General features: G+C 35.2%; 1 protein-coding gene and 1 pseudogene across 9 annotated transcripts; one reads left to right on the top strand and one right to left on the bottom strand.

The window, feature by feature from the left end:
• Positions 1-48,061: 48,061 nt before the first annotated feature.
• VPS13A (vacuolar protein sorting 13 homolog A) lies at positions 48,062-283,476 on the top strand. 9 transcript variants are annotated; one of them, XM_025423277.3, is made up of 72 exons: positions 48,065-48,336; positions 65,872-65,915; positions 68,083-68,125; positions 70,811-70,906; positions 71,375-71,476; positions 79,996-80,105; positions 80,787-80,846; positions 82,903-82,962; positions 83,158-83,238; positions 86,846-86,903; positions 91,172-91,299; positions 91,497-91,603; positions 92,856-93,027; positions 94,833-94,895; positions 95,586-95,715; positions 96,536-96,630; positions 96,936-97,078; positions 113,173-113,362; positions 113,479-113,593; positions 121,081-121,217; positions 123,578-123,710; positions 125,979-126,096; positions 133,173-133,311; positions 142,147-142,228; positions 142,803-142,957; positions 143,350-143,506; positions 156,357-156,436; positions 158,069-158,128; positions 158,340-158,493; positions 159,215-159,331; positions 159,415-159,518; positions 164,922-165,089; positions 166,468-166,772; positions 176,503-176,650; positions 179,542-179,692; positions 183,613-183,740; positions 184,039-184,208; positions 184,754-184,971; positions 185,666-185,898; positions 194,291-194,383; positions 195,119-195,472; positions 196,311-196,412; positions 197,673-197,831; positions 198,003-198,258; positions 200,081-200,241; positions 208,704-208,807; positions 212,410-212,692; positions 215,386-215,781; positions 216,032-216,136; positions 216,252-216,398; positions 220,575-220,703; positions 221,353-221,486; positions 225,029-225,158; positions 230,694-230,926; positions 234,272-234,425; positions 234,909-235,055; positions 235,287-235,368; positions 236,244-236,313; positions 237,158-237,263; positions 244,717-244,830; positions 246,057-246,202; positions 247,423-247,504; positions 248,560-248,673; positions 249,531-249,606; positions 249,695-249,858; positions 250,391-250,436; positions 250,542-250,665; positions 259,339-259,453; positions 275,825-275,910; positions 278,492-278,615; positions 281,018-281,092; positions 282,095-283,476. In XM_025423277.3, exons 1-72 carry the CDS (start codon positions 48,237-48,239, stop codon positions 282,143-282,145), a joined length of 9,516 nt encoding a protein of 3,171 aa, XP_025279062.3. In that variant the 5' UTR covers positions 48,065-48,236; the 3' UTR covers positions 282,146-283,476. The 9 variants fall into 9 exon arrangements, 7 of the variants coding, with proteins under 7 accessions (XP_048947807.1, XP_048947811.1, XP_025279062.3 ...); XM_049091842.1 differs by lacking the exon at positions 48,065-48,336 and adding an exon at positions 48,354-48,875; XR_007400987.1 differs by lacking the exons at positions 48,065-48,336; positions 281,018-281,092; positions 282,095-283,476 and adding exons at positions 48,354-48,875; positions 267,208-267,402 and having other exon boundaries at positions 278,492-278,545.
• On the bottom strand, positions 145,991-147,727 carry LOC112644690 (protein SET-like; annotated as a pseudogene).
• Positions 283,477-288,358: the final 4,882 nt, after the last annotated feature.

Raw genomic sequence — 288,358 nt, 5'->3', positions numbered from 1 at the left:
GGTGGGGTAGTTGGGCCTTTTTCCATTTGCTGTGTCAAATCTTCAATAGATTTTTCAGTCTGGACTTATGTTTTTCAGTTCTAGAAATTTAAAAATGTATTTCTTTGATGATTTTATCCCATTGCTTTTCTCTGTTCCTTCATGATGAAATGCTTAAAAGTTGTATAAATATAGGACCACATAGACTGAAGCTTTATTTTTCTTTTTTCTTTTGGTTTTACCATCTAGAATATTTCCTTGGATTTATCTTCAAATTCTTCTTTGAATTTTTAATCTCTCCCATGCTTTTAATTTTTAATATTCTTGTTGACAAAATGCTTTCCTTTTGTAGCCTCCTGTTCTTGTTTCATGGAAGGAGTATCTTTCATTTCTCTGAGGAAAATAATTATGGAGTTCTTTGAATGCTTTTTCTGCTGGGGAATTTTTTTATGCCCTCTGATTTCTTTTTATTTATTTCTTTTTATTTTGGTATCTGGCATTTACTTTGAGGCTTTCCTCAAGTGTCTGATGATCTCTTCCTGTCCAGAGTAAGGTTTTGAAACAATAATTGTAATTTCTATGTGAATGTGTGGAGCTTGAGGTTTCACTGAGCAGTAATCAGGTAATGGGTAAATGTGAGCACTCCCAAAATATCAGTATATATAAGTTTTTCCTTGGTCAAGTTTGCTTCCTCAGACAAAAATTCTCCAGCATTTATGGGGGAGGGGGGGTATATCTGTATGCCAGTATTCACAAATCTAGCATTGCAAAGGGATTAAGGAATTTATTGTTCTATATGTCAAATTTCTCTTGTTTTCAGTGTAATTCCTGTGAACAGTTGCCCTTGATGCTCCTAAGTCCAGAGCTTTTCTGATTCAAGTTCTTTCTTGTAAAACATACTGTCTTCTAACCATATGGTGGAGGAATATTTGTCTGGTTACTTGGGGGCAGAGTAAAAGAAGTAATAAGTGAAAGGGAGTCTAAATCATTCCTGCCCAATAGAAAATAACTTGTACCACAAATATGAGCCTCATATGTAATTTTAAGTGGTCTGGCCACATTTTTAAAAAGTTTTAAAATAAAGTGAATTATTTATTTTTATTTAAATTCAATTAATTAACATATAGTGTATTACTAGTTTCAGAGGTAGAGTTCAGTGATTCCTCAGTCTTATATAACACTCAGTGTTCATTACACCTTGTGCCCTTCCTAATGCCCATCACTTAGTTACCCCATCCTTCTCCTACCCACCCCCCCAGCAACCCTCAGTTTGTTTCCTATGATTAAGACTATCTACGGTTTGTCTCCCTCTCTGATTTCATCTTGTTTTATTTTTAAAGTGAATTAATTTCAACAATATTAATTATTTAACCTAGTTTATAAAAAAAATTGTCATTTCAATATGTAATCAGTATAAAAACATGAATGAGATACTCAATCTTCTCTTTGTCATATATTTTACATTTTCAGGATTTACATCTCAGTTTGGACTAGCCAGATTTCAAGTGCTCAAGAACCATACAAGGCTAGCAGCTAAGATAATGAACATTCCACTTCTAAGGAGTATGAAGTAAAACTATAAAACACTTAGCAGAAAAAAGGATAAAATCAGTGCAATATTCAGATATGTAAAGACTGCAAATAGATGTCATCAAAACTAAAAACTTCTGCTTCTCCAAAGACTCAGTTAGAAGAAATGAGAAGACAAGCCACCCACTAGGAGAAAATATTCACAACACATATTTGACAAAGAGCTTGTTTCCAGAATATACAAAGAACTCTCACAGCTCAATAAGAAGGCAATCTAATTAGAGGTTCCTATTGCCTGATCTTTTCAGGGTTCCCTGCTGGGCTTTGCTTGCTTTTGGAGCTTTCCATCCCTAGGAGTTTAGATTTCAGTTTTTCTCTGGTGTCCTAAGTTACTTAGCACTAATTATCTATCCTTCCTTCAATTTAAAAAAAAACTTCTTATCTCTTCTGTCTTTTCCCTCCTCTTCTCTTTGCTCTTGAGATTATGCATTCTTTACTCCTTTACTATCACTTTCTTGAGGTACCAAAAAGGAGGAAGATAAGACAAATACACATGTTTAATTTACCATATTTAACTGGAGGTCTTATCTTAGATGTACCTTTAACAAAACATTGTAATGCTTTTGTCTAATTACTTGTTTCCTCACAGACTGTGAATTCCTCAGCAGCAGTGATATTATTTTATTCTTTTATCTCCAGTACTCAGCACCGAATGGTTATGTGACAAATGCTTGTTGATTGAATGTCCATTTTATATGCACATATTTATTGTCCTTTATCCCTCTAAAATATAAGTTCCATGAAAGCAAGGATCCTAAAGATCTTCTTCACCACAGAATCCTTGTTTAAAACATTGCCTATTGGGGACGCCTGGGTGGCTCAGCCGTTAAGCGTCTGCCTTCAGCTCAGTGTGTGATCCTGGAGTCCTGGTATCGAGTCCTATATCAGGCTCCCCACATGGAGCCTGCTTCTCCCTCTGCCTGTGTCTCTGCCTCTCTCTCTCTCTCTAATCAATCAATAAATAAAATCTTTTTAAAAAGTGCCTGTTCATAGCAGGTGCTAAAAAATGATTGAAGGATGAATAAATGAATGAATGAGTTTATCCAACTTTGTAAGTTTTAGCACATATTTAATTTTTTCTATTTTACCATTTTGTTTAACTAGCAGAAATATACACAATATACATAATACATTTCCAGAGACTTAATTATATCTATACAATTTGCTGCTCAATGTCTCTAACTGGATTTATGTGCCTTGTTAGTTTGACTATTCAGAAATTATTGTGGTACCCTCAGTGACAGTAGCAAGTAGTTAATCTGATCAATTCATTAGTGTGATTCAAATAATTAGACATCAACTGGTCAAGAATTCAGAATTTTATTATTACAGAAATAATAAAAAAAAGAAGAAAGGACAAAAGGATTCATATGGACATGGCCTTCATTATTTTGTAGTACTATTTGTTAGGCATTGAAAGCCATATACTGTGGTACCTAGGTGCTTCAGTTGGTTAAGCATCTGCCTTTGGCTCACGTCATGGTCCCAGTCCTGGGATTGAGCCATCCGTCAGGCTCCCAGCTCACTGGTAAATCTGCTTCTCCCTCTCTCTTTTCCCCTCCCCCCAGCTAATGCTCCTGCTCTCTCTGTCAAATAGATAAATAAAAATCTTTAAAAAAAAAAAGAAAGAAAGAAGAAAGAAAGAAAGAAAGAAAGAAAGAAAGAAAGAAAGAAAGAAAGAAAGAAAGAAAGCCATATACTTACTTAAAAGCTACTCAGATGCTGTTTCAACACCTACCACAGCATAATGGAAAACATCTTACCTCAGCTCTAATAAGTTTAATTCATCTCATTGTGTGTTGTTGTTTTTTTAGATTTTCTTTATTTATTCATGAAAGAGACACAGGCAAGACACAGGCAGAGGGAGAAGTAGGTTCCATGCAAGGAGCCTGACATGGGACTCGATCCTGGGTCTCCAGGATCACACCCTGGGCCGAAGGTGGGTGCCAAACCGCTGAGCCCCCCGGCTGCCCATAATTCATCTAATTGTTATTAAGAATCCCACCCTATCCAAGGCACCTGGTGGCTCAGTGGGTTAAGCATTTGCCTTTGGCTCAGGTCATGATCTCAAGGTCCTAGGATTGAGTCCCACATTGGAGGCACCCTGCTCATCAAAGAGCCTGCTTCTCCCTCTCCCTCTGCCCCTCCACTCTGCTCATGCTCTCTCTCAAATAAATAAATAAAATCTCTAAAAAAAAAAAAAAAAAAAGAATCCCACCCCTTCCAACAGCCTTCTGCAAGACCCCACTGCGATTTCTTTCAGTATTTCTCAGGAGGATGGGGAAAACACATGACTATTCCCAGTTTACATTTCATCCCATTCACCCATTCACTTCAATCTCTTTTGCAAACCAAAACCTTTCCATTTCATTTATTTACATATACAAATGCCTCACCCCAAAGATTTTTGATGATTTAAATATTGTCACTTAACACTAACTTAAAAATTCCCTCTTTTTTCTTAGTAGGACTGAAATCATGGATACAAATATAAATAAATATTTACAGTAGTGCCTTTCAAACAATAAAGATCTTCAGAATTTTGTATCTTACATTAGCAGACAGACATAATTAGTATATATTAAGCTCTAAATCCTTGAAAGGGTAAACAGGCCTGAGAGGTCAGGACAATTGAGGTTTAAAGTTATAAGGTTGTGTCAGTTTTGTTTTTCCTAAGAAGCAGTTGAGAAACCAACAATGTAGAATTAAAAAAAAAAAAGGATCAAATATCTTAGGAATTCATTAAGATATTTCACAGATTCCCAAAACTATATTACTCATGCTTTTGAACCTGTTCTTTTCCTCCTTTATGAAATGATTCCTTCAATTCCAAAGTAAAGTTCACACTGAACTTGACTGTAAGATTGCATAAAATAAAATTTGATGAATTACATCTAAGAATAAGTTGTGCATTAAGAGCTATCTTTAAGAATGCTCATTTTAAAACAAAGGTGATTTATAATCCCACAATACCATGTATCCCACAATTTTGTCTTTGTTAGAAAATGGCCCAAATGTGGCTGGGCATAGATTGCACCTCTGAAGTGCTGCATTATCAAATCTAGTTAGGGTGTAAATTTTTTTGGCGATTTCTAGTAAATAAGGAAATCTTCTATCTGGAAGGCTTTCCTTTAACTTCGGGAGCCACATCGCAAATTCTGGTTCTTTTCTCTTTACAAGATAGGTTAAATCTCAGTTTCTTCTTTGAAAGAGGAAGTCTGGGGTTTTAAAACTTTGCTATGTGACTTCAAGGAGCTGCAGCAGAAATGCAAGTTTGGCTTTGGCGAAAGGGGGAGAATCCGGAGTTTATAAATGTCACAGGTATTTCCAATAAATTGGAGGTCACCAGAAAAGATGTTAGGATAATAAATCTAGCCTCTAAGTATACACTCCCTTTACCCAGCGGGGAGCCTCCTGGGATCATTTGTCTGCTGTTCATTATCTTGTCTGCATTATTCAACAGCTCTGTTCTTGCTCAATGGGTTTCAGAGAGCTTTTAACAGCTGCAGGAACCTCCAATTTTTACTTAAGTTCTTTTTCTCTTTGTAATAGGAAAAAAAAAAAACACCTTAAAGAACTGGGAAAGAAAGAAAACCTGTCTTTGATGCCCATGATCTACCTACATAATTGAACCAGTGTCAAAACTGAGCTTGTTTATTTATTTAACATTAACTGTATCAATGTTATAATGAAATACTTGGGATGCTAAAAGAAAACCTTATATTGAAATGCTAAGAATATAAGAGTTTAGAATATCTCAAACCATCTAAATTATATAACAAAATGGCATCTAAATTATATATATTTTTAAATCCCAAGCCACCTAAATTATACAATGAAATGGAAAAAAAATTTCAATGTATTTTCCTTTCAATTTTTTTTCCTTTCTACTAGAGTGTATTATGCCAAGCAAAGTCAGTCAGAGAAAGACAAATACCATATGATTTCAGTCATATGTGGAATTTAAGAAACAAAATCACTTAATTTCTTAGAGATGCCAAGGTTAGCTCTATTTTATGAAAAATCATCTTTTGTATAGGACACACCAGGGAAGTTTTTTTAAATCACAAAAAAATCTACTACTGGATTAAATGAGAAAATAAGCTTTGGAGGAAGGGGACGGGGGAGCCAGTTTATTAACTCACCAGGTAAAAACCTGTGCACTGGATTTGTTTCAATTAGGACATACATAGCTGCTCTCAGGTAAACTAGTTTTCAGGAAGATTGACATTATTTATGATCATGATCTAATTTAGTAGGACTCTCTTGAATCTAACTAACCTGAAGATGTAGTAACATACAGTATGATATTGTATTTATCAACTGGATGATGGATAAAGTGAGAGTTTTGGCAGTGACCAGAAGGAGGAAACCTACTTGAAAGTAAAAATACCTTATGACAAGAACTGCTAGAAATGACTAGAAGGAACGGACAGAGCAAGCATTAAACTGGCAAAGTGCTAATGGAAGTGCTTTGGGGACTTACCAAGTGCTGACTCTCACATAAGTTATGTGAGACTCAGAGGACCCATGAGTACCACCTAATCAAGACAGTGAAGCCCCACTATGATCAATGTGTAGTAGCCCCAAAATCTAAAGATAAAGAATATAAAAAGGCTAAAGTGAATGAAAGTTTCTAAACAAAACAGCATTTAGAAATAAATCTAGCACTGGGTGTTATTCTGTATGTTGGTAAATTGAACACCAATAAAAAATAAATTTATTATTTAAAAAAATAATTTAAAAAATGAAAAAAAAAAGAAATAAATCTAGTTGGAGCACCTGGGTGGCTCAGTAGTTGAGCATCTGCCTTTGGCTCAGGTTGAAATCCCACCATCCTGAGATCAAATCCCGAGTCAGGCTTCTCTCAGGGAGCCTGCTTCTCCCTCTGCCTACATCTATGCCTCTCTCTCTATCTTTCATGAATAAATAAATAAATATCTAAAAAAAAGTCTAGCTCCTGTCCTTAATAAGGAACTATTTAGTTATCCAATGATAATGTGATTTGCAATTGAAACTACGTGACCCTCCATTTTTCTATAAAGGCCATGCTTTCAACTAAAATGTGTTCAGGATGAGAGTGGAAGGAAGGAATACTTGTGGACAAAATAAAGACATCTAAACTTGCTCCTGTGGCCCTGAGATTCTCTGATCTGCAGCAAGAGAATAAGGTCTGCAGAGGTGACAGTCCATGTCCAGAATGGAATGTCTTGATCTATGTATAATAACAAGGGACTGCAATTTCCTAGCATTAGATCATCATATTAAAAACCAAGGGAGCTTTTCAGCACCACCATTTGATCAGATTAAGATCCTTAGTGTTGTACAAAACACAGCTCGTTAGCCACCCAAAGTCTGAAAGCATCTCTAAAGTGGCATAGAAATGCTAAGTAGTCTCAGACACCTGGACAATGCCTGACATCCCAGTAAAAACCAAAGACCTCCTCAATTATCACGATATTTGTTAGTGCAGAAAATCTAGATAATAAGCTGACTCTGTGATTGGGAAATATGTAAATAAATGCCTGAAACTTTTATGCAAACCCTCCGTGGAGTTTTATCTGGGCCTCCCAAAGCACATTAAATACTATGGAAGCAAATGTGACTTTTGTCATTTGCTTTCTAAGATATAAGAATAGCAGTACAACAAAACTGTTAAAAGCTATACACTGCCTTTCAAAATTATTTTCTGAATTATTAAACATCCCAAATCTGAAGCTACTTTCTGCAACTATTGGAATTCAGTACACAAAAGTTGCATTTGCTCTTGAATATCAGATTCAATTTTGCATTTGCTGTATGTATTAAATTCTTTTCTTAGTTTTGCAATTCTCATCATTGCCATTCTTTGGTATGCAGTCAGCGCATAATGAAAGGTTTAAAATGGGCCACCATTAAAGCAGCTCCAGCCCTACGAAGTGGGCACCAAGAATGACTTTGTGAAAATAACTTTAATGTTTTGTTTTTGTCCTTAATCTCACCAATGCTAGAGTTAAGGCTTGGTTTTCAACTGTCAGGGAAAAGATAAATAATTCACCAATATTTTCCTGGCTGATTTCGGTAGTTTGCCAACCACGACAACTTATATAACAGTAAGTAAAAGCCAGACTCTCCCAAATGTGGCATTTATACCCCAAATATCTTTTTAAAACCTTCCAATGTAAGAAAAGCGCTGATGTAATTAGGGAGAAAAGAGGGCAGTAGTTCCACCATTTAAGTATAAATAAACTGTGTGATGTTAAACGGACTTTTCTCTTTTGCAGGTTTACAGATTGCTTTTTACTCTCTGTACTTTTTGAGAAGATGCCCTGGCTTCAGGGTAACTGGAAACATCTTTATTCAGTTTATTGCTTACTATCAGTGGTTTCTGCTTCACTCCAACTTCCAGATCAGTCCATGAGAATCAAAGGGATTTTTTTGGAGGTGTATATGGGGCGGGGAGGGGGATGTCCTTGAGACAGTTTAATGCTTGCCTTTATCTATCTAGTTTGCCCAGAGAGTTTTGTGTGTGTGGAGCAAATTGTTGATAAAAGCAGACATAAAATTCTAATTTTAGTGTCCATAAATAAAGTCTTATTGGGACACAGCCATGTTCACTCATTACACATTGTCCCTGGCTGCTTTTGCAGTCGATGCCAGGGTAGAGTAGTTGCTGCAGAAACCATCTGCCCTGCAAAGCCTAAATAAAATATTTGCTCTCTAGCTATTTACAGAAAGAGGGGCTATACCCTATACTAAAGGTAATACGAATTTTATTCTATTTAAACAACTATAGCTCCAAAACTTTCTAGAAAATGAATTCATTCCTCACCATTGTTTAATCATTTGTGTATTTTCATTTCATTTAAAGAAATTTCTGCCTCTCGAAGAAATATATTGCCCATGTCAAACGTTTTTAAATTTGTGATTGCTAGAAGAATAGCACAAAGATTAGCACTTTTCTTCTCCTTATTTCTTGTCTTCGAAAAAAGCTCTCTTTTTATCTCTCCAAATTTTATAAAATTGACCTCTATAATAGTTGAGAAATTCCAAAACCCTTAGAAATGAATAAAAAATACTAGCTTCTTCTCAGGCAGTGCCAAGAGGACTATAATATATATACTTTCCCAAACAAGGCTGACAAACTTGGCCACTGAAGCAGCTGTAAAAATGGAAATGCAATCACAGAAGGAGTTATCAGCCTTATGAATTGAGGCGTCTTGACACTACTTGACATTCATTCTCAATTACCAAGTTCAGGCTTCTTGCCTTCATTGAGCAGCACTACAGAGCACCTCACATAAATGAGTGGATTCTGGGCAGCCATGATGGTGTAAGTAGCATGCTTCACTTCTTCAAAGGACTTGGGTCAGCCAACAAAGCTCTGAGCATTAAATTATTTCTGACAGCAGCCACAAGCTATTAGAATGTAACCCGCCTCTCTGTTTCAGATGTTTATCTTGGAAGAAATCACTCACATCTTTATTGCAATCGTAAAGTCTGTTGTAATGATAAAAATAAAAAAAGACATTTAATCTCTACCTACACTCTGGAGCAAAGCTCTGGATGTATTAATTGTCTTCCTTCACACTTTCTTCACTTCTACGTTATAGGGTAAGACTTGTAGAAAGAACAGAATGGAGAGGAGTCGCTATGGAATCAACAGGACGGGAGTTCAGGATGTATCAGATAACTTGTCTCCCTAAGAATAGAATATGGGTGAAAATGACTATAGAAAGTCATGTTTAGGGCAGCCCGGGTGGCTCAGCTGTTTAGCGCCACCTTCAGCCCAGGGCCTGATCCTGGAGACCCGGAATCGAGTCCCATGTCGGGCTCCCTGCATGGAGCCTGCTTCTCCTTCTGCCTGTGTCTCTGCCTCTCTCTCTCTCTCTCACTTTCATGAATAAATAAATAAAATCTTTTTTTAAAAAGTCATGTTTATCTAGACATGCATGGTTTTGTTGCAAAGCGTTTTTGGTAACCTCATGAATTATAAGATAAAGAAACACCTAAAAAAAAAAAAAAAAGAAACACCTATGTCTCCTTTGAGAATTTGACATTTTGTACAATGTTAGAACCCATAGGAATTTGTATTTTATGTACTCAACTTTTTATTGAACATCTAATATACACCAGACAATGTGCTAAACAAATACATGTAAAACTTTCAGTGGTGTTCAATACTTTTAAGGAAAGGAACATAGTACTTTGAGAGTTTAGTAGAAATGGTCTGCATCAAGTTAGGGGATGAGCAGGTGTCAAGGAAGCTTTCTCTGAGGAAAGGGCATTTTAAATTATGATGTGAAAGAAAAGATGATGATGCCAGGCAAGAAAAATGTTCCATAACCAATGGTCAATTCCCATTGGGAAGGAGTGTGGTCTTTTTGGGTGAGTGAACAGGTCAATAAGGTTTAGAGACATATTCCATCAATTTTGATCCAAAACATGAATGATATTACACTTCCCAGGAAGATATAGTGATTGAAATTGAGATTTTAACTTTTAAGAAAGAAGTGTGTTATGAGCTAAATTATTTGATTTGTAATTGTGCACTAGGTTGATTAAATCATGTGACTAATAGAAAAATTAAAGTTCTGTAAGATCCCTGACATAAAATCAACAAAATGGGTTCATTATCTGAATTTTCTCAGCTTTTCAGTATTATTCTAGTCATAAAAAGAGATTACAAGGTATGGGGATAGAAATTTGCTTCCTATCTGTGCCCACATTACCATGACCAAGATCCTTTGATTCTAGAAACCATTTCCCTAGGAAGGTGCTCAAGAAGAAGACCCAAGAGTTCTAGGGCCATGTTGCAACCTTGTTTCTTATAAAATCACATATGACAAGAAACCCCTTTCTTTCTTTCTTTTATATAGGGCTCTGACAAATAAATTACTAAGGAAAAGGCCAGCAATTCAATGGGAAAAAGTGAATAAAGGATTTACACAGGCAGTTTACAAGAAATACAAACAGCCTTGAACATGCAAAGATGTCCAACCTCCACTCCCAATGAAAGTAGGTCAAATTAAATTATTTTGAGTATCAATTTAAATGGCTCAATGAACAAAAGTGAAAACACTTGATAATGTTGAATTATGGTACAGTTTGGGGAAACTTCATCTTTACTGTTGATGAGAGTGCCAATTGGTACTCTATTTGTGAAGAAATTAACAGTGTGTATATGAATGAAAATTGACATATCTCTTGACTGGGTGATCTCCAATCTAAAATTTTATCTTATAGCTATCTCACTACTTAAAGAAAGAAATATATCCAGACACCTGGGTGGCTGAGTGGTTGAGTGTCTGCCTTTGGCTCAGGTCATGATCTCGGGATCCTAGGATTAAGTCCCACATTGTACTCCCCACAGGGAGCCTGCTTCTCCCTCTATCTCTGCCTCTTTGTGTCTCTCATGAATAACTAAAATAAAATAAAACAAAATCTGAAAAAAGAAATATATTCAAATGATTTTGAAGATATTGTGGTAGTAATTTTTGTAAAAGAAATAAGAACTGGAAGCAGCCAAATTGCTCAGCAGTTGGCTTCTGGATAAATAAAATACACTTTCCAGGTGATGAAATACTGTGCAGCCTTTAAAAGAATAAGGTAGGTGTAGCCCTGTTTACTGACATGAAAAGACCATCAACATATTGGAAATACAAAAGGCAAAATTAGTATTTTTCTAAAGGTAACCCAAACATATATGTGTATAGTGTGTGTGTGTGTGTGTGTGTATGTATATTATGGGGGCTGAATTTTGTCCCCCCCCCAAGTCATATGTTGAAGCCCTAACCTCTAATATCTCAGAATACAGTTAGTTATACTTGGAGATAGGACTATTAAAAGGGTAATTAAGTTAAAATGAGGCCATTTAGGTGGGCCCTAATCCAAACCTTCTGATGATGTCTTATAAGAAGAGGAAATTAGAACACGAGAGACATGAGGGACACACATACACAAAGGAAAGACCAAATGACTATATAGCCAGAAGGTGACTATCTGGGAGCCAAGGAGAGAAGCCACAGGAGAAACTAAACCTGCAGACGCCTTAATCTTGGACTTATTCTGATGCTTCTTTTTTTTTTAATTTTTTTTTATTTATTTATGATAGTCACACACGGGGGGGGCGGGGGCAGAGACACAGGCAGAGGGAGAAGCAGGCTCCATGCACCGAAAGCCCGACGTGGGATTCGATCCCGGGTCTCCGGGATCACGCCCTGGGCCAAAGGCAGGCGCCAAACCGCTGCGCCACCCAGGGATCCCTATTCTGATGCTTCTATGCCATGTTTTTTTTGTTTTGTTTTGGTTTGGTTTGGTTTGGTTTTTGTTTTTTGTTTTACCTAAAGCTGACAAACTGGTGTGTTCTGAACAGCAGGTTCTTTACCTCTCCTGGCAATTCATTTCATATTCTTAAAGTGAATTGCTACCCACTCATTAGTAATATCTCAGAGTCAGTATGTCTAGAGAAGAAAATGCTATCTGAGAGGTTTAGGTTATTCCTATAAACAGAATGGCTGTTTTCCCAAGTAGCAGAATTACCCCGACTAAGGCTTGGTGAGGAATATGGGACAGTGGAATCTTGCATGGGATAATTTGACTAAAGGACTTCTAAGGTTAATCTAGCATCAGATGCGATGCATGTGGGATTGTAAGAGTCCGAAATGAGAAAGATCGGCGAAAGCTGATATAGTAAAGAGGGGGAATATTCATAGAATTGTCAGAACTTGAGCCAAGACTTCAATGATGGACAACATTTGTATAAAAAGCAGAAAAGTTTGTAGGCAAGAGAAATATAGAGTTGTAAGGCCAAGTTCCCACCCTGGCAGGGTGAACACGGTAAGGCCATCCGCCCCAAGAACTTCTGCCAAAGGTGCAAGGTCCAAGACCAGATAAGTGACCAACACAGAGTTCTATTTCATAGATAGAGGCCACAGCAAAAGAATAGAGGGGTGAGTGACCACTTGGAGGGAAATCAGAGTTGTGCCCAGAGGAGCAGATAAACATTTCTGGTCTGAGAGATGAGGCAAAACCATAAGTAAAACAAACCCAAAAGTCAGAAGGCAAAATGATATAAGAGTTTGGGAAATGGAATGCAAGTCAGTTTAAGATAAAACATTCAAATGGAGGCCATGAAAATCTGACAGTGAAGTAAACTCATTTTTATACAGTGTTCTGGGATGGGTTTCCAGGGGTGAGGGGTGAAGGGCTGGCACAATCAGATGAGGTCTTGTAACAATTATTTTGCAGAAGACAAACTGGTGCCCAGAGAGGCTGGCTTGCCTATCATCATGTAACTTGAGGATGATAAGCATGCAGAGCAAAAAAGAAGATGAAACAATTGAGGATTTATGGTTTTTGTTTGTCTGTTTGTTTTGAACATATAGGAAATTGCTTGAACTACAATTAAGAGCGTGTCTAGGAAAATAATGGGAAGTAAAGTGGTTCTGATTTTGAGAAGCACAAAAAATGGCAGAGAGTAGACATAGAATGTTGTAAGAAAATATCAATTACTACAAGCTGAGAGGATGAAAACATTCATAAGAACAGAGAGAAAGATGCAAATAGGATGGTGTGTTGTGTGTGTGTGTGTTTGTGTGTGCATAATTATTTTTAATGGAGTCAGAGCTGATACACTCTCCCAGGGATAAAGCCCTGAGAAGGAAGGTGGGGAGAGTAGAATGTCACCCAGCTTTGTCCATTCAGGCATTTCAATCATCTCCTCAAAAAGAGAAATCATTTATGATTATACTGTACAAGTCTATTTATATCCTATTATTTTTAATTTTATTTTTAATATATTTGTACTGTATGATTCTATTATGGCATATATCATTGTGTATAAAATGACTTTTTATAAAAATGAGGACTTTTAAAATAAAAATGAAGACTTTTTATTTTTATTTATTTATTATTTTTTTAAATGAGGACTTTTTAAAGAACAGAAGCAACTATGAACTGTACATGTATTTGTAGTAAGAGGGGTGATACAACGGAAGTCTGTGGACGTCCTATTGCTTCAATGCCAGAAAGATGAAATAACTCTTATGAGAAGAGCTCTTTGAGGACATAAAACAGGTATTTGCCCTAAGGAATAAATGAGGACTGTAATTGACGTAAATAATTCTTTTTTTAAAGATTTTATTTATTTATTCATGAGAGAGAGAGAGAGAGTCAGAGACACAGGCAGAGGGAGAAGCAGGCTCCATGCAGGGAGCCCGAGGTGGGACTCGATCCCGGGTCTCCAGGATCACGCCCTGGACTGAAGGTGGCGCTAAACCTCTAAGCCACCTGGGCTGCCCCAATAATTCTTTCTTTAAAGTTAAAAAAAAATTATTTAAGTAATCTCTACGACCCAACATGGGGTTCAAACCCATAACCCCCGAGGTCAAGACTCACGCACTCCTCTAACTGAGCCAGCCAGGCGCCCCCAACATAAATAATCTTTAAGCTGTAGGTTTTTAGGTACATAGTTTGGTAATAAGATTCTTAGAGCAAGATTGGTGGTCAGATTCTTAGGGCAAGATTTTATTTGACCATTTGGAAGAAAAAAACACTGTTGGTCTTTAGTCTCGACAGGGTAGTCAGAATTGTCTTTACTGCTACAACTACTATTCTGTCTCTAGTGTTATTACTATAATTTTATCACTCCAGCCAGAGATGACTATCAAATTGTACTTTTAAAATGTTGTTACTGATAGGTGGTCCACACAGTATAGTAAGAATGATATGAATATCTCAGCATTTGCATAAGTAAGCTTTCTATAATGAAGCTCAGAATTTTTATAACATGCAAAGCTTAATAGAGTGCAATCTTATGAAGACTTCGCCTGAGCGTCTGACCATTTACTTAAATAACAGAAATTGCTAGTAATTTTTAAGTATGTGCAAAATAAATCAAAAGCTTAAGTTTCACAAGTTCTAGTAGCATAAAATTGCTTTATTTGTATCCAAAGCCTTAGAGAATCTATAGTTGACATGCCAACAAAATATCATAGGTGAAGTCAAATGGCCTAGGAGACCAATCAAAAACTCCTCTGTGACACAGTGGATCAAAGAACATTGAGGGAAGAAGACTGAAATAGAAATGGAGAAAAAATAGCAAAACTCCATAGTATTAATAAAACATCAACACTATTTGTAAATGTTCAGCAAATTATAGTCAGCCCTGGAAAGGTTTAACATAGGTAATGTGAGTCTTTGCCCTGAGCCTTGTGACCATATACAGTATATACTTCCCATTTCACCAAACACAAATATGGCTATTACAATGAAAAGAAGACAATTTCCTATACATCTGGCAGTTTCAATCATCATTTATAGCTCACAGGGGCAGAATTTTTATTAATTCAGTGTGTAGCATCTGCAGTCTACATCATTTAGTCAGAGTTCTGTTCCTGGACTCCTTAAGTGATGTAAGTGTCTACAATATTTCCAATTGTATCTACAATAAAGAAATAAAATTTCCAATCGTGTTTATAATAAAGAAATAAAATATTTTAATATATCATTAAAAGCTGTGAAGATATCATGGATTCTGTTGTGAAAAATTTACAGTAAGTATTCCAAATTATTATCTCATTCTTTGAATATTTTTATAGATAGGGAAGATAAAACTCAGAAGGATTATTTGGCAAAGTTGGAACTATAGCCTGTGCTCTCATTTCTAAACCAAATATGTTATTCATCGAACTATGTTATGTTCAAAAAAGCAGAGTTCCCTCCAACCTGTTTATAAAAGCACACTTTCACTACTATCCAGCATGGGAGTTCAGCCCCAACAGTCAAGTGTGGCAAGTGTCTGTTCTGCTTATTGATTATCTGTTCTGACTGAGTTTTTAGTATTTTAATATTATCCCCTTCAATATACCTATTCAGAGAGGGGCATCTGGGTGGCTCAGTGGGTTAAGCATCAGGATCTCAGCTCAGGTCTTAATATCAGACTTGTGACTTCAAGCTCCTCATTGGGCACCACGCTGGGTGTGGAGCCTACTTTAAAGATTAATTAATTAATTAATTAATTAATTAATAGGCGGCACCTGGATGGTTCAATAATTAATCCTCTGCTTTAGCTTAGGTCATGATTTTGGAGTCCTGGGATCGAGCCCTGAGTTGGGCTCCCTGCTCAGCTGGGAGTCTGCTTCTCCCTCTGCCTCTCCCCTCCCTGCTCATGCTCTCTCTTCCTCTTTCAAATAAGTAAATGAAGTCTTAAAAAAAAAAAATAGGGCACCTAGGTGGCTCAGTCATTAAGCATCTGCCTTTGACTCAGGTTGTGATCCCAGGGTCCTGGGATTGAATCCCCCATAGGGTTCCCTGCTCAGGGTCTACTTCTCCCTCTGCCCCTCCCCGCCTCGTGGGGACTCTCTCTCTCTTGCAAAAATAAATAAATAAAAATCTTTTAAAATACAAAAAATAAAAGTAAATAAGAAAGAGTACAGGGAACAAATACATTCTGATTAATTGCATAATATAAACATTAGTCAAGTTACTGATTTTTGTTTAATGAAAGATATATGTAACTATTGAATCACTGAATAAACATTGGAATTTAACCAGTGTTCAGATTTATTACACAGGAATATTTAATTGAGAAGGCAATAAAATAGCAAGATGAACAAAATTTAATCCCTGAAATAAAAAGTAATTATTTTCATTGGATTCTATATGTAATCCTGAAGTCATATTTTAATATTGTATTTTATTCACTTTACATGGTTGTAAATATTCCCCGTCGCTACTTAATTTTTCTGATCGTATTTCAATGGCTGTATACCATGTATATAGTTTTGATGTTAACTATGGCATTATCACTTTAAGGTTAAATGTAGAGACACTTGGGTGGCTCAGCAGTTGGGCACCTGCCTTCAGCTCAGGTTGTGATCCCAGGATCTGGGATTGAGTCCCGCATCGGGCTCCCAGCGAGGAGTCTGTTTCTCTCTCTCAGTCTGTGTCTCTCAAGAATAAATAAATAAATCTTTTTTTTTTAAAAAAAAAAGGTTAAATGTAATGGTAATAATGTTTTTGGTAAACCTCTTATATTTGAACTTGTGTGATACAAGCCACTAAAAATGTTTTTTCAATTAGTTATGTGACGATTTAGGCTTTTGAAATCACTATAATCCTAAGGTGTGAACTTTTTTTTTTTTTAAGATTTTATTTATTTATTTGAGAGAGAGAGAGCATGAGCAGAGGGAGGGGCAGAGGGATAAGGAGAAACAGACTCCCCCTAAGCAGGGAGCCCCATGCAGGGTTTGATCCCAGAAACCCAGGATCATGACCTGAGTTGAAGGCAGGTGTTTAACTGACTGAGCCACCCAGACACCCCAAATGCCAACTAACTTATTTCAACTTGCAAAACATGAAAACATACCTTAAAGGTACAAATTACTTACATAATAAATACCAAATGGTTTTTATTTTTAAAAGTTTTTTAAAGATTTTGTTTATTTATTTGAGAGAGAGAGAGTGAGCACCAGTGGGAGAAGGAGCAGAGGGAAAAGGAGAAGCAGACTCCCAGCTGAGCTTGGGCCTCGACTCGGAGCTTGATCCCAGGACCCCAGGATCATGACCTGAGCCAAAGGCAGATGCTTAACCAATTGGGCCACCCAGGGCCCCAAATTATTTTGATGTAACATAAAACTTAAACCAATATGTTATGTGCTAGTTTGAGGATACTTTTACTTTTTTAATTTAAATTCAAGTTAGTTAACATATAGTGTATTATTAGCTTCAGAGTAGAATTTAGTGATTCATCAGTTGCATATAACACCCAGTGCTCATTCCATCATGTGTCTTCCTTAATGCCCATCATCCAGTTACCCCATCCTCCCACCAACCTCCCCTCTAGCAACACTCAGATTGTTAAGAGTCTCTTATGGTTTACCTCCCTCTCTATTCTTATTTTATTTTTCCTTCCTCTATGTTCATCTGTGTTTTTTTCTTAAATTCCACATATGAGTGAAATCATAATATTTGTTTTTCTCTGTCTGACTTATTTCACTTAGCATAATACTCTCTAGTTCCATCCACATCGTTACAAATGGCAATATTTCATTTTTTGATGGCTGAGTAACATTCCAGTGTGTACATATTACGTCTTTATCTATTTATCTGTCAAGGGACATCTTGGTTCTTTCCATATTTTGGCAATTCTGGACATTGCTGCTATAAACATAGAGGTGCATGTGACCCTTTGAATCACTATTTTTGTGTCCTTTCAGTAAATACCTAGTAGTGCAATTTTTGGGTCCTAGGGCAGTTCTATTTTTAATTTTTTGAGGAACCTCCATACTGTTTTCCAGAGTGGCTACACCAGTTTGCATTCCCACTAACAGCATAAGAGGGTTCCCCTTTCCCTTTATCCTTATCAACATCTATTGTTTCCTGACTTGGTAATTTTAGCCATTCTGACCAGTGTGAGGTGGTATCTCAGTGTGTTTTGATTTGTATTTCCCTGAGGATGAGTGATGTTGAGCATTTTTTCATGTGTCTGTTGGCCATTTGTTTGTCTTCTTGGGAGAAATGTTTGTTCATGTCTTCTGCCCATTTCTTGACTGGATTTTTTGTGTTTTGGGTGTTAAGTTTGATAAGTTCTTTATAGACTTTGCATACTCACCCTTTATCTAATAAGATATTTGCAAATATCTTCTCCCTTCCTGTAGGCTGTCTTTGAGTTTTGTTGATTATTTCCTTTGCTGTGCAAAAGCTTTTCTCTTGATGAAGTCCCAATAGTTCATTTTTTAAATTTTGTTTCTCTTGCCTTGGGAGACATATCTAGCAAGAAGTTGCTGCAGCTAAGGTCACAGAAGTTGCTGCCTGTGTTCTCCTCTAGGATTTTGATGGATTCTTGTCTCACATTTAGGTCTTTCATCCACTTTGAGTTTATTTTTGTGTATGGTGCAAGAAAGTGGTCCAGTTTCATTCTTCTGCATGTAGCTGTTGTTTGGGAATAGTTCTATACATTATTTTTGTGAGAGATAAAGATAAAATACCAACTTTGGTAAATTAAATTGAATGAATATGGAATAAAAAGAATGGAACCCTATTTGTGACCATCATCACGTTACTATAATATGTTATAATAGTAACATAACTGAAAATATTATTTAGATAGTCACGCTATCCTCGTTGTTTAATACTTTGATTGCCACCCCTGCTTCAGACCAACAACACTGTGATTTCATTTGAGGTCAAATCCCTTGCAAGCACAATCGACTGAAGCAAATTTTCATTTCACCAAACCATAACATGTTCCTCCAAGCCTGTTCATGCCAACACAGATCATTTAAGGGTATAATTGTCTGCGACTGGCACTCATGCAAGCTGTAACATTTTCTACCAGCCATTGGGTAGTATCTGGAAAGCAAAGAAACAATTAGATGCTACTGAAAGACAACTGGATTTGAGAAGGAAGGAAATAGAAAGCAAGCCAGCTCTTTTCCACTTCAAACAGGGAGTGATGAGGTTACAATACTGGCCATCCTCCCCTCTTCCAAAAATGTGAGACGTTGGGGAAAGAGAAAACACTGACTTGACTAATAGTAGGATGAAAGCATTTGGAATCTTCTGTTTAGAGAATCCAAATAAAATTAAGAGAATTTCAAGTAAAGGGACTTGGGGTGCCTGTCTAGTTCAATCAATAGAGCATATGACTCTTGATCTCAGGGTTGTGATTTCAAGCCCCAGTCTGGGTGTTGAGCTTACTTAAAAAATAAATAATAAACAAACAGACAAATAAATAGAGGGACTTAAAAACCATCAAAACTTGGGTCACCTTAAGCATCTCTTTAAAAAAAAATTGGGGGGGGGGGGGCGGCCCCGGTGGCCCAGTGGTTTAGCGCCGCCTGCAGCCCAGGGCGTGATCCTAGAGACTCTGGATCGAGTCCCACGTCGGGCTCTCTGCATGGAGCCTGCTTCTCCCTCTGCCTGTGTCTCTGCCTCTCATTCTCTCTCTGTGTCTCTATGAATAAATAAATAAAATCTTTTTAAAAATGTTTATTTCTTTATTTGAGAAAGAAAGAGAACATGAAGGGCAGAGGAAGAGGGAGAAACTGACTCCCCGCTGAGCAGGGAGCCTGATGTGGGGCTCCATCCCAGGACCCTGGGATCATGACCTGAGCCGAAAGCAGACGTTTAACCAACTGAGTCACCCAGGCTACCCTAAGCATCTGACTCAAGCTTAGCTCACTTTTTTTTTTCTTTTTTTTTTAGATTTTATTTATTCATGAGAGACACAGAGACAGAGGCAGGGACAGAGGCAGAGGGAGAAGCAGGCTCCCTGTGGGGAGCCCAATGTGGGACTCGGTCCCAGAATCCAGGGATCATGACCTGAGCCAAAGGCAGATGCTCAACCACTAAGCCACCCAGGCATCCCGATTAGCTCACTTCTTGACTTCAGGGTTGTGCGTTCAAGCCCAGCATGGAGCCCACTAAAAAAAAAAGAAAAGAAAAAAGACACCACCAAAAATTAAGGGAGATGGAAAATGACAATGACATAAAATATCATGGAATTGGCAAATCAAGGAGAGATAGAAAATCAGAAGGTGAATGGAAGAAAAAGGAATGAAAGGAATAAGCTAGGAGAGGGAAAACAAGTCTTAAAAAAGTGACCAGAAGCATGTCAGAAAATATAAAGCTAAATTAAAAAACTGAAGCACAAATACATTATATTTATGTGCTCCTTTTCTCTAATAATTAAATAAATGCGAAATAATATAGTAATGATGCATCATTTTGCCTAACCCATTGGCAAAAATTTAAAAGATTATTAATATCCAGTTTGGGCAAGTAGGTGGGTAAACAGTGTCCTACACTTTTGATTTATTATTTTATTCATTTATAAATAAACTGTGTGAAGGTAATGGGGAAAACCTTATCAAAATATTCATACCTGTTGACTCAACGATTCCCTTTATTGCAGAGATGCTTATACAAGTATGAAAAGATACATGTTCAAGGATATTCCCTGCAGAATTATTGATGAATATGAAAAGTCAGGTGAGAAAAACTGTGGATGAGCAGGGCATTAGTTAAATAATTTATTGTATATCCCTATAGGGAAATACTATCTATAAATCTAAAAGCATTAGGAAAATCTTGTATTAATAGAACACTGAATATATATTAGGTGAAAATGCCTGTAGTATTAGCAGCTTTAATGTAGTAGTTATTATACTACTAAATAACCATAATAAAAAGGTAGTATTTATTGAAAATTTATTTTGCACGTTGTACTGTCTTTTATACGCATTGTCCCCTAATTTTTGCAAGAACTTAATTATGCAAGGAAATGTCTTTATCTGCATTTGACAAGTAAAAGACCTGACATTCAGAGAAATTAAATAATTTGATGCTATTTAGGGCCCAAACTAGGTCCTGAACCCAGAGAAGCTTGGTTCCTAAGTATAGACTTTTACTGTAGACTCCCAAAGTATAGTATGATCTGGCTGTTGTCATTACTGTTTTTAAGAAAAAAATACTCTAGTAAATACATACAGAAAAGAATACAGAGTATTCACTAGACTGTTCATATCTTTCATCTGCTGAGGAGGAAATTTTGAAGTTACATTACATTCTTTTTTATTTCTGCAATGTCTGTGCCTTTATAATAACATATTGTTTTATAGTAAGAAGAAAATCAGTAAGATTAATAAATTGCTTGCTTTCTGAAAGTTAATTGCAAAACAGTATTATAAAATTATTGGAAATGTCTTTAAGCAGTATTCTCAGAACTTCCTAATCAAGGATTCCCCAATGCCAGTCCATGAGCTGAACACATCACAGCCACCTGAGGAGTATTTTATTGCATATACCTACTCCGTAGCCCCAAATGCCCCATCCTATCCAGTTCAGTATGTCTGAGACAGGGCTCTGGAATTTACATTTTTTAAAAGCTCCCCAGGTCATTCTGATACCCAGCCAGGTTTGGGAATCACTGTCTAAGAGAATGTGATTTATGTAGATCAAAAGAGAAAAGAGAGAAAGTGCACCATATGGTCTGTTAACTCTTTCTTTAATTTCATCTTAGACGTGGCTGCATAGGGTGTTACTAAATCATTGGTATGCATAATGCAGCAGATACCTATGCCCGAAAATGTGCCAATAGCTTTGTACATTGAAATATGACAATAACTCATGGTTATCATGGACTAGAGGAAGGGAAGATGTTTCGAAGGTTTTGTAACTGAGTAATTAAACAGGGTGGCATTAGTGCACAGATAGGCATCTAGACGCACAGAGCATGGTACAGAGCGCAGAAACACACCCAAGCACATGTGGGGCCTTGGCCTATTGAAGAGATGGCCACAGATCCCTAAGGATGGATGCATGGGCAATGAGCTGTCCCCATGGGGGAAAATTCATGTGAACAATTAGCAGAATGCCAGGAGCTTATTGGGTATGCAGATTTCTTTTTAAAGAGTGGTAGCTTTTTTTTTCAATCTCAATCTCTCAAATTCCTCTCCTTCCCTAACTGCTTGCTTTCAAGTGATTTCCTCAGCCTCCTTCAAATGCCAGTGTTTCTCTGAGTTCTTTCCTTGGTCACCTGCAATTTTCGTCACACTGTGTGTCCTCCTGGGCCAGCACATCCATTCTCATGACTTTGACAAAGTCCACATCTCTTCTATCTGTTCTTTCCAGGGGAGGTTTCCGTCCAAAGCTGGTTTTTCTAATGCTTAATGGATCTGCGAGTCACCTTACACTTAACACACCAACTCGTTATCATCTGCCACTGCGGCTTCCACCGTAATCACAATCTCAGCTAGTAAAATTACCACCCAACAGGTCTCCCGAGGTAGAAAATTGTGAGTCGTCCTTAACTCTTGCCTTCTTCCCATCAAGGGATCACCAAGTCCTATAATTTACTCTTCAATATTATCTGTTGCCACCTCTCCATCCTATAACCTGTGCCTTAGTCCCAGTTCACAGCACGCTCATCTCTAAATTACCAGTCTCCTGTATAGTGTCCCCACTTCCCACTTTCAGTGTATTCATCATATTCCCATGGAAAGCAGTTTGGCTGAAAATTAAGTGGGGGGAAAAACCCATGCCTGCTATTGCCCTTCTAAAAGGTCTGGTAGCTTCTGCAGATATCTACCTAATGAAGTCCAGATCCCTTGCTTGGCAAGTGACAATAGCAGCAATATCGTACATTGAGAGTACCCATTTTATATATGAGCCAAATGAGGCTCCTAGAGGTTAAGAATCTTCCCCAAGTTGACAGAACTTGTAAGTGGCAGAGCTGGGATTTCTGCCTACATGGACTCCAACCCTCAGTCCATGCTCAATTCCATCTTTTCCTTGACTTAATCCCTCTGTCTGCAGATCTTTCTCCTCTAATAAGCTGTGAAATCCCCAAAGACAGGAAAAATGTCTTATTCATCTCTGCATCCCCAGTATCTAACACTGTAACTGGCACAGAATAGGTGCTTAGTATATGCTTGTTTAGAAAAAGTGTGAGAGGGATGGTGTAGAAATGGCTTTATCCTCCCCGTAGTAGGGATGTTCTAACCTGAACTCCATGAATGAGCTCAGGGAATGCATTTTTCTAGGATAACAGTCCATAAGGTGCATAAATCTCACAAAGCCTTCTGTGACCCCCAAATAAAAATGTTTGGAACTATTTCTCCAGAGGAGAACCAATGAGCAGATGTTACTGTGAAACCAGTTTCAGATCTCTGCAAAGAGGAAATTTATAACAAGGAGAGCTGTTTGAAAATAAAATCTTTACAGCAAAATGTCAAAAGCTCCGGATCAGTGGAAGCAATCAAGCAAAGGGCAGATAAACATGTCTAAAGATATAGAAAAAGGAATCCATAGTCTGGGGGTCTGGAAGCTACCCTAGGAAAATTTCCACACTCCACCTCTGTGATTCTGTGATTCTAAGATGCAGTCCAAACCACATTTATCTTTTCTTCTTTAACTTCGCAAAGTTTTTTTTTTAAGATTTTATTTATTTATTCACAGAGAGAGAGGCAGAGATATAGGCAGAGGGAGGAACAGGCTCCCTGCAGGGAGCCCGATGCAGAACTCCATTTCAGGTCCCCAGGATCACGACCTGAGCTTGAAGGCAGATGCTCGACCACTGAGCCACCCAGATGCCCCTTTCACAAAGATTTGATTACTTTTAGAAGCATCACGGCATCCTTCTCAGTTTATTAATTTCCAGTATTCACCTTAAATGATTATCTTTAGGTTTCTTTGCCTTTCTTAATAAAACTAAACAACTCACATGTAAATTCTGTCAACATCTGCAGGGACTAGGTAGTTCCTATTTTTCAAGTCTGATCTTCTTACTCATTATGAAGCCTGACTGCTCATTTGTCATATATCTTGCTTCATGGTTATTGAGATTTTAGTTTACATTATTTAAAACTTTGAAGCATGAAGTGCAAAAATAACTGTTCTGCAGACCTAATCCCCTCTAATGCATGAATGACTTTATTGAGTGTGGTTATCTTTTCTCCTCTAAGACATTTACTTATTCCGTAATCACTGCTGACATAACAAAAACTGAAAAATATTTACCTTGCCTCTCTTTAACAGATGATACAACGAAAGTCAGTTAAATGGCACGTAGGAGATCTTCTCAGTATCTTTTTCTTACATTTATCTCGTTCTTTGTATCTTCAAGTGATTGAAAGAATGCCATGAATTTTTAAAAGGATGGATGTGGGCAAATGTGGGGGTTATTCATAAAATAATAATAGTAAATGTCTACCATTTTGTTTATTCCCTGAAGTCATCGTTGTCTACTTAGAAACATTTTAAAAAGCATAGTCTTTCATGAGGAGCAGCCCTCAGAGTAAATAAGTAATCCTTTTTATTGATATATTTTAAAGTTCTGTATCCTTGTGTTATCAAGATTCCTTGTTCCACTGTTTCAAATAGTTGATCTTTCGTGACGACCCTTCCAAAATGATAAACCAGCTGTAAAATGGATTATTTCCTCGCTTTTCAGTGCCAGAAGTAGTAAGTGAGGCAAGTGTAAATGACTTTCATTGTTTTTGTTGACACAAGTCAAAGAAAATCCTTGGAAAGAATATTAACTCTGAAGGTTAGATGGTGCCCACGCCTGGTCGATATTTGCTGCCATCTGCTGGTCAAAAGAGAAAGCTGCAAGGAATGGATAAAGGTGTAGAGGGAATTTGATCGGGAGTGTGCTGCGGCATTTTATGTAGGGTGGGAAGGGGTTAATTATCCAGAATGGTGCTTGTGAAAATACTGGCCACCCCAGCTTCTGAACCAGCCCCTTCTCACTGGCAGAGGGGAGATAAGGGCCAGGGGGCTGATGGGCTGCCTGTGCACAGGATATGACAATTTGCTCTGGTCCACGTATTTGGTCACTGACACCTTGATTTCAAACTCCTCCTCCTCCTTCAACTTCAATTGCAAAGCAATGAAATCCATTTCTTATTGCATGATGTAACATTTTCTAAAATGTTGCCCCCGGGGAAAACTGGCTTTTCTTCTTCTTTTTTAATATATATATTTTTAAGATTTTTTATTTATTTGGTGGGGGGATGGAGAGGCAGATAGAGAGGGAGAGAGAGAATCCCAAACAGACTCTACACTGAGCACAAAGCCCAACACAGGGCTCAACCTCATGACCCTGAGATCAGGACCTGAGCCAAAACCAAGAGTTAGACACCCAACCGACTTGCCACCCAGGTGCCCCAAAACTGGCTTTCTTCTTGATCAGAGATTTCAAATATGATTAGATACAGATTACAAAATTTAGATAGAATTTTATAAAAATGTGGGTTTTGATTTTAAAATAAGTAAAGTTCACATAAAAATCTGGATTGTCAGCTTCCCTTGGAAAATTGAAACATCAGACCATGTGGACTCCATTCCCATGTGGTTAGGGTAGGCTCTGGCTGTGTCTGTGAGAGGAGGACTCCTCTCCTGTTATTTCTCCATAGGAGCGCCGCGGTCAGAGGTCACCTATTAATCTTGCCATATATATATATTTTTTAAGTGGATATTTTTAACTTATGTGGGGCAGAGCCTACTGGTCGCCTACTCTTGCATCAGTTAGTAACTGATACCTATATTATCAGGCATCACATGGACCCAACTAAAAATTATATTTCCCTTATTTTCTTGCAGGGAGACAAGTATCAAAGTCTATGGGCTGGGCTTCTGGGACTATTTTTTTAAATGTATTTATCTTTTATTTATTTTTTTTAAAGATTTTATTTATTTATTCATGAGAGACACAGAGAGAGAGAAAGAGAGAGAGAGAGAGAGAGGCAGAGACACAGACAGAGGGAGAAGCAGGCTCCATGCAGGGAGTCCGATGTGGGACTTGATCCCTGGTCTCCAGGATCAGGCTCTGGGCGGAAGGTGGCGCTAAACCGCTGAGCCACCTGGGCTGCCCTTAAAATTTTTTTTAAATATTTATTTTATTTATTTATTTCAGCGAGAGCACGAGTGGGAGACGGAGGGGCTCTGAGGGAGAGGGAGAGAGAATCACAAGCTCGAGATCATGACCTGAGCTGAAACCTGGAGTTGAACACTTAACCAACTAAACCACTCAGGCATCCCTAGGAATATTTTTTAAAAATGTCTGACTCAGCCACAAGAAAATTACTTTTTCTGCCCTTCCATCCTCCTATTTTCTGCCTGAAGACAAGATGGCAGGAGCTCCCACAGCTAGCTTGGATCCTGAGCAAAAATGAGGTTGGGGGTCAGGAGCTCAACATGATGAAAAAAGAACAAACTCAAACCTCTGATAACCATGGAGCTACCTACCATTCCAGCCCTGGACAGTCCCCAGTAGAATTCTTTCAGTTGAGAAGAAAATCAAACTTTATCTTGTTGAAGCCACTTGTTTGAGTTTCCAGGTAAAAGCAGCTAAACCTGATATATCATATCTTTAACAAAACTAGGACAATGAGAGAGGGACTGAGAAGGCTGTGTGTTTCAAGAAATAGAGGAGGTTGCACCAACTCTGCGGTACTAGATCTTCTAACACTTGTAGCTCAGGTTTCTAATCAGCTGGGTTTACAACACAATTAACAGGAGGGGTATGAAAATTAGCTCTCTGAAATTCTGCTCAGTGAATGCCTTTTGCTCCTTTTGTTCAGGTGCTGTCTAGGTCAGTTTTCCTGGAAAACTCCATGCAGGAAGTTTACAGAGAGTGCTCCCAAGAGGGAGGAAGGGAAAGGGAGGGAAGAGAATGGATTAGAAAGAGAAGCCCAGCTGCAGGGCAGTTCCAACAGCTGATCCCCTGAAAGGTTCTGGAGCTGAGACAGCCTTGCCTATGTTGCACTGCAGCTGGACAAGGGGGCTGAGCCTTTGACTTCCCGCATCAGCCAGTCACTGGATGTGAGCTGCCCCTGGAGAGGAGGCATGCACGTGCAGGAGGAAGTGCTCTCCTGCACACTGGCAGTGCTCAGGGTGCGTGCAGTTCGGCTGTGAACCATCTGGGAGGATCAGAAGTTGCAGGAATGAATGAATGAGTCTTGGTCCTGAGAGGAAGCAGAAAGGTCCCTTCCAGCATCCTCCTAGTCAATTATGTATTAGGGCATAATTCATGGATTTTAAGTGTTACATCAGCCTCACTGATCAAATCAGCCTCATAATCAAAAATGATTATTTTCATTTCCCAGTGAATTGGGACTAACAATATTTTTGGCCCTTTGTTGTGTACTTTTGGATCAAAGATAAGGCAGGCTTACACCATTACTAGGATTAGTGGCTGTGAATCGTCAAGCTGAGTAATAATTCAGTGTGCTCTGCCCTTTTAGGTGAAGAGAATATTACCTGTAAAGAGTCAATGAGCAAAACTTATTCAAAGTACTGTATTTAGAGGGGCAGATGTTCAGGGCAGATAGATACCCATCATGAAAAGCAGCTGGGGACCAAGGAGCAGATCTTTGCTCAGGGCAGGTGCCTCTCAGTTGCCTCCCTGAAGTTTCCATAAGACCTTCCTAATCCCTGACAAGTCCCTTACCTCCCATCAATGATGGCTGGCATGGCACCCTCTGGCTTTCCTTGCAAAGCTCTCAGCTGCTCTGTGGACCTGCTGCCCTAATGATTCTGATATCAAGATAAAAATCACTATTGAAGTAGCTTGTTTTTTAAGCAAGGTGAGCTTGCCCACCATATGGGTGTTAATTACAGATCCATGTTAGTTCATTGACTTAAAAGGAGGGCAATTGAACGTATCCGTGGTTTCCACTGATCCCACAGCAATGCTCTTTAATTGCTTGCATAGACTAATGGCTTCTGTAATGCTGAAAATAAACCTTTAAAGTAGGTCATTTGGGAAAATAGAAATTTAAAGATTGAAGAGGAAATTGCGGTTGAGTTCATAGCAATTAAGTACACAGTTTCATAAACAGTATTGAAAAGGGTAATTTCAAAAGTATTCATATATTAAAATATGTATGTACACACTGTACACATATAATTTAATCCTTTACCAAGATTGGGCTCTAGTAAGACTGAAAAATAAGCTCGGTTAAATAGAGTTCCTTTATACGAACCGGATGCAAACACTTTCTCAGATTTACATGACATTGAATGAAATTCTTGACCAAGAAAATGTCTAGATTGGTTGAGATTTGTTAAAATCATTATAACTCTGACCGCATGTTTTATCTTTATTGGTCCTTTTAAGGTACACATACAGCAATGTGTAAAAAGTTAAATGTGCAAGGATTTCTGATTTTATGTCAATTGCACGTCTCTTCTGCCTAAGTGTAGTCAGGATAATATACTTCATAGAATTGAGTGAAAATGCTCCCGAAGAATAGGGACTCTGCTTTGTATACTCAGCACCCAGAATGTTTCTCCTGCATAATTGTAGGCAGCAACATATATTTGTTATATGAATAATGCATAGATGGTGAAATCAGCTACCTGGGGACCAATTCACCTTGATACCTCATAGGGCTGACATCATAGGAGTGGCTATGAAGGCATAAAGCCAGGATGGCTAATGAGATGACTGAATAAAAGGCAGAATCTAAGGGAGTGAAACGAGCCCTAGGAAAGCTCATCATGTAGGGAAGGTTTTCTTTCTTCAGAGATAAAAGCCTTGGCCCTTGAGTATTTCTGAGAGATATATTCACCAAGCCAGATTAAATGAAGTCATTTGATCTAAAGGTGCCTGAGTTGGCTCAGTTAATCTGATCCTCAAGATAGAGCCTACTTTTCTTTTTCTCTTAAGGCCCTGACTTTTACATCCAAAATGATTTCTTAACATTGAAGGCAGGTTTCTCCCCGGGTGGAATCTCTCATCAGTGGAATCTTGGTGTATCCTTTTGTGCTTCTTTCAGTGGGGATCAATCCCTTCCTGCCATTCTAGCTACATTAGCTGTGTTTGATCCCTGTAATGTTGAAGAATGCCCAGTTCTGGCCAAATATCTTGTGAGAAAAATGCTATGGCAGAGATCCTTATTTATTTCTGTCTCTATAACCCAAGTCCACCCACATGTCCTTCTCTGGAGCCTTCCTGATTCCCCCAAGGAGTCATAGGTACTCCTTCTTCTAGGCTTCTGTTACACTTTGAGCATGCATCCATCATGGCCATGAACATGTTGTGACATAACTGGTTGTATGTCTTCGCCCTATAGATTCAGAGCTCCTTGAAGGAAGAAGGTGTCTCTATAATAATAGAGATTGGTAAATATTGGTAATATTCATTAAAAGTAGAGATTAGGGGGCACCTAGGTGGCTCAGTGGTTGAGCATCTGCCTTCGGCTCAGGTCGTGATCCCAGGGCCCTGGGATGAGTCCCACACTGGGCTCTTCGCAAGGCGCCTGCTGCTCCCTCTGCCTATGTCTCTGCCTCTCTGTGTCTCTCATGAATAAATAAATAAAATCTAAAAAAAAGTAGAGATTAGTAGAGTTTGCTGGCTCTCTGGAAGATTTGTGGACTTCAATATACTTGCCAGGAGTAGAGGGAAGATTGGACATGTCCAACTTATCCTTAGGGGAATATATGTTAACTAATATTTATAGAAGTCAATAAAACTTTTTTCCACTGAAACACTTCACTGTTCTCTTCCAGATGATCTATCTTCACTCTGCTGTACAACCCACATTTCATTACAGTATCATATGGCTCAACTTAATAGTATCAGGGAAGATAGAATGTATAAACCCATCAATGCATCTAACAGCTCCAGAAGTATCATTGAATCTTTTCACAAGCTTTGGCATCTTCTGACATATAGAACCTTCCCCTCAGAACCAAAACGTTTTGGCTTGTTTGGGTGGCTCAGGCAGTTGGGTGTCTAACTCTTGGTTTTGGCTTAAGGCATGATCTCATAGGTGGTCTTGAGATCATGTCCTGCATCAGGTCCACTCATTGGGGAGTCTGCTTGAAGAGTCTCTCCCTCTAATCCTCCTCCCACATGTGCTCTCGGGTTTTCTCTCTCTCTCTCTCAAATAAATAAAAGAATCCTAAGAAAAAAAGGAGCTGAAAAGTTTCCATGTAACTCCGGTTTCCTCATAATCTTTGCACCAAAAATGTCACTTGGGTTTCCTCCTTTATGTAAAATATCAGTAGGTAATCTTTACAAGGGGAAAAGATGAAGGTAAAATGTTCTAAAACAAAGAAAAATACAGATGATCACTTGGTGGATTAGGAGATAGGCAACTTGGTGATGTCAGAAGATACTTGGTGGATTAGGAGATAGGCAACTTGGTGATGTCAGAAGATGATTACCGTTCCTAATCTGGTGAACGCAGGTGGGAAAAATACTAATTAATATTGTGCATATTAAAATAAGACATTGTAAAAAACAAAAGAATGAAAAATGTATATGTACATGCATGGATGCGTATATTTCGATTTTCTGTTTATAACTTTTGACAATTATCATTTGTTTTACAATGAAGTAAACTATCAAAATGAAGTGTACTATCAATAAAAAGGAAAAGAAAGAAGGAAGAAGAAAAAAGAAAGGATCTCTTTGTTTAGAAAAAATTAACCACTCGTTTGTGTTTAACAGAAAGAAGAAAAGATCTTGTTTTTTAAATAAAATTAACCATTCATTTGTGTTTAATGGAACAGAGCAGCTGCTAGGACCCATTGAGAGAAAACACTGTCAGCAATTCCACTGACCTCCCTGAAGTGAGCAAGTTGATAGTGGCAAAGTCAAACATGGTAATATCAAGTTCCTGGCTCAGTCATGTATCTCAAAGACGTATTCCTGTCACCAGAAATTACATCCTGCAGACAATAGCAGGCAAGGCGAGGGACAGGAGACAAGGATCAATATGAGTAACTCTGGCAAACAAATTCACTTCAGAAAGCTGGAGCCACCCAGGATCCTGCTGTGGTCAGAGAGGCACTGATGTGCTGGGATACAAGGATTTAGCAGGAGAGAGGGCTCTATTGTCATTATAACCTACATCCTTTGGGCTGTATTCATACTCCAGGAAGGGGAAATATGAAGACATCTGAGTTACATGTGTAACTCTGTTAGAGAAATCAGAAACCTATTTGACTGCTGTATTTCATTTGGTGGTTTTCTGAAATATATCCAACATTTTGAAAACTAAATCATGACTACAAGGACTTTATTAAAGAATCCACGATAAGATACGATGATCATCTTTTAAATTGTAGTGCTCTACTTAAAAAGATAGAAGGTTTAGAAAGATGGAAGCATAGCACACTCTCCTGGCTCATGTGTGTATCAGAACAATATAAATAAGCTCCAGTTACTTGTTTCATAAAGATTTTTTTCTCTTTTTTTTCTCTTTCATTTTTACAGTTCATTTTCCTGACTACGAAACAAATATATGCCAATTGAAATAAATTTATTTATTTCAAACAAACAAACAAACAAACACCTGGAGACAACCATAGTACAAATCCTCCCAGACTACTTTCTATGCAAATGCTTAGAGAGTGCAATAAACATGTCTAAAGTACTTGGCATAAAGCAAGTATTTTGTTTTTGTTTTTGTTTTTTAAAGCTATTACTATGACAATCTTTTTCTACCAGGTGTTTTAACTCAACAATGGGGCACCTGAGTGCCTCAATCAGTTAAACCTCTGACTCTTGATTTCAGTTCAGGTCAATATCTCAGGGTCCTGAGATGGAGTCCTCTATGGGGCTCTGCACTCAGCATGGAGTCTGCTTTAGGATTCTCTCCCTCTCCCTCTGCCTCTCCCCCTTCTCAAGTTCTCTTTCTATCTCAAATAAGTAAGCAAACAAAAAAAAAGTGTATCCTAAATACATTTCCTTTCAAAATTTATATGATTTTTGAATGGATTCAATTTATATAATATCCCCTATTAATGAATAACAAACACTATTTCCTACTTTTTTGTATGATAAACTTTGCAGTAAACATCCTTATTCTTATAGACGTGTATATATGCCCCCCCTTTTTTTCTAGAATTCTTATAGACTTACATATAAACTTCTATTCCAGCTGTTTAATTTCTGGCTTGTTGCTAGAATTTTCTGTGCATTAGTTTCTTCACCTGTAATAATTGATAATTAACATCTGTTAACAGAGTTGTTCTAAGGATTAAATCTTATTATGTTTGTAAAATGCTTGCTACACTGCCTGGCTCAGAGGTAAACTTCAATAAATGGTATATTTTATTTAGAATAATTTACTAAAAGTGGACTGTTTTGATTCAATGTTAAGCACAATTTATTTATTTTTTATTTTTAGACTTTATTTATTTATTCATGAGAGACCCAGAGAGAGGCAGAGACATAGGCAGAGGAAGAAGCAGCTCCCCAAGGGGATGTCTGCTCAACCACTGAGTCACCCAGGTGCCTCTGGTAAGCACAATTTAAAGACTTGTGATATATATCTTGTCAAATGACTGTCCAGAAAGATTATACCAATTTCCACTACTATCACTGATGTCAAGGCTGACGATTCACCATTTCCTTCAGAATGTGGCTACTATCAATATTTTTTATGTCTGTCGATTTCTATAGGTGAGAAGTGTTTTCTTGTTTTTATTTGTATTTGTTTTGTTACTTGAAAACTTGAACACTTTCTCATATATTTATTAAGAATTTATATCTCTCCTGTCATGTATTGTCTATTTAAATCATTTACATACGTTTCTGCTGGAGAGTTCTTTTAAATTTATAAGATTATATTGAATTTTAACATCATGATGTTGGGACACCTGGGTGGCTCAGCGGTTGAGCGTCTGCCTTTGGCTCAGGGCGTGATCTCGGGATCCAGGATAGAGTCCCACATTGGGCTCCTTGCATGGAGCCTGTTTCTCCCTCTGCCTGTGTCTCTGTCTCTCTCTCATTGTCTCTCATGAATAAATAAATAAAATCTTTAAAAAAAAATAACATCATGATGTTGAAAATCCTTTCCTCACTTCATCATTTGTCTTTAAATTTCCTTGGAATATTTGGCTTCAGTGCTATGCTTAGAAAATCTTCCCAATATACCAAGTATATTATTCATCTGCATATATGTCTATGTACAGACATAGATATATATAATCAATTTTCTGTTATTATGTAGATCTTCTGAATCTTTATTCCTGAGAGAAATATATTAAAAATTCTATTTAATGAAATGTCAACTTCTACAATATCTCAAATAGCATATGTATTATGATTCTATGTGGTTTGGTGCATAAAGTGATATAATTGTTCTATCTTCTTTGTAGATTGTACTTTTTATCAACATAAACATTTCTCTTTCTCGTAATAATTCTTTTTGGCCTAAATCCTAGTTTATTTTACATTAATGTTAGCATCTTGAATTTTTCTTGCCAAATTTTCTTATGTTAACTCTGCCTTTAATAGCAATCTTTTTGTGTTTTTTCTTTTAGAGGCATATCTTATGATTTTATATATATATCTATTGGGTTGTTTGACTCAGTCTGTGTCTAACAAGAAAGGAATTAACCCATTCACATTTAGTATAATGACCAATATTTTACTTTTATTCTTCCTATCCTACTTTATATTTTGGCTTAGTATACTTTATTGCCTTATTCTTTAAAAAAATACTAATTTTCTTTGGTATATTGATCATTTGATTCTTTAAAAATCATCCAAAAGCAAAACATAGTTTACAGTAGCTGTTTCACAAACAATTGTTAACTTAGAGAAGTGGTTTTCAACTGGGGGTGATTTTACTCTTAATGGGACATATAGCAATGTCTTGAAACATTGGGTAGAGGCCAGGCATGCTGGTAAACATTCTATAGCGCACAGGGAATCCCCTCCAATATCCAGCCCAACTGTTAATGTTAGATTTAGGTTGATAAACCTTGGCTTGGAGCTAATAACTTTGTTATTTGTTTTAGAGACAGAGAGCACGTGAATTTGAGAGCAAGAGGGAGGGGCAGAGGGAGAGGGAGAGAGACAATCATAAGCAGGTTCCATGCCCAGCATGGAACCCAACATGGGGCTTGATCTCATGACCCTGAGATAATGACCTAAGCCAAAATCAAAGGTCAGACACTTAACCAACTGAGCCATTCAGGTGCCCCAAGAAGCTAATAATTTCATAACCCGAAGCCATATATTTTATTTACCTTGGGTTAGGGGGTAAAAAAATTCTTAAAATGAGACATTTAATGAGTATTTTATTACTTATAAAAGAAAAGTGTAGGTGACAATTTGGTAATAACTCTTTTTCAAAAAATTTTCAGACTAAAATATTGTAGCCATACCACAGAACTTTGGTACCTTACTACTCATTCATCTTCATTTAAAATCTAGTTCAAAATGATCCCTTGCTTACAAGGTATACCTTGTGCCTACTTCTATGGGGAGGTAGGATGGCTTTCTTAAATTTCCTTGTTAGACTACTCAGTGATCATAAAAAGAAGCCAGTCACAACTCCATTCCATTAAGTTCATTATTATAGCATTTTACTGTGCACTTAAAATAGTTACATTTAAAATACTTGGTAGGGGTGCCTGGTTAGCTCAGTCAGTAGAAAGCACAACTCTTGATCTTGAGGTTGTTAAGTTTGAGTCCTACATTGAGGATACAAAGATAGACCATCAGAAAAGCTATTAGTTAAGTCATAATATAATATATGGCCTCACCCGATTCACTTATGCAACTTGCCAGGCACAGTAGTGCTGTGTGCTAGGGATGTAGCAATGAAGAAAACATAGAAAAGGCTTGTACCCAAGGAGTTTACAGTATAAGGAGGCTGTATGAGTTAGTTATTGCTACATAACAAACCACCCACAAATACCTTTAAAAAACCAATCATAGTTAGAATTTCCAAAACATAGGCTGAAAGGCAGCATAACTAAGTCAGTTGGGGCAACTGGGGAAACCCTGCTGACAAGGCACTGTCCCATGTATTGTCCATCCTCTGCTAGCTCACTCTAGGTGTGTTCTTATTGCCTCAAGGGAGAAAGCAAGCTCAATTGAGCCAGTGTCGTTCCAACTCTGCTTACATCTCATCTGCTCATATCTCACTGGCTTAAGTAAGTCACACCACAGAATGTGGTATCAAACAGCAGAATCCTACCCAGTTAAATGACAAGCTACAGAGATGGGTAAAATAATGGAGCCAATGTTGAAATTATTACAAAGGGGCGCCTGGGTGGCTCAGTGGTTCAGCATCTGCCTTTGGCTCAGGTCATGATCCCGGGGTCCTGGGATCGAGCCCCACATCAGGCTCCCAGCTCTGCGGAGAGCCTGCTTCTCTCTCTCCATCTGCCTACCACTACCTCTGCTTGTGCTCTCCTTCTCTCTCTCTCTCTCTCTCTGTCAAATAAATAAATAAAATATTTTTTTAAAAAAAGAAATTCTTGGGCAGCCCGGGTGGCTCAGCGGTTTAGGGCTGCCTTCGACCCAGGGCCTGATCCTGGAGACCCGGGATTGAGTCCCGCATTGGGCTCCTTGCATGGAGCCTGCTTCTCCCTCTGCCTGTGTCTCTTCCTCAGTCTCTCTCTCTCTCTCTCTCTCTCTCTCTCTCTCTCGATGTGGATCTCATGAATAAATAAATAAAATATTTTTTTAAAAAAATACAAAATCTGTAAAAAAAGAAATTATTATGGTGAGAGATATAAATACATATTATAAGAGCTAACGTTAAGTACCATAAGGGAAATAACAGGATATGGAAATAATGTCACAGAATAGAGGTAGGGCCAGAGGAATGGTGCTATTTTTGATAGGGTGGTCATTGAAAGCCTCTTTGATGAGGAGGTTTTTGAAGAGAGACTTTCATGTGAGGAGGAATCATTTAGGGAATTTGAGGAGTAGATGCTAAAAGGTACAGAACAGAAAAATAATGGAATAAGGGAATAAACAAAAGTGAAAAATTTTCATCCAGTAACATAAAATTACAGCCAATTAAATATCTTTTAAAAAGATATAAATCTGCATGAAAAGTAAGAAACCCCTGAGTATGTAATAATACTTAAGTGAGACAAAAATCAATTCAGTAGTTAAAATGTCATAAATGAATTATTGATTTTGATATTTAATCTTAAGTTTAGTTGAAAATATGTTTAGGATTTATTTTAGAAAATAAAGGAGTGGATTTGTAATCATTATTATTTAAAAGATAATTTGTATAAAAAATTTGACCAAATTTGAAGACCCAATTGGAAGGATCCTAAGTCAAAAACTCCACTAGATGGTGCTCTTTCAACTTCCTTTGAGGGAAAACCAAAGTTTGAATTGGTAGCCAAGGCTTGACTCAGCTAATTTAACATTAACAAAACCAAATTAGTGCATCTGACTCAGAATTTCCTTGGCTATAAAAAGCACAGTGTATAATCTAAGAACAGTATAAATGTGATAACTAATAGACGGAGACTACTTTTATTACTAGTAGAAAAATACCATGATTACTTTCAAGGAAGAGATTCTGGGAATATTGTGTTGTGTTCTTTGGGAAATAAGGTCATATAAAATGTGAACATTGGCAAACTTTAGACCTTATCAGGTTTTACTTAATAAGCAATTGTTGAACTAAACAGAGTATTTTAAATAAAAACACACTTCTGGTATACATGAGTATAAATGTGCCAGCAGTCCTTTTTGTTGTTGTTATTAAAAATCTATCCTCCATCTGTGATACTACATGTGAAACATATATATATATATATATATCTACATATATATAACATGAATTATATATATAATGTGAATTGTGTGTGTACTGTGAAGTATATATAGTATGAAGTGTACATATAATGTGAATTATATATGTGTATATATAAAGTACATAAGCTATCTCCACATGACATGGACAATATTATTATTAAAATTCTGGTGCATACTACAACTTCTACATCACATCTGTCTATGCGGATACGTATGTAAACTGGGGAGCAAGGGGTTTGTTTTCTTGTGGCCCCACATACACGCCTGTGGTATGTTGTCAAGACTTAGAGAAGTACATAGATTTAGAAAATTGTTTTAGAAATAATTTGCTAAAAATCTACTTATAGATTAGCATATTTCCAGGCAAGTCGTTGTTAAATAAAGACAAACTGTGATTAAGGCAACCAGAAAATAGAATATGTGGAGGTGACTGTTTGGTTTATTTATAGATCAGTTTAGATTCTTACCAGGAATGTTGTTAGATTGTGATAATAAAAGCATATACTAGAACAAGAAGGGTTTAAATACTGCAAAGTTACAAAAATTAATGTGGATGTGTATTGCGTTAATTAATAAACCCTCACTGAAAATGAATTTTATTTTAATATTGAATTAATATTTTAATATTTAATATTTTAATATTGAATATTGTTATGTGCATTTAAGAATTTGATAGGTGTGGGCATGAACTTAATTTTCTAAATTAAGCATACTATTGGTAAACATAATGTTCAAATATTCTAGTGAAACTTTGGTGATTAAAATCAACTTTTTAAGTGACTGGTTTGGTATCTCTTGGTAGGTAAAACAAAAGACCTTTCAAATATTCACTAAACAGCTAAGTTTGGTTGTGTTTTCTCACTGTTTATCTTTTTTGACAACTCTACAGTTTTAATAGTGTTGACCGCCTTCCTCCTACACATCCATCTGGGATGTCTGCGGCCACCCACTTCAGGTACACTGGCTTCTTTCCTATACCTCCCCTCTCGTGTCCATTTGACTCTTCCATAAATGAGAACGTTTCTTCACTGTTCAATCCTTTGTCAACTTTCCTTTATCTACATTCCTTTACTTCTAAATGGCATCCACACATGGAGTATGGGTAATTGCTTCTGCGTAGGGAGCTCTCAAGTGTTCATATCTTGTCCTGGACTTTCACTGGGACCTCATTTCTTAGCTTCTAACTATCTCTAGATGAACAATACCGTGTCCTGGATATTTTCCCCTAGATTTCAGCTCTCATGGAACCAACCAAAAACAGAGCTTCTCATCATCTGCTATAAAACCAATACCTTGCTTTCATGTTCCAGTTACTATGAATGACACAATCTTGGGATTATTTTGTTTACCTCATCCACTACAGTTAGTTTTTAGAGTTCAAAAATTCTACCTTTATGTCCTCCTTTTCACTTATGCCAGTCTTTGTTTGCTTTCTTTTTCCTCAAATATTTATTTGAGAGAGAGAGAGCACGTGCTTGCACATACACAAGCATGTGCAAGCAGGAGGAGGGGCAGAGGGAGTGTGAGAGAAATCCTCAAGCCCACTCTCTGCTCCATCCCAAGATCCCAAGATCATGACCTGAGCTGAAATCGAGTCCCCCATGCTTAACCCACCGAGCCACCCAGGTGCCCCTTCTTTATGCCTTTCTATTCACTTAGATTGCTGTGACTTAGTTGAGATTCATAACTGCCTTATGCCTAAATGTCAACGACGGCCTTCTGGCTTCTCTCTAACTCAGGACTTTCCCACTCCATCCTGGTCAGTGACTCTTATTTGTGTATTTCAGATTACTTGCATTAATAGGTAAGGTCGGGTAGGCAAGGCAGGGTGACAGAGGCTGGCCTTAGAACTGCACACTGAGGTGGCCCAGGCTCTGGGGAAGGGTTCACGGGAGCAGGAACACACACACAGTCATACAGCCCCGTGTGCACTCAATGGTTTACAAAGGGAGGAAAGCGAATAGAAGCAAGAGATAGCGGTCAATAGTCAGAAGTCTAGATGGGCAGCGGGCTCAGATCCGGGAGGTCTTTCGAATACTGTCTAAATCAAGTTTGGCTCCGGAATGGGGGGGGGGGGTAGGGGAGGGCTGGACTGAATAAACACGGAGGGCAGTGGTATCAGTGGACTGAGCTTGGAGTGAGTCTGCTCACCCCACGGCCCTGTGCCACAAACTGTTAAGACCAGACCCCCAGGTCTTCATAGTGCCGAGCCTGTCTGCAGCCTTCATCTTGACCCACCTCGCACCGCACTGCCTGACCTGCTCTAAATGATCCGAGCCCTGGATCCTTGGATTCATTACTATTCACAGTCCGGCGGTGGCTGCCAGTCCAGACACTTGATGCTCTCTCTGGCCGCGAGTGTGGCTTCCCTGCTCACCTGCGGCTTGCATCCCCTCGCCTTAACGGTACCGCCTCCCTCTCTCAGCCAAACGCGCGCCCGCGCGGACTCAGGGGCGGGTCCCCTCTGCTCCCCGCAGGAGGAGATCTGTACAGAACTCTCAACAAGGTGCAAACGTGGTGAGTAGTAAAGTGAAAGAGAGCTTGAACGTATGCCGGGAGTAGTTACCGCGGGCCGCAGACAGAAGCCCAGGGATGAGTGAACCAAAGGCCCGACGTGGACACCTGGAGGGGGCGCCCTGCAGCTGAAGCCTGGGCCTCGGAGGGGGATCCGCTTCGCTGCGTGCCTCCGGGATGGAGAGGCGGGAAGGCGAGGTTGCTGCCGCCGTCTCGGAGATGGAGCGAGGGTGAGGATTCTGCAAGTTGGGGAAAATGCAGGTCAGAGGCTGAGGCTGCTGAGGCTGCTGAGGCAGTGCAGCCGTCTGGGCCGAGGCGGGTTGCGCGGGAGGCTCGTAAGACACGGGAGGAGCCCGGCAGCCCCGCAAGGAGCAAGCGGCAAGGGGCGAGCGGCTCCTTCCTCCTCCAGCCCCTCTAGCGCCCCCTCTTGGCGGAGCCCAACCAGGAGCCAGCCGCCGGGCAGCCTGCGCTCCGCAGCGTCCGCCCCAGGCCGCAGGCGAGAATACCAGGGCGGGGTTGCAGCCGGCCTGCAGTAGCTCAGCACTTGGCAGGTTTGTCTCCTGCCTTCCACGAAGGTGTGAGTTCTAGGCACGGAGGATAGAATGATGAGCAAGACAATAATAATTAATTGTCCTCAAGTAGCTTATATGATATTATACACATTACAGTGGGGAGAGATAGATAAGTAGAAAACTGTGTCGGGGCGCCTGGGTGGCTCAGGGGGTGAGCATCTGCCTTGGGCCCAGGGAGTGATCCCGGGGTCCTGGGATCCGGTCCCGCATCGGGCTCCCCGCAGGGAGCCTGCTTCTCCCTCTGCCTGTGTCTCTGCCTTTCTCTGTGTCTCTCGTGAATAAATAAATAAAATATTTTTAAAAACCAACAACCCATAGTGTATCAGGTTGGTAAGTGCCCTGAGGAAGATAGAAGGCAGGGAAGATAGAGGAGTTCTGACGGGTGGGGGCAGGTATCAGTGTTAACCAGGTTGGTCAGGGAAGGGCTGAGGAACCGCAAGAGTCTACAAATACAAAAGGAAGGAGCATTCTAGATAAGGGTAGAGGGGAGTGGAAGGCCAATTCTGTAGGGCCTTATCTGCCACTGTGTGGGCTGTGGCCATTCCCATGATGATGCAGGCAATACAGTACCAGCTTTGAAGTACAGAAGTAACATAGCTTTTAGGGGATCCTTCTGGATACTCTTTTTATTTTTTTTTAATTGGAGTTCAATTTGCCAACATAGCATAACACCCAGTGCTCATCCCATCAAGTGCCCCCCTCAGTGCCCGTCACCCAGTCACCCCCAGCCCCCCACCCCCCTCCCTTTCCACCACCCCTTGTTCGTTTTCCAGAGTTAGGAGTCTCTCATGTTTTGTCACCCTCACTGATATTTTCACTCATTTTCTCTCCTTTCCCTTTATTCCCTTTCACTAATTTTTATATTCCCCAAATGAATGAGACCATATAATGTTTGTCCTTTTCCGATTGACTTATTTCACTCAGCACAATACCCTCCAGGTCCCTCCACATTGAAGCAAATAGTGGGTATTTGTCATTTCTAATAGCTGAGTAATATTCCATTGTATACATAGACCACAGCTTCTTTATCCATTCATCTTTCAATGGACACCGAGGCTCCTTCCACAGTTTGGCTATTGTGGCCATTGCTGCTATAAACATTGAGGTGCAGGTGTCCCTGCGTTTCACTGCATCTGTATTTTTCGGGTAAATCCCCAGCAGTGCAATTGCTGGGTGTAGGGCAGTTCTATTTTTAACTCTTTGAGGAACCTCCACACAGTTTTCCAGAGTGGCTGCACCAGTTCACATTCCCACCAACAGTGCAAGAGGGTTACCCTTTCTCCTTCTGGATACTCTTGAGATTATATTATTCTCCCTGGATTCACCTAGACCCTGCCGTTGGAATCTAATTCCGGGTCCAGAATCTTGCCTTCCGCATGTTTCCTCTTTCTCTCTCTATATCTGGCTGTTAGACACCAGCAGGGGGAAGTCCCAGCTGTTCCCAGGCCTCCTGGGGGCTGCAACCTCACTCCAATATCACAGCCTGTGGGGTTTTGTACCCTCTGAACAGTCTCTCCTTAAGTTGCTCATGAGATAGTAATCTACTTCTCTGGCAATGTGTTCAGTGTAGGGAGAGTTGGGTGTGGCTTCATATCCAACATTTGTTCATTCTTTCAACAAGTATGTATTAAAAACCTACATGTATCACATACAGAGTAATTGATATTTTAATATGTTCTGGTAAGGTATCACATTCACATACTTTTCCTTTGTGAATATTTTACCAAGCATCTTGTAGAATCTCTTACTTCCCAAGCTCATCTCATTCTCAGCAGTACCCCCAATCGGACCCCAAATTACCAGAGCCTTTAAGAAAATTATTTCAAAATAATTATACATTTATAGCAAGTTGCCAAAAAAACTACAGGAAGGTCCCTCGTACTTTTCACCCAGTTTCGTCTATAAATTATACATTTATAGTAAGTTGCAAAAAAAAATTACAGGGAGATCCCTCATACTTTTCACCCAGTTTCCTCACACTCTTCATCAGTTTTCTGGGTCAAAACCAGGATGGTACATTGGCACCATCCAGAGCTTATTCAGATTTCACCCATGTTATATGCACTCATTTGTGTATGTAGTTTTATGCAATTTTATTTGATCACTACCACAATCGAGATACAAATGTGCTCCATAAACACAGGTTCCTCCCTGCTAATCATTTGTAGCCACACCTGTTCCTCTTTCTCATACTAACCTTTGGCAACTTCTCATCTGTTTTATATCTCTATAATTTTGTTATACCTTTTGTAAATAGAATCAGCATAATGCCCTGAGATGTATCTTGAGGTTGTGTATAGCATTGATAGTTCTTTCCTTTTGATTGCTGAGTGGTATTCCATGGTTTAGATGTACTACATACGTCTGTTTCCATTCATCTGTTGAAAAGCTTTTGGGTCGTTTCCAATTTTTTGCCTATTATGAATGAAACTGCTATGAACATTCTTGTACAAGTTTTTGTGTGAACACAGTTTTCATTTCTCTAGGATACATGTCTGGAAGTGCAACTGCTGGCTCGTATGGTCTGTGCATATTTAGTTTTTCTGGTTTTGTTTTTATTTTTTTTTCCTTTTAGAAATTGTCAAACTGTTTTCCAGAGTAGCTATTACCATGTTAAATTCCCACAACGAATGCACACATGGTCAATTTTCTCTGCATCCTCACCAGCATTTGGTGTTAACTCACCTCTCTCTCTCTCTCTCTCTCTCTCTCTTTTTTTTTTTTTTTTTTTTTTTTTACCATTTTGGTTGATGTATAGTGATAACTCATTTATGGTTTTAATTTTCATTTCCCCCATAGCTAGTAATATTGAACATATTTTCCTTATTTGCCATCTGTATGTCTATTCATGTCTTTTGGCAGATTTTTGAGAGTTAACACAAATTCACCATCAGGGTTAAGAACTTGCTCACAAACTTCAGTTGGCTCCAATTTTGGAGCAATTTTCCCTAAGAGTCACAGAAGAATATACAATATAATAACATTTCTGATACACCTCTCTTCACCAGTGTAGAGGAACAAATTAAGTTTACATCCACTTTTTAAATGTTCTAAGTGTATGGCATATTGTTGAATGTAATGAAATTCAATTTCCATGGTTCAAAATCTCCAAAGCTGATATGCTTTAGGCTAACAACATTTCAATTAGTATGATAATGGAAGTCTTATTATACTTCATTTGTAGTAATCTTATAATATTAAGCAGTTTTTTTTTGTTTTTTTGTTTTTTAAAAATCCATGCTCATTGTAAAAAAAAAAAAAAGAAAATGACCTAAGTCTCACCATCTAAAGAGAATCACTGTTATACAGATGGCTAACAGACACGTTAAAAGATGCTCAACATCATTTATCATCAGGGAAATACAAATCAAAACCACAATGAGATACTACCTTTCACCTGTCAAAATGGCTAAAATTAACAACATAGAAAACAACTGGTGCTGGTGAGGATGTGGAGAAAGAGGAACCCTCTTACACTGTTGGTAGGAATGCAAACTGGTACAGCCACTCTGGAAAACAGTATGGAGGGTCCTCAAAAAGTTAAAACTAGAATGACCCTATGACCCAGTAATTGCACTAGTAGGTATACAGATTAGAAAGGACACAAGCCCCCCAATGTTTATGGTAGCATTATCAACAATAGCCAAACAATGGAAAGATTCCAAATGTCCATTGATTGATGCATGGATAAAGAAGATGCGTTGTATTACTGAACCATTAAAAAGAACAAAATCTTGACATTTGCAACAATGTGGATGGAGCTAGGGTGTATTATGCCAAACGAAATGTTAGAGAAAGATAAATACCATATGATTTCACTCATATGTGGAATTTAAGAAACAAAACAGATGAACATATGGGAAAGAAAAAATGGAGAGAGAGGTTATCAAACCATAAGAGACTCAACTAAAGAGAACAAACTGACGGTTGATGGAGGGAGCTGGTGGGGTGGAGGATGGGCTAAATGGGTGATGGGTATTAAGGAGTGCACTTGTAATGAGCACCAGGTATTACATGAAAGTGATGAATCACTAAATTCTACATCTGAAGCTAATTTTACCATATATGTTAACTAGCTAGAATTTAAATACAAACTTGAGAAAAAATAAAGATAATTAGTATTAATTGGTGGTCATACTTTTACATTTGTCTCTGTGTGTATATATATGTATTTATATAAATTCTCTGCACACTTAAATATATTTATAATTTATGTTATTGGTGTGATGCTGTTCTGTCTCTTGTTTCTCACAAGCATATATTATTGACTTTCTTCCATATTAGTATAGATCTATCTGCATTTAATTTTAAAGCGTATATAGTAAGCCATTGTGTATGTGTACATTTAACCAGCTTCCCTATTGATAGTTCCAATTTTTTACTGTTATAAATAATGCTTTAGTGAATGTTCTTGTGGGGATAGTCTTTAAAATTTTTCTGTTTTCTTAAGAGTATATCACTAGAAGTGGGATTTTTGAGCCAAAAGTCATGTATGACTATATGTATATGACATATTTATGATACATATGTATATTCATATATACATTCATGTATATGCATATGTATCATAAAATGTCTATATCAGTTTGTAGATGTTTACAAACTGCCATTTAGAAAGATTGTATCAATTTAGACTTTTCCCAACACTAAGTAAAGTTCTTATAAATTTCTTAACCTTTTGGGGATCCCTGGGTGGCTCAGAGGTTTAGCGCCTGCCTTTGGCCCAGGATGTGATCCTGGAGTCCTGGGATCGAGTTCCACGTTGGGCTCGTGGCATGGAGCCTGCTTCTCCCTCTGCCTGTGTCTCTGCCCCTCTCTCTCTCTCTATATATATCTATCATGAATAAATAAATAAAATCTTTTAAAATTTTCTCTTAACCTTTTACTTATATTTCCTTTCCAACAAATTTGTTTTCTTTTTTTAAGGTTTTGGAACACATAAACCCAAATAATTTTGTTTATAATTTTTAAATCATTAACTGAGATGGGAGCACTGGGCTTTGTGAGGCTAGGTCAGTAAAACTTTTTCTGTAAGATGGACATTTTCTATAACTGTTCCTCCAGGAGCTGAATGTGTTTGGGAATGTGATCTGCTTCAATGGCTTTGTTATTGGGCCGCCCAGGCTGCTCCCACAGTGCTAACCTCACAAATGAGGTCAGGAAAAGCAGTACACAAATGATACTTATGGATGGAGGAATTAATTAGGAGGAAGAAAATGTCCAAGATAACTACCAGTATGCCAAAACTTCAAAGATGGAAAGCTGTGGCATTTAAAGCAAGCATAAGCCAGCAAATCCTAGTTACAAAGTTAGGGATTCATTGTAAAGTTAGATCATGTTGCAGTCAGGGTTCACTCAAAAAAAATTTTTAAAGGGATGCCTGGGTGGCTCAGCGGTTGAGCGTCTGCCTTTGGCTCAGAGTCCCGGGATCGAGTCCCACATCAGGCTCCCTGCTTGGACTCTGCTTCTCCATCTGCCTATGTCTCTGCCTCTCTCTCTCTTTCTGTCTCTCATGAATAAAAAAAAAATCTTAAAATTTTTTTTAAATCTGAGCAAACAATGAAGTACAGCATTTTAATTATGATCTGGAGGACAAAAAAACACCTTGACATATTCCCAAATTTGCAACTTGGAACACTTCTTTTTTGGAAGTATTTGAAATTATTTTTCAAGGTCCAACACATATTTGGTTTAATGGTTTAGTAAGTGAAATTATTTTTTACATGATGACATTACTATGTTTTGTCTTATAAATTTTCTCAGATTAAGCAACAAAAAGACTGAGTGCAAAATTGTACATTGTAGTAATTGGGAAATGTGCGTTCATGATACTGCACCTAACATTAGGTAAGAATTCAGTTACAATATGCATCTTATATATATATATTTTTTTTTAATTCATGAGACAGAGAGAGAGAGAGAGAGAGAGAGAGAGAGAGGGAGGCAGAGACAGAGGGAACCCGATGTGGGACTCAAACTCCAGACCGCGGGATCAGGACAGGAGCTGAAGGCAGATACTCAACCGTGGAGCCACCCAGGCATCCCCTTATATACTTCTAATACTTGCTCAGAAGAATTTCTTTCATTACCCTCTATCACTGAAATGCTTACAGTTCTATATTTTCAGCAGTACATCTTTCTTCATCCAATTCTAGAGGATTTTCCAGGATTATAGAAAACTAGTATGAAGTGTTTGCAAGCTATTTTAGATGTATTTTTGGACTGAGTTCTGGAGTTCTTGCACTTTAAATCTATGGTGCTAGATTTAATAGTGGAATTTGTAGCTTCTGTCTAGCTGGCTTCTTCTAAATAATACTACGGCAGTAAAATACCTAATTACGGGTTCTTCCCTTTGCTGGGCATTTCAGCTTCTATCTGTACGTAAAGGTTTCTGTGTTATTCAGGTGCGGTGGTAGGGCAGAGTCAGTAAGAAGTTCCAGGTTCCAGGTCTTTTTCTGCAGAACATTAGTTATGTCACTTGGGATCGATCCTTAACACCTCTGCTTCATTATTGTTAAGATCAAGAGATTGAATTGCTGACATAATAAAGATCCTTCGATATAATATTGTATGAAAATACAATTTATGAACTCATATAAAACAAGATTTATACTGTTTTTTGCCAGGCATTCTTACTTGCAAAGACAAATCTTAAACCTTAAAAAAAAAATTGGGTCCCTATATACAAAAAGTGCTAAAATGATATAGGAATTAACAGTCATCAGAGTCATTATCTGTTGGTGATACTGTGAACCTTAAAAATGAAATCGCCAAAAAAAAAAAAAAAAAAATCGCCAGTTACTTTACCAGCAAAGGATGAGTTTATTTGGGAACAGCAATGAATGACAACATGGGACAGGCAAGCTACTGCAAAACCATAGGCAAGTTCAACAAACAAAAACAAGGCACATTATTTTACGGAGGAGAAATTTGGGAGTTTTTTTTTTTTTTTTTTTTTAAGATTGTATCTATTTATTTGAGAGAGAGTCCTAGTGTGTGTGTGCATATGGGAGAGGGGCAGGGAGGAGCAGAGGGAGAGGGACAAGCAGACTCCCTACTGAGCAGGTAGTCACCCAGGGCTTGATCCCAGGACTCAGAGATCATGACCTGAAGGGAAAGCAGGTGCTTAACTGACTGAGCCCCCCAGGCCCCCCAGGAGGGGGGTGTTTAAACAAAAGTCAGCTGGAGAGAAGCAGGGGTTCAGGGTGATGAAAGTTTCTCATCAGCTGAGTGGCAGGGGTACCTGATTTCTCATAGGAGATGCAGCGTACCTCTTTCCCTGTTGGGGCCTGGTAATTGATGATTCCCTCCCCTTGCGATTCTTCCGTGAAGGGCTTATAATCGACCTTTCTTCCTGTGACTGACATTGGGTGCTAAGGCTCCTTGGCTTCCGCTTCTCGCATTGCCAGTCCCCTTGAGGTTTCCCTTTAATGTTCAGGATGCGAAGGGAAAAAAAGTTCAAAGTACACTCCTACATCTTAAAACCTCAAGAGGGTGGTGATTAATTATAGTTCTCCGTGTTTCACATCCAGCCTCTCTGCGAGCTCAGGCATTCGGTCCTACTTCTTATATAAGACCAAATGGGGGGTGGGATGGGGCTGAAAGAGCTCTTAATTATTACTTAGTTTCGGCCAGTCATTTGGTAAGACTCGAGGGCTGAGTGAGCCTCAGTATCACTATTTCTTGAAGGGCGCTCAGCACCTTTTGGACTGGTTGACTCTCTAGCTCTGAATCTGAAGAGGTTTTCTATGGGATGGAAGGAGCCTCCCGGGGAATAACTTGACCAAAAAAAGCGCGCAGGGAAAGGGGGCGTGGCGTGGCGCCCCAAGGCCGAGCCTACCCTCCACTGCCCTCGCTCCGCAGCCGGGCGGCGGGAGAAGCTAAGTCGCCCTCGGCTCACCCCGGCCCGGCGCTCCGAGCAGGGCGGGGCCGTCCCAGGCGTCCGGACGCCGTAACGATGTGGGGGAGGGGGCTCCTTAGGACCCTCCCTTGAGACGCCCGCAACGTGACGGCCAGAGGACCGGAATCCGCCCACGCCTTGCTTAGGGGCAGGTCCCGCGGGTCCGCGTGCGGGGTCGCCCCTACCCCCAGCGGGTGTAACCGCCGCGCCGGGCCCGCCCCCGCCCCCGCCGCGGGTCCGGACGCCGGCCGGCCGGCGAGGGCGGGCCCGGGGGGGCGGGGAAACTGGCCGCTCCCTACGCTCGTCGCGTCGCCTGGTGATGGGGAGGAGGCGGGTCCTGTTCGGGGAGGGGCGGGCGTCAGAGGAGCGGCCGCGCAGCCGCCCTCGCTGCTCTCCCGCGGGCGTGCCCGGGTCGGCGCCGAGCCCCGCCCCCGCCCTGGAGCGCGGCCTGCGCACGCGCGGAGCGAGCGGCCGCCCCCGCCCCTCGCAGGGCTCGCGGCGCGGCTCGGCGTCGGGCGCCGGGGCTGAGCGAGCGGGAGCCGCCCGGGAGCCGCCCGGGAGCCGGTGGACCGAGCGGTCTCGACGGAGGGCGGGGAGGTCAGGCGCTGGAAGAAGGGCCGCGGGGGGGCTGCTGCCGCGGCCAGCGCGGCTGACGACGATGGTGTTCGAGTCGGTGGTCGTGGACGTGTTGAACCGGTTCTTGGGGGACTATGTGGTGAACCTGGACACGTCCCAGCTCACTCTGGGCATCTGGGGAGGTAACGAGCCCGCCGCCGCCCCGAGCGCCTGGGCCTCCCGCTTCGCCCTGTCGGGGCCTCGGGCCCCTCGCTCGCCCCGCGCCACCACCTGCCGCCGCCCTCCTCGGGCTTCAATTACGTGAAGCCCGGCGGCGGTTCCGGGGCCTCTGCCGGCGAGGAGGGCGCGGGGCGGGGGTGGGGGCGCGGGCGAGGCGTCCCCCCTTTCCCGAGGTGCCTGCCGGCCGCCCCGCGCGGTCGGGCTCCAGCTGTGCGGGCGTGGGGCCCCTCCCCCTCCCGGGCCAGCCTGCACCCCCGGGTTATGACGGAGGCTCGGGGCAGCCCACGGAGGCCGCACGCTGCCGCGCACGTGAGGCGAGCGCGGGGACCCAGACGCCCTCTGGCTCGGCCCCTGCCCGGCGCGCGGCTGGACCCGCGCCCACCTGCCTGCTGCGAACAGAAACCGAAACTCCGCTGCACGGCCAGCTCCTGCGGGTGGCGGGCAGGTTTCAGTTCACAGCCTGGCCCGGGACTGTGTCACCTTTGTAAGGCTCTGGGATCTGGTGGGTCGGAGTGAATTTTTTTTTTTTTTTTTTTTTTTTTTTTTTAAAGAAACTAGGCGCGCTGTGCTACGTCTCACACCTGCAAGACGGGGATGAACAGGCGCCTAGGTGGCTTAGATGAAGGACCGAAGCTGTACTTTGTATCCGTTTACTCGGGTGCGCTTCCATATTTGGAGCGTCATTATTAGCGCTTCCATCTGTTTTCAGTATTCTACCCTTTTTTATTTTACACGCTCATTGTAAATTAGATTCCTTTTCTTTGTACGGAGTGAGTCTCCTAGGCCAAAGTTAGGGTTAATTTTTTTTTTTTTTTGGACTTCATATGCACACACTTTCGGCCTTCTTCTAGGATACTCCTTTATCTTGATTTTTCTCCTTTATGGAAGAGTGTGAGTAGGTAATTAGTTTGATAGAGAGAATCTGTAGTTACTGTGCTGTTGGTCCCCAGTACCATGGTAGTAGAGCCCGCAAGAGCTAGGGACGTCAGTGCTAACTCTGCATCTCTGACTGGGAGCAGAACCTTGAGGATTAACTTGTTCTGCTTCTCATTTGCAGAGTAAAAATAATACAGTCTGTCTTCACACACCTTAGAAGGAAGCCTTGAAAACGTTTTGTAGTGCGCTTTGATCTGTAGTGAAGGTTGCTTCTGCATTCAAGGCGGAGGTTGGTGATAAAGTGCGACTTATGGGTGAATTTGTTTAAAATCTGCATACAGTAAAATTCACTCTTGCGACTTACAGTCCTGCCTTCACAAATGCAAAGTCGAGGAATGTATCCACCATCACAGTCATGAGAGGGAAAAGTTCCATCAGGGCCGCAAAGTTCCTTCTGCTGCCCCTTTTTCAGTCTATCCTTCCCAATCCCCATTTCTCCTGGAAACCATTGCTCTGTTTCCCATCTTTACGGTTTTGTCTTTTCTAAAGTACCACATAAATGGAATTCTATGGCAGATAGCTTTTGGTGTCTACCTGCTTTTATTTAATTTCACTTCCTCTGTAAAATCAGTCTGAGCGTCACCCATGTGTTTCATGCAGCAGTATTCATTCCTGTGTTTTTGAGTGGTATTTGTTGTCTGGATGTGTTATGTCTGTCTGCTGGTTTCCCTTTCTGGCCATAATGAATAGAGCTGCTAAGTACAGTTTTTTGTGTGAACATAAATTTTTATTTCCCTTGGGTTAGTCACTACCTCAGAGTGGGATGGCGAGGTTTTATGATAAGTGAATATTTAATTTCTGTGAAACTGTGGAGCTGCTTTTCAAAGCGGTTGTACCATTCTGCAGTCTCACCAGCATTGGATGAGTGCTTAGATGCTCTACACCCTCACTAGCATTTACTATTGTCATTTCAAAAACCTTTTTTTAGCCATTCTAATAGGTATACAGTGCTAAAGTATTGTTTTAATTTGCGTACCATTAGTGATTGAAGATATTGAGCATTTTTTCGTGTTCTTTGCTGTTTTTATAGTTCATTGGTGAAGTCTGTTCCAGATCTTTTGCTTATTTTAAATTGGCTTTTTTTCTTTTTCTATAGAGATTTAATTTACATACTATTAAGGTCACCCTTTTAATAGTGTTATTTATTAATATAGTTGACATACAGTGTTATTAGTTTTAGATGTGGAACAGTGATTCAACAATTCTAAAGGTTATGAAATGCTCACCATGATAAATGTTGTCACCATCTGTTGCCTTAAAGGTTATGACAGTATTAACTGCGTTTCCTTTGCTGTACTTTTCCTCTTGAATTATCCTTCTAAAATGTACAATTAAGTGTTTTTTCGTGCATAATTTTTTTCACAAAATTATGCAGCTATGACCACTAATTCCAGAACATCCTCAAAACTCCCAAATAAACCTTATACCCATAACCATTAGCAGTCACTCCCAAATTTTCTCCTGATCCCCCCCAACCTCACCTCCAGCAGCTACTAATCTACTTTTATCTCTATGGATTTATCAATTCTGGACATTTAATTTAAATATAATTATGTAACATAAGTGGCCTTTTGTTTCTGGCTGCTTTCACTTCAAATTATATTTTCGAGCTACATGTTTTAGCATGTATCACTTCTTTTTATGACTGAGTAATATTCCATTGTCTGAATAGATCACATTTTATCTGTGCGTCAGGTGATGGTCATTTAAATTATTCCTACTTTTTGGCTTTTATGAATAGTGTTGCTATGATCATTTCATACACAAGTTTTTTTTTGTGGGGATATGTTCTAAATTTTCTTGGGTATATGCGTAAGGGTGGAATTGCTGAATCATAGGGTAACTGACTTCTTACAAGGGAACTGCCAAACTCTTTATCAAAGTATTGTCTTATGGTTAAGTGTTAGAGTTCTTTACATATTATGTGTGAGTCCTTTGTCAGATATGTGATTTGAAAATGTTTTCTTTCAGTCTCTTCGAAGTCTGTCTTTTGCAAAGCAAAAGGTTTAAATTTTGATCGAGTCCACTTTAGCAGAAACTTTTCATGAATCATACTTTGGTGTCTGTGAAATCTTTGCCTTCCATGAAGTCACAAAGATTTTTCTCCTATGTTTTCTTGCAGAACTTTTATGATTTTATGTTTTTTATTTAGATTTCTGATGCATCTCTGTATAAGGTATGGTATAGGTTGACGGTTGTTCATTTGTTTGCATGTGGATGCAAATGTCCAATTGTTGCAAGCACCACACTTGTCTTGATAACACTAGCTTTATGGTAAGTCTTGAAATCAGGTAGTATGATCCCTCTAACTTTGGTGTTTATCAGATTTTTAAAACAACATATCAGTGTTTTATTTGCAGAAGTTGGTTATATTTTGATAAGTGAAGCTTTAAATAATAGCTTTTAGTTTTTTAAAAAATCCTTTGAGAATTTAAAAAGCAATAATTTTGATAAACTTTATATTTTTAAATTTCAAAATTAGAAACTGGATGCTACATAGGAAAATGGTTATTTTATGGACTTAATATTTTTATGGTTTAATGTCAGAGGGACCTGTTGGTTTTAAATGTATGCCTTTGCTAGATGTCTAATAATTCAGCTAATTTCACTGTTAGCATATTAATAGTGTTAATTAGTATTCAGGAGTTACATGGATTAACCTAATAATGGATAGTGCTCTGAAAATTTTGTTTCTGAGATGATTTTTTGAAAATTAGAATCCCATTTTTCCTAGAAACATTGTCATATATAAATGAGTTTACGAAAATCTACGTAATTATAATGTAGCAGAACTATGCTACTATACTGGGCCCTACAAGTAGAAGACTGAATATCAGAAGCCTCTATTTTGTGTGTGGCAGGGGAAGGAATTGAACTTTATCTCACACTCTTGGTGAATTTTGATGTTGGTATACTCTCTATGCACTACTAAAAATTCCCCACCCTTTTTATATGTCATCTACTTAGGTAGTACTATTTCATAGACTCATCTGAGATCCATCTAAATTTTATTTTATTTTTTTAGATTTTATATATTCATGGGAGACACAGGGAGAGAGGCAGAGACATAAGCAGAGGGAGAAGCAAACTTCCTATGAAGAGACTGATGTGGGACTCGATCCTAGGACCCCGGGATCACACCCTGGGTCAAAGGCAGATGCTCAACCACTGAGCCATCCAGGCATATCTCATTTAACTTTTCTAAGCAATCTAGACCTTCATGATTTCTTCAAGAGCTAGCTGCATCAGAATCAGCCATATGTGCTTGTTACAGACAGATTTCTGAACTGCTTTCCAGAGATTATAATTCATTTATCTGGAATAGAACATGAACATCTTTTTTTTTTTTTTTTTTTAACAAATGACAAAGGATTGTGATGTGCAGTGCATTGCATTTTTAGCGCACTTTTAGGGCAAAAGTATTAGAAATTCAGAGGCAGAAGTAGTAATAAGAGTGGCTTTTGTGATAGAATTATCATTTGTAATGGCAAGGAATACCTTATACTTTATAGTTCCTTCTGTAGTCTTCTGTCTCTTTCGCTCTTGTTTTCTTTAAAATCATAATACTAATAAATTCACTTTTTTTTTTTTTGGGTGGTGGTGGTTGTTACACCTGACGTTGTTATGTAATATTAGAAACTTGGATTTCGGGGCAGCCCCTGTGGTGCAGCGGTTTGGCGCTGCCTGCAGCCTGGGGTGTGATCCTGGAGATCTGGGATCCAGTCCCACATTGGGCTCCCTGCATGGAGCCTGCTTCTCCCTCTGTCTGTGTCTCTGCCTCTCTCTCTCTCTCTGTTTATGAATAAATAAATAAACTCTAAAAAAAAAAAAGAAACTTGAATTTCTTTCTTTCTTTCTTTCTTTTTTTTTTTAACTAGCATATATTGTTTTTGAACTGTGCTCTCCCAGTTTTCTCTTTACAGTAGAGTTTAATGTTCAGTGACCACTTACTGCATACCCCCAGTGTACTAGTGGCTCCATAGGAAGATGAAGATCAGGGCACAATTCCTTTCCTTCTTTTCAGTTTCATTATTTTCCATAATTTTATCTTCCATTTCACTTATTTGTTCCTTTGCTGCTTCCATCCTCCATGTGATTCCATCCAGTTGGTTTTGCATCTCAATTGTAACATTTTTTAATTTTGACCTGACTAGTTTTTAGGTCTTTTATCTCTGGAGCAAGAGTTTTTCTCATGTCTTCTGTACTTTTTTCAAGCCCAGCTAATGTTCTTATGACTGTTGTTCTGAGTTCTTGTTCACATACGTTGTTTATATCTGTTTTTAGCAAGTCCCTGGATGTGATTTCTTTTTTTTAAACTTTTTTTTTTAATATTTTTTATTTATTTATGGTAGTCACAGAGAGAGAGAGAGAGAGAGAGAGAGAGAGAGAGGCAGAGACAAAGGCAGAGGGAGAAGCAGGCTCCATGCACCAGGAGCCCGACGTGGGATTCGATCCCGGGTCTCCAGGATCGCGCCCTGGGCCAAAGGCAGGTGCTAAACCGCTGCGCCACCCAGGGATCCCCTGGATGTGATTTCTTTTTCATCTTTTTTTGGGGGGAGAATTCCTCTGTCTTGTCATGGCTAAGTTTCTGTCTTTTCCGTGTTATGAAAGCTTGTTATGTTTCCTTCTCCTGAGAGTAATGCTATATCAAAAGGGGTCATGCACTGTCCAGGGCCTGGTGCTTCAGGAGGTGTTTTCTGGTTTATGCTGTGTGCACTTTGCTCTTGTGTTTTGACTGCTCTTTCCTGCACATCAGTCCTCTGCAGAGCTCCTCACTTGCACTGGGGAGTGTTTGGGCCTTTAGGTGGTGTGCTTTGATTTGTTAATTAAGATAAGTCTTGCAGGCACCATGTTCTTTTCCTCCAATTGTGCAGATTGTCTTCTTGATCCTCAGATCAATTTCCTAGTTGTTCAAAATGAATTGATGCTGATCTCACTATGTTCAGGGGTTGAGGCAAGGCCAGGGTCTTCCCACTACTAGACCATCCTAACTCCTTCAGTCGGGGCACAATTCCCGATATGAAAGAGTCATTTTTCTGTGATAAGAATGTGCTGGGGGAGCCAAACAAATGTTTATTTAAGTATGGTGGTAATTACCAATTCTAATTCTTTAAAAGTTATTTTTGCCTTTGCTTTTTGAAAAACTTGCATAGAACGTTAGAGCTAAAAGGGAACATTTTATTATGAAAAGTTCAAACATACAGCATGTTACAAGATTTTATAGTCCATATCCATATACCTACAACCCAAATGATACCACTGGTTATGTACTAACAGCTTTATTGAAATAATAATTGAGATAGTAAAATGCACATATTTAATGTCTACACTTTGATTAATCTTGACAAATGTATGTTCTTGGGAAATAGTCATCACGATCAAGATAATAAAAGTATCGATCACACTCAAAAGTTCTTTTGTCCCATATCCAGAGGTATCCAGTATTCTGATATTTTTTCTACTGTATATACATGAATTCCTGGTTTGCTGAAAGTTTTTTTTACCCCCCCTCTAAGAATGTGTGTTGGGTTTTATAAAATGGTTTTTCTATGTCTGCTGATATGATAATAAGATTTCTTTTCTTCAACCTGTTAAAGTAATGGCTTACATTTATTGATTTTTTGAATATTGAATGAGCCTTTCATACCTGGAATAAATCCCACTTGGTCTTGGTATATAATTATTCTTATACGTTGTTGGATTCAATTTGATACTTTGTTGAGGATTTTTTTCATCTATGTTCATGTCAGATAGTGGTCTGTAGGTTTTTCTTTTTTTTTTTTTCTCTTGAGACATGCTTATTTGGTTTAGGTATTAGGGTAATGCTGATCTCATAAATGAATTAGGAAGTGTTCCCTCTGCTTCTGCTTCCTAGAAGAGATTATAAGGGGCCTAGTATTTTTTTCCCTTAAATACTTGATAGAATGTTAGTGAAACCCATCTGGGCATTATGCTTTCAGTTTTGAAAGATTATTAATTATTGAATCAATGTCTTTAATAGATACAAACCTATTTATATTCTTGTGTGAGTTTTGTTGGAATATATCTTTTAAGGAATTGTAACTTTGGTTACAATTAACATGTTTTTATTCCTTTATCCTTTTAATATCAATGAGATCAGTAAGGATGGCTCTTCCTTTCATTTGTGATATTAGTAATTTGTGTCTTTTTCTTAATCTGGCTAGAGAGTTATCAATTTTGTTGATCTTTTCAGAGAACAGTCTTTTTGGTTTCATTGGTTTTTCTATTTTTCTCTATTGAGTTTCATTGATTTCTGCTCTAATTCTTTTTTTCCCTCTTCTGTTTAGGATTTAATTTGCTCTTCTTTTTCTAGATTCCTAAGGTGGAAGCTTAGATTATTGATTTTAGATCTGTCTTTTCTTTTCTTTTTTCTTTTTTTAAGATTTTATTTATAGAGAGATCGGGCGTGTGTGAGTGTGTGAGAGCACATGAATGGGAGAAGGAGTAGACGGAGACAATCCCAAACCAGCTCTGTGCTGAGCATAGATCCTGACTTGGGGCTCCATCTCACCACTCTGAGATCATGACTTGGAGCTGACATCAGGAGTTGGTCACTCAAACTGCATGTGAAATTTTGAAATGTTATTTTCATTTGATTCAAGACACTTTCCAGTTTTGAGATGACTTCTGTGGCCTATTTTTATTTTAAATGAGCATTTATTAAATCTAAAGGTATTTTGGGAGTTTCTAGCTTTTTTGTTACTGACTTCTAATTTAATTCTGTTGTCTGAAAAGCAAATTTTGTATGACTCTTTTATTCCTTTCAATTTGTTAAGGTATATTTATGACCCAGAGGTTTCGTCGTCATTTGTTTTTTGTTTTTTTGGTGGTGAATGTTCTGTTCACACATATCCTTGGAAAGAATATGTATTCTGCTATTGTAAGAAATGTTCTACACATTTTTTTCGTTTTTTTACTCTACCAATTTTAGCTAGATCTTTGTTTTTAATTTGTCTATTCTTTTATATTTAGAGTGAGTTTCTTGAGGACAGTGTTTTTTTTTTTTTTTATCCATTGTGTCGTTTTGTCTTTAATTGGTATATTCAAACCATTTATACTTAAAGTAATTATAGTTGGGTTAATGGATAGCTATTGCATTTGTAGCTCTTTTCTATTTCTTGCATGAATGTCTTTTTAAAATCTTCCTCTTTTTCTGCCTCTCTTGGTTTTGAGTATTTTCTATAATTTTTTCTTCTAAGACATTAATTATAACTCATTTTTTTGGTGGGGGGAGGGAATGCCTTAAAATTGCAGTATGCGTTTAAAACTAAGTCCAATCAAATAAAGCTGTATTGCTTCATAGATAGTGGAGTTACATTTTAACAGTATTCCATACCATTCCTTTTATTTTTTATAACATTGTTATCATTCATTTCACTTATCCATAAGCTGTAATCACCCACTGTGCTATTGTTACTATTTTGAATAGTGTTCCATTAGATCGTTAATAGTGAGGAAAATAAAAAGCTTAGTTTTACCTTCATTTCTTTTCTTAATGCTTATTTATTTTTTAAAGATTTTATTTATTTATTCGAGAGAGAGAGAGAGAGAAGAGAAGAGAGAGGGGCAGAGACACCGGCAGAGGGAGAAGCAGGCTCCATGCAGGGAGCCCGATGTGGGACTCTCCCAGGACCCTGGGATCATGACCTGAGCCAAAGGCAGATGCTGAACCACTGAGCCACCCAGGCGTCCCCCTACTCTGTGAAAACTTTTAACATTTCTTGCAGAGGAGGTCTGGCAACAAATTCCATCAGTTTTTGTTTGAGAAAGTATTTTTTTATACCACCACTTTAAGAAAATTGTGGTAAGATATAAAATTATCTTAACACTATTTTTAGTTTCAGGTATATAGCATATAGATTCAACAATTCTGTACATTACTCAGTGCTCATCTTCAGTGTGGTCACCATCTGTCATCACCAAACAACATTTTTGCAACATGATGGATTATATTCCTTGTGCTATGCTTTTCATTTCTACCACTTATTTTATAACTGGAACTTTGTACTTGATTGCCTTCACCTATTTTACCTATCCCTCTCCCCACCTACTTTTCTTCTGGCAGCCATCCATTTGTTCTCTGTATTTAAGAGTCTTTTTGTTTTCTTTTTTAGGTTCTAGGTATAAGTGACAGCATGGTATTTGTCTTCCTTTGACTTAGTTTTGCTTAGTATACCCTTTAAGTCCATCCGTATTGTCACAAATGGCAAGGTCTCATTCTTTTTTTTATTTATTTTATTTTATTTTTTATTTATTTATGATAGTCACAGAGAGAAAGAGAGAGGCGCAGAGACATAGGCAGAGGGAGAAGCAGGCTCCATGCACCAGGAGCCCGATGTGGGATTCGATCCCAGGTCTCCAGGATCGTGCCCTGGGTCAAAGGCAGGCGCCAAACCGCTGCGCCACCCAGGGATCCCGGTCTCATTCTTTTTTATGACTGAATAATAATCTGTATGTGGGTGTGGATGTGTGTATCCATTCATTTATTGATGAATATTTAGGTTGCTTCCATATGTTAATTATTATTAATAATGCTGCAGTAAATATAGAGGTTCATGTATCTTTTTGAATTAGTGTCTTTATGGTTTTTTTTTGGGGGGGGGTGTAAATACCCAATAGTGGAATTACTGGATCATATGGTATTTCTATTTTTAATTTTTTGACGAACTTCCATATGGTTTTCCATAGCAGCTGCACCAATTTACATTCCTACCAACAATGTAGGAGGGTTCCTTTTTCTCCACATCCTCACTAACACTTATTTCTTGTCTTTTTTTTTTCCCCCTAAAGATTTTATTTACTTGAGAGAGAAAGAGAGAGCATGAGGAGGTGGGGAAGAGGAGCAGAGGGAGAGGGAAAAAGCAGACTCCCCATAGAGCAGTGAATCTGATAGGGAGGAGGCTGATCCCAGGACCCTGAGATCATGACCTGAGCCAAAGCCAGCCTCTTAACTGATTGAGCCACCCAGGTGCCCCTCTTGTCTTTTTGAGTCTAACCTTTCTGACAGGTGGGAAATAATATCTTTGTTGTTGTTGTTTTAAAGATTTTATTTATTTACTCATGAGAGATAGACAGAGAGAGAGAGAGAGAGAGAGATTGATTGAGAGGCAGAGGGAGAAGCAGGCTCCATGCAGGGAGCCTGAGTCTCTCAGCCTGAAGGCAGCACTAAACCACTGAACCACCCGGGCTGCCCTCTTACTTGGTTTTGATTCACATTTACCTGATGGTGAGTGATATTGAGCGTCGTTTCATGTGTCTGTTGGTCATCTGTAAGTCATCTTTGAAAACCTGTTCCTTAAGGTCCTCTGCTGTTTTTAATTGGATTATTATTAGTATTTTTGGTGTTCTATTGTATAAATTTTTTTATATATCTTGGATATTAATTCTTCACTAGATATATCATTAGAAAATATCTTCTCTCATTCTGTAGATTGCCTTTTTGTTGATGGTTTCCTTTGTTATGCAAAAACCTTTTATTTTGGTGTAGTGCCAATAGTTTATTTTTGCGTTTTGTTTTCCTTGCTTTAGGACATTATACCTAGAACAATGTTTCTATGGTGATGTCCAAGAAAATACTGCTTGTAGTTTCTTCCAGGAGTTTTATGATTTCAGGTCCTGCATTTTAGGTCTTTAATCCACTTTGAGTTATTTTTATGTATGGTGTAAGAAAGTGTTCCATCTAGGTTCATTCTTTTTCAGTAGCTGTCCACTCTTCCCAGCACCTTTTGATGAAGAAGCTGTCTTCCCTCCATTGTATATTCTTGTTTCCTTTGTGGTAGATTAATTCACCATATAGGCATGGGTTTATTTCTGGGCTCTCTATTCTGTTCCATTGATCTGTGGGTCTGTTTTTGTGCCAGTATCGTACTGTTTTGATTAGTACCACTTCATAGTATAACTTGAAACCTGAGATTCGGTACCATCAGCCTTGTTCTTTCTCAAGATTGCTTTGGCTATTTGGGCTTATAGTGGTTCCATACACATTTTAGGGTTATTTGTTTTAGTCTTTTGAAAATGATGATGATGTTGGCATTTTGATAGGAATTGTGTTGAACCTATTGATTGCATTTTGTAATGACATTTTAAGATATTCTGACCCATGAGCATGGACTATTTTTCCATTTGTTGATGTCGTCTTCAGTTTGTTTCATTAGTGTTTTATAGTTTTCAGAGTACAGGTCTTTTACCTCTTTGGTTAGGTTTATTTGTAGGTATTTTATTTTTGGTGAAATTGTAAATGGAATTGTTTTCTTAATTTCTTTTTCTTCTACTTTGTATTAGTGTGTAGAAATACAGTAGATTTCTGCATATTAACTTCGTATCCTGTAAGTTTACTGAATTTATCAGTTCTAATAATTCTTTTGATGGAATTTTTAATGTTTTCTATATCAATATCCTGTCTTCTGCAAGTAATGAAATTTTACTTCTTCTTGCTAATTTGAATGCCTTTTATTTCCTTATCTTGTCTGATTCCTGCAGTTAAGAGTTCCATTATTATGTTGAATAAAAGTGGTGAGAGTGGACATCCTTGTCTTATGCATGGTCTTAAGAGAAATGCTCAGTTTTTCACCAGTGAGCATGATGTTAGCTATGGGCTTTTTGTATATGGCCTTTATTATGTTGAATCTATTTTGTTTTATTGATAATGGATGTTGCATTTTGTAAAATGTTTTTTTTTTTCTGTATTTACTGAGATCATCATAAGGCTTTTATCCCTTCTCTGGTTATTTATTTATTTATTTATTTATTTATTTATTTTATTTATGATAGTCACACACAGAGAGAGAGAGAGAGAGGCAGAGACACAGGCAGTGGGAGAAGCAGGCTCCATGTACCGGGAGCCTGACGTGGGACTCGATCCTGGGTCTCCAGGATCGCGCCCTGGGCCAAAGGCAGGCGCTAAACTGCTGCGCCACCCAGGGATCCCTTTTATTTATTATTTATTATTTATGTTTATTTTTTTTTACCTTCTCTGGTTAATGTGATATATCACATTGATTGATTTGTGAATATTAAACCACCCTTTTGTCTCTTGTATAACTTACTCAATTGTGGTCCGTGATTTTTTTTTTTTCTTTAAGGTATTGTTGCATTTGGTTTGCTAATATTTTGTTGAGGATTTCTACATCTATGTTCATCAGTAATATTGGCTTGTGGTTTTCTTTCTTTTTTTTTTTTTTTTTAAAGATTTTACTTATTCATGAGAGAGACTGAGAAAGAGGCAGAGACGTAGGCAGAGGGGGAAGCAGGCTCCCCGTGGTGAGCCTGATGTGGGACTCCCATCCCAGGACCCCTTTGCATTCCTATGGTGTCAGTTATTTTCATGTTAACCATTTTTAAGTGTACAATTCAGAGGCATTAAGTGTATTCATGTTGTATAGCTATCACCACCATCCATCTCTTTTCATCTTGCATAACTGAAACATTGTGCCTATTGAGGAATAACTACTCATTTTCCCTACTCTCATCTCCTGGCAACTATTATTCTATTTCCTATCTCTGTGAATTTGACTATACAAGCAAGACACCTCATATAAGTGTTATCATATAACATTTATCTTTTTGTGTTTGGCTTATTTTACTACCTACAATGTCTTCAAGGTTCATCTCTGTTATATTGTATATCAGAATTTCATTCATTTTTAAAGCTGAACAATATTAAATGTATATGCCACATTTTGTTTCTCCATTCATTTGTAAATAGACACATAGATTGCTTCCACCTTTTGGCTATTTTGAATCATGGTGCTACAAACATGAGCATGGAAATATACCTTTGAGTCCCTGCTTTCAAATATTTTGGTATATACTCACAAGTGGGATTGCTGGGTTTATATATGTTGGGGTTTTTTTTTTTTTTTTTTTTTTTTTTTTTTAGTTTTTTGAGGAACTATCCTATTGCTTTCCATATGCACTATTTTAGATTTTCACTGATTGTGCACAAGGGTTCTAATTTCTCCACATTCTCAGAAACTTGTTATTTTCTGTTTTGTTTATAGTAGCCATCCCCCTCCCATGGATGTGAGGTATTATCTTGTTTATTTCACTTCCATTTCTCTGATGATTAGTTCTGTCAAACATCTTTCCTTTTGGTTCATGGCCATTTGTAGGTCTTTGAAAAAAAATGTCTTTTTGAAGACCTTTTGGCCATCCTTTATTTAATTGGGTTGCCTTTTTTAAAAATTGAGTTTTAGGAGTTTATATATTATGAATATCGACCTTTTATCAGATACGTGATTTGAAAATACTGTTGCCTTTTAACTGTTGATAATGTTCTATGATGCACAAAAGTTTTTAATTTTGATGAAGTCCAGATCATTGTTTTGTTGCTTCCTGTGTTTTTGGTGTCAAATCCATCCAAAAGAAATCATTGCCAAATCAACTATAATGGGACTTTTCATCTATACTTTTCTCTTAAATTTTTTATAGTTTTAGATCTGAATTTTGAGTCTTTGATCTACTTTCAGTTAATTTTTGGGATGGTGCATGGTAATTCAACTTCCTTCTTTTTTAAATGAATATCATTTTCCAATACTTTTTGGTAACCTTTCCAAGTTAAGTAGTCTTGGCAGCCCTGTCAGCATCATTTGCCTGTATATGTGAGAATTTATTTCTTTGCTCTCTGTTCTATTCCATTGGTCTACCTGTTTGTATACTGGTGCCACACTGTTTTGATTACTATGTTTTTGTATTAAATTTTGAAATTAGGAAGAGGGAGACTTCCAATTTTTCTTCACCCCTCTTTTTTAAAAGATTATTTTAACAATGGGGGTGTCCCTTGTGATTCCGCATTAATTTAAAGATGGATTTTTTGATTTCTACAAAAACTGGGATTTTAATGTGGGTTGTATTGACTCTGTAGTTTTCTTTGAGTAGTATTGTCATCTTAACAATATTAAGTCTTCCAGTCTATGAGCATGTCTTCCTGGTTGTATGTGCCTTTAATGTCCTTCAGGAGTATTTTATAGTTTGAAGGTACAAATCATTCACCCCTGTGGCTAAGTTTATTCCCAAATATTTTATTATTTACTGTGATATTTTAAATGGAATTGTTTCTTGATTTTTATTTTGGACTATTCATTGTTAGTATAAAGAAACAACTGATTTTTGTGTTTTGATTTTGTATTTGGCAATATTGCAGAATTCATTTATTCTAGCATTTTTTTATGGTGAATTTAGGATTTTCTTCACATAAGATTATGTTGTTAGTGAATAGAGATAATTTTACTTCTTCCTTTCCAACGTGGATGCCTTTTACTTTGTCCACTTGCTTTGGCTAGGACTTTCAGTACTATGTTTAATGAAATTGGCAAAAGCCTGCACCCTTTTTTTGTTCCTGATGAGGAAAAGACCTGTTTTTCACTATTGAATATGATCACTGTGAGTTTATAATGTGTGGCTTCTGTTATATTGAGGTTGTTTTCTTTTAATCCTAATATATTGAGTGTTTTTTCATGAAAGTGTATTGAAAAATTTCTAATGCTTTTTCTTCATTGATTGAGATGATCATATGTTTTTATCCCCCCTTCATTTTGTTAATGTGGTGTATTACATTGATTTTTTCTTATGTTAAACCATCCTTGCCTTCTAGAAGTAGTATTAGGTCATGGTGTATAATCCTTCTAATGTACTGTTAAATTTTCTTTGCTAATATTTTGTTGAAGATTTTTGTGCCAGTATTCACTGGGGGTAATGATCTGTAATTTCCTTGTGGCATCTTTGTGTGGTATCAGATTAATGCTGACCTCATAGATGGCATTTGGAAGTATTTTCCTTCTCCTTAGTTTTTTGGAAGAGTTTGAGAAATGTGTTTTTCTCAAAAGTTTGGTAGACTTCACCAGTGAAACCATTTTGTCGTGGACTTTTGTTGTTGGGAGGCTTTTGATTAGTGATTAAATCTCCTTACTTATTATAGGTCTGTTCTGATTATCTATTTCTTTATGATTCATTACTGGTAGGGTATGTTTTTCTAGGAATTTATCCATTTCATCTAGGGTATCTAATTTGTTGATGTATAGTTTTTCATACTACTCTTTTATAATCTTTTATTTTTTCTGTAAAATTGGTAGTATTCCCTCTTATATTCTTGATTTTAATTATTTTTTCTCTCTTTCTTGGTTCCTCAAAAATACAAACTAACTTTTGGTCTCATCAGTTTTCTCTATTGGGTTTTTTGTTCTCATTTTAGTTCTCTCTGTTCCCCGCCCCCCCCCCCAAAAGATTTTACCTATGTATTCATGAGAGACACAGAAAGAGAGAGAGAGAGAGAGAGAGACAGAGACAGAGACAGAGACAGGGAGAAGCAGGCTCCACGCAGGGAGCCTGATGTGGGACTCTATCCCAGGTCTCCAGGATCCAGCCCCGGGCTGAAGGTGGCGCCAAACCACTGAGCCACCCGGGCTGCCCAGTTCTCTCTGTTCTAAACTTTATTACTCTTGTAGCTTGGGCTTAGTTAATCTCTTCCTATTTTAAAGTGTAAATTTAAGGTGTTAATTTATTTTTTAGTGTAAACACTTAGAGCTGTAAGTTTTTCTGGGGCTGCCTTTATAGCAGCCTATAAATTTTGGTATGTTATGCTTTCATTTTTATTTTTAAGTTTTTAGGTTTTTCTTGTGATTTTTTTTCATTCATTGGTTGAGAGTGTTAATTTCCACTAATTTGTGGATTTCTCAGTTTTAGTTCCATAGATTTTAATTCCATTGTTATCAGAAAAGATACCTTTTAGGATTTCAGCTTCTTAAAATTTATTCAGATATTTTTTTTTTGTTGCCTAATATATGGCCCATCCTGAAGAATGTTCCATGACACTTGAGAAAATTGTGTTCTGCTCTTGTTGAGTAGAACGTTTCATATGTTTTTAAAGTTCCACTTGTTTCCTTTTACATTTTGTTTGTTATTGAAAATTAAATTTTCTAAGTTCTCTGCCTCTATCTTTCCTCCTTTTGGGATTCTTATAAATGCTTATACTGATCCATTGAATGATGCCTCAAGTTTGTTTGCCTCTGTTTACTTTTTTTGAGGAGGGGCATCACTCTACATTTTCAGATGACTTCAAGTTTGCTAATTCGTTCTTTTGTATGTTCAAGTCTGCTTTGGATTGTTCTCTGGTGAATTTTTATTTCAGTTATTCCTTGTACATCTGTCCAGGAATTTGCTTTTTTCTGCTTTCTTTCAAGATTTTTCTTGTTGACCTAATTTACATATAACAATGTGTAAGTTTAAGGTGCACAACACATTGATTTGGTAGTTGTATATTGCAGTATGATTATCACTGTAGTTTCATTAACACCTCTATCATGTCGAATAATCATTTCTTTTTTGTGGTAAGAACATTAAAGATCTAATGTCTTTGCAGTTTTGAAATATGTAATACAGTAGTACTGTTGACTATAATGCATAATGCTGTGCATTAGATCTCCAGAACTTACTCATCTCCTAGTTGCAAGTTTGTATCTTTTAATTTCCCCAGTTCCCTTATATCCTAGCCCCTGGTAACCATGTTCCTACTCTAAGAGTTCAGCTTTTTCAGATTTTACACAAAAACAGTACCATACAATATTTCTCTTTCTGTGTCTGGCTTATCTCAGTAAGCATAATGCCCTTAAAGTCCATCTATGTTGTCACATTGGCAGGATTTCATTCTTTATCATGGCTGAATAATTTCCATTGTGTGTATTTATATCACATCACATCTTTATCCATTCATCTGTTGATGGACAGTTAATATCTTGGCTATTGTGAATAATCAATCCTGTAATAAACATTGGAGGGCAGATATCTTTTCAACGTTTTGTTTTGTTTTTTACTTTGGATATATACCTAAAAGAGGTATTTTGGGATCATATTCAAATTTTTTTTGGTTTTGATCTTCTGCAGTTTGATTATGATACTTGTAGATTTTTTAGTATTTCCATGTCTTATGTTCTCTGAGTTTTTTGCATCTGTGGCTTGGTGTTTTTATCATTAATTTTGGGAGAATTTCTCAGTCATTACTACTTAAAAAATTATTTTTCTTCTCTTTTTTTCCTTCTGGTATTCCCATTATACATATGTTATAGCTTTTACAGTTGTCCTACAACTCTTGGACATTCTGATTAAAATGTTTGTATACATTAACAGTGGGCTATAACTATGGAGTTCAGAATATACAACAAATGATGTTTTGGTCGAACATACATCTTAGACTAAGTTAAAGACTGAGGGTGAGGGACGCCTGAGTGGCTCAGCAGTTGAGCATATGCCTTTAGCCCAGGGCGTGATCCCAGGATCCTGGATAGATTCCCACATTGGGCTCCTTGCAGTGTGCCTCCTCCTCCCTTGGCCTGTGTCTCAGCCTCTCTTTCTCTGTCTCTCATGAATAAATAAATAAAATCTTAAAAAAAAAAAAAGACTGAGGGTGAACTAATAAATGAAATTATAGATTATTTTCTGTTATGCATATTATAATTTTTATATCATTTATAACATTTAAGGATGAAGTATGCCTTATTAAAATGGAAAGCATTGTATATTTTAATTTTATTTAAAAAATTTTTTTTTAGGAGCTGTGGCCTTGAAGAATCTTGAAATTAAAGAAAATGCTCTGGTACGTTTTTTTAAATTTTAAAGTTCTATTTATATATTTTAGAGACAGCATGAATGAGAGTGAAGGAGGTTAGAGGAGTGGGAGAGGGAAAGAGAATCTTCAGCAGACTCTCTGCTGAGTGGGTAACCTGACATAGGGCTTGATTGATCCCATGACCCTGAGATCATGACCTGCCTGAGCTGAAATCAAGAGTTGGACACTTAACACCAACCAACATGCAGGCACCCTTCTGGTAGGTTTTGAGTATAAGAAATTTGTGATTCAGTGCATTTACAACTATATAGACTTCTTGATTTATTTTGTTGTCTTAAGTTATTCAAGTTTGAGAAAATTTTTTGAAAATAATTTTTGCAAAATGAATTTTATACAAAGTGGACTTTGAATCTCAACACAAATTGACAGCGTGATTTTCCTCATTTAAAAATATTTCCAATTTTTTTCTTTTTATATGATTTTATTTTAAATGGTTAATTTCTAATCATCTTCAAATTTTCTTTTAATGACGTGGTAACCACATTTTTTTACCTGAGAATTCAGTGATATTAACTACATTCATGATGTTGTACAACCATCAACCAATATCTTTTCCTGTAACTTTTTTGTTAGGTCATAGGAAACCCAATAACCATTAAGAAACAACTTCCATTCCTGCTCCTTGTAGACCCTGTTAACTATTTCTTGTAGCTCATATAAGTGAAATCATGCTATGTTTGCCATGTTGTATTTGCATACCTCACTTAGGATAATTCCTTTAAGGTTTGTCCATGTTGTTGTTTGTATCAGAACATCATTTCTTTTTGTGGCTGCATAATATCCCACTATATCTGTATGCCACATTTTGTTTATCCATTCATATGTTGATGGACAGTTGAGTTTCTTCTGCATTTTGGCTTTTGTGAGTAACGCTGGTATAACATTTGCAATATGCATATCTGTTCAGTTCCTTATTTTTAGTTCCTGTGGGTAAATACCTATCAGTGGAATTCCTGGATTTTATGGTAATTTTATGTTTAGCTTTTTCAAGAACTGCATTCTTGTTTTCCATGGTAGTTGAACCATTTTATATTCCACCACCAACATATGTAATTTCCACTTTATCCACATCCTTGCTAACATTTATTTTTTTAATGTTCTTTTTAAAAAGTTTTAAGTGTACTCCTCAGTGTGGGACTTGAACTCATGACCCAAAGATCAAGAGTCACATGCTCTACTGACTGATCCAGCCAGGCACTATTTTTTGTTTTTTTGATAATACCCATTTTTAAAAAATATTTTATTTATTTATGAGAGACAGAGAGAGAGAGAGAGAGAGAGAGGCAGAGACACAGGCAGAGGGAGAAGCAGGCTCCATGCAGGGAGCCCAATGCAGGACTCGATCCCGGGTCTCCAGGATCAGGCCCTGGGCGGAAGGTGGCGCTAAATCGCTGAGCCACTTGGGCTGCCCAACTTCATCCCATTCTTTATGTTGCCTTATGCCTCTGTTGACAGTATCCTTTGATGCACTAATGTTTTTAATTTGGTGAAATTTCATCTGGTTTTCTTTTTCTTTTGTTGGCTGTGTCATTGATATGATCCAAGAAATCATTGCCAGATCTAGTGTCAAGATTTTACCATGTTTTCTTCTAAGGGTTTTGTAGTTTTGGTTCTAATGTTTAGGTCTTATGTCCATCTTGAGTTAATTTTTATATATAGTTATAAGGTAAGGGTCTAACCTCATTCTTTTGTGTGTGGATATCCAGTTTCCTAAGCACCACTTTTTGAAAAGGTTGTCCTTTTCCCCGTTGGATGGGGAGAAATTTGGGGGTGGGGATATTTTTTGCAAAATGGCATATTAACCTCCCTACAAGTTAGTTCACTTAGTTCAGTGAAATTCCTCACCTCTGTTACCCCCACCCCATACAATGTAAAAGCAGTATGATTTTTGGCATGAGTGACTTAGGTGGTCTGTATTACTGTAGAACTATCCCTTTTTTTATTTAAAAATGATCAGTCTTCCTGAATTTTGTGGATTGAAAATAATATTATAATTGTGTATCTATAAATTTAATATTTGAGGACAAAGAGAAGGTGTAGGTTAACTTACACACTTTAAATAATTTTGGGAAGAAAATAGTCTGTTTTGTTGGCCTGTATATGTACTAATATTTTATATATGATGTTTTTGTAGAGTCAACTGGATGTACCATTTAAAGTTAAAGTTGGTCATATAGGTAAGCTGTGCTGCTTATTTGAATGTCCTCCTGGTTGGGCATACAATAAGAATGATATGCTTAGTATGTCTTTAATTTGATATTTTTAATGTTTCTGCATTAATCAAAAATCATGGAGAACTTAGGTGGGTAACTTAAAATTACTGTGTGGTCCGTATACCCTTGTTTAAAAACTATGAAATTATATATCTTATTAGGTGTTAAAATGAGCTAATCCACAGGGAATGTATTAAATCTAATAGCATAACTGTCTGTCTTGGTTTCTTAGGTTTCTGACTAGTGATTGCTATATTCTCATTGACCATGGATATATGGTGTAAGGAGTCAGGTCTAGATCATCTAGGCAGTGCGGCCAGAAACTTAGTTTCTGAGGTTGTTTGCATACCTCTCCTACCTCTCCTCTGTCCTAGTAGCTGTCATTCTTTCTTTTTTTTTTTTTCCTTTAGAGAGTGAGCGTTTTTTTATTCTTTATTTTTAATTAATTAATTAAATAATTCATTCATTCATTCATTCATAGACACAGAGAGAGAGGCAGAGACACAGGCAGAGGGAGAAGCAGGCTCCATGCAGGGAACCCGATGTGGGACTCGATCCCGGGTCTCCAGGATCACACCCCAGGCTGCAGGCGGCGCTAAATGCTGTGCCACCGGGGCTGCCCGCAGCTGTCATTCTTTAATATGATTATTTTTTTTCTTGTACTAGACAACAAGTTTCTTAAGTCAATTTTATTTTTATTCTTACTACTAGTACAATACGTGGCATATAATAAGGATAAAATTTGTTGAGTGAAAGAAATACACATTTTCAAATGAGCAGTATAGGGTTACAACTAGTTTTAATGCTATTTTTTTTAAAGATTTTATTTGAGGAGGATGGGGAATGAGAGGGAGAGAGTGGTAGGGAGAGGGAATCTTCAAGCCAGCCCAAGCCAAAACCAAGAGTTGGAGGCTCAACTGACTGAGGTGCCCCTTCCCTTGCTGCTATTAGATGTTGTTAATCTCAACTGATCTTTCAACTTTTTTTCATTTAGCATGTAGAATTACACATATAGCAAATGTAAATATATACATATTTTTAAAGCATTTGTATTTGAAAGATTTTTAGGATTGCCTTTGTTTATATTTTTGTGTATTTTCCAAATTTTCTAGGAGTCTATACCTTATAATGGGAGGAAAAAAACTGTTTTTGTTTTTAAAATTTACTGGTGAAAATGGTAAATTAGTAACTTTGTGTTTCTTTGATTACTTTAATGCTATTTTGTTACTGTTCTCTGTTTTGTTTATTTACTCTTGGATTATTAATATATGTGTGTATAAGCAGTCTACCTGGTAGATTTATAAATTGTATCAGATTTATCACAATTATTTTTTTCTAATGTGTTAATTTCATTCTGGTTATATTTTAGACCATACACAGATTTGAAATGGGTGCTATCTTCTCTGATTTAAACACTCAGAAAATCATCCATTTCTTATAAATCAGATCGTTTGTTTTATTCTGGATTGACATAAAATGAAATCTTTTTTTTTAAATATATTTTAATTTTAAAAAAAAATTTATTTATGATAGTCACAGAGAGAGAGAGAGAGAGAGGCAGAGACATAGGCAGAGGGAGAAGCAGGCTCCATGCACTAGGAGCCCGACGTGGGATTCGATCCCGGGTCTCCAGGATCATGCCCTGGGCCAAAGGCAGGCGCCAAACCGCTGCACCACCCAGGGATCCCTATAAAATGAAATCTTTTACTCATTTGGATTTTTTTTAAACATGGAATTTTGGGGTTATGTGATGGGATAAATCTAGGTAGATTTTTTTTCCCTTCCCCAAAAGCTAGCCAGTTAATGCAACTGTCATGTCGGTAATCTTTCCCTTTCTAGTCATGGCAGCTATTTCTAAATGAAGAGACTCATGGTTTATAAAAAGTCTTGAAGAATTTAAAAACTATTACGGATATTTTCTTTTTTTTAATCACCTCCCCCTTACTTCTATTATGGAAATACTCTAAATTCACAAGATAGAATCAATATAATGAATACTTTACATCACATTTTTTAGTTTTAAGAAGTCTAATGCTTTAAAAAATACTTTGCTTTTGGATTGTAGTAAAACATTTTCACTGAGTTTGAATGGTTTTCTAATCTTGTCCATAACCCTTGATTATTACCATAGAAATCTGCACATACATTCACTGAATGTTGATAATCATAAACACATGTTATGTTTGTATATATGTATATGTAGTCTCTGAAAAATACACTCAATTTTACTCTGTGGAAAATACACTTACATATATGAGATATACAGTAAATTTTATAGACTATCTTTTGAAAGTGTTATGTAAATTCTTATAGTGATTTAGAGTAATAATTGGAGAAATCAAAGTTATACCAAAGATTATTGGTTAATGGCAGAAAAGCATTGTTACATTTGTGTTGCAGATTGCTGTAAATAGAAACTTGTAAATTTTTAGAATATCATTTAGTAGTAGATTTTCCAACAGTACTAATACAAATAATTTCAGATTATTACAACAAAGGCTTTTATTGTTTTTGGTTGTAAAACAGCTTTCTGTAAAGTGACTCGTTTGTTATTTTGTTACTTCTACTAATGCCTGACAGACAATAGGCTGGAAGTAAATACAATTGAATGAATAATATTTTTTGTCCTTTTTAAAAAACATCATGTAGGTAATCTTAATCTTATAATTCCATGGAAAAACCTGTATACTCAACCAGTTGAAGCTGTTCTGGGAGACATCTATTTACTCATAGTGCCTTCTTCTAGTAAGTCAAATTTTAAACGTTGGAAATTTAAGTACTTTTATTTGTGGTTGGAAAAATCTTTGATAATTATGTTAAAAATACTTCTGATAAGTTTTTTGGGATACTTTTATATTTATTTTAAAAGACTCTATTTGAGTGAGAGAGTGAGTGAGTGAGAGAGGGAGCAGGAGCAAGGGGAGGAGCAGAGGAAGAAGAAGGAAACTCTGCTGAGCAGGGAGCCTCACTCCCTGCTCCATCCCAGGACACTGGGATCCTGACCTGAGCTGAAGGCAGTTGCTTAACTAACCGCCCACCACCTAGGTGCCCTGCTCTGAGGTACTTCTATATTTAAATTAGCATTTGGAAACTCAAATTAAATTGGTTTTCACTGTAAATTTTTACAGATTTTGAATTAGTGATTATTTTCAACTCAAGGATATTTTTGAAAGAGTATAAAGTAATTAAATATTCGTTTTATGCTTCCTGTAGAAATAAAATACGATCCTTTAAAAGAAGAAAAACAACTCTTGGAAGCAAAACAGCACGAACTGAAACGAATAGAAGAAGCCAAACAAAAAGTAGCTGATCAAGGTAAAGAAAGAAAACAGTAAATAAAAATGGTAATAAAAAACCGAGGAAAGACAAATACTTATCATTTGAATATTACTTTTCTCTGGAGGCATTGAAATTATTTAACAAATATGAAGGAATCTTATTACGTGGGGAATTTTAACGTGGTTTTGTATTTTATTATGTTTACAGAAATTTTACTTATAGAAACTTACCTTATGACAAATAATATACCTACCTTATGAGGGTAAGGTTAGTTTTTAACTGTAATAATTAATTTCATCAAGTATATTTTGTTTTCTAGCTTTCTAAAAAAAAATCCCCTATATCAATTCTTAACCTTTTGGAGGTACTTAGTCCTTTGATATATTTGTTTTCCTAAATCTGTTTGTTTATTCTCTGGGTTCATATCCTTTCCTATTTAGCCTAGACCAAAGTCCATTACTTCAACCCTTTTCTCAGTGGAGGAGCTGTCCTGCAGAAAACTAATTCCTTTCCCCTTCTGCAGTGGTCACTATCACCAGGTACTTTTTGTACTCTGTTCTCTCTGGTAAAGCTTTCTCCTTAGCATGTAAATATGCTGCAGCCTGTCTTATCTTCAAACACAAAATGATCTTCCTAACCTAGTTATCTGTTTATATCTTCTGTTATTGTAAGCATCTTAAAAAAGTGTATACTTATATCACCAACCTTGCCATGTATTTTTTTTTCCAATAAAAAAAGTAAAATCTAATAATAAACATTTAACCTCTTGACAAAGAGGTAGAAGCTTTAAAGGAGATTTAATACAATTTTTGGTCACACTTCTTGTAATTGTTTCTTCTCTCAGTTCTTTCATATCCTGTGTAGTTGTTCACTAACATCCCCAATCATCTTTTCTTTTAATTTTTTTTTTTTACTGTGGCATACATATAATAGAGTTTACCATCTTAATAATTTTTAAGTGTACAGCTCCCTGGTATTAAGTACATTTATAAATGTTGTGCAACCATTACTACCATCCATCTTCATGTCTCTCTCCTTGTAAAATTGAAACGTTATACCCATTAAACAATAACCCACCCATTCCACCCCCCTCACTTCCAACCTCTGGCAACCACAATTCTACTTTCTTGTCTATCGTTTTGAATACTCTGAGTACTACATATAAGTGGAATCCTATAACTTGTCTTTTTCCAATTGGCTTATTTCACTTAGCATCATGTCTTCAAGATTTGTCCATGTTGTAGCATATGTCAGAATATTTAGCTGAATATATGTCAGAATATTTAGCTGAATATTCCATTTTTTGTATATATCACATTTTGCCCGTTCACCCATCAGTGGACACTTGGGTTGTTCCTGTGCTTTAGCTATTGTGATTAATGCTGCTCTGAACATGGGAGTACGAATATTTCTTTGAGATTGCTTTCAGGTTTTTTTGAGTATGTACACAGAAGTGGAGTTGCTGGATCTGTAGTAATTGTACTATTTATTGACTTTTTGAGGGATCACTATACCGTTTTCAACAGGGTCTTGTATGATTTTACATTTTCACCAACAGTGCACAAAGGTTCCAATTCCTTCACATCCTTGCCTGTGGTGGTTATTTTGTCTTTTTTTTCATGGTAGCATCCTAATGGAGATGAAGTGGCATCTCTTTTCACATGCTTATTGGCCATTTGTATATCTTCTTTGGAGAAGTGTCTATTTGTATATCTTTTTTGGAGAAGTGTATATCTTCTTGGAGAAGTATCTTTTGCTCATCTTTTAATTGGGTTGTCTTTTTTGTTTTTGTTGGGTGGTAGGAGTTCTTTATGTATTCTGGATGTTAACCCCTTACTAAATACATGATCTGCAAGTTTTATCCCATTCTTTGTGTAACTATTCTGTTGATAGTGTCCTATGCACAAAATTTTTAAATTTCCATGAAATTCATTTTGTCATCTTCTATTGCTTGTGCCTTGGTGTCCTATGCAAGAAATCATTGCCAAATCCAGTATCATGCAGCTTTGGTCCTATATTTTCCTCTAAGAGTTTTAAAGTTATAGGTCTTTAATTAATTAATTAATTAATGATTTTATTTATTCATGAGAGAGGGAGAGAGAGAGAGAGGCAGAGACACAGGCAGAGAGAGAAGCAGGCTCCATGCAGGGAGCCCAATGTGGGACCTGATCCCCAGACTCTAGGATCACACCTTAGGCCGAAGGCAGGCACCCAACCACTGAGCTACCCTGAGACCCCTTAGGTCTTAAATTTAAATCTTAGTTACATTTTGAGTTAATTTTTGTATATATTTGTAGATAAGGCTCCAACTTTATTCTCTTGCTGTGGATATCTTGATATCCAGTCTTCCCAGCATCATTTATTAAAATTACTATCCATTCCTGATTGAATAGTCTTGGCCCCTTTTAAAAAATCATTTGACTATATATGCAAGGGTTTATTCTGTGTGCTCAGTTCTATTTCATTTGTTTACATGTCCGCATGACAGTACCACTTTGTTTTGATTACTGTAGCTGTGTTGTAAATATTAAAATCAGGAAATGTGTAAGTCTTTCAGCTTTGTTCTTTTTCAAGATTGTTTTTTGCTCTGTGAGAGCCCCTTGAGATTCCTTATGAATTTTAGAATGCGTTTTTCTGTTTCTTCATAAAGTATAATTGGGATTTTCATAAGGATTGCTTTGAATCCATGGATTGTTTTGGGTAGTGTTGACATACTAACAGTGTTTTTCAATCCATGAACTTGGAATGTGTTTCCCTCTGTTTATATCTTTTAAAATATCTTTTGATACGGTTTTGTAATTTTTAGTGTACAAATCTTTTACTTCCTTGGTTCTGTTAGTCTCAAAGTTATTTTTTTTTCTTTTTGATGCTTGTTTCTGTTTCTGTGATTTCCCTCCTCAGATTCTTCATTGTTAGGGAATTAATACGAAATTGATTTTTTAATTTTTTTTGGAGAGTAAGAGAGAGTGTGTGTGTGCATGTATGCGAGCGTGGGGAGGGGCAGAGGGAGAAGGACAGAAAGAATCCCAAGCAGGCTCTATGTTCAACATGGAGCTCAAGGCAGGGCTCAATTTCATGACCCTGAGATCACGACCTGAGCTGAAATTAGGAGTTGGTTCCTCAACCAACTGAGCCACTTTGGCACCCCTGCAATTGATTTTTTTGTGTTGACTACTTTGCTGAGTTTATTGGTTTTAACAGTTGCTTTGTTGGGTAGTTAGCATTTTCTTCATATAAGATCATATTGTCTATGAACAGAAATAATTTTACTCCTTCCTTTCTGATTAGGATGCCTTTTGTTTCTTTTTCTCTTGTAATTACTCTGGCTATACTTTCCAGTATTATGTTGAATAAAAATGAACAAAACTGGACATTTTTGCTGTCTCTGATTTTTCAAGGGAAAGCTTTCAGCCTTAACATTAAGTATGATGTTTGATGTGGGCTTTTTCTAGATGATCTTTATTATGTTGAGGTAGTTTCTTTCTAGTCCTAGTTTGTTGACTCCTTATTATGAAAGTATTGAAGTTTGTCAAATATTTTTTCTTCATTAATTGAGATGATCATATATATATATATATATATATTTTTTTTTTGGTAAATGTGGTATAGTACATTGATTTTGATATATCTACTCATCCTTCCAGTCTAGCAATAAATTGTGAGTCATGGCACATAATCTTCTTAACGTGCTGTTGAATTTTATTTGTTGGTATTTTAGTATTTGCATCAATACTTATCAGGTAAATCTGTAGTTTTCTTGTAGTGTCTTTGTGAAGCTTTGATATCAGATCAATGCTGACCTCATACATTGAGTTTGGAATCTTTAATTTTTTTTGAGGAGTTTGAAAAGATTGATGTTTTTATTTAAGTGTTTGGTAGAATTCATCAGTTAAGCCATCAGTTCCAGGGCTTTTATTTGTCATGAGAGTTTAGGTCACTGATTCAGTTTCCTTACCAGTTATATGTATATTCAAATTTTTAATTTCTTTGTAATTTTGTCTTGGTAGTTTTGTGGTTCTAGGAGTTCCTTTCATCTAGTTAATCCAGTTTGTTAGCATGCAGTTATTCATAGTATTTATAATCCTTCTTAGGTCTGTAGCATTTGTAGTAATATTCCCACTCTTACATGTTATTTTGGTATTTGGAGTCTTTTTTCTTTTTTTCTTGGTCCACTTAGTCCACTTAGATATTTTTCAGTTTTGTTGACCTTTTCAAAAAACCAACTTCAAGGCACCTGTGAGTGGCTCAGTGGTTGAGCATCTGCCTTTGGCTCAGGTTGTGATCGCTGGGTACTGGGATCAAGTCCTGCCATCAGGCTTGCCGCGGGGAACCTGCTTTCTCCCTCTGCCTATGTCTCTGCCTCTCTGTATGTGTCTCTCATGAATAAATAAATAAAATATTTAGAACAAAACAAACCCAATTTCAGGTCTCATTTGTTTTCTATTGGTTTTATATTTAGGTTACCTCTACTTAAATCTTAATTTTCTCTTCTAGCTTTTGATTTAGTTTGTCCTTTTTTCCCCTAGTTGTTTAAGTTGTAAGGTAAGTTATTTTAAGAACTTTTTGTTTTTTATAGCTATAAATTTCCTTTTTAATACTTTTTTATTGTGTCCCATAAGTTTTGGTATGCTACATTTTTGTTTTCATATCTCTGTTGTTTAATTTCCCTTATGATTTATTCTGTGATCCATCGGTGATTTTAAGTTTGTTTTAATTTCCACAAACATGTGAATTTTCCAATTTAATTTCTGTGTTTTATTTCTGACTTTATTCTGATGTGGTCCGAGATGATACTTTGCTTGGTATCTATATTTTTAAATCTGTTGAGACCTAATTTGTGTCCTAATATGTGGACTATCATGGAAACTGTCTTAAGTGTATCTAAGAAGAATGAAGATGCTGCTCTTGTGGAATCGTTATGTATATTATACGTGTGTTAAATCTGGTTCGTTTATTGGCTAAGTCTTCTGTTACCTTATCTTCCGTCTGGTTGTTTTTTGTTTGTTTGTTCTTACACATTTTTATTTATTCATTCATGAGAGATACAGAGAAAGAGGTAGAGATGTAGGCAGAGGGAGAAGCAGGCTCCCCCAGGGAGCCTGATGTGGTACTCAGTCCCAGGAACCTGGGATCACGACCAGAGCCAAAGGCAGATGCTCAACCACTGAGCCACCCCGGTTCCCCAGGCTTTTGCTTTTTGAAAATTATTTTCATCTTATCAAAATAATATATATAGCTTTGAAAGTTAATAAGTAATATAGCACCCATAATTAAAGCAAAAATGTTGTCTTCTGGCTTAGCCCCTAAGCCTACTCCATATAGACCTACTTGAAAGTTTTAGATCTTTTTTGCATTTATTTTCTTCACAGTAAATTCTTGCTTCTCACTAGAATGGAAAGGTACTGGAAGTCTAACTACTAATTACACAGACTTAACCAATCCTTGTATTATCATCCTTTTCCTACCATTTATGTTTTCTGAGGATTCAGTTTCTGAATTTTGCCAGGGTTCTGGGTTTTGAGTCATCTTTATCATTGGCATCTCCATTTATAGACATTTAGGATCAAATTGCTTCATCTCTGCTAAGTAGGTTAAGACTATCTGCATTTCAGCTTCTAAACTTTTGAAGGTATCTCTTATCTGTTTTGTTACTTGTATATTTGGCCTTAGGGATTATACATTTTTTTCCTTTACTGTTGCATTAGTGGGGTTTTACTGAAAAGTAGGGAAATAGTTAATAATCCACCATGTTTAATCAGAAGTCTCTCCTGTTTTTACATAGATCTAAAATGGAAATGTTTAACAATGCTTAAAATTCATTAGTGATAGCTTATTGTTTTCAGGTGGAAGTTTAAACTGTTCAGCATGATACAGAAAAGTTTATAGGATTAAAATCCTGTCTACCTCTTCAGCCTAATTACTGGCCTCACCTCTTTCTCTTCTATTCTTTCTTCTGGCTATATTGTCCTATTTATATTTTATTGAATGTATCAATTTCTTTGTGAATATATCTCACTTACTACTTTAAAATACAATTGTGGGTTACCAGCTCTTTGGATGATAGTTCAAGCTGTAAGGTGTGCGTAAGGTTCCCTGAGGCAGCAGTATAGTAGGAGAAGAGAAGCAATCCTGGGACTGAGCCTTAAGGATATCCAGCATTTAATGATTGTATAGTAGAGGAACACAGATGATCAAGAGAGTGATCAGATAATTAGAAGTTTGGAGATTATGATTTCATGGGAAAAGAGTGTTTTGGAAAGCAGAGAATGTATCAGATCCTAATAAGGCATCGTATCCTAATAAAGTATCAGGTAAACTGAAGATAAAGAAGTAATCATTTTATTTATGTCATGCATGTTGTGATCCTCAAGGAATGATTACTGAAAAGGAACTTCCATTCTTCCAAAGTTGGAGGTGAGGGTCCCCTCAGAGTAAAGAGAGCAGTGAAAGGGTTGTTAGATCTTTGAGGAGAATCAGAAAAGAATTTTGACATAGCTATCTGGAGTGTGTGAACAAGTGGGGTGGAAAAATGTTGTAAGAGTGATGTTGGGGGTAAAGTCATTATAGTCTGTTCTGGTGTGATTTTTTTTTTTTCCTACTCCTATTCTCAACTGGCAAGGTATAAACATGTTTATATAGAAAATAGGTTTATCCAGGGTTGGAGCTTTATTGACACAGGAAAATGAGGAAAAGAATAAGAGTTTAAAAGGTTGGTGAAATAATAGATTATGGAATATGAGCAGGATAAGGAATTAGGGAACTACTAGATGAGGAAAGGAAGATCTTAAATTGAATGAATGGATTCATAAAGCAAAGGATTTTTTTTTAGGATATGGTGGTATTCAAAGGTTAAAATGCCTAGTCTTTCAAAGAGCTTCTATTTTGTTTTCTTATTAATTCTAAAGTCCTTTTATATTTGAGTGTATTTGCTAACCTGTTGTTCACTGACAGTTGGATTTGAATGTAAATAGATCTTCATCAGCTTGTCCTCCTGGGCCATTGAATTAGAGGAAAAGACATGTATGTACAGGTGGAACACGACTAGAAATAGGAAATGAGATAGTTTTCATTGGCATTTTCATTTCTTTTTTTTTTAATTTAAAGATCCTATTTAGAGTAGTCCGGGTGGCTCAGTGGTTTAGCGCCGCCTTCAGCCCAGGGCCTGATCCTGGAGACCCAGGATCAAGTCCCACATCAGGCTCCCTGCATGGAGCCTGCTTCTCCCTCTGCCTGTGTCTCCTCTCTCTCTCTCTCTCTCTCTCTCTCTCTCTCTCTCTCTCATGAATAAATAAATAAAATCTTAAAAAAAAAAGATCCTATTTATTTATTCATGAAAGAGACAGAGAGAGGCAGAGACTTAGGCAGAGGGAGAAGCAGGCTCCCTGTGGGGACCTGATGCAGGACTCGATCCCAGGACCTTGGGATCACGACCTGAGCCAAAGGCAGATGGTCAACCACTGAACCACCCTGATGCCCTCATTGGCTCCCTCCCTCCCTCCCTCCCTCCCTCCCTCCCTCCCTTCCTTCCTTCCTTCCTTCGGCAGAACACAGGCAGAAGTAGGCTCCATGCCGGGAGCCCAACGTGGGATCTCTGGTCTCCAGGATCACACCCTGGGCTGAAGGTGGCGCTAAACCACTGAGCCACCTGGGCTGCCTCCTCATTGGCATTTTCAAATAGGGTTAAGAGATCGTAACTTGTGTTTATCAAAGTCATATTTTTTTTTCCAAAGATTTATTTATTTTAGAGAGTGGGGGGAAAAGGGAGAGAGCGAGTAAGCAGCGGAAAGGGAAGAGGGAGAGGAGCAAAAATTCTCAAGTAAACTCTACTATGAGCACAGAACCTGACCAGGCCTTGCTCCCTGGACCTGGATGTTTGACCTAAGCCACAATTAAGAGTTGGACACTCAACTGACTGACCCAAGCACCCCTCAAAGACATATTAAAAAAGAGATTAGGAACCTTAATCCTTTATTTTTCTATGCCCATGGAAAGTTTTGAAGCTGGAAATGGTTAAAACCTTTTTTAGAAAAATGAAACAAGGATGAACTTCCTTCATTCCTACTTGAAAGAGAAAAGGAAAGGCTCTTATAATTTCGTTTTGGATTCATCAGGAGGAGAAGCATATTCAACTGTTGTATACATTGAGCCACATACAACTTGTGATAGTATCACTAATTTTAAGGAACATTCCTACTTTCTGCTATTACTGGCTTTTCTAATTTAAGCCCATTATAATTCTTATCTAATAATCTTCATTGTTTTCCAAATCTTTATATACTCAGGTATAGTTAGCAGAAGTTATAAGATTCAGTGGCATTAAGTTCTACACAGTTGGCTTCCGTTTCATTTAAAAAATAGATTCTGAAAACTGTATGTATGTGGTTGCCTTTGAAAGTCTTTGGTAGGGAAGACTTTGGGGGAAAGCAGGCTCTTAGTGTTCTGTGTACAAATAGATTTTTTTCTTTAACGTGGTCATGTTTATGTTAACTTGATATGGGAATATTTATACAGTGTATTTTTCATTCAAGTTAAAAAAAGAATATTTGCTGTTGTAGAAAAACATCAAGTGGAGAAACAGGACACTTTTACAGAAAAATTAATTACTCAGATAATAAAAAATCTTCAAGTGAAAATTTCCAACATCCATATTCGGTATGAAGATGATGTAAGTGTTTTAATAGATGAAACTTGTTTTTATATTTATGTAAATATTTTACTGTTTGTTGATACCTGCTCTATAATGGTCAACCTATGGGATACTGAGAAGTGGAAGGATACAGAGCTGAAAATGACCCGATCTTTCTTTTCTGAATAATAGTTTTCATTTGCAGTATTTATTGCCTTGATAATACTTTCCTAAAATGTTCAGAAATCAGATAATGAAGGCAAATGCCTTTCTATGTTACAGTTACCTTTGATAGTTGGCATTATGAATTTAGCAGTTAAGTATTTTTAAAATATATTTACCTCCCGGAAACTACACTGGTCTAGGAATCAATAGAGCTAGACTTGGATTGTTTATGTCTAGTAGATACTGTATTCTCTCAGAATTACATAGTTATTGACTTCTAGTACTACTGTGAGGTCAGTCATCTTTTTTAATAAGCTTTTTTTTTAATAAACTAAAAAACATGGAGATTTATTTACACCAATCCATTCATATTTGGTATTTTAATTAATATTAGGAAAAACTATAGGAATAAAAGGTGTAGAAAGTTGGTTTTTGAATGTTTGAAATGTTTTTGAATGTTTGAAATAAGAGTATGTCCCAGAAAATGAACTTTTTTCTATAAAGTGGATTTTGTTTAACTAAAAATCTGAGTAAAATTTCCTCTTTCCTCTTTAGATCACAAATCGAGACAACCCACTGTCATTTGGTATTTCCCTTCAAAATCTCAGCATGCAGGTACTTTGTTTTCAAAGAAATTTAACCATATTTAATTGTGCAGTATAGTTCATCAAATTCTTAATTATTTTTCATGTATGCCAGCATCAAAAATAGTTGTCTGAATGGAATTAGTATAGAAAGTGCATAGGCTGGATTGGAATTGGCGGTAGGTAGTTCAGCATTTCAAAAATGATTCATATTCAGATTTAGTTTAAAATAATGAGGGCCATGGGACACCTGGGTGGCTCAGTGGTTGAGCGTCTGCCTTTGGCTCAGGGTGTGATCCCAGAGTCCTGGAATTGGGTCCCACGTCAGGCTCCCTGCATGGAGCCTGCTTCTCCCTCTACCTGTGTCTCTGCCTCTCTCTCTTTCTCTCATGAATAAATAAAATCTTTAAAAAATAATGAGGGCCTATTATTTGCAAATTATAATATTGGATATTTTTTCTTAAAAAATACATTTCTTAAATAAGTAGAAAATAAAAGTAATGAATGTTTATCTCAGAACCTTTTGATAAGTCATGAAAAGCATAAAGAAACAAATTGCTTCTTTCCTTACCACCATTTTCAATATTGTGGTGAACTTTCTTCTCTAGTTTTTCAAATTGAGGATTTTTAAAAAATTATTTATTCATGAGAGACACACAGAGAAGCAGAGACAGAGGCAGAGGGAGAAGGCAGGCTCCTCACAGGGAGCCCAAGCGGAACTCGATCCCAGACCCCGGGATTACACCCTGAGCCGAGGGCAGATGCTCAATCGCTGAGCCACCCAGACGTCCCTCAAATTGAGGAATTTTTAAAGTAGAGGAGCAAATAGAAGATTATGGAACATTGGGTTGCATCCAGAACGGACAGTTGTGGAATTTGTCATGTGGTTTAAATTTTAAATACCTTTAAAGAATAAATAAACTCTTAAGGAATAAAGTTTACATCTGTTTTGTTTTCTACTCTCACCCTTCTCTCAAAGATAAACATCCTAAATACTATGTTCCATGATTTTTATATAAATTTTCATTTTCTCATCACAGTTTTTTTGACATTTACTTGTGTTGCTACACATAATTCAGTTTAATTGCTATGTAGTATTTCATTACCTGCTTTTTATTTGTTATATCCATTGGGTTTTTGTGTATAATTTCTTTTTAAAACATGGATCCACTACAAGCAAAATAAATAAGAAAAGCCAAATGATAAGTAACTGAATGATGTTGGGTGGGGTAAACTGTCAAATGCTGCTATAAGTTTGAGAAGTGTGAATGGGGAATTAGCCATTGGCTGTGAAAATGTGGAGGTGTAGTGGGTAACTGTGACTGCAGTGGTGTTGACCATTACCTTTGAGAGACCTTGGAAACTGGTCCCCTAGCCCAGACCTATTCAATTAGAAACTCAAGTTGGGGGCCCCACCAATCTAGGTTTTAGAAAACCCTCTGGGTGATTTTGATGCATGCTCAAGTTTGAAAACCACTGTTGTCATCTCTTCAGTTCTCTACCAAAAAATGAAAACCATCTTTGTAGAATAAGCATCTAAACACTTTATTCACCTCAGTGGCTTCTCATTGCTATTGGAATAAAGCCAATAATTTTGTTTTAAAATAGTTTATAGTCCTTTTGTAATCTGACCCCAGGTAACATCTGGTTTTACCTCTTTCCTTTGTTTGCTTTATGTTCTCTGGCCATACTGGGCTTCTTCAGTTCCCTGAATATTTTGCATGTTTGCATATTTTCCTACTCGGAGACATTCCCTACTGACTTTAAAATAAAAAATTTCTTTTCATATGTCATATATTAGACATCACTTTCTCCATTACACCTCTGAGTTTGAGGCTCCTACCTTATTCTGAGAACTGTGTATTTAACCTCTAGGATGGCACTTAACTGTTTGTGATTGTTTTTTTATGTTTTTTCAGTCAACAGTGAGCTCCTTGAAAGCAGAGGCTTTCTTGTGGTTAATATTCTTCCACTGAATGTTTTCAGGGACATTTTTATGGGAAATTGGTTAAGGGCACGGTTGGTATGGTTTATCAGTCTGCCATTTCACATGTAATTGACTTTTACTTTTTAATTTTTCTTTTCAGACAACTGATCAAAACTGGGTTCCATGTTTACATGATGAAACTGAGAAACTAGTTCGTAAGGTAAAATATTTTGTCAACCCACAGACTTAATGAAAGAAATTTTTAGAAAGGCAAATGGTAATATAAAGATTTATGTGAATTGTGTTTATTTGCTTAACTCTATTACAGTACTCAGTTGTTTGAGACTTCTGAAAATAGCATATATTAAAGATCCTTTAAAGGAAATGAGATGTAATAAACGTGATTTATTTTCAGTTAGTCCGATTGGATAACCTTTTTGCCTATTGGAATGTGAAGTCTCGGCTGTTTTACCTTAATGATTATGACGAATCACTGGTAAGTAAATCTTTTTGATATGTGCATGTATACCTTTGTTGGTAGCATATTTTGCATAAGGTTTTATTCATTATTGTTTATTAACATACTATAGCCTGTGGTCTTTTTTCCTAGGCAAAATCCATTAGCATTTACAGAAATAGGTGAATGTATATGTGTGCCTATACACAAACATGTATAAACATACAAACATCTTTTTTTTTGTATAATTGACATGCAGCATTAGGATAAGTTTTATGTGTGCACCATAATGGTTCAGTATTTGTATGTAATGTGAAATCACGAGAAGTTTAATATCCATTATCGTACATAGTTAATTACAGAATTTTTTTTCTTTTGGTGAGTACTTTTAAGATTTACTCTCTTAGCAATGCTAAAATATGCAGTGTAGTATAGTTAACTATAGTTGCCATGCCGTATATTATATATACCCCATGACTGACTTACTGGATAACTAGAAGTTCTTAATCTTTTGACTTCCCTTTACACATTTTGCATATCTCCTACTTGTCCTCTGACAACCGCCAGTCTGTTCTCTGTATGAGTTTGGCCTTTTTTTTTTTTTAAGTATTCCACATATGTGTAATACTTGTCTGTTTGACTTATTTCACTTAGCATAATGCCATCAAGGCTTATCCTTATTGCAAGTGGTAAGATTTCCTTCTTTTTAACGGCTGGATAATATTCCAACATATAAATATATATTTTTATAAATACATATAAATATATTTCAATATATATTATATATTACATATAATATTCCAGTATATAAATATATATTATATATATAAATATATATATTATTTCTATATACAGTATATTTTATTTACATGTTCCTTAATCAATGGACATTTAGGTTGTTCCCATATCTTGGCTATTACAATTAATGCTGCAGTGAACATGGAGGTGCATGTATCTTTTCTAGTTCCTGCTTTTCTTTGAATAAATATTCAGAATGGATTGTATTGTAGTCCTTTTAATTTTTTGAGGACTCTCCATACTGTTTTCCATGAAGATTGTATCAGTTTACATTTCTATCAACAGTGCATAAGAATTTCCTTTTCTCCACATCCTTGGTATTGCTTGTTATTTCTTGAGGGGTTTTTTTTTTTTTTTATAATAACCATTATGACAGGTGTTAGGTGATATCTCATGCTTTTGGTTTCCAATTCCCCTGATGATTAGTGGTGTTGAGTACCTTTTCATGTACCTGTTGGATATCTGTTTGAAAAATAGATAGAGAGTTCCTCTCTCATTTTTTTTTTTAAAGATTTATTTATTTATTCATGAGAGACCCAGATTGAGAGGAGAGGCAGAGACACAGGCAGAGGGAGAAGCAGGCTCCTCGCAGGGAGCCCGATGTGGGACTCAATCCCTGATCTGGGGATCATGACCTGAGCCAAAGGCAGGCGCCCAACCGCTGAGCCACCCAGGCGTACCATCCTCTCCCATTTTTAAATTGGATTGTTTTTCTGATATTGGGTTGTCTGTGTATTTTGGATATTGACCCCTTATCAGAAAATTATTTGCAAATATTTTCTATATAGTAGTTTGCCTTTGTATTATGTTGGTTTCCTTTGCTGTGCAGAAACTTTAGTTTGATGTTCTACTTGTTTACTTTTTTGTTGACTTGACTTTTTTGTTGTTGTTGGTGTTGACTTGACTTTTGGTGTCAGATCCAAATTATATCATCGAGACCAATTTGAAGGAGACTTCTGCCTATGTTTTCTTTTAGGAATTTTATGGTTCCAGGGCTTACAGTCAAGTCTTTTAATCTACTTGGAATTAATTGTTGTGTATGGTTTAAGGTAGTGGTCCAGTTTCATTCTTGTGCATGTGGCTGTACAGTTTTCCAAATACCACATATTGAAGATTTTTTGGCTTGTATATTTTTTCCCCCATTGTATATTTTTGGCTTGTTGTAAATTAATTGACCATATATCAAGATACTTTGGTTATTCAGGATCTTTTGTGGTTCCATATATACATTAGGATCATTTGTTCTGTTTTTGTGAATAACGCCATAGGAAATTTGATTGAGATTGCATTGAATTTGTAGATTTCTTTGGGTAGTATGGACTTTTTAACAGGATTATTTCTTGCAATATAGATCGTGGAATGTGTTCCCAATTTTTTGCATCTTCAATTTCTTTTCAGTATCTTACGGTTTTTGGTATACAAAGCTTTCACCTCCTTGGTTGAATTTTTTTTTTTTTATTTAAAATACTTTTAGTTTTATTGTTTTAATTACCTAAAGCTACAAAATGTGAGTAACAAATGTCTTTATAATAGTTTCAGTTAATTTTCTTTTTTAAAAGTTTTTATTTAATTTCTAGTTAGTTAAGATATAGTGTAATACTGGTTTCAGAAGTGAATTTAATGACTTATTGCTTACAACACCCAGTACTCATTAGGACAAGTGCCCTCCTTATTCCTCATCACCTATTTAGCCCATCTCCTGCCCACCTTCCCTCTAACAACCCTCTGCTCTCTGTGTTTAAGAATCTTTTATGGCTTGCCTCCCCATTTTCTTTTCACCACTTTTGTTCAATTATACATGAGTCTAATCGGATGGTATTTATCTTTCCTTGATTGACTTCCTTGGTTAAATTTATTCCTAGGTATTTTATTTTTTTTTGATGTAATTATAAGTTGGATTGTTTTCTTGATTTCTTTTTCTGTTACTGCATCAGTGTACAGAAATTTAGTAGATTTTTGTATGTTAATTTTGTATACTGCAATTTTATTGAATTCATTTATTAGTTCTGACAGTTTTTGGTGGAGTCTTTATAGAGTTTTCTATAGAGTGTTATGTCCTGTACAAATAGTAACAGTTTTACTTCTTTTCCAGTTTGGATGTCTTTTATTCTTAATTGCTCTGGCTAGGTCTTGTAATACTATGCTGAATAAAAGTGGTAAGGGTGGGCATCTTTGTCTTGCTCCTGATCTTAGAGGAAGAGCTTTCAGGTTTTTTTGTTTGTTTGTTTTAAGATTTTATTTACCTTTTCATGAGAGACACAGAAAGAGAGGCAGAGACTCAGGCAGAGGGAGGAGAAGCAGGCTCCGTGCAGGGAGCCCAATGTGGGACTCGGTCCCGGGAATCCGAGATCACGTCCTGAGCCAAAGGCAGATGCTCAACCACTGAGCCACCCAGGCATCCCAGAGCTTTCAGTTTTTAATGTTGAGCATGTTAGCTGTGGGATTTTCATATATGGTCTTTATGAGGTTAAGGTATATTTATACCACTTTCTTGAGATTCTTTATCGTAAGTGGATATTGAGTTTTGTATACAAGCACATTTTATATATGTGCTTGTACAAATATGTATACAGATATGTACATATATAAAATGTGCTTGTATACAAATATGTAAAAACATACTACATATCTAAATAGTTTCAGATCATTCTTAAATAGTACTAATTTAATGGGATATTGTCTTACCACTTTAATATTTTTCATAGCTAAGTCCTCCTAAGTTTCAGTTGTTTATTTTTTAAATCGCTTTAAAACTCTGTTTTGGTATGTAAGGATTTTGTATGTAGGATTTTGTCTAATAAGGATATATTGGCATGAATGTAAATAAAAACAGTTTGTCTTTTAATAGGACAGCTTGAAGAATGGTATTGTCACTGACAATACTGTTCCAGAAGGTTATGATTTTGGTAAGTACATTTTATAAAATAAGAAGTGCAATTAAAATAATTGGTATAAATTTTAAATGAACATTGATAATGTCACTGTGATGTTTCATGTTAGTTTTGTCGTATAATTAGAAGTATATAATATACACAAAAACCCAGTTCTATGCCATTCATTGTTGGGGACCTTTTTGCTATTTTTTGAAACTATAGGAAAGAAAAATGCCTTATAAGAGAGAATGTAATAAATGTGGTAAATCTCTAAGTTTTATTTAGTTATAATCTTTTAAAGATGTTTTACAAGGCAAATACAATTTAATAAGGCTAGCTGCTATAGTCCGTAGTGTTATCTTGTTATTTTAAAAATGTATATTTAAAATTTTTCTTCACATTTTTTTCTGGTTCCAAGTTTTCAGAAATGAACGTGTAGTACTTTTATAATCAGAAATGAGCAACTAAAATTTTGAGTTGAAAGAAGTACTGTTTTCTTTTACTCTGTATAGGCACTCGATAAATTCTGATTGATGGGTGGATAGTTTATTTATTGGATTTAGTTGTTTGATGTTATCAACCAGTGATTCTTTGCTATATTCTTCTGCCTTTATGATTATACTTTGTTAATTTCCTGAAGTGTTTTTTTTGTTTGTTTGTTTGTTTTTAAAGATTTGACAGAGAGCGAGAGAGCTCATCATGTACATGAGCTGGGGGAGGCACAGAGGGTGGGAGAGAATCTGGAGCCAAAAAAAAAAGCAGGCTTGAGCTCACCACCCACGATTGTGACCTGCGCCCAAACCAAGAGTTGGGTGCTCAACCAACTGAGCCACCTGGGCGCCCTTGATGTGACTCTTGTTGTCATATCTTGAAATCATTGTTTCACTCTTGAAACCAATTCAAAGCCAGGAAATGGGTATTTTATTTTCTAGATTTTTTTCCTGAAGGGAAACATTGAGAACAGATGAGATTGCCTACCGTGTCTTATTGGTTCTCCTATCACTCTAGGTTTGACTTATTTCTCCTTTGCCCTACTGTCGTTTCCTGCTGCATTAATGACAGCCTGATGAGTGAGAAACTACACAGTAGTTTGCACAGAGGAATTTTAATAGAAATACTGTCACAGGATTGGAGTAACAAGAGATTGGCTAATAAAAAGTAGAACTCTAAAGAGTATAGGAATAATAGGAAGAACTACCCCTACCCAAGGACAGAGATGGAGTGCCCAAAGAACAGAGTCTGCCTGCCTCAGCACTGAGATCTAGACCTTATTGGAAAAAGGACATGACTAGGGCTCACTGACTGCTGGGAAAGTCTTTGTGGTGCTGTGCCTCTAAACTTCTTGGACATTTGCCCTCAGAAACTAGCATTTCTCATGGAGCATTGTCTCAGAGGAGGCACTTCCCTGCAAAACTGCTGCCTAGCTGCCATGCACTCAGCAAGCTGGTGCTGAAGAAACCTGTTGTGCTGTAGGAGCTGGACAGTGGAGGAGCTGCCTTTCGTATGAGTCACTTTGTAGGATCTGAGCTGTGGAAAAGCCCTGGCACTTTCAGGAGTCTGAAATGAGCACATCAGAACCAGGAAGCATAACTCCTCCTGCAGTATCTCTCCAATGTCTAACACTATGCTACCTGGTAAAGAAAAGAATATTTAAAGGGCCCAAATTCAGTTTTTAGAGGAGGTAACCTAGGGTGAATTTGCAATTCACAGACAATAAACTGATAACTGGTATATACCTGCTAGGGAGAGAAGGCTTCTTTTTGTTTGTTTTTTATTTAATGGGAGAGAGACAACAGCTTATTTATAAGATGGAAAGGATCTATAGAACATGAAAAATGAAGGAAGAGAGAGAAAGGATGATTTCTTTATGACATATGGGTAGGAGGAGATAGAATCTCATGTGCAAGTGGAGTGCTTTGCTGCACAGAGGAAATGAACATGATTAGTTCATTTATGAGACAGATTTTAGGTATAAGAGAGAAGTCCTACTACTGGGTATTAGGACTTCTACTGGGTAGGAGTTTATGGAATTTCTCTTATGAGCTTTTATTTTTTAATATCTGAGGTACTGGGGATTTTGGAGGGAGGAGAGGCTATGAAATAGTCATGTAGATAAACAAGAGAGTGAATTGACTAGAGTAGTGTTTTCGAAGTGTCGTTCAGACTACTGGAAACTTACTAGAAATAGAAATCCTAGGTCTATTCCAGACATATCTGAATCAGATTCTCTGAGAGTGAGCCTTGAAAATCTATGTTTTAATAAGCTTTCCTGGTGAGTTTGATGATTTTGATTAATTACAGATTTTGAGAGTCACTGGCCTAGAATAGGGGTTGAGCAATTTTTAATTTTTTTATAAAGGGCTACGTAGTAAATATTTTTCAGTTTGAAGTCTCTGTCACATATTTTCCTTTGCTTCTTTTAAACAACCCTGTAAAGGTATAAGAATCATTCCTGGTTTACCGGTTGTACAAAAACACAGTATGTTATGCATTTGGCCTATCCTGAACTAAATATTTTATGATTGCTCAGCAACATTGAGGACCTTTGGGATTTATGATATTAAAGTGAGACCAATCCATGTGATTGTGTTTTTGTTTTTTTTTCCCCAACCAAGTTCAACTTCTCAGGTAGGTTACAGGTATGTAGAGTAAATGGAGGGGGTTTTTATCCAGAATTAGGGTTTCGCCTGATAAGTACTGACAAAGTGAGAAGACAGAGGAGTGAAGAGTGAATTCAGGGGAATGATTAAATTACTGGTCATAGAATTTTAATAGTGAAGAGAGGGAACTGAGAATAGGAAGCAGAGGTGAAGGACAGAGAAAAGCTACAGGATCAATGAATGTGGGTCCCACAGGATCTGAAGGTTTAGTATTGAAGTACTAGAGAGGTGGTGGTGGTAGGAGAGTTAGGTTCTGGAGACTGGGTTTATGGAGAGGTCTAGCATATAGATATGATAAGATCTAGAAGAGTACAAGGCTCTGAGAGGCTATGGTTTTGGAAAGATCAATTTGTATGTTGAAATCACTTGGAAATTAGAGTTGCCAGGAGCTAAAATCAGAGAGAGATAGGAGAGGTTGTAATCTAGGGATGGATGGAGATTGCAACCAGGGAGGATATAGGGGGTTGTGCAGTCTTGTACGTAACATAAGAAAGCCAGGGGAGAGGAATACTTTTATTTTTCAAATAGTGGTGGTATTGTTTTGTACATTTTTAAAACTTAAGAAAAATTATTTTAGAGAAAGACAGAGAGAGAAGGTGAAGGGGGAAAAGGCAGAGGGAGGGAGAAACTGGAGTAAACTCCATGCCGACCATAGAACCTGACATTGGGCTCAATCTCAACACCCAAGATCATGACCTTAGCTGAAACCAAGAGTTGGACACTTAACTGCCACCCAGGTGCCCCTAAACTTCCCTTTCTTTACTCTTTCCTTCCATTTATGTATATGTAAGTTTTTCTCCTTTTTCACTGTATGGTACTCATACTATTGTATAGATGTACCATGATGAATTTAACCAGTCTCTGTTTGTTGAATATCTTCTTGTCCTACACAAGTTCAGAATATATTTGCTCACTGTGTAAAAAAATTAAGTGCTGTGCCTCAGGAATGATTAAAACAAGAGGAACATACTATGGTTTTATATAGATTAACTTAAAATTTAATAGTTGATCTCTATATAGATTCTGCTATTTCTAGTCTTGCTCTGCAAGAATATTCTTATTCTTTTTGGCACTAAATATAAAGGGTTGAATTTAATCCATTTTAGATTATGGGTTGAACCAAGAAGTTATCCTGGGCTAACTCTGATTCATCTTCTCACCTCTCCTTTTACAAGTTAAAGCAGAGCAGATGGATACATAAAAACTGATCAGAAAAAAAAACTAATCAGAAATTCAGAAATTATAATTCTGTAATGGAAGTCAGTGGTCAAATAAAATCTTTTCTCCCTTAGCATTTTTAATATAAATCTTTTAAACTGTATATTTTTGTTAAGATTATATTACTATACTATTTTTGCCTTTTATAGTGTTCTTGCTTTTAAGGGTTACGTTGGTATTTTGAGGGGGAGTTCACATAGTCTTCATTTACTTAAAATATGAATTATAGGTAGGAAAAAGATAAAGAATCTTCTCCATTTATTAAATGACAGTTCATCTGACTAAATTACAGCAGTGTGACAGTCTGGGAAAGTAGACAGTATAAGAAATGAAAGTCAGTATTTTCCATTTCATCTCTTTAGTACTTTGGGACTCTTGAAATATAACTCAGTTTATTTTTTTGATATCTATGTTATCTTTCAGTGTTTCGCCCCATATCTGCTAATGCCAAACTTCAGATGAATCGGCGATCAGATTTTGACTTTTCTGCCCCTAAGATAAATCTGGATGTTGAGTTACATGATATAGCAGTTGAGTTCAATAAACCACAGGTGATTTTTTTTTAGATGAAATTTTAAATTGTGAGCTATAATTTGATAAAAGCAGAACTAAGATTTTAAATGTATTTCAAAGTTCCTCAGTGTTACATGAAAACATCCTTTAAAAAGTCAAGAATTTAACTTTTTTAACAGTTGAACAAAAAAATCTTAAACATGTAATAAAGAGGCTTAATTTTTTCCTTCTTTAGTATTTCAGTGTTATGGAGCTTCTTGAATCAGTTGATATGATGACGCAAAATCTGCCATACAGGAAATTCAAACCTGATGTACCTCTTCACTATCATGCCAGAGAATGGTAAAATGACTTACATTTTAAAAAAATTGAGGTCTAATTTGACATATGAGTTTCAGGTTTATAACTTAATGATTTGATATTTGTATATGTTAACTTTTTTCTTTAGAATTTTTAAGATCTCTTAGCAACTTTCAAATATGCACAGCTTAACTATTAGGACCACGCTTTACATTGTATCCTCGTGACTTATTTTATAACTGTAAGTTTGAACCTTTTCAGTCCCTTCACCCATTTCACTCACTGCCCTTGCTTTACCTTTGTCAACCACTAGTCTGTTCTCTGTATCTATAAGCTCAGTTTTTTGGTTTTTGTCTTTTAAGATAACATATGTAAGTAAGATTGTATAGAGTTTATCTTTCTCTAATTTCATTTTATATAATGTCCTCAGGGTCCATCCATGTTGTCACAAATGGCAAGATTTCATTCCTTTTCCTGACTAAATAATGTTCCACTATCCAACTCTGTGTGTGTGTGTGTGTGTGTGTGTGTGTGTATGGAACATTTTCTTTATCCATTCATTCCTTGATGGTCATGTTGGGTTTTTTTGTATCTTGACTATTGTTAATAATGCTACAGTGAATAATGGGGAACATACATCTTTCTGTGCTAGTGTTTTCATTTTCTTCTTCAGATAAACACCCAGGAGTAGAATTGCTTGATCCAGTTTTTTTTAGATTTCTAAAATACGGCATAAAAGTGAATTTTCTGGGATTATTAAAAACTATAGTTTGTGTCAAGCAGTGTCTTTTTTTTTAAGCAGTGTCTTTTAAAAAAAATTCAAACTTTCATATTATATACTTTAAACCTATATGATTAAACTTGAACATCAGATTATATGAGTCTATAAAATACAGCCCCTTTCTAAAATTCAAAAGCCTTCTCATTCTGTTTATTAAGCTCTTGCTGTTTTCTAGAAGTTGCAGTTACTCTTTTAGTTGACTTTTTAATTACTGTTCAGGTGACTAAAGTGCTGTTTGCCAAGTAATACTTTAATAGTCCTTCTGTAGAATTATGTCTTTTTTCTAACAAAATTCAGTGGTTTTGCTTGTTTTCACTCAGGAAAGAGAAAAGATTAATAACGTAATCTTAATACAAACTGGGCTGGGAAAAATCAAGTGCTCAGATAGTACACCATTTTCATAGTCTCTGTACTATAGTTATGAATGTCGTTTTGGAGCAGAAGCAACTTTATTTTTAGTACTGTTGGTTGGAGGGTGTTAAGTGCAGGGTTTTGTTTCTGTTTTCTAACTAGGTGGTCTTATGCTATACATGGTATTCTTGAAGTAAATGTCTGCCCCCGGTTACGGATGTGGTCATGGAAGCATATTAGAGAACACAGGCAAAAGATGAAGAAGTATAAAGACCTGTATAAAAAAAAGATAACAACTAAGAAGCCAGCTGGTGAAATTCTCATCGCTTTGGAGGTTAGCATTTTTTAAAATTGATGAGTACAAAAAAATTTTGTACTTCATGACTTCTCAGTCTTTAGTGACTAACACTTCCTATTTATTTTTATTTTTTACTGACCATTCTCTTTTACTTAGACTGTTTTGTAGTCCTATTCTTCACTTCAGTTGGGTGATATAAACTCTGGTGATATTCTCCTGGGAGCTGTTGAAATTGGAGATTATTCTCAAAATCTGAAGAGATTTGGGTTCATGCAAATAGTAACTTGAAGCTTCACATTATGACTTTTTTAACCCAGAGGCCTATAAAGCATTTGCTACATTGGTTCCAGTCTTCTGTGTGTCAGTTTCAAAGCTTTATGTTACCTGTCACCACTTCATTTCTCCTGTTACCATCTAATGGCAGTAGTTAAATAAATTTCCTGTTCTTTTATACATACTATGCTTGGAATTATAGCCAAGTCCCATCTGCCTTTCCTCATCTCTGTTTATCCCAGTTTTACTCCTTCTCAAGCTCTACTTAAGTCCCATCTCTTGTATGAACTTTCCTGAATTTTCTGCCCAGGGAGTCCCTTTTCTTTTTATTCTTCTGGCATTTCTAGTCTTTACCAGCAACTTTACATTTCATTATCTGTTGAGGTTTCCCTAAATACTAGTCTTTTCTCATAGCATTATAGTATATTCTAGAAAGGATTGCTTTATGAGTGGATGATATTTAGTTTAGGGAGACTGAGGGGAGGTAGCCTCTGGAAATTAATATAACCATTCTGAATCTAGGCCAATTTCTGATTTGGAGCCCCCTCAAGGTTGAGTTTTATTTTTATTTTTGAGGTAAGAGACTTTTTGCAGACCCAGACTATTATGGATGTTTGGGTTTAGAGTGTTTTTGGGTGGTTACAGATTTCCTTACTTTTTTTTTTTTTTTTTAATCTTAACCTTAATCTTCCAAGTTCTACTGGATAGTAGAACCCTGAATGAAGGGTTGTTTTCTAGATAATAATAGATTACGGTTACTTCTCCAGGGGAGAAAAGATTTTAGCATGAAACTCTTAAAAGAGGTCATGGAAATAATGTATTGATATGATGAAAGATTTATTTTATTTTATTTTATTTTTTTTAAAGATTTTATCTATCTATTCACGAGACACACACACACACACACACAGAGCGCTGGACACAGGCAGAGGGAGAAGCAGGCTCCATGCAGGGAGCCCGACATGGGACTCAATCCTGGGTTTCCAGGATCACACTCTGGGCTGAAGGTGGTGCTAAACCACTGAGCCACCCAGGCTGCCCAGATTTAGTTTAATTTAGTTTATTTCAGTAGCCATAAAAGCTTTGGAAAGTGTAGAATTTCAAAACAAGTTTAAGTGTATCTGGATCTACTTGGAATATACTAAAGATGACACACCAACTGTGCATATAATATGAAGGGTTTAGAATTGTGTTTTTACCTGAAAGTGACACTAATGTGTTTACCCTTAGTTGTAGTTAAAACCCAAATAAAAATCATTTTAAACAGTGCCTATATGATATCTTTTAGTATGTGTCTGTAAATCTTACTGTGATACTCATGTGCATGACATGTATGATTTCTTTAAGAAAGTTACTCTATCATTACTAATTTTCAAGCTGACATAATATACAAGCACAGCTTCTCAGAATGAAACAGAAATACTATGCTGATGGATGATCTATTTTCTGCATCCTATTATATCTTATTGTGTCAGTTTGTTAGCTTGTATATTGAAGTTTGATAATTTTTATAATCTTTGTGTAGACTATATGAAGTTACTCAAACACATTTTTGTTTATATTTTAAGGAGTTGGAAAAGACCTTGGATGTATTTAATATAACTATATCAAGACAACAGGCAGAAGTTGAGGTAATTCTAGATTATCTTTCAATTGGTAAAAATAAATCTAGATTCCATGTAGATTTGACAGATAACAGTGATATTATTAATGTTGTGCTGTAATATACTGTTTCCTAAAAGTTTACTTCTTCAAGTTTACTTCTTTGTGGTATAAGAAAATTGATTCAGTGTTTTGCCCCATCCATTTAAACTAGACAGATCCTGTGGTGAAAAATTTTATGTTAAATACTTTGACTAAATAATAATTCTTGCTAGATAATTATCAAACAATTCATATGAAGGTGAAAATCCAATTTTAGGAGGGTTGGTGAGATTACCATTACTTGTAAGACAGTAGGGTTAACTACCTGTAAATCCTAAATTTTTTTTTTAAGATTTTATTTATTCATGAGAGACAGAGAAAGAGAGAGACAGAGACACAGGTAGAGGGAGAAGCAGGCTCCCCGCAAGGAGCCCAATTTGGGACTCTATTCTGGATCCCGGGATCACGCCCTGGGCCAAAGGCAGATACCCAGGTGTCCCGTGGAAATCCTAAATTCTTATGTTGGGCTAATGTTGTAGTTACTGTGTTTTGTTTTCAGTTTGTATATCATTTACGTTTTTTCACTGGAATAAATTTTGGAAAAGTAGTTTTTCTCTTTCTTGAGATTGCTAAATAAAGGATAATTTATCATTTATTTGAAAATTTATGTATTTTAGGCAAAGAAAGCTGGATATAGGATTTTCAAAGAAGGTGCAAAAGATTCAGAGGAAAATAAAGGATGGTTTAGTTGGCTGTGGACTTGGTCAGAACCAAGAAGTAAAGAACAACCAGATGTTAAACCTGGAAGTATGTCCATTTCATTTTATTAGTAATGCAGTTAATCATCAGGTTAATTTAATGCAGCTCATCATCAGATGTAAAAATAAAATTTTGTAGAAAATTTTCTAAGATAAGCATATATTTATATCATATGTGATTTATCCTTTTAATCAATGAAATTACATTAAAACATTGGAAATGTATACACCAAACGAAAATTGAGTTTTTTATCTTAATGTTTACAAAAGAACATTACGTTCCAGATTTAATGAATTTGTGTTGTATAGTAATAAAAATTCCCAAGGGTATAAGGCATTGTAAATTTTTGTTGAAATTGTTTCTTAGAAAGGTTTTTATTTCCTTACCAAATGTTTAAGATCATAGCTTTGAAGACTTAGGGGCTTAAGATTATATCCTAGATCTATTACTTACTAGCAATGTAGCCCAGGCAAATTATTGAAATTCTCAAAACCTCAAGTTTATCACCTGTAAAATGGGAAATTATGATATTAATGCTTCTTGCGTTGTATGCTAAGTATGTTACTTAGCACAATACCATTAAGTTAATCATTTTGTGAACTTGCTTAATCCAAATATTTAGAAATTTGTATTGCTAAATTTATATATTTAGCAATTTATATTTTTGGAGACTAATCTTTCTAAAATTGCCAATCCCATCCTAACACTCAGTGCTTATGATTTCCTTTTTCTTTTTTTTAATTAAATTTTTAATTTCTTAAAAGTATAAAAACAGAATTAAATTTGCCAATTTGATAAGGCAGCTTAATTGTGGGTTAGTTTTATCTTACCAGTTAAGAGTGCAAAAACACTTTTTTTATGATTATAGTTCTTGAAGAGATGTTGACACCTGAAGAAAAAACTTTACTCTATGAAGCAATTGGCTATAGTGAAACAGCAGTTGATCCCACCTTGCCAAAAACAGTAAGATGTTTTCTTGCCTTATACCTGAGAGTTTAATAGTTAGATATGCCTACTTTTAATCCTTTCAGAAATATGTTATTTATTGTATTGTCCTTGCCTGGTCTGTACATGTTATATTTTAGTTTCCAAGGTAAGAATAAAAATTGCCCGTGCTTTGTAGTGTCAATGTGGTGATTCTTTAACATATAAAGGGTTGTTTTTAAAATATTTTTTGGTTATTGGAAGGAATAAGCTTTATGAATAAGAGTTTTTGTTGTCTTTATATGTATATTTCTTTTCATTTTATTCCTCTCAATATATTCTAGTTTGAAGCCATGAAGCTTTTTGTTCACTTGAAAAGCATGTCTATTGTTCTAAGAGAAAAACAAGAGACACCTGAGCTGTTGGATATTGTAGTAGAAGAATTTAGCACTTTGATTGTGCAAAGACCAGGAGCACAAGCCATTAAGTAAGTGTTTTTCTTTTCCTTGAAGGAAAATATTTCAGTGTGAGGTTGGAAGTTAGATTATAAGTCTTACGGTATTTTGTAAGGGTACTATGGTTTAATGTATCTTTATATATTTTTAGGAACTTATATTTTAGAATTATTAAAGTAATAAAGGTTCAATAGAAAACTCTATTGTAAGGAAATGTAGAAGGACACTGAAGAATAAAACAAAAATGTCAGCCATCACACTCTACAAAAAGAAACCGTATCAACAATTTGGTTTTATCTGGGAATATATTCTACTTTTGTTTTTAAAAATAATTTTATTGAGATATAATTAATATACAATGCAATTAATCTTAAAGTGTAGAACTTGTTTATCACACTCTTGATGTCATACACATGCATAATTTACGTGCAAGTTACCATTATCTTAATTCTAGTACTGTTTTACACCCTAAAAAAAAGAAATCCTATACCTGTTAGCAGTCTCACTCCCCATACTCCCCTCTTTCCATTGTATGATGACAAGTAATTTACTTTCTATTTCTAAGAATTTGTCTGTTGAGGGCATTTCATATGAATAGGTATCATAAAATATATGGCCTTTTCCATTCGGCTTCTTTCATGTAGCATGATATTTTCCAGGTTCATTTATAGCATAGCAAGAATTAGTATTTTTTTCTATCGCATTCCATTGTGTGGATATACCACATTTTGTTTGCCCATTCATCAGATGATGGTATTTGGTTTGTTTGTACTTTTCAGCTATTACAAATAATGTTGTTATGGAATTTTACAGACCATATTTTGTATGGACAATAAGTCTTAAATTTTCTTGGGTACATACTTAGGAACAGAACTGTTTCCTCACATGGTAATTCTGTATTTAATTTTCTGAGGAATTGTCAGACTGTTTTCCAAAGCAGCTGCACCATTTTATATTCCCACAGTCAGTGTATAAGATTTCTTATTAATCTATATCCTTGCCAACACTTACCTGTCCTTTTGATTACAGCTATCCTAAGGGGTGTGAATTGGTATCTCACTACTCTTTCGATTTGCATTTCCCTGATACCTAACAATATTAAGCATCTTGTGCTTATTGGTTGTTTCTGTATATTTTTTAGAGAAATGTATATTAACTTATTTTGCCCATTTTTAACTTGAATTGTCTTTTCATTATTTGGTTCTAACAGTTCTTTATTAAGAGTCCTCTGTATATTATTGATGAAAATCTTTTATCTCATAAGAAATTTATAATTATTTTGTCTCATTTTTTTTCTTTTCATTTTTTTGATGGTATTCTTTGCCAGATGTTTTTGGTTTTGATGAAGTCCAGTTTATTTTTTATTTTGTTGCAATGAAGACTCAAGAAGTCTTTGTCTAACTCAAGGACACAAGGATAAATTTCTGTATATTCTTGTGAGAATTTTACATTTTTATCTCTTAAATTAGATTTATGACCCATTTTGAGTTAACATTTATATATGGTGTGAGTTTGGGGTCCAGTTTCATTCTTCTGCATGAGATTATTCATTTGTTCCAGCAACATTTGTTGCAAGACCTTATATCTCCATTGAATGATCTCCGTATCCTCATCAAAAAGAGTTTACCATAAATGTAAGAATTTATGTCTGGACTCTATTCCCATTGATCTATACAACCTTCTGCCAGTAGTACACTGTATTGATGACTATAGTTTTGTAATAAAATTTGAAATCAGAAAGTTTATCCTCCAGTTTTGTATCATTATCAAGATGGTTTTAGCTCTTTTAATTTTCTTGAATTTCTTTGTATCTTTTAGGATCATCTTGTCCATTGTTGCCAAAAAATTTCAGTTTACATTTGATAAAGACTTTATTAAATCTGTAGATCAGTTTTGGGTACTGAAATTTAAGTGGTATTTTTTTAACACCTATGAATATGGATGCCTTTCCATTTACTTAGATCTTCATTAATTTCAACAATTATTTCATATTTTTCAGAGTACAAGTTTTATACCTTTTTGGGTAAATATATTCTCTTGTATTTCATTGTGTTTGATGCTGTATGGGAGGAAAGAGTTTCCTCAACCCTTTTTGAGATTAACAAGGGAGAAGCATACGGATTTATTTCAATAAAAGTTTAATGGAAATGCATTCATAATGAAATGTAGATCCAAAGAACCAGTTAGAGTAGACTGTGTTAGGTCTGATGAAGAGTGGACAGTTGTGGAGGGATATGATAGGTCAAGGAGCATAAGATAGGTATAGTAGACTGGGGGAAACTTAGCAAGCCCTGTTCATTAGGACTCTTTTCAGTTTACCTTTGCCTTTAGAGATAAGGATGCCTCTTTCCTCTAGCTATAGAGAGGGAGAGGGTACATGTTATGTGAGTGTTTTATGACCTATGTTTGAGAGGGGAGAGGGTAGGGGAATATCGGAGTGATCTTCCTGCTTTTATTTTCTCAAAGCCCTTCAACTTAAAATACTCAGTATACCAAGGTACCATATTTTGGGGGCAGTATGTCCTGAACCCCATCAGTACTATTACACTTGGCATCATGTTCTTAATTTCATTTTTGGATTGTTTATTACAAATATATAAAAATACAATTGATTTTTGTATATTGATCTTGTACCCTGCAATCTTGATGAACTTGTTAATTAGTTCCAGTAGTTTTTAGTGAATTCCTTAGGATTTTCTGCATACTTGAGCATTGCATCTGCAAATAGAAATAGTTTTACGTCTATATTTCCATTGTGGACACCTTTTCTTCATTTCTTAATTGCCTTTAGGACATCTTTTTCTAGTTCTTTATCTTAAGGAGAAGTGCTCAGTCTCTTAAATATGATGGAAAGAGTGGGTTTTTCATAGATGCCTTTTATCAGTTTTGAGAAATTTCCTTCTATTCCTAGTTTATTGAGGTTTTAGTATTTTTTTGGGGGGGGGGTGGGGGTTTGGCATGGAAGTTGATTAGAGTTTTGTCAAATGCATTTTCTTTGTCCCTTGAGATGAAAGTGTAGTTTTTGTCCTTTATTCTTTTGATTTATGGTGTATTACCTTAATTGATTTTAACATGATAAAATAACTACATTCTTTTGGTCATATATATGGTCTTTTTCACATATAGCTGGATTTGGTTTACTGGTGAGGATTTGTACGTCTGTGTTCGTATGAGAATGATGGTCTATATTTTTCTTGTGATGGCTTTGTGTATTTTTTGTATTAGGATAATACTGTTTTTAAAAATGAGCTGGGAAGTGTTCTCTTCCTCTTTGGAATAGTTTGTAAAGAACTGGTATTGATTCTTTATTAAATGTTTAGTGGTAGAATTCACCAGTAATGTCGTAGGGACCTGAGCTTGTGGGAAGAAGTTTTTCAATATGAACTTAATCTGTACTTCTCCTTAGGTCTATTTAGATTTTCTGTGGTTTTTATTTTGTATTTTTTAGTCCGTTTCAGTAGTTTGTTCCTTTTTAGGAATTTGTCCATTTTATTTAAGCTGTCGAATTTGCTGACATGTAGTTATTTAGTGTTACCATGTAATCTTTTTCTTTGTGTGAGATTGGTTATAGTGTCTTTTTTCATTCCTAATTTTTCTGAATCTTGGCTCTTATTTCTTAATTTAGTTAGATTTCTTTTTTTAAGGAGCTTTGGTTTTGCTTTTTCTATATTTTTTCATTCTCTGTTTTATTAAATTATTTTCCAATCTTTTTATTTTTAAAATTTTGTTTGCTTTAGGCTTAGGTTACTTTTCTTTTTCAAGTATCTTTAACTGGTATGTTAGTGATTTGGGAATTTTTTATTTTTGTAGTGTATGCATTCACTAATTAATTTTATTTTAATGAATTTTCTTTGTTGGAGTAAAATTGACATAAAATTAATCATTCTAAAGAGTACAGTTTAGTGGGATTTAATATATTCATAATTTTGAATATTCACCACCCCTATCTAGTCAAAATATCATTACCACAGAGTAAAACTCCACACTCATTAAGAATTACTCCCCTCTTCCTGGTCCCTGGAAAACACGAGTCTGCTTTCTGTTTTTGGATATATCATATAAATGAAATCATACATTACGTGACCTTTTGTGTCTGCTTTATTTCACTTAGCATAATGTTTTCAAGGCTCATCTGTGTTGTTGTATATATCAGAATTTCATTCCTTGTTAAGCTTGCACAATACTCCATTGTACGTATTTACCACATTTTGTTTATTCATCTGTTCTATGGAAATTTGAGTTCTTTCCACCCTTTGGCTATTGTGATAATACTTCACAGTGAACATTCATGAATGTGGATTTGAGTATAAATTCTTTTGCTATGTACCTAGGAATAGAATCGCTGAGTTATAGTATTATTCTAACTTTAACTTTCTGAGGAAGCACCAATGTGGATTTCATAGGGCTGCACCGTTTTACATTTCCATCAGCAGTGTACAAGGATTTCAGATTTTCCATATTCTTACCAATACTTATTTTCTTGTTTGTGCTTTTAAATTACAGCTGTTTTTTTGGGTGTGAAATATGGTTTCTCAGTTTTATTTCCTTAATGTCTAATGATACTGAGCATCCATTCATATGGATGTTGACTATCTGTACATCTTCATTGGCTCCATTTTTTAGTTGAGTTATTCTTTGTTGAGTTGTAATAATATATATTCTAGACTCTAGATATGTGATATTTAGCTTGTCCTTACATTCTTTCACTTGTCTTTGCATTTTCTTGATAATGTCCTTTGATGCATGGTTTTTAATTTTGATAAAGTATAATTTATCTGGGGTTTTTGTGTCATCGCTTATGCTTTTGATGTTATATCTCAGAAAGTTTGCCTAATCCAAGATTATGGAAATCTAGTGCTATATTTTATAAGAGTATTAAAGTTTTAACTCTTGCATTTGGGTTTATGATCCACCTTGAGTTAAGTTTTGTATGTGGGGTAGACAGTGAATAAATACAATTTGATTAAGTTGTATGTGGATATCCAGGTATCCTAACACCACTTGTTTAAGAGATTATTTTTCCCCATTGAATGATGGGGATTGTTACCCTTGTTGAAAATCATTTGGCCATAGATACATGGCTTTATTTTTGGACTCTAATTCTATTTCCTTCCATTCTATAGACTCATTGTGTCTGTTCATATGTCACTTCCACACTGCTTTGATTACTATAGCTTTGTAGTAAATTTTAAAATTGGAAAGTGCAAGTCTTTTATCGTGTTCTACTTTTTCAAGAATATTTTGGATATTTGAAGTACCTTGCAAATCCGTATGAATTTGAGGATTTGTATATTCCATTCCACACACAAGGTACTTTGAATTTGATAGGGATTACATTAAATTTATAGATTGCTTTCAGTAGTATTGCCATCATAACAATAGTAAGTCTTCCAATCAATGAGTATAGATATCCTTCCATTTATTTATGTCTTTTTACATTTGTTCCAACAATTTTTTGTTCACTGTTCATGTCTTACACTTTTTTGGTTAAATATTTTCTTAAATGTTTACAATTTTGGATGTTACTGGGATGGAATTGTCAGTTTCTTCAGTTTATTCATTGTAGGTGTATGGCAGCACAGTTGATTTTTGCATGTAAATCTTGTGAGTTGCAACTTTGCTGAATTATTAACTCTATTTTTTTTGTAGATCCTTTGGGATTTTCTACATACAATTGATCCTTGAACAACATGGGTTTGAACTGCATGGGTTCATTTATCTGTGGATTCTTTTTTTTTTTTTTTTTTTTTTACAGTACTGCAAATGTATTTTTTCTCCCTTATGATTTAAAAATTTTTTCCTCTATATTTTAAGAACATTGTATAAAACGCATATCACAAAATATATGTCAATGATTTGTTTATGCTATTGGTAAGGCTTCTCATCTGTGAGAAGTTATTAGGAATTTGTGAGACAGAAGTTATATCTGAATTTTTGACTATGCGTATTGTCATTGCCCCTAACCCCTGTGTTGTTCACTCATGTAGAGTGATACCATCCATGAGTAGAGATTTTCATTTCTTCCTTTCCAATTAGATGCCTTTAACTTTTTTTTCTTGGCTAATTACCTTGGGTGGAACTTCTAGAACAGGGTTGAAAGTGAACATCCTTGTCTGTTCATGGAGGGAAAGCTTTTGATCTTTTACCAGTGAGTATGATTCTAGTTGTGGGTTGTGTTTTTTTTTTTTTTTTTTTTTTTTTAATATATATATAAATGCCCTTTTGCAGGTTGGGGAAGTACACTGTATTCCTTACTTTTGAAAAAAAATTTTTTAAAACGATTTTAGAATAAATTTTTTTTTGCATTGTTTGAGATGATCTTGTGGCTTTGTCATTCTATTAATAGATTGTTTTATTGCTTTTTTATTTGCAACCCCATCAAATAGATTCCTAGAATAAATCCTACCTGGCCATGATGTAGTCTTTTTAATAGGCTGTTAAATTTGGTTTGCTAGTATTTTAAGTGAGAGTGTGTGTGCATGAGCCAGGGATGGGGGTTATGAGCAGAAGGAGAGCAGACTTGCCACTGAGCAGGGAGCCCAGTGCAGGGTGGACTCTAAGACCCTAGGATCATGACCTGAGCCAAAGGCAGATGCTTAACCAAATAACCACTCAGGCACCCCAGTTTGCTAGTATTTTGTTGAAGTTTCTGCATCTGTCTTCATAAGAGATTTTAATTTAATTTAATTTAATTAATTAATTTTATTTTTTTTGTTTTGTTTTGTTTTATTTCATTTATTTAATTATATTTATTTAATATTTAATTATTTATTTATTTATTTTATTTATTATTCTTTTATTTATTTTATTTTATTTATTTATTATTTTATTATTTTATTTATTTTTTATTTTTATTTATTTTTATTTTTTATTGTTTTTATTATTTTAATTTTTTAATTTTTTAATTTAATTTTTATTTTTTATTTTTTAATTTAATTTAATTTAATTTATTTTTTATTTTATTTATTTTATTTATTTAATTTAATTTATTTAATTTAATTTAATTTAATTTAATTTAATTTTAAAAATGGCTTTTAGTTTTGTTTTTTACTTTTTTCTTTCCTCATGATGTATTTCCTTGACTTTGGTATTAGGGGAATTCCGGCCTCAGAATGAATTAGGAAGTGCTCCCTCTTCTGTTTTCCGGATTAATTTCAGAAGGATTGATATTCTTCTTTAAATATTTGATAGAAATCACTGATAAAACCAACCATCTGGTCTTGGACTCTTCTTTCTTTGTTGGGAGGTTGATTACTTTTGGAGATTGATTACTGATTCAGTTTCCTTTTGAGTTATAGATCTTTTCTGATTTTCTGTTCTCTTGAGTCAGGTTTTGTAATCTTGTATGTTTCCAGGAATTTGTCCATTTCATTTAGGATATATATTTTCTTTATGTCCTATCATTTGCAATACATTTTTATAATTATTTTTTTTCCTTCAAGGTATGTAAGAATACTGTCACTTTCATTTCTGACTTTAGTTATTTGTGTCTTTTTTTTTTTCTTAGTGTAGGTAAAGATTTTTTAAGTATGTTTTTCAAAGAGGCAAGTTTTTGTTATCTTTATTATTTCTGTGAGCTTTGGGTTTTCTCTTTTCTAATTGAGGTATAAAGTAATGCTATTGATTTGATACGTTTGTTTTTTAATGTGGTTATTTAGAGATAAAAATTTACTTATGAGCATCACTTTGGATATATCCCTTAAGTTTTGTCATGCTGCGTTTAATTTATGTTCATTTCAAAGTATTTTCTAATTTTCCTTGCCCTTTTTTGACCTATTGACTAAGAATATTTTGTTCAGTTGCCACATATTTGAGAATCTTAAGTTTTCCCTCTGGAAATTTACCAGAAACTTTTGGAATTTACTTCCAAGATTTCCAACATTGTTGCCATTGTGATTGGGGAGGATTTTTTATATAATTTCACTCTGTAAAGTTTTAAAGACCTGTTTTGTGGCCAAGCACATGGTCTGGATCTGTCTTGGGAGAGTGTTCCATGTGCCTACACTTGAAAAGAATGTGTATTCTGCTGTCGGGTGGAATGTCCTATATAAGTTAAATATAATTAGTTTATAATTTTGTTCAGATTCTCTGTTACTTTATTTGTTTCTTGGTCTAGATGTTCTGCATTTATTGAAGATGGTATATTAGAGTTTCCCGTTGTTATTGTAGAATTGTCTGTTTTTCTCTTGAGTTTTGTCAATGTGGGGATTCATATTTACATCTTTGAATTTACCCTTTATCAATATAAAGTGAACATTTTGTTATAGAACATTTTTTTAATTAAAGACTATTTTGTGTGATATTAATGTTAATAGTGTTCTCATTTGGTTACAAGTTGCACAGATTCTTTTTCCATCCCTTCACTCTCAGCTTTTGTGTCTGGATGTAAAGTGAGTCTTTTGTGCACAACATATTGAATCATGTTTTTTCATGTGTTTTGCTAGTCTCTATTTTTATTTTTATTTATTTATTTTTTATTTTTTTAGTCTCTATTTTTAAATTGGTGAGTTTAATAACATTGACATTTAAAATGATTACTGTCCAGAAAATACTTAAGACATTTTGCCATTTGTTTACTATATATCTTTATACTCCCCCCACCCCACCCCAGTGCCTCCAATTCTGCCTTTCTGTTGTTTGATTTCTTTTTGATTCTGTCCACATTTCTTTTTCTGTATACATTTTATTCACTGTCTTGGTGGATACCATGGAAATTACAATTAACATTCTAAATTTAAGACAGTCTAGTTTAAATCCGTACCAACTTAGCTATAGTAATCTACAGAAACTCTGCTCCTACACAGGTATGTTCTTTGCCTTTATGTTATTATGTTCACAAATTACATCTTTATATATACATTGCATGCCTGTTCATCTAGATTTATGATTGATTTGTGCTTTTTGTCTTTAAATCCTAGAGGAAGTAGAAGAGTTAGGAACCAGAAATAAAATAACACTGGCTTTTATATCCACCTATGTAGTAGCCTTACCATAGTTTTTTATTTCTGCATATAGTTTACAGTTACTGTCTATAGGGTACTGTCCTTTCATTTTAGCCTGTAAGTTCCCTTAACATTTCTTCTAGGGCAGATCTATTATTGACGAACTCCCTTGGCATTTTTTTCAGCTGTAAATGTCTTAATTTCTTTTCATTTGCCAGATAGAAGTCTTAGTTGATGTTTAAAAAATTTCAACACTTAGAGTATCATCCCACTGCCTTTCGGCCTCTGTGGTTTCTGATAGATTAGCTGTTAACCTATTAACTATCCTTTGCATGTGATGAGTTGCTTCTCTCATGCTGCTTTCAAGATTTTATCTTCGTTTTGGTTTTGACTGATTATAATGTGTTCTGTGTGTGTCTTTTTGAGCTGATCTTTATTAGAGTGCATTCAGCTTCTTTGATGGTTAGATTAATGGCTTTTATCAAATTTGACAGATTTGGGACCACTGTTTCTTCAAATATTCTTTCTTTTTTTTAAAATTTTTTTTAATTTTATTTTACTTATTAATGATAGGCACACAGTGAGAGAGAGAGGCAGAGACACAGGCAGAGGGAGAAGCAGGCTCCATGCACCGGGAGCCCGACGTGGGATTCAATCCCGGATCTCCAGGATCGCTCCCTGGGCCAAAGGCAGGCGCTAAACCGCTGCGCCACCCAGGGATCCCTCAAATATTCTTTCTGTCCCCTTTTCTATTCTTCTGGGATGCCCAGAATACATGTGTAGGTCTGCTTGATACTCTCCCACCTAGGCACTGTGTAGTTCTTTGTTCTTTGTTTCTTCTTCCTTCCCCTCCCGTCCCCCCTCCTTTCCTAACTTCTTTTCTTTTCTCTTTTCTTTCTGTTCTTTTCAGAGGAAGAGAGAAATGGAGATGGGGCAGAGGGTGAAGGAAGGAGAGACTCCTCAGCAGTCTCCACACCCATCATGGAACCCAAAGCAGAGCTTGATCATATGGCTCCAAGATCATGACCTGAGCCAAAATCAAGATTCAGAGGCTTAACAGCTGAGCTACCCAGGCACTCTTCATTTTTCATTCAATTCCTCAGACTCAGTAATTTCACTTGTCTGCATTCAATTTGACTTATTCTTTTGGCTTCTCACATCTGCTCTTGACCTTTTCTAATGTTTTTTCCTTTCAGCTATTATATTCTTATCTACAAATTTTCTATTCGTATTTTACACTTAATATCTCTCTATTTAGGGATGCCTGGGTGGCTCAGTGGTTGAGTATCTGCCTCTGGCTCAGGTCGTGATCCTGGGGTCCTGGGATCAAGTTCCATGTTAGGCTGCTTACAGGGAGCCTGCTTCTTCCTCTGCCTGTGTCTTTCCCTCTCTCTGTGTGTCTTTCATGAATAAACAAATAAAATCTTAAAAAAATAACTCCCTATTTATATTGTTTCTATATCTTTTACTTGATTTCTTTACACCTTTGTCCATGATTTCCTTTAGATTGTAGAGTGCAGTTAAGGCAGCTTGTTTATCTTTAGTACATTCTTCCTGTGTATGGTTTATAATTTATTTGTTTAAAAATTGGCATTTTGTATTGTAAAATGTGTTAACTACGGAAATTAGATTCTCCTTTTTCACCTGTATTTGTTGTTTATTATTGAGGGCTGTAGTCTTTCATTTGTGTACTGACTTTAGTGGGTAGAATTATTTCCTCCGAAAAGTTATGTCAAGTTCTAACTCTTGTACCTGTGACTGTAACCTTAGTTTGGAATAGGGTCTTTCTACATATAATGAAGTTCATAACTAACGAATTTGAATGAAGTAGATTAGAGTTTAATCTACTATAGATTCGAGTGAGCCCTAATTCAATGGCTGGTGGTGTTATAAGAAGAGAGAAATTTTAATACAGACATACAAGAAACAAGAAGACTGGAGAAGAAGATTTGTAGACAGACACACAAGAAAAAAAAAAAAAAAAAAAAAAAAAAAAAAAAGACAGACACACAAGAATGCCAGAGAGGTGAAAGTGATAGGCATAATATATGTGCAGGCTAACTTGTACCAAGGATTCCTGGCAACAGTAAGAATCTTGTAGAAGAACAAGAAGAAAGAGTAAGAGTAAGAATCTTGTAGAAGAAACATATTATCCCTCTAAGCCTCCAGGAAGAACCAGCAGATTTCAAACATCTGAACTCTATATCTGTGAAAGAATAAGTTCTTGTTTTAAGACACTCAGTTTGTGATAATTTATTATACCAGCCCTAGCAAATGAATACAATGAATTTTCCAAACTATTTTTTGAGAAGACTCTATTCTTTGTCATTTGTGATTACTTAAGTATCTGTTCCATTATTTCAGTGATCAGGCAGTTAATTGACAGATTTCCTTAAATTCTTTTTTTTTTTTTTAAGATTTTTTTAATCTATTTATTCTTGAGAGACAGAGAGAGGCAGAGACATAGGCAGAGGGAGAAGCAGGCTCCATGCAGGGAGCCTAACATGGGACTCGATCCCGGGTCTCCAGGATCACACCCTGGGCTGAAGGCAGGCGCTAAACTGCTGAGCCACCCAGGTTGCCCTATTTCCTTAAATTCTTAAAACCCAAACAGAGAAATACTCTCTAGGTCCTTGTACTTGGCTCTGGGCTGTGGTACTTCAGTGCTGTGCCAGGCTTCCTACAGCTCTGCCTTAGCATTCACCCCCTGCTTGCATGGAGCTCACAAATCTGTTAGAAGTGCATGCCCAGGCTCCTCTCAGGTCTTTGCTGAACATACATTGGGTCCTCGGTATGTGTGTTGCTCTCTGGCATTCATGGTTTACATTGTGGCCTTTCTGAGCCTTTTTCCCCAAAGAAACTTCCTTTCAGCCTCATTCCTGGGTACTGGGATCTGGCTGGTATTTTCCCCATCTACTATCTCTTGTTCCAGACAGCTATCATTAATCTATTTCTTTAAGTTTTGGGGCAGATGTTACTTTTGCCTGCATGACAGGTAACAAAATAGAGGTCACCCTCTACACTGGTTCTTTAGGGAACTGTCAAACAGGTGAAAACACTTGACATCATTATTTTAAGGACAAGACTCCTGTCTTCCTTCATTTGAGCAGGAACAATAAGATACCACAGCCTGGAATTATAAAAAAAACTGAAATTTATTTCTCACAGTTCAGAAAGCTGGAAGTACAACACTAGCAGACCAACACTGCCAGGTTCTGCTAGAAACCCTCTTCCAAATTTCAGACTGCCAGGTTCTTGCAGTGTCTTCATAAGATTAAGGGGCTAGGGTTCTCTGTAGGGTCTCTTTTATAAGACCTCTAATCCCATAGCACTCATGACTTATTCACCTCCCAAATGCCCCAGATACTATCACAATGGGCACTACTCTTTGAACAAGTGAATTTTGAGGGAAACACACATTCATACCTTAGCATCTTGTATCAGTTTGCTGGCTCCAGCAGGCCACATCAGAATGTGGCCCACTTAGCATTCTCACTGCTGTGCTTGGGAATGGGGAATGGTAGAAAGTTAAATAAAAATGCCAAAGTGCTTCCTTTCTGAAAGAAAAGAAATGTAGCTGTCTTCATTAAGCACTTCCTTGGTTGATGTAAGTTTTTGATTAAGTTCCAGACTTGCAGAGATGTTGACTCTGGCAATTTTTGCTAGCTTAATGTAGAGACTAATTCTTGGAGCACCTTACTCTGCAATTTTCAATGATATTCCTCTATTACTTTTTTTTTGAAAGACTTTATTATTTTTATTTTTTTAAAGATTTTATTTACTCATTTGAGAGAGGGAGGAGCTGAAAGAGAGAGCAAGGGCGGGGGGATTGAGCAGAGGGAAGAGAAGCAGACTCCCTTCTGAGCAAGGAGCCCAATGCAGGGCTGAATCCCAGGACCTGGAGGTCTTGACCTGAGCCAAAGGCAGCCACTTAACCAACTGAGCCACCCAGGCTTCTGTATTCATTTATTTTTAAAACTAGGTTAAGTTTACAAAAAATTTGGGAGGAAGGTACAGAAGTTACCTCTCTACCTCCTGCGCATGCGCAGCCTCCTCCATTTTCAACATCAAGCACTAAAATGGTGTGTTTTTTTGTTTTATTAATGATGAGCTTACATTCATTGACACATGCTCACCCAAAGTTCATCGTTTATATTGCCATTCATTCTTAATGGTGTGTTTTCCTATGGGTTTGGACAATGACATGTCCATTACTGTATCATACAGAGTATTTTCATTGCTTTAAAAATCCTCTGTTGTGCTTATTCATCATCCCCACCTTCCAACCTCTGATCTTTTTACTGTGTCGGTAGTTGTTGCCTTTTTCAAGAAGGTCATGCATGTAGCTAGGATCATATGCTATGTATCTTTCTCAGATTGACTTCTTTCACTTAGTAATATGCATTTAAACTTCCTTTATGTCTTTTCATGGTTCATTAGCACATTTGGTTTTTTTTTGTGCTTAATGACATGCCATTATCTGGCTGTAACACAGTTCATTTTATTCATTCACCTACTGAAGGCAGTCTTGGCTGTTTCTAAGTTTTGGCAAGTGTGAACAAAGCTGCTGTAAACATTTGTGTACAGGTTTTTGTAGGGATGTAAATTTTCAGCTTCTCTGAGTGAATATCAAGGAGCCTGACTGCTGGATCCTATGGTAAGAGTATGTTTAGTTTTGTAAGAAACTGCAAAACTCTTTTCCAAAAAGACTATACCATTGCATTCTCACCAGTAATGTAGGAGAGGAGAGTTCCTGTTGCTCCACATCCTCACTCTTATTTGGCATTACCAGTATTTTAGATTTTGGCCGCACCTGATAGATGTGTCATGGAATTTTTGTTGTTTTAATTTGCATTTCTTTGATGACCTGTGATGTAGAACATTTTTTCATCTGTTTATTTGCCATATATATGTCCTCTTTGGTGAGGTGTCTGTGAAGGTTTTCGCCCCTTTTTTGTACTGTTTTCTTGTTGAATTTTAAGAGTTCTTTGTATATTGTGGATAACAGTCTTTTATCAGATGTGTCTTTTGTAAATATTTTTTTCATAGACCATGACCTGTCTTAATCTCTTAACATTTACCATAATCTTCGGTGTTTTCTATTTGTTCCTTTTTTTTTTTTATTTTTTGCCTTTCTTACCTTTTCTTTCTTCTATGTTTTTTTTTTTTTTTTCCTGCCCCTTGTAGTTTGAGTATCCTTTTTTTTTCTCCCCTTTCTAAAGTAGGCTCCACACCCAGCATGGGCCCCAGCATAGGGCTTGAACTCCCAACTCTTAGATCAAGACCTGAGCTGACATCAAGAATCACACACTTAACTGGCTGAGCCACCCAGGCACCCCTGTTTAATTGAGTTTTGTTCTAGTTCCTTGTATCATTGCTGCTATTCATTTCACTTATATATGAACATACATAAGCATAAAAATATACGTAAGTCATACTTATAAATATATAGAACTGAATACATTGTTACTATTATATTGAACATATTTGATTAAAGGTTTTTTTCTTTTCTCTAAATAACTTTTTACTATTTCTCAAAAGGCAGATGTAGTTAAATAATTTTCCCCATTTTTTTTGTCTTAGTCATTATTTTGTTTTAACTTTTGAAGGAAAATTTCATACAGTACAGAATTCTAAGTTGGTGATTTTTTTTTTGTCTTAACACTTTAAAATTTTCGCTACACTCTTTTTGCTTCCCTGGCAAATGTTATCCTTATCCCTGTTCCTCTATGTCTAGGTTGTTCTTTCCTTTGATTTATTTCAGGATTTTTTTCTTTACATTTTTTTTGTAGTTTAAAAATATAATTGGGTGTGGTTTTTTGATTGTTTGCATTTATTTATTCTGCTTGATATGCTCTGACCTTTGTGGATCCATAACTTAGTGTTGGACATTAATTTGGGGAAATTATCAGTCGTTCTTGGTTAAAATTGGTGCTTTTCTCTCCTGGTATTCTTTTTATGCATAGGGTGCATTTTTTTGTTGTTGTCTTATAGCACTTGGTATTCTGTTATTTTCATCCCTGTTCTCTGTTTCCTGTATTTTTTGACTCTGATACATTCTCCAGCTCAGGCATTAATTTTCTCAGATACATCTAGCCTCCTAATAAGCCCGTTAAAGGCATTCTTGTTATAGTGTTTCTGATCTTTAATATTTATTTTTGCTTCTTTCTTAGGATTTCCATCTCTCTGCTTATATTGTTCATCTGTTCTTGCATGTTGTTTACTTTGTCCATTATAACCCTTAGCATATTAGTTTTTAAATAGTTTTTTTCACTTCAGGTTGTGTTGTTTGCCTTTTGCTATGCTTATGCAATGACATTTTTCTTGATAGCCAAACATGATGTGTGATGTATGGGGTGAAATGAACTATGTAAATAAGCCTTTAGTGATTGAGTTGTAAGCTATAGGGGGAAAGGGAACAGTTCTGTGGTGCTATGATTAGCTCTCTGTTTTTTAGTGATCCCATGCTTCTGGTCTGTGAACTTAAGTTTCTTAGTACTCCTCTTCTCCCTGCCTCAGGTGGGAGAAGATAGCTAGCGTTGGGGAAATTGGGTATTTCCCTTCTCCCGTGTGGAATAGTAGACCTGACTAAAGTTGGGTATTTCCCTTCTCTAGGTATTTTGGCTTTAATAATACTTCATTAGGTTAGGCTGTAGCTAACTAGCTCCTCCAACGAGCATGCCTTTTAAGAAGAACATAATGTTATGGCATATTTTTAAACGGTTTCTTTTCGCCTTTCCTTTCCTGAAGCCTGAAAGTTTTTTTCGCTAATGCTTATTATAGGAAACTGTTCCAGTTCCTGGAGGTGTATCTCAAAATATTTTTGGGGCCCCCCCATGATTGGGAGTTGTCCACTTTGAATCTCCAGCAATTGGGGAGAATGAAACAGTTCAGGTTTTCCAACGTTGGCACTGGCTTACATGATAATTTTCTTTCATGAGCCTCTGGTAATCAGTGACTTTTTTTTAAATATAGAAGTCAACATGTGAATAGGGTTGTTTGTAAATTAATCTTTGTCAATTCAGATCAAATAGTTGTATATTTTCTTTGACATGAATGGAATAGAAAGAAATGAAAATTGAAATTGTTTTTTATTAATCTTCTCTTTATTTTCAGTTTGAAAAATACTGTAAAATGTAAAATTGTATTGATAGCTAATTTTTGTCCTGTCTTTTTTCATGTAGATTTGAAACCAAAATTGATTCATTTCATGTTACTGGCTTGCCAGATAATTCAACAAAACCTCGCCTCCTATCTTCATTGGATGATGCTACTTCACTCTTCCAAATTATATTTGAGATAAATCCGTTAGATGAAACTGTTGCTCAAAGGTGTATCATAGAAGCTGAACCTTTAGAAATGATATATGATGCAGTAAGCATTTCTTTTTTTTTTTTTTTTTGCAGTAAGCATTTCTTAATTCCTAAGTTTTAATATATTTCAATTTGCTTTGAGTTTGTGCCTAATGTTAATAATATTTATTTTAACAGAGAACAGTGAATAGTATAGTGGAATTCTTCAGGCCTCCAAAAGAGGTAAATCTAGCACAGCTCACGTCAGTGACTTTGACAAAACTTGAAGAATTTCGTGACAAGACAGCAACAGGTAAATGCTAGTATTAATGTTGGTTTATTAAAAATTGTATCCTACATAAACTTTTAGTCACATTAAACTGTTTTTAGTAAGGTATACTTTAAATTTATGCTTTTAGACTACATATAGTTTAGTTGAAAGTAATTGGTACTATTTTACTTAAATTCAGGTATAACAATAATCATTTCTTACACACAGAAAGGACAAAACCTATTACCACATTCAAGTTAATTTCATGTTATGTTAGAATTTTTGTAATTCTATTTGTGAGAGAATGAACCTGGCATTTTCATTTCATGTAATGAATTCCATATTTTAATATATTGGCTTCCAAAAAGAAAATTCCATCCTTTTTTATCCTTTTGCAGAGTTTTTATAAGTTTTAGTGTTACTATTTTTTTCTTGCAGTATTTCACCTAATGAAATAGTAAAACCATAAGGGCTTGGAGATTTCTTTGTGGAAAATTTTATTATTTTGTTTTATTTTATTTATTTTATTTTATTTTATTTTATTTTATTTATTTATTTTATTTTTTGTGGAAGATTTTAAATTACAGATTCCCTTTTTAAAATATATATTTTAAATATATAAGATCATATAAAGTTAATCTATATGATTTTAATGCTTTGCAATTTGTTGATATTTGCTTTCTGGCTTAGTATGTGGTAATTAAAAAAATATTTAACATGTTTGAAAGCCTATATTTTTCATACCTATACATATTTTTAGGTCATATTTATCCTATATTTCAAATCTGTATCCTTACTGGATTTTTCCGTTTTCTGTCACCATATTCCAATAATTCTTTAGAGAATTATAGGAAAAGTAGTGTCACTGTGCATGTGCATTTGTGTGTTTCTTTTACATCTGTCATTTCTTTTCTTTATAAATTTGATGCTGTCAGTAGGTACATGCATAAATAAAATTTTTTCTCCAATAAGCCAAATCTTTTATTTCTATGAAGTTGACTGCATGTATTTTTAGAAACATTTTAATTCCAATTAAAATATTTTCATTTATTTTTTTAGGTGTTAGTATGGATATTCTAGTTTTTGCTTGGTTAGAATTTGCTTATATTTTTCATTCTTTTCCCCTATATCTTTTAGATGTGTCGTATCAACAACAATATAGTGGGATATTTTTCAACTTTTTTTTCTTGTCTTTTTTAGATAAATTCTAGCATTACTTTGTTTCCCTCCACCCCTTCACTATACCACTCTAGTAATAGTAACACTGTTTATCTCAAAATATAATTTTAGTAAAATTTTTTATTTTCCCTCAGTCATTACAAGGACTTGAGAGCACTAGAACTCCCATTTACCATCTTCATCAATTATGTGCTATTGTTCTTTCTTTGTTTTACTTGTCTCCATTTTTTTATTCAAGTATGATTGACATACAATGTTAGTGGTAGGTATACAACATAATGATTCACCAATTCTGTATATTACATTGTTTTTTTGTTTTTAGAGGGAGAAAGATAACGTGTGTGTGGGAGGGGCAGAGGGAAAGGAAGAGAGACAATTTTAAGCAGGCTCCACTCCCAGCATGGAGCCTGATGTGTTCGGTATCAGGACCCTGAGATCATGACCTGAGCTGAAATCAAGAGTCAGACAAGAGTCAAACACTTAACTGAGTGAGCCACCCATCTGCCCCAAGATTATCTTATCTTATATATTCTGTATCAGTGTGATATATCCAGCTGTGGACCATTCTGAGGATTGGTAGATTAAACAAATTTTAGAAATTTCATCCAGAAAATTTTTACTCATTAACCATATACATTTTTTCTCTTAAATCTTTTTTTGGAACTCTGGATTAATGTCCTTTAGCATTTCTTACTCTGCCTTTATTCTTCTATATCCTTTTGTCTTTCCTCTCTTACATGCTGGGTAATTTACCTTTTCAATTACTGACATCTTCTTAAACTGTGCTACTGTACTATTAAATCTTTTTTTTTTTTTTAAGATTTTGTTTATTTATTTGAGAGAATGAGCAGAGATGAGGGACAGAGGGAGAGAGAGAGAGAGAGAATCAGACTCCCTGCTGAGCAGGGAGCCCATTAAGGAGCTCTATCATGGGACCTGGATAGAGGTCTTGACCTGAGCTGAAGGCAGATGCTTAACCAACTGAGCCACCCGGGTGTCCCTGCTATTACATCTTTAGGTTAAATTTTACTGATTATAGTTTTCATTTTTGGAATTCTTCTTTTGTTATAAATTAAAATCTCTTTGTTGTTCTTCAGAGTTCATGGATATCTTTAAACTTTTATTTCTTCAAACAGGATAAGTGTGGTTACATTTTTTCTCACCAGATAATTCTCTATTCAGATAGTTCAATTAAGTGACGACTTTTGTGGGTTTTTTTCCTCTTATCTTTTGTTTTGGCTGACTCTTATTCATAGTAGCCTTTGTTTTTATATACTTAGTGAGTTGATTGTGAGCTGTTCATTTGTCTTGGAAAATTATTTGGGAAAATTCTCTGGAGTCTAGGTTAAATGGACTTTCGTTCAAGGAAGAATTTTTTTTTATTCTCTCTGTCTTGGGCATATTGGTGGACCACTTTGCTAAAGTCAGTACCTGAGATATTTTGGAATGCCAAAGAGATGTTGGGGTGTCTACCACTTGAGGACTCTATTGTGGTAACAGTCAGAGGGATACTACCCCCTTCTTCCAGTTTTTCTCTTTCTTTCCATTCCTCTGTGAGTAGGTTTTTAGAGAGAGGAAGGTTTAACTTCTGGATTACTCTTATCTTGAGTGGGTATCTTTTGAGATTCTAGATTTGTGAGAAGAACCCCTGCTGGACTCCTTACCTTTGTCTTCTGTTCCCTGTGCTCTGTGAGGTTGTGGAAAGGAATTGCTGGGTACAAAAAATGATCTTGGGATAAAATTTTTCTGGTCTGTTACTCCTTCAAATTGATTTTTGACTTGATAAATCCTTACTCTTTTGCCTCCTTAGTGTTTCTAAGTTTTTTGTTGCTGTTTTATCTTATGTCCAATGTTTTTGGTTGCTTTTAGTGGAAGAATAGGTCTTGGTACATACTCATTCATATTACCAGGATTTAGAAATTGAGTTAAATGTTTGAGTTTAAATTCAAGATTTTATCTTTATTAAAATTCATCTTTCTAGATTGATTCATTTTCCTTTTTTGTTGTTGTTGTTGTGTTTGAGTCATCTTTTGAAGCCTTGGGTGAAAGGTTATCGTTTTCTAGGTAAAACTGTTTAATATCAGTGGTCCTTATAACTTTCTGTGTCTCATGGACACCTTAGTCAGTTTGGTGTGAAGCTCAGGGATCTCTAATCAAAATATTGGTTTTTAGTACATAGACTACCTAGAATTACAAAGAAAGTAAATAGAACACAGTTTCAAAATATTTTAAGAATCTCAAATTTGTGTTAGTAGCAATGTATCTGTTTTTCTTTATTTATGGGTCAAAATAACAGGAATTAACAATAGATCAAAAAACTACCATTAGTTTGAAGGCATAAATGAAACTCCAGTTGTCTTCAGTTATGTTAGGGAACATAAATGATACACAATTTGTATAAGTAACAAAGTTTGTTGCTTACATTTATAGTAGAAGGAGATACTGAATGTCAGCTGTAGTTAATGAAAATAAAATTGTAACTTGTTTCCCATTCATGTGCATGAAATCTGTGAATTCCACTTGTGGACACTTGATGAACTGTGTCTGATATAGTCCATACTTTCATTTTCTCTCAAGAAGTAAAGGCAGAGGCCTTTGTGTGGCTCAGTCGGTCAGACATCTGACTTTTGATTTTTGTCTCAGGTCTTGATCTCAGGGTCACATGCTTACTTTCTTAATAAAAAAATTTAGGGCACCTGAGTGGCTCAGCCTTTGGCTCAGATTGTGATCCTGGGGTTCTGGGATAGAGTCCCACATCAGTCCCTGTGGGGACCCTGCCTCTCCCTCTATGTCGCTGCCTCTCTCTGTCTCTCATGAGTAAATAAATAAAATCTTAAAAAAATTTTTTTAAAACCCAAAAATTTATTTGGAAAAAAGTAAAGGCTTTCTTTAAGTATGTTGCTCAATTATTGATATATTACATCTATAATAGTTCTGCAATTTATTAGTTATCTGTTGAGTAAAAGTGGAAGAAATTTAGAAAGAAGAAATTTCGTTAACATAGAATACCTCAGTTTTATGAAATATACTAGCTTCTGATGATCAATGCTTTCCTTTCTAGTTGTGCATTAATTTATTTGCTTAAAATTTTTTCACAATCCACATTCACTTGACCAATTAATAAAATATTAACTTATTTTTTTTTCTTTCTAAGGAAGTATGGGCATTTGTCCATTTTAGTCTTCTAAGACTTCTGTAGTTGTCAGTCATTTCTAGGAAAGTGTTAATGCTGATCAAGTAATATCACCAGCTTAGATGTCTGGGATGTGGTAAAACTGTATCAAGTGTTTCCTTAAGTAAAAGTCTTACCAGTTAAGTTTAAAGTTCTCTTACCATGTCCTGCTTTTACAAGGTGAATGTAATCTTTGACAGAGAAGATGGATTAAGAAAACAGGAAAAGAAATACTCTATTTCCAATCATTTTTTAATCATTATATACTCCAAAGGAAGCTGGTTTGTTTTTGCTTCCTTAATAATGGTTATTTCTGCGTTGACTATAACTAAAGACTCCCTTTAAAGCAGTGAATTTATGCCCTCACCCAAAAATATACCAGGCATTTAATCTTAACTGACATTGCTATAGATTCATAAAAGTTTTATATTTGTTTTTGGTAATGTCTTTCCTGTTGTGTTTCCTTAAAATTTGAGATTGTTGCAGAGACTGCTTTTTTTTTTTTTAAGCTACTTTTGATTTTTTAATTCTTGACTGAAATTCTCAAGAATTACCAGAGGCGCCTGGGCAGCTCATTTGGTTAAAAGTCACATTCGATTTCAACTCATGTCATGATCTCAGGGTCTTCCACCTCATTCTCTCTCTCTCTCTCTCAAGTATTTTTAAAAAATCAGAAGAATTACTAAAATAGGAAATATCCACTGTGTAAACTTCAGATGTTATATAGAAATGTTTTAGAAAGCTGAATTCTTTAGTATTTTACTTTCTAAAGGTAACATACTTAACTATTTGAAGTCTGTTGTTCTCTTTCTGTGCACAAATAGTATAGTTATTATGTAAAATAAAATGTTAATATTGGGAAAAAGTGGGGTGCTACTGTATGTATTGAAGTTAATTCAAAAAATTCAATAATAAATTTTTAATATTTTTCCAGAAGTTAAAATTTACCAATTTTGGAAGAGACTCATCTGTTACATAGTTTTCTTTTTTGGTTCTCCATTCATTCTCTCTTTCTGTCTTTTTTTCTGTATTAGCCTCTATTTATTATCTTTTTCCTCTATGACCTAATTTCCTTCTTGTATTATTTTCTTCATTCTTAGCAGTGAAGGTTTTCAGATCTTTTCCTTTTTGTCAGTTGGAGAGATCAGCCCCTAGAATATACACATGTTGTTAGTTACCCTTGTCAGATGTGGTCATTTTGACAAATGTGGTCATTTATCAAAACCCTTCATTTGACACATCAGGCTCTCTGATAGGATCATAGTTATTCATTTTCTTTCAGTGATCTCCTTTATTCATTCAGTCAGATATTTATCACAAGCCAAATCTATATTGGACACTGTGCTAAGTTTTGGAGAGCACAGCAGTGATAAAAATAGATGTAGTTTTTGCCTATTAATGGATCTTATAATTTTAAAATAGGACCGACATAAAATTAAGATTTATCTATTTAAATATTTAAAAATTCACTTTAAGAAGAAGTAATTTTAAGGAATACAGGGGAGCCTTGGGTGGCTCAGTCAGCTGAGTCTACCTTGGGCTCAGGTCATGGTTCCAGGGTCTTGGGATCTAGCCTCCTGTCCTATTGGGTTTTCTGCTCAGTGGAGGAGTCTACTTCTCCCTCTGCCAAATAAATAACATCTTAAAAAAAAAAAAAAAAAAAAAAAGGAATACAGGAAGAGTAGCTGAAAGAAGTAGCCATTGCCATCAATGCAGACATTGCATTCCTTGGCAGGATATCCTTCTCTTCCTCCTGGTTTGCGATTCATGCCATTTTAGAGAAAGTGGCTGGAAACTTGCTCTCTGAAACTTTATAGAACTTACTTTCTGATGTGATGGAGAAAGCTGTTCATGGGACAGTACCTCACTGGGTGCGTTCTGTTGTGAAACTGACTGAAGGGGTTTTTTAGGGAAAGGATGGCTTTTGGATGCTGTTGGTAGCTATGCACAGCATGAGCCTGGTTTTGGAGAAAGTCACACCACTGTCAGATATTGCTGAGTGAGCATACTGACACACCAGGAAGCAACACCTGTCCTTCCTGCAGTCTCTCTCTTGGATTTCCTATCTCCTTCAGTGCTAATTTGCAACGGAAAAAAGATTTAAAAGGCTCAGATCCACTTTCACAGGGCAGGCACATGGGTGAAGTTGGAGCAGATGGAGGAAACAAATTGCTAAAGGGCCCAGATGCTGTGAAGGAAATGAAAATAATGAGTATCTCAGTATTGTTTTGGTGATGATGTCAGAGAATAGTTCTTTGACTTGAAGTAGCATTAAGTATGTGTGTTAAGACTAACACAGTTGAAGAGTAGAAGGAAGAGCCTTCAAAGCAGTGGTAAACTATGAGGGCCCCAGCCAGGGACAGAAGTGGGTTAATTTGGCAGTTGCAGAAGGCTAGGTTGGTTCTAATGTAGTGAGTGAAGGGAAGTGGAATGACGCAGTGTTGATAAAGCAAAACTTTGAAAGTCGTATTAAATAATTTGGATTTTCTTCTAAGTGCAATGAGAAGTAGAGAAGAGAGATACAGTAGACTTATATCCAAAACCAAATATTCACTTCTCCCTCTTTCCCCCCATTAAGAAACAAACTAGATAGATCACGGTTTCATGGCATCCAGGAAGCCTTTGTTGAAAGTAAGGCCAAAGGTAAGACTTCTTAGGAGTATAGGACTTGGATTTGTAGAGTCGGGAATACCATGATACGGATCATTTTGGTTGAGAAAGTCTTACAGTGGAAATGGAAATGAAGATAGAGAAATGCTTAACAGTGAGACAGATAATTGAATGCTAGATTGTCCTTAATGGCTGCTTCTTGGGACCATCATACCTGATTGACCCAGCAAACAAACTTGAGTATAATCTTGTCTGTGTTTGAATAAAGATCATTTGGGGGACAAAAATTAACAACAATGCTTTGAGTCAGTTCTATACTTAAGTTCTAAGCTTAGTGAATGTTTCATAGAACTTAATTTCTTAGATATGTATGTCCCTGATTTTACACAAATGGAGTTTGGGGGGTCACAAACATTTATTTGAGGAGCCATCATAATTCTCTTCTCCATTATATCAGGAATGTACATACATGTTGACCACAAATTACATTATGTTGAAGATATTTTGCTCAAGGTATTTTAAAACTTAATACTAATTGCACATTGTTCTCAATTTAACTTTTCTGCAGGACTGCTGTACATTATTGAAACACAGAAAGTTCTTGATCTCAGAATTAATCTGAAGGCTTCCTATGTTATTATCCCACAAGATGGAATTTTTAGTCCTACATCAAATCTGCTTCTTTTAGATCTTGGTCATCTAAAGGTACATACTAATGTTTGTTGTGTAGTTTGACCCTTAAGATGTTTCTTAAGGTTTAAAATGTATTTTGTTTTCAAACAGTTTGATTTGCAGTATTTACTGTTAGCTTTGCAGTAGATGGTAGGATTTGAGAATTCTTTCTTTTTTAGTAAATAATGTGCAGTTTCATTTAACTAAGTAGTTTTCGTACATTTCTAATAACAAAATGATCATTTTGAACTATGCAGGTTAGGGTAAACCTAAGAATTATATTATTTGAGAGTAATGCTTGAGGAGATTAATTCCTTTTCAGTGTAAATTTACTACTTGACTAATTAAAATCAAATGGGAGAAAGTTCTGGAAATAATTCTTCATCCTTCTGAAATTTTTTGTATATATCACTATAGATAGTGACATTTTATTTTTTTTTGTTTTTTTTTGATAGTGACATTTTAATACCTCTATTAAATAATCTTAATTTGAGATGGTCTTCTTGCATTTACCGGAGTCATTTCCCTTTCCATCCAAATGTGTACATTTTTCTTCCTCAGTTTTGAGTAGAGAAATTTTTTTTGGGTTACTAGATCTGCACCGTTCTATATGGGTACCCACTGACTATATGTAGTTGTTTACATTGATTAAAATGAAATAACATAAAAATTAGTTCTTTAGTCACATTAGCCACATTCAGGAATTTAATGGTTATAAGTGTCTTGGGTTGCTGTTTCAGCTCAGGTAGAGAACATTGCCATCCTACTAGAAAGTTCTGTGGCACAGCACTGCTCTAGATCATTAAATGTAGATTAAATAGAACAATTTAAAGACCCAAGAGGTACAGGTAATATTGGAAAGCTTTTCTGGCGACCTGAGAAATACAGGCCTTTCCTTGATATTGACATTGTCCTTTATGTTTTTACTTTCAGTTGGTAATTACATAGACACTTGCTGGATTTATATTTATAATAAAATTTATACATTTAATTATTCATATTTGACTTTAGATGTGGAATTGTTTCAAGGGCAGTGTGGTGTAATAGCAGAAGCATAAGGTCAGGAATAATATTTAGTATTGTTTCCTTAGGCAATTTGCTTGACTTTTTACCTAAAATTGATTACCCTTCAGAGGTAATAAGTTTGACAGTCTGCTGTGCATGAGCTATATAAAATAGAGGTGCAAATGTGAAGGCACAGACACACATATATGTATAGATGTGAATGAATAAGATCTTTATATACTCTGGTGGAGTGATCTCCAGGATGTTTAAGTGAAAAAAAGTAGCATGTGTAGTACACCAAGAAGGAGATGGTACAAATATAACTTGCTTGAGGTCATATAAATGGCAGAGTTGGGAGTACAGTTCAGCTATCCTAATATTTAATTCTGGATTCTTCTTATAAAAATATCTAAATATCTATCATCATGACATAGAAACATAGGCTATATTTGTCTCTTAATTTTGTTTTTAATAAAAAGGCTTCTTATCAAATATAAAAAAGTTTTTAATAATAAATTTATTTTTTATTGGTGTTCAATTTGCCATCATACAGAATAACATCCAGTGCTCATCCCTTCAAGTGCCCCCCTCAGTGCCCGTCACCCATTCACCCCCACCCCTCGCCCTCCCCCCCTTCTACCACCCCTAGTTCGTTTCCCAGAGTTAGGAGTCTTCATGTTCTGTCTCCCTTTCTGATATTTCCTACCCATTTCTTCTCCCTTCTCTTCTATTCCCTTTCACTATTATTTATATTCCCCAAATGAATGAGACCATATAATGTTTGTCCTTCTCCGATTGACTTATTTCACTCAGCATAATACCCTCCAGTTCCATCCACGTTGAAGCAAATGGTGGGTATTTGTCGTTTCTAATGGCTGAGTAACATTCCATTGTATACATAGACCATATCTTCTTTATCCATTCATCTTTCGATGGACACCGAGGCTCCTTCCATAGTTTGGCTATTGTGGACATTGCTGCTATAAACATCGGGGTGCAGGTGTCCCGGCGTTTCATTGCATCTGTATCTTTGGGGTAAATCCCCAGTAGTGCAATTGCTGGGTTATAGGGCAGGTGTATTTTTAACTCTATAAAAAAGTTTTATTTTATTTTATTTATTTATTTATTTTTTTATAAAAAAGTTTTAAATGTATTGTTCTCCATAGCTGGCCTGGTTTCCCTTTTTTAATATACATCATTGAGAAAAACAATATGTAAAAATTCACTTTGTACCTGGTCTTATCATTATACATGTCATGGGTGAAGACATTTCTATTAGGTTTATATGTCTTGTGAGTGTTTCATTAAATTTTTGTTACAGTCTTAAAGATGAAGTATTTTCTTTTGAAGTGTTTTGCATCATCTAAACTTTTAAAAATAACTTTAAGGTGACAAGTAAAAGTCGTTTGGAATTGCCAGATATGAAACAAGGAGGAGCCAGGCTTGAAGAGATCATGCATAGAGCTTATGATTCCTTTGACGTTCAGCTTACAAGCATACAGCTGCTTTACAGCACAGTTGGTAAGCATATAATGCATTATGTATTGATTCATTTTGCTGAAATGATTAGCTAGGTCTTAAGATAGTTTCTCTTCAACCTTCATCCAAAACATATTAAAGCTTTTATGTTTTTGTGGTGCCTGGGTAACTCAGTTAAGCATCTGCCTTCAGCTCAGTTCATGATCCCACGATCCTGGAATGGAGCCCCATGTTGGGCTCCCTGCTCAGTAGGGAGTCTCCTTCTCCCTTTGCCCCTTCCTCCATGCCTCATGCCTATTCATGCTCTGTCTCTTTCTCTTTCTTTTGCTCTCTCTCAAATAAAATCTTTAAGAAAAATAAAACTTTAATATTTTTGAATCAGAAGTAATAAATACTATCTAGGAGCAATAATAGCTCAGGTATTTGATTTTAGTGCTCAAGAGACAGTTTCAATATCAATTTTTGATGTTACAGGTAATGAGTAGGGGCATTACTAGCACCTAGTGAGTGGAGGTCAGATACGCTACTAAACATCATACAATGTAGAGGAAAGCCACCTCACAACACTTATTTAGCCCAAATATCAATAGTGCTGAGGTTGAAAAATCCTTTGGACAAGGTTGGAAAACATTGGCACATATTTAAAATATTTTATACAGGATAATCACATTAGGCTGCTCAAAACTAGATCTGTCCAGCTTAGGGCCTCTGACCCCCCCAGGCCATAAAGAGCCACATTGAGACTGAGGAGGATCATTAGGAGGATAGAGGGAGGGAATCATAGGTGTACCTATACCCCATTCACTTTTGATGGAATCTCTGATACAGATTTGGTTTTAGATGAAGTCAGCAGAGCCAGAAATTCAGTTGTCAAAGCAACTTAAAGTAGATAGTGAGAGATCTGAGACTAATTGAGCCTTCTTTGTACTGTGTCATACTGTTTCTGAATCCCTGGAGTGTTAGGAAACATTTAGAATTCAAGAGAGTTGGATTGGTGGATATTTTAGAGATTTGTATATATGGTAGAATTTTAATTATCAGAGCTAATAAAAAGAGAAACATTGAGAACCCTAAGTAATGGTTATTAAAAGTGTTAACTTATATAGTACTGGAACATTTTTATTTTCTTTGTATTTGCTTTCCAATAATAAATTTTATTTCTGTTTTATAAGATTCTAGTTGGTGTAGAAGAAGCCCAGAAGTGTAGTGGGTGGCAAATATAAATTATTTATATGAAACCTGTAAGTCTTTTTGCAAGGAATAAATAACAGTATTGTGGTATGTTTGGTACATTTTGGTCATTAATTTTTGAAATCTAGGAGGTATATTTAAGATATTGAGATACATTGTGAAAAAAATTTAGTATTCCATTATTTGAAAAGTACTGGAATTCCTTGGAATTGTTTATGATTAATGTTAAGTGTTCTTAAATAATTAAATATTTTATAGGACAGTGTATTTTTTGACTTTGGGGTTATTTTAGGCAGTTGTCATAAACTTTCTTAATACTGAAACACATACTTCTAAATATTTTTTGTCTGTAAATTGAGAAGGAAATATTTCATTATCTTGACACTGAATTTTAAAAATTGTAATAGAGTTGATTTTACTACCTTTCTCTACATCTAATCTTTCATTGACTTGGTTTTCTTTTTGACTGATGACTTTTTCTTATTTGAAATATTAGGCTCAAATGAGGTAAAATATATATGAAGATGGATTGTATCACACAAATTTCATGTTAGCAGACCTGGATGTAAATTTCAGCTTGTATCACACAGTAGCCTTTTGGCCATAAACAAATGAAAAATTCCTCTGAGTCTCAGTTTTCTAAAATAAAATGAGTAAACATAATTATGAGAACAAATGAAAATTTAAACATTGCCTAGAACAGTGCTTCTTACCAATCTTGAGTAACTGGTAGCTTTTTTTTTAACACAGAAGAACTGTGCTTTTCTCTACCTTTTTCATTATTGTCTTAAAGCCATGTTTTTTGGGTACAGTATCTGCTAGGTATAGTGACTGTAAAGGGATGCATAGTAAATTTGATTAAACTGTGTTATTGGTTTTTTAAGAAGCTGTTTCCAGTTGAAACAGTTCTTGAAACAGCAGAAGGAAAATCATAAATGGAATTTACCTGCTGATTGTGTATACTTGGGAAGGTGGCATTAACATTATCCAGATGGAGGAAGAATTTTCCATGCCATGAAGTATATGACCACAAAATATTAACAGTGATTTTAGTTTTAATGTATTTTTCAAAATTAAATGTGTGTTAAATAAACATGTACTTACTCTTTTCCATAATAGGTGATAATTGGAGAGAAGCGCGAAAATTGAATGTATCTACACAGCATATTTTGGTACCTATGCACTTCAATGTGGAACTCTCTAAGGCCATGGTTTTCATGGATATAAGGATGCCCAAGTATGTATTTTCTGTTTCATACGATTATAAATTTTTTAAGGAAATACCAAATTTCATTGATTATTTTTTTGTAGTAAAATATATGTAACATAAACTTTACCATTTTTAGATTATAATTGAATGGCATTAAGTACATTCACATTGTTGTGTGTGATGACCATCACCATCTATTTCCATAATGTTGAGGAACTGCCCTATTGTTTTCCATAGCATCTGTATCATTATATTACCATCAGCAGTGTGTAAGGGTTCCAATTTCTCCATCTCTTCAGCAAAACTTGTTTTCTTATTTTTAAAAATAGTCCTCCCCAATATGTATGAAGTAGTGTCTGATTATAGTTTTCAATTGCATTTCCCGAATGATTACTGATTAGGTAATTTTCAGGTACTTAACTGACAGGTAATATATTTCTTTGGAAAAATACCTGGTCAAGTCCTTTGCCCGTCTTTAATTAAAATTTTTTTAAGTTGCAGGAGATTTTTTATTTTTCAATATATTCTGCATGTTGACTCCTTATCAGATAAATGATTTGCAAATATTTTATCTTTTTGTGGATTGCCTTATTTATCACCCTTTTAATAGTGCCCTTTGATGCACAAAAGTTTTAAATATTAAGTCCAATTTATCTGTTGCCTATGTTTTGGTATTCAAGAGGTTATTATCAAATTCAATGTCATGAAATTTCTGTATCATTGTTACAAAGAATTTTATACTTTCAGCTTTCATGTTTAAGTCTTTGATACATTTGGAGTTAATTTTTGGATATGGTATAAGATATGGACTCAGTTTTGTTCTTTTGTATGTGGATATCTGGTTTGCCCAGCATCATTTATTGAAAAGACTGTCTTTTCCATTGAATAGTCTTGTATTGTTGTGAAAATCATTTGGCCATATACATGAAGGTTTATTTCTGGGTTTTCTGTTTTATTTCCTTGGTCTCTATTTTCTGTGTCTATACCAGAGCCACACAGTTTGGATGACTATACCTTTGTAGTAAGTTTTGAAATCAGGAGTGTGAGTCATCCAACTTTGTCTTTTAGATTGTTTTGATTGTTTGGGGTCCTTTGAGATTCCATATGAATTATAGGGTGGCTTTTCTATTTTAAGATACTATTTTGATTTTGATATGAATTGCATTGAACCTGTAAATGCTTTGAGTAGTGACCTCTTAATATTAAGTCTTCCAGTCCATGAACATAAGATGTCTTTGCATTTCTTTGTGTCTTCTGTAATTTCTTTCAGCAGCGTTTTGGTAGTTAGCAATATATTTCTTTACTTCCTTGGCTAAGTTTATTCTCTTTGATGCTATTGTAAATGGAATTGTTGTCTTAATATCCTTTTTGGATTGTTTGCTGTTACTGTATAGAAACCGATTCTTCTGGAGTTGATCTTAATACTCTCTAACTTGGCTGAATTCATTTATTTCTAACTTTGTGTGTGGAATTGTTAGGGTTGTTTTTCTTTTTCTTTTTCTTTTTTAAAGATTTATTTATTTATTTATGATAGGCATAGAGAGAAAGAGAGAGATTCAGGAGGAGGGAGAAGCAGGCTCCATGCCGGGAGCCTGATGCGGGACTCGATCCCGGGACTCCAGGATCGCGCCCTGGGCCAAAGGCAGGCGCTAAACCGCTGCGCCACCCAGGGATCCCCTGTTTTTCTTTTTAAGATTTTATTTATTCATGAGAGACACACAGAGAGAGGCAGAGACATAGGCAGAGGGAGAAGCAGGCTCCCTGTGGGGAGCCTGATGTGGAACTCGATCCCAGGATCATGCCCTGAGCCAAAGGCAGATACTCAACCACTGAGCCACCCAGGTGTCCCGAATTGTTAGGGTTTTCTACATATAAGATCACTTCATCTATGAACAAAGATAGTTTTACATCTTTCTTTTCACTTTGGATGCCTTTAATTTTGTCTTGCCTAATAATTTTCACTAGAATTTCCAGTGCTATGTTGAGTAGAAGTGATTTAAGTGGTCATCCTTTATCCTGAACATAGAGGAAAAGCTTTTGGTTTTTCATCTTTGAGTGTGTTAGCTGTGGGATTTTTCATATATGACCTTTATTATGTTGATAGAGTTTTCTTCTGTTCCTAATTCGTTGAATGTATCTATCATGGAAGTGTGTTGAATTTTTTTCAAATATTTTTTTTCATCAGTTGAAAGGATTGTGTATTTTTTTCCTTCACTCTATTAACGTTGTGTATGACAATGATCTGTGTTTATATGTTGAACCATTCTTATGTTCTAGGAATAAATTCTGGGTTATAGCATATAATCCTTTGAATGTACTGTTGAGTGTTTTTTACTAGAATTTTGTTGAGGATTTTTGCAACATGATCCTAAGGGATATTGGTCTGCAGTGTTTTTGTTCGACTTTGGTTCAGAGTAATTGTGGCCTGAAAATGAGCTAGTTAGTGTCCCTTTCTCTAACATTGTTTGGAAGAATTTGAGAATAATTTATATTCTTTTTAAAATGTTTGCTAGAATTCACTAGTGAAATCTTTTAATCATGGGCATTTCATTATTGGGAGATTTTTGATTACTGATTCAATCTCCATACTAGTTATAGGTCTATCCAGGTTTCCTGTTTCTTCCCAATTTAGAGTTTTTGATAGATTTAGTTTTCTAGAAATTCGTTCACTTTATCTTGGTTTTGTAGTTTGTTGGTATAAAATTGTTCATAGTGCTGTCTTCCAATTTTCGTTATTTCGATCAAATTGGTAGTAATGCCCCTGCTTTCATTCTTGATTTTAGTTAAGTCATTTCTCTTTTTTTTCTCAGTCTGCCAAAAATTTCAACTCTGTTGATCTTTTTGAAGAACCCCTTCTCAGTTTTGTTGTTTTTTTCTCTATTATTTCTCATTTGTCTATTTTGTTTCTCTTTGATTTTTATTTCCTTACTTGCTTTTAGTTTAGCTTGCTCTCTTTCTAGTTTCTTAAGGTTAAAATTAGTTTGAGATCTTTAGCACAAGTGTTTACAGCCATAAATTTCCCTCAGTACAGTTTTGCTGTATTCTATAAATTTTGATGTTCTGCGTTTTCATTTTCAGCTGTCTCAAGATATTTTTTCCTTTTCCTTGTGATTTCTTTGACTTACCGTTTAATACATGTGTTGTTTAATTTCCATATATTTTTGAATTTTACATTTTTTCTTCTGTTGATTCCTAGTTTCATTCCATTGTGATGGAAAAAAATTCTTTTAGTAATTTCAGACTTCTAAAAAATTTGACGCTTGTTTTGTGGCCTTATATGTGGTTTTCCCTGGAGATTGTTCTGTGTGTACTTAAGAAAAAACCGTATTCTACTGTTCTATATATTTTTTCGGTCCATTTTGTCAATAGCGTTGTTCTAGTCCTCCCTTTTGGTTTCCTCTCTGGTTGTTGCATCAGATACTGAAGTCTGTTGACTGTAGATCAGTTTCTTCCCTCAATTCTGTCAGTGTTTAATTCATATATTTTTGATTGGGTGTTTGGTGCATATATGTTTTGTTACATTTTCTTAGTGAAATGACCTTTTTATTATTATATAATGTCCTTTGTCTCTAGTAACAGATTCTGACTTTACAAACTCATTTGACTGCCTTAATTAAAGCTGTTCCTGATTTCTTATATTTATTATATGCATGGGATATTTTTTGCCACTCTTTAATTTTTCAAACTATTTGTGCCCTTAAATTTAAACTGAGTCTTTGACAGACAACCTATAGTTGGATCTCATTTTTTTAATCCATTCTGTCAATTTATATCTTGGATCGGGAAGCATAAACCATTTATGTTTAAAGTAATCATTGATATTGAAGGACTTCTGTCATTTTGTTATTTATTTCCATATGTTTTATAAGCTTTTTTCTTATTTCCTCTTTTACTGCCTTCATTTGCACTTAGTTGACTTTTTTGTTGTGACATGGTTTGATTTTCTTCTGTTTTCCATGTGTAGAGTTATAACAGTCTGTTTAAAATTGGTACTAACTTCAATTGTATACAAAAATTCTTACTTTTTTCCATCTTTTTAAAAATTTTATTTAAATTCAATTAATTAACATATAATGTATTATTGGTTTCAGAGGTAGAGTTCAGTGATTCATCAGTCTTATGTAATACCCAGGGCTCATTACGTGACATGCCCTCCTTAATGTCCATCACCCAGTTACCCTATCCCACCACCTGCTCCCCTCCAGCAACCCTAAGTTTGTTTCCTGTGATTAGGAGTCTCTTATGGTTTGTCTCTGCCCGTGATTTCATCTTACTTTATTTTTTCTTCTCTTTCTCTGTGATCCTTTGTTTTGTTTAAAAATCTCTTTCTTTACTGCTCCCCCCTTCATTTTGTTACTGATGTCACATACTATATCCTTATATATTGTATACCCATTTAACATAGATTTATACTTTTATGCATTTGTCTTCTAAATCCCATAGAAAATAAAAAGTAGAGTTGTAATAGAAAACTATAATAAGTAATACTTGATTTTACATTTATCATATAAATACCTTTATGTTTACTGAGATCTTTATAATTTGTTACCTGAACCTTTTTTTTTTTTTTAAAGATTTATTTATTCATGAGAGACAGAGAGAGGCAGAAACATAGGCAGAGGGAGAAGAGGCTCCCTGTAGGAGCTTGATGTGGGACTCTATCCCAGGACCCTGGGATCATGACCTGAGCTCAATGCAGATGCTCAACTACTGACGCCCATGCATCCCTATTAGCTGAAACTTTGAGCTCAAGCTAATAAGTAGAGAAATCTGTTGAACTTGACTCAGCTGTTTAGCTGATTTGATCCTAAATAATTTGACTTTAGCTAACCCTTTCACTTCTTTCTTCCAGTACTTTTTCTCTCCCTTGTAAACATTGAAATCTCAGTCAGACATCTATATTGTAATTTAACCAAAGACTCATCCAACACTTGCCAAACAGCCCCAGGGGATCATTATAAGAGAATGCTCATAAAGTAGTGCTCAAGGCTTTGTTGTCTAAAATATAGGGAGAAGGATAGAGGTAAGTAGTAAATAGCCTGTCTTTCCCCATATGCTGTGGATGTGGCTGTTATTACTTAACTGCTCTTGTCACATGAAAGAGAGACTTTACCCTTCTGTGTTGCTTTTTAAAGTATAGTGACTCTGTCCACTAGCAAACATTGTGTAGTGTAGGAAGTCTTGTTCTCCTAGACTTCCCTTCTGTTAGGAAATCAAACTGCACTCTGAGAGTCTTAAGGCCAGAGGGATGTCAGGAATTTGGCTTGAGAAAGAGAGAAGGAAAGAAAACCATTCTACCCACTCTGCTTTGCTTTTTTTAATTTTAGTTTTTAATTTTTTTTAATAGTCCAGTACTAGGTGTTAAATCCATACCTCGATGGTCAGTTAAAACAAATGAGACAAGAACATAGAATGAGGAAAAGGCAATCTCTTCAAAAAAGGATGCTGAGAAAACTGGACAGCTACCTGCAAAAGAATGAAATTGAACCACTTTCTCACAACATACACAAAAATAAATTGAAAATGAATTAAAGATCTACGTATGAGATCTAAAACCATAAAAATCCTAAAACATAGTGATCTCTTGGACATCAGCCTTAGCAACATTTCTCTAGATTTGTCTGTTACATTTTTTGAAGAAAATATCTTTGCTTTATTTTATTGCCTTTGCACCTTTGTCAAAGATGAGTAGACTGTATTTATGGAAGTCTCCTGGGCTCTCTATTCTGACCATTGATCTGTCTGTTCTTTTGCCAATACCAGTATCTTGCTTACTGTAGCTTTATAGTAAGCCTTGAAGTTGGGGGGTGTCAGTCCTCCATCCTTGTTCTTCAGTATTGTATTGGCTATTCTGGATCTTTTACCTCTCCATATAAACTTTAGAATCATTTTGTCAGTATTCATTAAGTAGTGGACTGGGATTTTGACTTTAATTGCATTGAATCTATGGATCAGTTGGAAAGAACTAACATCTTGATGATACTGAGTTTTAATATCCATAAATAAATATGGAATATCTCATTTATTCATTTTTTTATTTCATTCATAGAGTTCTGTAGTTTCCTTCGTAAAGATCTTATATATATTTTTAGATTTATACTCAACTATTACATTTTGTGGGTGCTAATGTAAGTGGCATTATATTTAATTTTTAAATTCTACTCATCTATTGTTTGTATATAGGAAAACAATTGACTGTTGCATATCAACTTTGTATTATGCAATCTTGGTATAAGGACTTATTAGTTCTAGGAGTCTTTTTTTTTTTTTTTCTTTTTAGATATTCTGTGTAGATGACTGTGTCATTTGTGAACAGAATCTTTACACCTCCCATTCAGTTTATTCCCTTTTCTTGTCCTAATTCATTGGCAGGGACTTCCAGTATAGTGCTGAAAAGGAGTGATCAGAGACCTCTTTACTTTGTATCTAATCTTAGTGGAAAAACAGACTTTCTTACCATTAAATATGTGGCTATAGGTTTTCTGATGATATTCTTTATCAATTTGAGGCAGCTCTCCTTTATTCTAGTTCACTGAGAGTTTTTATCATGAATAGGTGTTCGATTTTGTCATGCATCAATTTATATGATCATGTAATTTTTCTTTTAACCATAATTTAGATATATAATGTCATGGAGAAGTTACTTAAACTGGCTAAGCATTAGCTTCCTGATAGGAACCATGTACATAAGGGAACTTCTGAGAAACAGAGAACAGAAATTGATTGTCTATTTTACAGGTTGTGAGAATGTATGATAAATGTATATCAATGCTTTCCTTAATGTGTGTCATTAATAAATAATAATTAGTAATGATCATCCATCATTGGCAAATAGTAAAGGGATAATAAACATAACAACATTAAAAATTTTTGGAAAAAAGATGAGGTTAGTTCATCTAATGAGACTGGTCAGTAAGGGCAAAAAGAAATTTGATTGGAGATTGTGGAATAATATGTCTTATGGACTGTGTGGATAATTTTTAGAGCTTAAAATTGCATTTTATTATTTTTGGATATATTAAGGGGGAACACTTGTGTTTTTAATTAGTGCACTTAAATCAGAATGAAGTTTGCTTATACTGATTTCTGCTTTTTTGAAACAGATTCAAGATTTTTGGAAAGTTACCACTGATTTCTTTACGAATCTCAGATAAAAAACTGCAAGGAATTTTGGAATTGATTGAAAGCATTCCGAAACCCACACCTGCACCTGAAGCATATGCCCCTGCCAAACCATTTCAGGTAATGTTTTTTACAAAATTGATAAAAGTACAAATTTAAGGAACTCAACAAATAGTATTTGTAAGAGTCAAAAATTTTGGATAAAATAATTTTATTCGTTTTCAAAAGACCTTTAAAAATTACATTTTACGGGTACCTGTGTGGCTCAATTGGTTAAGCATCCAACTCAATCTCAGCTCAGGTCTTTTTTTTTTTTTTTTTTTTTAAAGATTTATTTATTTATTTATCATAGACAGAGAGAGAGACAGAGAGAGAGAGAGGCAGAGACACAGGAGGAGGGAGAAGCAGGCTCCATGCCGGGAGCCTGATGTGGGACTCGATCCTGGGACTCCAGGATCACGCCCTGGGCCAAAGGCAGGTGCTAAACGTCAGCTCAGGTCTTGATCGCAGGGTTGTGAGTTCAAGCCCCACAATGGGCTCCATGCTAAACATGGAACTTACTTAAAAAAAATTGGGGTGCCTGGTTGTCTCAGCTGGTTGTGTCTGACTCTTTTTTTTTTTTTTTTTTTTTTGGCTCAGGTCACGATCTCAGGGTTGTGAGATTGAGCTCTTCCTTGGGTTCTGCAGTGGGCATGGAGCTTGCTTAAGGTCTCTCTCTCCTCTCACCCCATCCCCCAATGTTTCTCTCTTTCTCTAAAAAATTTGTTTTTACATTTTAAAAGGAAATGATGAAAGAGTAAAAGGTGCAAATAGTAAAGAAAATTACATGATGAGTCTACTTTTCGTTACTTCTGCTTGCAGTGACCCTCCTTAATGGTAACACTGTTAACTACCACTTCTGTAGTTTTCCAGAAGTGTTTATAATATATACTATGGCATGCTTGTGTGTGTGTGTGTATTCTTAAAGTTTACATAAATTGGATCATTATACTTCCTGTTCTGAATCTGTATTTTTTCACCATTATCATATCTTATATACCTTAAAGATATTTTCATATTAACACATACAGATCTACCTTTTTTTTTTTGTATAGCAAATAATATTGAATTGTGCAAATGTACCTACCATCATTTGCCTCACATAACAGAGTTCCTTTTGATGAACATTCTTATTATTACGAATGCTCACAGTTCTACCTTACTGCTTTTGGCTTCCTCTCTATATATTTGGGTGTATTTTTATTCACTGGATCAATTTATACAAGTAGAATTGCTCACTGAATTTTATATTTTCATGAACTTTGTCAAATTTTCTTTTTTTTTTTTTTAAAAGATTTTGTTTATTTATTCATAGACACAGAGAGAGAGAGGCAGAGACACACAGGCAGAGGGAGAAGCAGGCTCCATGCAGGGAGCCCGATGTGGGACTCGATCCCGGGTCTCCAGGATCACACCCCAGGCTGCAGGTGGCTCCAAACCGCTGCGCCACCGGGGCTGCCCAAATTTTCTTTTTTAAATTGAGTACTAATTTATATTCCCACCAGCAGTAAATGAGTGAAAAAAGGAACTCCTGTGTACGGTTGGTGGGAACAGCCAACATGGAAATAGTGGGGAGGTTCCTCAGGAAACAAACTAGAACTACCATATATGATCCAGCAATCTTACTTTCCTGGTTTTTCCAAAGGAGATGAAAACAGGATATCAAAGAGATACCTGCATTTTCCTTATTAGTGATATTGGGCATCTTTTCCTGTGTTTGTTGACCATCTGTGTGTCTTCTTTGGAAAATGTCCATTTCTTCTGCCCATTTTTTAATTATTTGTTTTGTTGAGTTGAATGAGTTCTTTATGTATTTTGGATATTAACACCTTATCAAATATATTATTTGCTTATATTTTTTCCCATTCAGTTTATTGCTTTTTCATTGGTTGATAGCTTCCCTTGCTATGCAGAAGCTTTTTAGTTTGAGGTAGTCCCAATGGTTTATTTTTGCTTTTGCTGCCTTTGCTTTTGGTATCAGATCCAAAAAGTCATTGCCAAGATTGCTGTCAAGGAGCTTACCTTTCTGTTTTCTTCTAGAAGCTTTATGGCATCAGGTCTTCCATTCAAGTCTATAATCCATTTTGAGTTGATTTTGTGTGAAGATAGGAGTCTAGTTTTATTCTTTTGCATGTGGTTGTTCAGTTTCCCCAGCACCATTTGCTGAAGAAACTATCCTTTCCTTTTTGTATATTGGCTCTTCTGCCAAAAATTAATTGACCATTAATGCATAGATTTATTCCTGGTTTCTCATTTTTGTTCCATTGATCTATGGATTTGTTTTTATGTTGGTGCCAAACTGTTTTGATTATTATAGCTTTGTAACAGAGCTTGAAGTTAGGAAGCCTGATGCCTCTGTGTAATATACCACTGGACTTTTGATAGAGAGTACACTGAATCTGAAGATTGCTTTGAGTAGTGTGAACTTTTTAACAATATTACTTTTTGCAAGCCATAAGTGTCAAATATCTTTCCACCTATTTATGTCTTCAGTTTCTTTCATCAGTGCTTTTATGGTTTTCAGGGTACAGACTTTTGACCTCTTTGATTAGGGTACAGATTTTTGACCTCTTTGATTAAATTTATTTGTAGGTATTTTATTCTTTTTGATATAGTTATAAATGGTAAATCTTGAAATAAAGTATGACATCTAAAATGTGTGCTTTACCCAAATAGTTTCCATTAGTTCTTTCCCTTTTCCTGTAGCTTTTAGAATCAGCTTTTCAATTCTATGAAAAATTTCTGCCAGGATTTTGATGGTGGTGATTTTATTGTATAATTAATTTGGAGAGAATTGACATTTTAACAATACTGAATCTTTCAGTCTATTAATGTGATATATCTTTTCATTATTTAGGTCTCTTTAAGTTTTTTCATAAGTATTTTGTACTTGAAACACATTTGCTTCACATATTTTGCTGTCCTCTGAAAATCCATATATTGAAATCTTAACCCTAGTACCTCAGAATGTGACTGACAGTATTTGGACATAGGGTCTTAAAAAGTGGTTAAGTTAATATGAGGTCACTAGAGTGGGTCCTAATCCAGTTAGGGTGGCATCTTCATAAGAAGTAGAAATTCAGACATAGAAAAAGACACCAGAGATGCACATGTACAGAGAAAACATCATGTGAGGGCACAGCAAGAAGGTAGACATCTGCAAGCCTAGGAGAGAGACCACAGATAAAACAAATTATGCCAACACTTTGATCTTGGACGTCTTAGCCTCCCAAACTATGAGAAAATAAATTTCTATTGTTTAAACCATCCAGGCTTTGGAATTTTGCTATGGCAGCCTTTGCAAACTAATATAGCTTTTGGTACCAGAAAGTGAAGTGGTGTTGTAATAAACATGTTGTAGTGAGTTTAAAACTGGATAATGAGTAGAGCGTGAAAAAGTTTTGAGGCAAGGTGATCCTTGTTATAAAGTGGTAAAGAGCTTAGCTGAATTGTTTTTTAGTGGGGAACTTGTAAATGATGAACTTAGATATTTAATTGAGATTTCCAAGCAAACTGTTTAAGATATGGTCTTATTTTTGCCTAATTGCTTATAGTAAAATGCAAGAAAGAGATGTTTTTAAGAAGGACTTGTTAATAAGCAAGTTGGTATTAGAACTTAAAGATTTGGGAGAAGTGCTCAGCCTATCTGTACTGCAAAAAATGGGAGTGTGTTACAGAGAGAAAACCAAGAGCATTTTGCACAAAACACTTGATAAAGGGATTAAGGGTGTGACTTACTGCTGTAACCCACCATCTCAGCAGAAGCCAGGAATAGAGATGGGACTATGCCAGCTGAAGTACTGCTAGCTTAGACTAAAAAGGGCAGAGTCAGGACAAAATGAAGAAGAAAAATCCCTTGAAGTTCTGGTACTACAGGGTAGGACAGTGGGGCCATCCATCTGGGAACATACTTTATTCTTCAAGAAAAAGGAAAAGAATGATCCCAAAGGCTATTCTGAGATCCACAGAGGTGCTACTACCTACATGGGCCCAAAAGACGTGGGTTTTGGGGGCCGAAGTTCCCCTGGATTTCTGAAAATGGTGCCACTTTCTCAAGTTTCAGTGATTCAGGCTGCTGCTACCCATGACTTCAATGGCAGGAATGTAGTTAGTTTTATCTTATTAAGTATAATAATAGCTGTAGCTTTTTCCTACGTATTATTTCCCAGGTTGAGGAGGTACTCCTTTATTCCTAGTTAGCTGATAGTTTTGTGTCATGATTATTTGTAGCATTTTATGTAATGCTTTTGCTCCATCTATTGTAATCACACTGTTTTCTCTATTCTTTTAATATGATGAATTACATTGATTCTAATGTTAAACTAGCTTCGCATTCCCAATATAAACCTCCTTTGTGATATATTAACGTTTTAGTACATTGTTGGATTTATTTACTATTTTTTTTTGTTGAGGATTTTTATATTTATGTTACTGCAGGATACTGGTTTATACTTTTTTTCTTGTTACCTGTTTGCGTATGATATTAGGGCAAGTTCAGCTTCATTAAATGAATTGGAAAATGTTTTCCTCTTATGAGATTTTTTGTAAGGAATTGATACTATTTCTGTCTTAAATACCAGTGAGGCCATGTATGCCTGGAATTTCTTTATTGAAAGGTTTTCAAGTTGTTAATTAATTTTTACAGGACTGCTTATAGTATTAGTTTATTCTTGCATGAACTTTATAAGATTTTGTCTGTTAAGGAATTTGTTCATTTCAACCAAGGTGTTGAATATGTGGAAGTAAGGTTATTTCTAATATTTCCTTATGCTTCAGGCGACTTTAGGATTTATAATGACATTTTGCTATTCATTTCTTATCCAGCTCTTTTCGGATCCAGAATTTCTCTTTGAGTTTTTCTTATGTTGTCTCTTCATTGATGTTTTCTATTTGCTGTGATATCATTGTTCTGGTTTCTTTTAGCTCTTTCTCCATGGTCCTTTTCAGCTTTCTGAATATATTTGAGGCATTAAGAAAAAAATCTTTCGTAGTAAGTCTAGTACTTTGCTTCCTTCTGAACGGTGTCTGCTGCTTTTGTCTGTGTATGGGCTATTCTTCCTTGTTTCTTTGCATAGATTGTCCTGCTATTATAATCAGACAAAAAGAATTATGAGAAAACTCAGACACATATATTCATTAACATTGATGCAAAAATCCTTAAAAAATACGACCAAATAGTATGATCTATATAAAAAGGATAATATACTATAAGCAAATGCACTTACTTTATGAAAGCAAAAGTGGTTCAACAGTCAGTGCTATCAATCCTATTCATGGAATAAAGGAGAAAAAATATATGATCATCTCAATAGAAGAGAAAAAGTATAGGCAAAACCAGCAGTTATTGATGATGTTCCCTCTTAACAAACAGGGAATAAAAGAATGTATCTTCAACCTGGTAAGGGACATCTAGGAAAAACCCATAGCTAGTTTTTGTACTTCATTTGAAAAAGACTGAGTTTTCCCTGTAAGATCTGGAATAGTTCAAGAATGAATGCCTTTTCTGACCACTTCTATTCAAGTTGATAGTGAATGTTCTAGCTTCTGCAGATGAATCAAGAAAAATAAAGACAAGATTGGAAAGAAAAAGTAAAACTGTCTTTATTTTTAGGTGAAATGATCATGCAGGAAGTCCTAAGGAACGTAGAAAAGTAATATTCGTAATAGTAATAAGCAAGTTCGCAAAATACATTATCAATGTAAAGAATTATTTCTAAAGATGAAACGAAAAAGAATATTCCATTCATAACAACATTAAAAAGGGCTAGTCAAGGGATCCCTGGGTGGCGCAGCGGTTTGGCGCCTGCCTTTGGCCCAGGGCGCGATCCTGGAGACCCAGGATCGAATCCCACGTTGGGCTCCCGGTGCATGGAGCCTACTTCTCCCTCTGCCTGTGTCTCTTCCTCTCTCTCTCTCTCTCTGTGTGTGTGACTATAATAAATAAATAAAAATAATTTTAAAAAAAATGCATCAAGATATTATAAAAAAAAAAAGGGCTAGTCAAGAACAAATTAACAAAAGAAATACAACACCTGTAAACCTAAATCTGCAAAACATTTCTGAAAATGATATTCATAGTCAAGGATTGGAGGCCTGATCACATTGAGATGGTAGTCCTCTCCAAACTCTGTAACTTTCTCACAACCTCAATCAGAATACAGAAGATTGCTTTTCTGGAAATTAACAATTTAATTATAAAGTATATATGGTCATGTAAAGGACACATATTAGCCAAAACAATTTATTATTTTTAAGGTTAATTCTGGTGTAGTTAACATACAGTGTTACATTCATTTCAGGTATAAGATACAGTGATTCTTACCTTCTGTGATCTTCAGTGATGAGCACTTCCATATATTACTCAGTGCTCATCAAGATACGTGTACCTTTAACCCTCTTCACCTGTGTCACCCATCCCTTTCTTTCTCATTAACCACCTCTGTTCTGTATAGGTAAGAGTCTTTTTTGGTTTGTCTTTTTTCCTTTGTTTCTTAAATTCCACGTGAGTGAAGTTATATGGTATTTGTCTTTCTCTGGTTTATTTTGCTTAGCACTGTACTCTCTAGATCCATTCACATTGTTGCAAATGGCAAGATTTCATTCTTTTTTTATGGTTGAATAATATTGCATTGCATATATATACCACATCTTCTTTATCCATTCATCTATCAGTGGATACTTAGGTTGCTCCATAATTTTGGCCAAAACAATTTTGGACAAGAATAATGTTAGAGATTTTCTAATACTTGATTTCAAGATTTATCTTATACTACTTTATTAAAGAAAGTGGGTTTTCTTTTTGATATGAGGATGAACTACAGATCAAGGAAATAGAATAAAGTCTGGATATAAATATACAATGTATACATGGTTAATATATATTTGATTTCTTACAAAGGTGCTGACCTAAATAAGTGGAGGAAATGTGCTAGTTCTTTCAATAAGTGATTTTTGAGATAACTAGATTTCCAAGTGGAGAAAAAATAAACATAAGAGATTTAGTTTGAAATGGAACATAGACATAAATGTAGATGCCCCCAAAATATAATTTCTTTAACAAAAAACATAAGAGAAAATCTCTAAGCACTTTGTGATAGGTAAAGATGTCTTGGGATAAAGCACAAATGAAGAAGAAAAATAAACTGATGAAAATTAAAATTTTCTACTTTTAAAAATGAAAAAGGCAAGCCATCTAATTGTGAAAAATATATGCAACACATTATGTACAAATACTTCACCCAAAGTATATAAGGAGACCAGTAACCCAGTAAAAGATTAGCAGAAACGTTGAAAAGGGGTTTAATTTTATTACTTATCAGGAAAGTGCAAAACAAAACCATTCTATCCTTGATGTAGATGTAGGCTTTTAACTATAAGAAACATACTGAAGGGTTGCTGGAGGGGAGGGGATGGGATAATTGGGTGATGTGCATTAAGGGGAGGGCATGTGATATGAGCACTGGGTGTTATATGCAACTGATAAATTATTGAACACTACATGTGAAACTAATGATGTACTATATGTTGGCTAAATTTCAGAACATTAAAGATGGAAATTAGGACAGCATAGTTTTGGGGGGTATGCCTAATGATCGAGAGGTTTCTACATTAATGGTAATGTTCTATTCCTAGTTCTGAATTTTGAGTGCATGGGTGTGTTTTCTTCATGAATACTTACTGAACCGTATACTTAGTTATGTAGTAGGTTTATGTTTCAATAAAAGTGTTTTCCCAAAAACAAATATGATTCAGAGAAGGACAAACTCATGAACCTGTGATATGATATGTAACTATAACACATTTGTGAAATTCTATTTAAAGCTAAGGTGAAATTGCCAGGAAGATTGCCAAAGTTTAAAATGTCTGAAAATACCAAGCATTTATAAGGCTATGGGGCTATACAAACTAATCTGCTGATGTTAGTTTACTGTTTTCCAACTACTTGTGAAAAGTTTGATACTACTTAGTAAGGTGAACATACACAATTCGACTCAGATATAAACACCATAAAAAAATCTTACATAAGAGCACCTGCAGGCATGTTCATGGATGCTTATGGTGGTACTATGAGTAAAAGCAAAAAATCTGTAAACAATACAAATATATATATCAATAGTGTAGTGGACATATGAGTAGTGGCTTATTCATCAGATATGCAATATAGTATAGCAGTGAAAGTGAGTGAACTATCAAGATGAATGAAATTGAAAGGTTTTTTGTAGAAGACTGTTCTAAGAAAATATATAATATTATTACCTTTTTGTATAATTTAGAAAGAAGCAGAGGATACACCATGTTATATTTAGAGAATCATTCATAGGGGGCTAAAAACAAGTAAATAGAAGTAAAATCATAATCAGTTGTAGGGAATGTAATCAAGGAGGATCAAAGAGGTGCTTCTAGGGAAAGGTATAGGACTGCTTAGTTTTTTGGCCTGGGTAGAAGATTGAGGTATGTCTTTTCTTATTATTTTATTAAATTGCATTATATGTTTTTATGGGCTGTATTTCCCAAAGCAGTAAAAAAGTCAGTTTAATGAAATGCCTCTCAAAAAATGAAAAGAAAAACTTCAAATTTCCCAACTCCGTAGGTTTTAAATATTGGGACTGGCTATTTCCCGTGGATGTCCTGAGATGGTTTTCTTCTTCAGTGAGACGTTGAGTGAACACAGAATCTAAGATCTTTTCCTACTCAAAGCCTGTCAAAACAATTAATACAACAATTTTACGTGTATATTTACCATTAAAATTGTAAAAGCACTTCTTTAAATCTATATTTTATACTTTACTTAACTAATTCTGATTGGCTTTTTTTCTTAGTTCAAAGTGAGATTTTTTTTTTATATTTGTCAAAATTATCTTAAGACTTTGAATAAAAATCTTTGTGCTAATTAACAGTGAATTACTTTTCTTCCAGATTCAAAGGTCCACTTCTTTGGGAACATCACAGATTTCACAGAAAATGCTTCCTTTCTTGGAGCTTCCATGTGTTGAAGATGGTAAAGTGAAACTGCTTTTGCTGTTAAATTTTATTTTGTGGGGCACCTGGGTGGCTCACTCAGTTAAGCATCTGACTTTGATTTCCGCTCAGGTCATGAACTCAGGGTCATGAGATCAAGCTCCGCTTTGGGCTCCATGCAGGGCACAGAACCTGCTCATGATTCTCTCTCTCTCTCTCTGCCCTTCCCCACCCCCAGGTGGCACATGCACATGCACTTGCTCCCTCTCTTTCTCTCAAAAATAAAATAAAATTTTACAATTTTTAGACTAATAATTTTACACTTGATCTCAGTCAAAGACCGAGAAGCGATAGACTAATGATTTTAAAAGGTGATGTTCATTAAGCTAAAGATTAATTTTATATTTTCTACACTTTTTGTCATCAAAAATGTTATTTTCAGACATAAGCTCTGTATTCTTTTCTATTATTTTCTAATCTTCACATTCACATTTTGAAATGTTTTAAGACTTCAATGTATTAGTATTCATATTTACTTCAGAAAAATTATAAGACCATTGTTATTAAGTCAGTCATTTTAATTTTTGACTTAAACAATATTCTGCAATATTTAGATTCTGAAGAAGAATATTTTGATGCACCTTGTAGTCCTTTGGAAGAGCCTCTTCAGTCTCCCACTGGAGTTCAGAGTTATCAGCAGAAAAAGATTCAAAAGCCAGATTGTTCAAAAAATATGATTCAGTATAAAATAAGATTTGAAGTGCCAGAGGTATGTACCATGGTAAAATTAATATGACTTATTTAAATTGTCATTTCTGCTATTCAGTTTATTTATATAGTCTTATTGCTAATATGTACTCCTGTTTCATCCAATTTAAGCTGAATCCAGATATTGCTTTGTGATTCTTTCCTCCCCTTTTTGTGAAGATTAATTTTGTTAATCAAAAATTAGGGGTTTAGATCATCTATTATGGTCATTTGATAGGAATTTATTAAAGATAATTAACTGTACAAGATACATGTGTATGCATGTGTGTATATAAAGTCTCCTTTAAATTTTAAATACAGATCATGTGTATAACTTATCCATTCAAAACCACCATCCGCATAAACAATTTTTTCTTTTAGATAGTGGTAGTTTCTTTATTCTTTTTCCTCTAGGTTTTGATTCAGTTTTATCACCTTGTTGGAGATTGTGAATTACCTGTGGTAGAAATTGATGTTTTAGGATTGGGCACAGATGTTGAACTTAGAACATTTGATTTGAAAGCAAATGCCTTTTTGAAAGAGTTCTGCCTAAAATGCCCAGAATACTTTGGTAAGTATCTCAGTTTTTTAAAAATAACTTTTATTGTTTGACTCCCTTCTAAAGAGTTTAAAATTCTCTAGGCTTTAAATCAGTACATTCGGTAAGATATTCTCGAGGAAATCTTACGAGTTGGTCTTCAGTTTTTATCTTGGGAGTCTGGGAAGGTAGAGCAAAGAGAAAATGATAATTTTTTTCATAAAGGAAAATATAATAGTCCTGGTTTAATTTTATATCTATCTAACTGAATACTATGATGCTGAGTTAGTTTCCTATTGATAATGTAACAATTTGCCACAGATTTAGTTTCTTACAACAGAAACTTCTTAAAGTTTATTAAGCAGTGGTCTGAAGTCTTAACAGGTAAAAATCAAGGTGCCAGTTAGAATTCCTGTATGGAGGCTCTAGGGGAAGATCCATTTCCTTGTTCATTCAGTTGTTACCAAAACGCATTTCCATGTGGTTTAAGTCTGTTTCCTGCTTATCTAATCTGTGAGGGCAGACCTTAACTCTACAGGCCTCTGTAATTCCTTGCATATAATTAGTTCTCTATATCTTAGAACCAGTACAGGGTGATAGATCCTTCTCATGTTGTCATCTCTGACCTCAATCCAGGCTAATTTCTTCTTTACCCAATTACCTTTGCAAAGTCCCTTTTGCTATATAATATATAAGGTAACATATTCTCAGGTTTTAGAGAGACAGAACATGGACGTCGTTGGGTGTCAGGGCGTAGCATTATTTTATCTACCATAAACACTTTATGTCCCAGAATCATAATGGAAAAATTTTGTGATACCTTGGATAATATTTCTATTTATTGTGTTAGGCATTTAGGAGAGGATATTATGTATATTTCTTCCTTTGTATTTTTGGGTTTATTCTTATAAGGGTTGATGGCTTATAATTCTCAATGGTTGATGGAATGATTATGACAAATGATTTATTTCTAATGCCTTTTATTTATTGTTCTTGTGTTATTGCTCTGGCTAGGACTTCCAATACTGTGTTGAATAAAGGTGACAAAAGTAGCATCCTTGTCTTGTCCCTGTTTTAGAGTAAAAGCTTTCAGCTTTTCACCATTGAGTAAGATGTTAGCTATGGGCTTGTTATATATGGTCTTTATTATGTTGAGGTGTGTTCCCTCTCTACACCGGTTTGGTAAAAGTTTTTATATAAGTGGATGTTGAATTTTGTCAAATGCTTTTCTTCATCCATTAAGATCATAAGATTTTTGTACTTCATTTTGTTAATGTAGTGTACCACATTGACAGATTGGTGAGTGTTGAACCATCCTTGAAATAATTGCTACTTACTTATGGTGTATCATCCTTTTAATGTATTGTTGAATTTGTTGTGCTTATATTTAGTTGAGAATTTTGCATCTTTGTTCATCTAAAATACTGGCCTGTAATTTTATTTTATTGTAGTATTCTTGTCTGAATTTGGTACCCAGGTAGTGCTTGACTTGTAAAATGAGTTCAGAAGTGTTTCCTCTTATTTTATTTATTTATTTATTTATTTATTTATTTATTTATTTATTTATTTATTTTTATTTATTTATTTATTTATTTATTTATTTATTTATTTATTTTATATATATATCTTTATGTTCCTTTATTGGAGCAAGATTCCTGACCGGTATACAGTGATATATTACTAAACAAGACCTGTGCAGAAATTACATACTATCCATCTAGACAGGTTTTCATTACACTTTGCCTATCGATGGAATAGTTCCATTTATAAGTTTTATTCATCAAAAAGTTTTGAATTTGACCAAGCTGTCCATTAATTCATCTCTGAAAAAGTTAAGTGGCATTTAATTTTAGCTACTATAATTTACAGCATTAAAAAGCTTATGCATTAGGTAGCTTCCCAAAATGGTATCCTATGCACAACGGCATTAAGTAGAGCAGGGCCCGTCACCTCACCCGGATTCACACAGGCCTCACGTGAGAGCTATATGCTAAATAGCTAGTACTTTGAGACAAAAGTACTCCTGAGTTTCTTACCACCAATACAACTTCTTACTCTGAGAGTCTGTCTTCTTGGCCACATTTCATAGTACCAACGATGACATGCCAGTAACTGCCCTCTGTGTAAGTTGGCATTAGAGCACCAGGTCTGTCTGATGGTGGTGGCAGGCACTATTATTATATCCAGGCAAATAAAGGCCCGTTTTTAAAAATGCCATTTTGAGATACAAATCAAGGGCACAACATATTCAGAACTCAGTTTTGAGCAATCTGGTATCACGACTGATGTGGGAGAGTTCAGAAACTGACGGCAAACTACACCTACGATGGCTCCTGGCTTTGGAGGCATTAATACATTGATTCAGATCCCTTTCTCAGTTCACACAGCCCTGAGGTCACCCTGCAAAGTGCGTATCAAAAAATACGGAGTCAGGGTGACAATGTTTGACAATATGTTATACAAGTCAAACTTGGAAAATCATATTAAATACACCTGTTCTGAGAGAAAAGCATCAAATCCTTTGTGTACACATTTAGTTTTATTGTAACAAAGCAACTTGTACACTTTTAACGTTTAAAACTGAGCATCTTTCCTTTCCAGTGAAACAAAAAGAAAATTTAAAAATAAACAGGAACAAAATTACAATAGAGAATGTCAATTCCAAATAAGATCCTACAGGTTCTGCTGATTCTCCCGAGTGGCAGGGCTCAAGTCATCATTAGGAGAGTGTTATTTTAAAAGTGTCATCTTAAACTGTAAGGATGTCCATTAAACATCACAATTAAACATGCCAAAGGAGAAGCCATATTGTCAAAATGCCCGCTTAACCCACCCAAACATCTCAAACCCATCCTTTGCTGACCTTCTATAACCCCATTTTTTTAAGTTTTTTTTTCTTTTTTTAAACAAGAGAAAGTAGACAGGTACATGTTCGTAAATGCTAACTGTCCATATTCACATAGAGACACAGTGTAATCTCTGAGCCCAATATACAGAGAAAGGAGGAAAAAAGCTAGAATTCTATGCACTACTACACAGGGGCCTAGCACCCTCCAGCTTCCAACAGAGCTAAGGGAGCAGAAGGTTTTTCTTTTTTCCCCACAGAGCACGGTGGTGTTGATTCCATAAAGTTTTTGTTGAGACAGGAAGGAATAAAAATGAATTTGGAACAGAAAGGGGTAGAGATTCTTTTCCCGCTGTATTCTGCTCAAGGTATTTCCCCCCAAAATAAGTTGAGAACAGTGGTATAAAGGGAGAGAAAAGAGACTTCAAAAAAACAGGGTGAATGAGCACAAGAGGAGGGGGGAAAAAAGAGATGCAACTTTTTCCCAGGGAATGGAGAAAATTAAAAAAGGAAGGTTGGAATCCATCAATGTTCCATCAGTCATCTTCTCCTTCATCCTCCTCTCCTTCCTCCCCCTCATCATCATCTTCATCTTCTTCACCTTCATCCTCATCTCCTTCTTCATCAGTATCTTCCAATCCTCCTCCTTCTTCATCATCATCATCATCTTCTTCTTCTCCTTCTCCTTCTTCATCATCCATATCAGGAACCAAGTAGTACTGTAATAGATTTGGCCAAATAACATCTTTGATGACCTCTCCTAACTCATCTGCACTTGCAGCAGAATGGTCAGTAAACCAGGTGAAGAAGCTCTCTGGTTCCTCGTTCTGTCTCTTCCTGCTGGCTTTATTCTGTTTTTGACTTGAACGTTTCGTCAAATCCTTTCCAGATTTCCATTTGATTTCAGTGGACTTTGACGATGGATCACCACTCTCATTCAGATGAAATTCTTTGGAGAGAACTTTATTTTCGAAGTAAGGGATTTCATCAAAATAAAAATCTATTCTGTAACCTAATTTAATATCTTCAAATTCTGTCACTTGACTCTTGTCAAATAATGCAGTGCCTCTTCATCCTCCTCCCCAAGCAGTGCAGACACCTGTGGATGGTTGACAAATGTTGTTACCCAAAAACTGGGGATTTGGGCGATCAATTCCGATCTCTTCTGAAAAAACTGGTTGGCGGAGTTTGTTATATTTCTGTTCTACTTTCAAAATCTCCTCACTGGCTTGTTCATTAAGTCTGTCTATTTCATTTTGTACTTCATCAATATGTTCAATTGCTTCTTGCTGTTCTTTTTCTCCCTTTGGCAAGTGCTGAGAGGTCGATGTCTCTTCTGGCTTGGGGGCCGGAGGCAGCCTCGGTTTCTTCGTTTGAGGTGCCAGCGAGGACTGGCGCTTGGGGACCATGCTGTGAGGAAACTTCACGAAAGCGGGAGAGGGGCACATCAGGAAGAAGCTCCGATTACTCTCCTCCTATTTTTTAGAGATGTTTCAGAAAGATTAGTATTAATTCTTCATTTAATGTTTGGTAGTATTCATCAGTGAAGCCATCTGGCCCTGGACTTTGTTTTGTTGGAGGTTTTTGATTACTGATTCACTTCTTTACAAGTAATTAGTCTACGTGTATTTTGTATTTCTTGATTATTAAGTCTAGGAAGGTTGTATGTTGTTAGGAGTTTATCCGTTTCTTTTAGGTTGTTCAATTGTCAGTGTTATGGTGTTTCATTGTAGTCTCTTATGATCCTTCGTATTTATGTGGTTATCAGCTTTAATGTCTCCTTTTTCATGTCTGATTTTATTTGAGCCCTCTTTTTTATTTTGGTGAATCTAGCTAAAAGTTTGTGCATTTTGCTTATCTTCTAAAGGAACCAGCTCTTAGTTTTATTGATCTTTTCAGTTATTCTCTTTTAGTCTCTATTTCTTTTATTTCTGCTCTGATACCTTATTTCCTTCTAATTGGGGTTTCATTTTTTCTTTTTCTAGTAGCCTGAGGTGTAAAGTTAGATTGTTTGAGATTTTTCTTGTTTCTAGGGCTAGGCATCTACTGGTTTGTGCTCTGCCCTCTTAGAAATCCTTTTGGTGCATTTCATAAATTTTATTATATTTATGTTCTCATTGGTCCTAAGGTATTTTTTAAAATTTCTCTTTTGATTTCTTAATTGACTCAGTAAAAAACTGAATATCTGAAGTAATTCTTTGTGACCCAAATAGTAAAACTGTCACTATTTGCAGATGACATGGTATTATATATAGAAAACCTTAAAAGGATCCACCAAAATGCTCATAGAATTAATCAGTAAATTCAGTAATGTTGTAGGATAGATAAACAGAAAATTCTTTTGGGTATCTATACACTATGAGGAGGAGAAGTTAAGAAACAATCCCATTTACAGTTCCATCAAAAAAAATACATAAAAACAAATAAGGAAGTGAAAGATCTGTATACTGCAAACTATAAGACAGTAATGAAAAAAATTAGACAAATAAATGGAAAGATAGTCCATGCTTATGGATTGGAATACTTTTTTTTTAAAGATTTTGTTTATTTATTCATAGAGACACAGGAAGAGAGAGAGGGAGAGAGGCAGAGACACAGACAGAGGGAAAAGCAGGCTCCATGCAGGAAGCCCGACGTGGGACTCGATCCTGGGTCTCCAGGATCACACCCTAGGCTTCAGGCGGCACTAAACCGCTGCGCCACCAGGGCTGCCCTGTTTTGGAATAATTAACATGATTAAAGTGTTCCTATTATCCAAAGCAATTCTGCAAATTCACTGCAATCTGTATCAAACTTCCAATGGCATTTTTTCACAAAAATAGGAAAAACAATTATGGGGGTGCCTGGTTGGCTCAGTGGTTGAGTGTCTGCCTTTGGCTCAGGTCATGCTTCTGGGGTCTTGGGATGGAGTCCTGCATCACGCTGCCTCTGAGGAGTGTGCTTCTCTCTCTGCTTGTGTCTCTGCCTCTTTCTCTGTGTCTCTCAGGAATAAATAAATCTTAAAAAAGAATTTCTAAATTTGTATGCCACCACAAAACACCCCAAATACCCAAAGCAGTCTTGAGAAAGGACAAAATTGGAGGAATCATGTTCCCTGATATCAAAATATATACAAAGTTATCTATGCTACTGATATAAAACTCTATGATAACATAAAAACAGACCCATCGATCAATGGAACCAAAAACAGTCTAGAAATAAACCCATTCATATATGGTCAGTTACTTTTGGCAAAGAAGTTAAGAATATAAAATGAGTAAAGGATAGTTTCATAAATGGTGCTAGGAAAACTGGACGGCCATATGCAAAGGAGTAAAACTGGACTACTATTTTATACCATACACAAAGATTAAGATGGATTTAAGGCTTGAATGGAAGAACCTGAAACCATAAAACTACTGGAAGAAAATATAGGCAGTAAGTGCCTTTACAGTAGTCTTCTGTGAGTATTTTGGATCTGACTCCAAAAGCAAAGACAAAAATTAACAAGTAGGAATACATTTACCACAAAACTTCTGCACAGCTAAGGGAGCCATCAACAACTTGGCAAGGCAACCTTCTGAATGGGAGAAGATACGTGCAAATCATACACCTGATCAATGCTTAATACCCAAAATATATAAAGAATCCCTGCAACTCAATAGCAGAAAACCAATTCAATTAAAAAAAGGGCAGAGGATCTGAATAGACATTTTTCCCAAAGAAAATATACAGATAGCTAACAGGTATATGAAAAGATCCTGAAATCGGTAATTATTGGGGGAAATGCTGCTCAAAACCACAATGAGATATCATGTCACACCTGTCAGAATAGGTGTTATCAGAAAGACAAGAAATAACAGGTGTTGGTGAGGATGTGGAGAAGAGGAAATCCTGTGTACTGTTGCAAATGTCAATTAGTGCAGACATAATGGAAGGCAATATGTAGATTTCTCACAGAATTAAAAATAGAATTATATGATCTAGCAATTCCACTTCTAGGTATTTTCCCAAAGAAAATGAAAACACTAATTCAAAGAATAAATGTACCCCATGTTCACAGCAGCACTATATATAATAGCCAAGATATGGAAACAGCCTAAGTGCAGTCAATGAGTGAATGTGTAAAGAAGAGGTGATAATCTTATTCACACATATACACAAACACACAATGGAATTCTGTTTAGCCATTAAAAAGAATGAAATCTTGCCATCTGTGATTACATGGATAGACCTTAAGGGCATTATGCTAAGTGAAATAAGTGAGAGAACGACAAATACCATCTGATCTCACTAATATGTAGAATCTTAAAAAAAAAAAAAAAAATCCAACCTGATAGGTACATAGGAAACTGGTGTATGCCAGAGGCAAGGGATGGGGGTGGGTGCCATTGACATGGGTGAAGAGGGTCCAGAGATAAAAATTTCCAGTTATAAAATAAATCAGGAGGATGGAAAGTATAGCATTGTGGCTATAATTAACAATACCAAATTGCATATTTGAAAGCTACTAAGATAGTAAATTTTGAAAGTTCTCATCAGAAGGAAAAACAAAATCATAACTATGGATGAGGACAGATACTAACTAGACTTATTGTGGTGATCATTTCATAATTATACAAATATTGAATCACTCACTATATTTTATACCTGCAACTAATACAATGTTATATGTGACTTTTACTCAATTTAGAAAAGAGAACTGATTGAGTAGATTAATTTTATAAAGCTTGTTTGGAGCAGAAGAGCATTGTATATGATTAGAAATGACATTTTAAAAATTTTAATAATCTATTTTTAAAGTACTTTTTGATTCACAGTGCAATTGAGCAGTTTAGGTATAGGGATTTTCCTCTGTACTTACACATGCATAACCTCTCCCATTATCAACATCCACCACCAGAGGAGTACATTTGTTGCCGTTTGTAGACTACACTGACATAGTATGCCCAATGTCCATACTTTATTTTAGGGTTCAGCTTGATTCTGTGCATTCTGAGGGTTTTGGACACGTATAGTGACATGTATTGAGCATTATATTATCATACACAGTAGTTCTGCTCTTAAAATCCTCTATATTCCACCTTTTCATCCTTCTCTGTCCTCTCCCACCTCCTGGAAACCACCGAGCTTTTTTACTATATCCATTTTTTATTCTTTTGCCTGAATGTCACATAGCTAGGATCATACCATATTTAGCCTTTCAGACTGACTTTTTTCAGTTAGTAGTATTTATTTCTATATCTTCTCATTTCTTGATAGCTCACTTTTTAGTCCTGAATAACGTTCTATTATGTACCACAGTTTATTTTTTGATTCACTTACTAAAGGATATCTTGGTTGCACACAAGTTTTGAGAGTTCTGAATAAAGGTGCAGTAAACATCTGTATGAAGGTTTTTGTGTGGGCATACGTTTTTAACTGCTGTTGGTAAATACCAAGAAACATCACTCTTGGGTTATTTAGTAAGAGTACATTTAGTTTTGTAAGAAACAAACTGTCTTCCAAAGTTGCTGTACCATTTAGCGTTCTCCTCAGCAGTGAATGAGAGTTCCTGTTGTTTTATAGCCTCACTAATATTTGGTGTTAGTGTCTTTGGATTTGAGTATTCTGATAAGGTCTGAAGTGGTATCTCATTGTTTTTTTTTTAAATATGCCTTTCGTTGATGACATGTGTAGAGTATCTTTTCATATGCTGATCTGGCTTCTACATAGTTTCTTTGGTGAGTTGTCTGTTAAGGTCTTTGATCTATAGTTTTAATGGTGTTTGTTTTTTTCTTGATTAATTATAAGAGTTCTTTGTATATTCCTTTATCAGATGTGTCTTTTGCAAATGTTTTTTATAAAGATTTTATTTATTTATTCATAGACACAGAGAGAGAGGCAGAGACACAGACAGAGGGAGAAGCAGGCTCCATGCAGGGAGCCCGATGTGGGACTCGATCCTGGGTCTCCAGGATCACACCCCAGGCTGCAAGCTGCGCCAAACCGCTGCGCCACCAGGGCTGCCCTGCAAATATTTTCTTATCTGTGGCTGGTCTTTTCATTTTATTAGCATTATTCTTTGCGGAACAGAATTTTTAATTTTAATTAAGTTCAATTGGTAAGTTTTTTTCATGGATCATGTTGGTGTTGTATCTAAAAAGTCATTGCCAAAATGAGGATATCTAAATACTGTGTTATCTTTGAAGTTTTATGGTTTTGCATTTTACATCTAGATCTGTGATCCATTTTGAATTGATTTTTTTGTGAAGGGTATGATTTCTTTGTCTAGATCCTTTTTTTTTTCTCCTGTGGGTGTCCATTTGTTCCGTCATTTGTTGAAAGACTGTGTAAATGCTAATGTAAATAGTATTGTGTTTTGAATTTCAAATTCTTCATTAACAGTTTGGATATATAGGAAAGCATTTGACTTGTATATTAGCCTTGTATCCTACAACCTTGATCTAATGGCATATTAGTTCTATGACAACAACTGTTGTTGATTCTTCCAGATTTTTGCACAGATGGTCATGTTATCTGTAAACAAAGACAATTTTATTTATTTTTTATTTTTTTATTTTTTTAAAAGATTTTATTAATTCATAGATACACAGCTAGAGAGAGAGAGGCAGAGACACAGGCAGAGGGAGAAGCAGGCTGCATGCAGGGAGCCCGACGTGGGACTCAGTCCTGGGTCTCCAGGATCATGCCCTGGGCTGCAGGCAGTGCTAAACCGCTGCGCCACCGGGGCTGCCTACAAAGAGAATTTTATGTCTTGCTTCACAAAAATAAAAAGAAATACCTTTATTTTTTGTTTTAATGCATTTGCAGACACAATTATGTTTAAAATGCGTAAACACAGAAAGACCTCTTACTTGTTTCTTAGTGTGAAAACTTTGAGTTTCTTACAATTAAGCATATAGTTAACTGTAGGTTTTTAGAAGATATTCTTTATCAAGTAAAGAAGTTCTTTATTCCTAGTTACTGAGAGTTTTTATCATGAATGGTTGCTGGATATTGTCATATGCTTTTTCAGCATTGTTTATATGATCATTTAGTTTTCTTCTGTAGCCTATAGATGTCATAGATGACATCCATTGATTTTCAAATGTTGAACCAGCCTTGCAGTTTGGGATAAGTTTTACTTATCATGGCACATAATTTTACTTGTCATGGCACATAATTTTTTTTTATACTTGGTTGGATTGAGTTTGCTAATACTGTCTTGAGGACTTTTTAATCTGTGTGTGTGTGTGTGTGTGTGTGTGTGTGTGTGTGTGTGTGATCTGTTTTATCTGAGTTAATGAGAGTTACTGGCCTGTAGTTTTCCTTTTTTTCATTCTCGGTATTGCCTTTGTGTTGGTTGGTATTAGGGTAATTCTGATTTCATAGAATCAGTTAGCAAGCATTCCTTCTGTTTGTATCCTCTGAAAGGAATTGTAGAGAATTGGTATAATTTTCCCTTAAAGTTTATTAGAATTCACCATTGAACTCATCTGAGCATGGTGCTTTTTTTTTTTGGAGGTTATTATTGACTTGATTTCTTTAATAGATATGAACCTATTCAGATTGTCTATTCTTGTGCAAGTTTGGCAGATTGTATCTTTCAAGGAGTTGGTACATTTTATTAGGTTATCACCTTTGTGGACAGAGTTGTTCATGGTATTTTTTTAAATTATCTTTAATGTTCATGATACCATTATTTGTTTTATTTCTAATACTAGTAATCTGCATCCTCTTTCTTTTTTTCTTAGTTAACCTGGCTAGAGGCTTGCTAATTTTATTGATCTTTTCAAAGAAACATTTTTGGCTTCCTTAATTTTTCTGACGACTTGTTTTCAGTTTCATTTATTTTAATCTACTTTTTAATATTTCTTTTGCTTTGGATTTATTTTTCAGTTTCTAGTTTCACAAGGTGGAAGCTTAGATTATTTATATATTTTATTTTCTAACGTATAGCTTCAGTGTTCTGTATCCTTGTAAACAGTGCTTTTGCCATAGCCCACAAACTTTGTTAAGATGTGTTTTTATACGCATTTACCTTCTAATATTTTTATTTTTAAAAATTTTTTAAAAGATTTTATTTATTCATGAGAGACAGAGAGAGGCAGAGAGAGAAGCAGACTCCATGGAGGGAGCCCAGTGTGGGACTTGATCCCAGAACTTCAGGATCACACCCTGGGCCGAAGGGAGGCTCAACCACTGAGCCACACAGGCGTCCCACTTTCTTTTCTTTTTTTTTTTTTTTTTTTTTTTTTTTTTTGCGTCCCACTTTCTAATATTTTTTAATTGCTGTTGAGATTTCTTCTTTTATCCATGTATTATTATAAGTATTTGTTCTCCCAATATTCTGGAATTTTCCAACTATATTTCTTACTGATTTGTAAGATTTCATTGTGGTCTGAGTGTAAACATTGTATTATTTTTATTTTTTAAAATTTAGTAAGCTGTGTTTTATGGCCCAGAATGTGGTCTGTCTTGGTGTATAGTCCATGGGAGCTTAAGAAGATATATTCTACTAGTCTATAGATACCCATATCCAGTTGACTAATGGTATTATTACCAAGTTCAACTATGTCCTTACTGATTTTCTATCTGCTGGATCTGTCCATTTCTGATAGGGGGAGTTGAAGTCTTTAACTATGATAGTGGGTTCATCTGTTTCTCCTTTCAGTATTATCAGTGTTTTGCCTCATGTATTTTGATGCTAGATTGTTAAGATGCATACAGATTAAGGATTGTTCTGTATTCATGGAGAATTGACCCCCCTTTTATCATATTATTATTTATTATGCTTTTTTTACATCAAGAAATAGTTTGTTCTTGTGATTGGAAAGAAAAGTGAACCAATTTGGTAGTGTTCTCCAGCAATCCAGAAGTATTATAGCAGTTTTTAATTATAATGTTTATTTTTTGTTTGTTTTCCCAAGAGCACGGGATACGAAAGCTAGCACACAGAGTACTGATACACAGTTGTCACTGCATCTATTTCTTTTTTTTTTATTTTTATTTTTTTTTATTTTTACTTTTTTTTATTTTTTATGATAGTCACAGAGAGAGAGAGAGAGAGAGAGAGGCAGAGACACAGGCAGAGGGAGAAGCAGGCTCCATGCACCGGGAGCCCGACGTGGGACTCGATCCCCGGTCTCCAGGATCGCGCCCTGGGCCAAAGGCAGGCGCCAAACCGCTGCGCCACCCAGGGATCCCCACTGCATCTATTTCTATAATATTTTTGCTTTTGGTATTTTAATGGGAGTAGGAAGAAGTGAATAGTGTAGTTTCTTATAAATGATCACTAAATCTGGAGATAAATGTTTGAAAAAATCAGGACCTTTTTAAGGTTGAAGTACAAATAGCATCTGCAGTAGAAGGCTGGCTTAAGAGCTAATAAACTTCTAAATCTGGAAGATCTGTGGAATAGGTTGCATTTTTTTCGCTCAAAAGTATTATGATTGATTTCTAACCTTCTATTGAGATGCTGATTTTGAACAGTCATAAGTAATATAGTGATGCTGGTTTTAAAACTCTTCTACAAACTGCTGTTTTACACTAGTGTTCCTAATATTTTCTTAAGTTTTGATCAGAAGCAAGAATACAACTAATTATACAGTAATTGGGTTTATTCTAATCTAAACTAATACACAGAAAAACTTAGTTTCTCATCACATACCTGATCTGTCTTTTCAAAAACAATAGCTTTTCAAGGAGTCTGACAATTTTCTTTCTAGGCATTTCTATGGCTCAGGGCCACGATTCTCTTCACGTCCTTTCATTGTTCCTAATAATTTAATCTATTTTTTCTATAATTGATTGCTACTTTTTCTTGCCTTACTTCCTATCTAAGTTTAGAATAATAAAATTGTTTCACATTGTGACATAGGAGACAGGAAGGGAATTGTGGGGAGAAATTATAGCCTCAGAGTTTAAAATAAAGGAGAAAGGAGAACCAAGGTAGAATCCAAGGCCCAAAGCTGATACAGGAAATTCTTCTTTTCCAGTTATGTTTTATTAATGTTTCTGTTATTTATTTTCCATTATTTTTTAATATGGAAGAGTAATTTTAAAAATCATTTTTAGATAAAAACAAGAAACCAATTTATTTGGTTACAACACTGGATAATACGATGGAAGATCTGCTAACATTGGAATATGTGAAGGTAAGCACTTCTGTTTGTATGTTTGCTTTGGTAAGTGTACTTCTGAAATGTTGTAATCAAGTTTTGTTAGTTAAGTTCAGCTTAATCTACATTGTAACGTGTTTCTAGAATTCCTGAAACTTTAAGGTTTTCTTCTTTTGTCATTCTTTACTGATACACTTAATATAGAAAAATAATAGACCTCTGTTCTAAGTGGAAATGACATGAAATTGAGTTTTTTTCCTCCATCAGATAACCGAAACCAAACAAACCCACAAAAAAAAAAAAACAAACCAACAAACCCAAAGTTTTTTTCTTTTTTCAAAGACTTATTTATTTGACAGAGATAGAGTGAGCACAAGTGTGGGGTATGTGGGAGAGAGGCAGAAAGACAGGGAGAGAGAGAATCTCAAGCAGATTTCCAGATGAGCATCGAGCCTGGTGCTGGGATTGATCTCACAACTCTGAGATCATGATCTCAGCCAAAATAAAGAGTTAGAGGCTTAACCAACTGAGCCACCCAAGGCACCCTAAACCCAAACTTTTTAATCTTGATGGAATTTATTGTGATATACTATATGAGATGAGGCTTTCATTTGATTTCCCAGTGTTATCTGAAGTTAACCTCATTTTCCTGGTTTCCGTGACTCCATTCCTTTTCTATTGATTTATGATACTCATTTCATCAAGTTTTTATATGTATTAGGGTCTACTTAAAATTTGTTCCACGTTTTCACTGACCTGTTTTTATGTAAGTGCCACGTTAATTTAATAATTACTTTATCATAGAGGTACCTGGGTGGCACAGTTTGTTGAGCTTCTGACTCTTGGTTTCCATTCTGGTCATGATCTTAGAGTTGTGGAATCAAGTCCCACTTCAGGCTTTCTGCTTAGCATAGAGTCGGCTTGGAAGCCCCTCTGCTCCTTCCCCTTTCATTCATGTGTGTATATGTGTGCTCTGTCTCAAATATCTAATAATAAAAATCTTTAAAATATTTGGGGCACCTAGATGGTACAGTCAGATAAGCATCTGACTGACTTCTTGGTTTCGGCTCAGATCATGATCTCACCCCACATGGTGTTCTGACCTCAATGAAGAGTCTGCTAAAGTTTCTCCCTCTCCCTTTGCCCCTCCGCATGCTCACATGTATGTTCTCTCTCTCAAATAAACCTTTAAAAAAATACTTTATCATAATAACAGTGCTGAAAGAGTATTTTATTGCTTTTAAGACCATTTTTACTATGACTGATATAGATATTTTAGGGTTTTTGTTTATAGCATTAGCTTTTTTTAATTTTTTAAATATATTTTTAAATTTATTCATTCATGAGAGACAGAGAGGCAGAGACACAGGCAGAGGGAGAAGCAGGCTCCATGCAGGAAGCCCGACGTGGAACTCGATCCTGGATCTCCAGGATCACACCCTGGACCGAAGGTGGCGCTAAACCCCTGAGCCACCCTGGCTGCCCCAGCATTATCTTTTATATGACAAAAGCATTCTAGATCTAAACATAATGCACAGTATTTGGATACTTGGTAGACAATTCTGTCACATGGAGGAAGAATTAGAAAGGACCTTACAGAGTTGCAATTGTATAGACTATATGTCTTCCTAATGTATTCAAACAGATTTGCTTTTTCTCTTTGGATAGGCTGAAAAGAATCTGCCTAACTTGAAAAGTACTTATAACAATGCTGTACAACTGATTAAGGTATGAGCGAGTAATATTTATTTTTAATTAGATACTGTATTTCTAAGTAAATATATTACGAAGACTATTTTATAACTAGAACTGTGTGATTCTTGAGGATGAAAATGGAATATTATAAACTCTATCCTTTATACCACAAATCATAGTGCCTGATACTGAGCAGCAAACAAATATTTATTGACCTATTACTAAAATGAGCTTTGTTCTTTAGGTGAATTTTTCCTCTTTGGATATTCATTTACATACCGAAGCACTTCTGAATACAATAAATTATTTTAATAATATACTTCCACAGTTGGAAGAAAAATCAGCCCCAGTGTCTGTTGCAGAGACTGAAGACAAAGGAGAGGTCATTAAAAAAATGCGTATGTTTAAAATTCAGCTTCAAAGTTTTGTACCCTGTCAGATTAATAATAAGTTAGCCTTTGCTTGATTATTCATGTATAACATTGGCTTCAAAATTCTCTTGCCTAGATTAATATCTGGAAAGATGATTATATCCCAGGTAAATTTAGAAAATAATAAAGATAATGATTACCAGTGAAGAAAATGTGGCTTTTATTTAACATATTTTTTAGTCTAATATTATACAGTCTATACAATCTATAATTTTTAGTCTAATATTTAGTATTTGATCTGGATTATAATTTATGCATTTATTATCATAATTTTAGATTAGAAAAATAGAACTAAGAAAATTTGAATCATTTTTAGAGTATATTCTTTAATCAAGTACTTTTTAAGTAATGAGAAGATGCAGGTTTGACAGTGAGAACTATTATCATAATCATTGTATCTCAAATGATTTGTGATTTTACAACTATAATTTTTTAGTTTCAAATATTAGTCTCATCTAGGAACCATTTTTTGTTGTGTCTGATTTGTTTGGCTTTGTTTTCATTATATTTGATTTTTTTTTTTTTTTTTTTTTTAAGAATTCCTAATTTAGTAGGGTATATCTTCCTTGCTTTTAGTGGAATTGCAGATCAGGTTTTCCTCTAGTATTATCATTAATTTTTCTTATACTTCAGTTACTTTATCATAGTAGTGAGGTGACTACTAAAAGTCTTTCTTTATGTTTTGCAGCTTTAAAACTATCGAAGAATGAAGATATTATTAACTTGCAAATTTTAGCAGAATTATCTTGTTTACAGATCTTTATTCAAGATCAGAAACGTAACATTTCTGAAATTAAGATTGAAGGTAATAAAATCTGAGAAAAATATATTCAGAATTATTAAATTAAAGAAAAGGCATTTAAGTTAATAATCCTTACATTCCCTTAGGGCTTGATTCTGAGATCATTATGAGGCCTGCAGCAACTGAAATAAATGCAAAACTAAGGAATATCATTGTTTTGGATTCTGATAAAACAGCTGTATACAAAAAGGTATGAATTTGTTCCTTTTACTTAATAGTGTACCTCATTAAATATGATTTTCTTGGGATCCCTGGGTGGCGCAGCGGTTTGGCGCCTGCCTTTGGCCCAGGGTGTGATCCTGGAGACCCGGAATCGAATCCCACATCGGGCTCCCGGTGCATGGAGCCTGCTTCTCCCTCTGCCTCTCTCTCTCTCTCTCTGTGACTATCATAAATAAATAAAAACTTCAAAAAAAAATTAAAAAAAATGATTTTCTTTAAACATTGGTCATAGGTATAAATTTGTTGTCAGAATTTAGCAATGTAGCTTATTAAGTGGCTGGATTTGGAGTTAGGTGTAATTGGGTTTGTTTCTTAGCTCTGTTCCTTAGCAGTTGAGTGACTTAATCTAAGATTCTGTTTCTTTATTTGTAAAATGAAGATCAAATATCTCATAAATAAGTTTATATAATGCTCCTGAAACATAGTTGGGGGTTGTGAAGGGGCAGTTAGTAAATGCCTTTTTCAATTTTTTCTTTTTTTCTCTTCTCTTGGATTACTGTGAACTCTGTGATGCATTTTAGATTTCAACAGCAGAGAATATAGAGTCAGACTGAACAGATGAGATTATCTTTTACATTATTTTCATGGGTGCTTACTCTGGTATAGCTTTTCACAATGTTAACAGAGTCCTTTGAACTGGATGGCTAGTGGTTGAAGGTGTAGGTGTTAGTACTAGGTCTATATAGGACAGTGAGATTCCAGATAGTGTTGTAGAGTTGGACAGGTAATTTTTGAACAGTGGAGCCTTTTGGTAAGACGGTATATTTAAGAGAGTAATAGAACATCAAGTAGTAGTATCAGGAAAGGCTGAGGTACTTCTTGAGTTATGAAGTCAGAGTTTGGAGTGTGAAAGGAAATAAGTGAATAAGCTCAGCCAATAATACCAATGAGATACAGTGATGCCCTGATTTTTATGTTAAATAAAAATCCTTACTCTTTATATTTTCTTATTATGACTTGCAATCGTGAGATAACAAGAGTGCCAAAGATGAGATGTGCATGGTCCATAATACTAAAGAACAAGAAATTTTCCAGAAGCCATGGTTTAATGTGCTTCTGTTGCTTTTATTTAAGAAAAAAAAACCAAAGTACTAAAGCATTAAGAAGTAAGAAGTTTTGTTGAACACTGACAGCTGTATAACTTCCAGCAACTTTAAGGATGATGGAGAGGACTCTCACCTCCCAGAGTTACTCCTGCCCTTTGTAGTTAACCCTTTTCCCCATCCTAGCACCGAGAAGTCCGTTTTTTTCCCCTGGAGTCTTGCCATTCTTATTAAATAAATGGAGTATTACAGTATGTAGCCTTTTAAGTCTGATTGTTTTTTGGCATATGCAAATCAGGGTTTTTTGTTTTGTTTTTTTTTGTTTTTTTTTTGACCAGTCTGACTAGAGATTCATGAATTAATGTCTTCAAAAAACTAGTTTCTGGTTCAGTTCAGTGTTCTTTGTTTTAAATTTCATTTATTTCTGCTCTTTTTTATTTTCTTCTGTCTGCTTGCTTGGGATTTAATTTCTTCTTTTTCCTAGTTTCTTAAGGTAGAAGCTTAGATTATTAAATTGAGATCTTTCTTATTTTCTAATATTAAGCATTCATGACTATAGATTTTCTTTAAGCACTGTTCTTGTATACATAAATTTCGATATATTTGTTTTTATTCATTCCAAAATATTTTCTAATTTCTCTTGTAACTTTCTTTTTTACTCATGGTTTATTTAAAAATACGTTGTTTGACCTCGAGATATTTTGAGATGCTTTTCAGATATCTTTCTGTTATTGATTTCCAGTTTAAATCTGTGGTCAGAAGAAACTTTCTTGGTTCTTTTAAACATGTTGGTGTTTGTTTTATGGGCCATAAAACATGATCAACTTTGGTGAATGTTCCAATGTTCTAGATATCGTGTATATCTGTTTGTTGTTGGGTTGAACGTTCCATAAATGTCAGTATCTCTATTTGTCCTTGGTAATTGACCTTATATTGAAGTTTGCTTTAGTAGTAATATAGCCAGCCACTCCAGATTTCTTTGGTTAGTGTCTACATGGTATATTTTTTAATATCCTTTATCCTTTAATCTGTGTCTTTATATTTAAAGTGGGTCTTTTAGAGGTAGTATGTATTTCAGTCTTGCTTCTTTATCCATTCTGACAATATCTGGCTTTTAGACTGTGTCTGTGCCATTTACAAAAATCCAATTATTGATATGATTGATTTGAAATTTGCTCTTTCCCTAATCGTTTTCTATTTTCTGGTGGTTTTGTTTTGTTTGTTGCATTGTCTCCTCTTTTCAAGGTGGTTTTGGATTAATTGTTTATCATTGATTTTATGATTTCCCTTGGGTTTATAATACATATTTTTACTCACACTCTACCTTGTAATACTGTTTTACCACTTCATGTATAGTATATCTTATCATACTATATTCTCAGTTCCTAATTTTGTTTTCCATGGTGTTATTGTACTATGTTTTATTTTTGTGTATGCTGAAAATCCATAATACATATGTACTGACTTTGATTTAGACAGTTCTCTTTAGAGCAATTAATTTTTTTAAAAAAAGATCTTACATATTTATCTTCCTTCTAGCTATTTCTGGAACTAATAAGACAGATCATATATGAGACAGATAGTTAAATGAATAATATTTGTCTGATAATGTTTTTTTTTTTTTTTCCTGCTCGGCTATTAGCGTGGAGGTTGAGACAATTTAATGGAGAGCTGAGCTGGGTTTGAGTTTTATTTAATATGTTGGCCTTCCTTATACCATTACTTCAGATTCCTTCCGCTATGTTTTTTGCTTAGGACGGGCAACTTTGTCCCTGAAATGTTGCTCCATGCTCTGCTTTTGATCTTCCCTCTTATTTCCATACCTCAGAAATTTCTCTTTCTATCCTCTTGAATGTTTCTTTGATGATGGAGTTTACTGCTGCTTTTTCCTCAGTGCTTGCCTGCTCAATGGTGAGTATTTTGTTGGGGGAGAGGTGTTTTGAGTAGGCTTCTCAGTTGTCCTGGTCCTATTTCAGTCCTAGCCAGGGCTGTTCCTTTAGATATCTAAAATGGGGCATCCTTGGGGTACATGGATGGCTTAGTTAGGCATCTGACTCTTGATACCAGCTCAGGTCATGATCTCAGGGTCCCGAGATGGAACCTTGCATCAGGCTCTGCAGTCAGCAGGGAGTCCTCTTCTCTCTCCCTCTCTCCCCCTCTGCCCCTTCCTTGGCTTGTGCACACACTTTCTATCTAAAATAAAGAAATCTTAAAAAAATAAAATAAAACAAGACAATCTTGATGAATCTGACCCTTTTCCCTATGGCATCTGACTCATTTCTTTGGTAGTTCCTTTGTGAGAGAGAATATTCTTCCCTCTCCTAGGAGAAGGTGACCTAGAATGGTAGGGTCCCCAGAGGGTTTCAGCCCCCAGGTGTGGAAGGAGTTTTCTTTTTCCTAGCCCTTGAGGTATAGCATCTTCACTTGGTTCCAGAGGACAACAAAATATTGCCTTTCTATTTTTTTTTTTTTAAGATTTATTTATTTAGGGAGTGTGCAAGCCAGGGGAGGGGCAGGAGAGGAGGAGAGAATCCTCAAGCAGACTCCTCACTGAGTGCAGAGCCCAGAGTGCAGCTGGATCCCAGGAACCCAAGATCATGAACTGAGCCGAAATCAAAGAGGCAGACACTCAACCAACTGAGCCACCCAGACACCCCTTCTCCTAGTTTCTTAAGGTTCTGTTCTGAGAAGAGAATAATCTTGGAGGTCCTATGGTGCTTTTGTCAGTGAAGACTTCTCCCTCTTCTAGGGTCCTAACCAAGAAAAGACTTATCTTTTACTCTATCCCAGTCTTAAAAGCTCTCAGCAGAAAGCTCCCAGTAAAGTCCTTGCAACTGGGGGCAAACGCCTCTTGAGTCTGTGGCTGCCAGAGATTCTGTATATCACATTAGTCCATAGTCTTCCATTGCCATTTAGCTGAATTCTTCTTACCTAGCTAATATGGTGCCTGGTGGCTCTCTTTTCCCTTAACACAGGTAAGCTGGTGTTTGTGTTTTGTCTCTCTTGAAGGTACTTTTTTATCCTTAGATTTTAGGCTGCTTGGCTGGCTTATATCCTCAAATTTCTAATGGTTTTTAAGAAAAGTTATGATTTTATAGTTATCTGTGGTTCTTTATTGTTGTTAAGGTTTGAAATGGGTTTCTGCCTAGCATTCTACATCCAAGGCAGAAGCAGAACTGTAGACTTTTTTTTCAACCTCACCTTGCACCTCAGCCTTCAGAGCTCCTTATATATATCTTTGGTTCCTTAGGTTTTCTTTGTTCCATGTTGGAATTCATTTGCTTGCTGATGGCTCTTCAGCTTTCTGCCTTCTAGTATTTAGGAGGGTCAGGAAACCTGTCAACTAAGTTGATGATATGTCTGTCTTCCAAAATATTTTTGACATTTCACATGTACTATTGTCTCTACCATTTTTCACTAGTATTGCAGAACTTGAGATTTTAAACTGCATTAGGTAGGTCTTGTTCAGCAGTTGAGATGACCTTCACAAACAATAAGGAAGATAAGTATAGTGATAGGAGGAGACTTGTTGAAGAGTCTGGAAAACCTATTCACATATCTCAAATAAAGAAAAGTAAATTTCATTAAGTTGCAGAGGTACATTGTTATTTGAACCTTTTACAGTGACCAAAGAATGTGTTTATATGGTGACTGTCATTACACAAGTATACACACTAAATGAAAATTTATGATCATTTTTTCTTCCGTTTTCCTCATTTATTTATTTATTTATTTATTTTTATTTTAAATTTTTATTTATTTATGATAGTCACAGAGAGAGAGAGAGAAAGAGAGAGAGAGGCAGAGACATAGGCAGTGGGAGAAGCAGGCTCCATGCACCGGGAGCCCGATGTGGGATTCGATCCCGGGTCTCCAGGATCGCGCCCTGGGCCAAAGGCAGGCGCCAAACCGCTGCGCCACCCAGGGATCCCCGTTTTCCTCATTTAAAATAAACCGTTGCATCAGACCTACTAAATTGATTTCATGACCCACAAAGGAAACTTTATCACCAATTTGAAAAACTTTGCAGTAGAGGTTCTGATACATGTGCTTGGTGGCACCTGTGTGGCTCAGTGGTTTGAGCGTCTAACTCTTGATCTCAGCTTAGGTCTTATTTTTAAAGGTTTGTGAGTTCCAGCTCCCATGTTAAAAAAAAAAGAAAAAAAAAAGAAACAGTGATGTTAGAATTACTGCTTTATTTGTACTTCACTTGAATACTTGGAAGATTTTCCAAATATGTGTGTATGTTTTATTATTCTGAGCTGTATTTTTGTACTAAAAGCACATTTCAAAAATGGGTTTTGATAGTTAAATTTTCTCTCATTAAGGCTGTTTACATCACTGGAAAAGAAGTGTTTAGCTTCAAAATGATTTCTTTTGTGGATGCAACTGCTGGTTCTGCATACACAGATATGAATGTGGTTGATGTTCAAGTTAACTTAACTGTTGGTTGCATTGAAGTAGTTTTTGTCACAAAATTTCTATACTCTATATTGGTAAGTATGTTAATCAAATTTTTTATTTTTTTTCTACTAGTTGGAAATTGCTGTGTGTCACACATAGATAAAGAATAATAATTCCTGGCTTTTTCCCTCCCTGATTTTTCAAACTTTTCTGGTTATCTTTTATCATGACTGAAATGCATAGTGTTATTTATATAACATATAACATCATTTTTGTATAGGAGAATACTCAAGTTAATTCAAAAATATATTTTAATATATTAAATATATGTACATTATATACCATGTATAGGATTTGTTATATATATTAAATTCTTTATTTTATATATAATTGGTTTGTCTTTGTTTTACCTGACTTCTAATTAAAAATACTAAATATATAATTGAAATTTGTTTTGATCTCATGTAATCATTATGGAAATTTTATTTGCTGCTGCATATTGTAACTGTGATTATCTGGGGCTTTAAAGGGTTAAGAATTAGCCTTGTATGATACTGCCATAAGGTGTTTGAGTTCTTTTTCTCCTCTTCATAGTATTTTCCCCCTGTGTTTTTCCCTTGCTGTCAGCTGATACTTTTTTTTTCTGTGAGTGTCATACCTATCTCGGTGACTTTAGCGTTCACTTTTTAAAAATGTCTCTAAATTCTGATGTATAAACTGGATAATCATTTGATTCTAAATAAATTATTTTTGTGATCTTTTAAATTGAGGTTACAATGCATTTGTTAATAGACATAAGAATTTTTTGGACAGAAGTAGAAGAGATGAACAAGCATCCTTGGTCTAATTTTTATTTTTTTCTGATTTATTTTTATAATTCAAAATCATTATGTTCCTGAATCCTGCTGTGATAGTCTTTTACTCAAAAGTTACTGAAAATAAATTGCTTTGGAACATGTAAGTTTTAAAATTAAGTCTAATTCTAGATGTGTAATTTTAAAATCAAGTCTAATTCTAGATATAATTTATGTTACTGAAGTATTTTCTAGAGTTCAGAATTAAAAAATTTAAGAGTTCTGAACAAACATATTTTATTTTTTCCATTATTTTTTTTTATCTTACAAGCATAAATAAGCTGTCTGTCCATTGAGGCTGCATAGGGAAATACAGTGTGCTTGCTTAGCCATTAGGGAAAGTGAGATAATAAAGGGAAATAGTTTTCAATAAAACTTTGCAATATCCACATGTTGCTCTCTTCCAGGGACAAGATTTTTGTTTTTTCTATATCTTGGTGTTTCTTAACTTTTGTTGCAGAAAACTGAGATTGAATACAGACAACCAGACTTTCAATAAAGAATGGTTGTACCAAGAAAAATTTGTTCTCATGGAGATGAAATAAAAAACATCAAGATACATTTAACAATCATTTCTTAATGGTAACCTTAAGAATATAATTTTGTTATCTTTTAGGCTTTTATAGATAATTTTCAAGCGGCTAAACAGGCTTTGGCTGAGGCTACTGTTCAAGCAGCAGGAATGGCTGCTACTGGTGTAAAAGAATTGGCACAGAGGAGTTCTAGAATGGCATTGGATGTTAACATCAAAGCCCCAGTGGTAGTCATCCCACAGTCTCCAGTTTCTGAAAATGTTTTTGTTGCTGATTTTGGACTAATTACAATGACAAACACATTCCATGTAATAACAGAGAGCCAGAGCAACCCCCCACCAGTTATTGATTTGATAACAATAAGGCTGAGTGAAATGCGACTATACAGGTAAGCTTTTCTTAATTACAGTTGTGGAGAATGCAATCTTTTTCCTTTTTTTTTTTTTTTTTTAAGATTTTATTTATTTATTCATGAGAGACAGGCAGAGGCATGAGGGAGAAACAGGCTCTCAGGTGACCAGGAGCCCATGGAATCACCACCTGAGCCAGAGGCAGGCACTGACCCGACTGAACCACCCAGGTGCCCCAAATGCAATCTTTTTCAAACTTTCTTCATTAAAGGTTTTGGCATCCTGAGTCTTCTGTCTATAGGGAGATTTTATTTTATATGACTATACTTCATTTTGAGATTTTTCTCTTCACCAAGCTTTTTGGCAAGATCTATTATACTCGTCTAGTTTTTTGAACACCTAGATGGTATTTGAAAATTACTCCTTAGGTAATTAGGAACACTGTACAATTTATTATTTGAGGATGTGTATTTGTGCTTATTTGTAGTTCTTTGTAAATCAGAAGGTTATGAAAGAAGTGAGGGAATTTCTAATATACATTTATTCACTTTGTAATACAGCTTTACTCAAACTACTCTATGAGCTTTGTACTATGGATCTGATGCTCTAATTTAAAACAAAAAAAAAAAAACAAAGAATACAGTCATACGTAATCATTGGGTTTAGGATTACAAATTAGGAGAATAAGTGAATCTCCTAATATAAATTAGAAGAATAAGAGAATAAGTGAGTGTTCCAGAACTTCTTACTGTGTTTCCATGCTATTTCTAGTCACCTATTCTAGATTTAGCACTGTATTTCTTTTTCAACTTGGATCCATCTCTGTTTATACCACTCACTTGCCCTTTTCTTCCTATCATTTTTCTTTGATCTCATTTTATTTTTCTCATTCCCTTTATTTTGCTACCTCTACTTCTCTCTTTTTAAGAATTTTAATTTCAAATTTTAAGTAAACTCTATGCCCACCATGGGGCTCAAACTTCTGACCCTTAGATCAACAATCACATGCTCTACCAACTAAGCCAGCCAGGTGCTGCTGGGCCTTTTTTCTATTAGTTGAATATTTTTAAGGCAGCTTTATTGAGGTATAATCGACATGTAATGAATTACATATCTTTAAAGTATACAATTGGTAAGTTTTGACATGTATACATGTGTGACAATATGTGTACAATGTGGTATTCCTTAAATATTGTATAGAGTTTACCACAGAGCCATTTGGGCCTGGACTTGGCTTATGGGAGTTTTTAAACTGCAATATCCATTTCTTTAATAAACTCAGGACTATTCAAATTAATTTTTTTTCCTCAAGTGATCTTTTTCTCAAGAAATTTGTTCATTTTATCTCAGTTATAAAATTTTATGGCATAAAGTTGTCCATAATACTCCTTTTATTCATTAATATCTATAGTGGTATCATCCCCTTTATTCTTGATATTTATAATTTGTGTATTTTTACTTGAACTAGCTTTTGATTTTCTCTCTTGTTTTTCTCTTTTCTGTTTCATTGATTTCTGCTTTGATATTTCTTTCTGCTGACTTTGGGTTTAATTTTGCTCTTTTTGTAAGTTATCGTTAGGTGGTAGCTAAGATTATCACTTTGAACATTTCTTATCTAATGTAGGCATTTAGTGTTAAAATTTCAGAGTTCCTCTCTATAGCTCTCTTCTCTCTGGCACTTTACTATAAACTATAACTGCCTTGCTCTTTTTGGACTGTGAACTCTGTCTTCTCAACTTGAAGACTTTGGTGGTCTTTTCTGGCTTTATCTCCCTTTGCCATGGCCTGTAAATTATCTCAAGAATTAGAAAGTTGGGGCAATTACAGAACTCACCTTGTTGGTTGGTTGGTTGGTTGCTGCTGCTGTTGTTTTAACCACTTCTCAGGAATGACTATTTGTTGCATGATATTGTATGTCTTGAAAAACACTTTTTAATATATTTTAAGTGGGGTTTTCTGATGAAGAGGAGTTTCAGTTAGGATGGTAAACTTGGTTCATGTTATCTCATCTTGGATGGAAGGAGAAATTCATCAATTGAATATTTAAGTACTTACTAAGCACCTAGTATATCCCAGGTACTGTGCTAGGGAACAAGAAGTATAATAATGAACAGTCTTTACAGGGGATGAATAAATAGTATCCACCTCATTGTCGAGGTAGGTGTTATTTAATGAATTTACTGATATGATGCACAAAAATAGATTCATAGTTAGGTTTTGGAAGGGTTATAGAAAACCCAGATCAAAAGGAGACAACACTGGAGGTTGAAAGAATGATTTACTAACTACAAGTGAGATTCACATAAGATTTATATGTAATGCTGGCTAGGGTAGAGAAGTGAGGTAATAGAAGATCTACTAGTTAAGAGAAATTTGAAATAGAATTTATAGTAAGAGCTTGTTGAATGGATGTCAGGGTTCAAGCAGAGAAGTTAAATTTTTTGACTCAAGTTGCAGGCTTGTAAAATTCAGTTTGGTGATAATGCACTTCACTGAGATAAGATAGAGCAATAAAGAGAAAAAGCTGAGTAGAGACACTGAGTTCTCTAGTAGGTAAAGTAACTTGGAAGTTGTCTGACTTTGATATGGAGAATTAGAGAAAGTGATTGAAGGACACTTGGACGTATGTGTATAGATGTTAGAGTGTTTGTGGGACTTCTAGATTTGGGAGTCCTTCGTAATATTTAGGTAGTTATTAAAGCCATGTCATACAGTGGGACATAGGGACAGAATGCTGACAAATGCCAATACATAAGGAACATATATTTCTCAGAAGAGATTAAGAAGGATAAGCAGAGAGATGCAATCCAGGAGGGTATGTTGAGACAATGTTGAGGGCTCTGTTGATATTGTTAACCACGAATTAATAGTATGTGATTTTTTTTCATGTAGTACTTGATATTTGTTGTTGGATTCAGGCAAGACTGAATTTTTAACAAGCAGATGTGACTGAAGGTGGTGGGATAGGATTGTTAAATATTGAGTCATGTTAATAGATAATGGAGATGGAAGAAATCAAAGGAAGCCAGGGTACTGTAGAGTAAAAGAATGTAGAGAGAGGTTTATAAATTGGAGATTTATCAAAAATCTTCAAAGACTTCTCCAAAGTCTTCAAAAGTAAGCATTGACTAGTTGTTGATTGATTAAAGCAAGAGTAGAAGATGATAAAACTGGTTGATATGCTTAAAGGGATAGGAGTCAGAGGTGACTCCTATCATTTGTATCATTGCAAATTAAGGGAAAGGACTTCTATATCTCTTAACCCTGAGATTAATAGGGTGTTGGAGAAAAATTGGCCTCTATTTAATAGAGCTCCATGGAGAGCTAGGTTTCAGTTAAGGTGATAGATTCAGTAAAGACATTGGGAAATGTAGAATGATTTGTTCAGCTAAGTCCAGAGAAGTCAGAAATCATAGGAAAATACTGAGGTGAGAGACTTCTGTTTTAATAATAGGCTATAGAGTAGCAATTTAAACTTTAAATGGCTCATTAACTTTTAAACTGTATAAAAGTCTAAATTTACTGAAAAAAATATCACATTTTGCCTTATTTCAAGAAATAGTAGGTATAAATTAGGTGTGAATCGTTATTACAAATAGATTGTTTTGAAAAGAGTTTATTAAATATCTCTAGAGCATTAAAAATATTATTTTCATGTCCAAAAATGAGTTAACTTTTTATTGAAGAAATACATAAAATGATATTAAGATAAACAGAAAAGATTGCTGACAATATGGCCAAAGGTAAGTACTATTAATAATTTGGTGTGTTTTTTCTAGTTCATTATTTCTGTATATATATACTTGAGTAAAGTAAGAATTACATTGTATATTTTGGATTATAAATTTATTTTTTTCCTTTAACAATGTGCTATAAATATTTTTCCATGTTGAGTGCAAATTTTTTTTTCTTTTCTTTTTTTTCTTTTTTAAGATTTTATTTATTTTCATGAGAGAGAGAGAGGCACAGACACAGGCAGAGGGAGAAGCAGGCTCCATGCAGGGAGCCTGACTTGGGACTTGATCCAGGTCTTCAGGATTAGGCCCTGGGCTGAAGGAGGTGCTAAATTGCTGAGCCACCCAGGCTGCTCGCAAAATTTTTTCTAAATCATTTTATCCTGCAGGTTTTTAAAAATTCAGTTACCTATTGTTAGAAAGTCAATTTGATTCTGGTTTTTTTTTTTTTTTTGCTGTTATAAATAATGCTATAATGATGACTGATGATATAGTTCATCAGTGCTTATCTGATATTCCACTCATATGTTTAGGATAACTCATTTCCTGCAGACATGTTCTAGAAATAGAATTACTCAGTTAAAGAGCGTAAACAATTTTCTCTGAAATTATTTTAAAATTATTGATATTTAGAAATTCAGTTTGGTTACAGCTTCATAGAAAAACACACAAAGATAAATAAGCATTCATATTTGTGACCACTTGTGTTGAAATCGTTTTGTTGCAAAGCTGTTAATTGCAATGTAAAATTTTAAAAAGACATTTACAATACTTTTGTAAGGAAAGATGTAAAACTTAACCAATGGCCAGAAAGAAATCTTGATTAAATGGGAAGAGAATATTTTCCTAGGCCTAATGTTATAAAGATCTCAGTTTATATACATTAATTTATACATTTAATATATTCTCAGTAAAAAGTAAATAGTTCTTGTTAAAGTCTTTCAAAATTATTATGAAGTGTGTTTTGGAAATATAAATAATGGCCAAGATGTTGCGAAGATTTTTTTAAAAGAAGAAATTGAGATAGGGAATGAAGACATAACATTTGAGGTACTATTAAAATAGATTGAATTGTATTAAATACTTCTAAAATGTATTATGAAGTAAAATGATAAAAACAGTGAGACAGGATAGAAAGCCAGTGATTGACCACATGTGTGTATATGTATCTTCATTATTCATATCTATAGTCAGTCTTCATTATACACAGATTCTATCTTCGTGAATTTGCCCACTCACTAAAACCTGTTTGTAACCCCCAAATCAATACTCATGACATTTTTACAGTTACTTCTATAAGATGTATATAATCATGAGAAATGTTGATCTACCAAAGCCTATGTTCCCAACTGAGATGTCAGGCTAAGTGACACTCTGCCTTTTTATTTTAGCAAATAATTGTACGGCACACAACATATTGCAGTTATCTAAATGAAAGACTGGCAATAAAGCTAGAATAAAATAAACATAGTCCCTTCTTTCATGAACCTTTTATTCTAATGGAAACTTGACAATAAACTACAGTATGTTAAATAGAATGTGAGATTGCATAGGAAAGGTATCTACCTGAGATACTGGGTAGTACTGGTAAGGAGAAGTTTTTTAAGGAAGCAGTCTTTTGACACAGCAATTCATGTTTCTTGCAGTTTGTCCAGAGGAAGAAATTTACTCAAAGATACATAGAAAGATAAAATCCAAGTTTTTATTATAATGAAGAATTAAAAACAACATAACTTTTTAACAGAAGGTTGACAAAATGACTTATGATATAGTCATTTAATATTGCAGTTATTAAAATTGTACATGAGGAATTTCTAGAGAAAATGGCAGAATAGGAAGATCCCAGGCTCACCTCCTCTAATGGATAAATCTAGATAACACCCACAGTCAGTATAAATAACCCAGAAAATGACCTGAACACTGGCAGAGGAGACTGTCCACAGCTAAATGTAGAGAAGAGACCACATCGAAGAGAATAGGAAGGCAGAGACACAGTAGGGAGCCAAACTGACCCTCAGGACTGTCCGTCCATAGGTGGGAGGGACACCTATGAGCATGGAGAAGAGAGAGATACAGATCCCATCCCAGGCATGGGGGACCTCACTAAGAAAATGAATCTTAATAACATTTGGCTTTGAAAATCACAGCGGCATAACTTAGCAAGTTCTTAAAATCAGTGTGGCTTAATATCTGGAACTTTATTTTTTTTTAATTTTATTTATTTATTTATGATAGTCACAGAGAGAGAGAGAGAGAGAGGCAGAGACACAGGCAGAGGGAGAAGCAGGCTCCATGCACCGGGAGCCCGACGTGGGATTCGATCCCGGGTCTCCAGGATCGCGCCCTGGGCCAAAGGCAGGCGCCAAACCGCTGCGCCACCCAGGGATCCCAATATCTGGAACTTTAAAAGTCAGCGGGCTCACCTCTGGGAGGAAAGTTGGAGCACAATGGGAAACTGAGTACCCACCATCAAAGAGATAGCACAACAAACAGCCCCCTTGAGATAAAGCACAGAAGCAACAGTTTGTAAAATGTCTAGGGTATACAGGAAGAAGATTTATTTACTAATATCAGAACATGTGCAGAAGGAATAGTGGGTCTTTGTGAGTCTTCTGCAAGAACAAAGAGGCTGACCGTCGCCATTACCCTTCTCTGTGCCACAGCCTATATACACGGACACCAGTGGGAACCAGCACAGCTCAGACACTTTCCACCAGCTTGCTAATTATGCGCCCTGTTACTGCATACTCTGCGGACCCACTCCAGCCATCATGGCTATGCAGTTTTCCTGGTTGAGTGGAGGTTCCCCTCCTGTAGCAGACCAGCGAAGACCTTATCTTGCATGCACCATATACTCTGCCCCTGCATTCTCCAGACGACCTGCTCCCTCCAACATACCCTTCGTAGGAATACATCCAAATAGGTGGCACAGACCTGGCAGTGTGCAAGCAGCTTGATAAGGGGCCAAAACCATTCCAAAATGACTCCTACAACAGGGTGAGGGGAAATAACCACACACACCAGTTCACCTAGGGCCTCAGCTGTAGGCCAGGGGCAGACATCTGGTCGGATTGCAGCCCTACCCATTAAAAAAGCTGCATGGGGACAACACAGGGGGAGGCCCCTGTAGTTCGTTGCTACCGCTGCCTTGGCAAACACTTGGTCTGACCTAGGGCAGCCCAGACTGGACCACTAATAACACAGGAACCAAACTCTCCCCAAACAGGCAAAGAGAGCCATCTCAGGAAATTGGACTAAAGGCAAATTCAGCTCAGACATAGTATGGTGTACATACCACATAGAAGGTGCTCCTGAAGCACTGCTTTCTGGTGTACAGGAGACATTGCACTGCAGCATACTACAGGACTTCTTCATAAGGCCACTACTTTTAAGAGCAGGATGTATAGCTGATTTTCTTAACACATGGAAATAGATAAAGAGTTAGACAATGAGAAGATGGAGAAAGTGTCCCAAGTGAAAGAAGGGGACAAAGTTATAGAAAGAGAGCTAAACAAAATGGAGATAATATGCCTGACAGAGGATTTAAAGTAATGATCATAAAGATACCATTGGACTTAAGAAAAGAGGGAGGACTTCAGTGAGACCGTCAACAAAGAAAACAGGATCAATCAGAAATTAATAACTCAATAACTAAAGTTTAAAATACGTGAGAGAGAATAAATAGACTAGAGGAAGCAGAAAGATGATATACAGACCAGCAACTTGGAGGACAGAGCAATGGAAAGCAGTCAAGCAACCAGAGAGAGAGAGAAAAGGATAATAAAAAAAAAAAAAAGAAAGTAATTTAAGGGTACTCAGCAACACCACGAAGTGTAGTGACATTCACATCTTCGGGATCTCAGAAGAGGAAGAGGGAAAAGGTGGCAGAAAATTTGAAGGAATAATAGCTGAAACCTTCCTGAACCTGGGGAAGGAGGCAGAAATCCAGATCCAGGAAGCATCCAGAGAACCCCCAGCAAAATCAGCCTAAGAAGGTCCACACCAGGACCTCATAGTAATTAAAGTGGGGAAAGAGTAGTGATAGAATCTTAAAAAACAGCAAGAGAAGAAAAAACAGTTACATACAAGGGAAACAAAAGCAAAAATAAACAATATTGGAACTACAGCAAAATAAAAATCTTCACCCCAGGAAAGTAAGTAACCAACAAAGCAAAAAGACAGCCAGTGAATGGGAAGAGATATTTGCAAATGATCTATCTGGTAAGGGGTTGTTATTCAAAATCTATAAAGAAGTTAAACAACACACACAAACCCAGTTTTAAAAATTGGCTGAAGAGATGACAGACATTTCTACAAAGAAGACATACAGATGGCCAACAGACACATGAAAAGATGCCCAACATCTCTCATTATCAGGGAAATGAAAATCAAAACTCCACTGAGATATCACTTCAGACCTGTCAGAATGGCTAGAATCAAAAACACAAGAAGCAACAAGTGTTGGTGAGGATGTGGAGAAAATGGAACCCTTGTGCACTGCTGGTAGGAATGCAAAGTGGTACAGCCACTGTGAAACAGTATGGAGGTGCATCCAAAAATTAAAAATGGAATTACCATATGACCCAATAATTTCACTACTGGATACTTACCCAAATAATATGAAAAACAAATTTGAAACTGTATCCACATGCACTCCTATGTTTATTGCAGCATTATTTATAATAGCCAAATTATGGAAGCAGCTCAAGTGTCCATCGATAGATGAATAAACAAGCGGTGTGTATGTGTGTGTGTAAGTAAATATTGAGATCTTGGCTTTTGCAACAAATTGGGTGAGTCTAGAGGATATAATGCTAATGAAATAAGTCATTCAGCAAAAGACATAGGGTTTCACCCATGTGTTTAAGGAACAAATGAACAAACTAAAAAGACTCATAACTATAGAGAGCAAACTGATGTTTGCCAGAGAGGTGTGTGGGTAGATGGGGAAAATAGGTGAAAGGGATTAAAAATGCACCTATTGTGATGAACATTGAGTAATGTATTGAATTGTTCAATAACTGTATTGTACACTTGAAACTGATAATAACACTGTATGTTAATTATACTGAAATGTAAAAAAATTAAAAATAATTTTAAACATAAAACTGCATTTGAAATATTCTCTACAGGCCTTTTAAATTTCCTAACTTATTCCCATTAAGTGGAGATTGCAAGCACGCATGCATAAAGAGTATAGTGTTACTCTGTAGTTAATTCACAAAATGGTACGATGCTAGGCATTCTGAGAGATCCCTGATGATTCCCGTATTTCTCTTCACTTGAGTAAGTGAATCTAAAATTCTGTAGTCATAGCTTCATACCCTAATGGAAGGATTTGGAATTTGCTGCCAGTTAAAATCTAAGTACATTATTAAGGAGTACCACTTTGATGTTGTTACTTGAATGAACAGTGAGAGGCTTCTGTGGTCACGTTGTCACTTGAAAGGGATTCAGTAACCTATTACTGCTTTCATCATTCCTGAGTGTCAGTCCTACCCTTACAAATATTTGGAAAGGCAAATATTGTTCAACTTAACAAATATGTTCAACTTGATAAAATCTCCCATATTCAACTTTTTTTTTCATCCACAGAACTAGAAATTGTATATGGTATAGCTTTGTTATCAAGGTAAGGGGATATATTGGTATTCTCCATATCTAAGCGAGTGACTTAAGTTATTTTTGTAATGAGGTCTTCTATAATGTATATATACCAGTTATATGGAGATAGTCCTCATTTTAAGGGTTTACTATCCAAATTATATATTTTTGGTACTTTTTAACACACTGCATAATCTTATTCTAAAGATTGATTTCTCTACAATATGGAACACTTGTGCTCAGAGAAAGTGACCTAAATTCACAGTGGGATGGAATATCTCTCATTTTGACTTGGGAAGCTGGGTAGATTTTATTTTTCTTTTCATACACAAATTACTGATTTTTATTATTTGTGTATAGAATGATAAATTAAAAATTGTTTTTTACTTTATGTATATATGAAACAAAACAATTTTCTTTCTACTTATAGGACTCAATTTATTAATGATACATACCAGAAAGTACTAGATCTGCTACTGCCATTAAATCTTGAGGTGATTGTTGAGCGGAATTTATCTTGGGAGTGGTACCAGGAAGTTCCTTGTTTTAACGTAAATGCTCAGTTAAAGCCCATGGAGGTAACTTTTTGGATGCTTGTTGATTTCTGTTTTTAGTTAAAAATATTGCTTGGGAACCTAAGATATTTTGGTGTAGATGTTACATATTGCTCAGCTTTTCAAAATTGAAATAGTAACAATAAAAAAGAAATAGTAACAATATTAAGTTAGAATTCATTGAATATTCTCCATTGATTAAATGTTTGAATGGCTACTCTGCGTTAGGTCCTGTGCTATATATGGAGAGACATTGGCAAAGAAACCATGGTATGATCTCTGGCTTCATGAAACCTAACTAGTCTAATGCAAGGGCTAGCAGTCATTGTGATCTAGAGGCATGATCGTTAGGCTATAAAAAGGTACATAGGCATGCAATTAAAATAGTTATAAATTGTGGTAAATTCCATACAGGAAACAAATATTAATTAGTCAGTTGGATATATTAAATTAGAACTTAGTGGAGAGATCTAAGTTAGAAATAATAATGTAAAAGTCCTCAGCATCTGCATAGTATTTAAAGCCATGACAACATGTGAAATAACCTAGAGAAGTTCCTAGAAGTAGAAGAGTTTGATGATTAAAATGGTAAATGGGTTAGTTCCTTACACATAACGTTACCTCCCTATTAGTTGATACTGCTTCACAGATTTCTAATGTACTTATCCACAAGTTCCCATCTGCCCCCTTGACTGCGTGGAAGTCAAAACTGTATCATATGCTTTGCTGAAGTGACAACAGGTTACTTTAAAAAGCCTGCTTAACAAATCCTCTTCCTTCCTCCCACCCCCAGTTTCTTTTCTATTTCCCCCTAGAAATTGTATTTAAAAAGAGAAAACCATCATTTTTAAAGGTTTCAGATTTTTAATTCAGAAATATATTTAGAATTTAAACATGATCATCTCAACTGAAAATCTGTTCTTGTTGTATAAGATCATATTAGACTCCTTAACTTATAAATGGAAGGCATTTTCTTCCTTTTCTTAAGATTTTATTTCTCCAGGAAGAATGCATGTAGAATGTTGAGGTGATGTTGCAGATGATCTATAAAAGGCTGACTGCCTTCCAGGGCAGATGAAATTGGGTCTTCTCCTATCCTGATCCACCTGAATAGTCTGCAGATACGGACGTGGATCCACATATTTGACCCCTCTTGGATCAGGGAGAGGCTGGAATCAGTTACTCTAAAGCATCTAGACTAAGTGCTACAGCTTGTGATTTCTGACTTGTCAGACATTTGGGAGTAGCAAGATAGCCTGTCCTGACATGTAAGAGCCATAGACCAACAGTCCTGGGATCCTCATATTTCTTGCAACTTCCTGGACCAAGCTGTTGGTAAGAGGGAAGAGTGATGATTCATATTGATATTTGGGGGGCATCAGTATACATGTACTAATTAAAAGACATGGTTTAGGTGTGGTTGTTAATTTAAATGAACTAAATGAACATACTATTTTGCAGTACCAGATATATAATAAAAGGTTAATGTCATGAATAAGTGAAAAGACAAAAGGCACAGTATAAGTAGCATGAATAGGATATACATGGACTGAATCTTAAGAAAACACTAGATTATATATCATCTTAGAAATATAGTCAAAGGAATACTGGTATAAATAAAACTTAAATTTTGTGGGATTAAAATTATTTTCTTGAGGTGATTAAACATTATCAGTTTAAAATTCATGGGGTATTTGTTTTTCATGTTTTACATGATTGATATTGTATTATAGTTCCCAAGAGAAACCTAGTCAATAGAATGGGTATATTTGTGTGTGTTTGTTTATACACTTGGTCTGAATACAGTAGACTAACTTCTTGATGACTCCATTTTAGCCTCTCCTTGACACTGAGGATGAGATCAGGAAGGGTCATATATGTGGGTCCTGAGGTGGGCTGCAACAGCTGTTAACTACTTGGATGGATCATGAAGACCCAATTTCATCCTAGTTGGTCTGCCCCAGAAGGCAGCTGGGCATTTGTAGATGGTTCGTGCATTATGTATATATTCTAGATACATATCATATTATGTAACATCTTGAATAATATTGAACCAAATATGTAGATCCTACGACCTAGTCAAGGTGACATAGAATTAACCATCACAGCTTTCGATACAGTTCTTATGTTGATGATTTTTAGGCTAAATTTGCAACACCTGGGGTTTTGAGGTGGATTTAAGTATGATATTTAACCATTTAAGTCTCAGATTCTTATACAATCAGGATGTATTCTTTATTATTATTGTTATTATTAAATATTTATTTATTTGAGAAAGAGAAAGCACACAAGCAGGGAGAGTGGCAGAGGGAGAGGGGAAGCAGACTCCCCTGCTGAGCAAAGAGCTTGACATGGGGCTTGATCCCAGGACCTCGAGATCATGACCAGAGCTGAAGGCAGATGCTTAACAGTTGAGCCATCTAGGCTTCCCAGGATATATGCTTTATATCCTATATATACCTATATTCTATATATACCTAGAACATTTATGAGGTTCAAATGAAATAATAACTCATGTAAAACACATTGTGAACTATTTTTCATGAGGCAAATCATTATTTTTAAGTAATTTGTATTTGTAAGTTGAAGTGCTTAGTAGCCAAAAAAAATGCAAAGTAGCTAGATAATTAAAGATGAAAGTTCATTTTAAAGGTTTTTAGTTATTAGGTTAATTGATCTATTCATAAGAAAACTTACCATTCATAGTTTCATTGGTATTGACATTTAGTACCTGTATTTCACTACTAAGGATCACATGGTCATTGAGGAAACCGAGTAATCTATTAGTAGAAATATCTAATGCATTAAAAAATTAGTTTGTAGAGGTCTGAAATGAAACACTTGCTTTTCAATATAAGAGAATTTTTAACTACATAGTAGTAATGTTAATGTTAACTGAATTTTTATTTTCACAGTTCATTCTTAGTCAAGAAGATTTAACAACTATTTTTAAAACATTACATGGCAATATATGGTATGAAGAAGGTGATGGTGCCTCACCTGGAGGAGTAAAAGATCAGAGTAGTGTTAATAGTGGAGTTACTAATGCTTCACACCATTTAGAAGGTATGTTCTTGACCTCAGATTAGCCATGCCATCCCCATTTCCAATCCCCACCTTTCTTCCTCCATCCTTTCCATTCTCTAGTTTGAGTTTTCAGAAAATAAGATTTAAAGATATTTTTTAAGTAGCTAATCCTATCTAGGTATCTCTAAATGGTCTATTACTAGACTTCCTGTTGATTTTTTTTTCCCTTTGAATTAAAATTCCTGGTTTTGTTGTGACAAAATTCCTTCATATTCTTGTTACCCCAACTACCCTATATGTTCTTATTCACAGTTTTTCTCCCCATCCTCCTCTTCTCCCTAATGCCTAGTACAACATATATCACAGATGGAATATTTTATACTAAATTGGGAATATCAAAATATTAAGGATGTCAAGAAGGAATGATCATTAGTAAATGATGAATTTCAACAAGTAGCTGGAAGATAGATGGATAGAACAAGGCAGAGGAAACTGTAACTCAGAAAGTGGTTGCATCTAATATTGGATTTAATGTGCTTGTGTGGAACCTGACTGGGTTCTAAGTTCAGCACCAGCACATAGAATTGGCTCATTTAGGGCTGCTGGGATGATTGTGCTTTGCAAGAATAGAGCTCTCATTCTGACATTTTAGGGATCCTCAAATCTACTTACCTCAAAATGAAACCTATTAGTCCACCAGACCTACTCTTGCAAACCCCTGAGATAACACACACCTTTTTCTAGTCAGGGAGAATCCTAACACAAAAACAACCCTACATTATTACGTTATAGGAAACTTGATCTTTATTGGGTAGAATAATCACTCAGTCTTTTATTGATAAAATATTCATGGCCAGGTTAAGAAAATAGTGAGAACCTAAGCATAAAAGAAACCAGGATAACAGAATACTGTTTTCTGAGTGAAATAGAAATGAAGTAACAAAAGAATATAAACAAACATAAAACAAACATTATCTCATCCATAATCAGAGGATTTTGAGAATATAAAAACTGAATCCTACCATCACTACCTTCCACTCTTTCAAGATAAAGAGTTCTTGGAACCCAAAAATATGATTGGTGAAATTTTGAAACAGAACAAATGCAGTAAACATGAGGTCAAAATGTAGGTGCTGAGTTGGAATATATAGTTGATGTAATTTCCCATGATACAGTGGAAAAATAAGCCACAGGGATATAAAATGAGATACAACTTAAGAATTTAGACCTTCAAAAGTTGCAAAATCCAGAATAATAAGTATCTTAGGAGAAAGAAGGAAATGGAAGAATCTTTCAAAGAAATAATAGAAGAAAATCTCTAGAGCTAAATAAATATTGAAATTCTATGATATAGGGATCCCTGGGTGGCGCAGCGGTTTGGCACCTGCCTTTGGCCCAGGGCGCGATCCTGGAGACCCGGGATCGAGTCCCACATCGGGCTCCCGATGCATGGAGCCTGCTTCTCCCTCTGCCCGTGTCTCTGCCTCTCTCTCTCTCTGTGACTATCATAAATTAAAAAAAATTAAAAAAAAAAAAAGAAATTCTATGATATAAAAAAATCTAACATGTTTCAAGGAGATTTAATAAACAAAGATTGTGCAAACACATTTTCATGAAATGTCAGAACAACAAAGGTCAGATTTTTAGTTTCAGAGCAAAATCAGATTATTAGGGTCTTGGAAAAAGAGTGATTAGAATCAGATTATCATGAACAGAACTGGATGGAATGGGGTAGATGGATGACAAGAGACAATGGAGAACTATAGTCAAATTTCTTTTTCTTTTTTTTTTTTTTTTAAGATTTTATTTATTTATTCATGGGAGCCACAGTGAGAGAGAGAGAGAGGCAAAGAGACAGGCAGAGGGAGAAGCAGCTCCATGCAGGGAGCCTGACGTGGGACTCAGTCCCAGGTCTCCAGGATCACGCTCTGGGCTGAAGATGGCGTTAAACCGCTGAGCCACCCGGGCTTCCCTATAGTCAAATTTCTAAGGAAAATGATTTTGAAGTTAGAATTCTATTTTATTCAAACCATAAAATGTGAAAACACAGTAACTCACATTTCTAATGACTCAAAATTTACTTCTTCCATACTCCTAAAGCAATTAGTTTGAAAATGTAATCTAGCAAAACAAATAAGGAATCCAGGAAAAAGGAAAACATGAGATCTAAAAAACAGTGGGTACTCCTTAGTAGTCAGGAGTGCACTGAAAAGGGATCCCAAAATTAGGTTTTACTGGGCTAGACAGTCCTTGGTTTTATTACAGAGGAAGTCAGAATGCCTTAAGAAAATTTTAAAAAGTAGAAGAATGCCTTTAAAAAGAAAAATAGCATAAATGTCATAAAATATGTAGAATGAGTTGATTAACTACATTATATAAGTGATATAGAAAGGAGGACATGTTTTTGGTTCCTAAGGAGGGAGACATCTCTACTACATAGTCTAGTCTAGAGGTAAAGTGGATTAAGTTTTGTACAATTTTGAGCCACTGTTAGAAGAGATTCTTCTTTTTTGAGAGATGCTACTAGTGATGTAGCAGCAGAGAAAGTGTTACATAATAAACTGTTAATTCTCTTCATTGAAAATTATCACATAGTTATAGTTAACACATGGAATATTTACTGTAAATAAGAATGTAAATATTATTAACCATGTTAACATAGAGATGAAGAACATAACTGATCAAAGCTGGAAAATAGGAAGATAGGGTAGAGAAAGTGGTAAGGACTTAATGGGGAGTGTATAGTATAAATAATGTCTGAATGGAAACAAAAAAATAGACATTTAAGTATATTACTGTTTTAACAATTTTCTTGAAATAGGCATATATACACCAAAAGGGAAGGAATAAGGTAATGAACCCAAATGTACCCATCAACACAGTTTCAACAATTGGTATCATGTGGCTGCCTTTATCACAGCTTTAACTCTGCATTTTCTTCCCCATCCCACCAGATGATTTTATTTTTTTTATTTTATTTTTTTTCATGTGCATCCAATTTGGACTTTATTTTTATATATATATATATATATAAATTTATTTTTTTATTGGTGTTCAATTTGCCAACATCTAGAATAACACCCAGTGCTCAGCCAATCAAGTGCCCCCATCAGTGCCCGTCACCCAGTCACCCCCACCCATCGCCCACCTTCCCTTCTAGCCACCCTAGTTTGTTTCCCAGAGTTAGGAGTCTCTCATGTTCTGTCTCCCTTTCTGATATTTCCCACTCATTTTTTCTCCTTTCCCCTTTATTCCCCTTCACTATTTTTTATATTCCCCAAATGAATGAGACCATATAATGTTTGTCCTTCTCCGATTGACTTATTTCACTCAGCATAATATCCTCCAGTTCCATCCACGTGGAAGCAAATGGTGGGTATTTGTCGTTTCTAGTGGCTGAGTAATACTCCATTGTATACATAAACAAAGTCTTCTTTATCCATTCATCTTTCGACGGACACCGAGGCTCCTTCCACAGTTTGGCTATTGTGGACATTGCTGCTATAAACATCGGGGTGCAGGTGTCCTGGCATTTCATTGCTTCCCACCAGATGATTTTAAAGCAAAAATGAATTTTGGATCCTGCTTTTCAGTGAAACAGTTTTTAAAAATATCATCTAAAATATTTTGTTTGGGTTTTTTTGAAGTAAAATTTGAATATGAAACTATGTGTCAGGTAGTACTTAATCCCCTAAACAAACCCTTAGTTATTAAGGTTAGTTCTATTATTCTCATTTTACAAAAATGGAAATGGAAGCACCAAGCATTTAATTATTATTCTCAAGTTATCACAGAAAAAAGTCTAAGCCAGCAGTTACTGAGTTCAACATCTGAATTTCCTCTTATTTTCTTGAATAACATCATACTACATATTTTAGAATTCTGTTAAACCTATTTCAAACCTATTTTAATGACTTCTACCTTTCTTGACTTTATCTAATAACTTTTAACTTTCCAAGGAACAACTGTAGTGACCGCTGCTGTGGTAGAAGTACATTCACAGGCCTCTCAAGTTAAGACAACACTGAATATGAGCTTCAGAACGGACTATCTCACCATGGTACTGTATAGTCCAGGTCTTGAAAAGGTAGGGAGGACAAAATAATTTTTCACCAATTGTTAATATTTCATATGTATTTTAGAATATCTTTTCCTCTAAAAAATGTTATTGATCATTTCATTTTAACAACAAAATACATTGAACCACTACACTTTTAAGATGTTATCTTTCCTATAGGCAATGATGGAAAAAATAACCCTTTAAATTATTTTTTTTGGCCTTTCATTAGTGAGCCCTATGGAGATAGAAAGTGTGGTAGTTCATCTCTTAAAATGTGTTAGACTTTGTTTTTGTATATAATTTGTATTGATTTCCTCTTCCACAGACTTCCTTTACAGATGTTCGTGATCCTTCTCTGAAACTTGCTGAATTTAAGTTGGAGAATATCATAAGCACTGCAAAAATGTATACAGATGACTCAACATTTTCTTCCTTCTCATTAAAAAATTGTATTTTAGATGATAAAAGGCCTCATGTCAAGAAGGCAACTCCTAGGTAATAGTGTTCTTACTTTTTACTTGAGAAAGGGTTGATAATATCTTTAAAAAAACATATTCCCAGAGTTGCATGTTTATTTTCTGGGTGCATCCTAAGATCTTCAGAGTTTCAATTTAATGGAGTCATGGTTCTCCATCAACCATTTCAAATGTCCTGGTTCAGTTATGTGCTGTTTTTACTGGATGGTTGATGGATTGGTTAAATAGAAATAATCAGTGCAGTGAGATTGGTTTTTAAAATTAATTTCTATTATCTAAGTTATTCTTGATCTTTGCAAGTTGTAATGGGAAAACATGAAAAGAAGTCAAATATGTAGACATTATAAGTTCTAATTTCTTACAGATGTACTTCCTAGTTTATAAAAGTTTTGCTCTAGAAATTCCTAAGTCTGTTATTTTGAGTACTTTGTGATCCTTCTAGGAGAAATAACTTCAGAATGCTGGTTTGCTATATTAGTACAATGGATAAGAGGTCTTTTGACTTTCATTGGTGTGTTTGGTTACTTTTAAGATTCTCATAGGAAATATTATTATGTTTTTCAGAATGATAGGACTGACAGTTGGTTTTGACAAAAAGGACATGATGGATGTAAAGTATAGAAGAGTCAGAGATGGTTGGGTGGCTGATTTAGTCCTTCAAGAAACGTATATTTGTGCAAGTGTGGAATTTCTGCTGACAGTTGCAAATGTCTTTCTTGAGGCCTACACCACAGGCACTGCTGTAGAAACCAGTGTTCAAACATGGACTGCTAAGGAAGAAGGTGAGTTATTAGCTAAAATATTTCATATATCTATTACTGAAGTGCTATAATTGCACTGACCATTGATGATCTATCTAGATGATGAGGTTAAGTGACTTACTAAATTAAAATCTTTGTTTTTTAGAGGTAAGAGGAAAACTTAAATGTGCTTTCCAGGATGTGTAGTTTGCGTGTTTTTCAAGATATAAATGTATATTGGATTCCAAAATTATGAGATTTATAATCAGCAAATATACTTCCCTAAAGGCAGCAAGTCAAAATATTTTTTTTGAAAAAACAGAATAATGAACCAACCATTACTTTTCATAATTAAAAATAGTATTTTAACTTAAGGTACTCTTTTATTTTTTATTTTATTATTTTTTTGGTTATTTTTATAGCTCTCCACTATCTTTTACGTATTTCGTTCATTGTGGCATAGCAGTAGTAGTATCAAGTTGATAGTTGGAAATTGGGTTAGTTTCCAGTTTGCCATTAAAGACTTTCCCTCACATTTTAAGATGTTCTGAAGACTATAGCATCTTGAACACTTACACTAGGAGAATTTCAGTAGATTTCTTTGGGATCTAAGAATCTTTTATTTTTTTACTTGGAATGCAAAAACATTTTCTCATAAATAATTATGCATAAATAATATGTATCACAAAGATTTATACATATTTTAAAATGTGAACTTGTTTTTATTTCTGGTTAGTACCTGTACAAGAATCAGTAAAGTGGGAAATGAATATTATTATTAAAAATCCTGAAATTGTGTTTGTGGCTGATATGACAAGAAGTGATGCTCCTGCCTTAGTCATTACAACACAGTGTGAAATTTGTTGGAAAGGTGACCTTGAGAATAATACAATGACTGCTGCCATTAAAGATCTTCAAGTGAGAGCCTGCCCATTTCTTCCAGTCAAGAGAAAAGGCAAAATCACTACTGTGAGTTTACTCTTTCATTATCGGCTTAATTGTAAACTCTTTTGTATTTATTATATACCACTTTAGAAAATTACCTACATACTCTCCAGCCTTTCTCTGTAAAATACCTTTCTTTCTTCTCAGAGAGCCTAGTCTAGATTATTATTACCAGCTTTGAAACTCTTTCTTTCTTCAGTTGCTCCTCAGTGTTGTATGTATTTTGGGGAATAGCCTAAGGTGTTGATTTCACTTCTCAAAGACCTCACCTTCGCTTTCTGACCACGTATAAGCTCTTCACTGCTCTTGGGCCTTTGAGAGTTTCTACCAGTTGTTTGCTTTGTTGTTTCAGTTTTATAATTAAAACATTTTTTCTCCCATCTTGACATTTTTGCTCAGTTATGTTTTTCTTTTTAACAGCTTGAGTTTAGCAGTATGACCACACTTAATCTTCAAAAAGGGTTGGGGAATGTGGTCTTTTTTTCTGAGCTACTTTATGCTCAGATAAAACTTTTATTTCTGTAGAAGAGGAGATGTCAGGTGACAATTAGAGGTCCTTGCTCTATTGGTCCACTCAGAGGTTTCTTCCTTTGTCCACACAAATAATTCGTATTTGTCTTTTTCTCACCCATGGAACATATCCATCTCTTCCTCAGACGATATGATCTCCAAATCCAGGATCTTTAGATGGTAGTTTTCTTTGTTCAGGCTGCTGTGAGTTCTTCTTTTTGATGATCTAAGAGACAAGCTGTGGCATTTCAGCAGTCAGTCACCATACACAAAACTACTATATAATGGTGGTATAAGGACAGGATAATTGCAATTTAAAAACCCATTCAGAAAAGTAGGGAGTGCTTTGTGGTCACTTATCCATAATGATTGTCATATCTTTCTGAGCAGAAATGTGAAAACTTGGAACTCTTGCATGGAGTCAAGTTCCTGGGATATGCTATATTGGAGTCTTCCATTTTCACTCCCATGGAAGATCATTGTCATTTTCTCAGATGGCCCTGGCCTTCCCCTCTAAAAGATTTTTTTTTAACCATTATTTACTGTAGACACATCTGAAGTGGCTATTGTCTTTTTTTGGGAACTGCACTGTTTTCACAGCTTACTTTCTACTGAGTTGGTTACTTGGAGATTGCTCTAATAGTTGAATTAAAAACAGGTTTTGCATGGCTGATAATGGTTTCTCTGGCATTCTTCATTCCTTGAACATTTAGTTTACATCTAGGTAGTTCCGGGTGTAAGCAACTGTAACCAAAGAATGCATTCATTCATTTATTCTAGAAAACTCTTTATTTACTAATCTCTATATTTCTACCAATTCTGCCTTCATCCTGATTCAGTAAAGGCTATTTGGATTATAGGATTTGTTGAGGGGGACAGTCACTATCTGTACTCTAATATTTGTTGTTTTTGCCACAGGCTAGTTACCATGTTTGATTTTATCAAAAAAATCAAGGAGCTGCAGTCTTATCTCTTGCTGAGGTTCCTCTTTAGAGCCTGAGTCTCCTCAATATTTTCCTTCCTCTTCTAGGGCTTTGCAAACAGCAGAATGAGGGAACTAACACATAGCAACATTCTGAATATTCCAAATCTGTCTGATGGAAGTTTTAGGCTTTTTTAAAAGTACATTGTCTGCCTTCCTAAGTATCACCAGTAGTAGTTTTACCAAATATTTTGCTGAGGCACTGTTAAAGTCATCAGCTTTGTATTTTTGTAGCCAGAGTGCAGGTGTCCAAGAGCACCTGGCTTTGGAGCCCCAAACAGATAGCACTCAGTTACTGGCTGCTTGCAAAATCCAAAGGCAGAGACATGGGTGGTGCTGAAATAAGAAAGGAATTTATTTATTTCAGTGAGGCCGACACTGGGAAGACAGTGGGACAGTGGAACAGTATCTCAAAGACTGTCTCCAAAATGCAGAAAATGTTTCTAGGTTTATATAAGGAAAATGTGGGACAGAGGTGAGGGAGGGGGGTAAAGGTCAGGTCAATCATTGTCTTGGGGTCAGTCACATGGGATCTTGCAGGCTCACGATATTTCTTCCTGCTTGAGGGGATGCTTTGCCCCAGGGTCTTTTGCCTGAGTTAAGAAATAAGATGCATGGAAAAACTTAATCATTTAGAAAGTACAGATAGAGGTTAAAATGGAGGTAGTTTGACATCCTCTCTCATTTTGAATATCCCATGTCCATTTCAGTTGCTAAATCAGTCAGATATTTTGACTTTTTACAGTGTGCCAACTATAAGGTATGAAATTCTGTGCTAATTAGGCTGCTGTAATAAGACATACCCCCCAAAAAAGGAGCTAAAGCATAGTTTAACTACCCATCTTGTTGGGCAATTCCTAGGATACAACTTAATCTACTTGTTCAAAGAAATTGATTTTTTCTTTTTAGTCCAATTCTGTGGACCATTCCACTCTACTTAGCAATAGCCTTCTGCTTAGTATAAAGCTGAAGAATTTGACAAAAAACTAAAAGGTGAATCACTTACACATTTTGAGAGAATTTCTCTGCTCCTTCTTTTTTCCCCTTCTGGACTTCGCAAGGTTGCTTTGGTAGCTTGCTTATATTGTGAAGCAGACTTTTTAAATGACTTTCAGCTTGTAGATGGATTATTACTGTGCTACAAGTTGCTTCCTGCTCAGATGGAAATAGAAGTCTAGAAAAGGAGATCTTCCACTGGGTAACCATGTGTTAAGGGAAACTTCTATAATTATAGGGAACTTTGAGAAGTGTATTTATAGCCAACCTGCATTTTTGGCCACATACATTTTGATAAGTTGTAGTTAGTGGAACTTTAATTGATGCTGTAGTCATTTTATATTAACAAGAAACAAAATTTCATAATATTAACTGGGGTCAATGGATGCTTAGTAGAACTTCATGAAACTTGTAAAAATGTATGTAAAATGTATACATTCATTTTTTAAAACAAAATTTACTTAATTTTCAAAGGATATATGACACCAAATTTTTCTACCCATTTTAACATATGGGATGTTCTCATCTTTGCTTCCTGTAGAGTATAAATTTATATTTGTCTGACCTTATTTCATCCATTAAGATTTTTTTTTTTTAAATTTATTTATTTATTCATGATAGACATAGAGAGAGAGAGAGGCAGAGATACAGCCAGAGGGAGAAGCAGGCTCCATGCCAGGAGCCCGATGGCGGGACTCAATCCCGGGACTCCAGGATCATGCCTTGGGCCAGAGGCAGGCGCTAAACCACTAAGCCACCCAGGAATCCCCCATCCATTAGGTTTTATAATAATTTTTGAATAGATTCCTAAATCCTAATAAAAGCTAAATGATGATCCAGTTAATTGAATTTATTTTATATCCTAATAGCTGTCAGCTTTTTAAAATTCAAATTCCAGTTAGTTAACTTATAATGTAATATTGTTTCAAGTGTCAATATAGTGATTCAACACTTCCATACAACTCATGCTCATCACAGATGCTTCTTAATCCCCATCACCTACCTCCTCTCCAGTAACCATTAGTTTATTCTCTGTAGTTAAGAGTCTGTTTCTTCGTTTGCCTCTTCTTTTTCTTCTCATATGTTCATCTGTTTTGTTTCTTAAATTTCACATATGAGTGAAATCATATGGTATTTGTAGTTCTCTGACCAACTTATTTCACTTAACATTAATACTTTGTAACTGCATCCGTGATGTTGCAACTGGGAAGATTCCATTCTTTTTTGTGTCTGAGCTGTCAGCTTTTAAAATGAATTTATCTTACTCTATAATTTTCCTAGACTTGTTACCTGTAATAATATTTTAAATGATGTTAGATTTTCTAAAAATCACCAGCAATAGTAACAGTGTATATTTCTTGAATGATGATAATAATTCATCCTCACTCTATTCCTGTTGTTAAGTTAGGTGATATTAGTATGATTTTAATATTTGCTTGTGAATTTATGTAGAAAACTTTAGTATGTTGAAAAATTTTCCATATCTAATTTTGGAAGAATCTTAATCATGAATAAATGTGGAATTTTTTTTTTTTAATTTTATTTATTTATGATAGTCACATAGAGAGAGAGAGAGAGGCAGAGACACAGGCAGAGGGAGAAGCAGGCTCCATGCACCGGGAGCCCAATGTGGGATTCGATCCCGGGTCTCCAGGATCGCGCCCTGGGCCAAAGGCAGGCGCCAAACCGCTGCGCCACCCAGGGATCCCAAATGTGGAATTTTAATGAGTGCTTACTAACATCTATTGAAAGAAGTATAATATTTTTTACTATTTTTACAATAAAATACATTAATAGTTTTTCCTATAGCCTATGAGCCTTACATTTATGGCTGAAATATCCTAAATTGGAGACTATTTTAATTTCTTCTATATTTTGTTAAAAAGTACTTTATTCTATAATAGAAGACTGTATAACTCCTGGAAGAGTAGCTGAGGGAGGATTCTCAGTAGAAATGACATTTATGCTGATACCTGAAAGGTAAGTAGGTATTAGCTATTTAAACTTCCACAGGAGAGTCAACAGGAGTGTGTTTCAGGATGAAAGGATAGCATATGCAGAGAACCTGGGTTCCAGAGAGCACAGGTTCCCACTCCACATCTGCTTGTGTACCAGCACCTCTACCTCATATACTCTGCCTTTTTCCTTGTCGTTTTTGTTATTCAGTCGTCTTCAACTTAGGGCAGTCCTCCCCACCATCAAGGTAGTGTTTGTAAAGTAGGGAATTTATAGGGAACCCTTGTAGGTTTCTGAAGATGTATGTAGCCTAAAACTGCTTCTTTGAAGGGGAAGTAGTAGCATTGGGGAAGGAATGCATCGGTAGTGAAAATCACATAAGACTGGGAACACTTAGGTGAGAGAGTGAGGAGGAAAAAAATGACAGAAATAGCATTGAAATCACAATGGCTATAGTTGGAGACATATAATATACTAAGAAAATAGTTCCATTTTAAATGTTTTTATGGGGACACCTGGGTGGCTCAGCAGTTGAGTGTCTGCCTTTAGCTCAGGGCGTGATCCTGGAGTCCTGGGATCGAGTCCCACATCAGGCTTCCTGCATTGAGCCTGCATCTCTCCTCTCTCTCTCTCTGTCTCTAACAAATAAATAAGTAAAATCTTAAAAAAAAAATGTCTTTACATCATTAAATTGATCTGTATGGATTGTGTCACTGACAACTTTAATGTAGTTTTGTCATAAACACATTTACTGTTAATGACTAGCTGCATTTTTAATCTTCAATAACTAGATTTGAAAATAAAGGAATTGGGTAAGGATCAACATATACCTTCATATTTATTTTGGGAAGGGACTATTTAAAAAAGTTTCCAAGTTATAGAGAAACTTTGATTAATTTTTTAAAAGATTTTATTTTTTTATTTTTTTAATGTTTTTATGTATTTATTCATGAGAGACACGGAGAGAGAGAGGCAGAGACACAGGCAGAGGGAGAAGCAGGCTCCTCTTGAATACAGGGAGCCCGATGCGGGACTCGATCCCGGGCCTCCAGGATCACGTCCTGGGCTGAAGGCGGCGCTAAACCGCTGAGCCACCTGGGCTGCCCTAAAGGATTTGTTCATTCATGAGGGAGAGAGAGAGAGAGAGAGAGGCAGAGACACAGGCAGAGGGAGAAGCAGGCTCCATGCAGGGAGCCCGATGTGGGACTCGATCCCAGGACGCCAGGATCATGCCCTGGGCCAAAGGCAGGTGCTAAACCGCTGAGCCACCCAGGGATCCCCTATAAAGAAGCTTTTATATGTAATTATAATAGTATTTGGTTTTGTCTTCTATAAGATGAAGAGAGAACACAAATCTTATGATGAAAATCTTGACTCATGTATTGTAAAGTGGTTATAATTTCTTGTCCTGGAAGTTTAAAGAAATAATTTACTGAATTTTTAAGTTATGTACCAGTTGATCTTGCTGATGTTATTAGAATAATGGTAGATTTTAGTGTGATTTCATTCAGGAATGGGTTTGGATCTCTTTTTTCCTAATTCTTCATTGTCAGTATAGGCGAATTCTAAAAGGAGTACAAGATTTCTATTTCCTGCTGCATGTGCCCAGTAGTCTTATCGTGAACGTGTACAGGATCAATAAATATAATTAAGTCACTAATTAGTTAACTTTGAGTTAACCAAAGAGAGATTCTGGGTGGGCCTAACCTAATTTTTAAAATGGTGAAACCCCACAACCATGCTTTTCTGCTGACCTTGAAGGAGTAAACTGAGGAAAAGACTACATGACAAGAACCTGTGAATGACCAGTAGGAATAGAAATAATCTCTGGCCAACAGCTAGCAAGCAAATGGAGATCTTAGTCTTTGGGCCGCAAAGAAATGAATTTGACAACCTGAAGGAGCTTGGGAAAAGATCTTTCCCTAATAACAGATGTTTGTACCAGTAGTAAGATGCTGTGGTAACCATTTATTCAGAATGTTGAGAGCAGCTTTGGAACTGGGCAATATGCAGAATCTGGAGGAATTTTATGGAGAATGATAAAGCCTCATTTGTGTTGAACAGACTCTTGGTAGAAATATGATCATTGGTGATGCTGCCAAGAGGACCTACAAAGAAGGTGAAGGTTGTGTTATTGGAAGCTAAAGGGATGGCTGGAAACACAGTGACAAGGAGCTTTGCAAACTGTGTTTTACAGTTGTCTGGAAAGCAGAACTCTTGAGTGACAAACATGGATATATACCTAAGAAGATTTCTAAGCTGCCTGATTCGAAGATGTTGCCTAGTTTCTTATTGTGTATAGTAAAATGCTAGAGGAGAGAAATGAATTGAGAAAGAATAGTTAAAGAACCAGACGACCAGAACTTATGATTTTGATATTTCTTAGCATTCCAAATAGCAGAAGATGCTAAAAGTCAAAAATGGTTGCCAAAAGTGTAGCATAGAGAAAAGACTGTGTGATGGTATAAACTTTTGCTAAGTCTTAGGCCAAAAAAATGGTGTTCAGACACACAAGAGAGTCCTTTCAAGAGATTTACATGTTTCACACAGAGGGTGTCTAGGAATCATAAAGGTATCACCCTTTAGCTGTCTCAGGAGACCATGATTATCTCACAAAGATCAGTGGATGTTGCTTTTGTCTAATGGAGTAAAATTTATAGAAGTCCCTCAAGGTTCTTGAGAAAATGGTTTCGGCAGAAACACTGCCAGCATGGACTGACAGGGGCAGGGAGTACAAAATGAAGAGAGACTCTTTGAAACCCCCAGATTTCTCCTGGCAGGAAGCAGGATGATAAAACCACTTGGTTGCAAATTTATGCTACCTTTTCTAGAAAAGGAAGGATGATTCAAAAGGTAGAGGGGAGAGCCACAGAGAATTGTTCCTAGGCTTTGAAACTTTATCAAGAAACTCATTTACTTGGCTGGATTTCAGATTACTTTGGGCTAGTGACTTATTTTTACCTTTGATTTTCCCCATTTAACTGGAATATCTGTAATTGTTAACCTATGTCTGCCCCACCATTTTCTTTTGGGAGGATGGGAGCAGATAACTCCTTTCCCTTTCACAGATCTATAAAAGGGAAATTGTGCCCTAGTAGCTATACTTAATATATTACACCAAGGTACTTACACCGGATTTACATTTTAGACCTTGAGCTGATAAGAGATAGATAAGATTTTGGATTTTGGTGAGAGATAAAGATGAGATCCATATATGATGAGTTAACAGATTTAGATGATGAAATTTTAGACTTTGGGCTATAATGGGATGAGGCTATTAGAAACCTTAGGAGGTGAGTGAATACATTTTGCATTTGAGAGAAACAGGAGTCTTTTGGTGTTAGAGGGCAGAATTCTTCCATAATTAGAGAACATTTAATCAATTTATGATTATACTAAGTTATTTTATAAACCTAATATTTTTATAATTTTTCCTCATTTGTAGCTGTTCCTGTATAAGTTATTTTGTTTCAATTTTATAATGGAAAAGATTTTTATTATAATTTTAAGTAAAATAAAATACATAAGTTTTATGGGGTTTTGCATATTTAAAGATATTCTTTTGGGCAGCCCAGGTGGCTCAGTGGTTTAGCACCGCCTTCAGCCCAGGGTGCGATCCTGGAGACCTGGGATCAAGTCCCACGTCGGGCTCCCTGCATGGGGCCTGCTTCTCCCTCTGCCTGTGTCTCTGCCTCTTTCTCTGTCTCTCATGAATAAATAAATAAAATCTTTTAAAAAAATAAAAATAAAGATATCCTTTGACTTACTGTTTTATTAATGTTGTTACTATTGTTAATGCTTTCTATTATAAATCATAAGTGTAAAAGATAACTGGTTTTGAGTCACTTGTGTTTTTAAAAAGTTACTTTAACTTATATACTTCATATATAGTTAGCTATTACTAGGAATGTCTTTAAATAAAACTATTTTAAAACAAGGTTAATTTGGTGGTATTGAATTTTTTTCTCCTAGGTTTTGCAGCCCTGTGATTTGTTCTATCAAGCTACTCAAGTACGTACAGATCCACAAGTGATGGATATATCAGTAAAATCCCTCACACTAAAGGTAAGTTAATATGTAGTCAGTTTTTCATATCTTTGGTGCACCTTTTTAAAAAGTAGTAAAACCTAGAAATAGGCAATTATTATATCAAGTCTTTTAATTGTTAAATAAGCAAAAAACAACATCTGTGTTTTTGAAAATATTTTATGTGGCAATGTATTTATTGTTTTACAATGTATTAATATACATTTTATAATGAATGATGTATATTTTATTATTAGTGTTTGACTTCTTCTATAGTTAACATCTAATATTCTTATGGTATACATAGTTGAACTTCTACTAAATCAGTCTAATATCTATAAGATCAGATAAATACTTTAAAAATTGAAGTTAGTTAGGGGCACCTGGGTCATTCAGTTGGTTGAACATTTGACTCTTCATTTCGGCTCAGATCATGGTGTTGGGGTTGGGATTGAATCCCGCAATCAGACTCTGCAATTAGCTGGGGTGCTGTTCCAGATTCTCTTTCTTCCTCTCCCTCTGCCCTTTCCCCAGCCTGTGCACATGGGCATGTGCACGCACTTGCTCTCTCTCTCTCTCTCAAAAATAAATCTTTTAAAAAAATTTGAAATTGGTTATAAAATTTTGTAGGCAATAAATTATATCTACTATTTCATGATATTGATAGTTTAATATTATTTTCATGATCCTTCAAGTATATTTAATATTTTTTGAGGTACCTAATTTTTTAAAGTGGTGTGGGTAGATTTTTTATTAGTTTAAATTTTTCCCTAGGTTTCACCAGTCATCATAAATACTGTGATTACCATAACATCAGCACTTTATACATCCAAGGACACCATCCCACAGGAAACTACTTCTACAGCATATTTATGGGAGAAGAAGGATACAAAGAATTTAAAAATGTGGTTTCTTGAAGAACCAAATGAAGTTGAAAACAAAGCTCCCACAACTGAATTGATACTTAAAGGAGAGATCATAAGAATGAACATTGATTCTATCTTTATAGTTCTTGAGGCTGGAATTGGTCATAGAACAGTGCCTATGCTGCTGGCAAAGTCACGTTTTTCAGGGGAAGGCAAAAACTGGAGTTCCTTGATAAATCTCTACTGTCAGCTTGAACTAGAAGTAAGCATATGTAATTTTTTTCCAGATTCTATAACAAATAATGCTACATGTGGAGTATTTTTGAAATCTTATGTAGATATTTTAATTAAGCTTATTTTAAATATGATGTTGGCTCACAGTTCTTTTGGAAGAAAGTGTACAAATTTATGCCCTTGGTATGGTTTTTATGTGTACATTATTTTATTGTAATATAAACTTAACTTGGATATTTCAATTGGTTTTTATTAACTTAAACGTGATATATTAATAGTGTGGATTAGACTAAGAATTCTTATTGTTAAGAATTGAATATCTTTTTTCCTTTAAAAGGATACTAGATTATTTTCAAATCTCTTCTAAAAGAGTAAGTAATAGAAAGAATTAGAAGGATATGCCTCAGGCAGACCAGGTGGCTCAGCGGTTTAGCGCGGCCTTTGGCCCAGGGCCTGCTTCTGGAGACCGGGATTGGGTCCCAAGTCAGGCTCCCTGCATGGGGCCGGCTTTTCCCTCTGCCTTTGTCTCTGCCTCTCTCTCCCTCTCTGTCTCTCATGAATAAGACAATGAATGTATCAATAACACATGATAAATGGACACAGTTTTTGATATTTAGCCCAGTCTGGAGGTCAAGGAGAGATACTTAAAAGAGAGTTTTATCTGGATTAAATTGTGAAGACTAGACAGTGAGGTTAGTCAGGTGAGGTAAGTGCTGAGAGAATGTGTATAAGAAGCTAAGTAAAGGCATGGAGAACAGTTTTCATATAAAGAAATAGCAAAGCCAAAAGGAATAGTGGTGGGAAACAGCAGGGAAGATCATTTTAGAAAGTATAAGAATGTCTTATTTCAAAATTTCTCTCTATAGGTGCATTATTACAATGAAATGTTCGGTGTATGGGAGCCTTTGCTTGAACCCTTAGAAATTGATCAGACTGAGGATTTTAGACCATGGAATCTTGGAATCAAGGTATATTTGGAGTCTGAAAATTGCTTTTCAAAAACTTAGAATGTCCACACCACAGAAAACAGTTTAATAACAACAAAGTTCAAGTTTTCTCATTGGGAGCCTTGCCTCATGCTTCACTGTTTGACCTGTGAATGTGATTTTCAGACCCAAGGCCAGTGTCTCCTCTGCTACTAACAAACAATCGTGTAACACTTATTGTGTTCCAGACACTGTTCTAAATAATGTACTTTTGCTTGAACCGTTTTGAAGTTAGAGGTTTTAAACTCCATTTTAACCTGTGAAGGAGCTGAGACTCAAAGCTTAAGAGCCTTCCCTGAAGTGGAAGGAGGGACTCTGAGGAGTCCCCACTCAGACCTGCCCTGTTAAATGCCTCTAGCATCTTGTAGGTTGTTTTCTACCCTGCATTTCCTTTGTTCTTTTTTTTTTTTTCCCCTTTGTTCTTCGAAGGAAGTACACTATTACTGGTTTTTCAGATATATTGTAAATTTATGTAATTATAAGAATCAGGACCTTTAAATGGATGAAATTGTGTTTCAAAGCAGGGAACTGAAGAATTGCTAACTTATCTCCTCTTAAATAATGGTTCAATCACCTGCAGACAAATTATCAGTGGTTGAAAGCCAGTTAATATAGCAACAAAGGTGACTAGCGTGTCCAACTTTTGGTATTAGATTACTATGTTTATTTCGTACATATTTCAGATAAAGTAATGGATAAAGGAACTTCTTTGGTGTTTTTAAGGTCAGAATATATGTGGGCAGTGGATCTATGAATCCTAAAAAAAAATTCTTACATGGTATTGATTCTCAGGAGTTGTAGGTTCTAATGGTACTGTTCTGCAACTGTTGTTGGACTAATAATAAGTCTCTGGATTTCTAATCTTTATTTATCCCATAACCAATAAGCCAAATGGTTTTTCTTGTTCTGAATGTCCATAAGCTATGAAGTATGTGCTTTTAATCTTTATTCAGATGCCACATATATTTAGTAATTTTAGGGTTTATTTTTCCTTTTGAATTGTACTAGCTATTTTAGTATCACTGAGGAGAGAAGTATTTTTTCTCTAATATTGCTCCTGTCCTGTGTGACCTTAGTTGGTAGATATCCAAGCAATTCTAGTAAGGCTGTGGAACTGATAAAACTTACTGTTGTCTCTAATGTTATTATTGAGATTTGTCTAATTAGTTTTTTTCTTTGCAAAATGAGTAATGTGTTCCCAGAAACAAATTTTCCTTATATTTCTATAATTTGTCATTTTAGATGAAAAAGAAAACAAAAAAGGCCATTGTTGAGTCAGATACTGAAGAAGAAAATTACAAAGTGCCAGAATATAAAACCGTTATCAGTTTCCATTCAAAAGACCAACTAAACATTACATTATCCAAATGTGGCCTTGTAATGTTGAATAATTTAGTCAAGGTAAGAAGAGAATTTTGAAACCTTAAGTGTTGGTGTACTAGTCTGAGCTAACCCTTTTTTTCATTGAATTAAAAGCTTTTTATTAACTTAGTTGTCATACAACCATTAGTGTTCTGCATGTCATTTAGTTTTTCACATTTCATTTTATTTACAATAACTCTTCCTTATTAGGCATTTACAGAAGCTGCCACTGGAACCTCAACTGCCTTTATACGGGATCTAGCGCCATTTATGATTTTGAATTCTCTTGGACTTACTGTCTCTGTTTCACCAAGTGATTCTTTTAGTGTACTCAACCTCCCATTGGCAAAATCATACGTATTGAAAAATGAGGAGAGTTTAAGTATGGACTACGTGGGAACTAAAGACAATGATCATTTCAATGCAATGACCAGCCTAAGCAGTAAACTCTTCTTCATTCTTCTTAGTAAGTAATAAATTGTCTTCCTGGGACTTTAATTATGTTACATTTTTACATAGCATTTTACTCATATGTTGTGGTATCTTACGGGTTTTTAAATCTCCTTCCAAGTAAGTCAGGAATTTTGCTTTTTCATTTGCTTATTGTCACTGTGTATTTGTATTCCAAAATGTGACTTTATCCACTGTGTTATCCAGGGTATGGAACTCACCACTTTGTTTTTTTAGGAGGAAAAATATTTTTTTTTATAAATTTATTTTTTATTGGTGTTCAATTTGCCAACATATAGAATAACACCCAGTGCTCATCCCGTCAAGTGCCCACCTCAGTGCCCGTCACCCAGTCACCCCCATTCCCTGCCCACCTCCCCTTCTACCACCCCTAGTTCGTTTCCCAGAGTTAGGAGTCTTTCATGTTCTGTCTCCCTTTCTGATATTTCCCACTTATTTTTCTCCTTTCCCCTTTATTCCCTTTCACTATTTTTTATATTCCGCAAATGAATGAGACCATATAATGTTTGTCCTTCTCCGATTGACTTAATTCACTCAGCATAATACCCTCCAGTTCCATCCATGTGGAAGCAAATGGTGGGTATTTTTCGTTTATAATGGCTGAGTAATATTCCATTGTATACATAAACCACATCTTCTTTATCCATTCATCTTTCGACCTGCACCCTGATGTTTATAGCAGCAATGTCCACAATAGCCAAACTGTGGAAGGAACCTTGGTGTTCATCAAAAAAGATTTGATCCTGTCCTTATTCAACTTTTACAGACTCTAGCTATTTGCTGTTTTAATTCAGTAATATTCCACTAGTTTTACAGCTGAATGAATTCAAAATAGTTTGAATTATGAAAATGGCTCACTGTAATGGTGTTGGGTTTTAAATGGTATTTATTTTCTGCGTGTTGAGGTGGAAGGTGGTTCTTTGTTCTAATTCTCAGAAGTCTTTCGTTTTTATCAGAAATGAAAGTAAAAAATTCTTAAATGTCATAATATTTATTCATTATGAAGTTACCTAATCCCAAAGCCTCATCCACACCCCTTTCTGATACCCTGACAATTAAATAATTAGGAAGAAAGGAGAAAATCTGAAAGATTAAATAGACATAGGGGAGAAGTACTAAAACTGATAGTGCTTTTGCTTTGTCAGGAAATGTTGCTGAGCCATGGGTAGGTTTCCAGTGTCCCAGCATTGTCAGTGAATTGTTCTCAGTTTTACGTCACTTGTTTTTGAACTAACATTTTTACGGAGTTAAGTGTGGGGTATATGGAAATAAGTAATTCATACTCCCAGTAAAATGTAATATGTATATTAAATAAATGTATATAAAATTTTGTTTAATCAAGTCTTAGATATCATAAGGTATCACAGGTTGTTGGAATAATGAAAAACTGAAAATTTACAGTTTTTTGGTAATTGCCAGTAACTGTCTATAGATATTAGGCTCTGGTTATTATGACAGCCAACCAAAGATCAATGTTCTTATAATAATTTCTCTTGTTAGTCATTAGAAAACATTAGTATTATTCACTTAGGTTAAACTAATGAATGAATTTTTTTTCCAATTAAAAATTTTTTTTGGTAAAATGCTTAGAAAGTTTTAGATGAATGCTGTGGGAATGTATTGTGGCTTCTTAATATATCATTTTATATAGATTATATGAAGAAATAGCCCTTTTCTATAGTCTTATATCTAAAGACTTCAGTGAGTAGATTTATGAGTTTAAGAAATTATCTGATATATCTGGCATGTAACATCTAGTTAATATTAGTATATGATGATTTATAGTAAAAACTTTCAAACATATGTATTCCATTTAGCACCTGCCAACCACTCTACTGCTGATAAAATTCCTTTAACAAAAGTGGGACGGCGACTGTACACTGTAAGACACAGAGAGTCTGGGGTTGAAAGATCAATTGTTTGTCAAGTTGATGGAGTGGAAGGAAGTAAGAAGGTAACAATTCGCTCCCCAGTGCAGGTACGAAATGATCCTTTATTCTGTGGGGTCATATTACACATATTTGTGTGCTAATAAAATAAAGAATATAAACTATAACAGTAATACAGTGAATATAAAAAAAACCATTACCAGTGACTGTAGTACTCTAGTATGAACAGTGATAGGATTTTGTTTGATATTTCTCATAACTTTTTATAGGACCCTTTTTATAATATCTTTTCAGACAATTTTTGTAAAAAGATTTAATTATTTGAGAGAGCAAGAAAGCAGAGAACATGAGCTGGGAGTGGGACAGGCAGGGGAAGAAGCAGACTCAATCAATGTGGGGCTCAATCCCAGTACCCTGGGATCATGACCTGAGCCAAAGGCAGCCACTTAACCGACTGAGGCATCCATGCACCCTGTTGTTGGACTACTATTCTAAAAACACCTCATCAATATTTTGTTTTAGGTCTTGTGGATAGTGTATATTCTTTGATTTTATTTAGAAAATATGAGGAAAATTGTGTACATCTTTATTGATGTTAAACAGATGTACTCCCTACCCTGTTCTTAGGGTATGTTCTATGTTCTTATTTGTATTATTCACACAATACAGAATTTTGGTAAATGGAGTGGAGTACAAAAAAGAGTATGGGTTCTTTCACTCAGCATAATTTTACCTTTTGTGTATTAATATTATATATAGTTACATGTTGTTTAGTAATCTGTTAAATGGATATTCCAAATACCATTTTGAATGAATCTTTGTATATAGTGTGAAGTAAGGATTGAGGTTTATGTTTTGCCATATGGCTGGCTATTCAGCTGTTCCAGCCAAGATTATCCTTTTCCTGTTAAATTGCCTTGACACTTTTGGCCCAGAAAAACCAAACAGCTTCATATCTTTGTGGATTTATTTCACAACTTTCTTTCCTGTTTCATTGGTCTATTTATCTTTATGTCAGTACCACAGTGTCTTCATTACTATTTTATCCTGAGTCTTAAAATCAGGTAATACAGGTTGTCCCACCTTGTTTATTTTCAAAGTTGTTTTGGCTATTCTGAGTCCATTCTGCTTCCATTTAAATTTTAGACTTAGATTTTCAGTGTTTCCTACAAAACTATGATTAAATTGGCATTTTTACATATTTCTGATTTTTCTTTGCTAATAGAAGTACAGCTGATTTTGATATTAACTTATATTATGCAACTTTACTAAATGCACTTATTCTCGTAGCTTTTTTGTAGACGTAATTTTGGTATTTGCAGATAAAGATTTTTTACTTTTTCTTTCAAATGTGGATATGTATTATTTTACCTTTACTTGCCTGTTGCACTGGCTAGAAACTCCAATACAATATGAGTAGATGTTCTGAAAGCAGATGTTTTTTGCCTTGTTCTCAGTCTTAGTGGTGACATATTCACTCTTTTGTCATTAAGTATGTTTTGACTTGTAGTTTTTTTTGTAGATGACCTTTCTTAGGTTGAAAATGCTCCCTTCTGTTTCTAGTTTACTGAGAGTTTTTTTTTTATCAGAAATGGATGTTGGATTTTGTCAAACAATTTTCTGTTTATTGAAAGGATTTTTTAAAAGATAATTTATTAATGTGAATTACATTGAATTTTAATCTCTGGACTCAGTAACAATTGATTTTTATTTTATTTTAAAGTTTTTAAATTCCAGTATAATTAAGTGCAGTGCTATTCAAATGTACTGCATAGTGATTCAGGAGTTCTATACATTACTGATTGCTCATCATGATATGTGTATTCTTAACATCCTTCCTGTATTTCACCCATCCCACCACCCACCTCCCATTTGTTAACCACCAGTTTGTTCTCTATATTTGAGTGTCTTTTTTTTTGTCTTTTTTTTAAACCTAAGAGTGAATCATATGGTATTTGTTTTTCTCTGACTTCAATTAGTGTTATATTCTGTAGATCCATCCATGTCATTGCAAATGGCAAGATTTCATTCTTTTTTATGGATGAGTAACAATATTACAGTGTTTATATATACTCCACATCTTTGTCCTTTCATCTATTGGTAGACACTTGGGTTGCTTCCATAATTTGGTTATCATAAATAATGCTGCAATAAACATTAATTTATTTCAATTCATTTCAAAACATTTCATAGAATATGTTTTCATATTCTTTGGAGAAATACTCATTAGTGCAATTAACTGGATCATACAGTTATGCTACTTTTAATTTTTTGAGGAACCTCCACACTGTTTTCCAAGTAGCTGCACTAGTTTGCATTCCCGTGCATGAGGGCTTCTTTTTTTCCACATCGTCACCAACACTTGTTTCTTGTGTGTCTGATTTTAGCCCTTCTGACAGGTGCCAGGCAATATCTCAGTGGTTTTGATTTGCATTTTCCTGATGATTAGTGATGTTGAGTATCTTTTCATGTGTCTCTTGGTCATCTGTATGTCCTCTTTATAAAAACATCTATTCAGCCTACTTTTTCATTGGATTGTTTTTCTCTGATGTTAATAGGTATAAGTTCTTTGTATATTTTAGATCCTAAGTCCTTAGTGGATATGTCATTTGCAAATATCTCCACCCATTCAGTAGGTTTTTTAGTTCTCTTGATTATTTCCTTTGCTGTGTAGAGAAGCTTTTTTATTTTGCTATACTCTCACTAGTTTATTTTTTTTTTATTTTTTTTTTTTTAAATTTTTTTTTTATTCATTTATGATAGTTACACAGAGAGAGAGAGAGAGGCCAGAGACACAGGCAGAGGGAGAAGCAGGCTCCATGCACCGGGAGCCCGATGTGGGATTCGATCCCGGGTCTCCAGGATCGCGCCCTGGGCCAAAGGCAGGCACCAAACCGCTGCGCCACCCAGGGATCCCTACTCTCACTAGTTTAGTTTTGCTTTTGTTTCCCTTGCCTCAGGAGACATATATTGAAACATGTTGCTATTTTCGGTGTGAGAGAAATTACCACCTGTATTCTTTTCTAGGATATTTATCGTTTCAAGTCTCGCATTTAGGTCCTTTTTTTTTTTTTTTAAATTTTTTATTTTTTTATTTATGATAGTCACAGAGAGAGAGAGAGAGAGAGAGAGAGAGAGGCAGAGACATAGGCAGAGGGAGAAGCAGGCTCCATGCACTGGGAGCCCGACGTGGGATTCGATCCCGGGTCTCCAGGATCGCGCCCTGGGCCAAAGGCAGGCGCTAAACCGCTGCGCCACCCAGGGATCCCTCGCATTTAGGTCCTTAATCCATTTGTGTGTGTGTGTGTGTGTGTGTGTGTGTGTGTGTGTGTAATGTATGAAAGTGATCCAGTTCCATTCTTTTTCAAGTAGCTATCCAATTTTCCCAATACCATTTGTTGAAGAGACTCTTTTCGCCATTGTATATTCTTGCCTTCTTTGTCAGAGATTAATTAATCATAAAACTGTGGGTTTATTTCTGGGCTTTCTGTTCTGGTCCATTGATCTATGTTTATATGTCTTTCTTTGTGCTAGTACCATACTGTTACTGATTACTGTGGCTTTGATATATCTTGAAATCTGGGATTGTGATAGCTCCAGTTTTGTTCTTTTTCAAGATTGCTTTGGCTATTCAGGATCTTTTGTGGTTCCATATTAATTTTAGGATTACTTGTTCTAGTGCTATGAAAAATACTGTTGCTATTTTGATACAGATTACATTATATCTGTAGATTGTTTTAGATAATATCAACATTTAAATAATATTTGTTCTCCCAACCCATGAGCATGAATGAAGTATCTTTCCAGTTATTCCTGTCATCTTCAATTTTTTTTTTGTCACTGTTTTATAGTTTTCAGAATACAGGTCTTTCAACCTCCTTGGTTAAGTTCAATTTTTTTTTTGTCACTGTTTTATAGTTTTCAGAATACAGGTCTTTCAACCTCCTTGGTTAAGTTTATTCCTAGGCATTATATTATTTTCAGTACAATTATTAATTTCTCTTTATGCTACTTTATTATTATATACAAATGCAACAGATGTCTGTCTGTTGATTTTGTATCCTGTGATCTTACTGAATTTATTTATCAATTCTAGTAGTTTTTTGATGGAACTTTTGTTGAAGACATTTGCATCTCTGTTCTTCAGAGAGATTGGCCTGTAGGTTCTCTTTTTTTGTAGTGTCTTTATTTGGTTTTGATACCAGGTAATGCTGGCCTAATAAAATAAATTTGGAAGCTTACCTTCCTTTTTTTAAGTTTTTGTAATAGTGTGAGCTATCAAAATAGCAATATTTTCATGAGTATTTTTCATAGCACTAGAACAAGTAATCCTAACAAAATGAATCCAACAATGAATCACACAAAATCATTCACCATGATCAGGTGGTATTCCTTCCTGGGATGCAAAGGTGGTTCAATATTCACAAACCAATCAAGGAGATAGATCACATCAACAGGAGAAAGGATAAAAACCATATGATTATTTCAATATATGCAGAAAAAGCACTTGTCAAAGTACAACATCCATTCCTGATAAAAATCCTCAGCAAAGTAAGTTAGGAAAGAACATACCTCAACATAATAAAAGCCATAAATGAGAAACCCACAGCTAACATTATCTCAGTAGTAAAAAACTGAAAGTTTTCCACCAACATCAGGCACAGCACCAAGGAACTGGTATTAACTCTTCTTTAAATGTTCAGTAGAATTCATCTGTTAAGTTGTCCGATCCTGAGTTTGTGTTTGTTAGAATGTTTTTAGTTGCTGGTTCAATTTCGTTGATGGTAATCGGTCTGTTTAAATTTTCTATTTCTTCCTGCTTCAGTTTTGGTAGGTTGTATGTTTCTAGGAATTTATACATTTCTTCTCGGTGTCCAATTTGCTGGCATATAATATTTCATTATATTCTCTTGTAATTTTTGCATTTCTCCTCTTTCATTTCAGATTTTGTTCATATGAGAGTCCTCTATCTCTCTCCTTTGATAAGTCTGGCTAATAGTTGATCAGTTTTATTGATATTTTCAAAGAACAGCTCCTGGTTTCATTTTCTGTTCTATTTTTTGAAATTTCCATTTTGTTTATTTCTTTTCTGATCTTTAGTATTTCCTTCCTTTACTGGTTTTGGTTTTTGTCCATTTTCCATCTTTTTTAGATGTAAGGTTATGGTTTTTTATTTGAGATTTTTATTCTTGAGGTAGGCCTGCATTGCTATAAACTTCCCTCTTTAGAACAGCTTTTGCTGTATTCTAAAGATTTTGAACCTTTGTATTTTCATTTTCTTTTTTTTAAACTTATTTTTATATTTTAATTTTTAAAAATATTTTATTTATTTATTCATGAGAGACACACAGAGAGGCAGAGGGAGAAGCAGGCTCCATGCAGAGAGCCCAGTGTCGATTCGATCCTGGGACCGCAGGATCACACCCTGGGCTGACAGCGGCACTAAACCACTGAGCCACCTGGGCTGCCCTGAACCCATTTTTTTAACGTTTATTAAAAGCACTAGATGTTTACTCCTCTCCTCCCCACATTTTAAGTATGTGGTGTCATACTCTATGTTCTTTTGTATTGTGAATCAGTATACGTATTTTTATAGATATACTTAATTTTACTTTTCTTATACTTCTCTTACTCTTCCTTACGGTCTTTCCTACACACTCAAAGAGTCCTCTTCAACATTTCTTGTAAGGCTGAGTTACTGGTGATGAATTCATTTAACTTTTGTTTGTCTGGGAAACTCGTTCCTTTTCTGAATTGCCATCTTGCTGAATAGAATATTTTTAGTTGTAGGTTTTTTCTTTCAGCACTTTGAATATATCATGCCACTCTCTGTGTCCTACAAAGTGTATGCTGAAAAATCAGCTGATGAGCTTTATGAGATTTCCCTTGTATGGAACTGTTTTCATTTCTCTCACTACTTTTAAGATTTTCTCTTTACCACTGTATTTCCCATTTTAATTACTATGTGTCTTGGTGTGGATCTCCTTGGGTTGATATTGTTGAGGGTTCTTTGTACCTTCTGGATCTGGATGTCTGTTTCCTTCCCCAGACTCAGGAATTTTTCAGCTATTATTTCTTCAAATAAATTTTTGCCCCCTTTTCTCTCTCTTTTCCTTTGAGATCCCTATAATGCATAATGTTATTATATTTGACCACATCAGTGAGTTCCCTTAACCTATTCTCATTTTTTATTACTCTTTTTTTCCTCTCCTGTTCAGTTTGATTGCTTTCCATTGCTTTGTCCTCCAGATAACTGATCTGTTCTTCTGCTTCCTTTGGTCTACTATTTATTACCTCTAGTGTATTTTTAGTTTCAGCTATTAAGTTATTCATTTATGGTTCTTCTTTTGTTTTTGTTTTTTTTTTTAAGATTTTTATTTACTTATTCATTAGAGACACAGAGAGAGAGGCAGAGACTTCGGCAGAGGGAGAAGCAGGCTCTATGCAGGGAGCCTGATGTGGGACTTGATCATGGGTCTCCAGGATCACACCCTGGGCTGAAGGCGGCACTAAACCGCTGAGCCACCTGGGCTGCCCAATTTATGGTTCTTCTTAATGTTTTCTATCACTTTTTTTTGGGGGGGGGGGCCTGAGGTTGAGACCCTGTTCTCTTTCCTCAAGTCCTGTGACTATCTTTCTGATCATTACTTTAAATTCTCTATCAGGCATCTTATCTCTCCATTTTTTTAAAGCTTTCTTTCCATGATTTTCATGTTCTTTCATGAAAGTGACATATTTTTCTGTCTCCTCATTTTGTCTAATTCTCTGTATCTGTTTCTGTGTGTTGGAAAAGTCAACTATGTCTTCTGCTCTTGAAGGTAGTGACCTTGTGAAGAAGAAGGGGTCTATAATGACTCTCTTTGCCTGTTGTGAGCAGGGTGTAGTCCCTGTGTTGCTGGTGGATCAGTCTGGGGCCACCTTGAAGTTGAGTTGGTTCATACCAGGCTTTTGCCAGAGCTGTAATTCCACCCAACTGTAAGGTACTCTCCCTGTTTTGTCCCCCAAGAAGCTTTTGTTGGTAGGCAAGCCCGCAGTCAGACTAGTTGTCGGCCCCGAGCCCACTGCTGAGCCTGTAGTTGAACTGGTGTGTATGGTTATTTTCCCTCTCCTGGTCACACTAGCCCCTTTGGAGTGATGCTGGCCCCTGGGGTCTCCTTGCACACTGCCAGGATCGTGACACCGTTTTGAATGGACTCCCTCTGCAGAACATGGAAGGGTGCACGGTGATAAGCCGGGTTTGCTCAGTTCTGCTGTGGGAGGAGACCTGAGCCACTTTGGAAAACTCTTGTTGAGAGCAGGTTGGTGGTCAGTCTTTACTGAGCCTTAGATAGTTTACGGATAGTCATATTTCAGTCAGTACCCATGTGAAATTTGGACAACGAGACACTCTTAAATCTGCAGCTAATTGCCTCTCCACGTGGCTTGCTCTTCAGTGTGCTGTGAGTTTAAGAAACATTGGCGTTCCCGAATTCTCCTGTCTCTTTGACTCCAGCAGACTAAGGCTCTGTTTGACTCCCCCCACACACCGCCCCCCGCATTTTAGGCAGCAAGCTGAGGCAGTCTTAGGGCTTATCTTTGTAGTTTCTTTTTAATTTTTTTTTTCCTTTCCTCTGTTGTGTGCTCTTCAGTTTTTGAAAACCATTGTTTAATGCGGGTTCTTTTTTCCCCCCTGTGTTTTAGTTGTGTATGTTGGGAGGGTTTATATGGTCTCTATTATTCCGTCGTGGCTGGAAACAAATTTTTCCCTTTCATTTTTGATCTGTAGTTAACTGTTCTAAAAGATTGGGCTACTTTCTCTATTGTTGATTTTAAAATTTTTAAATAGTTATACATTAATTTTAAATTCCTTATACTATTTATAGAAACTTAAATGTTCATATTGCTTCAGATAGAGTAAACAATATATCTAGAAATAGAGTGTATTTAGGATTACCCATTTATCAGTTCTTAGTTCTTAGTATGTTTCTCATTTTGATACAATTTTTTGAAAATAGGAAGATTTTACTATTTTACTAACAAATTTGTTTTTAACATCTCAAAGGTAGTATAAGTGTTTGGAAGTTTATCTGGTAATATATATTAATCAAAATGATGTTAATATTTACATCATTTTTGTATGCTGTTCTCTGGATGAGATACTCCTACAAAGTGCATGGAGAGTAAGTATCTCATCCAATGAGCAACATACAACAGTGTTGTAAAAACGTACTCATTTCCCAGCCTGTGTCCTTTTATCCACTTTTGTTATACAGACATTTCAAATTTAGATATTCTTTCCCATGAGTTCTATTTTTGTCTGAAGAAGTTAATATTTATCTGAGGGTCAAGAACATATTATCTTCCTTCTAAGATTTTTAAAGGTTTTTTTTGACACACCTTTTCTTGTAATTTTTAGGATAAATAATAGCATATTTGTTTTTTCTTTCTAACTTACATTAGCAAGATAAATATTGCCCACTAATTTCTTTGTTGGGATATTTCAATTGAGTTTTTAAAGATGTCTTAAATGCTTAGATTAATTGTGCTAAATATGATTTTTTTTCTTTCTCAGATAAAAAATCATTTTTCAGTCCCACTTTCTGTTTATGAAGGGGACATTTTGTTGGGAACGGCCTCACCTGGAAATGAATTCAACATACCATTAACATCTTACCGGTGATTTTTTTTTTTTTTGTCTTTTTACTTTAAGGTGTCTTGTAGAATTTTTAGTTTCTGATTTTGTAGGGCTACTTGTCTTTAAGTGATCAAAGTTTAATAAAATTTTTTCTATTAATAACTTGTCTAACTTATTTAAGTTTCAGGGTACTTGAAGGTTTGGGTTTTTTAAAAAAAATATTTGATGCAATGTATTTAACTTATACTGTATAAATTATTTATGCTTTTACTAGTAAATACAGTTATTACATGCTTATAGTATAGCCATTATAGCCATAATAATTTATACATGATTTTTAGAAAATGTTGAATTGAGCATGATTGGTAGCATTTGGATTTATATACAACTATTATGAAATCATTTTCATTTTTCAAAGGTTTTACAGTAGAGTTTTTTAAATCCCTTTAGAAAACATTTTATCTTTTTATCTGCATATTAATTGTTCAGTGATAGATTATATTGCAAATAGTGACATATAGTACATCGATCTTAAATATTAAAAATTAGATTGAACTTGATAAAAAATCTTATATGTAAAATTCTTACAAGATACTAATGAGCGGCTAGTCTTTAAAACTATAGGATTAATATCACAACAAGTATTCTGATATTTATTTTTTTATATTCTGGATATTTAATCAGGAATTGAAAATAATCTCGGGGATATTGAACTCTACTGGAAAATATTATCTCCCTGGGGATAAGCACTGTAGTTTGTCTAAGTACCATTTCAGAACACACACTAGCCCCGTGCCTAGACCTTTGCTGTGGGAACAGTGCTGAAATACCCTCTGTGTCTCTTCTGATCTATGTCCAGAGTTTATGATTGGCTTCCCGATGCTTACAGAGTCTGGGCACATAATTTTTAGTTAGGATATCTGCTAATTCCTTCTAATCCTAATGAGTGTTTTATTGCTTAGTTCAAACTTGCTAAGAGAAAGAATTTTGTTTTTCAGAGAATAACAAAGTAGTTGTTTATTAATATCTGATCTTATTCTAGGAAAGATTTTGGGTGGGTTACAAGATTAGATTAAAGATAGCATGTGGGATATGTTTAAAAATTTCTGTGAAGTTTATACTTCATCCTATTTTATTTTTTTAAAAAAATATTTATTCATTCATGAGAGACACAGAGAGAGAGGCAGAGAGAGAAGTAGGCTCCATGCTGGGAACCCGATGTGGGACTCGATACCAGGTCTCCAGGATGACACCCTAGGCTGACGGCGGCGCTAAACCGCTGAGCACCCCGGGCTGCCCTATACTTCGTCCTGGAATGAGAAAAGTTAATGGCATTCTGCTTTATTTTTAATAAATTATTGCTATCTATTTTATGACTCTGTCCATAGAAGAGAAAATTTAGGCCATTAGAGTATCTTTACACTTTCTTATTCAAGGCTAAATATTAATTTGTCAACTAGAAATTAATTAATTTTAATTAGAATTATTAGTGATGAACCAGCTTGTATTTCACATTAGATATGTTTCTAATCCAATTCTTAGATATAGGTACCCTTACATTTAAGGTATGAGATCTTAAATTAAGAAATGACTACCTTTCCCTGAAGAACTTAAATATACTGATTTTTATGTTTAATTCATTTAACAAATATTTGTCAGGTGTTTTGCTGTGTGTAAGGCACTACTGTGGAATACCAAGATGAGTTGGGCATGGGTGACCTTTGAGAGATTGATACATTATGTAAATATGAGATTGATACATTCCATGAATACAGTAGGAAGAAAACAGTGGGTTGTAGGGAGTTACAGAAAGGTAGTTGCAGAAAACCACGAAAACAAAGAAGGTATAACGATGGACTCCTGGGTGAGATACATGAATTAAAGGTCAAATATAATGAATAATGAAGTGCAGATTAGCAGAGAAGGGCAATCTTAAGTGGAAGGAAAGTATGAGACCTGAAAGCACAGGGTTTGTATGAGTCTATTAAGAATAGTTGGGGGATGATTGGAGTGTGCATCTGTAATATATAACATTTGAAACATAGTTTAAGTTCACATTGAGGAACTTGCTCCCTCCTTTTCTTGCCCTCATTTATGTTAATTTTATCTTTGTCTTTAATATCATCTTTTTCTTTGTTCTTCTCAGAACATTTGATGTCCTGTTTTAAAACCTTTCATTCCATCAGCTCTTCTCATACAGAACCTCTTGCCATTGATCATCTTTCTCTCACATTTTCTTCCTGTTAATTTCTTAAACTTTCCTTTAACCTTGCATATTTCTCTAATTCAGGTCTTCTGTTCAAAATAAAGCTTTTTTGGCAAAATTGTTACCTCTACAAAATGCTCTGCAACCGTCTAGAAAGATTTCACACTTTCACACACTCAGGCGCCATGCACATGTTTTTTTGTATCTATCACAATGCACAAGTTCTAACATTACATTTCCCATCTGATTGAGATATCTGTAAGAGTAAAGAATGACTTACTCATTTGTTCATTTCCAGTTTTACCTTCTCATTGATAAATAATGGGTCCAGTCAAGGTTTTGATAATCTGGATGAGTTTATTGGCATTAGTTTAATTTAGAGAAAATCAAGTTTTTTAAGTATTAAAAGAATGAAAAAGAGAATGAAAATTACAGAGAGAATGTAGAAACGAAATAGGTTAAATCTGATAACTGATTTAATAGATGATTAGACTTATGTGTATGTCAAGGGAGATGGAAAAGTCCTATTTTTTTTATAGTCCACAGTGCTAATATAGTTGGAAGTCTCTGAAAAGGGACACACAGAGAAGTCCAAACCATTTTGGAGTTCAGGTTTGGAGTTTAGTCTATCAAATTAAGTCACCATCACACATCATTATAGAAGTGTGTAGTGAATATTTTAGGACTAGGGCTTAGGACAAAATCTGTACTGGAGCTGATATTGATAGTTGTTCATTTGCAAGAGACAGTGTCACAATTATAGGCAATTGATTTTACAAGTATAAAAATATTTAAGTGTTTATATTTGGACAAGTTAGATTTGAAAAATGATTAAACCTAAAATATAATTGAAATAGTAAACAGAGTGTGTGATATTTAAATATAAGAATTAATCATACATGATTTTATCACTGTCTTCTTGCAACAACTTCTGCAACTATGCTCAGTGTTTAAGCAATAATCTATTGAAAGCTTTTGTTTGATTAACATTGAAAAGCTGATGGTTATTTGTTTTTCAATAGAAATGTGTTTTTAGTTTCTGAATTCAGTTATGCCATGTACTTCTTATTAGCACCACATTTTCAGGAAAGCCAGTATTTTTAAGTTAAATGTGCAAATCAACAAATATTGTATATGTTTGCTTTGCATATAGGATCTATTAGATTATATATTTTCTGTAGGAAACCAGGTATTGTGAACTTTATGATAGTAAGTTTCTAAGAAAAATGTTCTCCTAAGAACCAAATAACTTGATTAGTTTCTAGAAAATTAAGATATGACAATATCTATTTACCAGTCTGTCTTCACTATCTCTGAGAAGAAACTATAAAAAATTTATTACAAAAGCAGGGAGTGATGTAATTTTATTGTTCCAAAATAGTAATCATTTATGTTTCCTTTTAAAGCAAAAGCATATTGTTTCACCCTTTACCACAGATCACCCCTTTCTCTGAGGCCAGAAGATGAGGACTATCAAGCATGTGAAAGAATTGACTTTGAAGAAATTATAAAAAATGATGGCACTTTTCTAAAAAAGAAATGTAGATCTATAAATGCTGCTAAAAAACCATTTATCATTAATGTTGTCCCAGAAAAAGATAATTTGGCTTCTCTGTCCGTGTATTCAGAAGATGGTTGGGATTTACCATACATAATGCATTTGTGGCCACCTATCCTGCTTCGAAATCTTCTTCCTTACAAAATTGCTTACTATATAGAGGTATTCTTTAATTTTTTTTAATGCCTTCCTGTCTTTGATTTTATAGTTTTGGTTATTTAAAGTTATGAGCAATAAAGCAACGTCTTAATGTTACCATAAAAATGATAATACTGGTGAGTGGGTAGTCTAGATGTTTTTCAAAAAGAAAAAAAAATACATATTTTCCACTGATTTACCATAGAAATCTGGCTATTAAATTGAATATAAGTTACATGCACAAAGGTGATAATGCCATTTTGAAAATCATTTATGAAAATGATATATATATTTGTTTTGTTTTTTTTTTTTGTTTTTTTTTTGTCGTGTATATTTTTTATTGGAGTTTGTTTTGCCAACATACAGCATATCACCCAGTGCTTATCCCATCAAGTGTCCCCCTCAGTGCCCATCACCCAGTCACCCCCACCCCCCACCCACCTCCCTTTCCACTACCCTTTCCACTACCCCTTGTTCGTTTCCCAGAGTTGGGAATCTCTCATGTTCTGTCTCCCTCTCTGATATTTACCACTCATTTTCTCTCCTTTTCCCTTTAATCCCTTACATATTTTTTATATTCCCCATATGAGTGAAACCCTATAATGTAATATTTCTATTAGAAAATAGAGCTAATAAAAATTGCCTATAATTACATCATCTGAAAGTTGCATGTCAAATGAAGATAGCATCTCAGGTTTAGAATACAAGCATACCTCACTTCATCATACTTCTCAGAGAAACTGTGTTTTACAGATCTAAGGTTTGTGAAAATCCTATGTCAAGCAAGTCTGCCAGCATCATTTTTCCAACAATATTTGCTCACTTCATGTTTTTCTATCATATTTTAGTAATTCTCACAGCATTTCAAATTTTTCATTCTTAATTGTTATGATCTGTGATCAGTGATTATGACTTGCTGAAAGCTCAGAGGATGATTAACATTATTAGCAATAAGTATTAAGGTATTTACATTGATTTCTAGATGTAATGCTATTGCATACTTATTAGACTACAGTGTAGTATAAACTTGACTTTTATATGCATTGGGAAACCAAGAAATTTATCTGACTTACTTTATTGCAATATTTGGTTTACTGTTGTAGTCTGGAACTGAACCCGCCGTAGTATCTCTGAGATATGCCTGTATATATTTTTAAAATTATTTCCATGAATGTACATCTCATTTATTATATATTTAAAAGATGGACACTAGCTTTTGAAACAAGTATGAAAATTAGTCTTAAAATAATATTCAAATACTAGACTTAAATAGGTGGAGAAAACACTCTTATATTATTCTCTAGTTTTTGAAAAAAGATTTTAATGCCCTATAAAAATACTTTTTCTTTTTTAATACTTTTTAACAGATACCATCTCATTCCTTCCTTTTGCTATAACAGGGATCTTTTTATCCTAAGATTCTAAGTAGACCTTGCATTTGCCATGCTTGTCAAATATAAAAAAGGAGTTCCTCATTTTAGTCTATTAATTATTAGTTTTTATTGTCTATTAATAATTCAGATTTACTATATGTTTAAACTTGTCTGATAAATTGTGGGGGCGGGAGTTAACATATCTGTGGTTTAAGTTATCAATTTTCTATACATTTGGCAGATACCATAGTGGCTAACAATTTAAACTTTGCTAGCAGACAGATTTGAGATTGAATCCTAGCTCTATCATTTACTAGCTTTATATTTTCAAGCAAGTTGTATCATCTTTTTAAATAATTTGTCCTAGTCTATAAAATAGGGAGAGTAATGAAACTTGTATGATTGGGATATGGGAAACTTAAATGAGGTAATACCTGTAAAGGACTTAGCATAGTGCCTCACAGGCACATGGTTGCCATTTATTTAACCTCCCTCACATCACCACCAACCACTACTATTCTTATTTTGTGGAATATTAATTATTTTCAATTAATAATTTATATAATATTTGCTTTAAGTAATTTAAAATCTTAAGAGCTTCCTGTGTTCTAAAAACAGGAAGGAATCAGGCTAGAGATAATGGAAAAACTGGGGATGTATCTATACATGTCCCGTTCTTACAGAACTTTTGATACTTTTAGAAATCACATTCTATTTGCTGGTTTCTGAAGGATATAATAAATTTTTAGGAAGACCGTTTAGCCATGATATTGAGAGAGGATTATAAGGGACAAGAGCAGTTAGGAGACTCTTAAAGTAAGAGGTCACAGTGACATGAGCTATTGAGGGTAATGAAAGTGTGGGCAGAGATAAATGAACAGCTTTGAGACATGTAAGATGCAGTATCAATAGTGATTGGAAATGGGTGATGAGGGATTGTTAAAAAACAATAGGAATTAGTAGGGATTGCTTATTTTGGATTACTGTCATTTTTTCATCTTGTAGTTTTCAAAACTAAAATCACTAGTGGATAATATTTTTAAAAATATTTTACTAATTATAGTGTTTTATTCCATCATAGTTTTACTTTGTTATTTAATTTTATCCTCACAATAATCCTCTGAAGTAGATCATTTGTACCATTTTACAAATATGATTCAAATCTCAAATAATTTATAGTTTACACAGCTGGCAGAGTTAGAGCACAAATATAAGTCTTCTGTCTTGCTCTGATAGAGGTGTGTCAAAAGCCTTAATGTGTATGACATCTGGAATCATTATATAGAATTTTTTGGCATATTATTCTGACATGTTTAAAATTTTACTGTATTTTTTTTATTACAGGGCACTGAACATAAAGTTTATACTCTAAATGAAGGACATTCAGCCCATATTTGTACTGTGCAGTTGGATAAAGCCAGACTACATTTAAAATTACTTGACTATCTTAATCATGATTGGAAAAGTGAATATCATATAAAACCTAATCAGCAAGATATTAGTTTCATCAATTTTACCTGTGTTACAGAAATAGAAAAGACTGATTTAGATATTGCTATCCATGTGACTTACAATACTGGCCAGACAGTTGTGGCATTTCATAGTCCTTACTGGATGGTCAATAAAACTGGTCGAATGTTACAGTATAAAGCAGATGGAATTCATCGAAAGCATCCACCTAATTATAAAAAGCCAGTTCTCTTTTCTTTTCAACCAAAGCACTTTTTTAATAATAATAAGGTATGTAAGGTATTAAAACTTTCGTTCTTCTTTAGCTATTTTTCATTCCTTTTAGTTTCTAGAGTTTTGAAGAATATTATGAAACATAACATTTAAATATTTGAAGTTTTAAAAGATTAGAACTTAGTATGGGAAAATGTTTAGTGCATTAATATAATATTTGTATTAAAAATGCAAAAAAATTTATCAATTGAAGGAGGAATTTTTAAAGGTACCTAAATTGTAATGTATTCGGAATATTTTTTCCTAGGTTCAGCTGATGGTAACTGATAGTGAATTGTCAGATCAGTTTTCGATTGATACTGTTGGTAGTCATGGAGCTGTTAAATGTAAAGGTCTGAAAATGGACTATCAAGTGAGTTCATTCTTTGCTTGTGGAGAAAGTTCTACTTAAAGTGTGTGTACTAAATTTTTATAAGGATGTTGTAATAATGTAAGAGTTTTTGAAATGCTGATTTTTTTCCCTTTAGGTTGGTGTCACTATAGACCTCAGCAGTTTTAACATTACCAGGATTGTGACATTTACCCCTTTTTATATGATAGAAAACAAAAGCAAGTATCATATATCAGTAACTGAACAGGGAAATGATAAGTGGCTCTCTCTTGATTTGGAGCAGGTGGGTAGATACATTTCCAAAATATACCTCTTTGGATTTTCATTTTTCCTTGAACTTAGATACCTGAAACCACTATGTAGGTTTTTAATTGCCTACCTATACCCTGTTTTGTTTGTACCAGGCTCTAGATATTTAATTTTTAAAAACCAAACCTTGTCATTTAGGAATGCATTGCTTGATAAGGGAAGTAGATATTTAACAGCTAGTAACCAACAGTGTAAACACAGCAATAGAAGACTAGATAAGGTATGAATGCAGGAAAGAGTAGGAAATGATTTACTGTTTCCACAAAGCTGTTAGGAATGTTTTCGTGGAGTAAGTTAAGCCAGTTGTTTTAAGAAGATGGTAATGACTTAGGAATGAAATTTTGATTCTATTCCATCGTTAGCTATCAGACAACTGGGTAAAAGCTTTCTAAAGGAATGCCTGAGGTTACTGGAATATTTAATTTTTGAAGAAATTTTATTCTAAATATGTTAAGATTATAAGAGAAGTGTTTGCTATTTATAGTCACTGTTCTTTCTAGCTTTTAAACCATCTTGCTGGTATCATTCTTCTTGACATTCTTTAAATTTTCCTTCAGAGCTCATTTTGGAGGGAAATACTGTCTGTGTTAATCCATAAAAGTTTTTTTAATCTATCTTTTATAATTTCTCTTGCTAACCTGTTCTATTTTCCCCCAACATTTGTTGATTTTACTCCACTCCTTTATGGCTCCCACTTTAAAAATTCTTAAAAATTCTGCTATCATTCCTTAGAAGTCATTTTTCTTCCTAATTGCCTCATAATCTTTATCTTTTTTTTTCTTTTTTACTGTTGTTTTTAATCTTTGTCTTTGATATTCTGTAGTCATACTACTGTCTACATGTGGGTTCTTTTTATATATCCTGCTTTGAGATTTGTGGATCGATCTATTTCATACTTGCTGTATAATTTGTAACTGTGTCTCTTTAAATATTGCCTCTCCTTCATTGTTCCATTTGCTGCTTCTTGACCTTTAATCAGACAGTCTAGACCTCCATATTCTATCTTCCATATCTCTTAACATTTTTTGTTTTTAGTATTTTCCATCTATTTAATTCTCTTTGCTGCATTCTAGATAAATTCTACACCTGTATCTTTAATAAATTTTCACTTTTACTCTAAGTTGCTATTTAAGACTTTAGTTGAGTTTTCATTTGAATAATTATTTTCAGAAGTTCTATCTTTTTTGAAGTCTGCCTATTCATTCATTAATGAGTATTTGTATGTATTCTTTATGTGCCTTTTGATATACACCTGTTAACAGAACCGCAAGTCCCTGTGCTTGTGTAGTTTACAGTTCATTGGGGGAGGGGTGTAGAAACATTAATAGTATCATAATCAATTAGTAAAATATATAATATGTTTAAACGTGAAAAGTCTAATCAGGGAAATGCAAATAAGACAGGTATTAAGTATTAAAAGTTCTAGGAAGCACAGAGTAAGCTGTACTTTTATATAAAACTTGTAGGAAATGTGGGAGGTAGCAGTTGCCAAGAGCTCAGCTGAGCTGCCATGTGTTGGAGTAGCTGATGAGGACAACAGGTCAAAATGAAAGTAACAGTCGGGCCTTCGGTCACTAACTGGCATAGTATAAGCAAGAGGCTAAACTGGAGAAAGCGTCAGCTCTCCCTCCACCCACTCTATCCCTGCCCTGTACCAATTTCCCTACAGAAGAGCATTGGTCAGGGATCAGGTGGATCAGCACAGACTTAGAGATTGTGTCACTGTCCAGGGAGCCTTGAACAAAAGATTCATCCAGTTTTAGTGACCTAGAGGATGAACAATGACCAAGGGGAAGAGCTAGGAGTAGAAAAGTACTGAATACTGAGAGGAGAAGAAAAGCATCTTCAAGGTTCTCTCTCTCCTCTATAAAGAGGATCAGCCAGGGTAGATGCCTTGAAGTGGAAAGATTTTGGCATGTTTGTGGGATAGCAAAAGAGGCCAGTATTACTAAAGAGGGGAAAGTAGTGGAGAACAGGACATGTAGAACTTTGGGAGCCATTGCAAAGATTTTAGCTTTTGCTCAGCATGAAGTGAAGACCTATCAGACGGTTTTGAACAGTGATTAGTAAGCTCTCAATAAATAATTATTGACTGAATATATAATTTATCTTTGCAGATATTCCACATCTGCTTATTAGATCTAGGATTCTTGGTTGGTTGGATATAGAGCTCTCTGTATCTAGCCAGCCAGATGCTAAGATTACCAACCCTAGCTTTGTTTTGCTTTAGAGATTTTCTAGGTGTATCTTCCTCCATACTTAGAGCAGCTCTATGTCTTGATTTTATATGTCTATTGCAGATAACATTGATGGGTCTTGGCTTTTTAAAAACCTAACTTATAGCCTCTGTCTTTGAACAGTTTATATTTACATTAAGTGCAATTGCAACTGCATAACAACTTATTTTTTATTTTACTTTCTCTGTTTCTTATTTTCAATTTCAGCTTTTCTTTAGATAAAATTTCTTTGCTAGTTTAGAACTTTTACATTTTAATTTGTAGTAGTCAATCTTAAGAGGTGTACTCGCAGTTATTGCTCCTGTTGATTGGTTAAACTACCTAGATGTCTGCCTACTACAAAAGACAAGTATGTTAGCACTTTCTCTAGTCAAGATTTTGAGCACATGACTCTTTAAAATGATATAGTGGGTATCTAAGCATATATCATACATTTTTAAGTAAGCCAAGGCTACCAGGGAAGAACAGGCTTGGGAAAATTTAGAAAGCACATTGTTTTTAGTCTTCTCAGTTCCTCGTGGGAAGTATAACACTTCAGTTAGTATTGCTGTCTTCTAACTCTCCCACAGAAGTTCTGCTAGGTTTCAAGAAGCCCTGAGTTCAGAGCATTTCTAAGTTTCTTTTATTTATTTATTTATTTATTTATTTATTTATTTATTTATTTATTTATTTATTTATTTATTTTTTATTGGTGTTCAATTTACTAACATACAGAATAACCCCCAGTGCCCGTCACCCATTCACTCCCACCCCCCGCCCTCCTCCCCTTCTACCACCCCTAGTTTGTTTCCCAGAGTTAGCAGTCTTTACGTTCTGTCTCCCTTTCTGATATTTCCCACACATTTCTTCTCCCTTCCCTTATATTCCCTTTCACTATTATTTATATTCCCCAAATGAATGAGAACATATAATGTTTGTCCTTCTCCGACTGGCTTACTTCACTCAGCATAATACCTTGCAGCATTTCTAAGTTTCTTATGGCCTTAACCGTGTCTCATAACTAGTTCCATTGTTACCACTTAAGGTCAGATAAGGCTGGTATTAACAAGCTAAAGCACTTGGCTTTAACATCCAAGTTCCTCCCACATTGCTCCAGGCCACATCCTGGTGATGAGTGTCACACATGAACAGTGTCACTGAAGTCTGTGAAGTCATCAGTCTGGTTGGGACCTGTTGCGGTAAGACAGGTGTATGGAACAGTTTACAGACAGCTTCTCCTTTCCTCTTCTCTTAGCTCTTTGTTTCTGTTTCTGTTGTCTGGACTTCTCCTTTGGTGCACTGCCTGCCTCTTGATTTATTAGTTTGGATTCCAGATCGCCGATGTCCATGTTGTTCCTTAAGTTTTTTTTATTATTTTTTTATTTTTTTATTTATTTTTTGTTCCTTATGGTTTTGAGCTGATTTTCTACTCTGAACTTTAGGTATTTCTTTTACTTTTTTTTTTTTTTTTTTTTTTACACTTTTATTGAACTTGGATTCATACATGACCTGATTCAACATTTGCATGTACTTTGTTGTTTAATTACCAAATGATACCCACAACCTGATGATGAGTTTTAGGAATTGAATATACCCTTGTTTCAAACCAACACTTGCTTCTCAGCTGTTTTCTCATGCTGATTTTTCAGCCCTCCTCTAGATCTCTGGACCACAAGGAAGTCTCTTCTCCAGCATTCCACTTACCACAGCTCCTCAACTTCCCACCCATCACTGCTTGTATTCGCACTGTCCACAGGTGGTGTCCTGTCTCTAAGTAGGCAGTTCATAGCTCTTCATAGCCAAGCAACCCAGTAACTAGAGCAGTGTTCAAAGAGATTTATTTTAAGTCTATCCTGGTGGGTTTATTAAAATGATAAAATCTTGATGATGAGATCTTTTTTAAAAAAAATAAATGTATGCAATATATGTTTTAGTGTATCCCCTTTTGGCCTGAGGATGCTTCTAATGCACTTCTTATTCAAGTTGAAAGACATCAAGGCCCTCCCAAAAAGATACATTTTAACAAGCAAGAGAATTGTATTTTATTGCGCCTGGATAATGAGGTGGGTGATCTGGTGCACGTGTGCGTGTGTGTGTGTGTGTGTGAGAGAGAGAGAGAGAGAGAGAGAGAGAGAGAGATATTAGAGAAGCTGTTATATACTTGTAATTTTGTTCATATCTTTGATTTTTTTCCCTTTCACCAAAAAGGAACAAAAATTTTTTTTGTAAGGGGGAAAAAGTCCTAAAACGAAGCAGAGACATAAAACAATTTAATTGTTAAACAGAAAGCTAGAGTGTGTGAATACTAGAATATACCACATCTGAAATTAGACTCATCTGTATATTCTAATTGAGATTCATGATTTTCTGGATACGCAGTAGAAAATCCTGACTTGCTTTCTTAATCATCAAAAAATATATTAAGTTATGAACAGTCTTATTAAGTGTTGTTAGTTAATATTCTTTGGAAAATGATCACATAAGAGAATATTTTTCGGGCAGCCTGGGTGGCTCAGCGGTTTAGTGCTGCCTTCAGCCCAGAGCCTGATCCTGGAGACCGGGGATCGAGCCCCACGTTGGACTCCCTGCATGGAGCCTGCTTCTCCCTCTGCTTGTGTCTCTGCTTCTTTTTCTCTCTCCCTCTCTTGTTTCTCATGAATAAATAAATAAATTTTTTAAAAAAGAATATTTTTCTTTCTTTCTTTTTCCTAGCTTGGAGGTATTATAGCAGAAGTTAATTTGGCTGAACATTCTACAGTTATTACATTTTCAGATTATCATGATGGAGCAGCTACATTCCTATTAATAAATCACACCAAGAGTGACATTGTTCAGTACAATCAAAGGTAAGAATATTATCACAAATATGGTGTGCCCCTGATTTTAGCTGAGTCTAGGTGATGAGACACTGACTTTATGATTATTTCTTAAGAATAACTATTATAAATAAATAAATAAATAAATAAATAAATAAATAAATAAATAAAGATTATTTCTTAAGAATAACACTGATGCGGAGTGCATGGGTGGCTCAACTGGTTAAGTGTCTTACTTTGGCTCAGGTCATGATCTCAGGATCCTGAGATCCAGCCCCTTGTCTGGGCTCTGCACTCAGCAGGGAGTCTGCTTCTCTCTCTCCCTCTGATCCTCCCCCCCCTCCCATGCTTACTCAAGAGTTCATGCAGTCTCTCTCTTAAATAAATAAAACACTCTCTCTGTCTATGTGTATATATATATGTATGTAAGTATGTATGTATATATACCCACACATATATATTCTGATAATACATATATAACTGATAACAACATTAAAGCTATATAAAACAATATCCTCATTTTTTAAAAACAGATACACTGAAATATGTAAGTATAAAACTGACATTAATATCTGTAGTTTACTTTTTAAAAATTTGATGTAACTGATGTAACCTTGTATTTCGGGAATACATTGTAGTGATTCAATATTTGTATATATTGCACACTGATCACACAATAAGTCTAATTAACATCCATCACCATGTATAGTTTCTTGTGATTATAACTAAAATTTACTCTTTCCTCCACTTTCAAACATAATATATAAATATTATGTTTATACTAAATACTAATTATACTTTGTAGTATACTTCTATATTAGTTTATACTAATATTAGTTATACATAGTATACTAATTATAGTATACTTATTAGTATAGTGTATATATAGTATAGTATACATAAGTATATACTAATTAGTATATACTAATATACTAATAAGTATATTAGTTTATACTAATACATAAATATATGTTTATAGTAAAATATAGTATTAGCTATAGCCATCATGATGCTGTACATTACAACCCCATGATTATTGTATAACTGGAAGTTTATACCTTTTGACCCCATTGTCCACTTCATCTATCCCCATCTCTAACAACCACCACTCTCTCTTTTTTTTTAAATCTATGTGTTTGGATTTTGTGTGTGTGTGTGTGTGTGTGTGTGTGTTTGGCTTTTTAGATCTCTCTCATAAATACATACATATCATACAGAGTTAGTCTTTTTTTGTCTAATTTCACTTAGCTTAATGCCCTTGAGGTCCATCCATGTTGTCCCAAATGGCAAGATTTCATTGTTCTTTATGAATGAATAATAATTATGCTATGTACACATCACATTTTCATTATCCATTCATATTATCCATCCATTTGATGGGCACATATGTTGTTTTCATGTTGTGGCTTTTGTAAATACTGCTCTAGTGACATGAGGGTTCAGATTTCTTTTTGAGTTAGTGTTTTTATTTCACTACCTCAATCTACGCACACAGTTTTCAGTTGTACCTTTGCATGACCAAAGCATTTTTCACATTGTGTTGTCATTGTCTTGTGAGTTTAAGGCTGTATATATGTATAGTTAACATTATATGAACATTATAGTTTTATTTTCTTTTTCATTGCCTATCTAAGATAAATTTGAGATGAATTTTCTTTTAAGAAATATTCTGCAGTGATCTAAATAGATTAAAATTTACATGAATTAAGAGCATTTCTAAATATTTTTAAACTAATTTATCTGGTTTACATTTACAACTGATGGTTTTTTTTTTGTGGAATACACAATGCCTATAGGGCTGTTATCTCCCTGCTTTTCTTTCCTTGGCTTTGTTTTTGTTGTTAATATGATTGTTCATTGTCTCCTACAAATATAAATTATAGCTCTCAATTTTCTTAATTCCGTAGAAAAACTGTGAAAAGAAAACCATAATCCTGAAATCTCAATACTGTCACCATTTTGTTGCATTTCTCTTCACACTGTTTTACTGTTGCTGTCTATGTTTCTGAGTCTCTTGTTTTTAATAGCTATTGTGAACATGTAAATTTGCTTTAAAACAATTTTTAGTGAATGCTTTATATCCCATCATTTAGATGTGCTATGAATATTATTGAGATTTTTGGTTATTGTCTAATTTTATAATGTTAGAATCTGTTTCTTTTAATAAAGATCTTTAACCCATTTTTTTGTAGTCCTTCTGATAACTAAGATTTCTTCCTTTATTTTGGTAATATGGATTATTCTTTTCTAATGATGATTTGGAAAATTCTGTTTTTGTTGTAGATTGCTACTTTTTTGTTCATGAAGATTTTGGTGCATTTTAAATTTTGAGTGAAACAAAATCTGCTAATTGACCCATGGGGGATAAATGGAATATTTTCACATTTTCAGTTTCTCTTTCCAAATTCCCAGTTTCTTATGAATATAATTTGGAATTTTTGATTCATATTAATATAAAACAGTTTTTCAAAAATGTATTTATTTAAGGCTTTTTTTGGCATTTGACAACTCAGTTTCTCTGGTTTAGTTGCTTAATATTTTTATGTCCCAGTTTTACTTATTTAAGTAATGGCTGCACCTGATGTGGAGCTTGAACTCAAGACTCCAAGGTCAAAAGGATGAACTTCCAGGTGAGCCAGCCAGGTGCCCCACATGCCAATTCTTTAAATTTTCTTCTGAGTTCTTTCTGGCTTGGTTGGGAAAAACCTTTGAGTTAGGTTTTCAGTAAAGGTTTGTGGATATTATATTATGCTATTGCTTGTTTGAGAATGTCTTACCCTTGCAAATTAATGAATTTGACTTAAAATTTTAAGTCCTAAACTCTTTTTTCAAAATTGTATGGATACTGTTCCATTGTTTTCTGGCATTCAGTATTGTAGAAAAATGTGAGAGCAGTCTTATTTTTACTCCTTTGTGGGTAACTGTGATTTTCCTAGATGTTTACTGGCAGATTTCCCTATATTTCGGTAAAACTTAAAATTTTTACAAAGATATGTCTAGGATAATATTCTGTTTTCATTAGTTTTCTGTAATGCCCACATTGAACTTCTGGAGTCAGCTGCTGCTTCAGCTCAGAAAAGTTACATTCTGTTATTTCTTTGGTTTTGTAAGTTCTCCAATTTTTTGTTTTTCTGGGAATTATTTTGTAAGTTGATTGACTTTTTTAGATTTATATATCATGTCTTAAGATTTTTTAAAAGATAATTTAGCTGTCTTGTTTTTGCCAGAATAAGACTAATACTTAGGAAAGAGTTCCCAATTAAATTCTCTCAGATTTAGTATAGATAATAGTTGGAATAATTTCCTTCCATAATTCATTTGTATTAAAACAAAAGTTCACAAGTTTTAAAAACTTGAAACTCTTTATTTTGTGACAAATATTTCCCTTGAAATAGTCTCATTTTCTTAGAAAACCTCTTTTTCATTGTATAAGGAAAAAAAATTCAATCTAGTCTTAATCAGGACTGTTACAAGTCTCAACTAGTGGATTTAGGATTAAGTGTTATTTTAGATTCCTTATATATTCATATGCTTGTACTTAGTTTAATGTGTATTTTTACTGTTTATGGTAGTTCTCTCAGTGAAATAGAAGATTCCCTCCCTCCTGGAAAAGCAGTATTTTATACATGGGCTGATCCAATGGGCTCTAGAAAGCTGAAGTGGAGATGTGGAAAAAGCCATGGTGAAGTAACACAAAAGGATGTACGTATTGGGTTGAGTATTATGTTATTCTAAACATCCTTTTTTAAAGATATTATCTTTCAGTTTTGCTAGTTAAAAGGCCTGTTGTGTGCCTGAACTTCTAAACTGCCAAAGCTAGAATTTAGTGATTCATCACTTAAATTCAACATATAAGTGAAATCACATGGTATTTGTCTTTCTCTGACTTATTTTGCTAAGCCTAAGTCTCTAAGCAGTAGAAAGAGAAATCAATCCCATTTGTAATTGCATCAAAAACCATAAGATACTGAAGAATAAACCTAACCAAAGAAGTAAAAGATTGTACATCTTATGAAAGAAATTGAAGATGACACAAAGAAATGGAAAAACATGGAATCCCTGGGTGGCACAGCGGTTTGGCGCCTGCCTTTGGCCTGGGGCGCGATCCTGGAGACCCGGGATCGAGTCCCATGTCGGGCTCCCTGCGTGGAGCCTGCTTCTCCCTCTGCCTGTGTCTCTGCCTCTCTGTCTCTCTCTGTGTGGCTATCATGAATAAATAAATAAAATCTTTTAAAAAAAAAAAAAGGAAATGGAAAAACATTCTATGCTCAGAGATTAGAAGAACTAAATCTTATTTAAAAAACTGCCAAACATTTTAACTAAAAATTCAAATTCAAACTTTAACCAAAAATGTTTAAAAACAGAAAGGGTCCTGTTTTGTCTACATCATTATTCGCTGCTATTATGTTATAAAAGATACACTGGGGTTAGGTGCTTTCAGCATTTATCTCCGATACAGGGCACTGCCAGTCATTTTAGGACAGTGAGGCTTCTGTGAGGATCATTTAGGGACCAACTAAGGAATTTATTTTTTGAGTGGTTTGGTTTTTATAATGATAAAGTTATATATAAACATTTTCCAGTGACATTTTGAATGGCTTTCAGGAATTTTTATTAAGATGTTATTAGTTTTTCAGGACGGGACGCGTGGGTGGCTCAGCGATTAAGCGCCTGCCTTTGGCCAGGGGGTGATCCTGGAGTCCCAGGATCGAGTCCCACATTGGGCTCCCTGAATGGAGCCTGCCCCTCTCTCTCTCTCTCTCTCTCTCTCTCTCTCTCTCTGTGTCTCATAAATAAATAAAAAGCTTAAAAAAAAAAAAGGATTATTAGTCTTTCAAAATTCATCTTAATTTAACCCCTCTTCTAATTTTTTCTTTTCCTTACCACTGATTATTATTTCTTCTTACCAATAGACCGGTGGTTATCTCCCATTTTAGAGGGAAAACTGAACATTACATCACTAAGTGTGTTTTTATTGTGGGTTTGGCTTTGTTTAATTCTCTATCAAATTAAGGCAGTTATCTTCTAGTTTGTAAAAATATGTGTGTATGAAAAAATGAATGAATACTGAATTTTTATCATTTGTTAAGCTTTTAATTTTTTTCTCTATGAAAATGATTTGTGATATTTGGATTTCAACTTATTTGAGAGGATGATTTATGTGGTTTTATATAGTTTTATATATTAGACTAGTCTTGTGTTTCTGGAATTGACTTGCTAATATTTTCAGACTTTAGCCTGTATTCATGAGAGTAATGTCCGTACTAGAATTTGATATTTAAGGTTATGCTAACGTTTAAAACATGTTTGGAGATGCAATTTTCATATTTTCTTGAAGAGTGTATGTAAGATTCATATGTTTTCTTTCTTGAATGTTTGCCAGGTTTACCAGTGAAGCCAGGACATCTTAGCCTACAGTTGTTTTTGAAGGAAGATTTTAAATTATGAAATTCTGTTTTGTTAATATGTTAGGACAATTCAGTTTTCTATTTCTGCTTGTCATTTTGCTAAGAGGTTTCCCAAGAATGTGTTTATTTCATCTGATTTTTCTAATATGTTGATTAAAATTTTTTATCCTATCCATCTTTTTAATATTTATAGTGCTTCTCTTTTTCATTCTTGGTATAGTTTATTTGTGCCTTCATTTCTTTTCCCTTCATAAGTTTTACTTAAGATTTCCCAATTTAATTCTTACCTTTTTCTATCAGAAAACCATTGTTTTGCTCTTTTGATGATCTCTTTTATACATTTGTGTTCATTTTCGCCTATTTCTACTTTATATTATATTCTTTCATCTTTCCTTTCTCTAAATTCTTGAGATAGGGGCTCCTGGGTGGCTAAGTCAGTTGAGCATCTGCCTTTAGCTCAGGACATGATCTTAGGGTCCTGGAATCAAGCCCAACATCAGGCTACCTGCTCAACTGAGAGCCTGCTTCTCCTTCTGCCTGCCACTTACCCTGCTTGAGCTCTCTCTCTCTCAGATAAATATATAAAATCTTTTAAAAAAAATTATTGAGATAGATACTGTGTTAGTCTGCTTGGGCTGCCATGGCAAAATACTTTAGACTGAGTGGCTTAAATAACAAAAATTTATTTCTCAGTTTGAGAGCTGGAAGCCTGAGATCACAGTGCCAGCATGGTGAACCTGGGATGGACTCATCTTAACTTGCAGTTGATCACTTTCTCACTATGTCCTCACATGGTGGAGAGAGAAGGAGTGAGCTCTGTGATATCTCTCATCAGGATACCAGTCCTGTTGGATCAGATCTCTAGCCCCTCCTCTGTGGTGTCATTTAACTTTAACTACCTCCGTAAAGGTCCTATGTCCAGAAGAGTCACAGTGGAGGTTGGGATTTCAACATACAACTTGGGGCAAGTGAGGGAGTACAGTTGAGTTAATAGTAGACACTGAGATCAGTGGTTTTCAGTTTTTCACCACTTTTTATATCAGATCACTTCAAGTTACAGATTTCCCTCCAAAAACAGCATTAGTTTTATAGCACAAATTTGATATGTCTTATACTTACTATCCTTTAGTTCAAAGTATTTCTTAAATTTCATTTTTATTTATTTTTATATTCCACATATATTTTTTTGTTTTTCTATTTTATATATTTTTCTGTTTTGTGATTTGTTATTTATATTTTGATTTCATGGCTACTTAGGTCATTGCTTAATTTTCAAAAATGTGGATATTTTCTAATTGTGTTTCTTGATTTCTATCTTAATTCTACTGATTTGAAAAGAACATACTCAGATTCAGTCCTGAAATTTAATGAGATAGATTTTGTGGGCCAGCATGTAGTCATTTTGTGAATATTTCATGTATATTTGAAAAGGATATATATTCTGTAATTGTTGGTTACAATGTTCTGTATATGTCAGTTTGTTCAAATTTATTAATTACAGTGTTTAAATCTTCTAGCTCATTACGGGTTTTTTTTTTTTGTGTGTGTATTTGCTTGTACCATTGTATTTAAAAGTTACCATAGGTATATATGTTCATTTTTTGTTAATTTTGGCTTTTATGTTTTGAAACTATGATTAGGTTGATAAAATTTAGAATCGTTATATCTTCCTGGTAGGATGGTCACTTTAGCATTTAGTCATGTATCATTAGTATATAATTTTGCAATGCCCACCATTATATATTTTATAGATTTAAATATTTAGATTCTCAAAACTATCATAGATTACAGTTTGCGGCTGCCTACTCAGAAGGGTACAGGCCAGGTAACAGTATGCCAGCTGGGAGCATCAGACATTTTGCCCATCAGTTAAAGAACCATTCTCTTTGGTCACCTGTAATGAGAGCTTTGTAGTGATGGAACAAGGCTCACTTGGGTGTGTTATGAGCCCCTGTAACCTACAAATCCTATTCCTCATTGCACATATCTCTTGTAACAACCCATGAGCATAGCTTACTGGTGTTCTGCAGGATAGGTAGACATCATCACACTCAAAAGAAATCTGTAGCTTCTAATGCTACTACAGCATGCATTCTGTAAATTAGTACTGGTGCCATTTTTCCAATAATATGAGGACTTTAGAACTCTTACTCTGCCCCCTTTCATCTTACATACTGTTGTTGTGTGTCTTATTTCTAAATACATATTATATATATTATGTCTCATAAAAAGTATTGTTACTGCTTTCTGCAACTAACAGCGCATTTAAATTAACTCACGTTTTTCTTCTGTTTTTCATTCCAGCTTGTGTCTCCATGTTTCCATTTGTGTTAATTTTTCTTCTCTTCAGTATTTTTCTAATGCAAGTTGACAGCTGACAAATTCTTTCAGTTTCATTTGTCTAAAAATGTCTATATTTTGTAATTATTTTGTAATCTTAATTTGATCTGTATCTGCGGATTAGTATTTTTGAATATTTATATCATATAATGATAGTTAAACTTTATAAAGATAAATCTGAAATTTACTACAGAATATTAGAAAGACTTCAGAATTACTTGGAAATAGTTTTCTTATTTTTCAATGTAGTTTTAGTGCTGTGTATTTTTTTGAAAGTATTATAAATAGCTTAACTCCTCCTCAATACTGACTATATAGTAACCACTCCGCTTTTTAATTTCACTGCATTATAACATGAATGTTTACAATACAACATGTCCCACCCTCCCCCTACCATCTTGGAGGAGACACATTCCAGGACCCCTAGTAGATATTCAAAACCACGGATAGTACTAAATCCTATATAAACCCATGTGGTTTTTTTTATGCATACATATCTGTGATAAAGTTTAATTTAAAAATTTCACAGTGAGAGATCAACAGCAAATCTAACAATAAAATGGAGCAATTATTTACTGTAATAGAAGTCCTAGGAATGTGGTCTTTCTTAAAATCTCTTATACTCCATTTATCCTTATTCTGATGATGATGAGATGATAAAATGCATACATGATAAGATGAAGTGAGATGAAAGATGTAGGCACTGGGGAGATGATAAAATGCATACATGATAAGATGAAGTGAGATGAAAGATGTAGGCACTGGGATGTAGTATAAGACTACTATTGACCCTCTGGCTGTACGTTTAGGAGGAGGATCATCTGCTTCTGGAATATAGTTTACCACAAGTAGCTGAAACTGTGGAAAGCAAAACCAGAGAGAACTGGACTACTGTATATTAAAATTTGCTGTTAATCAGAATATTCACTAGAATACTGACTAGAAATTCATGGCTGTTATTAGAATTTGCTGTTATTTATTTTGTTGAACTTCAAGACCCTGATATTAACACAGTGCTTATAAATCAGGGCTTCCTGCAGAATTAACCATGTGGTGAATATCTGTGCTTTGTAGAGCATGCAGCGGAAGTGTCAGTTATTTTTTATTCTATTTAATTCCGCTTTGTAAGGAAATACAAATTTCTTACTGAATAATTTTGAATATATAACACATTGATTAGTCTTAGAATAAAGCAGAGAAAATAATACTTTGCATTACTGATTAGCTTACAAAGGAAGACTAGATTTTATTAAGATGTTGAAAGAACAATAACACTTGATCTGTCTTCATGATTAATAACTTCATAATAATGGCATAAGCTAACATCAACTGATTTTAATTATGTAAATTTATGACATTATATAAAAATTCATTTAGTATGTCCAACCCTTTGAAGTAGTTGCCATTATAATTCTCATTTTTCAAATGTGAAATCTAGATATCCTGATTAAGACTCTAATTTTTTATTTTTTTGATGGTTTTGTTTTAGGATATGATGACACCTATAAATTCGGGGAAAAAGACCATTTATTTAGTTTCATTCTTTGAAGGCTTACAACGCATTATTTTATTCACTGAAGATCCAAGGGTATTTAAAGCAACATATGAAAGTGAGAAAGCAGAGTTAGCGGAGCAAGAAATTGTGTTGGCCTTACAAGATGTTGGAATTTCTCTCGTCAACAATTACACAAAGCAAGAAGTAGCCTATATTGGCATTACAAGGTTGGATACATTTAAATGATTAGCTCTTAATCATTAAGAATGGTGATTATAAAATCTAAAATAACATAGTTTAAGTTTTGTGTTTTAACTATTATACTAAGGTAGTGCTGATTTAAAAATACTCTTGAGATTTTTTTTTGCCTTTTGAGATAAAGATATATCAAAAATCAAATTTACAAATCCTGTCTTAGGTTGATTCTTAAAGCTTTCAAAAAAGTTAGCTTTACTCAGCTTTTCAAAAGTATACTTTAGCATGCCATAAGGAAATATTTAATTTTCCATTACCACCTACCACAGTGTACAGTATAGATGCTTCATAAATAGTTATTGAATATAGCCAATCACTTTTTAATTTGATCTTGACACTTTAAGATCTAATAAGGTAATATGGAATATATCATTCCCGATGTAAGTCATCACCAGTAAAACTCTTTTCTTTCTGCCTTTAATCTTCCTGTTCATAAATATTTAATACATAATACAGTTAATTTGTTTGTATTAGTGCCTAATTTGAGGGCATCCAGTCTGTATAACCAGGATAATGTTTTAACCCTTGAAATTAAACTCTAAAATAAGCATATATAATATCAAAAGATTATGGCATAGGGCAGCCTGGGTGGCTCAGCGGTTTAATGCCGCCTTCAGCCCAGGGTGTGATTCTGGAGACCCAGGATCGAGTCTCACGTCGGGCTCCCTGCATGGAGTCTGCTTCTCCCTCTGCCTGTGTCTCTGCCTCTCTCTCTCTCTCTTTCTCTCTCTCTCTCTCTCTTTGTTTCTCATGAATAAATAAAATCTTAAAAGTATATGGCACAGGTTTAAATTTATTTTTCTATATAAATTCATCTAGAAACACCCTTGACTTTTCATTGAATGGAATCAATGCCATTTAAAAAAGAATATTAAAAACTGGGCAGCCCAGGTGGCTCAGTGGTTTAGAGCTGTCTTCAGCCCAGGGCATGATCTTGGAGACCTGGGATCAAGTCCCAAGTCGAGCTCCCTGTATGGAGCCTGCTTTTCCCTCTGCCTGTGTCTCTGCCTCTCTCTCTCTCTCATGAATAAATAAATAAATCTTTTAAAAAAAATATTAAACACTTTTCATACAAATTTTTATTATTCTCAAGAAATGTTTATTATTTGCTAAGTGCTATATGCTAAATGATGTGATGCAAAGGGGAATAATACACAGTTCCTGCCTCTCTGTTTATTAAGTGAAAATAAATTTTAGAGGGAATTAATAAATAGAATACTTAAATAACTTACATAGGTAAACAGAGTGAAATAATTTTAGAATGTGGATGGATGCTTTTATTATGTATTTAAGTCTTTTAGCAATTTTTCAGTAAATGAGATTTGTTCCATTCTCTCTGGGATTACTATTTCACACTTTTTCTCATTTTTTAAACCCCCATTTTCTCTCACACCTCACTGCCTTGTATCTCATTTCACTGAGGAAATTGAAGCAGTCAAAAAAGAATTTCCAAAGACCTATTCCCCTAAATCACAACTTTCTACCCATGAACATTTTTTACCTACCTACTGTGCCAATATCTTCTCCAAGGTTATCATAGATACATGTGCTCCTATTTTAGAATATTTTCAACTTTGCACTCTATTTAATTTCCTTTTGGCTTATTGAGACATTGATCCTGCAATTCTCTTCTTTCTCTATCAATAATTTTTGGCTCTCTCTCAGATTATTTTCATCAGTATTATTCAGCTCAATGTAAAAAATTCTCTTGAGCCTACTTTCTCTGCTACCTACTGCCCATTTCTTGGCTTCCCTTTATAGCCAACCTCCTCAAAAGTGTTAATCAGTTACAAAAGAGTTTAATATACTCACTATCTCTGATTATTATCTTATCCATTCTTTCTTTAACTACTCCAGCAGGGTTTTGCTTTCAACACACCTTGAAACTGGTCAAAATCACCAGAGACCAGTCCTCATGGTGCTTAAGTTTATAACACTTAAAACAGATCCCTTCTTGATAGTAATGTTTGTTGACTTCCAGGATACCTCACCATCTTGGTTTTTCTTTCTTTCTCAGAATTCCCCATCTCGTGTTGGTTTCTTATCTTCTCAAATGCTTAATATTGGGTGCCCTGAGACATGAGTCCCTCTTCTCTGTTTCAAATACCACTTATTAGCCAATAGTTTTAGCAGTATATCTTTAACGAGACTTTTATTCTAAACTCCACACTTGTACATCCACCACCTACACAAAATATCTACTCTTGTATCTGAGACTTCTTAAACTTCATATGCATATAACCTAACTCCTGTTGTCCTTCTCCCAAATCCTCCTTCCCTATTGAAGCTAATGGCAATTCTCTCCTTTTAGTTGCTCAGGCCGAAAGCTTTGGAATCATCTTTGATTCTTCTCTTTGTCTCACACCCCACATCTAATCCATCTAGAAGCTCTGTGTTGACCCTATCTTCAAGATAGACACAGGGTCTGACCATTTCTTACTACTTCACTGTTGTACCCAAGGCAGAGCCATCAACATTTTTCTCCTGGCTTACTCCATTAAACTCCTAACAAGTTTTTCTGCTTCTGACCTGCATGGACCTGCTTCTCCGTCTGCCTATGTCCTTCACTCACACTACTTCCCCTGCTCTGTCCCAGCACAGTGTATTCTTTACAAAGCTTAAGTAGATCATGATGATCTCATTATCTTCAGTGATTCCTCATTTCACAAAAAAACTCAAAGTCTTTATAATATTCTGTAGGGCTTTACATTATCTGGCTTCCCACTGTCTTACTTCATCTTCTACTCTTACTGTGTTCCAGGCAGGCCTGCCTCCTTGTTCTTTGTACACTACAGGGGCGGGTGCTCTGCTTTTGAGTTTTTGTTCTAGCTGGTTCCTGTCTCAGAAAAACTCTTCTCTTCTTGTCTGCTGGGTAACTCCCTTATCTCCTGTGAGGTGGCTCTAGTCTCATCTTCAGTGACACACTGGCTCACCACTCTAAGACTGCAACCCCCATTACTTGGTGTATCTTAGTACTCCAGATCCACCTCACTCTGTCTTTTTCTTTTTTCAAAAGCATTTTCACCTCATACTTCATTCAAATATACTAATTTATTATTTACTCTTTATTGTCTATCAACTAAAATAAAGCTCTAGGATGGCAGAGATGTTTACTGATAGTATCCCTACCACCTAAAATAGTGTCAGAGTAAAAGTCTGTATTGATTGAATGAATTCATACTTTTAAACCTGTAGTATTCTTGCATATAATTGAGGTTATTGTAAATTATACTGAAAGTTTTGCAATTCATATAATAAACCAGATAAAATGAAAATGTTTATGAATTAGTACCATGGTTTTTGCTTTCACATGTAAGTTCTGATGTGGTTTGGGAGACAAAGCCCAAGAAGAAGGCAAGATGGAAGCCAATGAGTATAAAGCACACTGAGAAGTTAGAGAAAGAATTTAAGGAATATACTGAATCTTCACCTTCAGAAGATAAGGTTATTGAATTGGACACTAACATTCCGGTAATGTTTTTAAGTACTGATGTGACGTTTTGATTTTCATCTGTTGTAATCAGATGAATCACTAGTGAACTTTTAAGGAAAGTCTGGTTTCCTTGCAAAACAATGAATTCTATCATATATACTTTATATAAACTACTTTAAAGTCCGTTTTCTCTTAAGATGCTAATGATCTATTCCTTAGTTAACAAGAAGCCAATATGTTGTTTTATTTTGCTTTTTAAATTATTTTTTCTTTTGTCACTTTATATATTTTTTAGTATATTATATAAAAAGTGATGCAACTAAGCTATAAGTATATGAATATTTTTGTGAATCGTATTGGAAAGATCTGATCTAAAACTAGTCAGATTGTAAAATCCAGTCTAACTATTTAGCCTATTGTTTTAACTAATGTTATCTTTAAAGTTTTGGGTACATAGTCCTAATTTTAATCAATTATGAATACAGAGAAATTCAGTGCGTTTTCGGTGGTATATTTTTCAGGTTCGCTTCACACCTAGTGGTACTAATATGAAAATTCTGCAACCACATGTAATAGCTATACGAAGAAATTATCTTCCAGCATTAAAAGTAGAATATAGCACATCTGCACATCAGTCATCATTTAGAATTCAAATTTACAGAATACAGGTGAGTCTGAAAAGATACACTACATTCATAAAGAACATAGCAATAAACCAAATGTGTTTCCATGCTTTCTTTCTTTTTTTTTTTTTTTCCATGATCTTTCTTACCTAGTACTTCAGTTTCAGTGTTAAACTAAACTAGACAGCTTGTTTCCTTCTACTTACTAGTAAATCCTGTTTTTCTAGTCAGGTACTATAACATAATGATATACTGACCTGTTTTTTATTTTCTTAGATCCAAAACCAGATTCAAGGTGCTATATTTCCATTTGTATTTTATCCAATTAAACCTCCCAAGTCAGTCACCATGGATTCAGGTTTGTTTGTATTTTTAGATCACTGTAAAAATGTTTGTATCAGCTCTATGGTTTATTGTACTATAAAAATATGAAATGAAACTATTCTCAAGTCTAGTTTCTGTGGGATCATAAAAAACTAAACCTCTTGTAAAAGGAACAAGTACTCAACTAAAGTCAACAACATGTTGACTGAATTCTGAGGAAAAAAATAATTAGAAATACATATTTAAATATTTAGAAATATTACTGATTTGTAAATCCCTGATTTAAAAGCCACCTGGACCTTTGAATAAGTTGTGAAGAAAGTCAAATTCATATAGAATTTGACAAAAGATAGAAATTGTCCCGTATTCTCCAGATGAGTGTAATGACAAGTCCATTTTTCCATCCTCCTCTTCTCCTTCACATACCTTCTTTCTCACTATACCTCTGCCCCTCACTTTCTCCTTCCCTTCTCCTCCCCTTGCTTTCCACCTCCCACCTCCACACCACTGGCTCTGCGCTAAGGCAGTATTGATAATCTGCTTGGAAGCTTTTGACCTTTGTACATGCCTAAGCCCCTCCACCTGGAAGTCCAGGACAAGACCCTGGAATCTGTGTTTTCACAGTGCTTCCCTGGTGATTCTAATGCATACTTCTACTTTAAAATCACTAATTTAAAGGATTAGTTGTCCTTAAAGTGATCACAAATAATTTTTAAAAAATCCTGGGGTCTGAAATTAAGACTACAATCAATCTTACAAATAGTGATTTTAATTGATACCTGTGATTTAGTAAATTATTTAGTTCTCCATTGTTATGTGTATTAAATTGCAAGAAAATGCTTATCTTTTGCTTAAAGCATCATGGGAGTAATCTTATTTATTTATTTATTTATTTATTTATTTATTTAGCTCCAAAGCCTTTTACAGATGTCAGTATTGTCATGAGATCTGCTGGGCATTCCCAGATATCACGTATTAAGTAAGTGTCTTAATGTATTTCTGTGTCTTTATTTAATGTATGTGAATTAATTATACTCTTTAAAAATGTATTTCAGATGAGTCAAAGGTTTAAGTGTATAAAATATTATAAAGATCATTAGGAAAATCTATTTTATAATCTTGAAGAGTCAGAAGTCTTTGAATGAAATATACTTAGATATTAACTGTATCTTATTACTTTATTTATTGTTGTCTCATTTTTCTGTAATTAACTGCAAATTGTTTTAGAAACAAGAAAAAAATATTTTAAAATTGTCACCAGTCTAAGAAATAGAATATTGACAGAAACATCCATTGATGCATTACTCCCATTTCTTATTTTCTCCACCCTATCAACTACCAATAAGTACTATTTTCATCCCTTTCTTTTTAAAATATAGTTTTATTGTATAGATGTACCTAAACATTATGCTTCTTAGTTTTCCTTTCTTTTCCTCTAATAAATTTTTGTTGTTGTTGTTTAAGTGAACATACAGTTATAGGACTGGATTTTTTCATTCAACTTTTTACTAAAATATATTATTTTTACTGATGTAGCTACAGTTTATTATTACTAATGTATAATATTCCGCTGCATGACTGTATAGCAGAGTTTACTTGCCAGTTTTCTCTGTTAGGCATTTTCACATTTTGAGTTTGGTGCTAATTATTATGAACAGTTGTGCCATGACTTTTTTTTATTAATCTAGAAAATCCTGAATTTCAATATTCTGATAGTTATCTAATGTTTTTCTTTTTCCTCATCTGATTTTCCTAATGCACTTAGGTTTTTAATGGTTTTCTATTTTATATGATTTTTAAATGTTTTCTGTTTTATATTATAGGTACTTCAAAGTGTTGATCCAAGAAATGGATCTCAGATTAGATCTTGGGTTTGTTTATGCTTTAGCAGAACTTATGACAGAAGCTGAAGTGAGTGAAAAAAATGAGGTAAGACTTAAAATGATAGCATTGACGGGGAAGAGTTGGGGAAGGAGGAGGACGAAAACAATTATAAATTTTTAACGGTATTAAAATGGTTTTGATCTGTCTTAAAAATAAAGTTTAAAAATTTTTCTTATGCTGCTATGGTGGGTAAATTGGTAGAAATTACATTTTCAGATTATAGATGAAAGTTAAAATAGCCTTTTGAAGTTGAGTTAGCCAATAGGAAAGGTTTTAGGCCAATAGTGAGGAGAAAGTAGTCATGTTCACTTAACTATTTTTCCCTATTTTATTTTCCTGGATTACTTTTGATAATAACTTAGCAATTTGGGTATGACAATATTCAATGAGAGAAGGGATAAAAATTAAAGGTAGTATCTATTTGTGACTGATGGAAAGACTGAAATCACAGTGATTGGTAGGGTAGATCAGATAGGATCTCTTTTTCAGCTGTCCTCAAAAAAATTCTGAAGACAAGACAAATTACATGGATAAGATAAGGGCAAATAATGCCTTTTTTTTTTTTTTAAGCAATATATTGGGATGCCTGAGTAGTCAGTGGTTGAGCATCTGCCTTTGGCTCAGGTCGTGATCCCCGGGGTCCTGGGATCGAGTCCCATATCAGGCTTCCTGTGGGGAGCCTGCTTTTCCCTCTGCTTATGTCTCTGCCTCTCTCTCTCTCTCTGTCTCTCATGAATAAATAAATAAATACAATCTTTAAAACAGTTTATTGGGGTACAGTTCACAAATCATACATTTTTAATCATCCAGAGTATATAGTGCACTGGTTTTTAATGTATTCACAGAATTGTACAACCATCATTACTGTCTCATTCCAGAACATTTTCATCAACCCAAAAAAGAAACTGTGCCAGTCCCATACAATCACTAATATACTTTGTCTGTAGGATTTATTGTTGTTCTAGATATTTCATATTAATGGAATCATATGCTATTTAGTTTTTTTTTAATGGGCTTCTTAGCATCAAGTTTACAAAGTTCATTCAGGCTGTAGCATGTTATTAGTAATTCATTCATTTTTACGACCAACTAATATTCTGTTGTGCATGTATTTCATATATATATCCAGTACTCTGTGGATATGCCACATTTTGTTTATCCATTCATCAGGGATGTTTGAGTTGCTTCCACATTTTGTCTATTATCATTGCTATGAATATTTATGAAGTTAAAATCTTACAAATGTATGATTCTAATTTCAGCACTTCTTAATCAACACTTGTTATTATCTGTCCTTTGGATTCTAGCCCTCATAGTGGTTGTGAAGTAGTATATCATTGTGATTTTGATTTGTATGTACCCTGAGTAATGATGTTGAACATTTTTTTGATGTGTTGTTTGATCATTTACATACTTTCTATAGATAAATGTCTTCAGATCTTTTGCCTGTTGTTAAATAGGTTGTCTCCCCTTTTTTTTTTGAATTGTAACAATACATTCTTAATACAAGTCCCATGTATTGCAATCAGGTACATGATTTGCAAATATTCTCTCATTCTGTGTGTTGTGTTTTACTTCCAGGATGTCTTTTGAAGCACAAAATTTTAATGTTAATGAAATCCAAGTTCTGTTTATTGCTTATGTTTTTGTTGTCATCTTTGAGAGTCTTTTGCCAGATCTAAGGTTGTGAAGGTTATGAAGATTTAGCCCTATCTTTTGAGAATTTTTTTTATAATCAGGTTTTTCATCCATTTTGAGTTAATTTTTGTATATGGTGTGAGGTAAGGGTCCAACATGAGTCTTTTGCATTTGGCTAATTGTCCCAGTACTATTTGGTGAAAGACTATTCCCTCTTCATTAATGGTCTTGGTACCTTGGTCAAAAATCAGTTGATCATTAACATACAATTTTATTCCATTAATCTAGAAGTCCATCTTTTTACCAATACTGCACTGTCCTGATTATTGTTGTTTTGTGTAGTAAGTTTTGAAATTAAGTATGAATCCTCCTACTTCAGTCTTTTTTTTTTTTCCTACTTCAATCTTAAGATTGTTTTGACTATTTTGGGTCCCTTTGTAATTCTGTATGAATTTAGATTGAGCTTGAAAACTTCTTTGGTGAAGTCATCTAGGGGCTTGACTGGTATTATGTTGAATCTACATACCAGTTTTGGGGTTCTGACATCTTAACATTATTAAGTCTTGTGATCCTTAAACATTGGATGTCTTCCATTTATGTAGCTTTTTATTTTCTTTCAGCACTGTTGAATAATTTTCAGAATATAAGATTGGCTCTTCTGTTAAATTTATCATTGAATATTTTATTCTTGTTTATAGTCTGAGCAAAATGGGTTTTTAAATTTTTTTTAAGATTGATTTTTTTTTTTAAGATTTATTCATGAGAGAGAGAGAGAGAGAGAGAGAGAGAGAGAGAGAGAGGTGGGGCAGAGACACATGCAGGGAGCCTGACATGGGACTCGATCCCGGGTCTCCAGGATCACGCCCTGGGCTAAAGGTGGCACTAAGCCGCTAAGCCACCTGGGCTGCCCCAAAATTGTTTTTTAAATCTCATTTTGGTTTGTTCATTGCAAATGTATAGAAATATAATTGATTTTTTAATACTGACTTGTATTCTGCAACCTTACTGAACTCATTTATTAGCTCTAATAGATGTTTTGTAAATTCTGTAGGATTTTCTGTATGTAAGGATCATGCCATCTGAGAATTACTTCTTCCTTTCTGATCTACTCTGGATGGCTTTTGTTTCTTCTTCTTGCCTAATTGCCCCACTAGAACTTCTAATACAACAGTACAGTATTGAGTAAGAGTGCCAAGAGCAGATATCCTTGCCTTGTTTCTGTTCTAAAAGGGAAAGCTTTCAGCCTTTTACTTGAATTATGATATCAACAGTAGATTTTTTTTTTTGTAGATAACCTTCATCAGGTTGAGTTCTCTAATAGTCCCACTTTGTCAAGTGTTTTTTATCATGAAAATGTGTTGAATTTTGTCAAATGCTTTTTATACATCTGTTTGGATGATCATGTGGTTTTTGTTCTCTTAATTTTATTATATTGGATGTTACAACAACCCACTTGATCATGTGTATAATATTTTTAATATTTTGCTGGATTTGAGCTAGTAGTATTTTGCTGAGGATCTTTGTGTTTATATTCATGGGATAGTGGTCATTACAGGTGAACACTGTATTTTTTATTCATATATAGTCAGTTGCTCTTAAATTAGTTAGAAGAAGAAAAGATTATATACTTTTACCATTTTACATAATTGTCTTTACCATTTCATTTTTTTTTTTTTCATTTGGATTCCAATTACCATGTGGGGTCACTTGCTTTCAGCCTGAGGAACTTCCATTAGTATTTCTTGTAAGGTGGGCAGCATGGGTGGCTCAGTGGTTTAGTCCCACCTTCAGCCCAGGGCCTGATCCTGAAGACCCAGGATTGAGTCCCACGTCGGGCTCCCTGCATGGAGCCTGCTTCTCCCTCTGCCTGTGTCTCTGCCCCTCTCTCTCTCTCTCTCTCTCATGAGTAAATAATCTAAACAAAGAAAAGAAAAAAAGTATTTCTTGTAAGGCACACCTGTTAGCAATAAATTCTCTTAGTTTTTGTTTATCTGGAAATGTCTTCATGTCCCTTCACTTTGAAAGGTAGCCATACTGGGATTCTTTCTTGGCACGTGGTTTTCTTTGAGTACTTTGTATATGTTATCCTACTGTATTCTTGGCTCCTTCTTTCTGCTAGAAAGTCAACTATTAATCTTTTTTTTTAAGGTTCATTTATTAGAGCATGTGTGCACAGATTGTGGAGGGGGTGGAGGGAGAAACTCAAGCAGACTCTGCACTGAGTGTAGATTCTGACCCTATAGGGGCTCTGTCTCAGGACCCTGAGATCACAACCTGAGCTGAAACCAGAGTCGAACATTTAACCAACTGTGCCACCCAGACACCCCAACTATTAATCTTATCAAGGTCTTCTTGTATGTAATAACTTGATTTTCTCTTCTTGTTTTGAAGATTTTCTCTTTGTCTTTCACTTTCAGCAATTTTGTTCGATAGGTATTGTGAGCCTCTTTCCATTTCTGTACTAGCAGTTCATTTTTTTTTTAAGATTTTATTTATTCGTGAGAGAGAGAGAGAGAGAGAGAGAGGCAGGCAGAGACACAGGCAGAGGGAGAAGCAGGCTCCAGTGCAGGGAGCCCGACCTGCACTCCGTCCCGGGACTCCAGGATTACGCCCTGGGCTGAAGGTGGCGCTAAACCGCTGAGCCACCCAGGCGTCCCAACTAGGAGTTCATTTAGCTTCCCAGATATGTAGCTTACTGTTTTTCACTGAATTTAGAAAGTGTTCAGGTATTATTTCTTCACGTTTTTTTCTTCTTTTTCTCTCTTTTCTCCTTCTGATACTCCCATATTGTGTATGTTAGTATGCTTAATGATGTACCACATTTCTGAGACTTCATTTTTCTTGACTCTCTTTTCTCTGTTCTTCAGAACACTATCTTCACGTTCACTAATGAAATAGTGAATTTAATTTAGGATATAATGAAGTGTTTATATTTCTTCTATCAGCTCAAATACACTGTAAGGTCCTTCTAGTGAATCTTCCATTTCTGTTACAGTTTTTAAAGTTGTTTGTTTTTTTTTTTTACTTTTTTTTTTAATTTTTATTTATTTATTTATGATAGTCACAGAGAGAGAGAGAGGCAGAGAGATAGGCAGAGGGAGAAGCAGGCTCCATGCACCGGGAGCCCAACGTGGGATTCGATCCCGGGTCTCCAGGATCGCGCCCTGGGCCAAAGGCAGGCGCCAAACCGCTGCGCCACCCAGGGATCCCCTGTTACAGTTTTTAATTCCATAATTTCTTTTTTTTTTTTAAGATTTTATTATTTGAAAGAGAGAGAGAAAGCACGAGCTGAGGGAGAGGCAGAGAGAGAGAGAGGGAGAAGCCGGCTCTCTGCTGAGCAGAGAACTTGATGGAAGGCTTGATCCCAGGACTTTGGAATCATGACCTGAGCCAAAGGCAGATGCTTAACGGACTGAGCCATCCAGGAGCCCTTCAATTCCATAATTTCTAACAGGTTTTTTAATAGATAATTTTTCTCCCTCCATGTTGATATATTATTCTATTTAATAAGACATGGTCGTCATAATTTACTTTTCTAAATAAGATCTTCTTTACTTGAACATATTCACAGTGGTTACTTGGCCATGTTTTTCTTTTAATCCATTCTGATCACATCTCATATGCGATTTCTTTTGTGTACTTTTTCCCCAGTGTATGGGTCCTAAGTCTGACATTCCTATGTCTTTGCATATTTTATAATTTTTGGTTCAGACTGGACATGTTACATGACATGCTATAAAACCCAGCTAATGGTTCCTTTCTCTCACAAGCTTATTTGTTCATTTTGTGACCTGCAGTATTTATTGACTTCTATCTTACCCATACCCCTGACTTTTCCTTCATTGTTAAGCTTTTGGTGTTGCTCCTCAGAGAGGTGAGGATTTGAGATACTTCCCTTTACCCTGGAATGACTGGTTTTGGAGCTAAGAGGACGTCTTTTCTTTTCATAACCACACCCAGCTATTGGGCTTCACTAATTGCTGGCTGATTGCTTTTTTTTATTTTGTTTTTTCCCAACAACACCTTAGGCCATAAATTGCTCTGCAAACTAATCCAATCAAACTTGGGCTTTTTTCAGAGGAACTGATCTGGAGATCAGTTTTTGATATTAATTATGACCCCAGGAGAATCCCTCTAATACTATCTCTTTCCCCATTTCATTCATAAAAACTAAGAGGCCTACAGTTTAGTTTGTATCTTCATTGAATCAGTGATTTTCCTTCTGTTACCTTTCTGTTTGACATTCACTGTTTCCTAAAGCTCAGGCTTGAACTTCTTAACACTCTCTTGCAGTTGTAGGCAATTTCTTTGGGAAAAGATTAGGAGTTATTTTAAGGTTTCCTTGTCACCCAGAGAAAAATACCTGAACCAGAGATTCAGAACTGGGGGTTGAATAAGAGTGATCAGAACTCAGTTTTCTCACTGGTTTCATACCCAGTTAGAGCCTTTGTTCCACGAGTAATGGCTTGGTAGCAGGATGGAAGCACCCACCTCCCTCATAATGTAGCATTAGCAGCTGGTAACTGGAGGTAGGATGAGAAATGCTGATATCTTTGCCTCCTAGAAAGTAAGTATTCCAACTGGACACTGGGCAGAGAGGGAGCTCTGTGTTCTTGAGTGTAGTAGTCTAGAGTTTAAAGAAGGCTTGTTGAACTAGGAGGGGGAACTAAGAGAGTGATCCTTGTTCAGATACCACAGATTTGCTTTTTTTAACCAAATTTTTGTAGATTTTTGTGAAAAGATGCTTTATTTGCATATACCATTAGGTTCATTCATAGAAACCTTAAATACTTTCTTTTTATTTTTTTAAGGATTTATTTATTTTAGAGAAAAAAACATGTGCCGCCAGGGAGAGGATACTCTCCCTGCAGACCTAACCACTGAGTATAGTGCCTGATGTAGGGCTTGATCCCATGACCCCAAGGTCATGACCTGAGCTGAAACCAAGAGTCAGACCCTTAACCAGCTGAGTCACCGAGGCACCTCAAATGTTTATTTGTTTAAATAAATTTCACCATTGTCACTGGGGAACTGGTCTTAAGAGCCCTTCACGCTGTCATCCCAGAAATTAATTTCCAGATACTATACTTTTAATAAGCCCATCATCTTAATATTGTTGATGATAGAGCACAATGCGTATGTTGGAGACATTTCTTAATACAAAGAAGTAACTTAAATTTGTGAGTGTTTGAGAATTAATGTTGGGATACCCAGGTGGCTCAGTTGGGCATCTGCCTTCAGCTCAGATCATGATCTCAGAGTCCTAGGATTGAGCCCCGCCTCACACTCCTTGCTCAGTGGGAAATCTGCTTCTCCCACTCCTCTGTCCCTCCCCCCGCCCCCATGCTTGCTTTCTCTCTCTCAAAATAAATAAAATTTTAAAAAGAGAATTAATGATGATTATCAGAAATGAAAGCCATGATCATCACTTCATGCAACATCATTTTCAGTGCCTTCCCGTTTTTTATTATATTATGGGTCTTTGTAGATGTCAGTGAAGTATTTACTAAAAAGCTACAAATAGACTATGATGATATTTAAAGAAACAAATATTCCTAAGTGTTGATGGATTGGATTATAGTAGCCTTATTGGGATAACTTGGTAATCCCAAGAAGAAAAGCTTAGTGTTTTTTAATGAATTAGATGGAAACAAGGAAGATAGGCTTATCAGTTTGTGACTGAGGGACAAAGCTTTACCAGTAGGTGTTAGGTTTCCTTGTCATGCAATATATTTTTAATCATGAACTGTGTGGAATAATGGATGTCACAGGGGAGTGTTATGCAGTGTCAGAGCTATTGACTTAAATGCCTCATCCAGATAGATCCCTTAAGTTTGTAATACTTTTTGTTTCTTTATAGGTTGAACTTTTTCATAAAGATATAGAAGCTTTCCAAGAAGAATATAAAACAGTTTCATTAGTAGATTCATCACAAGTTAGTCTCTATGAATATTTCCATATATCTCCTATCAAGGTAGGGGGAAATATAAGTCATTTTTATTATCCTTGATCTCTCAGTGGTAGCAAATTAACTTGATCTGTTTGGGGAGATGAGCATTTAAATTCTATTCGCTAATAGTATATAAATTCTGTAAAAAAGTAAAATAAAAGGAATAATTGTTTGAAATTTTTACTTATAACAATTTTTCACTACATGAAAATAACACTGGAGCCACCTACAAATGTGTTTGTAGGTTTATATCTTGATCTAACATGTTACCTTAGTGCTGTTAACTATTTAATGACAATTTTAAAAAATTTTATGTATGGCATAGGTGTTTATTGAGGTATAATTGATATATACATTAGTTTCTGATGTATGAGGTAATAATTTGATATTTGTATACATTGTGAAATGATCACCACAGTAAGTCAGATTATAATCACATCCATCACCATACAGTGTTAAAAAAATTTTTTTTTCTTTTGAGAACTTCTAAGATTTATTTACTCTCTTAGCAACTTTAAAATAATGCACTAGAATATTATTAACTATAGTCTGTCGGTTTTAATTCATAAACTTGATTTAAGAACCGAAGACTGAATGGAATTAAATATGTTAACAGTTTCTGAATTACATAATACTTGTAGAAAATTATTATATATATATGATGTATATGCATATGATACAAAAGTGTGAAAGTTTAACTGGTTTCAACACGCTAACTTAATTCTAATAGTTGAAACACTAGTTATTTTCATCAACTTCACCTTCTAGATTATTAATATTATTTTAAAATGTATAAAAATTATTTTCATAGCTTTACCAAAATAATTGGATTGAACCTAAATACCACATGAGTTTATGTTGCTGCATTTAACATTTATTTTTTTTTTTAATTTTTATTTATTTATGATAGTCACAGAGAGAGAAAGAGAGGCAGAGACACAGGCAGAGAGAAGCAGGCTCCATGCACCGGGAGCCCAACGTGGGAATCGATCCTGGGTCTCCAGGATCGCGCCCTAGGCCAAAGGCAGGCGCCAAACCGCTGCGCCATCCAGGGATCCCATGCATTTAACATTTAAAAAGAGCTGTATTCAATTTTAAATTCCTTTAATTTTTCACTTAATAATTTCAACATAGAGGTAACTCTGAAATCTTACTTAGGGTAGTAAATTTAAAATAAGATTAAGTTTTAAAAGTTAAAATTCTCATTTTGAAGATAGTGCTATAAATCTTTATCTCTTTTGTCTCCTTAGTTGCATTTAAGTGTTTCACTGAGTTCGGGCAGAGAAGAAGCCAAAGATTCAGAAAAACATGAAGGACTGGTGGCTATTCATTCTTTAAATCTTTTGCTGAAGAGTATCGGTGCCACTCTTACAGACGCCCAAGATGTAGTTTTTAAGTATGTTTAATACTCACATTTATAAAAGTCCATTTTACATTTACCTGAAAACTTTCCAAGTTGAAAAAGTATGTAAAGGACATTGGAGGTCATAGACAAATACGGGTTTTACTGTTAAATGGAATATAATTTAAGTAACATTTAACCTGCAAAGCCTTCACCTTTAATGAACAGAATAATTATTAAACAGCTTCCTTAAGAAAGAGGGACAGAGGCCTACAAGTTTGTGCATTATCTAAGGCCTTTCTGGCCTAGAGAGGGATTCCTAGGAAGCTGTATACACCAAAGGTATGCTGCTTAAACCATGTGGCTTCAAGGCTTCTAGGATCAAGATTCTTTAAAGCATATGTGACTAGAACAAAATGAATGTAAATGCCATGATAAGGGAGATGAAAGGATTCACTAAAATGTTACAACCAAGAATAGTATATATATATATATTTTAATGTGAATCATAATGGAAGCTATTAGAGTATCTGACCAGAGACTGAAAAGTCTTAGTGGAGACTTCAGGTGAGAATGACCTTTTTAGGTAGCACTGAGAAATGTTATTAAGAACAGTAGTAAGGAGCAATGAGTCCAGTAGGATGTAACTCTAAGTCTAGATGAAGTTAGATAACTGTGAAATTAAAGAACATAAATTTGAAGACCTTGGGAATAGGATGAGATTTCTCATCCAGCTGCTGTCCTATCGGCTGACAGAGCTTCCCAAGCATTGGATCTGTATTTGCTATGAATAGGTTAGCAGTAAACCCACCTTGGTTCCTCAGCTGTCAGCTAGTCAGACAGGACCTGCAGCAGCTGAAGCCTGGCCATTCTTGAGCAGCCTGTTCCATTCTCAGGGTGTCAGACGTCTTCTGTGTGGGCCGTGACGGGATAGTTGAAAAATACAGTCCATGTCCATCAGTGGGATCCAGAAGGTCTCTGAATCCCCTAAAAGTGTGCAAATATGTATATATTGGTGGCTTTTCTGAAGATAAGATCTATAGCTTTCATGAGATTCTTAGAGGGTTCTTTGACCAGCATGTGCAGAGGTATATGTGAAAGAGCAAGTTTTCTGATTGGCATGGGAAATGTACGGAAAGGAAAGCTTTAGAAAAATTTTAGAAAAATTCTAAAAAAATATGAAACCATTTGTTAATATTAAAAACATTCTTTTCCCCTTTCTCCCTCTTCCTCTCCTACACACACCCACACACATACTTATATGTGTTTTTCAGGCTTGCATTTTTTGAACTCAACTATCAGTTCCATACAGCTTCTGAACTACAGTCTGAAGTAATAAGACACTATTCAAAACAGGTTTGTCTGAGATTATTTTATAAAGGAACAGATTGATATAGTGAAACTCTATCTGTATATGTATTGACAAGGAAGTAAATAGCCATTTCAAAATCTTAAACCTTTTTTTTTCCTCTCAGAATTGAGAAAGAAATTGAGCCCTGCCAACTTTTCAATTTTTTGCCCTTTTATTTTTTAGCCGCTGACACAAGTCTTTTGTGGATCAATGTGGGCTTGGATAAACATCTTTAAGTAAAATATTAACTAATTCAACAAACTTACTTTAGAAAAATAGTATCGAGGGAAACTATTAGTAACTGGTGAACAGGCTTTTTTTTTAAAAAAAAAAATATTTTATTTATTTATTCATAGAGATGCAGAGAGAGAGAGAGAGAGAGAGAGAGAGAGAAGTAGCAGACACAGGCAGAGGGAGAAGCAGGCTCCATGCAGAGAACCTGACGTGGGACTCGATCCATGGTCTCCAGGATCACGCCCTGGGCTGCAGGTGGCGCTAAACTGCTGCGCCACCGGGGCTGCCCTGAACAGGCTATTTTTAATGTGATTGTGTTGTCAAATCAGCTAGATATGTTATTTTAATGGATTTTTTTCCACCTTCAGAAAGACTCCAGGATCTTATGATATAACTTATAGAGCCTCTGAGACTACAGTTGTATAGTGGTCATATCACGATGCCTGACTCAGGATGTCTGGGTTTGGATTCTAGTTTTGCTCTTTATCTACTGTGTGACCCTGGGCATCATTTTGACCTATATGTTTCTCCACTCTATAAAATGATGGTGGTAATAGCAACTGTCACATATAGTTATAAAAATGAAAACATCTTGAATATTCTGAAGCTTTATGTAAACATGTTATAGAAACATGTTATTAGAAATATCTAGTACTCTATCACCAAATCAGTTTTTAAAAACAAAACTAGTGATGAATAGAGTGATATGGTGTAGGAATTGAAATTAATGATAATAAGGATATTAGCCTAAAAAAAACATGGATGTGTGTACTGAATATTAAAAAAATTTTCTGATTGATGATTAATGTTCATATTTCATTTTTAGGCCATTAAGCAAATGTATGTACTCATTCTTGGACTTGAAGTTTTGGGAAATCCCTTTGGCTTGATTAGAGAATTTTCTGAAGGTGTGGAAGCATTTTTTTATGAACCTTACCAGGTAATAAAATAATAACTCTTGCACTGTGTAATATATCACTAATACTTTTGAATAAATAATGCATTCCATTTGTTTACTTGAAGCATAGGCATAAATAGCTTTTGGGAGATACAACAAAAAGATATAATTTTTGTAGCAAACGATGGTAAGAGGTTTTGAGAAATTTGGAGGGAAATTTTACCTTTTTGTTCAAAATTTAAACTTAACACTTTACTAAGATGTACTGAATTTTAAGTATTCTGTTGGAATATTAAAGGTGGATAAACTTCACTCTATAATAGAAGTAAGGTCACCATAGATAGGCAGTCTTGTTTTTTGCACAGTTGTATGGGACAGTAAAAATAACTGCAGGCAGACACTGTGCAAAGCAATCTTAATCAGTGGCAAAAATTATGATTGTTTTGTGTCCCTTAAAATTTTCTTTTAAAACATTTAAAACTCTTCTACCTTGACTTTTAAATGTAGAGGGTAATGAAAAAGTAAAATTGTTATTTATATTGTACAGTATAATTTAAAACATAAAAAAATAATAAGAATTAAAGTGCTGTTACATCTTTTGCAAGAATTATCGAGAGTAGTTTGTGCTTAATGTTCTCATCCTATAGCTTACAGTACAGAGCAAACATCTTTTGTACACTTTGGCAAATAGTCCTGTTCCTAAGTTTGGATCAACTTATTCTTTGTACTTTCAATGTCATGAAATATCTCTGAGAATTTTGTTAATGGGCATTTTTTTTGCTAGGTTCACTTCCTCTGGGGTATTTTTATTTTTTGTCATTATTTTTGTCTTCATTTATATCAATTAGTTCACCTTTAAAAGATAATGTAGCCTTTGTTATTATTATTTGACCCTTTAGGGAGCCATCCAGGGTCCTGAAGAGTTTGTGGAGGGGATGGCGCTAGGACTGAAGGCGCTGGTTGGTGGAGCTGTCGGTAAGAAAGAAAATGCATACCAGGTATGATTATGCTAGCAAGTAATGATGCCTTTGCTTTTACTAAAAATCATTATTGTTTCTGCTAGGTGGATTAGCTGGTGCTGCCTCCAAAATCACTAATGCTATGGCTAAAGGGGTGGCAGCTATGACTATGGATGAAGACTACCAACAGAAGAGAAGAGAAGCAATGAATAAGCAACCAGCTGGTCTTAGAGAAGGCATCACTCGTGGAGGAAAAGGCTTAGTTTCTGTAAGAAATTTCCTAGGGTTGTGAATGCATCAGAGAATATCTTTTTTTTTTTTTTTTAAGGATTTTATTTATTTATTTGAGAGAGAGTACAAGCAGGAGGGAGGGGCAAAGGGAGAGAGATAAGCAAACTCCAGACTGAGCAGGGAACCCGATGTGGGGCTTGATCCCAGGACTTGCACCAAAGGCATACAGTTAACCAACTAAGCCATGCAGATGCCCCTTGGAATATCTTTTAAAGCCACATTCTGTGAATAAGAAAATAGACATTTAACTTGCACTCCTTCAAGTATTATTTAGCTATTGGAGGAGCAGTGGGTTGTGTCCAATATAAAACATGTCAGTAGCCTTCTGAAGCATTCTGTTTTACTAAAATACTTAGGCAATATATGTCTAAATGTATTTGTTTCAGTGCTTTCTAGAGTCTTACACTATCTAGAAAGCAGAATTCCTCTAATTTTTTATAAGCCAGACTTGGTTCTTCAAAGCATTATGTTGAAAGTCTTACAAATTTTCACTTGTGCTTTTCCTGTAGGGTTTTGTAAGTGGCATAACAGGAATTGTTACAAAACCAATCAAAGGCAAGTATGTTCCTTTGGGTGGTGCATATTACCAGGTCTTTCACAAATTGATTCTACTTTTATTCTTGATCTACTTACCTAACCTTGGTCTTCTTTTCTTTCTAGGAGCTCAAAAAGAAGGAGCAGCTGGTTTCTTTAAAGGTGTTGGGAAAGGTTTAGTTGGAGCAGTGGCAAGGCCAACTGGAGGCATCATAGACATGGCCAGCAGTACATTTCAGGGAATAAAAAGGTACATTCTCTTTGGTGGAGGATAATGAGTAAAGTGCTTAAACTGAAAGAAATAAAATAAATCAGCTCTTTGGCTCAAAGCCCTTAGTAATGAACCTTATAATATGGCAAGTTGCATATGATTTTCCTAATTACTTTTTAAGTTGTTGCCTTTGTATCATTTCAACTATATAGAGTTCTCCTTTATTAGTCATTCATTCCCAGCAACCTTGACAGGAAAAGTTTGGCAAATTAAGCAAGCTTTAACTTATTTACTATAAGTATATTATAATAATGTAATGCTATACACACACATGCACGCGCGCATGAGTTACAGAATTAGCAAATATAATCTGTCTCCTTTTTAAGAAATAATGGCATTTATATTCCTGATTCAAATTCAGCTTTTGTTCCCCTTCCCTTAATGATCTTACTTTGTTATGAAACTATTACATTTCCTCTATTTTTCTTCATTTGTGCAAATTATTTTATTTTATTTTATATTATTTCTTAAAGATTTTATTTATTCATGAGAAACAGAGATAGAGAGAGACAGAGACACAGGCAGAGGGAGAAGTAGGCTCCATGCAGGGAACCCGTTGTGGGGCTCGATCCCGGTCTCAAGGATCATGCCCTGGGCCGAAGGCAGCACTAAACCGCTGAGCCACCCAGGCTGCCCAGTGCAAATAATTTTAAAGCATGCTCTCTTTTCCTCCAAGGTAAATTTAGCTTAGGATTGAAATTTGATAGTTGCATTATTATTATTATCTGTGCTCTAGAGACTTGTACCACATACAATAATTGATTAAATTCATGCTAATGAGACCTTAGAAAAGTTAGGTGGGTAGATATTTCCCTAATCTATTTCTTGTTTCCTGCTTTATAGAGATAGTAATGTCATCATATGAGCTGCTTCCCTTAAGTCAATATTTCATACTGCTTACTATTACTAGTTTCATAATTTAGAATTAAGATGGAGGAAAAAAAGGTTCCATCTCTTCTACATGTAACTTTAGAGTCACAAATAGAATGTGTTGAATTGTAGTAATCAGAGAAGCACAAAACTCAATGAAAGGTAAGTAATTCAAGGTATGGAGAGAGAGCTATACTAGTATATGCCCAGAGTTGATAAAATAACCTTCTGTTTTTCTGAAACTTTATAATCTGTACTGAGCTGCATTACTTTAAGGATTAAGGGCAAAGTAAAACATTTTTATAAAAATAAGACTAACAACTATTAAAGATGTACTTGTGTGAAGAAGGATATTAAAACCAGAAAGGAGAAGTCGATTATGAGAATTAAATATAAGAATATAAATGGTTGAATAAATCTAATTGAACTGTGTAAAAACAATATTGAATCAAAATACTAACTTGCAATTTGAGAAGTGAATAATTGGTATTAAGCATTTTCATATATTATTTATGAAGATGATACACTTTTTATTCTAGATAGATATGTATCAATTAGACACTTTTTTAACCAAGGAACTAGAAACAGATATGATTAGCAAAGCTCCTATCCACATATAGCTTACATTCTCCTGGGAGAGCAATAAATGAAAATAGGTAAAATGATAAATATGTGATGTGCTAAATGGTAAAAGATGCTATGAAGAAAAATCAAACGGAGTGAAAGAGAGAACATCCAAAGTGGTGGGGAGGAAAGTCATGATCTTTGTATATAAGGTGTTGAGGGAAGCTTCACTGGTAAGATTAAATTTGAGAAGAGATCAGAAGGAAGTAAGGGAGTAAGACATGTGAAAAGAATACTCCAGGCAGTAGGAATAGCATGTAAAAGTCCTGATACAGGAGTATGCTAGGCCTGTTTGAGGAATAGCAAGACCAGGATCCCCAGAATAGAGTGAGTTGGAGAAGAGAGTTGGAAGAGTTGATATTGCAGAATGAGCAGGGAATCAGATCATATGGGCTGGTAAGCCAATGATAAAGACTTTAGCTTTATCTTGAGACAAGAAACATTGGAAGGTTTTGGACAAGAGGAATGATGTGAGCTGGCTGCTGTGTATATTGAGAACAAGTCATAGGAGGACCAGAAAAGACACAGGGGAACACAAAAGATACTGTTGGAATAATCAAGATGGGAGGTGGTGGTGAGGAGACCTGTGTAGGCTAGACAATGGTAAGATGGGGTCACATTCTACATGTATTTTGAATCTAGTGATAACAGGATAACTTAATTAATTGGATATCAGATATTAAAGAAAATCATCATGGGTAATTCTAAAGTTTTTTCTGAAATGATGGAAATGTCATATTGTCATTCCATTTAGGGAAAGAGTGGATTAGAAGTTTTGTTCTGAGTATATTAATTCTCTCGGATGTCCAAATGGGGACATTAAGTAGTTGCTGAGTCCAGGAGTCTGAAGTTCTAGAAGGTGCAGCTGGAATTAAAAATTTGAAATGTGTGAGTCTATAACAGAGTGTTCAAAGTTAAAGTGAGATTAAATGAGATTACCTAGGGAATAAGAAGAGAAAAGAGAAAAAAAAAATAGATCCAAGGACTTGAATCTAACACTGGGAAGTTGGGGAACTATAAGGAGGACCCAGCAGTGGAGACTGCAAGGAAATGACCATTAAAGTAAGGGGGACAATCCAGAACGTGGTGTTCCCAAAGCTGAGAAACAGACAGTCCCAGCTAATATTATTGTTGAAGAGGAAAGGGAAATCCCTACTTCCCCATTCATCTTATGTGAGGGTATTCTGAGTTGAAAAACAGATGTGGAACTTAAAATGGGGGTACTGTACCCACTCCTTAGCTTTGCGTAGAATACTCTTCTGTCATGTGTGTCACTTCTTTATTTATCACCTATCTTCCCAGTGAAGTCTTTCATGATGACCCTAAAATTTGATTGTATCCCCTACCCTGCCCCAGATACTTCATATCTCCCTTCCTTTCTTGATTTTCCTTTCTCTTTAGCTCTTTTCACTACTTCATACACATATATTTTACCTTGTTTATCTGTCCTGCTAGAATTAGTTCTGTGAATGCAGTATCTCTAGTCTGTTTCCACAGCACTTAGAATGTTGCTTGACCTGTGGTAGGTTGGATTTTTTTTTTTTTTTTTTTTAACTGAGATCATTGGAGACTCACCTGCAGTTGGAGGAAATAATGTGGAAAGATCCCTTGTACAGTGTGTTGTGCCCCTCTGGGTGTTGTCACAAATTACCATGAACTTGGTGGCCTGCACCCTTAACATTTCATCCTCTTAGAGTTCTAGAGGCCAGAAGTCAGAAGGCAAGGTGGCAACAAGACTTTATAATCCCTCAGAGGGGTAGAATTTGCCCTTTGCTTCCTCCTGCTTCTAGTGGCTTGTGGCACATAGAACTCCAAGCTCTGCCCTCCTCTCCATATCACCTGCTCTGTAGGCCTCATCTCCCTCTGCATCTCTCCTACGGACACTTGTGGTAACTTTTAGGGCCCACTCAGATAACACGGGATTATCACCTCATTTCAGAATCCTTTGGTTAATCACATCCTCGTAGACTTTACCATATAAAATGACATTCAGAAGTTCAGGGATCTAGCCTGATTTCTTCGGGAACCACCATTGAGATTGTCACATACTAGATCTTAGACTAGTAACATTTTGCATAACCTAGTATAATATCACAACCAGGATATTGACATTGATGCAATCCATCGAATTTATTCAGATGTCCTCACTTTAACTTGCACTCATTGGTGTTTGTATGCTCTCATCCTGTACAATTTTGTCATCTGTGTATGTCCACATATCCACCAGTCTGGATACTAAACAGTTCTAGCACCACATAGATACTTAGAGTTGTCCTTTCACAACTCATCTACCTCCCTCCCACAGACCCCAGAAATCTTAAATGCTACTTTATATACCTTAATATAGTCTATTTAAAATTGAGATAAAACTCATATACTTAAGAAATCGCCTTTTAAAGTGCATTTTGGTTGTTTTTAGCATTCACAGGATTCTACAACTGTCAGCATTTTTCTAATTCCAAAACATTTTCACCCCAGAGAAACCTTGTGTTTGTCAACAGTTACTCACCATGTCTCTTCCTCTCAGCCGGAAGCAACTACTATTCTACTTTCTGTCTGTAGATTTACCTATTCTGAACATTTCAAATAAATGTAATCATACGATGTTTGGCCTCTCCTAGCATTATGCTGCTTTCAAGTTTTATCCATGTTGTAGCATAAATGAGACCTTCATTCCTTTTTATGGCTAAATATTCCTTTGTATGAATAGATGACCTTTGGTTATGTGTTCACTAGCTGATGGGTATTCAGGTTGTTTTAACTTTTTGTTAGGAACAATGATGCTAAAAACAATGTTTAAGTTTTTATGTGAACATATGCTTTCAGTTCTTGTCAGTTTTTCTTTCGAAGTGGAATTGGTCATTTCGGTAACCTCCATGTTTAACTTTCTGAAGAATTGCCAAACTGTTTTCCGCAGCAGCTGCATTAATTTATATCCCCACCAACAATGTAGAAGTTTCCAATTTCTCCACATCCTCTCTAATACTAGTTATTTTCCATTTTGATCTTTTAAAATAGTCTATTGAATGAAGTAAAATCATGTTGTGGTTTTGATTTGCATTTCTTAATGATACAGAGCATTCATTTCATTTTGCTTATTGGCCGTTTCTGTATCTTTCCTGGCTAAATGTCTACCAGATCCTTTTGTGTTTTTTAATTGGGCTGATTTTGTTTTTATTGTTGAATTTTAAGAGTTCTTTATATTGTGTGTGTGTGTGTGTGTGTGTATACACACACACACACACACACACACACACACACACACTGGAAACTAGATCCCATTTTCTCCTATTTGTGTATTGTCTTAGCTTTTTCTGCTAGTGCTTTTTGATGAAGTCTGATTTATCTTCTTTGTGCTTATGCTCTTGCTGTCATACCTAAGAAAGCATCACTTAGCCTGAGGTCATGAAAATTTACATCTAAAACTGAGTTATAGTTTTAGCTCTTTTAAATGTTCAGGTCTTTGATTCATTTTAATTTTTAAATTTTGTATGTAATGACAGGTTGGAGAGGTTGGATCCATACTTACTCTTTTGCATGTGCAAATCCAGCTGTCCCAGCACCCATTTGCTGAAAGGACTACATTTTCCCTACTGAGTGATCTTTCCCTACTTGAGTGGTGATGTGGGACTCAATCCCGGGACTCCAGGATCATGCCCTGGGCTGAAGGCAGGCGCTAAACTGCTGAGCCACCCAGGGATCCCCCTCATATAAATTTTAGAATCAGTTAATTTCTGCCAAAAAGGACAGCTGGAATTTTGAATAGTGATTGTACTGAGTCAAGATCAGTTTGAGGATTAGTGCCATCCTGACCATATTTAGTCTCCCAATCAATAAAAATGGCTGTCCATTAATTTAGGGCTTTCATTTTTTTCAGCGATGTTTTATAGTTTTTCAGTATTCGTGTCTTAAATGTATTCATAAGTATTATTTTTAGTGCTATTATAAATGTAATTGTTTTAATTTCATTTTGTACTATGTATTGCCAGTACATAAAAACACTAGTTTTTGTATATTGAACTTTTATTCTGCAGCCTTACCAAGCTTGTTAGCTCTAATAGTTGGATTCCTTAAGTTTATGTATATATAAAATCATGCCATTTAAAAATAAAAGTAATTTTAGTTCTTCCTTTCCAATTTGAATGCCATTTGCTACTGCTTGTTTAGTTACCTTGGCTAGAACTCTAGTACAATGTTGGATACAAGTACCAAGAGCAATCGTACCTATCTAGCTCCTTTCAGTCTTTCACCACTAATTATGATATGAGCCATGGCTTTTTTGGTAGGTATTTTTTATCAGGTTGAAGTTCCTTTCTATTTTGCATTTGAGTGCCTATATCATGAAAGGATTTTGGGTTTTGTCAAATGCCTTATGTGTATTAATTAAATTGACATTGTTTTATTAATATAGTATCATACTGATTTTCATATGTTGAACCATTTGCATACCTGGAATAAATCCCACTTGGTCATGGTATACAATCTTTTTTAGTCCTGCTAAGATTTAGCTTGCTGAAAATTTTTTTAAATTATTTATTTATTTATTCATGAAAGACACAGAGAGAGGCAGAGACATAGGCAGAGGGAGAAGTAGGCTCCCCACAGAAGCCTGATGTGGGACTCAATCCCGAAATCCTGGGAGCACACCCTGAGCCAAAGGCAGACGCTCAACCACTGAGCCACTCAGGCGTCCCTAGCTTGCTGAAATTTTGTTGAGTTTTTTTTACATATGTATTCACAAGGGACATTGGGCTGTAGTTTTTTTGGTGATATCTTTGCCTGGTTTTGTATTAGGGTAATACTTTCCTCATAGAATGATTAGGAAGTGCTCCCTTCTCTTCATTTTTTGGAAAGAGTTTGTAAAGGAATTACATTAATTTCTCTTTAAACATTCGATAAAATTCACCCAGTGAAGCCATTTGGATTTGACTTTTATTTCTGGTCAGTTTTTTGATTACTAATTCAGTCTCTTGATGCAAGTCTGAATCCAGTTGTCTGCTTCTTCGGTAAATTTAAATCTTCCCTCTTTTTTTTTCTTTGTCTACCTGATGATTTGTCATTTTTGCTGACTATCAAAGAACCAATTTTTGGTTTCATTGATTCCCTCCATTGTTTTTTTTTATTTGTCTCTGCTCTAATTTTCTTACTTCTTCCTTCTGCTAGCTTTGAGTTTAGTTTGCTTTTATTTCCCCCACTTTCTCAAGGTGTAACTTTAGATTGTTGATTTGAGATCTTTTTAAGTGGTAGGCAATCACAGGTATAAATTACTCTCTGAGCACGGTCTTAGCTACATACCCTGTTTTGGTATGTTGTGTTTGTTTTCATTTGTTCCAGAGTAGTTACTTTCCTTGGTTATTTTTTCTTGGACCTCTAGTTATTTAGGCTTCTGCTGTTCATTTTCCACATATCTGTGAATTGCCCAAATTTCCTTCTTTTATAAATTTTATTCTATGTAGCCAGAAAACATACTTTGTAAATCTCAGTACCTTCCTATTTATTAAGACCTGTTTTAGCACCTAATATATAGTCTGTCCTGGAAAGTATTCTGTGTGCACTTGAGAAAAATGTGTCATTTTCTGTTGCTGAATTAAATGTTCTCTCTTATAGATGTCTGTAGGTCTGGTTGAATTATAGTGTTATTCAAATCTTCTAATCCCTTGCTGATCTTCTATTTTGTATTCAGTATTGAAAGTAGGATATAGAAATAACTTATTGATTTTTTTTTCCTCTTTGCAGTTCTGCCAGTTTTTGCTTCATGTATTTGGGAGCTCTGTTGTTAAGTACTTATATGTTCATAATTTTTATAGCATCATGATAGACTAATTCTTTTCTTGTAAAATGTATTTCTTTGTATTTAATGAGAATTTTTTTATTTAAAGTTTAATTTTTTCTAAACTTAGTATGGCTATTCTAGCTCTCTTTTGGTTACTATTTACATGATATATCTTTTTCCATCCTTTCATTTTCAACTTACTTGCATCTTTGGCTCTAAAGTGAATCTTTTTAGGACAGCATATGGTTGGATCATATTTTTATCCACTCAGCCTATTTCTGCTTTTTAATTGGATAATTTACCCATATGTATGTGTTACATGTATGGATACATTATGTGGTAAGCTTTTAACCAATATTTATTGAGTCTGTGAATATTTGTTGAATGAATGAACAAACAAATGGACCATTCTCAATTGGGTCCACGCAGTCAGAAATGTTAAATAAATTATTACAGTACCAAATTTAGCAATTCCTGTATATTTTAAACCATGCATGTCAAGCCCAAGTAGGACTATGAGGAATGTTAGGGTATTTAAACATTAGAAAACTGTACATGTAATATAATTTATAGCAGTAATAGATTGAAGGAGATTAACTATATGATGACAGCAATGACCAGGAAAGGAATTTCTAATTTAAAATTCATTGCCTCCAATAACAGTAACAAAGAACTATAAGCAAACTAGGAGTAGAATTGTACTTCCTTGGTTTGACAAAAGGTTCCTTTAAAAAACAAAAGAAAACCTTTGTTAATACTGGCTCTTCATGTGGAACTCTTAGATGCTTTCCCTTTAAAGTTAGAAATGAGACAACATTGCTTACAGTCCCCTCTTATATTTAACATTGTATCAGTGTATTTAGCAATGAACTGGAGGAACCAGACATTATAATAGGAAAAGAAAAAAATTAAAAGTCTTAAATCAGAGAAAAAAGAAAAAAGCAGTATTCATTTGCTGATTCTCTTGATTATTGTCTGCAAAGAAAGTCCAAGACAATCTCTATAAACACACTCTTTCCAAGTCAACGTTTTTCTAGAATACTTACATTATTTGTGTAATAAAGACAATTTTAAAATAGAGAAGTGATGTAATAGTCTTAATCCAAAAGAAGATTCTTTTTAGGGTATCCCTGGGTGGCTCAGCGGTTCAGTGCCTGCCTTGGACCTAGGGTGTGAGCCTGGAGTCCCGGGATCAAGTCCCACGTCGAGCTCCCTGCATGGAGTCTGCTTCTCCCTCTGCCTCTCTCTCTCTCTCTCTCTCTCTCTCTCTCTCTGTGTGTGCTTATCATGAATAAATAAATAAATATTTTTTTAAAAAAGAAGATTCTTTTTAGTAATTGCATTTTAAAGTGAAATAAGAGGTTTTTTTTTTTTTTTTTCTGTAGAGCTACAGAGACTTCTGATGAAGTGGAGAGCCTTCGACCCCCTCGATTCTTTAATGAGGATGGAGTTATCAGACCTTACAGGTTGAGGGATGGGACTGGAAACCAGATGTTACAGGTGAGTGAAGAAGTATCTTACACTTAAGATTAATTTAGTCAAGTTGCTTTATTAAAAGTAGCTCTATAATGTTTCAAATATTCGTTAGGTTATTTGGGCTTTTGTGTGTTTTGCTTAATTCTATTTACAAGTTTCTTATATTTTACTTAGGTCTTAATGTACATTTATTTACTATAAGATTTTTTTTTCTTTTTTACAGGCATCAAAAAGTTTGATATGAAAACAGTTAATGCATGACTTTGCAAGTGAAAGCCAACAGTAGATTTTAGTCTTAAAATTTACAAACTACGTACCACTGTTTCATTATTTTGAATACAAAGAAAAGCTTTTGTATTGGTAACTTTGTGCATAGGATTTTACTGAATCTGATCTTTTAATAGGGTATTCTTAGCTCTGACTGGATTTACTAGATTTGTTAAAAACCATTGTGCCTTATGTACCCTCATCGTTCATGGTACTTCTTTAACCAACTAGACCATTTCTGTTTAGGATACTTCCTTCTGCATATCAAGCCATTAGTAGCTTTTATACAGTTCTCCTGTCCATTTGGGCATGGGTAGGGAGAAAACCAGTACCACTGCTATTGGAGAAATTCTTGGGTTCTTAGGCTTTTCTTTTGAAGATACTCAATTGGCCTTGACCCTCTTCCTGCCTTATACTTGTGTAGTCTATTTAAAACCTGTGGAATCTGATAAGCAGTTCACAGAAAAGCCAACATCTTCTATGAAGGAAAATTAGCTTTTGAAACAAAAGACCATTTGGAGGTAGAATATTTTATCTATTTAGATACTTTTCTTACTTTGAAAATTGGACTTTTTAAATTTCAGATTATGGTATAGGTAACATACCATAACAGATTATACCAATTTAAAGTTATTTCATCTGTGGTTTAGATGTGGGTTACTAAATTAAATCATTTTTTGACCCAAAAAAAGTCATTATGTTATACAGACTTGAAAATATTCATGGTAATAATAAATGTTGGGGATATGGTCCTTCCCTTATTACCCTTGATATTTTAAATATTGTCATGTTTAAAATGATCATGGTAAATATTTAAAACTTTAATATTTTTCCCACCACATGCAGAGTATATAATTTTTCATAAAATGTACTTCCATCTAATATAGTAAAACATAAAATTATGGGATAATGTGTATTATTTAATAAAGTGGTAGTGTCTTTAAAAATGTTTTTATAAAGCATCAAAATAATTGCATTTTGAGACAGAACTGGCAATTTAGTGAGAGGTTGTGCTCTAAAAGGCATTTTGTGCAATCTCTACAATGACAGTATATCATTCTTTGGAAGATGGAAATGGTGCAAAAATTACCTGTGGTTAATACAATTGAAAAATACACGTCACAGTTCCTGCCTTCCCTTTTTAGGGAAGTAACATATTACTTACATTGGTAGCTTTTGTTAATAACATATTACTAACATTTTACTGGACTGAATAGTTATCAAATCACCTACTGAAAAACAGAAACTGTTTCTTGAGAAACTTAATGAATTCAATAAGAAGTAAGGATGGATAATGAGAATTTCAAAATACATCCTCATTATTAGGAAATAGATTATGATAAATAAGAAAGCCATGAGATACCAAAAATTTCTCTTAGTTGATAACTTGATTTTAGTGACAGGTAAATTTATTTCATACCTTCGTTAACTGCTGAGCTTTAAACTTTGGGATTTAAAGGTGATAACCTTTGACTGTGTTTTTAAAGGTGCATATTATTTTTAGTAGGCCAGTCTTAGTATTAATTGCCGAAAGAGCTATTTAAATGACTGGAACTTCAAAATCTTGTCAGGGTTTTACTTGTTTTTCAGCAAGAGCATTAAACACAACGTTAGCAAGATACTTATAACAATTCACCAGAGGCCTCAGGACAATTGTGGTTATTAGCATTGTTCTTCTATAGGTGTAAGAAGGTGTATAGGTGGTTTGGTGGTAATGGTGCTTTTTTAATCAAAATTCTATTATTAGCAAACAGTTTACAATACATGAGTGCCAGTAGTTGGAAAAAAAAAATAGGCAGAAGTCATAGAAACAGGATTTAAAATCCCCTCTGCTGAGATTTAATCTGAGTGATTAAACAATGGTGTCTTTGAAAATGTTTAATATTTCAAATGTTTCTCCTTCCATTTTCTAATTCTCTAAAAAAGGTACTTGGTTCGGTAAATTATATGGGCCTATATGTAATTAAATATAAAACACACTGTTTAGTTGTATGCCTTCATATCTAGAAAGAAGTACCATATTAAAGTGCTTCCTACTAGTCAATTCAAGTTACCTACTAGAGAAATAGAATGATAATTCTCACATATTATTTTATCCATTGAGTATACCAACCAGTGAGGTTTGGTCTTAGGTGTATTAAGATATGGAATATTATATCTATAATTATTGCCCTACTCAGATCTGAAAAGCCTACCTCAAGATTTTTCTGACTCCTTGAACATTTCATAATTTTACATGTTTTGCAAGCATTTTGCCATGCTTAACTAACCTTTGTGCTTCTTCTCTCCTTTACCATGCTTACAGAAAATTCAGGTCTACAGGGAGTGGATTATGACTCACAGTAGCAGTAGTGATGATGATGATGGTGATTAGTCAGATCTGAAATGTTAAATTCATATGTTCTTTGTCATTTTATTTGGAATGTTTCATTAACATGTTTTGTATGACTGCTACCATAATGCACATATGTCCCGTTTTAGGGAGTTAAAATACTTTTTCCTTTTAAAATGTTTTTCTGCGCATTTACAGAAAACAAAGTAATTGCATTATTTAAGCACAGAAAAAATCTATTCTACATCCAAAGTAGGGTATAATATATATTTTAGCATTTGCTTGTATATATATTGTAGCTTTGTAATGTAGAGTTTGTCATTAGGATTTAAAGTTAAACTAAAATATTTTCTTAATGTTCACTAGTTTTATTTTCAGTTATCAGCTTTTTAGCAAAATGCCATTTTTAGTGCTCTATAAATTTTCTGGGCTGTAATGTAATGCCATTGTATAAAAAAAAGAGTAGTAATAGCTAGCCAGTATTTTACATTTAGCATTTAAAAGTATTTTTGTCAAATTTCTTTTAATAATAATAAACTTATGTAACTTCAAGCAGTATGAATTTGTTGTTCTATTCCAAAACCATATAGATTATATCACTCTTTAAGGAACATTCATGAGTTGTTATGGAAATTAGTTACATAATTTTATAGTGTTAGAATGAAAAAAAAAGTTCTATTTTCACTTATTTCATTATATATACACACACACACACATATATGTCAACAATGAACAAAGTTGGTTTTATAGTCATTATTTTTACTTAGTAACCTAAATATCCAGATGCTATAACCCTATTATAAAATATTAAAATTAATTCAGGACATTAAAAGAATTTTTATAGTAAGCATAATTATGTATTTTTTACTTGGTTATATTGGAAAATATTATCAATGTCTCAAAGATCTATGAGCAAAACTGTTTTGTGCACTGAAGGGTTTTTTAAAATTCCAATTTAGATAAACACCATCCTGTCCTGATTCACTAGTAAGTTAGATGAACAACAACAACAAAAAAAAATCCTCTAAAGAGTGAACGACTATTAATATGTTTTTTTAAAGTTTTTATTTTAAATTCCAGTATACAGTGTAACATACAGTGTAACACTAGTTTCAGGTATATGGTATACTTATTCACTTCCATTTATCACCTGGTGCTCAACAGAATAAGTGCCCTCCTTAATCCCCATCACCTATTTCACCCATCCCCCCACCCACCTCCCTTCTGATAACTACCAATTTGTTCTCTATAGTTAAGAGTCTGTTTCTTGATTTGTGTGTGTGTCTCTTTCTTATAGTAATATGATGTTTAATCCTTATGACTGCTGTGCTTTTGGATCAACAAAGAAACATTTACCTTATATTAATCAGTTTATGTATATTGAGCTTATATTTAATTAGATTGTAGTAAATAATTGCCTTATTGTTCAATTTATGGCTTAATTGATTCAGCCCATGATTTCTGAGTAATTCTTAACTTTACCAATGTTATTTCTATAAATCAATTTCTTCTCTATTAGAAATTGACTCTTAATTTTTTAATATTGAGCTTACAAAAAGTATAAGATACTTCTTTTGACATGTCTACCTGCCTAGCATTCATTTAAATTAAATAAAAGTCAAGGTTCTGTGTACTAGGACTAAGAAATACGTGAGTGCCAAGAATGTAATTACCGTTTACATCAAAATAATATTATCATCTTTGGGGGATAGATAATTGAGAACAGTGACCTTTAAAATAGTCATGACTGAAAAAAAAATAGTCATGACTGGTGTCAGAGACTGGTATCTTGTTGTCCCCACTATTCTCTCTCACCCTGGCCAAAACCAAACAAAACCTGCTCCTTCAATAAGAGGCTAGAAAGAACACAGCCTATTGTTACATATTGTGTGCCTTAGGAAGGAGAAATCTGGAAATGTCCTCATTGGCCTTTTACAGTTCAGCAAGGCACAAGGCCTTTCTAAAAGGGAAAAACGCTAAACTTCTTGATTGCAAAGCAATTTACTGAATTTCCTGTGGTTGGTCTGTGACACTTAATACTATGGTATAGTTTTTAAAAGATTCTTAAGAATTTATTTGGAAAAAAAAAAGAATTTATTTGGAAAAGTTCTGGGTATTTCAGCATTGACTTGCCATTTTAATGCAAAAAAAATTGTAAGCAAGATTACATTTATTTAAAATCCCTAGAATAGTGAAATGATTTAAAATAATATTCTAGTAGCTAGTAAACTGTTATGTAGGTCGTGTGGCTCTAAGGATTCATCACATTTAAGTTTTTAACCTTTACAAGTGAAATATGTTTTTTAACAGTATAATTGCCCTTGTTCTGTTTTCCTGCCACAGTGAAAAAAATCTTTTCAAGCTTCTTTGACCACAGATACTGTTTTTCTGGCTAAAAAATTTTTGTTGCTTTTATTAGAGGAAAATTTGATATTTAAAATTGCACTATTGGGGCCAGCCCAGGTGGCTCAACGGTTTAGTGCCACCATCGGCCCAGGGCGTGATCCTGGAGACCCGGGATTGAGTCCCACATCGGGCTCCCTGCATGGAGCCTGCTTCTCCCTCTGTGTCTCTCTCTTTCTCTCTCTCTCTCTCGCTGTGTCTCTCATGAATAAATAAAATAAAATAAAATCTTAAAAAAAAATAAAATTGCACTATTGTTTATATTAATGTGCTCTTGTTGGAAGTAAAAGACATGGACAAAAATCTCATCAAACAGAAAAAGAATTCAACTTTTGGCACTTTCATGAGATGAATAGTTCTTTTGTTTATTGGAGGCTCTATAACTAATTAAAATTTTAAAATGGGAGTCTTATCTAATGAGAAAGTCTAGGGAGAAAGCCGCATTTGAAAGATCGATTATGAAATACCACACCTTTCCATATCCTTTATGTATATTCTGAATTTCTACATGGTCACTGCTTACATATAGAAAAAGGGAAGGAGGGTCCTTCTCTCTTCTCTAAGGGAGTAATCACTCATTCTTTATTTGCCTTTGTATTTACTTGACACCGAGTAACATACTGAAAACTAGCAGGAAGAAAAACTCATAAAAAGTTTGAAATTATGGACACTTGCCACGATGGATAAATTTATAAGAACAGCCTATAAACGAAATAAGATGAATTGGATATTAACAAGTGTAAATCCAATATAATACAGCTGTCAATATTCCTTATAAAAAAGGAAGTCAGAATAAATTACAGTTTGTTTCTGTATTTAAAATAATCTAGATTTTATAAATTTTACTTTTTGAAATTGTTCAAAACACATATTGATGTTAAGTGTTGATTTTCAGGTCATGTTATTAAAATTTGCAAATGGAGCCATTGTAGATCTATTATTAAGACAACAATATTCAACATGAAATATATGCTACTCTATTTGTGTCCAAAAGCCATATATACTAGAGAATGGTAGTCACTATAGTAATTTGTCTGATTTAAGTCCTGCGGCAAAATTTAGCTTTCATACTTCCCTGTAGTCATGGGAGGAGGACCAGAAACAACTGTCCCAAGTGTTATTGTATACTCTTACACTATATCTTCAGTCTTTGGTTTTTGTTTTATAGATTTACTTGAAAATATATAATTTATTATTAATTTATAATAGTAAAAAATATTAAGGGTCCTATGTGATCCAAGTAAGATACAAAGATTATTCGTTTAGATCAAGTAATAATTATGATGGATATATAAACACATGTCAATTTGATTATTCTATCCCTGCACCTTTGGGATAAATGGAGATTTAGTTATGTTGAGATCATTAATCTTTAATTTCAGTAGATGAATGTTTGAATTAATGAAGTGCAATGAATACCATTTGTATAATACAAAACATTACTATAAGTCTTGAATCAGAGAAGAATAAAGCGTGTGATTTCAAATAGGTCTATGTTAGGGAGCTAATTAGAATAATTTATAATTTTCATAATACAAGTTTATGGTTGGTTGGTTTTAATGTGGCAGACCATTTTCGTGTCCATTATTATCTCAATCTGTGATGAATTTATTCAGCAACAGTGTACCTCTAAAAATGAGCTTTAAATGTCTAATAACTTTTAAAATTGATTTTTAGTATAGCCCTCTTTATTACATACAAATATTCTAAGCAGTGAAATGGTAACAAAGATACGTACTAAATTGCAGTATGCCATTCTTCTGAATCTTAGAGATGCTTAAATATGTGAGCACTCAAAATAATATAGTCATTATTAGCAGGTTTTTTAAAACATAGGATCGTCAGAAATTTAGCTAAATATATAATTCTTAATTGGGTATTTTGTGTTTTTCTACCCTAAGTTACTGTTTATCAATAATCGATTAACCATATATGTCTACAAAGGTTTTCTGAATGTAGAACTTGGGATTTCTTTGAAATAAAGAACTTAAAGACCCTCACTTCCATGGAAAGAGCAAATTCCTTTTGTGAATATCAATTAGCTAACATTGATTCTCATTTTACAATTGCAGTATTTTATAGGAGATAGGAAAATTTTCAAAAATTATGTTTTTATACATTGTTACAGTAATATATGCTTAGTAAAATAGAAAACTATAGAGGAAAAAAAAAAAGAAAACTATAGAGATAAAAATTATCCTGTTTCCCTACTGTTTCTGGTATATTTCCTCTGAAAATTTTTTATTAACATGATTATGATCCAAATACATAATTTCTGTTGTATATTTTTGTTATTGTAAATTCTTATAAATATTAACTTCTAAAGTTTAAAAAAGTGATCTATTAATAGAATAATTCCCAATGTGAGGAAACTGGTCTTTATTTCTGGAATACATAAAAGCCAGCAAAATCTTTTCTTAATTTTTATAATTTTTATAGCTATAGCAGCTTTCCTTTTTTGTTTTTTGTTGAACGTGTTTCTACCTTTTTAAAAAGTTTTCACCCCTTGAATAAATCTTCACCTCTCAAAATGAGTGTGTGTGTGTGTGTGTGTGTGTGTGTGTCTGATCTTTGTGTCCTTCACTGTGTGTGAATGTTGTTAGCTTAGTTACCCCATGAGGATGGTAACCATGCTCTTAATCATTTCAGATATTTAAAATTTTTATCTGTGTTGTCTTTGAATCTCTTACATCTCTTTCCATGATATCATAGTTACCATTATGTGAGTTGTGGAGGGGAGGCTGTTTTTGTTTGTTGTATATTTCTTTTCTTTCAGAAATTACAGATGTTTATAATTAGCTTCAAACACTGCCTAAATGGCAGTTGGAAGATAGCTGCCTTCAGCCGACGCGGTCTTTCTCTTTACCTCGGGAGGAGAATTACAGCTGATCTGGAAGAAAGGGCTTACCATAGGCAGTCAGATCACCAGAGTAGTGCCGAACATTCTTCCCGGCTTCATCTGAAATTTTGAGTAAGTGGAAAAGAACTAGGAGACAAAGGCTTATTGGATTCACTCTTCATTTTGTAACTCTTCCCCTCCAGAAGCAGACTTCTGAATGGGATGAGAAAACCGAAGAGAGCCATATCCTGTTATCCAGGGAAGTTAGACCTCTTAGTGTCCCAAATAAAGCGAATCCTATGGGAAAGGAGATTACCCATCCAACCTAGATACAGTCTCATACCTCATTTATCAATTTAGCAGAGGTTTCTTGGAGCTTTGGGTCTATCATTTTCAAAGGCCCATATTTTCTAACATTTAGTAGTAAGTCCCACTACCTACTCTTTTGCATCACAAGAGTATTTCACTCTACTTAGAACCTTCCAGTATTACATAACAGTACTTTTTGAATAAGACTTAGAAATTACATCCTTTTTGGAGATGATGGTTCCACTTAGCAGAGCTTCCAGTTTTCTCTTGGTCTCCAGCATAAAATGATTTTTTAAATTCTCTTTTTTAATCCAGTAACTTGAATGAGACCAATTTTTACCAGAATAATGAGACTTGAATGAGACTATTTTTACCAAAGTAGTAAAGATCTTTACCCTTTATTTTAGCTAACGGTGCTAAATTGTTACTTGGGACTTCTCTACTTACGTGTTAGAGCTCTACCTTGTATGACTTCCCCTGGTTACTTTGGACAGCACAGAGATTCTCAGCATAAGTTGAATTTAGTAAAGCTCATTGGAAGCTCTGACTGTGTGCTCTAACAGTAATGTTAGAAAAAATTAGTATTAAATTATGAAGTCTATTTTTTATTGGCAAGATATGAAAGATCTCTCTTGCCAAGTGAAACTGTTCCTTTTCATACAAAATTAAATGGGAGGCCACTTTGATTCATCTAAAAATAAACTTTAATGTCATCTATGAAAGGAAGCACTGTGTATACTTCTGCCAGTTAAGAGTTTCAGTTATAAAATCACATGAAATTGATATCCCAGTTACTTTGAAGATGACCCTAATGAATTGTAATGTCAAATTTCTAGTGAAAAACCACCACTCTAAAGAACCCTACAGGAAACAATGTGGAGAAGCATGTGTGAGGCATTTTGTGGCACTTCAAGTCTGAAGTAGCTGTTTAAGTTAGAGATATCATGAAGCACCAGTGTTGGAATGTGCGACTCTGGGAGTCTGTATATTTCTTGTAAAGGAGAATTGCCAGAAGAGTAAATGTATAATTATATATGTATAATTGAATTTTTCTGTTAAATGATCTAATAGTATAGTTCATGTGAATACAGAAGAAAAATGGAATGCCATGTATTTATTCTCTGTACAAGTATTTGTTCAACTCTTAATTATGTATTAGACACCCTTCTAGATCTTCAGATTACAGGCCCGAAGACGATAGTCAAGATTCCTGCTCATCTCATGAGATTATAACTGTAGTGACATTTATTGTTCTGGTGATTTGAGGATAAAACAAGAGCTGTGTTAGAGGCCAAACCTGTCATGTCAGTTCTTCACAGTTTCATTCCTGTTGACTGATTAGCTGCTGCCTGCAAGGCTCAGAGGAGCTGTAAGAATCAGAGGAGACATAAGATATGCCCAGACATCCGAAAAAGATAATGATTCCTAGGCATTAAGTGACATTGAAGCATTGACACAGGACAGCTTGTGGGATATATGAATCCATCTTCCAGTGAGTTGTTAGAATGGCATGAATGGCATCTCACTGCATCCACTGGATGTACATCCACTGGACTGTACGTAGTTCTGTGCTAATCCATTTTTACAATAAAGAGTATCTGAGCTGCAGTAATTTTCCTGTGGCTCGGCCTGGATTCTGGAACCAGGTAAACCTGAGTTCAGTTCCAACTTTTCCTTCTGCTAGCTTAATAATCTTCTATTATGCTTATTTAACCTTAGTTTTCAGATTATAAAGTGGAGATAACTACATTACTTGACAAAGTAGCAGTAATCTTGATGGTGTTGCTAGGATTAAAACAAGTGAGGTGATATGTATGATTATCAGCACAGTGTATACTAAGAACTCGTTATATTTTCATTATTCCAGATGAATACCACCTGGTGCTAGTTCTTGGTCATCATTATATAAATTTTATTTTCATTTGTCCCCCTTTTTTATCTGGATAAAAGCATCAATAAGTCTTACCCCCCTTTTTTCCTTTCAACATTAATAGAATATTTGAAAAATAACCACAACCATTTCCACACATTAAAACAATAAAACCTCAGTAATTTGAACTGCTCTGAAACTCATAATATATTAGAAGAACTGTTAAGATACTTAAAAGAAATTGTTGTTTTCAAGTATGGATAGCATCACGGATCAGTAAATACTGCTAAGCAGATGTTCTGCTGGAAATATGTTAGACTTAAAACTATCCACTTAAATTATTTCTGACCCACCTCTGTGGCCCTTCTAGAAGAAATGTATTAGGTAGGTTAATTAATGGTCCTTTGTTATCAGTGTACATAATTATGTTATGAGCATAATTCTGTCCTTTGTTCACAACTTTTAGTTGAGCCAGTTGATGACAATTTACATCTCTTAAGGGTAATAGTATATTTTATTTGGTTTTATGTCACAGGGTTATACTCTGCTTTCCACCCCTGTCTAAGCTGTTAGATAGCATATCCTTTGGTTAATAATCAAAATAGCTCATTAGCTTGGGAAGAGACAAAGGTATTGGAGATTCAATAAGGACTAATTGCTTATCAGATTTGATGACAGATTTTATTTATTATTATTTTTTTACTCCAGTTTGCCTCACAGAATAGGCCAAGTATCACTTCTGCACTCTTAAATGTGTTTAATATAATGTGAAATCATTGAGCTTTGAGGTAATGAATTTCTTACATTTTATCATGAAGCTTAGTTGAATATCTTGTTTTTCCTGGCCATGGCCCTCAAATCTTTCCTATTTGAAATATCCCTAATGTTTTTTTTTTCTTTTTTAAGATTTTATTTATTTATGAGAGACACAGAGAGGCAGAGACACAGGCAGAGGGAGAAGCAGGCTCCATGCAGGGAGCCCGACGTGAGACTCGATCCCAGGTCTCCAGGGTCATGTCCCGGGCTGAAGGCGGCCCTAAACCACTGAGCCACCCAGGCTGCCCTCCCTAACCGTTAATCAGATAACTCTAGGAAAGTTAGTTATACTTATTGACTACTTCTTTCTCTAAAGATTGTTTTGAACATGTCTATTTATTTCTTAAATAACTTAGAAATGGTAGCATTTACCACTTTGATTTACAGTTACTTTCCTAATTTTTGTTTCTAAAAGCAAACTTAATTTTTTAATGTTTATAAACCTTTCCTCTTTCCCCATCGTCTCCTGACTATTCAAATTAGCCAATCTATAGAGTCATCTATTTGTTGTCCAGTAGATTTTCTTGCCTGATGGCATTCTTACTCTTATTTTTCATCTAGATGAATTTAACTTTCCTCTTCTGCTTCATGTTGCTATCTGAAAAAAAATTTTTTAAACTCACACCTCCATGAGACTCTAGTCTTCCCCAAGAGTCAGCTACTTGATTAGCTTTTCTGTTTTTTGCTAAACTGTGTGTTCTTATCCTTTATCCAATTTCCTTAAATATATTTCCCATGAATATTAGCATTTTATATTGTTTGGGATTTAAAGCCTTCCATGTTAGTGATTTATTCCTGATACCTGTGTTTTCGTATTTTGCTTTTTTTTTTTTCAGAAATATTTTTGTTGCAGAACTTTGCTGCTTCAGAGCATTTACATGATTTGAAAGTGTTAGCAATGTTTTCTGCATTACTATAGTTTCCAGCTTATGTTCTTTTTCTAAAGTATTGAAACTTACCTGATAGGAAATGTGGCTATTAGTAAAGGGTAACCCCGACACCGCAGTCTTACAAGTTCCTGCTTAATGTGTTTCTAAGTTTGCGATCATTTTGGTTTTGATATATTTTTATCTAATAAACTGAGGTCTACATATTCATCTTTCTAATGCAAAAGGAACCCTTTTATCAATAATCGTACATTTTAATTATCCACAAATTCTGACAATTATCTGTAACAGTTTGTGTTTTTCTAAGAAAGTTCACAATGATAAGTACTTCACATGTACTTTAAGCCAAAATTTGTTTTTCTTATCACTCACTGCCTCATGTTAAATGAGGCTAACGTGTGTAATGTACTGGCTAATGTACTTGATATTTCAACCTAATTATTTGATATTTCAGCCAAATTTTGGTCTTTATGCAAAGGCTCTACATAGTGATTTCTAGTTCTTCATTTCTTTTAAAGGGTATCACAAAGTATTTCAATGGAAACATTGATATCTAGTATCTGTTTCGGAGAGTAAAAGATAGGTTATGAATACTGAACTACTTGGGCCCAGTTAACCTAAAAATAAATCAGCCTGCCTGTGCTGCTTTAGCAGCCTGCCTTCACAACATCCACGTCCAGGGATATTGAAAATGTTTTTGAGGTACCATGGGAAACATGTAACTGACACCATCAGGGGAAATATTATAGTATAGTGAAAAACACTGGAACGAGAAGTGAAGAAACCACTTCTCTGAACCTAGTTTTACAGCTGGCAGTATGATCCTAAGCAAGTTATTTAACTGTTACATTACCTATACACAAGGTTGTTATGAAGATTAGGTAGCTAAGACATACCTGATCCTCCACTGCTTCATGTGTGTATGTGTTCATGCTTGGATGAACAATAACTTTTTGTAAGGTCTAAAATCCTCAGGTTTTTTTTCTAAAATAATTTATAATAATGTTTTGAAAAGTGTAAGTCTTCATATATAGGAAATTTATAAAGACAAATGATTAGGAAATTGTGGCCAAAGGCATGACATTTGTAAACTTTACGACATGATGGCAGATGATGGTTGATAAACCATTAGATTGTCTCTCAATCATTCCCATTCTTTGGAACTTAGTTCCAAAATTTTAGTTTCTGCTTATAGTGCAATTCTTTATTCCCTATGCACTTGTTTGTAATGGGGATGACCAGCAACATTTTGCTGTATAAGGAGTTAGCTTTGATGTTTATTCAAATATATCCACTCTGACAACAATACAGTTCACTGTATGTTTCAAAGTAGACTCCTATGACCATAATGCTCAATCATCTTTCAAGTATTACATTTAAGGTTTCTAGTGAACTCCAAAAAACATTGAGGGAATGACTTTTGAGATTTTTAGCTTTTATTTATATCTGGTACTATTGTGACTATTGACATTGTTTTAATTGTTTATATGCAGAGGTTAGATTTTTAAGTTTGGTCTGAAAAGTGGAAAGTGATGAGAAGTACAGTCAGCTGCAATGCCCAGATTTATAACAATAGAAATAGAAGCTAGGTACAGGTACTTAGAGGCAAACCATAGATTTCAAGGTATTTGAAAGTTGTGATCTATTAATGGATCATATAGACTCTTGACTCCTGGTAGTAGTGATGCTTGTGAGGAGATCAACATTTCTACTCTTGATTTTTTAAACTTGATTATGTAGGACAAAAATAAATACTTTTAAGCTGATTTCTTTTCAAATACAAAAAATAACTGAAACAAAATGTTGTAAAATTAAAAATAAGACTCCATTTCCGCCTGCACTATTATACTTTTCATGCCCAGTGATAACTGCTATTAGATTAGTGTGTTGCCACCAACCATCCTAGATAATTCCTATGGAAATATACATAAATATACATATATGTGTTTCTGGTCCACCCCCCCCATTCATTCCCAGTAATTTAATTTCTTTTCACTGAATATATCTGTACATCTTCGATATCAATATGCCCATCTACCCTTTTTTCATGACCATATAATATCCCATTTTATGGCTATGTTATAATTTATTTAAACAGTCCCCTTTAATGAACATTTAGATATTTTGATTTTAACATAGCATTACCATGAGGATTGCTCTATGTATATCTTGGTATATTTTTGCATAAGATAAAAATCCTAGCAGTTGAATTCTTGAATTAAAGGGTACTTTTAGTTGATTTGCTTTTTCTTGATTTTGAGTTAAGGTGAACATTTTCTTTATGCTTAATTGATCAGATTTTGTGTTTTGCCGAACTACCTGTTCATAAACTTTTTACATTTTCCTATTGGCTTACTCAGTTTTCTTCTATTAACATACTCATATTCCTCTGTTATGAACTTAGCTCCATATCTCTATTCCTAATTCTTTTATTTTTATGTTGTTATTTACTTCATAATTTATTTGCTTACTGTCTTGTTACTCCATAGCATTTAATTTCCAGGTACACAACAAATTTTTACATTGTTTTATGGGCTTTATGTTTTATATTTAAGGCTTTCTTTAAGATTGTTAAAATGTTACTTTTTCTAGTACTTCTATAGTTTCATTTTGTACTTAAATGATCCATGTGGAATTAATTTGGTATAGACCGAAGTAAGGACCCAGTTTTAGCCAACCAGTTACCTGAAATACCATTTATTAAAACGTGCTTTTCCCTAGTAATTTAAAATGCTATCTTGATTTTATATATTCCTATTTTTGGATATATAGGATATATAGAATTTTATAATATCTATGTGCATGGGTCAATTTCTAGTGTCTGTATTCTTGCTGTTGGTATGTCTGTATATAACATCCAGTAGCACCAAACTGTTCTACTGCAGCATATTAATTGTGTTAATGTCTGCTAGTGTAGTTCTCATTTACCTTTTAAAATTTATTGGATATTGTCACTTTTTTCTAGATAAATTTTAATATAATTTTATCAAATCACTTCCCTCTCTTGCCCCTAAAACAAACTAACACATACCATCTTGGGGTCATATGGGGATTGGGGTGTAAAAATTGGAACTGGGGCAGGGAGTAACAACATCATTGTGAAGAATTTTTCTATCTAGGAATATGATAGGGTTTCCCATTTTCACATTTTCCATTATTCCCCTCGGTAGTGTTACAACTTTTATCACATAAGCGCTGCATATTATTTGTTAAGCTGACGCATAAAAATCTTTTTTATTCCTCTTGTAAACAATTTTTTCCTTCCATTTTTCAATTTGATATTGTGTTCATAAAATAAAATTACTGAGTTTATATACTTGGGTTTCCAGACAATACTATCATCTAAAAAATTTCTACTTTTCCTTTGCAATTTTGATGCTTCTTTCTCTTTTAATAATTTATATTTTCTTAAAACATGCCCCACTTCACCTAGCTTTTCAAAGTTATTTCTATAATTTGTTATCTAATCATTCTTATTAAGTTCTTTTGAATCTGTGCTTATATCCCTTTTTTGTTTGTAATTCAAGGAATTTGTGTTTACTTGCCTTACCTACTACAGCAAATAGTAAAGATACTCTTTTTTCAATATTATTATCTTTGAAGTTAGAAAATTCTTCCATGCAGTTAATCTGTATGTTTCATCCTGCTTGCTGTAGTTACTGCTTTTCTTTAACTTCATCTCCAATAAAATGAAGACAACTCGGATTAGCTTTTTCTACTAAGATTAATATGAAGTCACTTGTTAGCTTTCTTCTAAGCAAAATAATTTTAGTTTATGGATAGAGCCTCATGGAATACAGTTTTCTAAAATCTTTATATCTCTTTGGGAATTTCTTCAAGATACCTAACATTTTGGCTAAATTTTTAACATACTTCCTATTGAGGGATTTTAGTCACAATTATATTGTTTGCCTTTAAAATGTAGGTAGTCTAGCCTACTATATATTGTGAGTAGCCAAAGTAACTCCACCCTCAGAGCAAATAGTATTTAGAACAGAACTAAAAATGATGTGTATTTCGTTTATATAATTATTTTTATATTTTCTGGGAAAAAAATTGTTCACAATGTCATGGATAGACAGTGTTTCAGCAATCTTGAAAATAAAGATTGTTACATAAGCTAGGTAGGTTCTGGGGTTCCATGTTTGTCCAGAAACACTCTGCTTCTTGTTTTTGAATGAGTTATGAGTTTGGCAAAGGAAAACATGTTTGTAAGGTGATAGGAAAATTTCAGGGAAGATACAGGATGAAGCTAATACTAATTTATGTAATATATACGTTTAAATATATGTTAGCTTGTGTTTTTGTACAGATGTGATCAAATAGAATTATGTTTTCCAGGATAAAATGAATGTGGTAACTTAATAGGTTCAATTTAAACTTTGTAAGGTAGTAACACTATCTTCTAAAAAGCCAGCATTAAAAGATTGATAGAGCTGCAATTGAGTCATCTTAAATAAAGCTGTGCAAATAGGTGCTTTTAAAAAGGAAGCAATGATTTTTGTGAATATCAATTTTATGATGATGTATTTACTGTATGTTAATAATTTGCCCCTACTGAGAAATGGCTTCTAGAGGATCACAGTGCATTACTTGCTTTAAAATAGAAATAGTAATGAAATTCTCTCTCTCTCTCTCTCTCTCTCTCTCTCTCTCTCTCACCTTTTTTTAGGTCATGGAAAATGGAAGATTTGCAAAATACAAGTATTTTACCCATGTCATGATCAATAAAACAGATATGTTAATGATAACTAAAAGGTAAATTTCTTTCTTGATGAGAGGTTAACTGAGAAGCCACTCATGAATTTATTGCAGGTAGTTAACACTGATTGCTGCTGACTCTTGTCCTCTTGCTCTGTAAGCCTCTTATGAAAACCTTACATAAATTCATGCTTAGCATTGTGCATGCAGAGAGATAAATGCATACCCGTGCACAAAAATAAATAATTTAGTATTTTTCAACCAATTTGAATAATATAGAAATTCCCATAAAACTATCCTCACAATACCATTTCTTCCCTTTTAAAAAAATACACAATTTCAGAGTGCCCTGAAGTTGTCTGGGATATCTACTTAGCATACATAGAAATTCACTCAGGTAAGTACATATACCATTGGAGACAGATCAGTTCTTTTTTGTTTTTAACATTTTATTGAGAGAGAGTGCACATAAGTGGGGAAAGGGGCAGGAGGGCAGAGAGAAGCAGACTCCCCAACTGAGCAGGGAACCCAATGCAGGGCTCGATCCCAGGACCCTGGGATCATGACCTGAGCTAAAGGCAGATGCTTAACCAACTGAGCCACCCAGGCGCCCCTGAGACAGATCAGTTCTTATGTGGATACTCCCAGCTACGGCCAAATACTCAAGTAGACCATGGGCAGTAGAGGTGCATACAAAAATACATAGTGGCATAGCCACTGTGTCAGAGGGGCTAGCTTTTGTAGGAGTCACTGTTAAACTGAGGAGAAGAATGAGCTGATGGAGTATGAAAATGGAGATTTCTGGATGGATGGCACAAAGTGAAAATGTGCCTGAGGGAAAGAGGTTATGGCTGAAAATAAAGGAGTGGTCAGTAAGCCTATGTGGTTTTGTTCACTATCAAAAAGGTGAAATTACATATTAACATTTGTTAGTTAAGTTCATGTTGAACCTAGCAGTCATTTCTGATGTTTTTCATCCTAATCATTTCTGAGTTTAAAATTTATAATATCTAATTTTTTTATTTAAAAAGTAACACAGAATTCACACAGTATTAGAAGATGTACATGTAAAGTTAGTCTTCATTCTATTCCAGATACCAGTCCTTTATCCCGGGTCCCAGAGGCAACCACTTTTACTTGTTTCCTTCTTGAAATATTCTTTCTTCTTCTTTTTTTTTTTTTTTCTTCTTGAAATATTCTTTGCCTATACAAGCATCACACATATGTATCTTAACGTAAATGGAAATCTGTTGCATGTACCATTCTGTACTTTGCTTTAATTTTTTTGCTTTAGATCTGTGTCTTGGGGACATCTGGGTGGCTCAACGGTTGAGCATCTGCCTTTGGCTCAGGGCATGATCCCAGGATCCGGGATCGAGTCCCACATCAGGCTCCCTGCATGGAGCCTGCTTCTCCCTCTGCCTGTGTCTCTGCCTCTCTCTCCCTCTGTCTCTCATGAATAAATAAAATCTTTTAAAAAATGTTTAATAGTTTATGATTCAGTTTGCAACATTTAAAAAAATGACCTTCCCAACACAGTAGACCTCTTTAAAGAAAGTCCTATAAACCTTGATAAAGTAAGGGAGGTGAGTGAGTTGTAGTTGACTGGAAGGTGATATTCATCGTTAGGATTTCCTTTCTTTCCAAGTTTCCAGCTTGACGATTAAAGGGAATCAGAGAATGAGAACCAGGTGCCTGCTACAAGATTAGCCTATCTTTGATTTTTCACATGGTTCAAGATGTGCAGGAGAACCAGGAGGTTTGTTCGAACAGTTCCTATAATCCAGGATTAGTGAAAGAGGGGACAGAAGATTGATATGAGAGATGTATGTAAGTCCAGCCAGGAACCAGCTCTTTAGCATAATTCCATGCCTTCAAATAGATATTACTTAAAAAAAAATCTGTTGCACCTAGAATTGGTGTTTCAACTAGAAAGAACTGGAGAAGAATAGGTCTTTGAAGGAAAGAGTGAATAGAATTATTATAGAATCTATTTTTCATTTCTTCATTTTTTTTCCCCTCAAGATGAGAAAATAAGAATTTTAAAAGCCTTTTTTTGGAGGTAGGTTGGAAAGCCTATTGCATGGAGCCTTAGTAATAAAAACACTTATTCTAAAGCATTGATGCACCCAAGTTCTCCAAAATATTAGCTAATAATAGGTTCGGTGAATTTTTTTCTAAGGTGTATAAAGTGCCGTATATATTTGACTGTAGAAGTACTTCATTTTTTCTAACATGAGTATGTTGTACTATAAATTTCCCACCAAGCATTGCTTTAGCTTCATCCCACAGATTTTATTATGTTGTGTTATATTTTCATTCTCATTCACTTCAATGTATTTTCTAATTTCTTCTGAGATTGTTTGACCCATAGATTATATAGCAGTATGCTAGTTTCCAAGCATTTAGAAATACTCTGTTACTAGTTTCTAGTTTAATTCTAGTTTAATTTCATTATGCTCTGAGGACATCCTTTGTATGATTTCAGTTCTTTTATATTCCTTAAGGTTTTTTATAACTCACAATATAGTCTTTCTTGATTAATGTTTTACGTGCACTTGGCAATAAATGTATATCTTGCTATTATTGTTGGAAATAAGTGTCTATTTCTACAGTAGATTCTCTTTTTTCCCCTCAGTGGTGTATTGTTTGTAACAAAAGGAACATTTGGACAGCTTACATGTGAGTGGCAGTATAGTTTTGATGAATTTACCAAAGAGCCATTCATTGTTCATGGGAGAAGATTACGCATTGAAGCAAAGGTATGTTGAATGATTTTTTTGGAAACTTGGAATTGAAAATGATGCATTGAAATTGTCCTCTTTTATAATTTTTCTATCTCTTTTATAGATATTGCTTTGTCTTATTTGGGTTTTCTTTTATACCTCCTTTCTTACTCAGGCTTAAGGAAAAACAGCCTAGGCCAAGAAAAAATATGCTACTTTATTAACAGCATGAGCTGTTCCTGAGCCTTCACTTTCTAGAAACCCAACTTCTCACTGCTGTCCCAGACACAAAAATGAGAAAATCATTTGTATTCTCAGAATCCCTAGCAGTTAGGTACAAAATGTTTTTCCCTGAAAATCTTAAAAAAGGACACTTAAAAAGTTACTTCTCTTTCTAACAGTTATTGGTAGTTCTTCTTCTTTTTAAAGATATTATCTTCCCAACTCCATTTTAATCTTGAGGGCAGAGACCATTTCTCACTCCTCATTGGTTACTAGCATGGTGCCTAGTACGTGGATGTAGATACAATGAATTGCTAGTCATTTGGCAAATCAACAGAGAGTCATTATCCATTGTAAGTTTAAAGTTTGTACGAGGTATTAAGGTATTACAAAATAGAAGGTATTTGGCCTCAAGGTATTTCACCAGATACCTATGTGTATGGGCATGTTGGCACAGGCTGTATTAGTAGAAAATATTGTAAGTGACACAACCCAAATAAGTTTATTCTTTGTTATTTTTGTTTGATTTTGAGGGATTAATTGGCTCCTGTACTGAAAGTGTAAGTCTGTATCTGCTAGTTTAGATCTGTTAGCAGTTACTCTGTCTCCCTTCCTCTCCTCCAATCTCTCCTTCTTCGCCATAGCTTCTAGGTTCTGCTTTCTTTAGTGTTGGCTTCATTGTCAAGCCGGCCAGCATAAGTTCCAGGTTTATATCGTACTAGCTCAGTGGATTGAAAGCTTCTCACTGGGACACCTGTGGTCACATGGCTATTCCTGAGCCTGTCACTTTGGTCAGAGAGCTGGTAGGAGCCAATTGGCCAGGTGAGGGTCATGGGATCACCAGTAGTGCTACAAGAAGGAAGGGTCAGCTCTTTCTGACGTATTTGGAGTGAGAGAAGGTGAGAAAGTTGTCTCTGGAAGAAGGGGCAATAGACACAGGCAAGCAGAAACAGATGTTTTTTGGGCTAGCCTGTCAAACAGAACCACCCCTAGGTTATTGTTTTTAACCATTGAAGTTCATGTCTTTTGTCTTACCACTCAGTCCAAAGACACAGGCAGCTTCTGAGTAGTAGACTGGCTATTTGTTCTTGAGGATCTTAGACCAACTCACACATTAAGAATTTCTCTGAGGACACCTGGCTGGTTCAGAGGTTGAGCGTCTGCCTTCAGCTCAGGGCGTGATCCTGGAGTCTCAGGATCGAGTCCCACATTGGGCTCGGTGCATGGAGCCTTCTTCTACCTCTCTGTCTCTGTCTCTGTCTCATGAATAAATAAATAAAACATTAAAAAAAAATTTCTCTGATTCACTCAGAAAATGAAATGCCCAGTGGCCTTATTATGCAAAGTAATAGATAGTGGCTATTTTTGTTCTAGTCCATACTACTTTCCTGGCTTTTTTCATACCTTTTTCTCTCTGCAAAGATAAGCTGCTTCTTATCTTGGTTTCTTTCTTTTCTTGAAACCTTTTGTCAGCAAATACCTTTTTTTTTTTTTTTTTTTTAAGTAAAAGAATCTGATTTCTTCTGGAGTCTCTATTTACATGGATGTTTGAAATACTTAGAGAAATTGTTCAGCTAATGAGACTCCCAACATTGCTGCTTCTGTAGCTCTGCCCATAGTTAATAGAGGTAAACATTGCCTGCTCCTCAGTAGTCCCATTATGTCTGTTTGTCCCTCTCATTCTTACCATCCACTATTAGCTCTCCCCACAAACACTGAATAGAATACTAGAGGAGTGTAAAAAGTGGAGGACACTAAAAAAAAAGGCATTAAGCTTAAGCTACATTCTTATTGCATGACTGATTTAAAATGTCAGAAGTTACATATAACATGTATGTGTATATATACAAACACACGTGTATGATGATGAGCTGAGCTCATCATGAGCAATCTGAGAAACTCCTCAAGAACAATCTGAAAAACTATTTGGAGGGGAAAATACTGCTCTGATTTACCACCTCCTCTGCATAAACCTTACATGGCTTTGGAAATTAAAATCTCAAAACTTTTTAACTTAAGCTTAATGATAATGGATATGTTAGAACCTAGTCTTTTCTTTCCATTTGTGTTTGATTCTTGTTTCTTAATTCTTGGCTGTTTTAAAGGCATATCATTTGTGTAAGAGGGACACTTTAAGCACAGATTCATATAACTGTGGCATTCTTTGAGCCTATTTCTACCAGATTGTCATTTTAATTAAGTTACTCTGTTTATAGGAACGGGTGAAGTCTGTGTTTCATGCCAAAGAGTTTGGAAAAATAATTAACTTCAAGACCCCAGAGGACGCTAGGGTAAATATAATGAATATCTTTTCCTTAAACCGATAGCAGCTTCTCATTTCAAAGCCATGTAATAAGTTGGACTGCTTTTTTTAAGACAGAAAAGTTTTGTTTTTAATTTTTTTTTTTTACAGTTTTACTATATGTAACTAGGTAATGTTTCCTAAAAACTATTTTTCATTACCACCTTTCTCGGTTTCTCTTTCATTTATCTCTGTCACCGTGTTATTTTATCCCAGGAGATTGGTTTTTAAATCTTCTTGCTCTGCCAGAAACATCCAGAGAAGGCTACTGGGCTCATTTCTTGTTCTGTTTATCATAGAGACATTTCTACTAAGTTCTTATGTTAATAGAAGCACAGATACCTCTGCTGAAGCTTCTCATAATTAGATAACCCTAGTATTGCCTCCAGGGCTTTAATCTGTCACACAGCCCCAATGATAATGGACATTATTGGTAAGAAGGTTTACACTATATTTGCATTTTATTTTTGCAATTTCAAAGCAAAATAGAAAAGATCTGTATCATGAGAATACCTAAAATGCTCAAGAATATGCTATGCTGCTAGCCTCTGTAGAATTACATGTAATTATTCCTACTCCATCAGTAGAATCCTGTATATGGAATCATGAAGGTTTGTGATACAGAATTGCCATAGGTTGGAAGAAAGTCTGTGTGGATAGTTTTCACGCTATGCCACAGTTATTCAACCCAGCTGCCAAATTACCCTTCTCTCTCAAGATGGTTTATTTTACTTTTCTTATTCTGAAGACAAACCTTCAAGTCCAAAGACCTTAGAAAAACATTATTCTTACTGTTAAATCTGGTACCACTGTATCTGAACTTCTGGGCTATTTAACTGAGATGAATGATGTCTTATGCATGAGAATTTAATTATTGGACACGAGTATACCCTTAACTAGAAAGCCAACTTCTAGATTTACATTCATTACATTTTGAGTTTCGTTGCGAGTTCTTGAAATAAGCAAATGTTGGTTTATTTCTCCACGACAGTGGATCCTCACAAAACTAGAAGAAGCAAGAGAACCTTCCCCGAGATTCTGATGGAGAATACTACCTGAAGAGACACAGCAATAAATCATTAGAATTTCCACCTTGTACCTTCCAAAAGCAGTTTGGAAAGTATACTACAGAAGTAATTTCACGTACGAAAGAAAAAAAAAAAAAAAACGGTTACAATCAGGTAAAGAAACAGTCATGTGATTAAAATATTGCAGCTCATTGGGGATCCCTTTGGTTTTCTAACTTGAATCATGCATCTGGTTAAAATTCTAACTACTTTATAAAAGAAACATTTCTCTTTCGAATCTTAAATATTTGCTCCGAGTGATTCTTTGCAATGTGGAGAAATTGCCCGTATTCACACCCCTCATGGAGCTAAGTTTAATGTTTCTTGTTCACATTTTAAACTTCTATCATGCTTACTTTAGACACCCTGAATCAGTGCTGGGTAAATGATCAAATCATTGCCTCAATGGTATCAAGAGAAATTTAGTGGTGGTTTCTTTAGAGGCATGAAGTTCTTTTTACAGATAAATATTTTGGTATTATTTTCCTTATTTTTTTATAAAGGATAGGTTTGAATTATACTTTCATAGCATGACTATGAAAAATGACCTTTTTTAATATTATATAATACAGATTAATACCCCCTTCAAGCCTCATCTTAAGAAAGGCTAGAAGAAATGAGTGTCATATCCAAAATGGAAAAGCCCCTTTCAGAACTTTGAAGCCTTAGAAATATTTCTTCAAGTCAACTTCATGGGATCTACTTGGTTTACCCAAGTCACATTTTTAACAGATTGCTGACTTTAAAGGAAAATCCCTCAAGCCTTAACTTTCCATTCACTGATAATATGAAATAAACAGAATTCCCACCATCTTAAGATACAAATTATGCTTCAAAACAGACAGCTCTTCTTGTAAGTAAATGTCTGTATCCTAAAGTGTCCATTGCCTGTTCTGTTAGCAGAAGATGGGGAATTGCTACTGTGCTTTCTCTAGTTATTCAAGTGAGAATCACTTGTAAAAGCTCATCAGAACAAAAATCATGGGCTGTGGCATTAGTGAAAATAAGGTCATAGGGTTTTTTTCTTGGTTTTTGTCCAAGATCCTTATTCCTTAATATTAATGGACTTTTTCCAGTGAAATGGGATGAGTATATGATTGTGAACCATGAAGAGAATGATGCGGTGTCTTATTTAGTTATTGAATAATACAGAGTATTTGATGCATGTTGTATGTGCCATGAAATTATTATAAACTGTTTCTGGGATTGGAGACTCTGTATAGTCAGTGATTGTGAAAATCTCCTCAGGGTCCTCAAACCCTTGCTTTGTTGTAAAAGCTAAAATAAACAGCATGCCAGACTTTAATTGTATTTCTTCCTGACCGAATCCTACTACTGATTTTCCTTTGATTATAAAAATACATTGTTTATTATCAATAGTTTCCCCCAGAATTTTTTCTTTGCTGAACATAAATTGAATCGCAAGATGACAAATTTCATACCCCATTGTAGTGTGTGTTCCCAAGATGACCTTTGTTTAAAGTAACATAGACATTTTCTCTGTTGCTCAGCTCCTCTAATTTTATAAACATTAGAATTAAAACTAAGAGTAATGGCCAGAAAACTTTCAGTGATTGTCCCCACCTGCAGTGTTGCTTCACTGAAGTTCCATTCCGTGCCATTAACCAAGTACCTCATCACCTATTACAGTTTCATGATTTCATTCTCAGAAAAAATACAGACTCATAACTTGTTCCATGGTAAAAGGGAAAGGCCTAATAAAAGAGTAAGCATAAAGGTTTTTCTGGTATCTTCTGGAGAGCAACAAGGAATGGGTCTTGTAACTAGTACAGATGCAAAGCCAGCCTCCCTGTCCCTGTTCTTCCTGTGCCCTTACCAAGGAGGACCTAGAAATAATCTTTTCTTGTTCTTTAGTGGTGGTCTGCGGATCAACACTTCCTATCACTTCCTTTGTTTCTAGCATAGAAGGACCCACAGTTACAAGAGCAATCATTTATCAATTGTCTTAGAGGACTGTCTTCATTTAAATAAGGAACATCAGTAGATTACTAGCTAATGAGTCAGTCTTTGTAGCATAACATTTTATAATTGTGTGTTTGATTCTGTATTTTTTTTTCTTGAACATTAGAGTCCATTATCTTACTGTATTTGAAAATAATCTTCCCCAAATTATATTTAACAACGGCTCTCTGTTTGAGAGCTTTAAACTTCTCTTGGTTGGTTGGTAGCTGGTATGGAATGAGATCCTGAGTATTGTGTCCCTTCTCCAGCCCCAGCCTCTTAATTCTAGAACAGCATATATTGTGGTCTGTGATTTACTGTGTAAAGCCCAAGGCAATGTGTCTGTTCTTTGTCAGCTCTCCTCCAGAAAACTATGACCATTAGAAATAGCAACTTTGATTTCTGGTACAATAAGAACCATGTGATTTCTTGACATTTACAAAATAATGCCTGAACCTAGGAGCATATGCGTTTCTCCATTGGCTTCCCTCTTACTGTGTTACGTATTGTATGCCTTTGCCCTAGTGTTAGCAAGACCTTGGGATTATCCCCAGGTTAAGTTTAATATAGCCAAGTTATTTTCTGGTCCCTAAATCATGAGCTGCTGTAGGGAGTTCTTCCCTGGACCACCCTCCTCCACAATCATAACTCATGACAAAACTGTCCTGTAGCTTCCAAGTAAATAAGAATTTCTTCTTATATTACCATTTCTATCATAATTATCTTGTTGGGGTTTTTTTATGATTGTAGTAACTAAATTTTCCCAGTGAATATACATCTAGCTTATCTCTTAGAAATATCATAGTATTTTATTCCTATCTGATAAAAATACAGACTCTACTTAGTGCTGAATTTTCTGCACCATTCATTCATCAATTGCCAGTGTTAAGTGATCCTTCAGGCCAAGCCAAGGCCCCTGTATTAAAAAGGTTGGGACAATACCCACCATTTGCTTCAATGTGGATGGAACTGGAGGGTATTAGGCTGAGTGAAATGAGTCAGTCGGAGAAGGACAAACATATGTTCTCATTCATTTGGGGAATATAAATAATAGTGAAAGGGAATAGAAGGGAAGGGAGAAGAAATGGGTGGGAAATATCAGAAAGGGAGACAGAACATAAAGATTCCTAACTCTGGGAAACGAACTGGGGGTGGTGGAAGGGGAGGAGGGCGGGGGGTGGGGGGTGAATGGGTGACAGGCACTTGGGGGGGGGGTGCTTGACGGGATGAGCACTGAGTGTTATTCTGTATGTTGGCAAATTGGGGATCCCTGGGTGGCTCAGCGGTTTGGCGCCTGCCTTTGGCCCAGGGCGTGATCCTGGAGTCCCAGGATCAAGTCCCGCATCGGGCTCCTGGCATGGAGCCTGCTTCTCATTCCTCCTGTGTCTCTGCCTCTCTCTCTCTCTTTCTCTATCATAAATAAATAAATAAATTTTTTAAAAAAACTAAAAAAAAAAAAAACGATGTTGGCAAATTGAACACCAATAAAAAATAAATTTATTATTAAAAAAAAAAAGGTTGGGACAGAATATACTAAGCTAGGTTGCCCATAGTAGTTGAAACTGGGTACCGAATACACTGCAGATACAAGTAGCTGTTTGGAACTGGATGTTTTTGTGTTCCTGCCAACACAATTGAGAAAAATTTGTTTGGGTTCCAAGGCCATTGCGTTTTACCTTTTCTCAAGATCTGTCAAACTCCTCAAGGACAGTGTTTTCCAGACTGTAGGTCTTAACACATTAGGGGGCCATAAAACCAATTTCACAGCTCAAGGCCAGCATATTTTAAAAGTGGAACAGAAATAAAAATAAGAGAACATTGTATATAACAAGGTTAAATATTGTTTGCTGAAATGTTTCCTAGTTTATATACTGTGTGTACTGGGTCACAATATAAAATGTTATTTCCTGTTATGAATTGCAGTTTAAAAAAAAAAAAAAAAAAAGACCTTGTGAGCCACTGCTGTGGGAGGCGTCGGCCATCCACTGATGGTTGGAACAGTGTGGATTGTGTGGGCCCTAACCTTAGATCAGGAGCAGCAGACCCGCACTCAGGGATATCTTCAGATTGTGAACACTTTTTCTTTTGAGTAAGAAGGTAGGATGGCTCTTGTTTTGCTTTTTATAAGGTGTTTTCCTTTCTTGGTGTGTACCAGATGCCCTCAAGGTACCACAAAAAACATAGAAAAGTTAGATCTGCAAACGGCACCCAAAAAAGGCCACAGGCTATCATTTAACTAGAGATATTTCTCTCTCACTAGGCATTTTACTAGGACTGGGGACAGAAGTTCTCTCCTTTTATAAATTTGCTCGATATGCCTTTGATGTCACTCACTCACTTACAGGTGGTAATGTCCCTTAAAAATGGGGAGCTTAGATAGAGGTCACACTTTTATAGGGTCGAAGTACTCATTCTCTGGAGGGTGCTGTATAAATGTCAGTGCAGTCGATGTGAAATCATTGGATTTCCTCATTTCTATAGATTTCCAGTAGAAATAACCTGCATTCCTTATTCAAAGTTCAGGACAAAATTCACTCAATATGATTTTCTTTGGTGCTATTACTCAGGATCCCCTGTAGCTCCTTCACATGCCTTCAAAGAGGGCCATTCACCCAATGCTTTAAATGTACTTTTGAAATTATACCTGACTGCCAATCCTGACCAATCCAGTTAGTATTAAGCAATTAAAATTTTTATGGTTCATTCACTCTGTAGTTTTGGTTATTGGCCAATACAGCTATTAATGCAGACCTTTGCTCATGCTTCTTTTCTTTTTACCACAATTGGTGTAAAACGAAGTACTTGTTGCAGGGTTATTCAGCAAGCAGGCCAGCACATGAACTGAGAAGATGCTGGATCCTACTCTATTAGAAACCTCCTTCATGTTTAATTGAAACCTTTTCTACTTTATTTCCTGTTTTGTTAAAATAAATTGTTCCATGTCATTTTTTTTTAAGTTTTACTTTAGAATTACACGTTCTTTTTTAAAGCATAAATATGCATTTTCAAAAAAAAGTTGGTAATTTTGGTTACCCAAAAGCTACATAACTAACATGTAACTTCAGATTTTATAGTTTGATATGTGTGTAAAGTTTTTATTACCTTATTCAAGTTAATATGTGTTCTAGCTTAATACTCGCTATGGTAGGTACTTGTCAATCTGAAAACCCTCTCAACACCACTCATTATTATAAGTATCGCTCTGATACCTTAATAATGAATCCTTTCTAGTAAGGTCCTATAACAAGTCCTATGAGAGTTATACATTAAAAAGTCTAATAATCAGAAATGTGCTTAGAACATGTTGGAAGGCCCCCATATCCCTTATTATGCCATCATACCATCAGTGTTCCATTGACTACCCAGAGGTTCTCCATTTAGAGGCTGAAAAACCCTCAAATGAAGATGTAGACTACATTGAAATGTTCCTCAATATCAGTAATTTTATACATAAACTGTTAGTATCTGGGATTTATTTCAAAGTCAAGTAGACTGTTACAGACTTTAAAAATGATCATCTCTATATATGAATATGTGTGTGATATATGAAAATGGATTTTTCAGGAAATGTGCACTTTAAAAATACTAATTTTTGTATTGACCAAATAGTGTGTGCTTCTTTGGGATGCTTACTATTAATTGGTAAAAATATGGTTATTGATGATGTTAATTCATTTTTAAAATATCTATTTCTGCATCGCTGCAATATTTCCTTCACTTTTATATATCTTATACCCTTTATGTGGGCTCCTGACCCAGTGGCCTGTTACAGTCTTTGCCTTCTTGTTGTTGTTTTTTTATTCTAATAATTTATAAACACAGATATTTACAGTGAAGTTCCTTGTCTTGAAATTGGCCTTGGTCTCTTTTTTTTTTTTTCCCAAAAAATTGATTAGCCATGGTCACTAATGACTTTAATATATATATATATATATATATATATATATATATATATATATATATATTATCATTAATTTTTGCTCTTGGTAGAATTAGATTTCTTGGTCAGATCGCTCCTTAGTTTATGTGTATTTTTTCCACATAAAACAGATCAAAAAAAGATTTCTGATCTTTAGTCTGCCTGTTTTTAGTTCCTGGGTAGACCCAGAAACATTACCAATAAGTCCTCCCTCACCTATCTAAAATCTCCCCTTTTGGGGGCCTAAATAAATGTTGATGACAAACAGATGGCCCAAAGTCCTGATTTTTCTATAAGACAGCATTCC

This window comes from Canis lupus, chromosome 1, assembly GCF_003254725.2.
Source record: "Canis lupus dingo isolate Sandy chromosome 1, ASM325472v2, whole genome shotgun sequence".
Lineage (NCBI taxonomy): Eukaryota > Metazoa > Chordata > Mammalia > Carnivora > Canidae > Canis > Canis lupus.
The sequence above is the reverse complement of the archived record's forward strand: the minus strand, read 5'-3'. Positions and strand labels throughout refer to the sequence as shown.

What these genes read in the sequence shown, in the direction of transcription:
- VPS13A (XM_049091842.1), top strand. Translation starts at nt 48,635, where the DNA reads ATGACGGAGGCTCGGGGCAGCCCACGGAGGCCGCACGCTGCCGCGCAC. An exon ending in CCAGGAGCACAAGCCATTAA is followed by an intron (nt 97,079 to 113,172) that starts GTAAGTGTTTTT and finishes TTTTTCATGTAG; the next exon opens with ATTTGAAACCAAAATTGATT. An exon ending in ATTGTTCAGTACAATCAAAG is followed by an intron (nt 221,487 to 225,028) that starts GTAAGAATATTA and finishes TGTTTATGGTAG; the next exon opens with TTCTCTCAGTGAAATAGAAG.